Source organism: Salmo trutta, chromosome 9 (assembly GCF_901001165.1).
Source record: "Salmo trutta chromosome 9, fSalTru1.1, whole genome shotgun sequence".
Lineage (NCBI taxonomy): Eukaryota > Metazoa > Chordata > Actinopteri > Salmoniformes > Salmonidae > Salmo > Salmo trutta.
This window is the reverse complement of record NC_042965.1, coordinates 15,515,856-15,791,879: the sequence shown is the minus strand read 5'-3', so window position 1 is coordinate 15,791,879 and position 276,024 is coordinate 15,515,856. Positions and strand designations below refer to the sequence as shown.

The following is a 276,024-nucleotide window of genomic DNA, read 5'->3' as shown; positions in this document are numbered from 1 at the left end:
CAGGCCTACAGCCACTCAGATCATAGTTCAGAGGGCACGCCAGTGTCAGGATTCCATCTGGATCAGACCTTGTTTAGAAGAGCTAGCTATACAAACACCACTATAGTTAATGTGGCGACCACTGCGAACATTAAAAAGCCAGTTATTTTGAAATCTGATTTGTTAACGGGGGAGCACAAGGCAGAAAAGCCATCAATTTAATGCAATGAATGATGTTTAATAAGTTGGCCAATAAATTGTCTGAGTTACTTGGTATTTGAGAACCATTTGAAGGGCTTGCACAGGTCTTTTGAGTGGATGTTGGCAGGACTTCTGTTGAAAAATGGAGGGGAGATCCTCTGGCGGTGCATATGGTACTATGCTGGGCACTATAGAAGAGGGAGTTGACATGCACTTTGATTTAGAAATGATATGTTGTAATGTACGCTTACATCTATCAGTCGCAACTCAAAATAGCTTATACTGATGAGGTTTTGAAATTATAAATACTTTCACATAAGATGACTATAGATAAAGCTTTTGTCGGGTTATTTTGCAAATTGAAAATGTCATGTGTGGACTTACACATGCCATCTTCAGCAGTGGTCTGTACTAGTTCTGATTCAGAGCAGTGGGAATCCTTGTTCCTCTTCTTGAAGGGCGAAGTATTTAAAGAGAAAAATATCACAGCTGAACAACAAACCCATCTACCAACAGCACAAGATTTATAATGGATGGTTGTACAGTGCCTTTGGAAAGTATATACACCGCTTGACCTTTTCCACATTTTGGTGGGTTACAGCCTAAATCTAAAATTGATTAAATTGTTGTCCCCCCCCCCACCCCCACACAATAACGACAAAGCAAAAACAGGATTAGACATTTTTGCTCATTTATTACATAAAAGTATAAAAATAACATTTACATAAGTATTCAGACCCTTTACTCAGTACTTTGTTGAAGCACCTTTGGCATCGATTACAGCTGTGAGTCTTCTTGGGTATGACGCTCCCATTCTTCTCTGCAGATCCTCTCAAGCTCTGTCAGGTTGGATAGGGAGCGTTGCTGCACAGCTATTTTCAGGTCTCTCCAGAAATGTTAGATCGGTTTCAAGTTCGGGCTTTGGCTTGGCCACTCAAAGACATTCATAGACTTGTCCCGAAGCCACACCTGTGTTGTCTTGGCTGTGTACTTAGGGTCGTTCTCCTGCTGGAAGTTAAACCTTCACCCCAGTCTGAGGTCCAGAGAAGGTTTTCATCAAGTATCTCTATACTTTGCTCCGTTCATCTTTGCCTCGATCCTGACTGGTCTTCCAGTCCATGCCGCTGAAAAACACACCCACAGCATGATGCTGCCACCACCATACTTCACCGTAGGGATGGAGCCAGGTTTCCTCCGGAAGTGACACTTGGCATTCAAAGCAAAGAGTTCAATCTTGGTTTCATCAGACAAGAGAATCTTATTTCTCATGTTTGAGAGAGTTTTTAGGTGCCTTTTTGGACACCAAGCGTGCGGTCATGTGCCTTTTACTGAGGAGTGGCTTCCGTCTGGCCACTCTACCATAAAGGCCTGATTGATGGAGTGCTGCAGAGATGGTTGTCCTTCTGGAAGGTTCTCGCATCTCCACAGAGGAACTCTAGAGCTCTGTCAGAGTGACCATTGGGTTCTTGGTCACCTCCCTGAACAAGGCCCTTCTCCACCGATTGCTCAGTTTGGCCGGTCAGCCAGCTCTAGGAAGAGTCTTGGTGGTTCCAAACTTCTTCCATTTAAGAATGATGGAGGCCACTGTGTTCTTGGGGACCTTCAATGCTGCAGAAACGTTTTGGTACCCGTCTCCAGATCTTTGCCTTGACACAATCCTGACCTCTACGGACAATTCCTTCAACCTCATAGCTTGATTTTTGCTCTGACATGCACTGTCAACTGAGGGACCTTATATAGACAGCTGTGTGCCTTTCCAAATCATGTCCAATCAATTGAATTTACCACAGGTGGACTCCAATCAAGTTGTATAAACATCTCAAGGATGATCAATGGAAACAGGATGCACCTGAGCTCTATTTCGAGTCTCATAGCAAGGTATTTCAGTTTTTTATTTTTAATACATTTGCATACATTTTTAAAAACCTGTTTTTGCTTTTGTCATTATGGGGTATTGTGTGTAGATTGTTGAATATGATTATTTTTTTATCCATTTTAGAATAAGGATGTAACGTAACAAAATGTGGAACAAGTCAAGGGGTCTGAAAACTTTCCGAATGCACTGTATATTTTGTATTCTCCCACAACAGTTAATTTAAACAAGTCTGCAGTATCTTTTAAGTTAATTGTCACCCTGCTCAGCCTTTGTAGGAAAGGACACTTCCTGCGTCTATAGTTTATTGTCTTATGGGGCCTATAGACAGTAGCCTTCACATCCTCAGCCATAGGAAGAGCCTCAGGCCTGGTGGCTTTGAACGATGTTCTTGAGGCTGTGGAGAAACTGTGGAGAAACTCTTTACTCAAAGATAAGAATCCTATTAAATGTAGAGTTCTGAGTCGACACAGCCAGTTGAGGGATTTTCTCAGAGCCAAACTCCTCCAACAGATTTTTGTTGACGGCCCTGTAGAGTTTATGAATCCTCAGGTTCTTGGGATGTGCTTGGGTCTCAGAACAGCCTGACCATGCACATAAGACAGCCATGACTTTTGGGACTAGGTCTTGTGACATGCATGCAACATCAACTGGGTAGTCCTCTGTTGGGGTTTGGATTTTTGTTAGACGTCTCACCACTAACATGCTGATGAGGCCGGTGAAGTCATCATCACTGTCTGTTATCAGAAGATGGAGTTGGAAGTGGGAAATCTTTGACCATGTCTGGGCTGGTTGACACATCATCCTTGACAGTGTTCTGAGCTACACAAGAACAACTGGAGGTTTCCACTTCCTCTCCATCCATGTAGGCCTTAAAGGTTCGTGCTGCATTGGCGGTCTCACTTGTTGCCATAATGGAGCTAGAGAGAGACAGCCAAGGGGAGGACTTGCCACTCAATAAACTGCCTTCATCAGTTAAAGTGGTTAGAGATTCGGTTGGAGAGGACCCTCTACTTTGTGCATCAGAAACCACAGAGTTCATGACCTGGTTTACCATAACTTGGTAAAGACACTGATTGTGTCACTAAATACTGATGAAGAAGAAGAGTATGAAACTCTATCTTCAGAAACTCTGGCAGACACCCTGTGTTACGAATCCCTTTGGCCCTGCAGTCTAGGGGGGATGGATACAAGACCCGTAACATAAATCATGCAAATTATAATAGTGAAAAGGAACAGTGTGAACAAAAACCACAGACAACTTAAATCTACCGTCAAACACTACTGGTTTATTTTAAACACACGGTAAAGGGGTGTGAGAAAAGGGGCTGAGCTGGACCCAAGCAAAGAAACAATAATCCAAAACACCCCTAAACTAGACTAGCCTACTTCAAGAACAGCTAGCTAACTAACCAACAATACAGTGGGTGGTCCGCCCAGTTCTAACTAGGGTACTTAGACAAAGTATTCCTACGGGTAATGTATGCCCATGGGCGACTTGTCTTGGTACCCCCTTTTCCCACCAAACAAACAAACAGTCAAACAACAAAACAATACTCACAGGATTACCGGACAAATGTGACATGTAGTTGCAAAACACAAGAGAGAGAGAAGAGAGAGAGAGAGAGAGAGGAGAGAAGGAGAGAGAGAGAGAGAGAGAGAGAGAGAGAGAGAGAGAGAGAGAGAGAGAGAGAGAGAGAGAGAGAGAGAGAGAGAGAGAGAGAGAGAGAGAGAGAGAGAGAGAGAGAGAGAGAGAGAGAGAGAGAGAGAGAGAGAGAGAGAGAGAGAGAGAGAGAGAGAGAGAGAGAGAGAGAGAGAGAGAGAGAGAGAGAGAGAGAGAGAGAGAGAGAGAGAGAGAGAGAGAGAGAGAGAGAGAGAGAGAGAGAGAGAGAGAGAGAGAGGAGAGAGAGAGAGAGAGAGAGAGAGAGAGAGAGAGAGAGAGAGAGAGAGAGAGAGAGAGAGAGAGAGAGAGAGAGAGAGAGAGAGAGATAATGAGCACAAAGATTGATCTGGGGAGAAAACAATTGACTGGGTTTTTAAACCAAGGGAAAGGGGATGTGATTGGTTGAGGGAAAAGGAACAGGTGTCTTCTGTTTGGGGACTGATTGATGAGTGATTGGGGAGTGATGATTGTCACCTGTGAGGGGAGAAGGAGAGAGAAACGAAAACACACAGGATACATACAGGATACCTGTATCCGTAACACCCTGGCTCCCTGAGCCAAACTCATCGACACCTCTGCAAACAGCTAAACCAGCACATAAATTGTAAGCTTCCCCACTTTCTTGTCATTCCTCTTCAGCTTCGCAAGGACCGTATCAGATGCACTCGTTCCAGCCGGCACTGTCAGTACCAGAGGGGCCAAGTTGCTCTTAGAAATGATGCGGTTGACTTGGTGACTGAGATCACAGTAGAGAGCTCCAAACCTACACTGAGATATGAGTTCCTCCAGTATATCCAGCTATTTCAGCTGTCAGATCCGGGTGAGATGTAACCTGCCCTTATTCCTCTGGATATACCTTCTTTGTGATGGTATCCACTATCGCAGACATGCTTGTTCTGGCATCACACACCAATGTTTTAGGATTAGTACAGTATATTCTCTAATTTCAATGACTGAGCATCTTACAATGGGCTGAGCAGTACTGTCGGGTAACTCGGAAGGGATGGGAGAGAGTGCCAGGGAGTGAAAATTCCCACTCTGACTTTCATAATTTGGCAGATGAGGATGACGAGGAGGAAGACCACCGTGACTCTTGATAGACCAGTTTCTTACCACATTCACTGCTTATCTTCTTAACGTCCTCCAGCATAGTTCCAACCACTTTCTTTATTTGTGAAAGCTCTCCAGCAGTCACCATTTTTGACAGTTCTTTCTGAATGGAAACCAGAATATGGCTGAGGGTCTTCTTGGCTTGAGCCTTCGTGGCTTTGGCTTGTCTTTGCAATGACAAATAATCCCTCATCTTTGCCTTCACATTGTGGTAAATAGTCCTATGCAGTTGTCCAGATTTTCTTCTCAGATCTTTCCACACCAGAATGGGAATTTACAGCTGCAGCCTCAGTGGCCTCTGAGGTTTTCTCATCACTGTTTAAGCATTGAGCCTTCCTGCCTGCCATAACATTGTAGAAGCAGCTGAAACTGTATGCTTTGAGGAAATGGTGAATGTTAGTTGGCAACATCTGAGAATCTGTCTGGCTTGAATGGACTTTGCTGGGGACGCTATTGATGGATTTGATCAGTATTTTTCTGACTTAGTTGCTTGCCTTCATCTGGAACTTTTCACTTGAGAGCTTCTCAATGACTGAGGCTGGATTAACAATCCTATGAGGAACTGGACACGGGCATGTCTTCTAGGTAAGACATGATACCATCGAAAAAGTCACAGATTTCAAGGGAGTTGTAAGAGGAACTTTCTACAAAACAGGATGTGGATTCCAAGTATGACATTTCTGACCTATACACGGTCACAATCTGAGATAAGATCTCTTTGGTGCAGGGCTCCAGGTTTGGATCACAGAGAACCAGTAAAGGTTGGGAGTTCCCACTCTGGCATTTGCGGAAAGCACCAACTCCAATTGAATTGACTGACCTCTTGCAGTATAGCCTCACTCTTACTAAGCAGAGGAGAGTTCTGACTATGAGTATAATCTGCTCTGGTCTCAAGTGTTTTCTCTTTTACAGAACCAGATGAATGATGTCCTCTAGGAACAGCAGATGAACTGGGTTCTGCTATGGGTGACTCACTCCTACTTGCTGAAGATTAGTTCAGGGTTGAACCAGGCAGAACCCTGGAGTCAGTGTGCTCCAAAAGCAAAGCACTGGAGTCAGCTTTCTTTGGAAGCACAGTACTGGAGTCAGCTTTCTCCAGAAGCACAGTACTGGAGTCAGCTTTCTCCAGAAGCACAGTACTGGAGTCAGCTTTCTCCAGAAGCACAGTACTGGAGTCAGCTTCATCCAGAAGTTCTTCCCCTTGGACTTGAGCTCTACCCATTCTGTGAAATCATTTGTTTAGCTTTGACTGAAGCCTGTTGCAGAGTATACAAATATTGTGAAAGGGTTTCCACTTTGGCATACAGTGTCCCACTTGGGAATCCCACTGGGCGCCTGTTGGCTGATCTAATCTAACAATGTCTTTGACATCTTCAACAGCTATCAATTATTTGGGGAATGTTCATTTGAATAATGTTTTGTGAATTCATACATTTTCCCTGCCCCCCTAGATGTCTTTCTCATGCTTACCTTTTATGATGTCTGTAATTTCCTAGTTGTTTATAGATATAGAAAATACCCTTCTGGAAAAAAGCAATCTTATCATGATCAAGTAATGTATGTGAGAGTTCAGTGACCAGCCGGAGGAAGATGACACGATAGCACCCTCTTCAGGGGATAGGTACTCAGTGGAAAGCCAATTAGTATGCAGCTGGGGCCACTAATTGCTTTGTGTATTTGTCTATATAGGTGCACCAGGAGAGGAGCTAGGGCAGGCTTGGGAGTAGAGATGGGGACCTGTAAGGATGTTGATTTTTTTTCCTACCTCAGAGAAAGCTTCTGTGACTGGGCACCTTGTCTCTCTGTTAACTTAGGCAGGCTTTAGGTAGAGAGAAGTGTTCCTCCTGTAACTGTTATGTGTAGACGATAGTCTAAGACATGAGAAGCCGTTTGTTGTTTTGTTTTCCCTTTTTGGCCACGGCCTTTTGGTCAACGGCTTAGTTTATGTTTATTTGTTTTGTTACACTGGTGTTTCAGCATTGGACGTTCCCTGTACTGAATACATTTTTTATGGCGAAAGAAGTCCCATTTAGTAAACTATACAGAAGAAAAGGAACCACAACCACTGCCTCTGGTCTGTTCATGTTATGCCTCCCACCTGTGTTAGGGTGTTTCGGGCAAACTGATCCGTTCACAACTGGTGGAGAATGCGGGCAACACCACAAACTTTCCGGTGGCTGTGATTTATAATATATATATTTATACTGCTCAAAAAAATAAAGGGAACACTTAAACAACACATCCTAGATCTGAATGAAAGAAATAATCTTATTAAATACTTTTTTCTTTACATAGTTGAATGTGCTGACAACAAAATCACACAAAAATAATCAATGGAAATCCAATTTATCAACCCATGGAGGTCTGGATTTGGAGTCACACTCAAAATTAAAGTGGAAAACCACACTACAGGCTGATCCAACTTTGATGTAATGTCATTAAAACAAGTCAAAATGAGGCTCAGTAGTGTGTGTGGCCTCCACGTGCCTGTATGACCTCCCTACAACGCCTGGGCATGCTCCTGATGAGGTGGCGGATGGTCTCCTGAGGGATCTCCTCCCAGACCTGGACTAAAGCATCTGCCAACTCCTGGACAGTCTGTGGTGCAACGTGGCGTTGGTGGATGGAGCGAGACATGATGTCCCAGATGTGCTCAATTGGATTCAGGTCTGGGGGACGGGCGGGCCAGTCCATAGCATCAATGCCTTCCTCTTGCAGGAACTGCTGACACACTCCAGCCACATGAGGTCTAGCATTGTCTTGCATTAGGAGGAACCCAGGGCCAACCGCACCAGCATATGGTCTCACAAGGGGTCTGAGGATCTCATCTCGGTACCTAATGGCAGTCAGGCTACCTCTGGCGAGCACATGGAGGGCTGTGCGGCCCCCCAAAGAAATGCCACCCCACACCATGACTGACCCACCGCCAAACCGGTCATGCTGGAGGATGTTGCAGGCAGCAGAACGTTCTCCATGGCGTCTCCAGACTCTCACGTCTGTCATGTGCTCAGTGTGAACCTGCTTTCATCTGTGAAGAGCACAGGGCACCAGTGGCGAATTTGCCAATGTTGGTGTTCTCTGGCAAATGCTAAACGTCCTGCACGGTGTTGGGCTGTAAGCACAACTCCCACCTGTGGACGTCGGGCCCTCATACCACCCTCATGGAGTCTGTTCCAGACCGTTTGAGCAGACACATGCACATTTGTGGCCTGCTGGAGGTCATTTTGCAGGGCTCTGGCAGTGCTTCTCCTGCTCCTCCTTGCACAAAGACGGAGGTAGCGGTCCTGCTGCTGGGTTGTTGCCCTCCTACGGCCTCCTCCACGTCTCCTGATGTACTGGCCAGTCTCCTGGTAGCGCCTCCATGCTGTGGACACTACGCTGACAGACACAGCAAACATTCTTGCCACAGCTCGTATTGATGTGCCATCCTGGATGAGCTGCACTACCTGAGCCACTTGTGTGGGTTGTAGACTCCGTCTCATGCTACCACTAGAGTGAAAGCACCGCCAGCATTCAAAAGTGACCAAAACATCAGCCAGGAAGCATAGGAACTGAGAAGTGGTTTGTGGTCCCCACCTGCAGAACCACTCCTTTATTGGGGGTGTCTTGCTAATTGCCTATAATTTCCACCTGTTGTCTATTCTATTTGCACAACAGCATGTGAAATGTATTGTCAATCAGTGTTGCTTTCTAAGTGGACAGTTTGATTTCACAGAAGTGTGATTGACTTGGAGTTACATTGTGTTGTTTAAGTGTTCCCTTTATTTTTTTGAGCAGTGTATTTTTCCTTGAAGCCCACTTTGCCCGCTGATAGGCATGAGCGAAGAATTGCTATGTCAGCTAATGGCCTGCGTCATCGCCCAACAGGAGGCCTTAGACCTCCTCCGGTCCGTAATAGCAGACCGCCCATCTCCCAGGGACCGTAGGATGCCCATCGTCAACGCACTGATTCCACGTCTGACGGAGGATGACGATGTGGAGGCCTACCTTCTGACCTTCACAGAGAGAGAGAGATGGCCTCAGGACAAATGGGCAGGCCCCCTGGCTCCCCTGCTCCCTGGCAAACCCCAGGCGGCGTACTACGACATTTAGGAAGGGGCTGCAGCGGATTATGCACGTCTGAAGGTGGAGATTCAGTCCCGTTATCAGCTGACCCCCAGGGACCGGGCCCAGAGGTTTCATGACTGGAAGTACGCCGAAGAGGCGTCACCGAGGGGTCAGCTCTACTAATTTATCCGTCTGGTAAGTCGGTGGCTATGCCCCACAAACCATGGCCGACATGTTAGAAACCCTGGTCATAGACAAGTGTTTGAGGGCATTACCCGTCACCATGCAGAGGATAGTCGGTCAGGCAAATCCAGCTAGTTGACCACCTAGTCCAGTGCATTGAGTTATACTTGTCTACTAAAAGCCTTGCTGCTGTTAGCAGGAGTGAGAAGACCACTCCAGTGGTTCGCCCCATGGCTAGCATGAGGGTCGGCCAGGCCAGTACCTAGCCCCATAGTCAGCCACCTCCCGTGACCAGGTGGAATTTCCCGCGCCACAGGTATATTGGCATGTGGAGCTGGCTCCAGCTTGGAGTGTGCCAGTGAGTGTAAGAGGGATGGACTGGGAGGTCTTCCTGGATTCGGGAAGCATGGTATCTCTGGTACGGGAGGAGGTCCTGGCCAACGTGCCCCGTTTCGAGGCGGAAACCGCTGTAGCCTGCATTTAAGGGGACACCAAACGCCACCACACAGCCCGAGTCAGCTTCCATACCCCTGCCGGGAAGACCACCCTGATCGTCGGGGTTGATCCCCAATTTAAGGTACCGGTGCTACTGGGGAGGGACTGCCACCTGTTCGAGCTTCTGCGGAGGAAGGCGGGCAAGGGAATGGCCCTGATAGAGCACAGAGACCGGACAACTCTAATCACCAAGCGCTGGCGCACTCAGAGCCCACCCGGAGATGCCCTCAACGTGCACACCGCAGGAGAAGGAACGAGATGAAGCTAAGGAGGCGTGGCAGGGCAATTGGGATTCCTCGTCAGACCGGGGGGAAGGAGAATCCCCCGATGATCGTTTGAGGTACTTGTTCCAGAAGACCACGGAAGAAGACACCTGGAGGGGGTACGAGAGCAACTCGTGGGAGCCGGATCTAACCAGACCCCTGTCCTGTGTCAAGTTGACAAGCTCCAGAGGGAGCAGTTATGCCAGGTGTTTCAGGAGTCAGAGGGAGAGCACCAGGAAGGGGTTTGGCCCCAACCAGGAGCGCCCCCTCCCTTGCCCCAACACACACAACTTCACCCTGTTGGAAGAGCTAATGGGCCAATTTGGAACCTCCCAACGATGGGACCCTGACCTTCGCCAGGCAATGCGGAAGGTGAGAGGGTTGGTGGGAGGAGTATCGGCTCGGAAGGTGAGGTAACCACTCCTTATTACGCCATCAAGTGGGGTCTCTTGTACTGGCTGGCCAAACGTAGAGATGTGGAACAGGATCTGCTAATGGTGCCCCGTTCATATAGAGATGTAGTGTTACACATGTACTAGGGGGGCACCTCACCAGGGAGAAGACCACCAAATGGTTGTTGGGGCGTTTCTATTGGCCGAGGATTACCCAAGATGTCGCTAAGTATTGCAAATCTTGTGGCACTTGCCAACGCACTGCTCCCAAGCGAACATACCATAACCCTCTTATCCCTCTCCCAATTATAGAGACCCTGTTTGTGCACATAGCCATGGACCTGGTGGGACCCCTTCTGCGTTTGACGCGCGGACATGAGCATATCTTGGTGGTGGTGGTGGACTAGGCAACAAAGTTCCCAGAGGCTATTCCCTTGACGTAGGCCGTCATTGAAAATAAGAATTTGTTCTTAACTTCTCTGGGATCTGTGGGACGCTAGCGTCCCACCTACTGGACACACTCGCCAACAACCAGTGAAATAGCAGGGCGCCAAATTCAAAACAACAAAAATCTCATAATTCTAATTTCTCAAACATACAACAATTTTACACCATTTTAAAGATAACCTTCTCCTTAATCCAACCACATTGTCCAATTTCAAAAAGGCTTTGCGGCGAAAGCATAGCATTAGATTGTTAGGACAGCGCCTAAAGAAGGAAAAACCACACAGCCATTTTCCAAGCAAGGAGAATCGTCACAAAAACCATAAATACAGCTAAAATTAAGCACTAACCTTTGATGATCTTCATCAGAGGGCACTCATAGGACTTCATGTTACACAATACATGTATGTTTTGCTCGATAAAGTTCATATTTATATCCAAAAACACCATTTCACATTGTCGCATAATGTTCAGAAATGTTTTGCCTCCAAAAACCTCCGGTGAATGAGCACATCAATTTACAGAAATACTCATCATAAACATTGATAAAATAAAAAACTGTTATTCAAAGAATTAAAGAAACTTCTCCTCGCTGTGTCAGATTTCAAAAAAGTTTTACGGCAAAAGCACACTTTGCAATAATCTGAGTACAGAGCTCAGACAACAACAATCATCAATACAGATACCCGCCATTTTGGAGTCAACTAAAATCAGAAATAGGATTATAAATTTTCACTTACCTTTGATCTTCATCAGAATGCACTCCCAGGATTCCCAGATCCACAATAAATGTTTGTTTTGTTCGATAAAGTCCATCATTTATGCCCAAATACTTCCTTTTTGTTTGCGCATTCAAAATCAAATCAAATCAAATGTATTTATATAGCCCTTCGTATATCAGCTGAAATCTCAAAGTGCTGTACAGAAACCCAGCCTAAAACCCCAAACAGCAAGCAATGCATGTGAAAGAAGCACGGTGGCTAGGAAAAACTCCCTAGGAAAAACTCCCTAGAAAGGCCAAAAACCTAGCAAGAAACCTAGAGAGGAACCAGGCTATGAGGGGTGGCCAGTCCTCTTCTGGCTGTGCCGGGTGGATATTATAACAGAACATGGTCAAGATGTTAAAATGTTCATAAATGACCAGCATGGTCAAATAATAATAATCATAGTAGTTGTCGAGGTTGAAACAAGCACGTCCGGTGAACAGGTCAGGGTTCCATAGCCGCAGGCAGAACAGTTGAAACTGGAGCAGCAGCATGGCCAGGTGGACTGGGGACAGCAAGGAGTCATCATGCCAGGTAGTCCCGAGGCATGGTCCTAGGGCTCAGGTCCTCCGAGAGAAAGAGAGAATTAGAGAGAGCATATTTAAATTCACACAGGACACTGGATAAGACAAGAGAAATACTCCAGATGTAACAGACTGACCCTAGCCCCCCGACACATAAACTACTGCAGCATAAATACTGGAGGCTGAGACGGGAGGGATCAGAAGACACTGTGGCCCCATCCGATGATACCCCCGGACAGGGCCAAACAGGCAGGATATGACCCCACCCACTTTGCCAAAGCACAGCCCTCACACCACTAAAGGGATGTCTACAACCACCAACTTACCGTCCTAAGACAAGGCCGAGTATAGCCCACAAAGATCTCCGCCATGGCACAACCCAAGGGGGGGGGGTGCCAACCCAGACAGGAAGACCACGTCAGTGACTCAACCCACTCAAGTGACGCACCCCTCCCATGGACGGCATGGAAGAACACCAGTAAGCCAGTGACTCAGCCCCTGTAATAGGGTTAGAGGCAGAGAATCCCAGTGGAAAGAGGGGAACCGGCAAGGCAGAGACAGCAAGGGCGGTTCGTTGCTCCAGCCTTTCCGTTCACCTTCACACTCCTGGGCCAGACTATACTTAATCATAGGACCTACTGAAGAGATAAGTCTTCAGTAAAGACTTAAAGGTTGAGACTGAGTCTGCGTCTCTCACATGGGTAGGCAGACCATTCCATAAAAATGGAGCTCTATAGGAGAAAGCCCTACCTCCAGCCGTTTGCTTAGAAATTCTAGGGACAATTAGGAGGCCCGCGTCTTGTGACCGTAGCGTACGTGTAGGTATGTACGGCAGGACCAAATTGGAAAGAGAGGTAGGAGCAAGCCCATGTAATGCTTTGTAGGTTAGCAGTAAAACCTTGAAATCAGCCCTTGCCTTAACAGGAAGCCAGTGTAGGGAGGCTAGCACTGGAGTAATATGATCAAATTTTTTGGTTCAGTCCACTACTCCAAATGTAGGAAGCGCGCCGAAATGCACGACGAAAAGTCAAAAGAAAGTTAGATTTACGTTCGTAGAAACATGTCAAACGATGTATAGCATCAATCTTTAGGGTCTTTTTATCATAAATCTTCAATAAAATTCCAACCGGACAATAGCGTATTCATTACAGAGGAAAAAGAAGGAACAGCGTGCCCGCGGAACCGTGCAGTAACCAACTCATTGGCCACAGCCTAGTCCACTTACTGAAACAGCTCTTATTCTCTCCCCATTCACAGTAGAAGCATGAAACAACGTTCTAAAGACTGTTGACATCTAGTGGAAGCCTTAGGAAGTGCAACATGACCCCACAGACACTCCATATTTGAAAGGCAATCACTTGAAAAACTACAAAGCTCAGATTTCCACACTTCCTGGTTGGATTTTTGCCTGCCATATGAGTTCTGTTATACTCACAGACATCATTCAAACAGTTTTAGAAACTTCAGAGTGTTTTCTATCCAAATCTAATAATATAACTAATAATATGCATATCCTAGCTTCTGGACATGAGTAGCAGGCAGTTTACTCTGGGCACCTTATTCATCCAAGCTACTCAATAGTGCCCCCATGTCCCAAAGAAGTTAATAACTGACTTGCCTAGTTAAATAAAGGTACTTTTTTTAAATGTCGATGGCAACGAAAGCCATAGCAAAGGAACAGTATCTCATGTTCTCCCGAGTGGGCCTCCCGGCCACCATCCTGACCAAGCAGGGCACACCGTTCATGTCCAGACTGATGAAGGATCTGTCACTTATACCAGGTCAAACAAATAAGGACCAGTGTGTACCACCCCCAGACGAACAGGCTGTGTAAACAGCTGAAGAAAACCATCAAAAGCATACTACACTAGTTGGTGGACTGGGACGGGAAGAATTGGGATATGTTGTTGCCCCACCTCATGTTCGTGCTCCAGGAAGTCCCCCAGGCGTCCAAAGGCTTCTCATCTTTCGGGCTGCTGTATGGGCGGCCCTGTCGCGGCATCCTTGATTTGGTTAAGGATTGCCTGGGAGAACCAGCCCTGCCAGTACTGTTCCCTCATCGAACACGTCACCTTCATGAAGGACCGAATGGCAGCGATATGACCGGTGGTGAGGGAACACATAACCAAGCTCGTACAAAGGAACGGCCCAGCCGAGACAGTTCCACCCAGGAGATAAGGTACTCTTCCTCATTCCCACGCTGGAACACAGGCTCCAGGCTCAGTGGCAGGGCCCATATGTGGTGACAGAGCAAGTCTCCCCCGTCCACTACAGGGTGAGTCAGCCTGGATGACGGCGCCCTCAGCAGATATACCACATCAACCTGTTGAAAGCCTATGTGGAATGAGAGGCACAGGTGATGGGACTTAAGGCAGACAGAGAGGAACGTCTGCCAGAAAAGGTGCCTTTTGGCACCACTCTCACGGCTCAGCAGACGCGAGACCTTAAAGGTTGTCCACCAGAACCAACGGACCTTCTCCCCCATTCTGGGGCAGACCTCCTTGCTCTGCCATCGCATAGCCACTGAGCCAGGGAAGATGGTCCATCTCCAACCCGTACCAGAGGTACACTGGGAGATGGTATGAAAAGAGGGGAGGGAGATGTTGAAGATGGGGGTCATCAAATGATCCAGCCCTATCGAAACCTGATGGGTCTATTTGCTTCTGCAACGATTTCAGAGCCCTCAACTCCATCTCTAGGTTCACCGCTTACCCCATGGCAAGGATCGATGAGCTGATCGAGCGGCTTGGCAGATCCCACTATATATCGACCCTTGACCTCACAAAGGGGTACCGGCAGCTTCCTCTGGCCCCCGAAGACCGCCACAAAATGTTTGCCTCCCCTTCGGCTTGCACGGAGTGGCTGCCACCTTCCAGAGGCTTTTGTTACGTCCTCACCAGGCCTTGGACTGGGAGGACCACCTCCACCAGCTGCACTCTGTGCTGGCAAGCCTGGAGGTTGGTCGGCCTGACAGCCAACCCAAAGTGCCACCTGGGACTGAACAAGGCTGAATATCTCGGCTACACCATCGGCAGCTGTCTGATCAAATTTCTGGTGGAGAAGAACCAGGCCATCCAGGAGTGGCCGCGGCGCAGGGACAAGAAGGGGGTCGCTCGTTCTTTGGCCTAATGGGGTACTACAGGCGGTTCATCCCAAGCTATGCCACCATCGCCACCCCACTGACCAACATGACAAAGAGGAACCCGGTGAGGGTGGTATGGACATGGGAAGCCAAGGGGGCGTTCCTCCACCTCAAAGACACTTATCACACCGACGCCTCCAGCACCGGCTTGGGTGATGTTTTGTCCCAAGGGGACGTGGTGGAGGAAATTCCCGTCCTATACATAAGCCGCAAGCTGTCCAACAGGGAGCGGAAGTACGATAGAGATGGAGGGACTGGCAACTAGGTGGGCCCTGGAATTCCTATCTCCTGGGAAGATGATTCCGGCTGGTCATGGATCATGCGCTCCTCCAGTGGGTGGCGGGTAAGCGAGACACGAACAGCCGAATAACAAGATGGTTCCTGTCACTTCAACCTTTTAATTTCCAGGTGGTTCACCAATCGGGGAGAGTACACAGCAATGCAAACGCGCTATCCCGTCAAGACCCGGAGGTCTCGTCTGGCGCACGCCCCTCTGGGTTGATCTTGGGAGGGAAGGCATGTGAGTTCAGTGACCAGCCGGAGGAAGACGACACGATAGCACCCTCCTCAGGGGATAGGTACTCAGTGTAAAGCCAATTAGTACACAGCTCGGCCCACTGATTGCTTTGTCTTCCTCTATATAGGTGTGCCAGGAGAGGAGCTAGGGGAGGATTAGGAGTAGAGACGGGAACCTGTAAGGATGTCGGTTTTCTCAGAGGCTTTTATTGACAATTACATGAAGTTGATGCAAAGAGTCAATCTATGCAGTGTTGACCCTTCTTTTTCAAGACCTCTGCAATCTGCCCTGGTGCTGTCAATTAACGTCTGGGCCACATCCTGACTGATGGCAGCCCATTCTTGCATAATCAATGCTTGGAGTTTGTCAGAATTTGTGGATTTTTGTTTGTCCACCCGCCTCTTGAGGATTGACCACAAGTTCTCAATGTGATTAAGGTCTGGGGAGTTTCCTGGTCATGGACCCAAAATATCTATGTTTTGTTCCCCGAGCCACTTAGTTATCACTTTTGCCTCATGGCAAGGTGCTCCATCATGCTGGAAAGGGCATTGTTCGTCACCAAACTGTTCCTGGATGGTTGGGAGAAGTTGCTCTTGGAGGATGTGTTGGTACCATTCTTTATTCATGGCTGTGTTCTTAGGCAAAATTGTGAGTGAGCCCACTCCCTTGGCTGAGAAGAAACCCCACACATGAATGGTCTCAGCATGCTTTACTGTTGGCATGACACAGGACTGATGGTAGCGCTCACCTTGTCTTCTCCAGACAAGCTTTTTTCCGGATGCCCCAAACAATCTGAAAGGGGATTCGTCAGAGAAAATTACTTTACCCCAGTCCTCAGCAGTCCAATCCCTGTATCTTTTGCAGAATATCAGTCTGTCCCTGATGTTTTCCTGGAGAGAAGTGGCTTCTTTGCTGCCCTCCTTGACACCAGGCCATCCTCCAAAAGTCTTCGCCTCACTGTGCGTGCAGATGCACTCACACCTGCCTGCTGCCATTCCTGAGCAAGCGCTGTACTGGTGGTGCCCCGATACCGCAACTGAATCAACTTTAGGAGACGGTCCTGGCACTTGATGGACTTTCTTGGGCGCCCCGAAGCCTTCTTCACATCAATTGAACCGCTCTCCTTGAAGTTCTTGATGATCCGATAAATGGTTGATTCAGGTGCAATCTTACTGGCAGCAATATGCTTGCCTGTGAAGCACTTTTTGTGCAAAGCAATGATGACGGTACGTGTTTCCTTGCTGGTAACCGTAGTTGACAGAGGAAGAACAATGATTCCAAGCACCACCCTCCTTTTGAAGCTTCCAGTCTGTTATTCAAACTCAATTAGCATGACAGGGGGATCTCCAGCCTTGTCCTCGTCAACACTCACACCTGTGTTAACGAGAGAATCACTGACATGATGCCAGCTAGTCCTTTTGTGGCAGGGCTGAAATGCAGTGGAAAAGTTTTTTGGGGGATTCAGTTAATTTGCATGGCAAAGAGGGACTTTGCAATTAATTGCAATTCATCTGATCACACTTCATAACATTCTGGAGTATATGCAAATTGCCATCATACAAGCTGAGGCAGCAGACTTTGTGAAAATTAATATTTGTGTCCTTCTCAACTTTTGGCAATGACTGTAGATGACAGTCTAAGACAGGAGTAACCGTTTGTTGTTTCGCTTTTTGGCCACGGACTTTTGGTCAACGGCTTAGTTTCTGTTTATTTGTTTTGTAACGCTGGTGTTTCCGCATTGGACGTTCCCTGTACTGAATTTATTTTTTATGGCGAAAGAAGTCCCATTTAGTAAACAATGCGAAAGCAAAGGAACCACAATCACTGCTTCTAGTCTGTTCATTTTATGCCTCATGCCTGTGTTAGGGTGCTTCGGACAAACTGATCCATTCACATGTATAGTAATATGGCTGCATCTCAGTACTACAGGTGCGTTGCATTGACCAGCAGAAGGATAAAAGTGAGGATTTCAGTCCTCCTGCTAATTGTCATTGTGAAACATGTAATCACACATCAAAGCCCTGAGCCATTAGTGATTGCAGAGTTGTATCCATAGAAACACATTCACATAACCTTTTTCTATGTACCAATTTAACCTTGAAAGTAGAGTCCTTAAGTTAGCTCCACAGGCCTTTAGTCAAAAGAAGTGCACCACATGGGGAATAAGGTGCTATTTGGTATGCAATGTGCATCCTCCCTCTCTAGCCCATGCCTCCACCAATCCAATCTTTATATTTGTGGAAAGTAGAGAATGAGTGTACACTTCAGGAGAAAGGAGATATTATTGGGACGTATCCCTAGGCTATAGCCAAGGTCTAAGCCAAGTAGCCTTTAGTGCGAACCCAAAAGCTCAGACAGCCAAAGCTCTATCAGAGCTAATTTAGTAAAAACACTAACACTTCTAAACGTAAAATTAATCTAGGTCCTCCTGAGTGGCGCTTCGGTCTAAGGCACTGCATCGTGCATAATTGGCCGGGTTAGGGGAGGGTTTGGCTGGCCGGGATGTCCTTGTCCCATCGTGCTCTAGGGGGTTAAAACAATCTACCTTCCACAATATTTCACTTACATATTCTTCTTCCATAGTCAATGTATATCTCCAAAAGCATGTTCTTGACTGTGTTGGCTACTTTCAAGTCGATTATTTAGGGTGTGTACGTAAATTGCCTCCAGTGTGTCGGTGTGCTCTGGGTTGTTTTGTAAATTCAGAGCATTTTCAGATTGTCTGTTCAGACATTCAAAGCGCTTTGCTCTGGGAGCATTTAGAACGCACACTGGACGCTCTGGCTGTGGAGAAGGGTTGATTGGCAAAGGCAGTCAAGCTAACTGGCTAAAGTTGCCTAGCTCACTAGCTACTTCCAGACACAAATGAGAGAACACATCACTCTGACCATTTTACTCACCCTAGCATAGATGGTTAGGCTGTTTTCATGTTATCTGGAGTTAGTGACTCTAACAGTTATTTTACTCCCCAATTGGTAGTTAGTCTTGTTCCATCGCTGCAACTCCCGTACAGACTCGGGAGAGGCAAAGGTCGAGAGCCATGCGTCCTCCAAAACACGACCACGCCAAGCTGCACTGCTTCTTGACACACTGCTCGCTCTACCCGTAAGCACCGTACAGCTGGTGACTGAAGTCAGCGTGCATGCGCCCGGCCACCATAAGGAGTCACTAGAGCACCATGAGACAAGAACATCCCAGCAGGCCAAACCATCCCCTAACCCGGACGACACTGGGCCAAATGTGCGCTGCCTCATGGGTCTCCCGGTCGCGGCTGGCTGCGACACAGCCTGGTCTTGAACCCGGATCTGTAGTGACGCCTCTAGCACTGCGATGCAGTGCCTTAGACCGCTGTGCAACTCGGGAGGCCCTAGTGACTGTAACTGTTATGTTTTTTTGCCAATGTTTATTGACACTGGTCATATTCAACAGGTGTTGCACATTTGTAAATTCATCAGTAATTCTGCGCTCTGGCACTCAGACGAGAGTGCTCTGAAATCCGATTAGATGGCCAGAGTGAATTTACGAACGCACCCTTAGTCAGTCAGCTGGTTGCCTACTTAATGGAATCACTATATATTTTTTTTGAGAAGTGTGGGAAAGGCTACTTGGTTTTCAGAAATACCTAGTCATGCTATGTATGTTACCCTCTTGTGGATTTATTTTAGGTACAGTACAATGTGTAGCATCAAATTGATTGTTCCCTCCTCGTGACTGTCTTGTGTCCTGTTATTAGTCATCAGCTACTTCCCCACAGAGCAAAATGCATATGAATAGAAAAGGGGTAATACTCTTTTTTTTCTAAAGGTACAGTATATGGGTGAACCAGTGGAGGCTGCTGAGGGGAGGACGGCTCATAATGTCTCAAACTTATTTCACTCCAGCCATTACCACAAGCACATCCTCCCCAATTAAGGTGCCACCAACCTCCTGTGGTGTGAACAGATCAGTGGTGGGAGTGATGCAAGTGTTTGCTGCACCGCTAGGGGGCACTGTGGTGTCAGCCTTGGGTTTTATCAGGCACTTTTTCAGAAATGTATCAATGCTTTTCTAGCATCTTTCCCATGTCTGCACCTCCCTCCTCCATCACTCCTCCCATTTGACACTTTGTGGTCAGTCTTCTGCCACAACAAACCGTAACAGGGACAGGGTAGGTGACGTGGAACAGAGGACAGGGGGAATAGGGACATACAGTAGATGGGCTGAGCTGGTCTTTCTCTGGAACTCCTCTGCTATGATGTACCTATAGCCGCCGGAAGTAGTTTGGGTTTGGGGGTGCTGCGATTTGACTGAAGTGAGGGTGCAGAAGAAAAAAAAATGCCTGTGCTGAAGATGTCTATATTAGTCCAAATCAGTCCGCTAATACAGGACTGGTAAAGTCCCAGTGCACTAATTTTGTGAGATTTATTTTTTACTAAATGTATTTGAGTATTTACCAGCATTTCTAACTTGATTCTGATAATCTGTACAAAACAGTTAATCTGATGATAATTGTGGAATATAAAAATACTTGCTTGATATATATTTTAGGATTTAGGTTTTATGACTATCTTATAGATAGATCTCAGGCCGTCATGGTCGACGGGGTCAAGTCTGACCCCTTACAGTTACTTAAAGGGGTCCCTCAGGGTTCAATAATTGGCCCACTATTGTTCTCACTTTATATAAACAACATTGCTGATGATGTCAGATATTGTAAATTCCATTTATATGCAGATGACACAGTGATGTACTCTATTGCTCCAACAGCGGACCAAGCTTTAATGCAGTTGGAGTCTGATTTTAGGATACTACAGGGGTCTCTTTTACAGCTTAAACTTGTATTAAACGCTAAGAAAACAAATGTCATGTTTTTTTCTAGGTCTAAACTCTGTTAGAAACACTTTTGTAATCACTAGCTTGGATGGTACTCAAATCAAACAGGTCTCTGCATATAAATACTTAGGGGTATGGTTAGGTGATAGGCTTTCTTTTAAAAAACATGTTACTGAATTGGGAAAAAATCTCAAATTCAAGATAGGGTTCCTTTACAGAAACAGGGCTTGTCTGTCCTCCGTAAATAGAAAACAAATTGTGCAGGCTACTTTTATGTCCGTTTTAGATTATGGTGATATTATCTATATGCATGTTATCTGTATGCATGCATCGGCAAACACATTAAAACCACTGGATGCTATTTACCATTGTGCACTCAGGTTTATCACGGGTGATAGTTACAAAACTCATCACTGTATCCTATATCAACATGTGGGTTGGGCCTCTCTATCTGTGAGGCGAGAGAAACATGCTCTCTTGTTTATTTATAAAGCACTTCTTTTAAAACTACCTCCATATATATCATCATTAATTTCCACTAGATATACTAATTTTAAAACCAGATCACAGATGTGGATTACATTAGAGACTCCTGTGGTCTCCACAGAGTTGGGTAGGACTGCCTTTAGTTCCTTTGCACCTTATTTATGGAACAAACTGCAGATCCAAATTAAGTTAGACACTCTGGTGTCCCTTACCCATTTCAAAAATGTTATGGAGGATCAATATGATGTTGTCTGTGATTGTTTCTGTTGAATTGTGTCTTTGTTTTGTATGTTTGAAATGTTCTTGTCTGTATGCCTAAAACTGTACATGTCAACATGTTTACACAGGGCACAGCCGTAAAAGAGATCCAGGTCTCAGTCTGTTTTCCCTGTTAAAATAAAGATGAATTTATATATATTTTTTAAATATATGTTTTCCAGTACTCAATTACTGTATTGTGCATTGTTTTTCTTCATGGTGATGGAAAGTCTCCAGGTACGACCCTAGATGACCAGCCTATGTACAATAAACTCATGTAAATTTAAATTAAGTAGTTTGTAAGGATGGAAAAAAAATTGACACGGGGTGCAGGATTGTTTGGGGCCTAATTTAGATACACTACAGTTAAAGTCGGAAGTTTACATACACTTAGGTTGGAGTCATTAAAACTCGTTTTTCAACCACTCCACAAATGTCTTGTTAACAAACTATAGTTTTGGCAAGTCGGTTAGGACATCTACTTTGTGCATGACACAAGTCATTTTTCCAACATTTGTTTACAGACAGATTATTTCACTTATAATTCACTGTATCACAATTCCAGTGGGTCAGAAGTTTACATACACTAAGTTGACTGTGCCTTTAAACAACTTGGAAAATTCCAGAAAATTATGTCATGGCTTTAGAAGCTTCTGATAGGCTAATTGACATAATTTTAGTCAATTGGAAGTGGACATGTGGATGTATTTCAAGGTCTACCTTCAAACTCAGTGCCTCTTTGCTTGACATCATGGGGAAATCAGCCAAGACCTCAGAAAAAAAATTGTAGACCTCCAAAAGTCTGGTTCATCCTTGGGGGCAATTTCCAAACACCTGAAGGTACTACGTTCATCAGTACAAACAATAGTACGCAAGTATAAACACTATGGGCCCACGCAGCCGTCATACCGCTCAGGAAGAAGAAGCGTTCTGTCTCCTAGAGACGAATGTACTTTGGTGCGAAAAGTGCAAATCAATCCCAGAACAACAGCAAAGGACCTTGTGAAGATGCTGTAGGAAACAGGTACAAAATGATCTATATCCACAGTATAACGAGTCCTATATCGACATAACCTGAAAGGCCGCTCAGCAAGGAAGAAGCCACTGCTCCAAAACCGCCATAAAAAAGCCCGACTATGGATTGCAACTGCACATTGGGACAAAGATCATACTCTTTGGAGAAATGTCCTCTGGTCTGATGAAACAAAAATAGAACTGTTTGGCCATAATGACCATCGTTATGTTTGGAGGAAAAAGGCAGAGGCTTGCAAGCCGAAGAACACCATCCCAACCATGAAACACAGGTGGCAGCATCATGTTGTGGGGGTGGTTTACTACAGGTGGGACTGGTGCACTTCACAAAATAGATGACGTCATGAGGAAAGAAAATGATGTGGATATATTGAAGCAACATCTCAAGACATCAGTCAGGAAGTTAAAGCTTGGTCGCAAATGGGTCTTCCAAATGGACAATGAGCCCCTGTATACTTCCAAAGTTGTGGCAAAATGGCTTAAGGACAACAAAGTCAAGGTATTGGAGTGGCCATCACAAAGCCCTGACCTCAATCCTATAGAAAATATGTGGGTAGAACTGAAAAAGCGTGTCCGTGCAAGGAGGCCTACAAACCTGACTCAGTTACACCAGCTCTGTCAGGAGGAATGGGCCAAAATTTACCCAAATTATTTTGGGAAGCTTGTGGAAGGCTCCCCGAAATGTTTGACCCAAGTTAAACATTTTAAAGGCAATGCTACCAAATACTAATGGAGTGTATGTAAACTTATGACCCACTGGGTATGTGATGAAAGAAATAAAGCTGAAATAAATCATTCTCTACTATTATTCTGACATTTCACATTCTTAAAATAAAGTGGTGATCCTAAAACAGGGAATTTGTACTGGGATTACATGTCAGGAATTGTGAAAAACTGAGTTGAAATGTGTTTGGCTAAGGTGTATGTAAACTTCCGACTTCAACTGTATATATACAAAAGTATGTGGACACCCCGTTCTCTGGAGTGATGAATCACGCTTCACCATCTGGCAGTCCAACGGACAAATCTGGGTTTGGCGGATGCCAGGAGAATGCTACCTGCCAGAATGCATAGTGCCAACTGTAATGTTTGGTGGAGGAGGAATAATGGTCTGGGGCTGTTTTTCATGGTTCGGGCTAGACCCCTTAGTTCCAGTGAAGGCATATCTAAACTCGACAGCATACAATGACGTTCTAGACAATTCTGTGCTTCCAACTTTGTGGCAACAGTTTGGGGAAGGCCCTTTCCTGTTTCAGCATGACAATGCCCTCATGCACAAATTGAGGTCCAAACAGAAATGGTTTGTTGAGATGGGTGTGGAAGAACTTGACTGGCCTGCATAGAGTCCTGACCTAAACCCCATCGAACACCGTTTTTGATTGAATTGGAACGCCGACTGCAAGCCAGTCCTAATCACCCAACTTCAGTGTCCAACCTCACTAATGCTCTTGTGGCTCAATGAAAACAAGTCCCAGCAGTAATGTTCCAACATCTAGTGGAAAGCCTTCCCAGAAGTGTGGAGGCTGTTATACCAGCAAAGGAGGGACCAACTCCATTTTAATGCCCATGATTTCTGAATGAGATGTTCGACAAGTAGGTGTCCACATACTTTTGGTCATGTAGTGTATGTTTCGGCTTATAATTTCCAACATTTTAGTAGGCTATTTGTTAGTCATCTTGTCTATAATTAGATACATGTAGCTTCTATTTTGTCATTATATGTTACCCTAGAAGACTAATAATGTAATAGAGTTTTCACTTGAATCTTTCGCTGAGCAAAGAGGTTTAGGGACTGTTGAGAAAATACAATAATGAAAATAAGATTTTCTGTGCAAAATGTCCAAATGACATCAATTTTACCAGTTGTTAGGGAAAAGAAGGTTTTGAAAATGACCCAAGGTGTTTCTGATAAGATTTCCGTTTGGCTTCGATGCATATTTTATGTGATTGAAATACTGTCAACTTTTATGATGCTTTGATGATGAAGACAGCACCTCTACAGGTTTTATCTAACTGAGCATTGCATTCTCTCAAGATGCAGAAATAAACAAATCATATTTCTTCATTCCTGTTTGCTAGATCAGATTTTGCCTACATTTTGTGTATCATTTTACTGCAAGAAATGCTTCATTTTGCAGGAGTTATTAAGGCTATGTGAGAGGTTATAAACCTACAGTCAGTGTCCAGATTTCAGTTTCCAATTAACCCATCTAAACAGTAGGCTGCAGTTCCCTTGACATGCCATCGGCCTATATGAAGTCCCGTCTTGTGACTGTCGAAAGTTTATAGCGCCTTACAATCATCACTCAACAACTGCTATCATACTATTTTAACACTTCACCAAATATTTTCCAAACATTGCTTTTCTGGCCCTTCCTCTTGTTTTCAACTTTCCTTTTGCAGTCTTTGTCTTATTGATTTAAACTTCAACAATGTCCTTTTTGCCTCCGTTAAATCATTATTTGGCTTTCTGCCCGTTCCCAAAAGCTTTGGCGATTGGCTGTGTAGGCTATTTGGCATGCACACAGTTAAACCCTAAAGTTTAGCCAAAATGAAAGAAAAACCTCAATGTAGCCTATATAAATTGCACAGTAATTATACATTTATGGATTTTTTAAAGGTATTGTTTCTCTTTATTTAACCCGCCTCCGACCCACCTGCCCTACAGCCACACAATATTTAATGACCCTACGCCATCAGCCCGCAGATATAACCCCAGGGACTGCATAATCCTGCATCACTAGTTTAAGGAAAAGGGTTTGTTCTTTCTGGATTCCAATATAATGACAATTTCAGAGAAAGGGACAGGGCAACAACTCTTACAATTCCAACTACTGAATCCTGCAAGATACTGTTCTTAATTATATAACTTTTGCGAAAGTGGAGATGCTGACATTTTTGGTTGTTGCTTGAGCTACAGATGTATATATCGGTCCGCTAAAAATAAAAATGATGTCGGAGAAGAAGGCAGATGTTTTACGTGCCCCCAACCGATTGTGTTTTTTGGTTTGTTTATTTGCGTTGTTTGTAACTTTTTTTAAAAACGTATTTTGTACATAATCTTGCCGCTACCGTCTCTTATGACATAAAATAATTTCTGGATATCAGGACTGTGAATCCTTTTTTTCCTTCAACGAGTCTGACGAGCCCGACGGGACCGATATACTGCTTTCTCGAGAATAGGCCAAGATCCCCGTGATTTGCGTGAAGAGGAGGTGGAGAAAAAGGATCCGGAGGGTGGGCTGCCTTCTGAGAATTCATAGGCTATCGAATAAACCCCCACTTCCTTCCATTCTGCTAGCAAACGTGCAATCTTTGGACAATAAAATAGATGACCTATGCGGAAGATTAAACTACCAACGGGACATTCAAAACTGTAATAGCTTATGCTTCAAGGAGTCATGGCTGAACGACAACACTATCAACATACAGATGGCTGGTTATACGGCAGGATAGAACAGCGGTGTCTGGTAAGACAAGGGGCGACGGACTATGTATTTTTGTAAATAACAGCTGGTGCACGATATCTAAGGAAGTCTCGAGCTATTGTTCGCCTCAGGTAAAGTATCTCATGATAAGCTGTAGACCACACTATCTACCTAGAGTTTTCATCTGTATTTTTCGTAGCTGTTTACATACCACCACAGTCAGGGGCTGGCACTAAAACAGCATTGAATGAGCTGTATTCCACCATAAGCAAACAAGAAAACGCTCACCCAGAGGTGGCGCTCCTAGTAGCCGGGGACTTTAATGTTGGGAAACTTAAATCTGTTTTACCAAATTTCTATCAGCATGTTAAATGTGCAACCAGAGGGAAAAAAACACTGGACCACCTTTACTCCACACACAGAGACGCATACAAAGCTCTCCCACGCCCTCCATTTGGAAAATCTGACCATAATTCTGTCATCCTGATTCCTGCTTACTAGCAAAAATGTAAGCAGGAAGCACCTGTGGCTAGATCAATAAAAAGGTGGTCAGATGAAGCAGATGCTAATCTACAGGACTGTTTTGCTAGCACAGACAGGAAAATGTTCCGGGATTCCTCCGATAGCATTAAGGAGTACACCACATCAGTCATTGGCTTGATCAATAAGTGCATCGATGATGTAGTCCCCACAGTGACTGTACGTACATACCCCAACCAGCAGCCATGGATTACAGGCAACGTCCGCACTGAGCTAAAGGCTAGAGCTGCCACTTTCAAGGAGCGGGACTCTAACCTGGAAGCTTATAAGAAATCCTGCTATGCCCTCCGACGAACCATCAAACAGGCAAAGCGTCAATAAATGACTAAGATCGAATCGTACTACACTGGCACCGATGGATGTGCCAGGGCTTGCAAACCATTACAGACCGCACAGCCGAGAGCTGCCCAGTGACACGGGCCTACCAGACGAGATAATCTACTTCTATGCTCGCTTCGAGGCAAATAACACTGAAACATGCATGAGAGCACCAGTTGTTCCGGAAGACTGTGTGATCACGCTCTCCACAGCCGATGTGAGTAAGACCTTAAAATAGGTCAACATTCACAAGGCCTCTCCCTGTCCGAGTCTGTAATACCAACATGTTTTAAGCAGACCACCATAGTGCCTGTGCCCAATAACACTAAGGTAACCTGCCTAAATGACTACTGACCCGTGGCACTCACGTCTGTAGCCATGAAGTGCTTTGAAAGGCTGGTCATGGCTCACATCAACACCATTATCCCAGAAACCCTAGACCCACTCCAATTTGCATACCGCCCCAACAGATCCACAGATGATGCAATCTCTACTGCGTTCCACACTGCCCTTTCCCATCTGGACAAAAGGAACACCTATGTGAGAATGCTATTCATTGACTACAGCTCAGCATTCAACACCATAGTGCCCTCAAAGTTCTGCGACCCTGGGACTAAACACCTCCCTCCGCAACTGGATCCTGGCGGGCCGCACCCAGGTGGTAAGGGTAGGTAACAACAGATCCGTCACACTAATCCTCAACACAGGGGCCCCACAGGGGTGCTCGCTCGGGCCCCTCAGGGGTGCGTGCTCAGTCCCATCCTGTACTCCTTGTTCACTCATGACTGCACGGCCAGGCACGACTCCAACACCACCATTAAGTTTGCCGATGACACAACAGTGGTAGGTCACCGACAACAACGAGTCAGCCTATTGGGAGGAGGTCAGAGACCTGGCAGTGTGGTGCCAGGACAACAACCTCTCCCTCAACGTGATAAAGACAAAGGAGATGATTGTGGACTTCAGGAAAAAGAGGACCGAGCACCCCCCCCCATTCTCATCGACGGGGCTGCAGTGGAGCAGGTTGAGAGCTTCAAGTTCCTTGGTGTCCACATCACCAACAAACTAACATGGTCCATGCACAACAAGACAGTCGTGAAAAGGGCATGACAAAACCCATTCCCCCTCAGGAGACTGAAAAGATTTGGCACGGGTCCTCAGATCCTCAAACGGTTCTACAGCTGCACCATCGTGAGCATCCTGACTGGTTACATCACTGCCTGGTATGGCAACTGCTTGTCCTCCGACTGCAAGGCACTACAGAGGGTAATGAGAACTGCCCAGCACATCACCGGGGCCAAGCTTCCTGCCATCCAGGATCTCTATACCAGGCGGTGTCAGAGGAAGGCTCTAAAAATGGTCAAAGACTCCAGCCACCCTAGTCATAGACTGTTCTCTCTGCTACTGCACGGCAAGCGGTACCGGAGCACCAAGTCTAGGTCCAAGAGGCTTCTAAACAGCTTCTACCCCGAAGCCAAAAGACTCCTGAACACCTAATCAAATGGCTACCCAAACTATTTGCATTGCCCCCCCACTTCTCCCCCTCTTTTACAGCGCTGCTACTCTCTGTTGTTATCATCTATGCATAGTCACTTTAATAACTCTACCTTCATGTACATATTACCTCAACTAACCGGTGCACCCGCACATTGACTTTGTACCGGTACCCCTCTGTATATAGTCTCATTATTGTTATTTTACTGCTGCACTTTAATTACTTGGTACTTTTATTTCTTATTCTTATCCGTATTTTTTTTAACTGCATTGTTGGTTCGGGGCTCGTAAGTAAGCATTTCACTGTAAGGTCTACTCATGTGTGGCACATGTGACAAATACAATTTGATTTGATTTAATACTAACAAAGGCTCACTACTTTTCTGAATTTTTTATTTTTTTTACATTTTATAATATATATTTTTTGTTCTGTTTTTTTCAGGGGGTACTGTTGCTCTCTCAATGTCAAATGCATGGTTACATTTGATTGCACATTAGGCAGGTAACCAACACAGACATGAAGAGAGTAATATGGGTCATTGTGGTTAAGAGTGATGATAGAGGAGGATTTCACTGCAGGTCAATGCAGAGCCAATGATGGAGGATTTTTATGGCAAGACATAAAATCAGATACAGCACCACACAGGAAACCTCTGAGGGCCATAATGGCTGGTACCATTAAATCTGGAGGAGGAGGTGGTGTAGCAGACCTCAGAGGACAGGAGCTGTCATGGTGGGGTTAAGGACAGTAGATGGATCACAGCACTTTACCCGATTCATTCATATCATACCCCCGAGTGTATGTGTGTGTGCGTGCATGTGCTCTTGCCCCCCCCCCACCCACCGAGTGTGTGTGTGTGTGTGTGTGTGTGTGTGTGTGCATCTGCGTCTACCTGACAGCGATAGAGAGTGATGAAATGCAGAATTGTGTGTTTGTTGTACATCTCTATTATTGTAATAGCTCATTTTCATCCCTAGCTGTTTGAATCATATACAAAAGAATGAGGCAAGATGAAGTCTAACTTCTTAAATAAGAAACATGGCTGACTGTTGCCTTTCAGTTGATTTCTCATTCCCTTTTAAAACTGAGCAATGATGCAAGAGCTCTGACCTAGAAGCAAGTGAAAATGAGGTTTTACAACTGTAAGTTCCACTCAGGGACGCCACCATGGCAGCACTTTAGTGTAGTGTTGTGTTTTGATATCTCTATTTCCATTGAAAGTGTCTCCCGCGTGCAATTGGAGTAGATAAAGCAGTGCTGGGTAGAGCTGGTGGAGCTGTCAGAGTCAGTTTCATTTTTCAGCTCAGGCGTGGGGCGGACGTCCTATGAAGTGTTTACCTCAGGAGGGCCCTCTCAAAATGCTCTAAATGGTGTCAAATGTGAGAGACAGTGGGATCGGGTGCTTTTTTACCGTTGTGTGCTGTCTCTCTGTTTCACAGAGCAGTGAAAGCGAAGCCCTGAGCCGTGTAAGACATGGAGGAAAGCCTTGCCAATGATAGCCTTATTCCAGTCAGAGAGATACTATCATTATTAGTCTAATGCTTCAGTCAGGTTAGCAACATGAACACGGATGGGGCTTTTGTTGACGTCTGTCTGAGACCCAGATACTGCCTGAGCAGAATACATTTAGAGGTACATTGGGGGGGAAATCACTCAGGAATGAAGCAGCCCTCTGTCCCTGTGATGTTCCTGTAATTCTTGTAAGTTGACGATAAAGGAAAATACCTATCCTGACATTGACAATCTATTCTATTCTGTACTATTCTATTTTACCTTAATCCTAGTAATAGAAACACAATACCTATCTATTTACCTAGCTTGGCACACTCCACTATGCCCCGATTGGACGGTCAGTCAGTCTCTGATCACAGAGACCCAGGGGGCTTCCAGCTAATCATGAACCTCCAATGATGCAGATCATCGCTACTGAACAAAGCCTACTTTGGTGTGACGTTCAAAGACCTTCAGCCATACCGAAGGGTTGTCATGGAAACCAATTGCTACCCCTCTGTGTGCGTATCATGGGGTTGGTAAAACAGCACCTCATGTCGTACAGGCTACCAATACTAATAACTCTATATGTGGTGTGTGTCATATCAATATACGTATGCCATTTCTGAATAGGTTTTTTAAATTATAATAACATACCGTGCATTGATAATGATGAGACAGCTTACATTGCTAGTACGTCATTGCAATTCGTTCTTCTATTGATCGTGGAGTAAAACATTGCATATGATAGCTAGACATCTAAAGAATAAAACCCAAATGATATGGGTGGAATGTTCTACCTATTGTATTTATTGTCTGTCCCTGTAGTCAGACAGCTTTGTTCTCTGTCGTCTGTCTATCCTGTGGGTGCAGCAGGTGGCTCCTGTGGCCAGGACAAGACAGACCTATTACTTTAAAGGTACCACTGAGACATACTTTATCTGTGCCACTCTTCTGCTCCCTCTGTTTTCTCTCTCTCTCTCTCTCTCTCTCTCTCTCTCTCTCTCTCTCTCTCTCACTCTCGGTTTCTCACCCCCTCTGCTACTGGTATGACATTTGTCAGAGCAAAGGTTGTATGACTACAGAGCAGGGTTGGGGTCAATTTAATTTCAATTCCAGTCAATTCAGAAAGTAAACCAATTTCCAAAATGTTAAAATTTTCCTCATTAAGAAGCATTGAAGAGAATTGGAATTGGACTGTCAGTGTACTTCCTGAATGGACTGGAATTTAAATGGAATTGACCCCAACCCTGGTACAGAGAAGTTATTTCAGTCATCTTTCTTCTTAGTGATAACTTTCAGTGAGGTGTGGCCCAGTCAGATCAGCTTGCTTCACACCACCAGCATCAGTCCAGAGCCAGCTTCACTTCCCTCCGTCTCTCCTCTAATCTGCAGTCACTCACTAAACCTGCCTGTGATCTCGTTGGCGCTGCTGTCCTACGTGGTTTGGCTATTTTTAGACTTCATATCATTCATTCACTGAGGCCAGGGAAGACAGCCAAGTCACTTGACCTGAATTGCACTTCCTAACTAGGTACTATCTCTTATTGGGGCATGCCAAATCCATTCCCAACTTTAATCTAATATATCTAGTAACTGAGAGAGGAACATAAATTGTAATCCATCATACCACCATGCATCCCACTGCTGGCTTGCTTCTGAAGCTCAGCAGTGTTGGTCCTGGTCAGTTTCTGGATGGGAGACCAGATTCTGTTGGAAATGGTGTTGGAGGGCCAGTAGGAGGCACCCTTTCCTCTGGTCTAAAAAAATGTCCCAGGGCAGTGATTGGGGACATTGCCCTGTGTAGGGTGCCATATTTCGGATGGGACGTTAAACGGGTGTCCTGACTCTCTGTGGTCACTAAAAGATCCCATGGCACTTATTGTAAGAGTAGGGGTGTTAACCCCGGTGTCCTGACTAAATTCCCAATCTGCCCCTCATACCATCATGGCCACCTAATCATCTCCAGCTTACAATTGGCTCACTCCTCCTCTCCCCTGTAACTATTCCCCTGGTCATTGCTGTAAATGAGAATGTGTTCTCAGTCAACTTACCTCGTAAAATAAAATGCCTCAGTTAATATCTACAGATGTATGATCTTAATTTTAGCCAGTTTGCTACAGCAGAAGAATAGTACCGCAGCAACAGGAAATGTGAATTATTATGTGGATTATAATTAATGGACATTTTTGTAGGGGTTGATGCATTTTTCGTGATGGAAAATCAAGTCTGAAATTTCAAAGTGGAAATTACAATCTTCAGAAGCCTTTTTAAACCTCAAATACACTCTAAGTTTTAAGTGTTCTGCATTGCAGGAAAGTTCTTCTGCAACAAGTTGATCAAAATAAGATCCTACATCTGTAGGGATGTTTTGAAGGGAGCAGTGCCCAGAGCACAAGTGGTCACAACCTATTTTTACCATTGTAAAAAAACGCTACCACAAGTGTTGTTTGTATCTATTTGGAACTCCCTGTACAATACATTATATTATATCAAATTGTGTGAAATTGTATGATGATAAACCTGAGGGACACAAAGTGAAAAAGACACCTCTTTTCTGAGCAGCAAGTGATTTAGAATTTGGACAGTTCGAGAAAATTTGCACATTTGTGCCGAAGGGAGGCAAGTTGACAGGTTGACACAATGAGGTGTGTGTGTGTGTGTCAGTTTAGAGCACTGCAGTACCCTTTTCAATGAGTGAAATGAAGTACAATTGGCTCCTAGGCGCCAGCTGTCATGCTAGCAGAATGGATAAGACTCTCCCTGCATGGCAGCCAGACCTTGGAGAAGACCGCTCTTGATGTTGGCTCTGGGGAAGGAGAGCTGCAATGGCTAATGTTTAACTCCCCATACACACTCACTGGAACAGCAACAGTGGGCCATGGAGCCTGGGGATAGAACGATCGAATAGTGTTGAGGGGGGATGGGTATCATGCTAGTCCAGAGAAGGAGTAAAAAAACATGAGCCATCGCCTCTCTCCCCTCCCTCCCCAGTCCTCACCCACCCACCCTCCATCCCCCTGTCACCCACCCCCTAAACAAACTCACACACATGCTGAAAGATGAATGTTCAACAAATGGAGGAGAGAGAGTGAGTGAGGGCTCAGGTTCAGAGGTGTATTGTGCAGACAGCTCTTCCATCCCCCCTCTGAGGTAGTAATCAGGGGCCCTGTCTGCAGGCCTGGGGTCCCAGGAGATGGCTGTCTCACTAGGATGTTATTTATTGGCCTGGCTCAAATCTCCTGCTGCCTCCTGCACTCCACATCACTCCCATTGATCTTGTCCTGATCCGCCCCCGCTGATGGCTCGCTATCAAACCACCTCTTTGGTCTTCTCTTCTTCTGTCTTTTATCTTTTCTCCTTTCTACTGGGTAAATCCTGGATGAGGGTACGGCAGAGAGAGGCCTTGAGTTTCATCATCAGTTTACTGTAATTATCCTCCTTAAAGCTAAACAGTGAGTTCTGGTGGTGAGTCAGTGTTTGCATATCACGCATGGTAATTGCCTACAGCATGCAGTAATAGGCTGTATTTGTGAATGGATTGTACATACATTCTCTTCCTCACTCATGGACTGAAGTGGAATTAATCAAATGTATTTGTCACCTCACCGTGAAATACTTACTTACAAGCCCTGAATCAACAATGCAAAGTAATAAAATATTTGCTGAATAAACTAAAGTTAAAAAGGTAATAGATGGGAGATGTTGAGGTTTGAGTAAGGACAGGAGTAAAACAAACAAAATAGAACCATTGTAAAATAGACTGTGTCCATAAAATGTATATACAGTTGAAGTCGGAAGTTTACATACACCTTACCCAAATACATTTAAACTCAGTTTTTAGCAATTCCTGACATTTAATCCTAGTAAAAATTCCCTGTCTTAGGTCAGTTAGGATCACCACTTTATTTTAAGAATGTGAAATGTCAGAATAATAGTAGAGAGAATTATTTATTTCAGCTTTTATTTCGTTCATCACATTCCCAGTGGGTCAGAAGTTTACATACACTCAATTAGTATTTGGTAGCATTGCATTTAAATTGTTTAACTTGGGTCAAACATTTCGGGGAGCCTTCCACAAGCTTCCCAAAATAAGTTGGGTGAATTTTGGCCCATTCCTCCTGACAGAGCTGGTGTAACTAAGTCAGGTTTGTAGGCCTCCTCGCTTGCACACGCTTTTTCAGTTCTGCCCACAAATGTTCTATAGGCTTGAGGTCAGAGCTTTGTGATGGCCACTCCAATACCTTGACTTTGTTGTCCTTAAGCCATTTTGCCACAACTTTAGAAATATGTTTGGGGTCATTGTCCATTTGGAAGACCCATTTGCGACCAAGCTTTAACTTCCTGACTGATGTCTTGAGATGTTGCTTCAATATATCCACATAATTTTCCTTTCTCATGACGCCATCTATTTTGTGAAGTGCGCCAGTCCCTCCTGCAGCAAAGCACCCCCACAACATGATGCTGCCACCCCCGTGCTCCACGTTGGGATGGTGTTCTTCGGCTTGCAAGCCTCTGCCTTCTTACTCCAAACAAAACGATGGTCATTATGGCCAAACATTTCTATTTTTGTTTCATCAGACCAGAGGACATTTCTCCAAAAAGTAAGATCTTTGTCCCCATGTGCAGTTGCAAACCGTAGTCTGGCTTTTTTATGGCAGTTTTGGAGCAGTGGCTTCTTCCTTGCTGAGCGACCTTTCATGTTATGTCGATATAGGACTTGTTTTACTGTGGATATAGATACTTTTGTATATGTTTCCTCCAGCATCTTCACAAGGTCCTTTGCTGTTGTTCTGGGATTGATTTGCACTTTTCACACCAAAGTACGTTCATCTCTAGGAGACAGAACGCGTCTCCTTCCTGAGAGGTATGCCGGCTGCGTGGTCCCATGGTGTTTATACTTGTGTACTATTGTTTGTACAGATGAACGTGGTACCTTCAGGTGTTTGGAAATTGCTCCCAAGGATGAACCAAACTTGTGGAGGTCTACAATTTCTTTGGCTGATTTCTTTTGATTTTCCCATGATGTCAAGCAAAGAGGCATTGAGTTTGAAGGTAGACCTTGAAATACATCCACAGGTACACCTCCAATTGACTCAAATGATGTTAATTAGCCTATCAGAAGCTTCTAAAGCCCTGACATAATTTTCGGGAATTTTTTCCCCCAAAAAAATATATGGGTGAGTGAAAGTGATGCAGACAATTACATTAATGGAAGCTACAATCTATTTGCAATATTAAAGCTGATCTACCCCCTAACAGACAAACAAAAAGTATCAATAAAATAACAACAATGAGGCAATATACAGGGGTTACTGATACCAAGTCAATGTGCAGAGGTTCAGGTTAGTCGAGGTCATTGAGGTCATATGTACTTGTACGTAAAGTGACTATGCATAGATAATAAAAGCGTAAAAAAGGGGGTCAATTCAAATAATCCGGGTAGCCATTTGATGAACTGTTCAGCAGTCTTATGGCTTGGGGGTAGAAGCTGTGGGGATGATATAATACACAGACTGATGTTGGACAATCCTATAATGTTTTATACCAAGCACTAGGCTGTATAGTAGCATGCATGTGACTGCACACATGGTCAGTGTGTGGACAGTTTGGTGTCAGTGCATGATTGATGCCTAGCCACTGCATGGTCAGCACATGTTCAGTGCAGAATGCAGCTTCAGTATGTGGTGTACTTCTCGTTGACCGCATCCTTGTCATGTCTGTCCTGTATTCTGCATGCAAAATGATGAGCCGGATTCCGCTCTTGTGTTTATTTCTACGGCAACTGGATCGATTTGTGCACGCACTCTAGATGCTAGATCTTTTAGTGGAATTCTGGGCGATACCTGGAACGTCACGGCCATGATGGGGAAACAGGTGTGTTGGATTGGGAGATAATGGAGGTGGATCTCATGATCAGGGCTCTGCATGGAGAACCCAGGCAACCCTGCTGCAGTACTCTTCAGTACAGTACAGTGCAGGATTTGACAGGACAGTATGTACACTCAGTACGTTGTACTCAAATGGCTCTCCTCTGGCACACCATGTTAAATCTCATAGGTTAGGAACTGTCATAGCGTCCCCAGACGCACAAACACAAACAAACCCTAACATAGACACACACTCACACCCAGATATACAACCTTGCCACAAACAGCCATGAATTACTATGTACCTAGGAAGCTGAGCTGAACAGAGGTCATTAATCTGAGTATTGTTATTCTGGTCTAACCACATCCACAAATCTCCCTCTGATAGCAGTCACCACAGGCTGGAATTACACAGGAGAAGAGAGGGTCTCTAAAATAACTTTGAGCATGCAGTCTGCTACATGCTTCTACTTCCTCCATGGAGGTCTATGCTCTGTTAAAGGTGACCTCGTCAACTGATTGAGGAGGGGCACGAACAATCCTGTCCAATGTGCAGACAGAGGAACGTAAATCTCTTGTCTCTGTGTATCTTGGGTCTAGAAAAGCCTAGGCAATATCCAGGATGAGCCAGTCAAGAAGGAGGGAATTTAGTGTGAGGGGGCTGTTACTCTGCTGAAGCTGCTCCTATTTAAGGGAGCTCTGAGGTAGACGCAGTACACCGCCAGTGAGGAGTTTTCCATGAAAACTGTGACTCATTGTGGTGTAAGCTTGTCTTAAACACACAGGGGAGGTCATGAACATTCCTAATATACTTAGCATTCTTTAAGCATGCCTTAATTCAGATGATTGTAATTAATGGCTGTACACTTATGTCACCAAATGCCTGACCATATATTGTGGCTATGTTGGTGTTTTGGTGTTGCCTATTCTCTCTTAGAGCTATGTTGGTATTGCCATGTAGAAGGATAAGTTCAGTCTTGAATATAAACGTTTAGTTCTATTACATGTGATTATATTTCCTTTGGCTTGTATTGGTATTTTAGTGTAGGAAAATAGAACCTTAGTTAAATACATTCTTAGTTCCGTTACACATAGTAGTATTGCTGTTGTTGTGTGGCTGTTTGTGTTGGTCTTGTGGTGTGTTGTTGTGTGGCTGTTTGTGTTGGTCTTCTGGTGTGTTGTTGTGTGGCTGTTTGTGTTGGTCTTGTGGTGTGTTGTTGTGTGGCTGTTTGTGTTGGTCTTGTGGTGTGTTATTGTGTGTCTGTGTGTGTTGGTCTTGTGGTGTGTTGTTGTGTGGCTGTGTGTGTTGGTCTTGTGGTGTGTTGTTGTCTCTGTGTGTGTTGGTCTTGTGGTGTGTTGTTGCGTGGCTGTGTGTGTTGGTCTTGTGGTGTGTTGTTGCGTGGCTGTGTGTGTTGGTCTTGTGGTGTGCTGTTGCGTGGCTGTGTGTGTTGGTCTTGTGGTGTGTTGTTGTGTGGCTGTGTGTGTTGGTCTTGTGGTGTGTTGTTGTGTGGCTGTGTGTGTTGGTCTTGTGGTGCGTTGTTGTGTGGCTGTTTGTGTTGGTCTTGTGGTGTGTTGTTGTCTCTGTGTGTGTTGGTCTTGTGGTGTGTTGTTGTGTGGCTCTCTGTGTTGGTCTTGTGGTGTGTTGGTCTTGTGGTGTGTTGCTGTGTAGATAGGGGCTGTTGAGACTACTTCCAGCCTGTGAGCATGTCGATAACGAGCACCAGCCTCACTGACAGAATCATTTACTGCCTGGAGGGCTGTGAGACGGAAGGGGAGTGTGCATGCCTGCCTCTAACCTACTGAAGCCTCACACTGCACAAATGGAAGTGTTGATATGCAACATGAGCTGCCCAGGTGAATTCCAGGCTTGCTGGGATAAATGTGAAAGATTAATGCGAGGGGGAAGCACTCTCTTTGTACAGTGTGTGTGTGTGTGTGTGTGTGTGTGTGTGTGTGTGTGTGTGTGTGTGTGTGTGTGTGTGTGTGGGCGTGCACATTTTTGAAACTGTCCTGTACATAAATGACAGCATGTGAAAGTGATTGAAGCAAACATCTATATTTACACTCACCAGCCAATTAAAACAACAGTCTCAACGTCAAAGGTGAAGAGGCGACTCAGAGATGCTGGCCTTCAAGGCAGAGTTCCTCTGTCCAGTGTCTGTGTTCATTTGTCCATCTTAATCTTTTATTTTTATTGGCCAGTCTGAGATATGGCTCTTTCTTTGCAACTCTGCCTAGAAGGCCAGCATCTCAGAGTCACCTCTTCACTGTTGACATTGAGACTGGTGTTTTGCGGGTACTATTTAATGAAGCTGCCAGTTGAGGACTTGTGAGGCGTCTCTTTCTCAAACTATACACTCTAATGTACTTGTCCTTTTGCTCAGTTGTGCACCGACGCCTCCCACTCCTCTTTCTATTCTGGTTAGAGCCAGTTTGCGCTGTTCTGTGAAGGGAGTATTACACAGGGGTGTACGAGATCTTCAGTTTCTTGACAATTTCTCTGCATGGAATAGCCTTCATTTCTCAGAACAAGAATAGACTGACGAGTTTCAGAAGAAAGTTATTTTTTTCTGGCCATTTTGAGCCTGTAATCGAACCCACAAATGCTGATGCTCCAGATACTCAACTAGTCCAAAAAAGGCCAGTTTTATTGCTTCTTTAATCATCACAACAGTTTTCAGCTGTGCTAACATAATTGCAAAAGGGTTTTCTTTTTTTTCTTCTTTTTTTGTTGTTGTATTTTTCACCCCTTTTTTCTCCCCAATTTCGTGGTATCCAATTGGTAGTAGTTACAGTCTTGTCTCATCGCTGCAACTCCTGTACGGACTCGGGAGAGGCGAAGGTCGAGAGCCATGCGTCCTCCGAAACACAACCCATCCAAGCCGCACTGCTTCTTAACACAATGGCCATCCAACCCGGAAGCCAGCCGCACCAATGTGTTGGAGGAAACACCGTACACCTAGCGACCTGGTCAGCGTGCACTGCGCCCGGCCCGCCACAGGAGTCGCTAGTGCGCGATGAGACAAGGATATCCCTGCCGGCCAAACCCTCCCTAACCCGGACGACGCTGGGCCAATTGTGCGCCGCCCCATGGGCCTCCCGGTCGCGGCCGGCTGCGACAGAGCCTGGACTCAAACCCAGAATCTCTAGTGGCACAGGCAAAAGGGTTTTCTAATGATCAATTAGCCTTTTAAAATGATCAACTTGGATTAGCTAACACAATGTGCCATTGGAACACAGGAGTGATGGTTGGAGATAATGGGCCTTTGTACGCCTATGTAGATATTCCATTCAAAATCAACAATAGTCACTTACAACATTAACAATGTCTACACTGTATTTCTGATCGATTTTATGTTATTTTAATGGACAAAAATGTGTTTTCTTTCAAAAACAAGGACATCCTAAGTGACCCCAAACTTTTGAACGGTAGTGTGTGTTCTGGATAAATTAGGACTTTTCAGTGTTACAACTGAACTGACTGGAAAGGGGGACCTGCCGGTTGAGTTACATGAAATGACATACATATCTTTCATAAAAACAATACATACAATAGCCCTAATGTCCGTTATGTACTCACATTCTACACATTCTGAAAACTAGGAATGTTGGCTGGTTGGATGCACAGACTGAAGTCACCACCTCTTTCATATTTTCTGTCTAGGGAAACTCCCCAACTACCACACACGCGCACACACACACGCAGGTATGTACGTACACACAAACAAATGCACATACATACGCAAGCACACACACAGAAAGTAGCTTTGTCAGAGAGGTGAGAAGGAAGGGGTTGCGGTTTAGTTTCTGAGCTCCCACAGAGACAGGACACGACGCATAAATTACACACACACACACACACACACACACACACACACACACACACACACACACACACACACACACACACACACACACACACACACACACACACACACACACACACACACACACAAACACTCTTCCCTGTCGTGCAGCGTGGGGTCTAGTATCTGGACCAGAGGCACTCTGAGCCGTCCCAAACTGTTGATGGAGGGGGAGGGGAAGAAGGAAGGAAAGCAGAAGGAGAGATGGATTTATTCAATAATGGCACATCCAGACAGGCAGGGTTGTGATCATGGTTACTCATTCCACAGCCAGACACCACTGGTGGGGAAAGAAAGAGCAGGAGAGGAGGAGGATGTGCTCTGGAGTGCATAAATACAGTCAATGATCCCAAGGAATGACACCTCTGCCCTTTACTGTGGGGCCTGTTCCCTCACATCACCACATCATATTCCCTAACCCCAATGCACACATTACACATGATCAGCCATGACCAGGCCCTCCCTCAGCATGTTGCCTCCCATTTTTATGGCAACATTTAACTAGAGACAAAAGCAGAAATATTTTATGTTATATGTATTACTCCAACTGGGACTGTGGGAGTCCTTTGGGTGTATCATATATATAGCCTGCATACGTATGATATGAATGGGTATATGACATAAAGATAGAGAGAGGGATAGGGAGGGGGAAAGACAGAGAGAATTTGACGTGCAGCTTGCTAAAACATGCACACAGGTATGTTGGTATGTACCAGTGAGCTTCTAAATCATCTACTGTTCCTGTGTACTCTGAAGTAAAGTACACATTACATTGTTAAGAGCTCTACTTAGGACTACCATGACACCCAAACATAGCTTTTTTTTTTAAAACAATGTTGGATATTGAACCTGCATATCAGTTAATCATGCAGATCGTAAGGGTAAGTATGATCGTTTTTTAAGGACTTTACACTGTAATCATGCAGGCTTTACAGAAATCTTATCTGTACACATGCTTCATATTTCACTCAGACTCTTGTTTGTGTGAGTGTGAGTGTGCATGTGCATGTGTGTGTGGTGAGTGAGTGAGTGAGTGAGTGAGTGAGTGAGTGAGTGAGTGAGTGAGTGAGTGAGCAGGCCAGTGTGTGAGGGGTTAACCAGTCAACCATCGTGCCTGGCGGTGGTGTTGGCTGACTCATCTCAAAAGAGTGTCATCAATTAACATGCCATTATCAGAGCTGAATGCTGGCTGACTCAGATTAATGCTGCAAGGAACTGCTTCTGGGTTAAAGGTCATATCCTGTGTGTTAATCACCCAGCACCTCTGACCCCTATGAGGAAACGCCAGAGAATTGGCACATTATTGCCAGCAGTCTCGGCACCAATTATTAATATGATAAAAAAATAAATGTCTATTACAGCTGACGTTAGCACACACTCACACACACCACACAAACATTCACACACACCACACACACACTCACACACACCACACACCACACACACTCACACACACCACACACCACACATCACACCACACAAGCATTCATACACACCACACCACACAACCATTCACACACACCACACCACACAAGCATTCACACACACCACACACTCACACACACCACACACACCACACACAAGCATTCACACACACCACGCACACACCACACAAACATTCACACACACCACACACACACACCACACACACACCTCACAAACATCAACACACACACACCACACACACACCTCACAAACATTCACACACACCACACATACACCACACAAACATTCACACACAACACACACACACTACTGTCTTTCCCTCTCATTGCTTCCTCAGCCTCAAAGGCCTTGAGGATTTTCAAAGGAGGACAGATTTATTTCTTGGTATACAACAGAAACTCTGCCCACACACACCTCCCCCTCTCCCAAATCCAAAGACAATCTCTCCACTTGGATGTGACTCACTACCTCTGGCAGCAGAGGACTAAATTCCTATTTTGTTACACTGTTAAGATGACCACTCAGCTTTTTCCATTGCTCTGTTTCCTCTTACTGTAAATAGGCTTTTCAGGCTGTTCTTTGGTCGTGTCATACTGAGGGGAATCACTATTGTACAGGCAAACAAGTTGTTTTTGATTATGTGAGCTGGAATACTTGCACAGTTACTCCACCTCAAGAATTGCATTTGGCGAAAGGCTTGGCACACGCATACTCAAGCTGACTGGCTATCGTTCAGACAAATGAGAAATAAGTGCACTCAGGCTATCCGGAAGGCCAAAGTTAGTTACTTTAAGGAGCAGTTCTCTCTCTGTGGGTCTAATCCCAAGAAGTTCTGGAAAACGGTTAAAGACCTGGAGAACATACCCTTCTCCTCACAGCTGCCCATGTCCCTTAAAGGTGATGTGGTTGTTACTGACAAGAAGCACATGGCTGAGCTCTTTAATCACCACTTCATTAAGTCAGGATTCCTATTTGACTCAGCCATGCCTCCTTGCCCGTCCAACATTTCCTCATCTCCCACCCCTTCTAATGCAACTATCCCCGATGCTTCTCCCTCGTTTTCCCCTGCCCTGCTACAAAGTTTCTCCCTGCAGGCGGTCACTGAGTCCCAGGTGCTAAAGGACCTCCTTAAACTTGACCCCTCCCCCCAAAAAATATGGGTCAGATGGTTTTCCGCTTTCTTCTTTAAGGTTGCTGCCCCTATCATCACCAAGCCTATCTCCAACCATTTTAACCTGTCTCTCCTTTCTGGGGAAGTTCCCATTGCTTGGAAGGCAGCCACGGTTCGTCCTTTATTTAAAGGGGGAAATCAGGCTGATTCTAACTGTTATAGGCCTATTTCTATTTTGCCCTGTTTATCAAAAGTGTTGGAAAAACTTGTCAAAAATCAACTGACTGGCTTTCTTGATGTCTATTGTATTGTCTCGGGTATGCAATCTGGTTTCCGCTCAGGTTATGGATATGTCACTGCAACCTTAAAGGTCCTCAATGATATCACCATTGCCCTTGATTCTAAGCAATATTGTGCTGCAATTTTTTTTTACTTGGCCAAAGCTTTTGATACGGTAGACCATTCCATTCTTGTGGGCCGGCTAAGGAGTATTGGTGTCTCTGAGGGGTCTTTGGCCTGGTTTGCTAACTACCTCTCTCAAAGAGTTCAGTGTGTAAAGTCAGAAAATCTGCTGTCTCATCCACTGCCTGTCACCAAGGGAGTACCCCAAGGCTCAATCCTAGGCCCCACGCTCTTCTCAATTTACATCAACAACATAGCTCAGGCAGTAGGTAGCTCTCTCATCCATTTATGCATATGATACAATCTTATACTCAGCTGGCTCCTCCCCAGATTTTGTGCTAAATGCTCTACAACAAAGCTTTCTTAGTGTCCAACAAGCTTTCTCTACCCTTAACCTTGTTCTGAACACCTCCAAAACAAAGGTAATTTGGTTAGGTAAGAAGAATGCCCCTCTTCCCACAGGTGTTATTACTAACTCTGAGGGTTTAGAGCTTGAGGTAGTCACCTCATACAAATACTTGGGAGTATGGCTAGACGGTGCACTGTCCTTCTCTCAGCACATATCAAAGCTGCAGGCTAAAGTTAAATCTAGACTTGGTTTCCTCTATCGTAATCGCTCCTCTTTCACCCCAGCTGCCAAACTAACCCTGATTCAGATGACCATCCTACCCACGCTAGATTACGGAGACATACTTTTTAGATCGTCAGGTAAGGGTACTCTTGAGCGACTAGACATTCTTTACCATTCGGCCATCAGATTTGCCACCAATGCTCCTTATAGGACACATCACTGCACTCTATACTCCTCTGTAAACTGGTCATCACTGTATACCCGTCACAAGACCTGGTTGATGGTTATTTATAAAACCCTCTTAGGCCTCACTCCCCCCTATCTGAGATTTCTACTGAAGCCTTCATCCTCCACATACAACACCCGTTCTGCCAGTCACATTCTGTTAAAGGTCCCCAAAGCACACACATCCCTGGGTCGCTCCTCTTTTCAGTTCACTGCAGCTAGCGACTGGAACGAGCTGCAACAAACACTCAAACTGGACAGTTTTATCTCAATCTCTTCATTCAAAGACTCAATCATGGACTCTCTTACTGACAGTTGTGGCTGCTTTGTGTGATGTATTGTTGTCTCTACCTTCTTGACCTTTGTGCTGTTGACTGTACCCAATAATGTTTATCATGTTTTGTGCTGCAACCATGTTGGGTTGCTACCATGTTGTTGTTATGTTGTGTTGCTACCATGCTGTGTCGTCATGTGTTGCTGCCTTGCTATCCTGTTGTCTTAGGTCTCTCTTTATGCAGTGTTGTGTTGTCTCTCTTGTTGTGATGTGTGTTTTGTCTTATATTTATATTGTATTTATTTATTTATTTTAATCCCAGGCCCCAGTCCCCGCAGGAGGCCTTTTGCCTTTTGGTAGGCCGTCATTGTAAATAAGAATTTGTTCTTAACTGACTTGCCTAGTTAAATAAAGGTAAAATAAAATGTATACAAATAAAAATATAACAACATTAGATAGCCACAAGGCAGTTGTGTATTTTGTTCCCGTATCCAGTTCAGTTACATGAGGGATTGAGGAGTGTGATCATAACTGACATATAATATTCTATAATAATTATCTATTGTAATGATACATCACTTTATGTATTAAAGTTTATCAGTATGATCTATTTGTAGAAATCTCTACAAATAAGAAAATTCAGAAACAATGATGAAATCAATGCATGTTTTGTCTGTATTCTGTCTCATTGGCTCTACTCTCAGAGGATCATGCATTCCTGCATCAAAGTTTTTCCAAGAAGCTGACAGGTGCTTGGTTGAGTAGGTTGTTTTGTAGAATACTTTTCCTCCCTCTCTAGCAGGGCTGTGTGTGTGTGTTAGTTGTGACTTTGATGTCAGCAGAGACTGACAGCAGCTGCTGAATAGGATATTTCCCTCTTCCTCCCGGACATCCCATGGCAATAGGGATGTGTGTGTGTGTTGATGCCAGACATTTCATTTTGAATGAAAGTGAGAGTAAGACTTCTTTCCTCATGTATTGTCCTTTCATAGATATTAGTTTGGGGTAACTTATCCATAATCAAAACATAGAGAAATGTGTAACAAATATCAGTTTACATGTAATTCAGCCAGTGGCGGTCAGTGCCGTTTAAGATGAGGGAGGACCATTTTTTTTCATGAGCATGACCTTATTTCTATTACAGCATATTGGATGACTCTCATTCATATTAAATTCACTCAGTTCAATGTAACAGTGATAGGTTTAGGCTACTACATGATAGTCAAATTTACCCTATACCCATCATGAGGTTTCTACTATCTAACCTATGAATGAAAGTTTACAATGTAGGTGCACATAGGTCGAGAGAAAAATTTGAGGTGACAGACAGTGACACATGGACAGACAGTGACATTCTGTCACGACTTCCGCCAAAGTCGGTCCCTCTCCTTGTTCGGGCGGCGTTCGACATCACCGGTCTTCTAGCCATCGCCGATCCACCTTTCATTTTCCATTTGTTTTGTCTTGTCTTCCCACACACCTGGTTTCAATTCCATCATTACATGTTGTGTATTTAACCCTCTGTTCCCCCCCATGTCCTTGTCCGGAATTGTTTATTGTAGTGCTTGTGCACGTTATGCTGGTGTGTGACGGGTTTTGTACCCATTGATTTATTGTACTGTTAACGGTGGTTTTATTTATTAAACTGCGCCGTTGTAAATCAGTTTATGCTCTCCTGCACCTGACTTCTCTGCCGCCAGTACGCACCCCTTACACATACAACACCGTCTTGCACACTCTTGCCTGCATCTATCTGATATAAGGTGTAATCATTAGTCCAACAGTGGCAAACCAGAGTTTCTATTAGACAAATTCGGGTATGTTATCCATTTGCTTCCGTTTAAGAAACGTTTTTCAACAGAATCGGCGGAACGAATACACCCCTGATCACACATAAACACAGTTCACTTTCATGGCAGCCACATTGTATTCCTTTTCGCACCTATGCGCTCTCCTACTCTCAGCTCTTTACTTCGCTTCTGGACTTCAACGCACAACACATCAGCTGTATGTGACCAGGTGAAAAAACTTTTCCAAGCCAAACCACTACACATAGCTAATAGAACTAACGTGTTAGTAACCCCGCTACAATCATGCAGTAACGTTACAGTGTACAGACAGTAAGCAGTTACACAGGCGGGCCCCGGTGGCAATAAATTAGTAATACCAAAAGCTTACCTTGACTTTGAAGAGTTCCACTGTTGTGTTGGAAAGTCATAGCCGGCTAGCTAACATTGCATCCCTCTGTTTGAGCAGGGTGTTTCAGTAGGCTAATCTAGCTAGCTGCATTTGCTAGCTAAGTAAGTGAAACTGAAAGTAAAAATAAATGACAATCTCTCTCTCTCTCTCTCTCTTGATCCTCCTTCATTTTGGAAGAAATGAATTTGTTCAAAACTGTTAAACTATTATCTTTCTCTCTCTCTTTGATACAACTACTCACCACATTTTATACACTGCAGTGCTAGCTAGCTGTAGTTTATGCTTGCAGTACTAGATTAATTCTCTGATCCTTTGATTGGGTGGAAAACATGTCAGTTCATGCTGCAAGAGCTCTGATAGGCTGGAGGACGTCCTCTGGATGTTGGCATAATTACTGTGTCAGTCAATGGAAGGGGGTGAGAACCATGAGCCTCCTAAGTTTTGTATTGAAGTCAATGTACCCAGAGGTGGACGGAAGCTAGCTGTCCTCCGGCTACACCATGATGCTACCCTACAGAGTGCTGTTGAGGCGATTGTAATCAGTTATTTGGTGACATGTGATTATATTTAGTGTAGTTGTATCTAAAAAGGATACATTTTTAAATGTTTTATAATTTTAGACATAATGAAATTTACTGAGGATGATGGTCCTCCCCTTTTTCCTCTGAGGAGCCTCCACTGAATTCAGCACTATATCAACTATGATATTGCACTGCAGCACTATTTCCATTCATTTATTTGTTCTGAGGCCAGAGAACTTTTAGGGATCAACTGGACCATTGCAGAAGCCAAGTCGTGTCGACATTGTGTTTCAGTAGCCGGGAGACCTGTCTGCTCCAGATGTAACTCACACAAACACAAACTTCCACTCATACGGAAAGAGCGCATTAGCAACATATCCACTGAGACCCAGAAATATAAAGAAAAAGTAGTGAGGGCTATGGCTGGGAGAGGGCACATTAGATTGGTCTAGCAAATGTGGGGCTTAAAAATAGCCCAGGTCTCTCCATTGTCCTGTGGAGCTTGGAGTGTTTGGCTGGCTGCTGTGACTCACAGACAGCTCCTGAGGAGAGAAGAGCAGAGCTCTGGTCTGTTTAAGAGGAGGTGTAGGGAGAGTGAGGAGAGAGAAGTCAGACGCAGGAGAGCAAAAACTGTGTTTCCAACGGTGCAGTTTAATAATAAAAACCACCGGAAAACAGAACAATCAATAAATGGGTACAAAACCCGACGCACACCAGACATACCGTGCACAAGCACTTACAAAAAAACAATACCAGACAAGGACATAGGGGGGAACAGAGGGTTAATAACACAACATATAATTGATGGAATTGAAACCAGGTGTGTGGGAAGACAAGACAAAACAAATGGAAAATGAAAGGTGGATCGGCGATGACTAGAAGACCGGTGACGTCGACCGCCGAACATCGCCCGAACAAGGAGAGGGACCGACTTCGGAGGAAGTTGTGGCAGCAGGCTAGGCCCATTACTCTCTTTGACTTTGTAGCTGCATACTGTGCTATGATTGGTTAAGACCACCCAGATGGTTAGGTCATGGTCAGTGGATCATGGTTGGAGATAAGTGAACATGCCAGTTGTAGCTAGCTAATAAAGAGCTACGTTAAGAAATATCCTGTAGTACTGCATTTTATTATTTTGTACAAGGTGTGCAAAACAAGACATGATGTCAGAGTAAAAGGTCTTAAAAGATGGACTAAGAGTCTCCAAACTTACCCGATGCATGGCGTAAGTACAAACAGCATGTGGAGCTAATGTTCGCGGGTCCTCTGAAGGACAGAGAAGAGGAAAAGTACAGCTACCTGCTCCTCTGGATCGGTGAAAAAGGGAGAGATATTTACAACACATGGACACTTACCGAGGCTGAATCAAAGGTACTGAAAACATACTACGATCGTTTTGAAGAATATGTTGTGCCGAAGACCAATCCGATTTTCGCTAGATACAAATTCCATGAGAAAGTACAGGGAGCTAGCGTGTCTTTTGAACAGTTTGTGACTGAGCTGCGTCTGCTTGTGAAAGACTGTGATTATGCAAACAAGGATGAGATGGTCAGGGACCGTATTGTATTTGGAATACAGAGAGAAACTTTTGAATGTCGGGTCTGAGCTAACGCTGGACAAAGCTATTGACATAGCCAGATCTCACGAGCTAGCACAGGCTCAGATGAAAAGCATTTCGCGTGGCAGCACGAGCGCATCACATGAACAAGCAGTACACACAGTCAGGCAGACATCAAAGCACACCTCCGGTGCACAGAGAGCGCGTTTAAGAATGGAGAGAGACATAACTCCGAAACAGAGAGACACAGGCTCAAAACGCCCCAAAACATGTGGATATTGTGGATACAAAGTGCATGGTGAACAAGGAAATTGCTCAGCTAAAGGCAAACAGTGTACTAAATGTGGTAAATGGAATCACTTTGCAAAAGTGTGCAGAGCTTACTGTGGAAAAACAGTACACACGGTGAGTGAAGATGAAATGTCAATCAAAGAGTCAAACGCTGATGAACTGTTTATTGATTCAGTGACACAGAAAAGTCAAATATCAGAGACAGAGCAAGCCTTTGCTGACATTGAGATAGGAACACAAGGCACAAAGCTAAAGTTCAAACTAGACACTGGTGCACAGGTAAACATTATTCCTCTGAATAAGTACCGCAGCTTGACATCTGAGTGCGAGCTACAGCCCACCACGCAGCCCACCACGCGCAGACTGACTGGTTATGGTGGTGAACAGCTCCCAGTAAAAGGCACATGCACTTTCAAATGCAAATACAAGGAAAGTGACATGATGTTGGACTTTTACGTTGTTGACACTAGAGCACCTGCAGTGCTAGGTCTTAAAGCATGTTTAGACATGGACCTCATCAAGCTAGTTTTATCAGTGACAGCACCAGTAGAGACAGAAAATGTACTGGAGGAGTTTGCTGATGTTTTTACAGGAATAGGATTATTCCCAGGAGAATGTAGCGTTCACCTTGACCCAGACGCAACCCCTGTGGTCTACCCACTGAGAAAGATTCACCTTACTCTCCGTGCCCGTCTGAAGAAAGAGTTGGAGAGCATGGAGCAATCTGACATAGTCACCAAGGTTACAGAACCGACTGACTGGGTAAACGCCTTAGTGGGGGTGGAGAAACCACGCACAGGCAAGCTCCGAATATGTCTCGACCCAAGAGACTTGAACAAGGCTATCAAACGCCCCCATTACCCTTTATCAACGCTAGATGGCATCACACAAGCTAGCGGGAGCACACTACTTCAGTGTCATGCACGCTAGATCAGGCTACTGGGCTATCAAGCTCACAGAAGAGTCATCTAAGCTCACAACATTCAACACACCGTTTGGACACTACAGGTTCCGTCGCCTGCCTTTTGGGATTATCTCAGCCCAAGACGAGTTTCAGCGAAAGATCAACGAAGTGTACGAAGGCCTCGACGAAGTTGTGGCAATTGTGGACGACATCCTTGTCTATGGTCGAACCAAAGAGGAGCACGACCGAAACCTCCGTGCGATGCTGCAAAGGTCCCGCGAGAGAGGAGTCCGGCTCAACCCCGAGAAGAGCACAGTCGGTGCTACAGAGAGGTCAGCTATTTCGGACATCTTCTCACAGCGAATGGAATCAAGCCAGACCCACAGAAGATCTCAGCCATAAAAGAAATGGAGCCACCATAGAACCGTGCAGAGCTGGAAACAATGCTTGGCATGGTCAACTACTTAGCCAAGTTTGCACCCAGCCTCTCCAATGCTAATGCACCCCTGCGTCAACTGCTAAAGCAGTCCAGTGAGTTTCTCTGGCATAAGCAACACGACATTGCTTTCCAGAATGTGAAAGACTTGATCACGAGAAAACCAGGACCAATCCTTGCCTACTACGACCCCAACAAAGAGCTTAGTCTCCAAGTGGACGCGTCGAAGTATGGACTAGGTGCAGTGTTACTGCAAGAAGGAAAGCCCATCGGCAACGCTTCCAAATCTCTCACAGACTGTGAAATCAACTACGCTCAAATCAAAAAGGAGGTCTACGCCATTCTGTTCGGATGTAAACGTTTCCATCAGTACGTATATGGACGACAAGTCATTGTGGAATCCGACCACAAGCCCCTTGAGTCAATCATGAGGAAACCACTAGCCGCAGCCCCGCCAAGGCTACAGAGAATGATCCTTTAACTACGAAAATACGACTTCACAATCACTCACCGTCCAGGCAAAGACAGCCCTGTCGCAGACACACTCTCCAGGAAGTGTCTTACCTATAAGGACAACAGCCTCAGTGAAGGCATGGACATGCAAATCAGAAACTTTCTGTCCAAAAATTACGCAGAAAAATTATTCCATACTTTTGTTACTTCTAGGCTGGACTACTGCAATGCTCTACTTTCCGGCTACCCGGATAAAGCACTAAACAAACTTCAGTTAGTGCTAAATACGGCTGCTAGAATCCTGACTAGAACCAAAAAATTTGATCATATTACTCCAGTGCTAGCCTCCCTACACTGGCTTCCTGTTAAGGCAAGGGCTGATTTCAAGGTTTTACTGCTAACCTACAAAGCATTACATGGGCTTGCTCCTACCTATCTTTCCGATTTGGTCCTGCCGTACATACCTATACGTACGCTACGGTCACAAGACGCAGGCCTCCTAATTGTCCCTAGAATTTCTAAGCAAACGGCTGGAGGTAGGGCTTTCTCCTATAGAGCTCCATTTTTATGGAATAGTCTGCCTACCCATGTGAGAGACGCAGACTCAGTCTCAACCTTTAAGTCTTTACTGAAGACTTATCTCTTCAGTAGGTCCTATGATTAAGTGTAGTCTGGCCCAGGAGTGTGAAGGTGAACGGAAAGGCTGGAGCAACGAACCGCCCTTGCTGTCTCTGCCTTGCCGGTTCCCCTCTTTCCACTGGGATTCTCTGCCTCTAACCCTATTACAGGGGCTGAGTCACTGACTTATTGGTGGTCTTCCATGCCGTCCCTGGGAGGGGTGCGTCACTTGAGTGGGTTGAGTCACTGACGTGGTCTTCCTGTCTGGGTTGGCGCCCCCCCTTGGGTTGTGCCATGGCGGAGATTTTTGTGGGCTATACTCGGCCTTGTCTTCGGACGGTAAATTGGTGGTTGTAGACATCCCTCTAGTGGTGTGGGGGCTGTGCTTTGGCAAAGTGGGTGGGGTTATATCCTGCCTGTTTGGCCCTGTCCGGGGGTATCATCGGATGGGGCCACAGTGTCTTCTGATCCCTCCCGTCTCAGCCTCCAGTATTTATGCTGCAGTAGTTTGTGCCGGGGGGCTAGGGTCAGTCTGTTTCATCTGGAGTATTCTCTTGTCTTATCCGGTGTCCTGTGTGAATTTAAATATGCTCTCTCTAATTCTCTCTTTCTCTCTTTCTTTCTTTCTCTCGGAGGACCTGAGCCCTAGGACCATGCCTTGGGACTACCTGGCATGATGACTCCTTGCTGTCCCCAGTCCACCTGGCCATGCTGCTGCTCCAGTTTCAACTGTTCTGCCTGCGGCTACGGAACCCTGACCTGTTCACCGGACGTGCTTGTTGCACCCTCGACAACTACAATGATTATTATTATTTGACCATGCTGGTCATTTATGAACATTTTAACATCTTGACCATGTTCTGTTATAATATCCACCCGGCACAGCCAGAAGAGGACTGGCCACCCCTCATAGCCTGGTTCCTCTCTAGGTTTCTTCCTAGGTTTTTGGCCTTTCTAGGGAGTTTTTCCTAGGGAGTTTTTCCTAGCCACCGTGCCTCTTTCACATGCATTGCTTGCTGTTTGGGGTTTTAGGCTGGGTTTCTGTACAGCACTTTGAGATTTCAGCTGATATACGAAGGGCTATATAAATAAATTTGATTTTGATTTTGATTTGATGCAAGTGCACACTGTGTACAGCAACTTACCAGTTAGTGACACAAAGCTGAAGGAGATCCAAGCAGAAACAGAAAAGGACTCACAGCTGAGGAAAGTCATACAGGATGGATGGCCTGAGGAGAGGAGAAAATTCCCTCAGAGCGTCTCAGAATTCTGGAACCATCGTGATGAACTATCACAGATCAACGGAATCATTTTCAAATGACAGAAAATCATTATTCCTACCATTCTCAGAGAAGAGATTTTGACAAAGATCCATGCTGGACACATGGGCATGGAAAAGTGCAAACAGAGAGCACGGGACATTTTGTTTTGGCCCGGAATGTGCAAACAAATAGAGGACATCGTTGGTAAATGCGCCATCTGTCTTGAACGACGCCCCTCAAACACCAAAAAGCCAATGTTACCTCACTGTATCCCAGACTGACCCTGGCAGGTCGTGGCAACCGATCTGTTCACCTGGAACAACGAGGACTACATCGTAACAGTGGACTACCACAGCAGATACTTTGAACTCGACAAGCTTCACAGCACCACATCTGCAGCTGTGATACACAAGCTGAAAGCAGCCTTGGCCAGGCATGCCATTGTAGAGACTTTAATATCTGACAATGGGCCCTGTTACAAATCAAATGAGTTTGAATCCTTCACAAAAGCATGGGAGTTTACACGTCACCACAAGCCCACATTACCCTCAAAGTAATGGCCTTGCTGAAAAATCTGTGCAGATTGCTAAATCACTCATGGACAAAGCAAAAGCAGACAAGAGAGACCCCTACCTCAGTCTCCTCGAATACCTCAACACTCCAGTTGACAACTTCAATTCACCAGCCCAGCTTTTGATGAGCCGCAGACTTCGTTCAATCCTTCCCAGCACCAACCAGCAGCTGCAACCTGAGGTCGTCAGCTACAAGGAAATGCATAAAAAACGTGCACGGAGACAACAACAACAAAAGCGATAATACGACAGGTCAGCTAGACCACTGCCACCACTGATCGACGGAGAGTCAGTTAGAATCCAGGTGCATGGCCACTGGAAGCCATCAGTCGTCATCCAGCCAGCTGACACTGAACGTTCATATCACGTCCGCACCGCAGAAGGAGCGGTGTACCGCCGCAATCGTCGGCGCCTACTGAACACAAAAGAACAACACACTGATGAGATGAACTGTTCCCCTGAAAGAGAACGTGATGGACTAAACACACACACAGCACAACATACACCATACTTACCTGCAACACCACAAGAGCTGTTGACTGACACAGAAGCATGCTCAGCATCATATCGCACAAGGTCAGGAAGAGAGGTCAAGCCCAGAGCTGTCCTAGACCTGTGAAAGTTCACTTGAAATGCTTTGCTATTGTATTTATTTGACATGTTAAGATGTAATTTCTACAGTGAAAACTGAGTTGCTGAGAATCCCTTGTTCGATAAGAAACAGTATGTTGGATCATTGTTTCAGAGTCAATGTTGATTCAGTTGGTGTAGTATGCAATATAAATGGTTACTTACCTTGAATTCAAACTACAGAGCATGTATTCAAAAGAAACGCTTAGAATATGTAAACATTTTCTTTTGTTTTAAAAGAAGTGGGATGTAATATTCATATGTGTAAACATACTGAATTATAATTGGATGCATTTTACCGCCGTATCATACTGTGCTGTGATTGGTTAAGACCACTCAGATGGTTAGGTCATGGTCAGTTGATCATGGTTGGAGATAAGTGAACATGCTAGTTGTAGCTAGCTAATAAAGAGCTACGTTAAGAAATATCCTGTAGTACTCCATTTTATTATTTGTACAAAGCGTGCAAAACAACACAGTAGTTAAAAACAAAACCCACTTATGGACTTTTAAGATGCCTTCTCTTATCCTTGTGAATAGAGATCTCAATCCACTCCAGGCCTTGGATCTTTTAATATTAAATATAGAAAGGAGGAGACTGATAAAAATGTCACCAAGCTAACTCTATTTGTGGCTTTACCTAACCTGTGTGATTAGCTGGTTTTCTCTTCTATCTCCTGAAAGGCTCTTCCCTCAGGGAGTGTTACTCCATCCTGACGCACAGACTGACAGTACCTTGTGATCTCACCGCACAAAGCACATAAAGGACTAGCCTCAACCAGTACACACACACACACACACACACACACACACACACACACACACACACACACACACACACACACACACACACACACACACACACACACACACACACATATACACACACACACACACACACAAGTCAAGGCTTTGATGTGCTCAGTGTGGTTAGATCATAAGGAACTGTCATTCCTTTGAGCTTGTGTCTTTGTGTGAGTGTGTGAAAGGCATGGTGAGAGAAAGAGAGAGAGAGAGAGAGCGAATGAGAGTAAAATGTATGTCTATGATTCATATCCTGCTAAGAGAAACTTTCCTTATACTGTCTGTCGACCATGTGTATCAAATCAAATCAAATGTTATTTGTCACATACTCCGAATACAACAGGTGTAGACCTTATTGGGAAATGCTTACTTACAAGCCCTTAACCAACAATGCCCTTGACCAACAATGCAGTTCAAGAAAGAGTTAAGAAAATATTTACTAAATAAACTAAAGTAAAAATAGTAAAATGAAAAGTAAAAATACAGAATCAATGTGCGGGGTACAGGTTAGTCAAGTTATTTTGCACATGTAGGTAGGGGTGAAGTGACTATGCATAGATAATAAACATCGAGTAGCAGCAGCATAAAAACAAAGGGAGGGGGGTGTGTCAATGTAAATAGTCCTGGTGGCCATTTGATTCATTGTTCAGCAGTCTTATGGCTTGGGGTTAGAAGCTATTATTAAGAAGCCTTTTGGTCCTAGACTTGGCGCTCCGGTATCACTTGCCATGTGGTAGCAGAGAGAACAGTCTATGACTTGGGTGACTGGAGTCTTTGACAATTTTTTGGGCCTTCCTCTGACACCGCCTAGTATATATGTCCTGGGTGGTAGGAAGCTTGGCCCCAGTGATGTACTGGGCCGTACGCACTACCCTAAGTAGCGCCTTACGGTCAGATGCTGAGCAGTTACCATACCAGTCGGTGATGCAACCGGTCAGGATGTTCTCGATGGTGCAGCTGTAGAACATTCTGAGGATCTGGGGACCCATGACAAATCCCTGAGGGGGAAAAGGTGTTGTCGTGCCCTCTTCACGACTATCTTGGTGTGTTTGGACCATGATAGTTTGTTGGTAATGTGGACACTAACTCTCGGCTCGCTCCACTACAGCCCTTTCGATGTTAATAGGGGCCTGTTCGGGCCGTCTTTTCCTGTAGTCCACGATCAGCTCCTATGTCTTGCTCACATTGAGGGAGAGGTTGTTGTACTGGCACCACACTGCCATGCACCACACTGCCAGAACTCTGACCTCTTCCCTATAGGCTGTCTCATTGTTGTCGGTGATCAGGCCTACCACTGTTGTGTTGTCAGCAAACTTAATGATGGTCTTCGAGTCGTGTTTGGCCACGCAGTCATGGGTGAAAAGGGAGTACAGGAGGGGACTAAGTACACACCCCTGAGGGTCCCCAGTGTTGAGTATCAGCGAAGCAGATGTGTTGTTGCCTACCATTACCACCTGGGGGCGCACATCAGAAAGTCCAGGATCCAGTTGCAGAGGGAGATATTTAGTCCCATGCTCCTTTGCTTAGTGATGAGCTTTGTGGGCACTATGGTGTTGAATTCTGAGCTGTAGTCAATGAACAGCATTTTGAACACTGAACTGTAGTCAATTAACATTATTCTCACATAGGTGTTCCTTTTGTCCAGGTGGGAAAGGACAGTGTGGAGTGCGATTAAGATTGCGTCATCTGTGGATCTGTTGGAGGTACTTGAAGCAACTGCTATTACTTTGGGCACAGGGACTATGGTGGTCTGCTTGAAACATGTAGGTATTACAGACTCATTCAGGGAGAGGTTGAAAATATCAGTGAAGACACTTGCCAGTTGGTCCGCACATGCTCTGAGTACACATCCTGGTAATCCGTCTGGCCCAGCGGCCATCCGTCTGGCCCAGTCACTGCTTTAGTTTTTGCTTGTAAGCAGGAATCAGTAGGATAGAGTTATGGTCAGATTTGCCAAATGGAGGGCGAGAGAGAGCTTTGTACGCGTCTCTGTATGTGGAGTAAAGGTGTTTTTTCCCCTCTGATTGCACGTGACATGCTGGTAGAAATTTGGTAAAATGGATTTAAATTTGCCTGCGTTAAAGTCCCCGGCCACTAGGAGTGCCACTTCTGGATGAGCGTTTTCTTGTTTGCTTATGGCCTTATACAGCTCGTTGAGTGCAGTCTTAGTGCCAGCATCCATTTGTGATGTTAAATAGACGGCTATGAATAATATAGATGAGAACTCTTTTTGTAGATAGTGTGGTCTACAGCTTATCTTGAGGTATTCTACCTTAGGCGAGCAATACCTCGAGAGTTCTTTAATATTACAAATCGCGCACCAGCTGTTATTTACAAGTAGACACACACCCCCGCCCCTCGTCTTACCAGACGTAGCTTCTCTGTCCTGCCAATGCACGGAATAATCAGCCAGCTCTATAGTATATGTGTCGTCGTTCAGCCACAACTCGGTGAAACATAAGATATTACAGTTTTTAATGTCCTGTTGGTAGGATATTCTTATTCACAGATCATCCATTTTATTTTCCAGTGATTGCACGTTGGCCAATAGTACGGATGTTAGTGGATGTTTACTCACTCGCCAACGAATTCTCAGAAGGCAGCTCGACCTCCGCTCCCTTTTTCTTCATCTTTTCTTCACGCAAATGACTGGGGTTGGGCCTGGTCTCGAGAACGCAGTATATTCTTCACGTCGGACTCATTAAAAAAAATATTTGTCCAATTTGAGGTGAACAATCGTTGTTCTGATGTCCAGCAGCTCTTTTCGTTCATAGGAGACAGTAGCAGCAATATTATGTACAAAATAAGTACAAAAATAAGTTACAAACAATGCAAAAAAACGTGTAAATATTTTATCCTGCGCATATGACAAATTAACTTGATCCCAATTATCAGTTCTGAAGCTGTATGTGAGGTAACTTACAGTACGTATCCTCAGCTTTTTGTACCTGTACTCTGTATCCTTTCTGACTTTTTATTGCCTGTGATAAAAGGAGTCTGGTTAAAATTATCCCACACAAAAAGAAAGCTGGACAGAACTGTTGGCCCAAACCATTCTGCATGTCACGCCCTGGCCATAGAGAGGTTTTTGTTCTCTATTTTGGTTAGGCCAAGGGTGTGACTAGGGTGGGCATTCTATATCCTTTTTTCTATGTTTTGTATTTCTTTGTTTTGGCCGGGTATGGTTCTCAATCAGGGACAGCTGTATATCGTTGTCTCTGATTGGGAGCCATACTTAGGCAGCCTGTTTTCCTTTGGGTTTTGTGGGTGGTTAATTTCTGTTTAGTGTTGCTTACCTGACAGAACTGTTTGGCTGTCGGTTTTTGTTTCTTTGTCTATGTGTTCTCAGTACAATAAATCCATGATGAGCACTCAACACGCTGCGCCTTGGTCTACTCCCTGCAACAGCCGTTACACTGCATTTCTGATCTCTAGTGCACTGGCTGAAATAATTGTATTATTAATTCCATACGATATTGCCTTATACTAATTACAGATGAAAAATTTAAAAGATCTGCAGGGTTATGCTCTCTGATGTCTTGTTAGATGAAACACACTTTCCATGGCCTAATAACATACAGTATATTATATGTTTTATTCCAGTCCTCTGTTATCTTCAACCATCCTTCTAGGAATTCCCCACATATTCGCAAGCAACCTTTAGACTTAATCTGAGGACATATTGTTCATGATCCCTTATATAAGCAATGTGTAAATCAGCTCTGGTCACAAAAACAAATTCTGTGAAGACCATACAGCTTCCCATTTAAACCACAGAGAAGACATACAGTACAGTAAGTGAAACTTGTTAACCTTCAGCCTGTGACAGTCAAGTTCTGCTTAGTTCTATTTCCCTGTGTAATCGTGTGATCTTACAGATCCTTTAGTGTTACTCTTGTCTTTCACTGTCCTACCAGTGACTGAAAATAGTGGCAAATAATGTGTGGTGTGGTTGTCATGTGGTCTTTGTGTGTGTGTGTGTGTGTGTGTGTGTGTGTGTGTGTGTGTGTGTGTGTGTGTGTGTGTGTGTGTGTGTGTGTGTGTGTGTGTGTGTGTGTGTGTGTGTGTGTGTGTGTGTGTAGGCTCACTGAAGTGATGTGCTCTGTATATTGAGCTACACCCGCCCTTCTTCCTCCATGAGCTGAGATCCGTTACTCTCTCTCAGTGTGACTACATTACACTGGCCTTTCCCCCTCCCCCACTGAGCGTGCCTTATAGAGTTGGGTCCTGGGGTGGGCGACGGCATGGAAAGCAGGCCTTTTCTCCAGTTCCACTGCAGTTATTGATGAGGTGAGCTAATTAATCTCCCTGCTGTGCTCACAGAGACACTGAGGATAAATCAGAGTGTGGGTGAGAGCCAGCCACCCATTCCACCTCTCTCCAGACTCAACCGACATTTCATTATCTTTATTTATGGGGGTTCTGCTCTCTTCTGGAACCTCTCTCTCCCTCCCTCACCCTCTCAAATTGTTCCTATTCTCTCACTACCTCCCCCCTCTGTATTTATTTCTCACCATCCCCCTTTCTTTCTTTAGCCTCCTATTTTCTCAGAGTGCATGTACTCTCTCTCCCACCCACACACATTTTCCTGTGTACAAATTCTAGCCAAAGCCTTCTTTCATGAGAAGTCAGGATATGGAAGGCATGTGAACACACAGCAAACTATCAACAAGGTGACAAAGGGCTGGATAGATAGCATGTGTTTAGAACGGTATAGATTCAGAGGGAATAGTAGCAGTCTGTCAGACTTCTAATCCAGTATGGAGAGCTGCAGCTGATCTGATTGGCTCTGGAGAGTGAGAACCACCTCAGCACTTTAGCAGAACAGAGCCCTGTTTGAGTTGGTTGAGTAGCAGCAATTCACCTCTGGGCTTATGGCTTTGCCTTGGCCACTTAGTGTGGACCGGGAGCCAGCGACAGCTTTGTCCCCCAGTGTCCTTGTTGTGCTAGTTGGGGTGGCTAACAAGCTAATCAAACTCTTATCTTTACTACAGGGGAAAATGTCAATTTCCATGCCACTCATCCACCCAGAGATAGATGTTTGGGGTCTATAATTGACACTGTGGTTTAATAGCTGCTAAATGACTAAAATGTAAATGTAAATGTAAATAGCTGACAAACATCTTCCATCTTGACTGTGGTATCTGAGGCCACAAGATGAGCTAGTACCACCATCAGCCACAAACAAAACATGACTGCAGGGCTCAACAACAATTATCTTGATTGGAAAAAGAGATGGTGTGCTTAAAAAGCTTCACAGTAAGGCAACAATACTCCATGGCCTGATTTCCCCCAATATAATATACTGTATTTCAATTCTGTAAAATTTCTGAGAAGTGAATGTTTTGGTTTTGTCTGTTTGATAGGCCTTTAGGTTGTTTCATTGTTTGCATTGGCTTTCCTCTATATATTTAATTATTTTTCCAAGTGTTACTGCCAAGACTTCCAATCCATTTGAAAACAATAACACATATGTTATACTGTAGATCCTCCCTTGAACTTGGAGCTCATTTGTAGAAAGTAAAAACTGGCATTGGTCAAAAACTGTGAATTACAGTTTGCGAACATGCTTTTTTCATTTGAAAGAGGAATGGGATATTTCAGCAATTCATGGAGGACATTAATGTCACAACTGTGATATTGGAATCTCTCCTGACAGGGTCCACTCTGGTTTTCTGCAAGGATACATGCAAGCTAACAGATGGTCCACTGAGAAGAGCTCAGCAACGCTGCCAATTTCATTACAGGGGTTCAGTTGGACCTGTGACAAGTGTGAATATATCTGTCTCTGTCACGCCAACCACCACAGCCACACAGATATCAAGAGATTTAAGATGTATTGAGCACTATACAAAATACCAGAGAAACTCCTTCATAGTGGCTCAATGCATATTTTGGAATATTTGTGAATGTTTGTATTTATTACATCAATCAAAAAATACTCTTCATCATTCTGCAACATGTGTGGCTTTCTAAGGAAAATTATTAATTTGCTAAACTTCTGGTTTTGTCAGATTGGAATGAATCTGGTCATATAGTAAAAGGAACACATGATGTTGATAAAAAGAAGGAACAGAAAAAAATGGAGAAAAGAGTACATTGGCAGCAGTCCAGGTGGAGACAGACACGGGAAGCTGGGGCGGAATTTCAACAATGCAGGCAGTCATTGAGTTCTTCAGTGGAATAGTGCCATTTCTCTTTATAAGTTCTCCTTTGTTGTGGTATTCTCAGAAAGTAGCAAGAGCTATTAGGGTTTACGATGTGAACTTTTTTAAAGTACTTTTATATCTGCTTTGAGCACAAAAATAATTCTGATCTCCAAGTGAGTTGTCCTATAGCAGTGGTCCCCAACTACATTCAGACACAGGCTGATTCTTTCTTGAGTGGATGGTCAGGGTGCCGGAACATAATTATAAATAACAATAATAATACACTGATAATTGACAGAAAGAAGCACAAACAGATATAGTATTTGACAAAAACAGAATCATTTCAAACCTTGATTACATTGGGATGCGATCACATATGTCTTTCTATTTATGTGTGGGAATACTTGGGATCAGATTTCCTAAATGTAAATCACTGGAGCCGATTTCCTGGTGGTTTTACAATCTTTTATGTCCAACAACAAAAATTCAACAACCCAAAAAATGGGAGGCCATATAATATCACCCACGGGCCGCCAGTTGGGGAACCCTGGCCTATAGGAACGGATGTGCGGTAGGTGATGCTTCCTCCAAACATTTCTCGAAGAATTAAGACATTCTTGAAGACAGCATTTTAACAATTCATCCAGTCAACAATCACCTTTCTCATCTCGCTCCCTTTATTTCTCTCTCCCTTAATCACTCCCAGTCCCGCTCACTCATCCCCTTTCTGTTTCAGTATTTCTGAGAGGAAAGATAATTCTCCTAGAATGCTTGACCAGGCTCCGTTGTGACTATAATAAATGCCAGGACTGGCAGAATGAATTATGCCTGGGCCTGAAATGTACATCACAGTCCAAGCAAGAACCTGGCATGTAATTATACTGACACTATATATAGAAGCAGATGCCACAAAGAATCCATCACCACTATTTAAAAATCACATTTAAACTGAGCCACATTACTTCTTAGAATAAGGGACTTCATGATATGAGAATATATTAAACACTGCTTGAAATTGTTATTTGTATTGTAGTACTTTGGTTTGGCCTTGGTAAGAAGAGTACAAATAGCAACTGCTAGTTCTGCAGTATTTAAAAAAAATTGACTTCCCAGCCCATTGAAAGCATTCTAATACAATTGACAACATTCTCACACCTCATTTAGATCAGAATTTTCCTAAGAAGTGATAATGCAACATGGGGATGGATATGTAGACGGTGAAAATGAAAACTGAGCATCAGTCATCAAGGTCTCATTCACAATTGTTATGATACAGGAAATACTGCATTACAGATGCCATATCTTAATTTGACCCAGTTTCTCACAGCAGGAACATAATCCTGCAGCAACAGGAAATGTGGATTATAATTAATGTACATTTTTTGCAGGGGTTGCTACATATTTTATTTGGGAAAATCAAGTCTTAAATTTTAAAGTGGAAATTACAAACTTCGGAAGCCTTTTTAAACCTTGTATACATTAGAAATTAGCATTCCTGCAACAACAGAATAATCAAATTAAGATACTGAATCTGTATAGCACAATACAATGGAACATAGCAGAAGTTCTGAACTGGCCATCCATTATAATGGGTGACAGTTTGGCTGGAGGAGATTTGATATCAAAGCTGATCTTCCATTGAGGGGGGTTAAATTAACCGAGTAAACTCCAGCTGCCAGCTTCTCTCCTGAGAGCCCATTTTTTTTATCAGGGTTTACCTCTCTGCTCAAAGCTTTCATTCATCTGACATTTCATTCTCCCTTTCTTTTCCCAGGGATTTTCAGTTTTTCATCATTTATTTTATTTGCTTGATGACTGTCTTCGGTGCATCTATCCACGGAGAAGCTTTGAAATCCATATTTCCAGGGTGTGGAGCTGGTGGAGTCATATTGAGAGGATGTTAGTCTTCAGATGTAACCACTCCTCTACACTAGCTTTTACTTTTCTGATTCACTTGAAAATATAACAACAGAAATAAATTGTCTCCCTCCAAGGCAGGTTGTAAATGACTACTGTTGTCACTATTGTTTGTGTTTGTGTAATAAACTCTGGTCTGGTTTTCTGACTATTAACAATTATAAAAAATAATTTAAAACAAGTTTTAATCGTTGAGTGCCTTTCAATGCCCAACCAGTCACCTCTTTGCTATTTATTATGCAAAATGTAGTGAATATTATGCTCATCAGGAAAGGTACAATAATAATGAAAACCATTTAAACCCTTTTAGACTGTCTCAACACCAGGTTAGCACTGCGGGTGGCGGAGTCCTGCTTCTGATTAAGCACAGCTGTTGCCATCAAAACTGGCAACTGAAAACACTTTGTACTTTATCGTTCAGCTGATTAATTGAGCATTGCAAAGATGGAGTTAGATTAGTGAGACACATGTCAGGGTACAGAAAGCCCAGCTGAAGTAAACAGAGCTCTTCCCTGCTCTGTGACGGTTGGATGGAGAGATAGATGGTGTTTGTGGTGGTGGTTAGAGGGGGTCTCCCAAACCACAAAGCAGAAAGAAAAACACAGGGAAGAAAAACAATCTCATCTGACATCACGGAGCAGCAGGCTAAAGCTGAAAGCTGACATTTAGGTCAGATAAAACCTGCTGCTCCCAATGTGACAATAACAAGTGAAGAGTTATTTTAACAAAACACAATGTATCCATTTTCAAATTGTTCATAAATTAGCTTTTATTTTTTAAAGAAATTATCAAAGAGATTGGTGTGTTTTGTCACTGTCTAATCATGTCATGGGGTTGTTCAATGACAGACAAGTATTTGTTTAAAATCTATCACTTGATGATTTCATTTCAGAGAAACAAATAATCATGTTTTTTTCTCTCAAAATGCTATATATCTGCCCCACTCTCTGAGAAATAAGTAGTACTGCAAGGTTTTAAACAGTCAAATGTAACAAATAACTACATTTTTTATAAAGAAAAGAACAAATGATACATATTTTATTATTTAAAAAAAATATATATATTTAACCTTTATTTAACCAGGTAGGCCAGTTGAGAACAAGTTCTCATTTACAACTGCGACCTGGCCAAGATAAAGCAAAGCAGTGCGACACAAACAACACAGAGTTACACGTGGGATAAACAAAAGTACAGTCAATAACACAATAGAAAATATATATACAGTGTGTGCAAATGGAGTAAGGAGGTAAGGCAATAAATAGGCCATAGTAGTGAAGTAATTACAATTTAGCAAATTAACACTGGAGTGATAGATGTGCAGATGATGATGTGCAAGTAGAAATACTGTTGTGCAAAAGAGCAAAAAAGTAAATAAAAACAATATGGGGATGAGGTAGGTAGTTGGATGGGCTATTTACAGATGGGCTGTGTACAGCTGCAGCGATCGGTTAGCTGCTCAGATAGCTGATGCTTAAAGTTAGTGAGGGAAATATAGGTCTCCAGCTTCAGCCATTTTTGCAATTCGTTCCAGTCATTGGCAGCAGAGAACTGGAAGGAAAGGCGGCCAAAGGTGGTGTTGGCTTTGGGAATGACCAGTGAGATATACCTGCTGGAGCGCGTGCTACGGGTGGGTGTTGTTATGGTGACCAGTGAGCTGAGATAAGGAGGAGCTTTACCTAGCAAAGACTTATAGATGACCTGGAGCCAGTGGGTCTGGCGACGAATATGTAGCGAGGGCCAGCCGACGAGAGCATACAGGTCGCAGTGGTGGGTGGCATCAATATTTTAAAAAAATCATAATTTTCTTTATAATTAAGTACAATAATATGAGATCTGTATGTAAAACATTTATATTTGACATTTTAGTCATTTAGCAGATGCTATTATCCAGAGCAACTAACAGTAAGCGCATTAATCTTAAGACAGCAAGGTGAGAACACCACATATCACAGTCAAATATACAGTACAGGGTACAAACATTCCATTCCAGCTAAACAATGGATATATAGCATTTTGCACAACAACAAAAAACTAATTTTCATATACATCTATAATCTATTAATAAAAAATCTGAGAACAGTAATATTTTACACACACATGAAAGTACCCATAAGCAATCATTTCTGATGAAGAAACACAAATGTGAAAAACTGGTGGATATGCTGTAGCGTTTAGTTAGTTAGAGAAAATACTGTTTCCAAACCACCAGTGGCTGTTTAAACTGGATGACATAATTCACATCTGAGAATGGAAATAGAAAAATAGATTACATTAGGCTTTACCGAATCCAGGATTAAGAGGTGAATAATATTTTCAGGGATTTATTTTCAGAGGGCAAACTCACTCTCTCACTGAGAAATGATCTAAGTCTAAAGTCCCTCAATTGTAACTGACGTGTCTTTTAACTGTTAGATGTTAGATGGAGACTATGTAGTGGTGGGGGTTCATTCAGGGCCAGAGGTGAATGGTTTCAGATCATTAACAGGGCACTGGCCTTCACCTACATCATCTGCTAAGCCCACAGCATGGAATGCTGTGATCTCCCAAATACTATTTTTCAATGTTAGTCGCTGTATTCACAGCTTGTTCCCTCGCTGGGCATCAAACAGCACAGATGTAGAGGTCCTGAAGTGCCACAGCACGAGGAGGAATGACCCATTATGCAATCTCCACAGGTCATGGATATTTGAAAAAACGTATGTCTGCGAGAGAGAGAGAGAGAGTCTTTTGGAACATTTGTGAGTGTAATGTTTACTGTACATTTTTTATTGTTAATTTCACTTTTGTTTATTATCTATTTAACTTGCTTTGGCAATGTAAACATGTTTCCCATGCCAATAAAGCCCTTTAAATTGAATTGAAAGAGAAGGGGGGGGGGGGGGGTCTGTGTGTGGGGAAAGAGGGAGGTGTAATTTATTGTAACTCTAAATGCATAGCCTACATTTCTCAAATGGAAAAGCTCACCTCTGCCCATGGTTGTTTACCCTCTCTGAATTAATTTCTTATTTTCCTTATTTGACTTGCTAGGCTACAAGCAATAAAGGATAAGTGAAAGGTCATTATTTTACTACAAATTATTAGCTATGTGTCTGTCTAACTAATTTGAGGGTGAGACTCTTTCACACTGTTGGTCTTTTCAAAATAGCAGCATCAGATTAAGTTGAAAATCTGTGCTCTTATTTGTTTATTTTCTAGTTTCAAGTTTGTAGTTGTATAATGTCACGTGCACAAGTACAGCGAAATGCCTCTCTTTCAATCTCTAAACCCAACAATGCAGTAATCAATAACAATATAATACTAACAAGAACATAAGGTAGAACAAAAACACACGAGAAATCTAAATAAAAAATAAGATATTAGGCACTCGAGAAACACTAAATAGGGCAAAGGCTTACTTAGCTGATTGAACGAGAGAGTTTGAGAGGAAAGAGCAAGAGAACGCGAGAACATGCGACCTATCAAAAGACCTGAATCAAGAGAGGCGTTTCAGCACCATTCTCGGGGAGAGTATTTTTTATAGTCTATGGAGTAGACGCGACATTTGCCGCAAGTAGAAAGGAGTGGAGCGATTGAGAACGAAAACTCTTCTTTCATGTGGATTACTTCTGGAAAAAATAAACCCCTACCAAAAGCGGAAACTAGCTAATACATTAGGAACAACATACAAAGACTGGAATTATACGGTAAAATGGTCACCTTATTTGTTAGCTATTTTACCCGTACTGCTGCTAAGGTTGACACGCTCCAGCTAGCTAGCCAAACCAGTAGCTATCATTTGTTAGCTTCGAGTCAGTTAGCTAGCTAACACCGCGCTAAACAATGCTAGCCAGCTAACTAGCTAGCTAGTTGACCGTATCATATAAATAATGTTCGATCGCTAACAAGCATACATCATTTCATATACTTGATGGTATAGCGAACCTTTCTAGAAAACTAATGCAAACTCGGATTATGTAAATTGAGGACTAGCTAGACCTTGTCATAAAACAACAAACCATTAGCTAGGTAGCATAGTTAGCAGGGTACCTAAAGTAGTTAACTAGCTAGTAAGCGTTTGTCACCAACCAGGCATCTTCTGAAATGCCCGTGTTTTAGTAATGTATTTAATCCATTTGGCTAACTACCTAGATAGTGGGCACAATTAATCAGTTACGCCTATGGCCAGATTAATTGATTTGTGATACGTTTATCAACACTGCGCTGATTCACGTTGGTTGTTGTTAACGTTAGGGGTCCTGACTGCCGAATTAATTTAGAAGCGTACTGCGGCGACGATTTGGCGTGCTTTTACACAAACAGTTTTGTTGGCATATTATTCGAAATGTATAAGTAAGGTAGGTAACTAACTATAGAACATGTTTACCTGTCAAATTATTTGTTTGCCTACTTTTTTATGACCTGTCTGAAAGTTGGGCAGAAGTGAAAGTTGTACTGCACAGAGACATTCATAAAGAAATGAACAAAGGCTTATTTCATAATGATAGAGGTAGCGAGAATACTTAACCCAAACCCTGACTCACCTCAGTCAACCTCCAAATCCCTACTACTACAACGATCATGGTCAGAAAACAACACTTGTTTTGAAGGGGGACAAAAGGTCAGTCAGTGTTCTCTGTCGGATAATTTATTGATTTATTTATCTACTATAAGGGGTCTATGAGGGGCCTACATGAATATGAGTCTCTTTTAGAAATAGGCTACCATAGTTCGCTCTACAGGTAGGCTAACTGCCCCCCAAAAATGAAACACTTCAGTAAATGAGGGATACAAATTATGTTGAAAGCAGGTGCTTCCACACAGGTGTAGTTCCTGAGTTAAGTAATTAACATCCTATTATGCTTAGGGTCATGTATAAAAAAGTTAACTTGCCCATTATTTTGGCTACCATAGCTAGAAGAGATCTGTGACTTTGAAAGAGGGGTTTCAAAGGAACCTAGGGGTTTTTAAATGGTGTGTGATTGTGTCTCATCAAATCTCAACCCAATTGAAAACTTATGGGAGACTGGAGTGGCGCCTGAGACCGTTTTCCAACAACAAAACACTAAATTATGCATTTTCTCGTGGAACGATGGCGTCGCATCCCTCCGATAAGAGTTCCAGACATGTAGAATCTACGCCAAGGCACTTTGAAGCTGTTCTGGCGGCTCATGGCGGCCCAATGCCCTATTAAGACACTTTATGTTGGTGTTTCCTTTATTTTGGCAGTTACCTGTACATATCAAGAATATTGCTGAACATAAGTCTTATTGGACTGACTCAAATGTCAATAAGGCTAGATCATGCTTTGCCAAAGACCACATCTTGATTGATGAATATAAACAGAGTGCAATTGCACTGTCAACATAATTTGAGAGCGCATGAAATTGGGGTAAGATCTTTATTTCTGTATTGGCCCTTTTGAGGAACAGACCATAGTTAGTAAGGTCAATTGCATGAATTCTGTTGTAGTATTAAATGCCAGAGCCCACAATAATAAAAGGGACATTGGCTCCAAATGCCATTCAGCATATATTTGAATAATATAAAATGCTGCTGGTGGTTATTGAACAAGGCCAAGCTGCTCTGATTGGCATTTTGGGTAAAATGCATGGCATAGATTAAATTGTTTTAACATCCAATATCAAATGTTGTTCACTGCAAGAGTGGGTAGAGAACAGTTTGTCAAAGATGATATATTTTACTTTGTTAAAAAGCTATGCTTTAAGTTAGTTTTGGCTGCAATACGGATACAATCTGCCTTGATGGTTTCCTCTGATTTGATTATATCATGCATCATCGTACATCAAGCATATTACAAACACTTCCTGTAAATGATTCCTATAAAGCCACAACAGTGATCTATGTAGCAGCTGAAATAGCCTATTTATTTTGTGCTTATTGATGCATTATTGAATGCTTCCCTGCTCAAGACTGATAAGGAACTGAGGAGGTGGGATAACCTCTTTATTGTAACCCCTGATCAGTGATGTGTGTTGTTGGTCTTTAAATCTTGTAGAGGATTTCTGTGTCTGAATATGTTGTCTGCATGAAATCCCACCTTGAAGTGCAGTCCAGTCTGACTCCTCTATTAAACAGGATCATCTGCTCCAATCAGGGATTGAGATCACGAAGTCGGCTGATAATCCATGGTAGTGGCAGAAGAGGTGGTTTAGCCTCCTTTAAGTCCAGCCTCAGAGCAGTCACGGTACCCTGCCTGTCATCTGGACTCAGTTAGTCCAGTGGTTTGCATGGGGAAGGGATAACTGTTTGTGTGACAAAATACCCCCCCTTGTCTAACTGGGTAATGGGGGCAGAGATTATCCCGTGCTCAGTGTGGGGCCGGAGGGAGACCGTGGCAGACAGTTTTACTACTAGTCCCAGTATTGCTAGCATTATGAAACCCGTAATGGAACTAGATGAGAGGGAATAGCTAGTAGGCTATACAAGTCTGTTGTACACTTTGAGAGGGGAGGAAATCTTCAGGTCACTGTGCGAAACCTTTTCAGATGTAAATTCCCAATTCCTCAGTTTGCATAGGCCTATGTTGAATACCGGTATGTCAATTTCCTTAAGTCACACCACAAGAGCTAAACCAGAACACCACTGGAATGTACCTTAAGTCAAGAGCTGTTGCGTCGTGCTTTTGAAATATTCTTGAAATAGCAGCAGCCATTGTTTAGAGGAAAAGCGATGGAGAAGGGGGGGGTTAGTATACAGTAAGTTCTACATGATGTCACAGCAGGGCAGACAATACAGGTCCTTTTCCAAACCGCTGTGTGCTGCCTGGGAGGGGACTGACTGCCTCTGGTGTGGGCTGGGACTATCCACTCTGCTGTTACTGTGAATAAGGCTGCAATGAGGAGTTCCGGACGTGTATTCTGAATCCTCAACCTGTGGTGAAATCTAATATTAGCAATAGTGATATTGCTGTGCAACAAAGACGTTCTATTTTCTACAGAGATTGCAAAAATAATTATATGATGAAGTAGTGCACATCGGTTATGAATGTTTCAACCTCTGTGTTGAGAAATTGTGTTTTTAACTTCAGTTAATGTTTCAGAGAGCACCAAGCCATGATCCTTGTGGTCTGTATTGTCCAATCACAGAGCAGATACAAGTGTCCCTTGCCCATGCGAGGGGGAGTGACGATTGGAGAGGCAATGTCCTTGGTGGAAATCGTAAAATTGAGCTTAAAAACAACCACCCTGAAGCTATTAATGTACCTAGTAAGCCTATTTATCTGGCTAGCACTCCTGTCAGGTAGCTAGCTACAGTGACTCAAATCAAACTTTATTTGTCACATGCGCCGAATACAAGTGTTGACCTTACAGGGAAATGCTTACCTACAAGCCCTTAACCAACAGTGCAGTTCAAGAAGAGTTAAGAAATATTTACCAAATAAACTAAAGTACAAAATAATAAAAGTAACACAATAAAATGACACAAACAAGGCTATATACAGGGGGTACCAGTACCGAGTCAATGTGTGGTGGTCCAGTTTATTCGAGGTAATTTGTACATAGGTAGGGGTGAAGTAACTATGCATAGATAATAAACAGAGAGTAGCAGCAGGGTACGAAGAGTAAATAGTCCAGTGGCCATTTGATTAATTGTTCAGCAGTCTTATGGCTTGGGGGTAGAAGGTGTTAAGGAGCCTTTTGGTCCTAGACTTGGCACTCCGGTACCGCTTGCCGTGCGGTAGCAGATAAAACAGTCTATGACTTGGGTGGTTGGAGTCTGACAATTTTTTGTGCTTTCCTCTGACACTACCTATTATATAGGTCCTGGATGGCAGGAAGCTTGGCCCCAGTGATGTACTGGGCCGTACACACTACCCTCTGTAGCGCCTTAGGTCAGATGCCGAGCAGTTACCATACCAGTCGGTGATGCAACCGGTCAGGATGTTCTCGATGGTGCAGCTGTAGAACATTCTGAGGTTCTGGGGACGCATGCCAAATGCTGGCTAGCTAGTTTTATAGTTTAGTAATTTATTCCAATAAAATTCAGAATTCCAAAAAATATGTTTATGAATCTAGCTACGTTCTATAGGCTCCTCCCGGCGAGACTAAGCCAATTTGCCGACGCTAAAATCAATCTCGTCTATATATATTTTTTTAGCAAGCTAGCGCCACAGTTTTTTCTGACATGCTGAAAATGCAGCCTTGTTGATTAAATTTGACACTTCACTGCCACAAGAGTTTGACATGTCACTACAGTTTGCATTAAATTGTGGGTCATATCAACCCCGCAAGTGACCAAAGTTCTTCACTCGCTACCTCAAGCTAAATCGAGGGCTGAGGAGGCAACGTTGTGAGTTGGACCTCCACCTAAGATGGCAATCAAACTGCATCCGGTTTCGATTCCCCCAAGAGAAAGTGGCTAGCACAAGGGCTGAGGGGGGTAAAAATAACGTGTTTGGACTGCAGCCCTTATGTGCCATCGCGTGTTCGCTAACAGATCACGTGAGTTGTATCTGCTCTGTGATTGGACAATACAGCAGCTATCGAGTACCATCACGTGTTTGCTAACAGACCACGTGACTTGTATCTGCTCTGTGATTGGATGGTACAGGCCACAATGCTGTATGGGATGAGTAGTTTGTTTGTCAACTAACTCGGGTATGTGCAGTGTTGTACCCTTGACTTTTCTTTTGTATATCAGTTTTTTAAATGCAATTTCTTATTTTTTGAATTAGTGGTTCACACCGGGGATTTTTGTACCGATTCGATGTTTGGAACCACGCGACCAGCATGTTGAAATTTAGTGGGTGTGTCAGTTCCGGAACCATAACCGCGGAAAGAGGGGCATGGCCCCTAGGAGCCCAATGAGGAACACAGTACAGGGGGCCGGCTGTGATGAGTAGCCTTTAAGTCAGGTGATGTCCCTGACATGGTGGGTTACTGGGTTTATATACGATGTATAAACATGTGTGTTTTGCTTATAAGAGCAAGTCCATTCTGCATGATGAGTAGCTCGTTCAGAGCCTAGCAGCATTATCTGCCTAGTGTTGCTCATTCTGAGCCACACTGGAAGCACTGCTGAGAATAACAGACGGTCTAATTAGCAATTACTGAAGGTTATTAAGCTTGCTCTTCAGATCCATTCACAAACACTGCACCTGTGGAAAAAAAAATAAAAAAAAATGTATGTATGTGTGTATGTATGTATATATCTTTCCTATGGACTTTCCCCATAATGTCAAGCCAGATTGGCCGCATTGCAACATAAACATAATGTCATAGAAGTGGTGTGAGGGTGGTATGTCCTGGCACAACTTTGTAAACACTTGAGTTGACATGCAGAACACAGAGGGAAATATGAAGCAGTCACTGTGAAACTGCCTCCCAGGCCTATTCCCTCTTCCCATCCTTCTTTCTCACTGAATGAGTAACAACAGCTGTCTGGCATTTCTTGCTCACTGGTTTCCTGGTAGACTGCACCTGGTTGATTCCGTGCAAGGCGCATGTTATGATTGACTCAATCGGTCCGACAGAGTGGCACGATCCACTGCAGCTGGCTCAGAGAGAAGCCTCTTAATGAATCTCACAATCAAAGTGGCATTAAGTTGGACACAGCCGCTTTGCTCCTGGCCTGATGTTGTGTAGATACGTATTTTAGAGTTGACTGAGATTGCACAATGGAAAGACCTTGGTTCGTGTTACGATGGACATGTGAGAAGAGGGGCTGCCCGGTTCACTGCTAAGACAAAGCACACCACACACCGAAGGCTTCTACTTCAAATTGGGATGCTTATGCCCTGTCAATATTCTCCAGAAAATGCAGGATACTCTATCGGCTTTTGAAAATAGCTTTGCGGCCCTCCAATGTGGATAGGCTTAAGCCCGTTATAAACTCGGCGTTTCATTCTTTTAGGCAAGGCTGTATACGTTCTTGCACCAAGGTTAATCTCAGTCTTTGTGGATGCATGTTTATTGGTTAGTAGCAGTGTTTGTGGTTTGCTAGAAGCTCTTGAGGTTATTGATCCTGAAATCTAATTTTCTGGTTTGCTGTTATTAAAGTTTGTCTGTCACTGTGGCAACAAAATATATCTTCACCTAGCTTAATTGTATTTTTACTTTACTCTGCAGTAAAAAAAAAAATTGAATACTTTTTCTACATCAACTGAGCAGCAACCGATCCAGTAACCTGCAGCCACAAATGCTTCAATTCCAATGCCTATTACTTAGTGAAGGCTATGGTGATCAGTGTACACACACACACACAGTGCTGTCTCCAACATATTTTGGACACAGTTGTGGAACTCGTTACACAAAGAGTGGAGGGGTCTAGAGGGGGGTTGCTCCTGAGGCTGGCCCAGGGGTTAATGGGGTCTGGCGGCAAGACTGATCCTAGGCCTGTCACTGTGTGGAGCTCACCAGGGCCAGAGCAGGATTTATGGAGAGGAGTTTTCATTAGAGCAGACTGGGCAGAGGGCTCTCTTTGTTTGGTGGGAGAGGTCTTCAGCTGGTCCTCAATGGACAACTATTTAAATGGTGAAATGCTTGTAAAGATAGGCTACAGATATTAGGCAAATGTTGCAACTTGCTCTCATCCCACTTTGTAAACTTTAGAATCCAGATCGATGCTGTACTATTCCAATACATCAATAAGGCTAAACAAGTTTCCTTCAGTTGCATAAGGGAAGTGGATTCTCCTCTCGGTCACTTCATTCATTACAGTAGAGAAGTAGGCTACACTAACACTCAAAATTGGCACAACAAGTAAGGAGGGATTTTCTGACAACACAATTTATTTTGCCAACAATTTGGTCAAGTAATGCAGAAACGTACCAGGTTTGTTTTAACTTCCTAATCCATTAGTCTATCTTGCAATTGTTTGTTCACTCTCATTATTACTATAATAGCTGTTAGGGTTTTGCTGGGTAGTCTTACAAAACGAGTATCATATTGGAAATGTTGTGCATACGATTATGATTCAAGTATTTTTTGTAATGATTTTGTTTGTATATTTTTGGCTGCCAGCACGCATTTTTCTCATGTCAGTCAGTCAGTCATGTGCAAGGTTCTGCATTGTCTACATGACTCTGGTCAGTTTGCCTGTCTGTGAAGATGAAGGGCGGGCTGTACGTCGATCCTGCTGATTTGATTGGATGGAGTGTAGCTGTATTTCTCCGTCCACTCGCTTCATAATTTCACCCGTTCATTTTTCCTTGCATCTTCGGTCTGCTCATTTAGATTGCTGCTGCCTGCTACTATGATAAATAACATGACGAGGATGTTTGCTATCAATGTGCACAATATCTAACAGGTGGGACAAAGGTGGGGGAAGAGGAAACGCTGATGCTCATTCTAACAGAGTGACAGCAAACTGAGTGACACCCTCCTTCGCACGCTGCTACTAATGTGCAGCTTTGTCTGCAGTGAAAACGTGTAGGGAGGTATACTGCCAACATCTACATAGGCATATTAAAACAGCTCATCCGATCCGACTATCAACTGATTTACGGATACGGTTACCAATACGATTATAGCCATGTCGGCACACCCTTACTAGCTATGTTTTTATTTAGGCTATTTGCGAACAACTTTCTGTGATGGAACTCCGTTAGGCCTATAGATTGTCGATGGTTGATTATGAAAGAGTTGGCTATGCGTAGGCCAACAAGTCATGTTCAAATTGATTGGGGGAGAAAAAGGGGTTCATCCAGATTTTAAGACGATAAGCCTGACAATGGATTGTCCGTTGCAAAAGGCCCATGAGAGGGGGAACAACACGTTAGGCCCTCTGACATTTTGATCTGCTTTGGTGCTCTCCGCTCTTTCCACAATCTACATTGTTCTCTTGCATTATGTTGATAGTATAACTACGACATATGTATTGAAATGTATTCGACTATGGCAAATGGGGGAATAGGACATTTGGCATGTCGCCCTGCTGCGCTGCGTGGTTGTGCGCTGCCAGACTCCAGCGGCGCAGTCAAATTCAAATATGCTAAACCATCGTTTGTGACAACACGACGTCGTCTCTATCGACGATGGCTGTCACACATGGTTGATAGACGACGCAATCGTAAAACCGCCCAACCCTAGAATGTTGGCTGCCTTTTGAGTGGTTATACTGAAGACAGACACGACAAACCCCCTTCCCATTGTAGATGTCTGTTTGGTTGGTCTCTATCTCAGGCCATTTCCTCACATAGCATGGGGTTGTAGTATCACTCTTATCATTCTCCACACAGTTTCCTGTTGTAATGCCATGCTAACAAGTCAACGTCTGCCGCTCAAGCAGTTGGGACGAGCAGTGTGTGAAAGCTTTGTTCAACATGTGAATATGAAATGATGGGACACAGAGGTAGTCTAGCAGAGTGTGTAGCCTAGAGCCCCATAGAATTACTTAGGCCTATTCATAACTGACTGTCACCTGGGTAGGCCCATGTAATCTTTGTTGCATTCGTTCATGGACATCCACCACTGCGTGTGCCTTGTTATTCATGGTTTCCGTTACTGCATGTGCCATGTTATTGATATTGGAGCTGTCCTCAATCTGTATCATAACACCTTGTCATAAAGCAGAAATTTCCCCCACACAAACCTTTCAAAGCATTGTTTAAGACCGACAAGTTTTGTATTTGTTCCTGTGACATGTTACATATCATGCAAGTTAGGGCCAGTAGCTAGGTTTCCATCCAATTGGCGGCCAGATTTTTATGCGTATTTTCAAAAATCTGTATTAAAAAAGAATGCACTTATTTTCCTACCAGAGAATATTCCATCAAATTGATTTGTTGTGGATTAAAGGCTGTGCATGATGACATGGTGCACATAAATAACTTTTGCAGTTAAATTCCCATGTACTGAATAAAAAGTGAAATGGGTTTCCATCACATTTCTGACTCTACTGATGGCTTTTGTCACACAAAATGTTGTTTTATATAATGATTGTGCCCACTCAGGTCCTGGTACCTGCACTCTACACCATCTGGAAGATAGTGTGGGTAAAGCCTAAATCAGATTGTTATGGACAAAATAGTGAGATTATTTTTATTTGTCAAACTGCATCCATCATCATGTCACCAGAATAAGACCCTCGATATTTATTGGAAAAGAGCATCAAGCTCATCACCGTGCACTTTCACCACCCTGTGAAGTTCGTCATTTATTTAATCTGTAGCCGAATAAACCGCATGCTTTCCCAGGTAGTAGTTAGACAACAAACATATCGCCTGACTCCAAGTTTACTTCTATATGGTGATTATATCAAAAGTTGCGCGTAAGTGTTTCCACAGCCATTTCTTGCATAATTCATGTTACACAAAAAGATCCCAATGTGTCTAGCGGTTTTTGTTTTTGGAAACGTTACTGACAAATATGCTGTTTTCATCAAGCCTGTTTTTATCCGACATATATACTTTACTCGCATAAAAAGGTTGGATGGAAACCTGGTTAGTGTCAGAGATGTGTTTTGAAGACATAATCCTCTGTGAACTTAATCAAACCCTCAGTGTAGTGTTTAATAAACCTGTTTTCAGAACCGAGCCACAGACTTCATCACATTCTTCAAATGTAAGATGTATTCAGACCTCAATTTTATCAATCCAATGAAAGCATAATCTGAAATGATCAATTTGTTAACACAGACATGCCTCGCTGACTGTAAATCTACTGGTTTGTTGTGGCTCATTGTTTTTAATTTTGGTTTTTTAATTAGTATGACCACCTAGGCTAATTTATTGGGAAACATTTTATAGTTTTTTTTTTGTTGAAGACGGCCTACACACAGACAGCCATAATCAAATGTACAGAGAGGATGAACAGAGATGAGAAATGGCTGTGGTAAGTGATGCACCAGATGTCAGCATTGTAGGACAACTACTGTTTGTGTGTGGACTACGTTTGGTGGTGGGGAAGGGGCTCTAAATTAAAACATGTAATTGGTGCGCCCCACTTTAACAAGTTAAAATCGATTGAAATATAGCCTATATGAATTCTAGCTACTTCCCAAGCAGACGTTGTGCTCTAGACACTAATATGTAACCCTGTAAATACATATGTTTATTATAAAAATACAAATGTTTGCGTATAATATACTGGTAAAGTTACCAGGTTGTTAGCTAGCTAGCTAATAAGGTAACAAACATGACTGAACAAAGTGTTAAACAAATGGTTAAGGGCCCCACGAATAGTTTTCGAACGGCCCGCAACAATATTTCATTGCATATGCAACCAAATTGGTCACACTTCAGAGCCCTGGGGTAGGGAGAGGGTTAGGCATGTTTTTTAACTGTGTGATTAGCTTCAGTTTATATGCATGTGTATTTTTGAATGCTTATGTGTAGGATCTCTTGAGTATGAGAATATGCGTGAGAGGGGTTAGGCTGTCTGTATGTTTGTTTTCCAGTGTATATTCAGCTTGTGTATATTATGTGAGGTATGGGGAGGGTGTGTCTGTGGAGGGCTGGACGTGGTGAACTCTCAGGGAGATTCTCAATAGGCTTTGCCAACTCCTCCATCCTCTCCTTGCCTCCTTTTCGAAATACAGTGCCAGTCAAAAGTTTGCACACAAACTCATTCCAGGGTTGTTCTTTATTTTACTATTTTCTACATTGTAGAATAATAATGAAGACATCAAAACTATGAACAAACACATGGGATCATGTAGTAACCAAAAAAAGTGTTAAACAAATCAAAATATATTTTATATTTGAGATTCTTCAAAGTAGCCACACTTATCCTTGATGACAGCTTTGCACTCTCCACCCACCTGGAGCAATGGGCCATAAAAAACAGACTTACTCATTGTGTAATGGTGTGGGAGAAGTGGCCATCAGATCCTAACACGTGTGTCTGATCAATGATACTCCCTGGCCTGTGATGGATCAGAGAGGAAGTCTGGGCTACTTTAGCTCTGCCTTCTCTCACCATCAAATCATCACATCTGTTTTTTAAAGCTAAACTTGTTTTTTGCCGTGTACCTCTGGTGGCAGAGCATCCGAAACACAAGACATCTTTCTTTATAACAGACATGCCTCTTCCCATCGCCGCAACAACTTTGTCAATATGACAATATGAGTTTGGAAACGCTGCCCTAGGGAGAGTTGACTTATTATATTGAGAGGTAGATATATGTGGGGAGATCTTCAGAAAGTTTGAGGAGAATGTATTTTGGTCTGAGAGTTATGCATCAGTGTGGCTCTGTTCTAGGTTAAATAAAGGTTACAAATCAAATCAAATTTATTTATATAGCCCTTCTTACATCAACTGATCTCTCAAAGTGCTGTACAGAAACCCAGCCTAAAACCCCAAACAGCAAGCAATGGTGGCTAGGAAAAACTCCCTAGAAAGGCCAAAACCTAGGAAGAAACCTAGAGAGGAACCAGGCTATGAGGGGTGGCCAGTCCTCTTCTGGCTGTGCCGGGTGGAGATTATAACAGCACATGGCCTAGATGTTCAAATGTTCATAAATGACCAGCATGGTCAAATAATAATAATCATAGTAGTTGTCGAGGGTGCAACAGTCAGTAACACAAGAGTAAGTGTCAGTTGGCTTTTTCATAGCCGATCTTTGAGAGTATCTCTACCGCTCCTGCTGTCTCTAGAGGGTAGAAAACAGCAGGTCTGGGACAGGTAGCACGTCCGGTGAATAGGTCAGGGTTCCAGCAGGTCTGGGACAGGTAGCACGACCGGTGAACAGGTCAGGGTTCCATAGCTGCAGGCAGAACAGTTGGAACTGGAGCAGCAGCACGGCCAGGTGAACTGGGGACAGCAAGGAGTCATCAAGCCAGGTAGTCCTGAGGCATGGTCCTAGGGCTCAGGTCCTCCGCGAGAGAGAGAATTAGAGAGAGCATATTTAAATTCACAAAAGACACCGGAAAAGACAAGAGAAATACTCCAGATGTGACAGACTGACCCTAGCCCCCCGACACATAAACTACTGCAGCATAAATACACCACACTGACCAAAGTTATTTTGTTGGCATTTATGTCTGTCCCCATTACCAGTAAAACATAATCAAAACCTATTTCTTGTTTTGTTGTTCAGTCATTTCATTCTCAACCAGGATTTCATCATACATATCAAGCAATGAAGTTCCAGCTCTGTCTGTCCGTGGCCTCTCTTCCTCGGTGCGCACGGTCCCTGTGTCCATTTCCATCTTGTCCAACTGTGTATTTCACATGAATCCTGTTTCTTGTCTGCATCGAAGTAGCGGCCCTTGTACCTAGCATCGAGCATGGTGGCGACTAGAGGTCGACCGATTAATCGGAATGGCTGATTTAATTAGGGCCGATTTTCAAGTTTTCATAACAATCGGTATTTTTGTCCACCGATTTGCCAATTTTTGTAAAAAAATTATATTTTTTACACCTTTATTTAACTAGGCAAGTCAGATTAAGAACACATTCTTATTTTCAATGACGGCCTAGGAACGGGTGTTAACTGCCTTGTTCAGTGGGGATTCGTTTTTTGCAACCTTCCGGTTACTAGTCCAACGCTCTAACCACCTGCCTTACATTGCACTCCACGAGGAGCCTGCATGGCAGGCTGACTACCTGTTACGCGAGGGCAGCAAGAAGCCAAGGTAAGTTCCTAGCTAGCATTAAACTTATCTTATAAAAACCAATCAATCTTAACTGTCATTGCACCAATGTACCTAACCATAAACATCAATGCCTTTCTTTAAAACCAATACACAAGTATATATTTTTAAAATCTGCATATTTAGTTAATATTGCCTGTTAACATGAAATTGTGTCACTTCTCTTGCGTTCATTGCACGCAGTCAGGGTATATGCAACAGTTTGGGCCGCCTGGCTCGTTGCGAACTAATTTGCCAGAATTTTACGTAATTATGACATAACATTGAAGGTTGTGCAATGTAACAGGAATATTTAGACTTAAGGATGCCACCCGTTAGATAAAATGAGAGAACTTTTGTTTTTGAGATGATAGTTTACGCATTCGACCATATTAATGACCTAAGGCTCGTATTTCTGTGTGTTATTATGTTATAATTAAGTCTATGATTTGATAGAGCAGTCTGACTGAGCGGTGGTAGGCACCAGTAGGCTTGTAAGCATTCATTCAAACAGCACTTTCGTGCGTTTTGCCAGCAGCTCTTCGCTGTGCTTCAAGCTGTTCATAACTTCAAGCCGGGTGGGTATAATTTGTGGAACGTTCCAACAGGAATCTATTCCAAAAACTTCGTAAATAACAAGGTTGCCAAAAAACAACGCATACAAATTTGTATAGCGCCAGAATAAGATACCGGGTAGGGAGTGGTCTATTTCATTGCGTTTTTCACTCATCATGTTTATTCCGAAAAATGTCTGTCCTCACTCTGGTTGCCTATGGACAAACATTAAGAATAAGCTATGTGGCGAGTTGATGCCTATTCGGCAGCTAGTTAGCTAGGTTTGTATGCATTGCTACTTTGTATGCGTTGTTGGTTGGCAACCTTTTACTTTACGTTTTTTGGAACAGATTCCTGTTGGAACGTTCCACAAATTATACCCACCCCTCCAAGCCTATCAACTCCCAAGATTAGGCTGGTGTAACCGATGTGAAATGGCTAGCTATTTAGCCGGGTGCGCGCTAATAGCCTTTCAAACGTCACTCGCTCTGAGACTTGGAGTAGTTTTTCCCCTTGCTCTGCATGGGTAACGCTGCTTCGAGGGTGGCTGTTGTCGATGTGTTCCTGGTTCGAGCCAGGTAGGAGCGAGGAGAGGGACGGAAGCTATACTGTTACACTGGCAATACTAAAGTGCCTGTAAGAACATCCAATAGTCAAAGGTATATGAAATACAAATCGTATAGAGAGAGAGAGAGAGTCCTATAATAACTACACGCTAAAACTTCTTACCTGGGAATATTGAAGACTCGTGTTAAAAGGAACCACCAGCTTTCATATGTTCTCATGTTCTGAGCAAGGAACTTAAATGTTAGCTTTTTTACATGGCACATATTGCACTTTTACTTTCTTTTCCAACACTGTTTTTGCATTATTTAAACCAAATTGAACATGTTTTATTATTTATTTGAGGCTAAATTGATTTTATTGATGTATTATATTAAGTTAAAATAAGTGTTCATTCAGTATTGTTGTAATTGTCATTATTACAAATAAATACATGGGGGGGAAAAAATTGGCCGATTTAATCGGTATCGGCTTTTTTTTGGGGCCCTCCAATAATCGGCATCAGCGTTGAAAAATCATAATCGGTCGACCTCTAGTGGCGACACAGTAAAGAGGCTCAGAGAATGCCACAATCTCTTGTTCACAGCCTCGAGTACTTTTGTAAGTTTTAACAGCAGTGACACCCATAGCAAGTAGCTCATGGCTGTGTTTGAACAACACTGTGTAACTCCGGTAGGGCAACATCTGAAAAATAGCGGCTACTTGGTAGTGTGTACTGGTGCTCGACCAGTCGGCGAAAGCCAACATCATCCATGACAGAGAACGGTTGATTGTCAAGGGCAATGAATTCCATTATCTTGGCGTTAATGGATTTCGCCTTTTGAGTTCTCTCATGACATTTTCTTACTCTTTCAAATGACTGCTCGACTTGAACTTGTTTAGTTGTTGTGGGTGTGTGCGCTTAGTATTTTTCTGCTTTTGTTATATGTAGCGCTGTATTTTTCGTGGCGTCATTACGTCATCTACCTACGCTATATAGGTATGCACGTCAGCTTTGACATCGGTTTTGCACATCGGCGTTAAACTAGACATCGGGCCGACACCGATGTTGGCATTTTTAGCCAATATCGGCCGATTCCGATATGCTCACCGATATATCGTGCATCCCTAATAAAAATGGACGTTACACACAGCATATCATATTTAACAAACCAAACATTCATTGATGGGTCTCGGCACCTCCACTGTGGAATGCCTGGACCGCCATGGTTACTGGGATTCATAGTTGGCTGAGGCAGAGTGTGAAGGCCCAGCTCTGGTCATGGGAGCTTGGAGGGCCTTATGTAATCCACACTGTGTGTCTGAGATGGACGGCAGGCGCGGGAACAGGCAGTAAAGTAACTCTGCTCTGCATTCAGGATACAGCTGGGCAAGCACATCTGGAGGTGCAGGCTAGCCAATCACTGGCCTAAGAACATCGCTCGTCTCCAATTCTTTGTCTTTCAGATATGTTCCACATTGTCAACAGTTTTGTGGGATGTAATAAGTCCTGTTTGTAGTATTAGAATGGTTGTAGTCCTTTTCCATAGTCATAGGTACTTTAATATTCTCATGTCTTTGGGTAACAGGATCAAACAAAGCAACAGGATCCTTGATGTGTGCCATTGGCTGTACTTTCTCCTGGCAGTCTGTGCTGTCAGAATGTTGAATGTTGAGCGTCCTTGTCGCTCCATGGAGCCGAATAAGATAATGCATTTAGAACAGTCACGGATTGCTTCATTGACTTAGCATATTGTTCAACACGCCAGTAAAATGAGAAAATGACCATGCAGTAGGCTATGTTTGCTGAGTTCTGAAATGTGAAAGCGGATTACTGAGAGCGAGCTTAGCTGCTGTGACCGCTGAGATCCTTGTGTGAATATGTATCTTCTGTCAGATGCAGAATGAGAGGTGTGATAGCCTGGCTTAGGGAGGTGTTTCTACCACTCTCTCTGACGCATTATGGCCGTTGTTATGGGTGGGTGTGTGGTAGGTGTTGACACTTAGATGGCAGCCTCCTGTTGCCGGTTATATGCTGTGGGGTGACAGCAGATTCATATCCTGTCAGAGGTGAGCAGGGGCTAACGTTGCAGGTGATGGAACTGCCAGTATGAGTGCGGTCTAAGTACCAGCATTGGTTTGTGGTGGTAAACAGACAGCTATAGGGGTGGGGGCCACAAAAAATCTGAACTCATCATGAGGGGCTGCTGTGTACCCACATCCATACAGAGCTGGCCCTAGCCTTTTGGGGGCCTGTCATGCCAAATAATGTCCCCCGGCCAAAAAGTGTCCCCCTCTGCTTCACAATGGAATTTGATAAACTATTAGCTTCCTTTGCTATATCAACGGTGCTATATCAACAGTGTGATGACCTAATGATTCGAATTTTGGAGATCATTACAGCCTAAATTACGATCTTTTCATCATCGCTATGCAAACAAGGTTGATTTCCGTGACAATTTTACTGTTTAAACAAGTTTTGTTTAGCTAATAAAATGAAAACATTACTTCAAACTACTTTTGGGTACCTTGTTAACATTTCAACATGAAATCCATGTCTTAAACGTTGCTACGTTTTGGAAATGGCAAAGAAAACGTGTAATCTGCTTGACACATCAGTTACTTACCTTACAGATCACGAAGTCAGCTAATTTCTACTCCATTCATATGCAAATCTGTTTGATTCATACAGTTTTTATTTTAACCTGCCCTTCCCATATCTACACTGAAATAATATAATTTCAGTAGTCCTCTATTATGATTTCTCATTAGTGCACCCTTGTGGTTGAATATATCGATCGATCGATCGATCGAAAGGCCCTAAGATACAACAATCAATAATGTGGAACAAATAAATACCATCAAAGGATACCTTACAAATTACAATAATGAACACCTTGTGAAACCGCTGTGAAAACCAACCTGGCAATATTTAAGATTGTAATACATAAACTTTTATATTTTTTGGTACAATAGTTTCATTAATTTATTTTCACAGATTTGTTGTACCGTCACATGGCAATGGTAGACTAAACTACTGAATTCTGGTGTGGAATATGGAGGAGGTGGTTGGCAGCCAGTCAGTCTCGGAAGGGGGACTTGAAGAGGGAGACTGCAAAGTCCAGGCACTGCTGCTCTCTTTGTTCTGAGTGTTTGCAGTGCTAGTGTTTTTAGTTAACTTCTCTAGGGTATGTGGGACGGTAGCGTCCCACCTCGCCAACAGCCAGTGAAATAGCAGGGCGCCAAATTCAAAACAACAAAAATCTCATAATTCAGATTTCTCACACATACAAGTATTATACACCATTTTAAAGATAATCTTCTCGTTAATCCAACCACACTGTCCGATTTCAAAAAGGCTTTACGGCGAAAGCATAGCATTAGATTATGTTAGGACAGCACCTAGACAAGAAAAACCACATAGCCATTTTCCAAGTAAGGAGAGGCGTCACAAAAACCAGAAATACAGCTAAAATGAATCACTAACCTTTGATCTTCATCAGATGGCACTCATAGGACTTCATGTTACACAATATATGTATGTTTTGCTCGATAAAGTTCATATTTATATCCAAAAACCCCATTTTACATTGGCGTGTAATGTCAAGAAATGTTTTGCCTCCAAAACTGCCGGTGAATGAGCACATCAATTTACAGAAATACTTATCATAAACTTTGATAAAAGATACAAGTGAATTACAAGATGAATTATAAGATGATTATACAAGTGAATTAAGATAAACTTCTCCTTAATGCAACCGCTGTGTCAGATTCCAAAAAAGCTTTACGGCGAAAGCAAACTTTTCAATAATCTGAGTACAGCGCTCAGACATGAAAACAGATGCCTCCCATTTTGGAGTCAACAGAAGTCACAAATAACATAAATATTCACTTACCTTTGATGATCTTCATTGGAATGCACTCCCAGGAATATCAGTTCCAGAATAAATGTTCATTTTGTTCGAAAAAGTTCATCTTTATGTCCAAATACCTCCATTTTGTTCGCGCGTTCAGTCGAGTAATCCAAATGTTCGGTGTTTGAAATGTTTCAGACGAAAAGTCAGAAAATGTATATTACAGTTCGTAGAAACATGTCAAACAATGTATAGAATCAATCTTTAGGATGTTTTTATCATAAATCTTCCATAATATTCCAACCGGACGATTCCTTTGTTTTCAGAAATGAAAAGGAACACACCTAACTCTCACGGGAGTGCGCGCGATTGAGCTCATGTCATTTTCTCAGTCATCTGATTCCAAGCGCTTTTATTCTCTCCCCATTCACAGTAGAAGCATGAAACAACGTTCTAAAGACTGTTGACATCTAGTGGAAGCCTTAGGAAGTGCAAAATGACCCCACAGACACTGTATATTGGATAGGGAATCACTTGAAAAACTACAAACCTCAGATTTTCACACTTCCTTGTTGGATTTTTTCTCAGGTTTTTGCCTGCCATATGAGTTTTGTTATACTCTCAGACATCATTCAAACAGTTTTCGAAACTTCAGTGTTTTCTATCCAAATCTACTAATAATATGCATATCCTACTTTCTGGGCCTGTGAGTAGCAGGCAGTTTACTACGGGCACGCTTTTCATCCGGACGTCAAAATACTGCCCCCTACCCCGATTTAAGTTAATCTGTGTATCTCACATATTATGTGCCCAGTATGGTAGAGCAAGAACACTTTCTTAGCAGATAATGACAACATGACAATAACAGTAGCTGTAGATGATAGGATGGTTAATAATGGAGGACATCGGGTGGATGGATCTCCTGTGGGGGCTCGGACAGTCGATGTTCCTAAAGTAATTTGGAGAGGTAACTTGAGGTTTTTATCAGCTCAGCGTTTTTTTATAAACTCGGCATATTATACATTTTTATAAGCTCAGCATAACAACCATTTCTTGCTTTCTCAAATGTCAACAAAAGCTTAACATACTTTGTCTGTTGGGCTTCACCGACGTGTAGGGCGTCAGTGCTTTCAGTGGTCGACCATCCAATGCTCCAACTAGAGATGGTTGGCTTCCACCGAGGTAACCCTAGGAAGACAAAGAGAAAAATATCAGTGTTAGGGAAACTAAAACTAGGTTATTTTGTGTGCAAATGCAAATAGTTATTGTCTGAGATTTTTTATATTCACCTTAACAGATGTTGACCCCAGCTAGGAGCGAAAGAGCAGCGAGGTTTCCCAGGTCTCACCTTCCTTTTGTCCTTCCAAACCAAGTCAATTGTCTGGATGTCGTAGCACTTGGTCCCGTTCTTGATTCTGCTCCGGTAGGTCTCCTGTTTCTCCTGTGCCTTGTTCAGTCTCACCTTGATTGATAACAGGAATAAATGCAATTTATATTTCATATTACAAATACGTTTCTTACATATCTCTTGGAGGGCCAGAAAATAAATTAACAGCGGACAATCATTTTTTCCTGTTCAAAAACCTTCTCAGTCCGTGCCTGAAGGTGGTCCTCGAAGGCGTTCTGATCTGGTTCGACAACTTCCACCACATCAGGTGGGGTTTCAGTGATCTGAAAGTACCTTATACAAAAATAGCAATAGACAAACGACACCAAGTCAATGAAAATTTGAAAGACTACAATAGATGCTATAATTGCATTGTTTACCTTAGTCAACAGCTGCGGCTCCCGTCCGTACTCGGTGGAGGCCTGGATGCTGCTGTTGTGTGCAAGGAGAATTACCTCCCACCCTTCCTATGACATTCATTGAAATCATAATCCTTTCTGATATATAATAGAATGTGATTGATAAACAAAAGGTATTTCAATTGCCCAGCTTTCCTCCACCTTGACAATTCCCCGTCAGAAGTGTAGGTTGATTTTGGTAATCATGTGCTTCACTCCCAAATGGCCAGCATGCATCTCGGTCAGCATGGCCTCCTTCTCCTCCTTAGTAAAAATCCCCCTCCTGTGTGGCTGGCCATCCTTCCCCCGTAGGTACATATGATTGCCTAACATGCTGACCACACAGCTTGCGTCGCGCGCGCTGCAAAATAAATGTACACACCCGTTATTCAATCATTGCACCCACACTGCTCGCACGCGTCAACGAGCATCTGCGTAGCCAGGCGCTAAAATATAACTTTTTGTGACCCTTGACGTGCTGCAAGTCCCGCCTCTCCCATCTCCTCATTGGTTTTTAGGAGCATATACCCACGTGCCTTCTCCTCATTGGTTTTTAGGAGCATATACCCACCTGGGTGATTTGAAAAGATGAACTGAGGTCCACATTCCAGTCGGCAACCAACTTTAACCTCTCTAGGGTAGGTGGCACCAAATCGTCCCACCTATGTAACAGCCAGTGGAATCCTGTGGCGCGTTATTCAAATACCTTAGAAATGCTATTACTTCAATTTCTCAAACATATGACTATTTTGCAGCATTTTAAAGACAAGACTCTCGTTAATCTAACCACACTGTCCGATTTCAAAAAGGCTTTACAACGAAAGCAAAACATTAGATTATGTCAGCAGAGTACCCAGCCAGAAATAATCAGACACCCATTTTTCAAGCTAGCATATAATGTCACATAAACCCAGAAGACAGCTAAATGCAGCACTAACCTTTGATGATCTTCATCAGATGACAACCCTAGGACATTATGTTATACAATACATGCATGTTTTGTTCAATCAAGTTCATATTTATATCAAAAACCAGCTTTTTACATTAGCATGTGACGTTCAGAACTAGCATACCCCCCGCAAACTTCCGGCGAATTTACTAACAATTTACTAAATTACTCACGATAAACGTTCACAAAAAGCATAACAATTATTTTAAGAATTATAGATACAGAACTCCTCTATGCACTCTATGTCCGATTTTAAAATAGAATATTGCAAAATGTGCTTTCACCAAAAAGCTAAGTAGATAGCCCGGCATCACAGGGCTAGCTATTTAGACACCCAGCAAGTTTAGCCTTCACCAAACTCCGATTTACTATTAGAAAAGTTTGATTACCTTTGGTGTTCTTCGTCAGAATGCACTCCCAGGACTTCTACTTCAATAACAAATGTTGGTTTGGTCCCAAATAATCCATAGTTATGTTCAAACAGCGGCGTTTTGTTCGTACGTTCAAGACACTATCCGAATGGTAAATAAGGGTTACGAGCACGGCGGATTTCGTGACAAAAAAATTCTAAATATTCCATTACCGTACTTCGAAGCATGTCAACCGCTGTTTAAAATCAATTTTTATGCCATTTTTCTCGTAAAAAAGCGATAATATTCCGACCGGGAATCTGCAATTAGGTAAACAGACGAAAGAAAATAAAGTATGGGGTCGACTCAGGCACGCGCCTAAGCCCATTGTCCTCTGATCGGCCACTTGTCAAAAGCGATAATGTGTTTCAGCCTGGGGCTGCCTCGATATCGTTCAGCTTTTTCCCGGGCTCTGAGAGCCTATGGGAGCTGTAAGAAGTGTCACGTTACAGCAAAGATCCTCAGTCTTCAATAAACTGAGGCAAGAAGAAGAACAACAACTTGTCAGACAGGCCACTTCCTGCATGGAATCTTCTCAGGTTTTTGCCTGCCATATGAGTTCTGTTATACTCACAGACACCATTCAAACAGTTTTAGAAACTTTAGGGTGTTTTCTATCCAAAGCCAATAATTATATGCATATTCTAGTTACTGGGCAGGAGTAGTAACCAGATTAAATCGGGTACGTTTTTTATCCGGCCGTGTAAATACTGCCCCCTAGCCCTAACAGGTTAACCTCTTACATCTACACGTTCCGCTAGCGGAACGATTGCTCCAATATCCAATGATGGGCGGGGCGCGAAATTCAAACTCCTCTAAAATCGAAAACTTCCATTTTTCAAACATATGACTATTTTACAGCTATTTAAAGACAAGACTCTCCTTTATCTAACCAAACTGTCCGATTTCAAAAAGGCTTTACAGCGAAAGCAAAACATTAGAATATGTCAGCAGAGTACCCAGCCAGAAATATTCAGACACCCATTTTTCAAGCTAGCATATCATGTCACATAAACCCAAACCATAGCTAAATGCAGCACTAACCTTTTATGATCTTCATCAGATGACACACCTAGGACATTATGTTATACAATACATGCATGTCTGTTCAATCAAGTTCATATTTATATCAAAAACCAGCTTTTTACATTAGCATGTGACGTTCAGAACTAGCATTCCCACCGAACACTTCCGGTGATTTTACTAAATTACTCACGATAAACGTTCACAAAAAGCATAACAATTATTTTAAGAATTATAGATACAGAACTCCTCTATGCACTCGATATGTCCGATTTTAAAATAGCTTTTCGGATGAAGCACATTTTGCAATAATCTAAGTACATAGCCCGGCATCACAGGGCTAGCTATTTAGATACCCACCCAGGTCAGCCTCCACCAAAATCACATTTCCTATAAGAAAAATGTTCTTACCTTGCTTGTTCTTCGTCAGAATACACTGCCAGGACTTCTACTTCAATAACAAATGTAGGTTTGGTCCCAAATAATCCATCGTTATGTTCCATCAAGACGTTTTGTTCGTGCGTTCTAGACACTATCCCAACGCTAAATCTCGGCCACGAGCATGACGCAAAATATGACAAAAAATTTCTAAATATTCCATTACCGTACTTCGAAGCATGTCAACCGCTGTTTAAAACCAATTTTTATGCAATTTATCTCGTAGAGAAGCGATAATATTCCGACCGGGAATCTGCCTGTCTGTAAACTGAGGAAAAAACCGAAAGCCGGGGGCGGGGCGGGTCACGCGCCTAAGGCTTAGTCCATTGAGTGACCACTCAGCTTTTGCTCTCGTGTGCTTCAGCCAGGGCTTTGAATTACGTCATTCCTGTTTTTCCCGGGCTCTGAGACTCCATTGTTGACGTGCGAAGTGTCACGTAAGAGCAGAGATCCTTTGTAAAAGATAGAGATAATAAAGAAGGGCAAGAAATGTTCAGACAGGGTACTTCCTGAACAGAACAAAACTCAGGTTTTTGCCTGCCATAGGAGTTCTGTTATACTCACAGACACCATTCAAACAGTTTCAGAAACTGTGGAGTGTTTTCTCTCCAAAGCTAATAATTATATGCATATTCTAGTTTCTGGACAGGACTAATAATCAGATTAAATCGGGTACGTTTTTTATCCAGCCGTGAAAATACTGCCCCCTAGCCATAAGAGGCTAAGGTGCATTACCACTACCATATAAAGTCTAAAGAAGAAGAACCCTGAAGGAGGAGAGATTCCTAGAAACAAACTCGGTTTACCCTTTTATCTGTGGATTAATTGTCGGATTCGTGAACCTTGTGCATTTCAGGTAAAACAACAACCCAATGTTTATATCCTAGGACAAATTAGCTAGCAAGAGCAAGCTAGCTCGCTAAACTGCCATAAATGTTTAATGCTTTTAGACCTGTCCCCAAATTAATATAGTTGGTTCAGAGTTTGTTTTGATATTTCAGCCTGCATGTCCTGATTTGCGTCTGGTGTGGGTGGACAAAATCAACATGCCTGCAATGACTGACACGCGTGTGCAGTCTGGTCAGCATGTTATCTGGAAGAGTTGTTGAAATACTCAAGTCTAAGTACGTTTGCACTGCTGTCTTTCTCTGTTTCTCTCTGTCTTCCTCTCTCACTTTTTTCCTTTCTCACCCCCCACCCCCCCAACCCTCTCGGTGTCTGTCTAGCGAATACATCTAGTTAACCTCTCTAGGGTACGTGGAACGGTAGCGTCTCACCTGGCCAACGTCCGGTGAAATTGCAGAGCGTGAAATTCAAAAATACTAAATTCAAATATTTAACATTCGTGAAAATATGTGTTATACATCAAAATAAAGCTTAACTTCTTGTTAATTCAGCCAAGGTGTCAGATTTCAAAAAGGCTTTACGGCGAAAGCAAACCATGCGATTATCTGAGGACCGCGCCCCGCATACAAATGCATGACAAATCATTTTCAACTAGGCAGTTGCGACACGAAAGTCAGAAATAGCGATATAATGTATGCCTTACCTTTGAAGATCTTCTTCTGTTGGCACTCCAAAAGCTCTGTTACATTACAAATAGTCTTTTTGTTCGATAAAGTCCTTCTTTATATCCATAAAAACTCAGTTTAGCTGGCGCGCTTCGGTCAATAATCCACTCAGTTTCCCTCCAAAATACATACAAAATGAATCCCAAACGTTACTAATAAACTTTTCCAAAGAAGTCAAAACACGTTGATAATCAAACCTTAGGTATCCTAATACGCAAATAAACGATAGTATTCTCCGTCTTAAATTTTATGTTCATTACCGGAGATAAATAAGAAAGAACGCGCTTTCCTCCACGCGCTTGGAAACACTGAAGCCAAAATGGGAGCCACCTAGAAAAACAAACCTTTCTGGGTCATTTTTCCAAAAAACAGCCTGAAACTCTTTCTAAAGACTGACATCTAGTGGAAGCCCTAGAAGTGGAAGCCCTCCCAGAACTGCAATCTGGGAGGACTTGGCCTTATTATTAAAATACTAGCTGAATTTTCTTTGGGGGGGATGGTTTGTCCTCGGGGTTTCGCCTGCCATATCAGTTCTGTTATACTCACAGACATCCAAATCTACCAATTATATGCATATCCTAGCTTCTGGGCCGGAGTAACAGGCAGTTTACTTTGGGCATGCTTTTCATCCGGTGAAAATAGTGCCCCCTACCCTATTGAAGTTAAGGGTATTTGAAATTACCATAATTGCTTACACCTATCCATTTGATTGATCAGTTTAAACTTATAGCTAGATACCTCAATATGACATCAGTTGTATCCAACACCACATGTTCGATACCATTCCATTTACTCCATTCCAGCCATTAAGAGCCATCCTCCCATCAGAAGCCTCCACTGAACTATATGTATAGCTAGCAACATGTAGATGACCAACTAGCTAGATGCAAAAAGGTTGGTGAAAAATGGTTGTACGTAGCTAAGTCTGTCCAGTTAACTGCTTAACGTTACCCTGAATTTCTCTGAATGTTGCTCTTCTTGTCGAGATCAGTGGTGCCTTTCATAGTACTTCGCCTGGCTGGAAAGATAAAAGAAAATCTCCCCGAGTAATGCCATTTCAAGTGCAAGCTACATGCAAACAGAAAGCTACAATAACAGTTAAAGTAGCTAGCTAATGTTAGCAACAGTAGCGAGAGAGTTTTATTTAGCTTTCTAGCAGGTTGATGTAAATAAGTACAGTAGCTAGCAACGTCAATCTAAAAACAGCTTAAATTATTTCTTCCCATTTATCAATATTTTCTTATATAAAGACATATATGGTAAAGGAAGAGTGTTCTCTTTCCAGTGTTTTCGGTCCTCTGAAGCAGCAGGTTGTCAGCAAGTTTGGCATGACATTTACATTTTAGTCATTTAGCAGACGCTCTTATCCAGAGCGACTTACAGTAGTGAATGCATACATTTCATAATTTTATTTAATAAAAAAAAAAAAGAGATTTTCCCCGTACTGGTCCCCCTTGGGAATCGAACACACAACCCTGGCGTTACAAACACCATGCTCTACCAACTGAGCCACACGGGACCGTGTGACAGGGTGAAATGTTGTTGGTATGAACTGCAAGGGTACAGCTATGTGCCTAATAACTAATGGTACAATAGATGTAACCAAATGTTTGCCTGTTCCAATCCCCAAGCTGACTGGTTGAAAATTCTGTCGATCTGCCCTTGAGCAAGACACTTTACCCTAATTGCTCCAGGGTCACCGTCAATAATGACTGACTCCTGGCCATGAACCCACTTTCCGAGGGTGTCTCGGGAGTGGGACATGCAAAAAAACTGATTTCCATTTTACACCAGACACTTTAACAGGTTACACACAAATTAACCCCCCCCCCCCCCCCCCATTTGACCTTGAAAGTACAATTCGGTACCTTTTTTCTGAGCGTGTAGGGGGCTTATTGGAACTGTCATTTGTGACTGAGAATTATAAAAGTGTGCTTCAAACGATGTACATTTGTGATAGATTGGCATACCAATAGGATTAATTGATACTTTTAACGAGGTCAAACTAACAGCTCAAATGACCAATCATGACTCTCGAGTCAGTAAAAAGTTGTTCAAAAATAATGAATCGTTCAAGCTGCGCATCACTAGGCTCCTACCTGTGCACATCCAGTAAATAAAAGTATCCATACTTTTACTAAGTTCTGTCTGGCGTTGCCTTCAATGGCTTAAATGCATGGCTTTGTTTTCATGTCAAAGGCGAGAGAGTATGAGCGTGTCAGGTTTAGCACCCAAAACAAGCCTTCAATGCTAGCTGGCCCAGCAGTAAGAAGTTATTTATTGGATTTCAACAAGCCATGTTACACTGCCAGTAACAGTGAAGAAAATGTGTTGGTTTCTTAGGAAGGAGATTAAGGCAATGATATGCTGTGACGTGATCACTCAGCCCTTTCGTGTGTTCACATTTCCTCTAAGTGTGTGAAAATAGATGACTGGAGAGTTGCTTCATACCATGATTTAAATCTGCAACTACAATATGAGCAGATTACCACAAGGACATGTCATTGTTCTCTGCGGTAACTGTGTATCAATCAAGTGTGTGTGTCTGTGTGTGAGTGAGACACCATCGCGTTGGCCAGGGCCCTTTGGTAATGAGGGTACGGAGAGAGAGAGATCCTTATGAGACCTGACAGGGTGCCACATTCCTGGCCTGAGTCCTTGCAGCCCACCTCCCCTCCGCCCTCCATAGCTAACTTAACACACTCCTGTAGCTGTTACCAAACCGACGGGCTGATGCCCATTACTATTTCACTCATCTGCCTTCTCACAGTGGTAAGAATTGAAGGGCTTGGCTTTGAGGTGGAGTTTATTGTGCAATTATGGGTGTGAGATAAAGATAATGTCTAAGAACAGTGCTTGATTGTTAGTCATTTGTAATCCAGGCTTTCCCAATAGGAACAGGAAATAGGCCTATGTGTAAGAGAACATCAACAGACCAGATCATAAATACATGAAGTCAAGGAGGTTTTGTGAGATAGATGACTAATAACAGAAAGCAGTTACATTAAACTGGTATAGACCAGATGAGCTGGATTAATAAACAGGAGTAGGTTTATAGCATGATGCAGGGGTCTACTCTGACCTTTTTCTACAAGAAGTACGTGTGCGCTTAACTTGAAAAATGTAGGCGCAGGCTCACACAAATTTAGGAGCACAATGAAAAATATTTCAATTCCAGGTCGCACAGCAAAATATTTAGGGGCATATGCGAGTAAAATGGTTGCACTGTAGAGCCTTGATGCTTTCAAGTAGCCTAAGTAAAGTTCTTGATGATGTAAGGACAGATTAAATAGGCCTAAATGAAAAGGCCTCATGTTCTAACAAAACTCCATGTAGCCTTAAAAGTCAACACACTGGTATGGAATAGAACATCTATTTAATCTCTCATATTGCTATGAATTGGCAGTACCAAGCTCTAGCTGGTTCCTGAAAATATGCCCCCAAGTCATACGTTGGCTACTATTAGAGAAAATATCAATATAAAGTTCACAAATTCCAGGCACACTCTTCGAAGGCTTGACAGGTCTTGTCTGTCTTCTCCACAGATATGACGGGCGCGTACATTTCCAGAATAATAAAGTCATTGTTTGAAGTCATGCTCCAACTCTCCTTCTTGGCAGAACTAGCCTATATAGGTCCAGTCTCTGTGTGTGTGCTTGTATTCACAAAGCCATTCCTAAAATGGGGAGGATAGAAAAATGCAGAGATTAAATGTAGCCTAGTGCAGAAGTAGGTTCACTCCAGCTCTGTACTAGTGGAGCTGGAGAGCGCGAGGGAGTGAGAACTGGGAGTTATAGAGCAGGAGAGTGGGGTGACAGAGTTCATCCAAGCAGTGTTGGCAGTGAGCCAGTTGCTTGGCAGTGAGCCAGTTGCTTGCCTGTGGGTGTCTGTAGCTGTGCCAGTGCATGTGTTTAGCCTCCCATCTGGAAGGCCTTGCTCTGTGTTTATGTCAAAGCTTTTTATTTGTATCGGCTCACTCAGTTTGATTCAATGTTTTTTCCCTGAAGGTCTTGTGACTGACTTCAAACCCCTTTACGTTCATCTAAGAGGCCGCTGAGGAGGAAAGCTTTTCCCAGCCCTCTTTGTCTTGTTTGCCTTTTTTGCCTTGGTTGAGTTCTTTTCTCATTACAGGGTTTATGGGAGATGGTGTTTTTTCCCCACAGCTCTTTCACCAGGAGTTCATCCCAGGACTGTTTAACAATATATATTTTTTTATGAAGTTCCCAGATCTGACCATTTGTATGAATACAGCCAATCTCAAAGAGACTGTTCACATTAATTCAAAAATGTAACACAAATGTCACCAACGTGTTTGTGAAATGTTTGTTACCAGTATTGATATGAATATTAGGAGGGCAAGGATTTGTTGTAGTGATCTAGGCTAACGTTGATAGCTAAAATCCAATACAAGTCCAAGAGAGTAGTCAAGCTCGGCAGTGATCTTAAGAAAATTATAAATACTTGGGGCTTTGAGAACATGACTTTGCAGATTTCGCTTGTAATGGTCCAAGACCATGTCTGATTACTGATTGATTATGACAGTGAGTGAAGCTGCCAGGAGACTGCTGTGCGCTCCCCTCTCCGTGGCCCATTGGTGTGAGACTGTAGCGTGCCGTTCTCGTGGCATCTGTGTGCATAAAGCCCCTCTGTTCCTCACCAGCAGACCAACGCTGCCATCGTGTAACTGTGAAATCAAGTAAAACTGTGTGGCAGATAGTGAGACAGGAAGGAAGAGCAGGTAGTGCTCCTCATTGTGTCATCAATGGCGAGAAAACACCGTGGGCAGAATGAGAAGGAGGCTAGTACATTGGTTGTTTTAACCCTCCTCATAGACACTGTGCTTTATGGTAGAGGACTGCATTCCCACGTACCTGCATACCAGCGGGTCCCGACAGAGATCATTGCAGCGCAGTCTGCCTTTTTCATGCTGCGGGTGGTCAGACAGACAATTTTGGGATGAAAATATTTTTGTTGTCCTGCAGATTATTTGCAAATGGTTGTCTTTCTGTTTTGTATGCGTTAGCCTACCTATTCTATTAAAAGCACATCTTTGTCGCATAACAGGCTGACCACACCGCTCATGAACATGTTATTCAATTATTGCACCCCCAGTGCTCGCGCGCGCCAACGAGCGTCTGCGTTGCCAAGCACTAAAATAGAAGTCAGTTCTATTTGTGAAGCTGAAAGCGGTGTAAGTCCTGCCTCTCCCATCTCCTCATTGGTTTATAGAAGCAGATACCCACTGCCATCTCCTCATTGATCATACCCACATGGGTGATTGAAAGATGAACTGAGTTTGGTCGATCGTCGTGGTAACTATGACAATCGCCATATGAAGTCCAAAGAAGAAAAAGCCTGGAAGGAGGAGAGATGACTAGAAACTATTCGGTTGACCGTTTTATGGGTGGATTAATTGTCAGAGTAGAGGACCTTGTGCATTTCAGGCAAAATAACAACTTAACAATTTATCCCAGGACAAATTATCTAACAACAGCAAGCTAGCTAAATAGGACAAATTAGCTAGCAACTGCAAGCTAGCTAAATTGCCACAAATGTTTAATGCTTTTCGACCTGTCCCCAAATGAATATAATTGGTTCAGAGTTTGTTTTGATATTTAAATCTGCTGTCATGATCGTGTTTGGTGTGGGGGGGACAAAATCAATTTGCGCACGATGGCACTCGCGCGCGGCCTGTTTGGGTACTGTGTTATTCACACACTGAATTTGCTGCTTCAGGTTAAGTAGCCTACCTCTCCTAGTTGGGCGTGAAAGATCAAGTGTGCCTATAGTAGGTCTTTGTGTGGTCTCAATGAAATAGACTAGGCTGCCTATGCATGGGCGGAGAATCACGTGGCAGTTATCTTTCCAATGAAATTGATTTAAATGTGATTAAGACTATAGTTTACTACAGTGTCTGTAAATAAATATTGATAATGGAAAGTAGGGGTGCTCAACCAACGTGAGTCGAAGCACAATCAAAATGGGATAAAGGAGAAGGTGCAACGTGAGCGTAGGCTACCATGGTGAGCGAGCGTTGCGCCTTTTCATTTTCAATAAATATTGATTGCCCGTTTGTCTCTGCCTGCAAATCGTTCTCCTCAAAGGTAGACTATATCCTATATGCACAATGTAGCTTTAGAGAAAGTGCAAGTGTCTGCTTTCATCGTTCTTGCTGCTACAAGTTCAGTAGCCATATCTGTGAGATCAGGTGTGCGTGTGATCTCAATTAAATTCTAGTAGGCAAATCATGGACGGAGACGCACAGGGCAGTTATCTTTCCAAGGAAATGTACATCCTAAATATGATTAGTTTATAGTTTACTACGTTGCCTAGAAACTAATATTGATCATCATACTTGTCTACATCTGAAAATCGTCCCACTCCTAAAAACTATGTTATAAAACGTAGCTCAAGAGAAAGTGCAAGTCTCTCCAACTCTGCTCTCTTCAAACTACGTCTAACCTATTGGCTGATATAGCCCGGTAATATAATAGCCTAATATAATGGGCTACGTGAGAATCTCTGGTAATTTAACCTATTTCTTAGGTTATTTTGTGCATTTGTGCATTTTGATATTGATGGGACCATGGTTGGCAAGTTAGCAGTGGTGGAACTAGAGTTTATACATGGGGTGGCCAAGGCACTTCAGGGGGTCTATAGACCATGACAGAAAATTGGCATCTAAGGAGCATGAATGAATCCTATGATTGCTGATTAGAGGCAGAAGTGATAATTCACTTAACCCGGCGTTCTTCAATGTGGCAGATTAGTGAGGTCCAAAAGGGTTACTTCACTAGAATTCTTGAACATACTATGAATAGTCAGTGTGTCTACCTCGGAACTGCAGCTCAATTTCTTTCTCTCCCTCCCTCTCTCACACTCTCTCACTGTACTCACATACTGGAGAGACTTGGGTCACTGTTTTCATGAATATATATATATATATATAATATGGGTCTATAAGTGTTGAACATCCCAAATATTTTCTGAAAATAAAGCTCAAGCACCATTGAGATGAAATAGCATTTGTGTGTTACATAAATTGCATAGTTTATTTATTTAAAAAAATGATTTACAAAAAAACACTGCAATTTGACATACCAGGTATCAAGCAGAAATGGACTTGAAAAATAATTTTGGTGCCCATCAATATAACAAACTCATATTTATGCTCATATACACTACCGTTCAAAAGTTTGGGGTCACTTAGAAATGTCCTAGTTTTTGAAAGAAAAGCACATTTTTGCCAGCATCCTAGGAGGCCAGCATCCTGAAGTCACCTCTTCACTGTTGACATTGAGACTGGTGTTTTGCGGGTAGTATTTAATGAAGCTGCCAGTTGAGGACTTGTGAGGTGTCTGTTTCCCAAACTAGACACTCTAATGTACTTGTCCTCTTGCTCAGTTGTGCACCGGGGCCTCCCACTCCTCTTTCTATTCTGGTTGGAGCAGTTTGCGCTGTTTTGTGAAGGGAGTAGTACACAGGGTTGTACCAGGTCTTCAGTTTCTTGCCAATTTCTCACATGGAATAGCCTTCATTTCTCAGAACAAGAATAGATTGACGAGTTTCAGAAGAAAGTTCTTTGTTTCTAGCCATTTTGAGCCTGTAATAGAACCCCACAAATGCTGATGCTCCAGATACTCAACTAGTCCAAAGAAGGCCAGTTTTATTGCTTCTTTAATCATTACAACAGTTTTCAGCTGTGCTAACATAATTGCAAAATGATTTTCTAATGATCAATTAGCTAACACAACGTGCCATTGGAACACAGGAGTGATGGTTGCTGATAATGGGCCTATGTAGATATTCCATAAAGAATCTGCCGTTTCCTGCTACAATAGTCATTTACCACATTAACATTGTCTACACTGTATTTCTGATCAATTTGATGTTATTTTAATGGACAAAAAATGTGCTTTTATTGAAAAACAAGGACATTTCTAAGTGACCCCAAACTTTTGAGCAGTAGTGTGTATATATATTTTTATTTAACAAGGCAAGTCAGTTAAGAACAAATTCTTATTTACAATGACTGCCTACCCTGGCCAAACCCGGTCGACGCTGGGCCAATTGTACGCTGCCCTATGGGACTCCCAATCACGGCTGGGTGTGATACACCCTGGAATCGAACCAGTAATAAAGTATGATGGAATTTAATTTAATAGCTGATATTGCAGGTTAGAGGGTTTCATGATGACTTGACTTTCAACATTACTGGGAAGTAATATTGTACAGTTTTCAGTTCTACAGCTGCAAATATTTATGCCTTGTATCTATGGTATGTGAGAGAGGGCGCTCTGGTTTGGGTGGTTGCTGAAAGCCAAGGCACTGAAACATCACATGTTGTTAGGCCATATGTCTGGCAGCCAATACGCACTGCCCTCCATGTGTAGACTGCACCCCACACAGATTAGTGGTGAAACCTGAGCTACCAGGAACACCATTCCTCAGCGGCCCAGGGAAATGGCAAGTGTCCTAATGCCTCTTTTGGCAAGATTCACAGGTCAGATGTTAGGAGTACACCCTATTACTATAAAAATACAAGGGTGTGTGAGAGAGAGAATGCGTCTGAATCTAAACGTGATCTTCCTCTTTCAGTTTTGTTAGTGTGCTCTGCAATAACAAACCATCCTTGATTGCAGGGCATTTGGTACTGTACACACACTCACTGCTTCACAAAATCTCTGCTGTATAGACTATTTGCTGCTGTGTTCTATAGCTAAAGTAGTTTCCTCAGTCTATTTTCTCTCATTGATGTGTATTGTAAGAGGCATGGAATCTGTAAGAGGATTATGCCTCTCTTCCCACTCTTTTATTTACATTTCTTCATCACCATGAAGGATAGGAGATCTTGTCCCTGAGCTAATGCTGAACGGTTAGTGCTTTTTGAGGTCAGTTCGGGTTTGGTTAGATTAAAAACGAATAATCATGGTTTTCAATTTTTGATTATATATTTTTTGTTTTTGAAATAATGACATTTAAAAAGCAAAAAAATATATTTTAATGGAAATTCAAAAGCCAAAAATGGGTTAGGGTTAAAACATTGAATGTTAGTGTTAAAACATTGAAAATATTCCATTGTCTCAGTCAGGTCCACATTGTGTGTAGACATGAATAGAAAAATATGAAATTACTATGAAATAATAAAAATTTTCAGTTGGGTAGGTTCCTTTTAGTTTTTATTTGATGACTTAAAGAAATGAATAAAGTCATCATCTCATCTTTGCTCAGGCAATAGCAGCCAGATAATGTTCTATCCTGCCTAAGCATGCTGCAGAGCTGTCTGACCACCATTTTACTAGTTCTTCATAAGTAAATAAGGCATACTTTCACAAACAGTCTTTGTCCCTCTCGTCATTGTGTACATTCCTCATTCATGTGGTCTATCCATCTAACCCAATGTAGCAGGCATAAAAGTGTAGCCATCTCAGTCCGAGCCGGAAAGAACAAGCGCAATGGATTATGGTCATTGTAGTTAATTACCGGATTTCTGCGCTGAACTAGGTTGAATATTTGCTTAATGAAAACTACAACTCCCTTCAGCCCAGCGTCCCACATAGTTTTTGACTAGGTTTCTCTCATGAATTATTTGATTTCTCTCTAGAGAACTGACTTCCGCTCAATCAAATCAAATTTTATTTGTCACATGCCCCCGATTACAACAGGTGTAGACCTTAGAGTGAAATGCTTACTTACAAGCCCTTGACCAAATACCAACCAAAAAAGTAAGCGATAAGAAAAACAAATAATTAAGGAGCAGCAGTAAATAACAATAGCGGGGCTATGTACAGGGGGTACCGGGTCAATGTGCGGGGGCACCGGTTGAGGTAATTATGTACATGCAGGTAGGGTTATTAAAGTGGCTATGCATGGATAATAACGGAGTAGCAGCAGCGTAGGGGCGGGGGTGCAAATAGTCTGGGTAGCCATTTGATTAGCTGTTCAGGAGTCTTATGGCTTGGGGGTAGAAGCTGTTTTGAAGCCTCTTGGGCCTAGACTTGGCGCTCCGGTACCGCTTGCTGTGAGGTAGCAAAGAGAACAGTCTATGACTAGGGTGGCTGGAGTCTTTGACAATTTTTAGGGCCTTCCTCTGCCACTGCCTGGTATGGAGGTCCTGGATGGCAGGAAGGTTGGCCCCGGTGATGTACTGGGCCTTCAGCACTACCCTCTGTAGTGCCTTGCGGTTGGAGGCTGAGCAGATGCCATACCAGGCAGTGATGCAACCCGTCAGGAGGCTCTCGATGGAGCAGCTGTAAAACCTTTTGAGGATCTGAGGACCCTTGAGGATCTGAGGACCCATGCCAAATCTTTTCAGTCTCCTGAGGGGGAATAGGTTTTTTCATGCCCTCCTCACGACTGTCTTGGTGTGCTTGGACCATGTTCGTTTGTTGGTGATGTGGACGCCAAAGAACTTGAAGCTCTCAACCTGCTCCACTACAGCCTTGTCGATGAGAATGGAGGCGTGCTCGGTCGTCCTTTTCCTGTAGTCCACAATCATCTCCTTTGTCTTGATCACGTTGAGGGAGAGGTTGTTGTCCTGGCACCACACGGCCAGGAGTCTGACATCCTCCCTATAGGTTGTCGGTGATCAGGCCTACCACTGTTGTGTCATTGGCAAACTTAATGATGGTGTTGGAGTCGTGCCTGGCGGTGCAGTCATGAGTGAACAGGGAGTACAGGAGGGGACTGAGCATGAACCTCTGAGGGCCCCCTGTGTTGAGGATCAGCATGGCGGGTGTGTTGTTACCTACCCTTACCACCTGGGGGTGGCCCGTCAGGAAGTCTAGGATCCAGTTGCAGAGGGAGTTATTTACAATAACAAGCAATTAACAATGTTACAAACGCAGCAAGATATTTTTTTCTGTGTTTTATCGTACATTTTCTGCGTGTAACACACAATCCTGTGTTAATGTGACCCCTGGATACACATGGGCTCCGATGTGATACAGCAGTGGTCACCAAACCAATCTACCGCTCAGATTTCATGGTGAACGATGTTTCTGACTTCTCCACCAATTTGCTACAACATGGAGGGGATTTTAGTCTGCTAAAAAACACAAGCCTATCCAACATTAACCTATTAAAAGCTGTTCTGTAGCAATAAGGTTTGTGCTATAGGCCCAATACATTATCACTGCATACGGGCTATGCTTGAATTGTGTGATATTACAGGAATCAGGGTTTTTTATTAGACGTTTTTATGAACTTTTAGGTCTGCTTGTTCTCATGTCTTGTTGGTCTCCTCTCCTTGTTGGTCTTCTCCTGTTAATTGAAATGCATTCCAGGTGACTACCTCATAAAGCTGGTTGAGAGGATGCCAAGAGTGTGCAAAGCTGTCATCAAGGCAAAGGGTGGCTATTTGAAGAATCTCTTAAATATATAAAATATATTTTGTTTTGATTAACACTTTCTTGGTTACTACATGATTCCATATGTGTTATTTCATAGTTTTGATGTCTTCACTATTATTCTACAATGTAGAAAATAGTCAAAATAAAGAAAACCCTTGAATGAATAGGTGTTCTAAAACTTTTGACCGGTAGTGTACACTGATTGTTTAAAGCAAAACTACTGAAATTGTTACTGATGGTGAAACTTAACAATCTGAATTATTTTTTTGAACGTAATCTAGCCCCGATCAGCAGGTATGCCAGATGAGTCGCGTCTCAGGTGGTTTCTTAGGCTACTTTATTCTGGTTGAACACCATTTTCAACAGCGTATTTGATAATAACCTAGCAAATTACAAAGCCTAATATTGCGTGCGGAGCAGCACACAGTGCTCAGTTTGATTAAGCAACTGATATTGCCTGGTTTGTTCGGCAAGAAAAATGACTTGTTGATCAATGACTGTCAACAACACAATTACATGCTTAGTTCGACACTGAAGGAAAGAACTCCTGAGTGGCGCAGAGGTCTAAGGCACTGCATCTCAGTGCTTGAGGCATCACTACAGACACCCTGGTTTGAATCCAGGCTGTATCACAACCGACAGTGATTGGGAGTCCCATAGGGCGGCACACAATTGGCCCAGCGTCTTCCGGGTTTGGCTGGTGTAGGCCATCATTGTAAATAAGAATTTGTTCTTAACTGACTTGCCAAGTTAAATAAAGGTTACATATAAAAAAAAATACGCATTAGTTGTCACAAAATATTAGTTATTTTCGGAAGGTAGAAAGAAAGTAATATGAGCAAAACATTTTAGTGAACCGGCGATTCGTAATGTTTGAATCGATTTTCTGAACCAAGCATTCTACATTTTGGATCGGTTTGGGTCCCGCACACCAATGCACTCGCGTCTTAAACATTTGAACCTGGGACAGATGCGTATTGGTGGAGTTACATCCCTGGAAATGTTGGTTAATAACTCAGCACTACCCTGAGGTTTTTACAAGGTGGTTGTGGGGGAGTAACCAAACACAGCACTGAGCACTTGTATCACAATCCATTTGAATCCATCTCTGTCACACTAGAAGTGCATTAGCTGCCGTTTGGTGAAATGTCCTTGGCGTTAAAACTTAATTAGTGTTGGAACATCCATGTCTTAACATAGTGTACATACAGTGCATGGAAATCCCTGTTAAACCCTGGGCATTAGGTTATCAACTAGCTGCTTGACTTAGCTGTTCATAGACAGCTCCTCCAGTGCAAGGGACAGAAGGCCATTCAGTGTGCAGGGCCAGGGAGCCATGTATCCGGCCAAGCAGGTGCAAGATCTCCCAGTCCCCTCCCTCAGGAGCGGTGAAAGTGCTAGCAGCTGCCGAGGAGATGTATTGACACTTAAACCGGGATGCACTGAAAAATTCAACTGTAACTGTTCCAAAAGAGCTGGTGGCCAAACAGTGTTTCACCCTTCTCAATCTACTAGAAGGATTAGGCTATTATTGTTCTGCAGAAGGCTGATATCCGTGCCAAAGACTCCTAAAGCCCTGATTAGAATGTCTGACTTCAAAGTGGCTTGATTTGGGGTGGTCAACTGTCCTGACTTGTAAGTGACAAGTGTCTCACCTTGCTGTTCTCTTCTCCGTACAGGTCCCAACCCATGATGTACAGCGCCTGCTCTACAGCCCCATCCACTTCCTGTCTGTAGAGGAAGCGGCTCCACCAGTATGTCCTCCCACCCCCAGTCTGTGCCTCAGGGCCGGAGGGCTGTGGACACCCGCCACCTGCCAAACCCTGCCAGTCTACCACTGCAGCTGGCACGGGCACACACGGTAAGCACCCTGGGAAACTCTGGGCTGGTTTTCGCTGAAGCCAGGAACACTGGTACTTAGCACCTTCACATGAAAAGCTGAGCGTATAATTGTAGATGTTACCCTGGCTCCCAATCGTTAGCAGTGATTTTGTCAACAGAGAATTATGCTGCACCGATGGAGGGAGCACGACCCTAGGGGCCCAAGGTTGTGTTTTTCTAACAGTAACGTTCTGAGGCCTCACTGTTGTGCGCGCACAGGGCGTGACGCCCTAGAACCTGCTCCCTTATTAGATGTAGAGTTGAAAGTTCACGTTGTCATGGTTGGTGCCTCTAGGGCAAATCGGGCGTATGTTATAGGGCCTTTCTTACTGAAGAATGTGTGTTTTCATCTGATTGTTTTGTTTGCTTTTCATGTGTTGTGTGTTCGTATATAGATATGTATAGTGTCATTCTTGTTCATTGATGTGTTCATGCAGGGCTCATATAAAGGTGAAATAAATAAATGGTGGAATCATGTTAAGGGTTTCTCAATGATGGCCTCACATCTTCCCTCATTTCATAATGGTTATGATGGTTGGTTTACAGGATCAGAGGTAGACTTCCCGCAAGAGGCCCCTAGCTAGTACGTTCGCTCATCTTGTGGCGTGATGTCCCATGTTGGCTTGAGCCTCTCTCTCTATTATAAGGAGGGAATCCAAGGGTTACCCCCCCCAGGATCCCCACAGCTGCGCCTGCTTGTTAATCCCCCCCCCCCACTCCAACTCGTCATCACGTTGAGGAGGAGATAAGGGCAGACAGACGGTCCCCACAGTCAATCCCTCAGCTCAGTGAGAGAGGTGCTCGTGTAGAGAAGGCCACTCTCATATGTGTGAGGGAAATGGAGAGAGAGGATTATACAGTAATTACCAGGGAGGTAGAGGGAGAAAACGAGGGAATAAGTGAAAAAACATTGGTGAGAGTTGAAACACGCCATCATAGAGTTGTCTTGCTGTCTCAGATCTGATTTCTTATTTTTCTTTTGTGTACAGTTATGTTCCAGTTGTCCTCTCCTCATGTGTTGCTGTGTTGTATGTTTCAGGATGTGGGACTGGTGGACTATCACCCTCACTCTCGGGACTACAGCTCCCACCTGGCTCAGCCCCACCGCCGCAGACCCTCTCTGCTGTCCGAGTTCCAGCCAGGGAATGAGAGGTACGTAGCTAGCTACTACTTTGTACTACTATTTGACATGATTACACACACCCTGCTCTTCCTCAGGGCCAAGGACCCCCCCCCCCCCCCCTCAAGTATTTTAGCACATGGGTTTCTTTGATCTCTGACATTCCTAGAAGCCCCTGTCACCTTTGGTCATCACCTTAAATCATTTTTTTTAAGAACACAATTTGTTCTAGTGTGATGGGTGTTCAGATGTTGGCATGCTTATTTCATCTTCATGGAATCCTTTGACAGACACAGCAGCAGAAAAAATCAGGTCATCTTGAGGCAAAATACTTTCCTTCAGTGTTTTTCTGTCACAGTTCTCAGTGTTAACCCTCAGAGCCAATATGTTTTGTTCTCCCTCTTTACTAAGTTTAGGCAAACCTAATGTAATTGGCACACCCAAGTCTTTACATTGTAATGTGTGGTGCTGAGCTGCTCTGGACTGGAGCGTAATGTAGCCTGGTTGTTGGTAGCCTTCTACAGTAGAGCCATGTCAGACACAGCATTACAATGTATGTAGCGTATCTCAGAAGACTCAGGTCTTATATCTACCCAAGTGGTTTATTCATTATATAGTCATGCTTTTTCTGAGGAGTCGTCTTGATGAGTGGTTATGAATTATTTATATGCGTAATTGTTTGCATATCACACAGATGAAAGGCCTCGAGTGCAAAGTGTTTTTTTTTTCTTCAGTTGATTGAATTAGCCAATATTCCTGCATATGTTAGCTAGGAAAAAAGTACAAGATGCAACTGAAGTGAAGTGTTTTTCTCATGAGGTCAACTGGATACTAGTCAAATGGCTGTCAAAGCAGCGCTGTGTAGCAGTGGCCCTCCGGGAGGTCTTCATATTAATTTGTATTAGTTCACTGTCCTCTCCTCTCTAGAAATCCACCTGCACATCTTTCTTTGTGGTTGTAATGCAGGCCCTGTCTCAAGAGGATGTCAAGTGAGTTAGGCAACATTACCCTCAGGAATGCTACGGAGACACATTGGCCGACACCAGATGGTAGTTGTGTCAGTGTGTGTGCCCGCGTGTGTGTAATGTGTAGCAGTGTGCGGCCAACCGTTTGTGTGTGGCTGGCTGTGCCTTGTCTTTCAGTATCAGTCAGACAGGCTTACTGGCTCTCTGGGACTTTGTTATTGAAGAACCTGCCCATGCAGCATTTCCCAGGGAGCATTGTGTCCTTCCTTGACCACTTCTTCTCTGCCCGGTCTTCTTTCTGGGTACAGTAGAGGACTCCACTAGTTCTGTCAGCACAAATGAACACCACACAGTTCTCGTCATTATCCCAAGAGGACATTGATTTGGCATGGGTCCCCAGATCCTGAAAAGTTCTACAGCTGCACCATCGAGAGCATTCTGACAGGTTTTGCGGAGAGGCATCAGCTTGTGAGTCCCTAGTCGAGCATTAGGCCTAAACGCTCAGCATTACTTCAAGTGGGCTGAGATTCCACCCTGAGAATTTGCCGTGTCACACACCTATTCTGAATAGTGTGAATCTGTCCTTGGCAAAGCATCAGTCTCTTGCCCTCTGGGATGCCAGGTACTCACTTCAGCAGCATAGTTCTAGGCACTCTGCTATATTTGGCGTCTGAGCATCCTCCTCATTGAGACAAGTCATTCATTTTAGAAGGATGAATAAGGAATGAAATTCAAAGTGAAAAGTTAGACAGAAGCTAGGTTTCCATTGAGTCGGCGACAGATTTTCATGCGACTATTCTAAAATCTGAACATTTTCCCAGCGGTGGTGCATTTCCATCAAACAGACTTGTTGCAGATAGAAATCAGTGCGTGATGACAGTGCAGACACAATGTACTTTTTCTTTTAAATGTTAGGGGTGGGGGTGTACTGAATTAAAATAGAATGTTCAATGTGTTTCCATTGCATTTTCAACTCTACTGATCGGTTTGTCACAGAAACTGTTGCGTTAAATGTGTCTGCTCTGGTCTTGGCAGGTGCACTTTAGCCAACACCTCGTAGATACTGTGCGGGTAGGCTAGTCTTCCTGATGAGATTATTATGGATAAGAGCGACCATATTTTTATTTTTCAAACGGCGGTCAAGCATCGATCATCATGTCACCAGCCTAGAATCACCAGCTTGGATTTCAGTCTGGAATCGAACCAGGGACTGTAGTGTCGCCTCTTGCACTGAGATGCAGTGCCACTCGGGAGCCCTCGGGAGCATCAAGATCACCTTGCACTTTCACCACCCTGTGAAGTTCATCACAACATGTTTAATCTGTAGCCTAATAAACCGCATGCTTTCCCAATAAGTTGTAGTGGGATGACCACACACGTCATTGCGTGATGGTAGTTATTATATCAACAAAAGCGTTTCCACTGACATTTCTCTCAGAATTCATTTTACTGACACAAAAAGATCCAACCTTGTCTAGCATACCGTTTTGTCATAAGTTTACATACACATTTTCTGTTTCCATCAGGCCTGTTGTGAAATGTTTTATTCGAGGTGTACTTTACTCGCATAGAAAGGTTGGATGGAAACCGGTTTATAGCCTAGTATTGGCTCTGGCCCCTACACGTCCAATCATAACTCCCTTCCTCTATCATTCCCCACTAGCATTAAAAACCTAAACTATAGCTGATGTAGGATATATCACTGTCAAATTGCAGGTCACTACACACGTGTAGCTTCTATAGAAATCTCATAGGCTATATCTACTGCATGATGACAATTTGATTCCCTAAGCAAAACAGTATCCTCTCTGTGTGCTTTTCATACACTTTCAGTCTTTCACACATACTATGTCTCTTCTTCCTATTGGCCTCTTAAATCCCATCAGGGATAATGGCTTTTACTGTAGAGCAGCAGAAACCACTTTAAAATAAAATGTTTAGGTGCCTAATCTAGGCCCATGGGCTATGTGTACCAGGAGCCTCAGAGGTTGTACGAGGTCACCTGAAATGAATGGAGCAGGGCTGTCAGTGAACTTTCTTTTCTTCTCAGCATTAGTCTTTTAGTTAAGTGCTTTTGAAAGCAAAAGGAGACCTTGGTGTGTCTAAAGAATAGATGAGCAAGCATGAGTGATGTGCTAGGTTCAGGGCATCTGTTGATTTGTTCAATGAGGAAAGATAATGATGATAACCTTAGTCTTGAACTATGCTTATTTGAACAAATTCTCTGAGGGACACTTTAGTGGAATATTTTCCCTTTCCTTACTGTGTTGTTTTGCTCAAGGCACAGCACTCAGTCTAGGCAATTGCGTCACGTAGAAGTTATCCTGCGTTTTTAATTTTTTTTTTATCAACTATCAAACACAGTTGTCTCTGATGTTTAGTTTGCGGAGTCGACTGGTAATCCCGGTTTTTCTGTTTGATGTTCTCTCCTTTTTGTCTCTCTCTTCCTGTACTCATTTCAGTTCCCCGTCCCTGCCATGGAGCTTCTACCCCTGGCCCACTCTCTCTCCCAGCCTCCCCTGCTCTCTGCACAGCTGCAGCTTTTCCTCGGGTAGTGGAGAGATTGGCAAAGGCACAAACGCGTAGTGCTTCCACGATAACGCGGCGCTATCGGCACGCATGATCTGTGCTCTGCTCATAAGGGGACCCGAGCCAATGAGAGACTAATGGAGACGTTGTTGTATTGTATCGCAGCGCTGCGCACCGCCTCCTCCCTGATGTCCCTCACCCCTCTACCCCTTTTTACTCCTGTCAAATCCTCCCCAGGGATCAGATTATGTGGCACGCTCATGCATAAGCTTGGAGAGAGGGAGAGAGAGAGAGAGAGAGAGGGAAAAGGGAGGAATATAAAATAGCTACAGAGCTTGATGATGTGATTATGTAAGTGCCAAGCCTCTATGGCAATCAGAGGGGTGTGTGTCTAAAAGGGGAGTGAGGGGGAAGGGCTTTTACACACCATCTGGATTTTCATTCTTTGCCACCTATTTTTTTGCATCACTGTTTAAAGGGATGGTTCACCCAAAGTACATGTTGGTTTCCCTGTAAGCAGTCTATGGACAAGGTATGGTAATTGTGGGGCATTTCCCAAATCTCATTCAAGTCATGCTATTAGCATTTTTCACGCATCATGACCAAATCATCCGAATGTAACAAAACATTGACTGTATAGCTCAACAAAGTCACTTAACGATGATTTGAACAAAAATAATAATAGTAGCGGTCCCATGACTTGAATGGGGAAGCAGTGCCAGGGAAACCAATCCAAAGCATGGATTCCTGTCATACCTTGTCCATAGACTGCTTACAGTATAAGGCAACCAATATGTCATTTTGTAATTTGGGTGAACTATCCCTTTAAGCGAGTATACACCAGAACTTCTGTCATTTCTCAGTCCAGGCCACCCCATGACACCTTTCACATGCAGATTCAGGATTGTGTAATATGTAACTGCAACATTCCTGTGGTCTAGTCATTGGGGAGAATATAGCAGATCCTGGCTAAATTATTATAGTACCAGTGGCACCCTGGAAGACAGAAACGCTTTCTGCTCACTGGCACTAAAATAAATCACACAGTAGTCCTTTGTGGCTCTGCACTGGCAATTGTGGTTGTGTTTCCCAGTTGGTCTTTCCCACCCTAAGAAGCCACTTCCATTTTGACATTGGCAGTCTTGTCACTGACATTCCAGCATCTACCTAAGAATGCCTCAAGGGCAGGTTTTTAGAAAATCATGGCCTAATATGGAACAGAGCACCATTACCAAGTCATTAACCTTAACTGATGTATGTAGTGAACTAACCTCGTTCCCAGGCTATTGCGTATATAAGCATGTTACATCAACGATTCAAAGTTGGCCTTAGTGGGAGTGACCATAGAATTCTATGGGAGTGTTTGTCATTTAATTTTAGCGACTCACACAACTGCAAGGCGGAGCTCTGTGCTTGTGGTGTGCTAGTTTACAGGGGGGGTAAGGGGGAAGGTGTTGTGGGAGATGAATGGTTGGTAGATTAAGGCAAATAAGCCAATGCCTATGCGCCAGGAGTTTCTCCCGGTCTTTCTCTATTGGCTAACGAAGGCCAAGTTTGACTTGATGGTCCACCAGACTCTTCACACATTCAGGCGGATGTGTCTGGGAACGAGATTAGTAGGGAACTGAATATTCAAAGCCTTTCATTTCACTGAACATTGAAGGACACAGCCTGCTTTTCCAGACCCTTATTTATAAAGTTTTTGCTTGTTTTAATTCCCTGAGTTTGAATGTACTGTGAGTCTAAAACCACACGTACAGCAGATCATGACCTATCGTATTGCAGCTCTGCTCCCCTCTTCTCCCTTCCACCCATGATTTTAGCCATCTAATTGTTAGCATTCCAGGCCACCCAGCTCTGTTCTGGTTCGGAGCTACAGTACAGGGATGTTGCAGGGAAAGGGCCGCAGGAGAGGTCAGTCATTGTTTTGGGTGTGTTTGTGTGTGTGGCCCTAGTGAGTAGTGACCACTTTACAATTCAAAAAGATAGAAGAGCAACTAGGCTTTATGCTGTGTTTTAGTGTAGTGTATTAGTAGTGCAGTCGGAAGGTGGGTTACAGAACTGTCATTTGACACTTTTGGTGTCTGTTTGATCTGCCTCAGTATTCCAGTCCAATAACTAACTATGCTGCTCCTTCTGTTTAAGTCATGGGTTTTCACATTTGCATTTTTACATTTTAGTAATTTAGCAGACACTCTTATCAGGAGCGACTTAGTGAGTGCATACAGTACATTTTCATATTTGTTCGTACTGGTCCCCCGTGGGAATCGAACCGGCAATCCTGGCGTTGCAAGTGCCATGCTCTACCAACTGAGCCTTTAGCTTATCTGGTCATACTGTACAGACACAAGTAATATTTTGGGTCATTATGACCACAAACGTTTAGCTAATCGCCCTGGGGTTGTGTGCAGACATGGAATGCATCAGTTGTGTAAACCTAGGCATATGTACAGAAGGGACCAGAAATATGCAAGGCCTGTATGCTGCCATAAGTGGGTCACGCAGTGAGTGGGATAGGCCTAGTTGTTCTTGTGTCGTTTCCTTTGTTTAGACCACTCACCGTGTTGGCCTTACAAATGGATAAGTTAATCATTATGGTCATGTTGTCAAATTCCACATCTCCCCGAGGACCATTATCTGCTTTGAGTGTTTCATGGATTGCCACTTTTTCATGTAGCAGAGTGGTGTTCTCAAGTGATAAAGCACTTCTAGCATTGTACGGAGGGGGTGGAGGAGCTCTTAGGAATGGATATTGGCAATCACTCAAGACGGTGACGTCTAGAATCGCTCTTCCTAAAAAAAGAAATCAATTCGGCACAATGACCATGAATAACTCCATATTACTGTAATACGTCATATAATTCACAATGACCATGAATAACTCCATATTACTGTAATACGTCATATAATTCACAATGACCATGAATAACTCCATATTACTGTAATACGTCATATAATTCAGAATGACCATGAATAACTCCATATTACTGTAATACGTCATATAATTCACAATGACCATGAATAACTCCATATTACTGTAATACGTCATTTAATACACAATGGAACATTATTTTGTTAATAGAGGAAAGGGCTGGGCGGTATACCGTATTTTACTATGTACCGGTATTGATGCATGGACCAGTTTGCGTTTTTATTTTACTTTCTATAATGGTATTTGAATGTTTAGTTTGTTAAATGTGATACGCCGTGTGTAACGTCCATTTTTATAATTTACTCTGCTACTTGAGTCATCGCTCTCTCTCTTTCCATGCCGCTTTCCACATAGACCTTGTCCCACGCCCTGTCACTCAAGGAGAACATTTGTTGTTGCTTGACCACGAGACACTTTCGTTCAGTCTGCATGGTCAATGCAGCACACATGCAACAATGTTATTTCCACTTTGATCTTAATATAAATCCACAAGCGTTCAATAATTACAATATCTGTTTGTGTTTCTTACATCTGCAAACAGCTAGTTTGTATTTTCTTAGCAAGTTAAACTAAATCGTGTTAGCCACTAATGCTAATGGATAGTTTGCTGGCTAACTAACTAGCTTATAAAAGTACTGAGTCAGAGCAAACGTAGCTAGTTCATACAGTCTGATACCAGTGCTGGTGGAGGCCTAAATCAGCATGTTGTTTGTGCAATAGTATCTTCTAAATCAAAGAGGAATAGGCAAAGCATGAATATGTTGGCTACATGAATAAAGATTTAATGTAGCCAAAGACTATAGGGTCCACTAGGGAACACTGAACATCACTTTGGTTTCTACCCTGTCACAATAACTCGTCCACAGCCTTTTCATTCGTTGTCATGTCAAACAACACTGTATTCAAAGTGCCCACTATTATTTATATTCTAACTAGAATTATAATAAACATTCTATTTCCATGATTCCAAAAGGTCACAAGTGTTTTGATCTAAATCGCAATTGCAACATTTGGTTTAAAATAAGGCCTAGTATTTTTGCCCATATCGTGGCAGTGTGGAAATGATCTCAGATGAGTGCAGGAAATGCAGAAATTGATGGTAATGCAGGAAATTATTTTAGGTTGAGGTTGAATTGAACAGTGTAAAATAATCAATGGTGAAAAATCCATTGAAATAATTTAGAATATATGTGTTGCCACCCTACTCGCACTACTCATAATGCAAATGTAGAACTTTTATTCATCAAAGCATAAAATATCGTCAAATTTGAAAAATACCATGATATGATATTTTGGCCTTATCGCCCAGCCCTAAATAGAGGGCTTTTATTTCATGCCCCGCAACATTGAACTTGATCTGTGTGAATTGATTTAACAAATGTACAGTTCTGAATATCCAGTGGTCATTTTATTACATCGGCTCAGAACTATTATGGTGCCAGTTTGCTGGCTTGACTTCCTCCTAGTCTGATATACCATACTTCCAGATGTTAGTTGTTTACCTGTCTTTCTGTCTTTGTCCCTACAGAGGTCAGGAGCAACACATCCGCTATGAGCACATATACCTGCCCGATCCCAACAACCTATCAGAGGTGGAATATGCTGAGATGAAGCGTCCTCGGCTGGACATGGGGCCGGAGTCTCTCATGAGGCACTCAGCCCACCGCCCACAACTTCCTCTGGGAGGGGCAGAGGACATGTCAAAGGTCAGTGTTGATTACTTAGGAAATGTACTCCTACTTTGATTGGTTTGGTTCAAAGTGCTGATTTGGATTGGACAGCTTTCTCTTAACTGTGCTGACATTTCGCCTGGCTGGCTGAGGTTAAGTGGTTATTTAGCATGGTGTGGGGAGTCATTTGACACTGTATGTGGTTATTTATAGCTACTAAATGCCCAGAGTAAACAAGCAGGGATGTGGGAAGTAGCTGTGCTGTTGTGTTTTCTCTCCCAGGAATGGTTGTGTACGGGCTTGAATATATTTTTCTATGTGCCTGCTGGGTCACAGAAACCCTCCAAAAGCATAGGTTTAACAGTGTAAATGCATAACATAGCAGCTCATGGTAATGAATATTTCCTCTTCAGCAAGGGATCAGTTCCTTGATGGAGGTGAGCCAGTCATAAGTAATGCAGATTGCCTTTCACTTTTAGAGGTCCTGACCTACTCCACAACAACTGTGCTCTGCTTTAGCTGCACTGGTGCTGGCTGTGTCTTAAATGAATAGCGCAGGCATTTATTTGCTTCAGTCACGGAACACAACCGGCGCTTTTTAGAGACCGCCTTCTGTTTGATCCAGGCGTCTATTTCCTTAATGCAGGAAGCTTTTGCTCGATAAACTGTTGAAAAGACTACCACACTGTTTGTGACCAGTATAAACATTAGAATAACAAATCCATCGCAAATGAGACTTGCGAAGACTGCCTATCACACATCCCCGATTTTGCTTAAAGTCTTTCTGGTACTCAATGAAATTCACTCATAAAAATGTATTTAGATCCCGCATTTTGTTTGAAACCGGCAATTATTTGCTGAAATGCGTGCAGATTACTGGCTATTAAAAGGGACAAGCTGCTATTTGAGACTGCATTTAATTAAAGTTTTACGGTAAGTGGCAGCATACACAGATGTGTGGAATGTTAGCTAGCTCTGAGAATGTGTTCCATGAAAAGGGCTGGTACAGTCAGTGTGTGTTGCTTTCTACAGGTTCTGTTTTCTAGGCCAGAGGCTCAGGGGAAGGTTGTGCTGCTCACTGCTCTGTTCTCCCTTCACTTGTCATCTACACAGTGGATGACACTCTGCTAGTACTGTTTCTCTGCTCATCAACAAGTCATGGCACCTGGAAGGTGATTCTGAAAAAGCACTGAAGAAATGATTGTTCCCACTCATACTCTACCATCTGGCGTCGGTGGGAGTTGTTAGTAATAAAGATTGTTCCCGGAGCGCTATGTTGTTACACCCACACTTACTGTTGCTGTTTAGCTAGCTATGTCCTGTTGGTGTCTTCTACACGTCAAATGTTAGCAGAATAGTAATTTTGGCCATTTTGCTAATCTATTCCAGAAGATGTATAATTTCTAGTCAATTTAGTCCATTTCTGAATAAGGGGCAAGAGGAGCTTTGCCTCAGTGGGAACTGGCCTGCTCTACCTAGGGCTGTGGTGGTGATTGTCAAGAAAATAACTGGCGGTCTCATGGTAACTGACCGTTAATGAACATAAACAGGTTTTAGCATCTCCTGGCTTCCTCGCATAGCCTACTGATGCAGACCTTTAAAACATCACCATTTTAAAAGTAATAAATCCATGTAATATAGCCTACACCATCACAATAAATCCATGATTTACTTTAGACAGGTCTAAAGGAACATGATATGAATTAAAATGTAGTCTATTTCAGAAGAATAGTTGTCCTTATGTTAGGCCCTGATCTGGCTATGCCATATGGCTGGGGCTACACCAGCTCATTTAGCAGACAAGATTTGCTTAGAATTGCGTGGCACAATTTTTATTTATTTTTTATATAGTATGAAGAATACAATTGAACATTGCTGAATAAAATAGAAAGGACATTTTCTCCAAATGATTGCCAGGGAAGTGCGCACATGCGGCTATTCTGTGTTGAGCGCTCAGCAAAGAAACAGGTCCTCCTATATGCTATTTATACGTTATTTATGCAACTTTAGTTGAGATACAAATGTTGGGCTGTATGTTTTGATGTTTAATACATTCTAAGGCTGCATGATGCGACTCTAATAATTTTTATTTTTTTTAAGTTGCATGAAAGGCTCTGAGTTGTTTCTTGTGCAGGCTGCACACACTTCATCAGTCTCTCATTCACAATTTGATAAGCACTTGATAATATTTTCACCAGGCCTCGAATTTCCCAATGACAACCCCCTTGTGTGGCTGTAATGCCCCCTAAAAAAATCTATGCATTTTGCGACCAAAGTGGCCGTTGTGCCCTTGGGAAGAATATAATAATTATAATTCCCTTCCCCCGGCTGCCATACGAAGCACCTCTCGCTCACTTGGCTCTCTCAGATATCTCAATTCGTATTAGCTAATGCCCGTCACATGATCAGGGCCTTCTCACAGCTAAGAAGTAGGCTAGAAGTGAAGACTGACACATCGGGGACTTATCAAATCCCGAGTTCATGTTGAAGATGTTAGAAGAACTGTCTACATTTTAACCTACTTTTTGTCAGCCAACAAGATGAGTAGGCCTAACAAACAGCACTAGCCTATGTTATTCTACTATCCCCCATAGTACAAAAGTTGATCTATTCTTTTGGTCAACTTGTCCTTCTGTGCAATAAACAAGTATTCCAAACATATGCTGGGACAGTTGTTGGATGCGATAGATCCAAAATTAATACAACCACAAACATTTAAAAGCAATGAGGCTGATGCAACAGATCAGAAGGTTTTAGCTTCAAATGTTGATAAACAATTAGGCTATTTCTTCACATAAGTGCAGCAATGCACACACAGCAGCAGACTATATGTGCGAATGTTCCAAAATTCAATCAATTAGCGGAAAATGCTGTTCTCAAATGTGATCGCAAATGCAGTTATGCATGTAATACTTTATTATAAAAGTGAATTTTTATGGTGGAAATTATCTTCCCCAAACTTGAAACTCACGCGCCACCTATGTACACTACCGGTCAAAAGTTTTAGAACACTGACTCATTCAAGGGTTTTCCTTATTTATTTTTTTACTATTTTCTATAGTGTAGAATAAAATATCAAAACTATGAAATAACACATGGAATCAATAAGTGTTTAACAAATCAAAATATATTTTGTATTTGAGATTCTTCAAATAGCCACCCTTTGCCATGATGGAAGCTTTGCACACTCTTGGCATTCTCTCAACCAGCTTCACCTGAAATGCTTTTCCAACAGTTCTTGAAGGAGTTCCCACATATGCTGAGCACTTGTTAGCTGCTTTTCCTTCATTCTGCGGTCAGGCTCATCCCAAGACATCTAAATTTGGTTGAGGTCCGGGCATTGTGGTGGCCAGGTCATCTGATGCAGCACTTCATCACTCTCCTTCTTGGTAAAATATCCCTTACACAGCCTGAAGGTGTGTTGGGTTATTGTCCTGTTGAAAAACAAATGATATCCCCACTAAGCCCAAACCAGATGGGATGGCGTATCGCTACAGAATGTATGGCTCTGGTAGCCATGCTGGTTAAGTGTGCCTTGAATTCTAAATAAATCAGTGTCACCAGCAAAGCACCCCCACACCATCACACCTCCTCCTCCATGCTTTACGGTCGGAAATACACATGCAGAGGTCATCCGTTCACACACACCGCATCTCACAAAGACACGGCGGTTGGAAGCAAAGGACAAATTGCCAGCGGTGTAATGTCCATTGCTCCTGTTTCTTGGCCCAAGCAAGTCTTCTTCTTATTGGTGTCCTTTAGTTGTGGTTTCTTTGCAGAAATTTGACCATGAAGGCCTGATTCACGCAGTCTCCTCTGAACAGTTGATGTTGAGATGTGTCTGTTACTTGAACTCTGAAGCATTTATTTGGGCTGCAATTTCTGAGGCTGGTAACTCTAGTGAACTTATCCTCTGCAGCAGAGGTAACTCTGGGTCTGACATTCCTGTGGCGGTCCTCATGAGAACTAGTTTCATCATAGCGCATGATGGTTTTTGTGACTGCACTTGGAAGAAACTTTCAAAGTTCTTAACATTTTCTGTATTGACTGACCTTCATGTCTTAAAGTAATGGACTGTCATTTCTCTTTGCTTATTTGAGCTGTTCTTTATGTATTTTTACGTTTTTTTTTTTTTTTTTTTTTTTTTGCTTTTCTTGCCATTATGGACCGGGTCATTAACTAAATAGAGCATCATCTGTATTACCCCCTTTACCTTTTTACAACACAACTGATTGTCTCAAACGCATTAAGAAGGAAAGAAATTCCACAAATTAACTTTTTAACAAGGCACACCTGTTAATTGAAATGCATTCCAGGTGACTACCTCATGAAACTGGTTGAGAGAATGCCAAGTGTCTGCAAAGCTGTCACTAAGTCTAAGGGTGGCTATATGGCACTAAGTCACTACATGATTCCATATGTGGTATTTCATAGTTTTGATGTCTTCACTATTATTCTACAATAAATAGTAAAAATAAAGTAAAACCCTTGAATGAGTAGGTGTTCTAAAACTTTTGACCGGTGGTGTATGCCAATTAGGCTCCACACCGGTTGTAAAGCAGATTAATGTGCTTAATTATTTTGGCCACGTTATTTGCCCACTTTTAGTTGTGAACCTTATCAAAACGTATAGACCTATGGGCTAGGCTACATGAGGTGTGCGACTATGATTTGAAAAAGTCGCAAAAAAGCATGTTTCGTTCCTTACTGCAGACACTGGGCATCATTCACAAGGGATAAGCTAATATTGTCACCCATCAGACTATTCTTGATTTAGTCTTGTCTTTACATAAACTTAATAATATATGTGTGAAATTTGTTTTGATTTAGAATGCACCTGTCTCAGAACGGGCAACAGGGGCAGCGGGAAGAAATACTTATCTATGCACCTAAATAGCAAATGGAAGACACTTTTCTCGTGGTTCATTTTCATTCCAGCCAGGTAGGCTATACTCCTGTTGTAAAGACAAGCAATGTGCTTATTATTAGGGAAGTTAATAAATCTAGTAGGCCTAGCCTATAGAAAGCTAATGGGATCCTATTTTTAATGGAAGCCATCAAAACTCTGTTTTCTCACACAATAGCATAGCCTATTGAAATGTTGCTCAACATGAGCTCATGCGCTTTCATGAAGTGTTTGATTTGATTATCGAAAACATTTGAATTGATGTCAGAGTGATTAGAGGGACAATAGTGCTGAGTTCCAGGCAGTTAGCAAGTTTGGTAGGCTACTAATGACCATCAGCAGCATCAGAGCTTGGAGAAGCATAATTACCGTGACTAAATGGTCACGTGGAATTTGACTGCGATGATGACTTGTGATCACCGGTGTGGCAGTAATACGGTCACCGTAACAGCCCTAGCTCTACCCAGTGTTAGTCATCCCTGGCCTGACCTGCCTGTTGGGACAGCAGCAAGGACAAGGACATCGATCACACCCTCTACTGTGCTGCGTGAGAACCTGCTGAGTGGCAGCATCTTCCCCTGGAGGCAGCCAGGGTATTATTAGACACCACAATGTGAGCTGGGACTGGGAGGGGGATTCTGAGTGGGGAATATGAGCTAGCTGTGAAACAAACAATTAATAAATAATGGAGCTGCTGACCTAGATTTGATGGGCCTCTCAGGATGAAGCACCATAGCAGAGGAAGATGAAAACAGCAGCATCACAGTGAAGAACAGAGATACTGCTAGTCTAGTGAGATGTTCCTGACATGGTACAGAGCACTTCGAATTGCTACGGGAGGCAGCCAGCCAAGGAATGGTAAATAGATATGCCAATAACGGAAGACTGCAAAACACACACAGATTCTCTAAGCTAGCTGGGAAATATTCAGGAACGCTAGTAATTCCTCAGTGCTGAGGGCTGTGAAGCCATTATATAAGTGTTGTCAGATACAACCACTGTATGGAAAGAATGAGCAAAACGAGAGGAGTGCGGGGGATGGGGAACAAAGAGGCAAAGGGCAAATACAGAGAGAGGCACAGATGAAGGGGAAACGGGAAAGGGAGGAGTAAGAGACAGAGCGACAGGAAAAGGGAGAGCAGACTAGACTGTATAATAGCAGCAGCCTGTCTAGCGGGGATATACAGTGCCTTCGGAAAGTATTCACACCCCTTGACTTTTTCCACATTTTGTTTTGTTACAAAGTGGGATTAAAATTGATTTGTCATTTTTTGCCAATGATATACACACAATACTCTGTCATTTCAAAGTGGAAGACCAATTCTAACGTTTGTAAACAAAAAAAAAAGTATGTGGGGAAAAAACTATCTTGATTAGATAAGCATTCAACCCCCTTAGTCAATACATGTTAGAATCACCTTTGGCAGCAATTACAGCTGTGAGTCTTTCTGGGTAAGTCTCTAAGAGCTTTCCACACCTGGATTGTACAATATTTGCCCATTTTATTATTTTCAAAATTCGTCAGGCTCTGTCAAATTGGTTGTTGATCATTGCTAGACAACCATTTTCAGGTCTTGCCATAGATTTAGAAGCGGATTTAAGTCCAAACGGTGACTAGGCCACTCAGGAACATTCACTGTCGTCTTTGTTAGCAACTCCAGTGTAGATTTGGCCTTATATTTTAAGTTATTGTCCTGCTGAAAGGTGTATCTGGTGGAAAGCAGACTGAACTAGGTTTTCCTTTCGGATTTTGCCGTATCTCCATTCAGTTAAATTTTTCTTATCCTGAAAAACTCCCCAGTCCTTAACGATTACAAGCATACCCATAACATGATGCAGTCATCACTATGCTTGAAATATGAATAGTGGTCATCAGTAATGTATTGGATTTGCCCCAAACATAACACACTGTATTCAGGACAAAGTGAATTGCTTTGCCACATTTTTTTGCAGTATTACCTTAATGCCTTGTTGCAAACAGGATGCATGTTTTGGAATATTTGTATTCTGTGCAAGCTTCCTTCTTTTCACTGTCAATTAGGTTAGCCTTGTTATTGATCCATCCTCAGGTTTCTCCTATCACAGCCATTAAACTCTGTAACTGTTTTAAAGTCACCATTGGCCTCGTGGTGAAATCCCTGAGCGGTTTCCTTCCTCTCCGGCAACTGTTAGGAAGGACACCTGTATCTCTGTAGTGACTGGGTGTATTGATACACCATCCAAAGTGTAATTAATAACTTCACCATGCTCAAAGGGATATTCAATGTATTATTTTTTTACTTTTTTTACCTGTCTACCAATAGGTGCTATTCTTTGCGAGGTGTTGGAAAACCTCCCTGGTCTTTGTGGTTGAATCTGTGTTTGAAATTCACTGCTCGACTGAGAGACCTGACAGGATGGATGACAAGTTGTCCTTCATAATGCATATCAAAATCTGACTAAGAAGCTAAGTTCCAAGATAGTTTTTTTTATATCGAAATGCCTTAGTGCCTTAGTATTAAAAATAGGAGAAAGGTTGTTCAAGCAACGCTTCTCCCTGTATTCGATTTTGGTGATATTGTTTACATGCGTGCGGCAACCTCTGTTTTAAAACCCTTGGACGCAATACGTTTTATCACGGGCCAATTTTAGGACCCATCATTGTCGTCTGTATAAAAATGTGGGATGGACCTCTGTCTGTAAGAAGAGAGCTGCATTATCTTTGATTAATTTACAAAGCAATCTTACAGAAACTCCCTCCATATGTAACTTAATTAATTAAGATAAGAATCAGAAGTTACCAAACCCGTTCACAGGAATGGATAACACTAGAGAAGGGAGTGTTATCCATTCCTTATCTCCACAGATTTAGGAAAATCTGTGTTTTATTTTTTGCACCTAATTTGTAGAGTTCAGTGCAGTTAGATGTACTGGTGTCACTCAGGCAGTTTAAATGATTGATTGAGGACCTCTATGTAGTTGAATGCGATTGCTTTTAGTACATTTTTATTTTTGTTAATTGTGTGCTGAATTATAATGTTTTATACACGTATGTTTTAATATCTGTTTTTATTGTAATGTGTACAGGGCTCTCTTGTAAAATAGATTTTTAATCTCATTGTGACTCCCTGTTTAAATAAAGGTTAAATAAATAAAAATGAATTGTGTGTGTGTGGGGTACAGAGAGGAAGTAGTCATTAAGAAATCATGTTAAACACTATTATTGCACACAGAGTGAGTCCATGCAACTTATTATGTGACTTGTTAAGCAAATGTTTACTCCTGAACTTATTTAGGCTTGCCATAACAAAGGGATTGAATATTTATTGACTCAAGACATTTCAGCTTTTCATTTTTTATTTATATGTAATATTTTCAAACAGCATTCCACTTTGACATTATGGGGTATTGTGTGTGTGTGTGACGCACAATTGAATCTGTTTTTAAATTCAGGCTGAGTCAATCACAGATTCCCACCACTGCTGTGTCTTGATATGTAATGGAGTCCAGGCAGATCCACAGGCGTAGTTCCACGACAGCGTGACAGACTTCCACCCAGCACAATGAGAGTCTTGTTTTCTCTCCTCAATGAGAGATGGATTAGATGGAGGGAAGGCCGTCTGCTGTCTAAGCCTCTGCTTGGTGATCAGCCACAGCCCTTGGAGAACAGAATAGGGATGAGGTATTTCAATTTGTCACGTGCACAAGTACAGTGAAATGCCTTTCTCGACAGCTCCAAACCCAAGGTAGCACAAAAACACACAAGAAGGGTCAGTTCCAGTACCATATTTACAATGTGCAGGGAAACTGGACTGATGGAGGTAGATGTGTATAGGGGTAAGGTGACTAGGAATCAGGATATATGATAAACAGAGTAGCAGCAGCGTACATGATGATTGTGTGTGTGCGCGGTGTTGCCCTAAGGATTTCTTTTCTTTTCAGCGGTGGCTAAGTTAGCGGGGGTGGGAGCGAGACGCTTAGCAGCCAACAAGGCACTGGTAGGATTGCGTGTGTCTGATGTGATGCACATGTATGACTAGCAGCCTGGGGACTCGTCATTTCATCCCATCTCATCACGATGGCTTTGGAGGTCCTCCTCTTGGCTGCAGTTTTAAAGTCAGTTTTCTGCGATTTTACACATTTTGTCATGGGCCTGAGAGGGAAATGGCAGTTTCAAAGCTAATGCCTTGTTTTTATGCTATCTGAGTGACTCACATAAAATCAATTGGGGCCCCATGCCATAACATATTTTAAATTTTAGAATCTCCCTGACTGTCTAGTTTTTATTTTGGTGGCTGTTAGTTCTCAAAGATGGTCTTGTTAAAACATATGTAGGTCTGTTGTCTTTGTGTTTGGAGGGGGAGGGCTACTGTCTGGGGGCTGGAAGGGCATTCTTCACACTAGAGGTCTTCACGGATCCACCTGTACCCGAAAACCCGAGCGGGTTCGAATCCAGAATTCTAAATGGTTTCGAGAGAGATCTGTATCTAATCCCGATTTGGAATTAAAATAATGGAATGAAAAGTTGAAGGATAGACTACAACGAACAAGAGCCAACAGGTAGGATGCTACTTAATATTCTGAATGGAGTTGTGTAGGACAAGAAAGCGCATGCAGCCTAAAATAGGCTAGCTAGCTTAACTAGCTTTTCCCTTTTTGTTGCAGTCAAGACAGGTTCTACTACGTAATCATATTGGATGATAAATAACCTAGCTATGGGCGCTATTAGTCTACCCATAGTGCGAGTCGGTTTGGTTAGTTGCTGTCTCGTCTCTACCTCCCTGCTTGCTCCCCGTGTCACTCGCTCATTCAAGGTAGCCTACACACACAGCCCGCATGGCCCCTGCTAGAGCAGCACCTGTCTTCGATTTAATTAAGTAGCTTAAAAATAGCCTTTTCTGCTGCTTCCCCCACTCTGATTGTACTGGGTCTGGAGCCGACCAGGTCTATATGGAACGAGTGTAGTTGTCCTCGGGTCCGTTCGGAATGGGTGTCTGTCATTTTTTTTTATTTATGCATATCGGGTCCGGGTGTAAAAGCCCCAGGTCAATTTCGGAACAGTTCCAACTTTTTGGACCCATGAAGGCTTCTACTTCACACCTCCAATCTGTAACTTCACCAAATCTCCATGCGTGCCACACTCTACCCACACCGCACTAACATGTGGGCTGACCTGTCAGTCTGACAGAGATATTTATGCTGTTGTGGAAACCAAATACCTTTGATGTCTATGCCAGACTGCCAGCTTGGATGTCATAGTCACATGCCTGTGTGTGTGCGTGCGTGCTGCCCCCTTCCCTGGACACCTTTCCCCCACATTCTCCTGTTTGCTGATCGGTTGTGTATTGTCAGTCATTACTGGCAGCTCTGAATCTGTACTGATTAGCTTTTGGCACAGGCTGTTTTTATGGTCAGGGAAGGTCAGGCTTCACACGGTCGTCTGAGTGATTTAGGCTAACCCCCACTTAGTGGCACTTGCTGTGAGTAAATTTAAGGGTCTCTTGTTTCTGTGGGTTCGAGCATTGCCATTGACACAAAATGAATCCTACTTCAGAATGTAACCGAGGCTAAGAGGAGTTGTGCACCTCGCTCTGTTTTTTTACAAGACTAAATTATCTCATGAACACCTGCTAACATGAAAACAACAGGATGTTTTCTCTGCTCCTTTCAATTGTTGCACATACACTGACTGGTATGGCCACTCACACAAAACATTAGGAACACCTTCCTAATATTGAGTTGCACCCCCTTTTGCCCTCAATATGTCGAGGCATGGACTACAAGGTCTCAAACATTCCACAGGGATGTTGGCCCATGTTGACTCCAATGCTTCCCACAGTTGTCAAGTTGCCTAGATGTCCTTTGGATGGCGGGTCATTCATGATACACACAGGAAACTGTTGAGCCTGAAAAATGCAGCAGCGTTGCAGTTCTTGACACACAAACCAGTGCGCCTGGCACCTACTACCATAACCCGTTCAAGGGCACTTAAATCTTTTGTCTTGCCCATTCACCCTTTGAATGGCACAAATACACAATCCATGTCTCAACTGTCTCAAGGCTTAAATGTCCTTCTTTAACCTGTCTCCTCCCCTTCATCTACACTGATTTTGAAGTGAATTTAACAGGTGACCTCAATAAGGTCATTGAAAGAGCAGGTGTTCCTAATGTTTTGTACACTCAGTGTATGTTCGCTGACACACTGCACATACAGCACACACGCTCTATCAAAGCCTGTGCTCACTCAGCAGGCATGCATTCATTGCACATGTACTGTGTGTGTACAGTCGTGGCCAAAAGTTGAGAATTCATTTTCACAAAGTTTGCTGCTTCAGTGTCTTTAGATATTTTTTTGTCAGATGTTACTATGAAATACTGAAGTATAATTACAAGCATTTCATCAGTGTCAAAGGCTTTTATTGACAATTACATGAAGTTGATGCTAAGAGTCAATATTTGCAGTGTTGACCCTTCTTTTTCAAGACCTCTGCAATACGTCCTGGCATGCTGTCAGTTAACTTCTGGGCCACATCCTGACTGATGGCAGCCCATTCTTGCATAATTTATGCTTGGAGTTTGTCAGAATTTGTGGGTTTTTGTTTGTCCACCCGCCTCTTGAGGATTGACCACAATTTCCAATGGGATTAAGGTCGGGGGAGTTTCCTGGCCATGGACCCAAAATATCGATGTTTTGTTCCCCGAGCCACTTAGTTATCACTTTTGCCTTATGGCAAGGTGCTCCATCATGCTGGAAAAGGCATTGTTCGTCACCAAACTGTTCCTGGATGGTTGGGAGAAGTTGCTCTCGGAGGATGTGTTGGTACCATTCTTTATTCATGGCTGTGTTCTTAGGCAAAATTGTGAGTGAGCCCACTCCCTTGGCTGAGAAGAAACCCCACACATGAATGGTCTCAAGATACTTTACTGTTGGCATGACACAGGACTGATGGTAGCGCTCACCTTGTCTTCTCCGGACAAGCTTTTTTCCGGATGCCCCAAACAATCGGAAAGGGGATTCATCAGAGAAAATGACTTTAGCAGTCCAATCCCTGTACCTTTTGCAGAATATCAGTCTGTCCCTGATGTTTTCCCTGGAGAGAAGTGGCTTCTTTTCTCCCCTTCATGACACCAGGCCATCCTCCAAAAGTCTTCCCCTCACTGTGCGTGCAGATGCACTCACACCTGCCTGCTGCCATTCCTGAGCAAGCTCTGTACTGGTGGTGCCCCGATGCCGCAGCTGAATCAACTTTAGGAGATGGTCCTGGCGCATGCTGGACTTTCTTGGGCGCCCTGAAGCCTTCTTCACAACAATTGAACATCTCTACTTGAAGTTCTTGATGAGCCGATAAATGGTTGATTTAGGTGCAATCTTACTGGCAGCAATGTCCTTGCCTGTGAAGCCCTTTTTGAGCAAAGCAATGATGACGGCACGTGTTTCCTTGCAGGTAACCATGATTGACAGGGGAAGAACAATGATTCCAAGCAACACCCTCCTTTTGAAGCTTCCAGTCTGTTATCCGAACTCAATCAGCATGACAGAGTGATCTCCAGCCTTGTCCTCGTCAACACTCACACCTGTGTTAACGAGAGAATCACTGACATGATGTCAGCTGGTCCTTTTGTGGCAGGGCTGAAATGCAGTGGAAATGTTTTTTGGGGGATTCAGTTCATTTGCATGGCAAAGAGGGACTTTGATTCATTGCAATTCATCTGGTCATTCTGGAGTATATGCAAATTGCCATCATACAAACTGAGGCAGCAGACTTTGTGAAAATTAATATTTGTGTCATTCTCAACTTTTGGCCACGACTGTACACGTACACACAGTCGAGTTAAAGTTGGTTGAGTTTGAGTGGTATTAGCCAGGGTATATGACCTGCAGTGGGGACAGGCTTTAACATCGGGGTCACTTATTTTCACACTTTGTCTGCTAGCAGTGTGTGGAGACGTGTTGCTCTTCACAAGAACAGAGGACAGTCATGATGTAGGTCCTAGACATGGTGTGGGTCTTGACACTTGAAAGCCCAGGAGAACTAACCCTCTTTTTGATAGATAGCCCTCTGAAACCCCTCCTGACCAAACTCTGGTATAGTATAGGAGATTGCAGAGCTGAGACTGGTAGCTTTTCAGACCGTTGTTCTCAAGGTCTTACCTTGTACCTACCATTTTATATCATATTTCAGTTTTCATTGAATTTGGACTACAATTTCATCCTCCTACATTGCCTTTTCTATAGACATTATATCAAGGATTTTCCTTCAAAGTATAAACACACAATCACATATTTTCCTAACCCACGCTAGGCTATATCTTCTTTCATCTCAGCCAGTCTCTGCTTTTACATAATTTCTCAGAGTGATGGAACTGAGACCGCCTCCAGTACAAGCTAGTGACCACTTCCTTATTGTTTGAACTGCAGCTTGCCCCTTTAAGCTATAACAAGGGGTTGTAGCAGCATGCCACATCTATGATTAGAAAGGGAGACGCTTAGCAGCCAAAAAAAGGCACTGGTAGGATTGCGTGTGTCTGATGTGATGGACGTGTATGACTAGCAGCCTGGAGCCTCGCCTTTTCAGACCCAGCCCGTCCGTTCAACCCCTTTCCTCCCGGTGACATTTCAGCTAGAGTAGGTCTAGAGAGCAGCTAGATTTAGCCTGCCTGCTTCCTCCAGATTAGTGTTATAATGCTCATTTTAGCAGTTTAAAAATAACACCGAACTAAACCCGAAGCTGGATCAAACACACTCTTTACACACATACCTTACGCAGGAGGAAACATGGTTCCCACTCACTGACACTTCTATTTTCTCGCTGTCTCCCCCACACACACACTCACGGTGTGTTGGCGGGGGTTTACAATTGGGGGATCAGTGGCTTATTGGGAGTTGGTTTAAGATGCTATAGTTCTTTTCAGCTAAGCTTTATTTGTTTGCTCACACTTCCCATACGTGTAACATGAATAACCTTTGGAGTGTTGCTTCTCTCATCCTTGGCTGAGATTAGGATGTACAGTTCTATAACCGTGAAATACCTAGTCCATGCTTGTAAAATGACAAGCTACACTGAACAATTATGGACTATAGTCCTCTTTGCCTGTCCCTACTGTATACAGTACAGTATGTGTAAGTTAGTTGAAATGGAGACAGAGCGCACCTCGCCTGCTGACCAAGCACAAAGCAAAACCCTCCTCCTGCAGACATGCATCAGCAATACCACTGAGACCACTAGGGTTCCCCAATTGTTGGCCCGTGTGATGAATTTGAGCAGCCGCACACAAGCCTAAGATCACCATGCGCAATGCCAAGCGTTGGCTGGAGTGGCGTAAAGCTCGCCGCCATTGGACTCTGGAGCAGTGAAAATGCCTATTCTAGGGTGATGAATCACAGTTCACCATCTGGCAGTCCAACGGACGAATCTGTGTTTGGCAGATGCCAGGAGAACGCTACCTGCCCCAATGCATAGTGCCAACTGTAAAGTTTGGTGGAGGAATAATGGTCTGTGGCTGTTTTTCAGAGTTTGGGCAAGACCCCTTAGTTCCAGTGAAGGGAAATCTTAAAGCTACAGAATAGTGACTTTCTAGACGGCTCTCTGATTCCAACTTCCTGCCAACAGTTTGGGGGAAGGCCCTTTCCTGTTTCAGCATGACAATGCCCCCGTGAACAAAGTGAGGTCCTTACAGAAATGGTTTGTCGACATCAGTGTGGAAGAACTTGACTTGCCTGCACATAGCCCTGACCTCAACGACTCTCTGATTCCAACTTTCTGCCAACAGTTTGGGGGGAAGGCCCTTTCCTGTTTCAGCATGACAATGCCCCCGTGAACAAAGTGAGGTCCTTACAGAAATGGTTTGTCGACATCAGTGTGGAAGAACTTGACTTGCCTGCACATAGCCCTGACCTCAACCCCATCGAACACCTTTTGGGATGAATTGGAACGCTGACTGTAAGTCAGGCCTAATCGCCCACCATCATTGCCTGACCTCACTAATGCTCTTGTGGCTGAATGGATGTCCCCGCAACAATGTTCCAACATCCAGTGGAAAGTCTTCCCAGAAGAGTGGAGGCTGTTACAGCAGCAAAGGGGGACCAACTCCATTTAATGCCCATGATTTTGGAATGAGATCAAATCTTATTTGTCACATGCGCCGAGTACAGTGGCTTTACCGTGAAATGCTTACTTACAAGCCCTTAACCAACAATGCAGTTCAAGAAATAGTTTAGAAAATATTTACTAAATAAACTAATGTAAAAGATTATAAAAATTAACACAAAATAACAATGAGGCTATATACAGGGGGTACGGGTACAGAGTCAATGTGCGGGGTTACAGGTTAGTCAAGGTAATTTGTACAAGTAGGTAGGGGTGAAGCGAACGTTTCGACAACATCTGGTGAAATGGCAGAGTGCGAAATTAAAACGAATATATAAAAAATATTTAACTTTCATACAGTCACAAGTCCAACACACCAAATTAAAGCTTTGCTTCTTGTTAATCTAGCCACCGTGTCAGATTTCAAAAAGGCTTTACAGCGAAAGCACACCATACGATTATGTTAGGTCAGCGCCTAGTCACAAAAAAACATACAGCCATTTTCCAGCCAAAGAGAGGAGTCACAAAAAGCAGAAATGGAGATAAAATGAATCACTAACCTTTTATGATCTTCATCAGATGGCACTCATAGGACTTCATGTTACACAATACATGTATGTTTTGTTCGATAAAGGTCATATTTATATCCAAAAATCTGTTTACATTGGCGCGTTATGTTCAGTAATGTTGTGCCTCGAAAACATCCGGTGAATTTGCAGAGAGACATCAATTTACAGAAATACTTATCATAAACTTTGATAAAAGATACAAGTGTTATGCATAGTACACTGCTCAAAAAATAAAGGGAACACTAAAATAACACATCCTAGATCTGAATGAATGAAATAATCTTATTAAATACTTTTTTCTTTACATAGTTGAATGTGCTGACAACAAAATCACACAAAAATAATCAATGGAAATCCAATTTATCAACCCATGGAGGTTTGGATTTGGAGTCACACTCAAAATTAAAGTGGAAAACCACACTACCGGCTGATCCAACTTTGATGTAATGTCCTTAAAACAAATCAAAATGAGGCTCAGTAGTGTGTGTGGCCTCCACGTGCCTGTATGACCTCCCTACAACGCCTGGGCATGCTCCTGATGAGGTGGCAGATGGTCTCCTGAGCGATCTCCTCCCAGACCTGGACTAAAGCATCCGCCAACTCCTGGACAGTCTGTGGTGCAATGTGGCGTTGGTGGATGGAGTGAGACATGATGTCCCAGATGTGCTCAATTGGATTCAGGTCTGGGGAACGTGCGGGCCAGTCCGTAGCATCAATGCCTTCCTCTTGCAGGAACTGCTGACACACTCCAGCCACATGAGGTCTAGCATTGTCTTGCATTAGGAGGAACCCAGGGCCAACCGCACCAGCATATGGTCTCACAAGGGGTCTGAGGATCTCATCTCGGTACCTAATGGCAGTCAGGCTACCTCTGGCGAGCACATGGAGGGCTGTGCGCCCCCCCAAAGAAATGCCACCCCACACCATGACTGACCCACCGCCAAACCGGTCATGCTGGAGGATGTTGCAGGCAGCAGAACGTTCTCCACGGCGTCTCCAGACTCTGTCACGTCTGCCACATGTGCTCAGTGTGAACCTTCTTTCATCTGTGAAGAGCACAAGGTGCCAGTGGCGAATTTGCCAATCTTGGTGTTCTCTAGCAAATGCCAAACACCCTGCACGGTGTTGGGCTGTAAGCACAACCCCCACCTGTGGACGTCGGGCCCTCATACCACCCTCATGAAGTCTGTTTCTGACCGTTTGAGCAGACACATGCACATTTGTGGCCTGCTGGAGGTCATTTTGCAGGGCTCTGGCAGTGCTCCTCCTGCTCCTCCTTGCACAAAGGCGGAGGTAGCGGTCCTGCTGCTGGGTTGTTGCCCTCCTACGGCCTCCTCCATGTCTCCTGATGTACTGGCCTGTCTCCTGGTAGCGCATCCATGCTCTGGACACTACGCTGACAGACACAGCAAACCTTCTTGCCACAGCTCGCATTGATGTGCCATCCTGGATGAGCTGCACTACCTGAGCCACTTGTGTGGGTTGTAGACTCCGTCTCATGCTACCACTAGAGTGAAAGCACCGCCAGCATTCAAAAGTGACCAAAACATCAGCCAGGAAGCATAGGAACTGAGAAGTGGTCTGTGGTCACCACCTGCTGAACCACTCCTTTATTGGGGGTGTCTTGCTAATTGCCTATAATTTCCACCTGTTGTCTATTCCATTTGCACAACAGCATGTGCAATTTATTGTCAATCAGTGTTGCTTCCTAAGTGGACAGTTTGATTTCACAGAAGTGTGATTGACTTGGAGTTACATTGTGTTGTTTAAGTATTCCCTTTATGTTTTTGAGCAGTATATTAAAGATAAACTTTTCCTTAATGCAACTGCTGTGTCAGATTTCAAAAAAGCTTTACGGCAAAAGCACACCATGCAATAATCTGAGTACAGCGCTCAGCCACCAAAACAAGCCATACAGATACCCGCCATGTTGTGGAGTCAGAAATAGCGTTGTAAATATTCACTTACCTTTGATCTTCATCGGAATGCACTCCCAGGAATCCCAGTTCCACAATAAATGTTCGATAAAGTTCATCTTTATGTCCAAATACCTCCTTTTTGTTCGCGTTTAGCTCACTATTCCAAATGCACAAGGTGCCGGCACTAAGTCCAGACGAAAAGTCAAAAAAGTTCCATTACAGTTTGTAGAAACATGTCAAACGATGTATAGAATCAATATTTAGGATGCTTTTATCATAAATCTTCAATAATATTCCAACCGGACAATTCCTTTGTCTTTAGAAATGAAAGGGAACGGAGCTCATGCCCACGGCTGCGCGCGTGACTAAACTAAAGGCTTTCAACCAGACCACTGGTTCAAACAGCTCTTATTCGCTCCCCCTTCACAGTAGAAGCCTGAAACAACGTTCTAAAACTGTTGACATCTAGTGGAAGCTTTAGGAAGTGCAATATGACCCCACAGACACTGTATATTGGATAGGCAATCACTTGAAAAACTACAAACCTCAGATTTCCCACTTCCTGGTTGGATTTTTCTCAGGTTTTCGCCTCCCATATGAGTTCTGTTATACTCACAGACATCATTCAAACAGTTTTAGAAACTTCAGAGTGTTTTCTATCCAAATCTACTTATTATATGCATATTCTAGCTTCTGGGCCTGAGTAACAGGCAGTTTACTCGGGGCATGCTTTTCATCCAAACTTCCAAATGCTGCCCCCTATCCCTAAAGAGTTAAGAAAATATTTACTAAATAAACTAAAGTAAAAAATAATAAAGACTAACACAATAAAATAACAATAACGAGGCTATATACAGGGGGTACAGAGTCAATGTGCGGGGTTACAGGTTAGTCAAGGTAATTTGTACATGTAGGTAGGGGTGAAGTGACTTTGCATAGATAATAAACAGCGAGTAGCAGCAGTGTAAAATCAAAGATGTTTGACGTACAGATGTCCGCATACTTTTGGTCATTTAGTGTATGTGAACGTATACAAATGTAAACAAGGTTGGAAATGACTTTTTTTTAGGTAATATTATATCTGTTTGGGCTTCTTGCGGTCAATTTGCAGTCTCCAAATTATTTGTAATTATGTTTCAGCCCCCTGACCATACGCTCTAGATAAAATCGGCCAGTGGCTGAATCTAGTTGATGATCCCTGCACTAGACTATGCAGCTAAGTGGGTATCTCTGGATCCAAGGTACAACTCAGCCCATCCATTCAGTTCTATGTACAGAAGGGATCCCCCCGGGAAAGTCCTTGGAACTGTGTATTTCATCTGTCAAATCAAACCAAAAATCCTCACAGAGCCAGGTTCCGTGTTCTTAGAATATACCTGGTTGTAGTCTGATTTAATATTCGTTAGTGTGGTCTAGTAACTGAGACACTGACACAGGTTTTTATTACCCAGAGGACTTCATTATCATAGCATGCCACTGCCTTCCCAAAGGAGATGTAACCAGGGTGTTTAGATCACGTGTCTATCGGAGTAAACCATGTCACAGACTACACACAGAGGGGAGAGGGAGAGAGAAAGACCGAGACAGAGATGCAGCATGTCATTGTTGCCTCTAAACCAGTTACTGAATTTGGCTGGGCCAGTTTTTAGTGTTGCTGTCTAATCGATGGCTGCAATCTAAACATAGGAATGGATCCATCTATTTGCATCCATCTGTGTTCAGGCCTTTCTAGAAGTTCACGTTTTAACTGTATACTTTGTATTCTGTTTGCCAAGCAACCTGATAATATGCATAATGGACTAAGTAAACAGTGTTGGTATTGTGAAACACATATAAACTGATGAGTTAACATCCTCTGTCAGGGGTTCCCATACCTTTTCCCCTCAGGGCCCCCTTTCCAGTATTGCGGAACATCACACATGTAATTCTGTGGGCACAAGCACTGTTCATGACAAACTGTTCAGACCCCTCTTATTGGTGAAGAAAATTCAGCAGGTTTAAGGCTTATTTCCTGCAATTCTACACATTTTGTCATCGGTGCAAAGAACATGTAGTTTCAAAGCAAATTTTCTTGCAATTCTATACATTTTGCCATGTCTGTGTATTCATGTGATATTTGAGTGACAAAACAATTACACCAATATCTATTGGCAAACAAAAAACTAAATAAAAACGTTAGCTGACATGGGCTAGTTGATCTGGACATTTCTGACAAGTTATACATGGCTCTCTAAGTTATGCAATGACTAACATGACAAGAGGAACTGATGATGCACTGCCCAATTTTGAAATTGCACCTTTTGTATTCTACTATTACAACTTTCAGGAGTAAGTTTAAAGCCGGACTGAGTTCCTTTTTCTGCGGGGGAGGGACACACAGTCCGGCTTTAAACTTACTCTTGAACCCCTCGCGCCCCGCCCCCAAGTTTGGGAACCACTACTCAATGTCACCTCTTTCTCCCTCCAGGACCGGGGCAGCTCCATGGGGAAGCTGGAGCCCATCTCCCCCGTAAGCCCGGCCCAGATGGACCCTGATCTGGACCTGGTGCCCGCCCGCTTCTCCAAGGAGGAGCTCATCCAGAACATGGATCGTGTGGACCGGGAGATTACGATGGTGGAGCAACAGATCTGCAAGCTACGCAAGAAACAGGTACAGGTACCGTACAACCATGGGTTATAGGTCCTCTTCACTACGGTTTGTTTGGTGCTTGTCTGTTTGTAATTATGAGACTGTGTTTAGATAATGGTTTTTGATTTGGTACCAAGTGCAGTCAGGTATCTCAATCAATCAATCAGTCAATCAAATGTATTTATAAAGACCTTTTTACACCAGCCTAAGCAATGCAGATGTAGTAACACGGTGGCTAGGAAAAACTCCCTAGAAAGGCCAGAACCTAGGAAGAAACCTAGAGAGGAACCAGGCTCTGAGGGGTGCTGGGTGGAGATTATAACAGAACATGGCCAAGATGTTCAAACGTTCATAGATGACCAGCAGGGTCAGATAATAATAATCACAGTGGTTGTAGAGGGTGCAACAAGTCAGCACCTCAGGAGTAAATGTCAGTTGGCTTTTCATAGCCGATCATTCAGAGTTAGAGACAGCAGGTGCGGTAGAGAGAGAGAGTCAAAAACAGCACGTCCGGGACACGGTAGCACGTCCGGTAAACAGGTCAGGGTTCCACAGCCGCAGGCAGAACAGTTGAAACTGGAGTAGCAGCATAACCAGGTGGACTGGGGACAGCAAGGATTCATCAGGCCAGGTAGTCCTGAGGCATGGTCCTAGGGCCCAGGTCCCCCAGATAAGAGAGGAGAAAGAGAGAGAGAATTAGAGGGAGCATACTTAAATTCACACAGGACACCGGATAAGACAGGAGAAATACTCCAGATATAACAGACTGACCCTAGCCCCCCGACACACAAACTATTGCAGCATAAATACTGGAGGCTGAGACAGGATCTATATACTTTATCTTCTAAGGATGACCTAAGTGTCTATCCGTGTCATTATTTCTCATTGAGCCTGAATGTTTCTTTGACAGTGCGTGGCCTACACTGTGTGTTTACTGTCAGCTTGTTCTCTGACAGTTCCAGCAGTCTTCCTGAAAATGCTCCCATCTGTGGTTAAATCCATTATCCCTCTCATTGCCTGTCTTCAGTGGGTTTTCACACAGTAAAGCCTTGAGCCCAGACATGGCTTATATTGCTGTAATTATTGTACTGAGCTACTACTGTAGTTAGGGCTCACTCAGCCTGCCATAGTGCTCTGCTTCATGGCAGTTACTTTCTCTTCTCCTTTAACTTTCTCCTCTCTTCCTTTTTTAGGAGAAATGTAGGTAAAAAAAAATCCACAAGCCATAAATAACAGCTCCCCCCGGGGGAGAGGAGGATTATGGCGGAGGTTTTGTGACTGTTTAACCACTCGTATTCCTTCCTCGCCGTCTCCCTCTTGGCTGCCTGCCACATCATGTTTTATAGAATTAGTCACAGGCCTCGCTCCACCACCCAACCCCCACCACCCTAGACCATCCACTCTACGCAAGCGTGCCGATATCTCCAGCCTTCCCTACCCATCTCACGTCTCTTCTCTGGCTGGCACTCAACATGCTTCTTCTTAAATCTAGGCCACCTGCCACCCATGACATGACCCGCTGTGGGAGGGGAAAGGGTAGGGCTAGGTGATATATCCAATTCATTTGATTAATTCTATTTCGTTTTTGCCCAATATTCCAAATGCCTCTATCTCAAGAATGTATTTTTTTTTTAATGAGAGTTTGTCTGCTTGTTCTAATGTTGTCTTTTAGGTCTCGTCTCCTTTGCGCCTTCTGTGCTGTGTGCACCTTCCCATTTACACCAGAGATCTGTATATAATGACGACATGCACATGTCTCCTCCCTAATAATGTGATTCATTGTCCCAAAGGCGGGAAGGCAGGTGACAAGCTTAGGTCCAAAATAAGGACATAAAAACGCGTTGGGCTTATTTTGGATGGATTTTAGTGAGAGTGAAACCTCTCGCTTTGCCTCTTCCTCTATGGTTTACACACACCAAGCCCCTGTCGCTCACAATAACAAAGAGGAGAGATCACTTCTTCCTCTCTGACAAGTGGTTTCAACTCGCTATTTGCATTTGAGGTTTGGTCCAACAGAATGGGTCCTATGGACACCGAAACACATTGAGACATTATTTTACTGTAGTAGAGGAGAAGTTAACCTTTATCTAACAATACCCTTTATGGTTCAACTACTCAAATTACGCACAAAGCAGAAACTACTAAAACGACCGTATCAATGAACATGGATTCGGGAAAATGAATGCTCAGTTTGTCGCACACATTCAAGTACCGCTAATATCATTTTAGCCAAAGACTGTTATACTAGCTGTCCAGTCTGTTTTATAATTGTGCAATAAGCATAAAACGGTTATAAAAGGAATTGGCAACTCATTCTCGTTCTGAGAAATGAGGTATGCCACTTGATTTCAACATTTGAACAAAGTGGATAGCTAGCATGCTGTTCAAACAGTTGAAGGACAGAAGGGTGTGTTCATAACAACTCAACTGTTATATTTTGTTAGCTAGCAAATAGATCCAAGTTGGTTAAACTGGAAATCTAAAGCTGGCTACTCACTAACATGTGGACTTGTGCTTGAGAGCTTGTTCATGAGACCTGTGTTAATTCTCTCTAGCCTAATGCCTGCTACAAGTTAGTCATTATTAGTGAATGTGCATTAGGCATGGTTCTGGTCATTTCTATTTATAAAAAAGGTCATTTTCATAGACCGACTTAAAAGCCAGATCAGTGATTATTGCAGGAAGCAGGTTAATGGTTGTGGAAGGCTTATATTTAGCCTAGGTATATCTTCATAACCCCTAAATTCATTAGATTATTGCTGACTGTTTGCAGTGTATTTGACCTTTTTAATTGTACAACAAAGCGTATTTATTTCTCTCTCTCTATATATATTTAATTTAATTTATTTATTGTGAATAGCCCATAAGTTTGAAAAAATCGAGCCAGCGGAGGAGGGATGGGCTGCGGTGGGCGGCAGCAGAGAAGAGAGCGAGCGTGGTGAGGCCCAGTGAATGATTGAGAGAGTAAGCTCTGCTACCTAGAAAAATAAATCAAACCCCCCCTCCCCTTCCCTCAACACACGCTCTGTTTTTTTTTAATGGATGTTTTCTTTTTTTAACTATTCACCCCCCCCTCCCCCTGCCATAGTGCTTTCCTCCACACAGCTTTCCAAGCATTAAAACATCTGGAGCAATTAAGTAGTGTGGTAAAACTTTATTTAAAGAGTTCTGGCAGAGTGTGGGGCTGGGGATCAGGTTACAGCCAGCCTGTGTTGTGTCAGCCAGGCTCAGGACGGCTAGTTTATTTTATTTTACTCCATGGTGGGTTTAGGAAGAGAAGGGGGTTCTGCGAATGTTTGTTTTCCTCCCCAGATGCTTATCCAGCCCGATTGGGGCACAGGATGATCCATCACGCGCCATTCTGCTGTGGATCCTCTGGGGGCCCAGGGCCAGCTTTCTCTCCCCCTGCTGAGCCCCTGGCCTCTTTCAGGGGAAGGGAGGGAAGAAGGGGACTGGCTCTAGTGTAGATCACCTCCCAGCACAGCAGGCAGCACACTGACAGGGAGTCCCAGCTCCCAGTGAAGCTGCTTCACTAACACCCCTGGCTGGGCCACTAACAGACCTGCAGCCACATACAACCAACACTGCCCCTAGTCTGTTTATGCCAAATGTCTTATTATTCCTACTTACCTATTCTGTTTATTGGAGCATCATACATTTATTCCACTTCAGAAATGTTACTTGAAGATGTAATCAACCGTTATGTCAGTTATTGGTGATCTACGATTGTGCCTTTGCACCGAGGAGTCCATAATGTCACCACTTAATACACGTTGTGAACGTAATGGATCAGTTCAATGGACGCTGCCATGACCACTGTGCCATTGCTTTGACTATGTTTTGGCAATTGTTACATAGGAGCTTAACTGGGAGGAAAGATGTTTAACATGCTTTTTACATTTGTATCACAAGCAATTTTTGTGCAATTCATGATGACATTTGCAATAGTAGGCCCTTTTTAGACCTATACATGCTTCCAGTAAGACACTGATCTGTGAACCGTACATGATACAGACAACATATAGGTGTTAATATACTCCGTAGTGTTCTCTCAAAAAGGAAGTAGGTCTGGATTCTGAAATACACATTTTCACATTCCTAAAAAATATTAATATCTCAACTACCCTTTTTGGTTTTTGCTTATTTAAAAATATATATATTTTACTCTACAAACATGTCATATTTCCAGAATGGACTCTGTGGTACTTTTAATGATATGACCCATTTTATACATAAAAATGGACACTTTAGGCCATTAACCAATCATAGCCCTCCTTTAGAATTGCAAGTTCAGCAAGTAACCAGCAGAGGGAGTTCTCTTTGAATCCATTTTCCCATTCACTGTGTTGGTGGTGCTGATAAAATTGATCATACCTTCAGAATTAGCAGAGAGCCCATTCGGGAAATTTGTATATTGTATATTGTAACAAGTATATTGTTCCAAACAATATGTCTTAAAATGAACCAAATAAATAAAGGGTCATTTTGAGATTCATATTTTTTATGTTTAATAAATGAATGTGATTACCCCACCCCTTCAGAATCAAAGCATACTCTATATTTCTGACCCAGAGCACACTATAAGGAGTATAATTACACCAAGATGTTCTGTATCATGTACAGTTTACAGATCATAGGCTTATACTGGAAGCGTATAGGTCTAAAAAGGGCCTAAAATGGCCTCTTTCATCACGATTTTCTCAAATGGTTTGTGATTCAAATGTGAAAAGGAATTTAAAAACGCCTTGTTTCCAATGAAGTTTCTATGTGGGAATTGCCAGAACATTCTGAGATACCAAAAATATGTTCCGCTCCCACTGGTGTGGAATCGCCCCCAAATGCTTTGTCTTCTCAGTCCTACCTTTACTCGCTCTCTTCTCTGGCATGGGGCCGGCCCTGGCTTTGTTTACTCCATGTTGTGGTAAACAGAATTAGAATACTGTAATTTAATAGGATCTCTGTGGTGGTAAGTTAACTCCCCTGGGTCCAGTTAATCAGAGGGTTAACACTAGAACCGATGGGCCTTTCAGCCTATAAGTACCCGCTTGAGAATGTTGTCGGGCATCCCCTTGAGCATACACATCAGATTCATAGCAACCCACAAGGCACCAACGCTTAATAAATTGTGCATAAACAATTGTAAAGGATGATTTGCATGACGAAATCGGCTATTCGTGGATATATGTTCATGAAAAGATATATTAAAACGAGTCATTTGTTTGGATAGAGCCAGGGATCTGTTTTGTATTATTCTACAAAGGCTTACTGCAACATGTATAGCCTATTTTGTTTCCCTTCCAATAAAAACATTAGTGTTATACATCTGATCAATTGTATTTTTAGATTTGACTAGTAAAAGAGTTTATAGTAAGTAATACAGTCCAGTTACAGCTTCTCACAGGCTCAGGCATGGGAGGCTCAAAGTCAACGTCAGAATCAGATGAAGACCCCACATTTGATCATTCAAATTCAATCACCTTCCTCACGCTCAACATTCAGTCCATTTAAATTCAACTGGGAAGTCACGTCTCAATGGTCAGTTTCGGGTTTCTGTCGCCCCCATTCATCCGTTGACGTCATTCATTCAGTGAGGAAAGCAGCAGATTTTGTCTTGGCCCCTTAAGGTAGTAATCGCTGTAAAAACAACAACAGGGAAACAGCCTCTAAATACATTTCTGTTTGTGATTGCTCAGTTGTCACAATTTTATAATGTACCAATATTTAGGAAAAGTTAGGGGTGGAGGATGTAGCTTTTTTTCTTCAGATTTGTTTTATTTACAAAATGAAACATCAGTGACCGTTGTCCTATTTGGTATTGATAAGGATCCCCATTAGCCGCTGCAAAAGCTTCAGCTACTCTTCCTGTGGTCCACATGAAACAGGACATGATACATAGTACAGAACATTCTTAGTCATGGACCGAAATGCATAGATTTAAAACGTCACACAGCCTACATATCAGTACATACACACTATTTAGGTTTAATATATAGTACAGTGCAAATTACAACACAAGATATATAAAATGGCTGCATCGCTTCACAGTCCACTTTGTGCAGTAAGGTGTTCTTTTATCTGTTTTTTTATTTTTTTTAAACAGGATGTTCAAGTGTTAAGCTATTTACAGTTAATAGGACAGTTAGGCTCATCACTGCTGGAGATGAGGAGCAAGAGGGGGAGGAGCTACACACTACTTGAGTAACCTTTCTCCACGGAAACAGAGAAGCACAAAGGTGCTGCAGGATCGGGCCTTTTGCCTTTGTTCAGGGCTTGTAATGATAACCTTTTATCTGTCATCTTTCTCTTGCATGTTCTTCTCTCCCAATCTGATTTAAAGGGACATCTTGTCTGCACACTGTTCACCAGTAACCCTGAGTGTGTGTGTGTTTGTGACCTGTAGCAACAGCTGGAGGAGGAGGCAGCAAAGCCCCAGGAGCCGGAGCGGTCCATGATCTCCCCTCCGCCCAGCGAGGCCAAGCACCGTAGCCTGGTGCAGATCATCTACGATGAAAACAGGGTCAGTACCATCGTACACACACACACTTACTGCTTTCTCTCTGTGTAATTATCTGCATCTCAATCAGTGCTTGGGGCTGGAATTGCTGTAATCAGTGCTAATAACCTCACTGTTGGCTAATGTTAGAATACACATAGCAAGCTCTCCCCTGTGTCTCATTGAGTACATTTACATGCACCCCAATAATTCGAAAATCAACTGATTATGGCAATAGTCGTGCTTATCTTAATCAGCCTAAGGTCAAAATCGACGTAGGCATAAACCGATTAAAACAGCTGGTTTTCTGAGAAATCTTTAGAATTATTAGTACATGTAAACAGCTTAATCGGCGTTCCGGCGGTGTTTTTGATCTGCGCTTGTGAAGTGAATTCTGACAGTATGCTTCTTAGAAATAGTTTTCACATATAAAGTTTGTATGTCCCAACTCTGAATCAAGTAGGCTTCACAAAAATAACACGGTTATTTTACATTACGTTTATAGAATGTTTATTTTGATTGGGGATTTCCTGCACAAGTCCCGTCAGGTAGCCTGATTTCAGATGTGTCCGTGTGAACAGGATTATTAGGGAATGTGATCTTCTTGCAAAGCATCTAAACATTTTAAACTATTAAATGAATCTGACTATCCACAATCTAATTGTGTGCATGTAACCAACCATCATCATTATGGCCTTTAGTTGTTGGCGTGATGGTGATCTAAGATAATGAGCAAAACCATTACTAAAACGCACTCATTTTGAAGGAATGTTGCTGTCTGAAATTGTATTATTTGATTGGATTTTAGGTGGTCTTTTTGGTGTCACAGTAATGGGTTGAGATTGAGACGGAAGCTGTGGAGGAAGTAGAGTGGGAGCATCTGGATGAAGTGCAGAGAAAGTCTCTGACAGCTCTTTGATGATGAAACACTAGTATGGTATACTGTCACTCGGCTTCTCCCTCGAAAAATAGGAATCCTGCTGTTTGAGAACTTAATTAACAGTTTGAAGGGCACATGGAACGTGTTTTTGTTGCTATGACCATGATTGATATTCTGTGAAGAGATAAAACTCTGAGCTCTGTCATTGCTATTACTTGGCTCGACAGCACCGTCAAATTCTACTGTCAGTAGAGAGGTGGAAAGGCTGCATTAGAAGGTATTCATCCATTAGCCTCCCAGTAATATTGAAATACCAGGCAAAGTCCTCCTGTCTGATTGTGTAGTCTGCCAAACGTCAGCATCATTTAGCAGGTGAAGCATTTTCTTTTTTTTGTCTTTAATTTTTTTTTAAATAATGTAATGTAAAAATGTCATACAGGTTTACGTCTACCAATGTAGTTTGTTTTGATGAGTAGGATATTATGTAGTAGTAGTTAAAACATTCATTTCCAATACTCTTAGTCCACCTAGTGGTGAGCACTGCTCCATGCATACACAAAACTGTATAAAAATGATTGTGTAGATTGTAATGGTATATCGTTGTAGGGGGTCTTCTCCCACTCATCATACAGACTCCAGATGGTCCCCTGTATGTCCAGCAGCATACCACCCTGCATCCCACTGCTGGCTTTCTTCTGAAGCGAAGCAAGGTTGGTCCTGGTCAGTCTCTGGATGAGAGACCAGATGCTGTTGGAAGTGGTGTTGGAGGGCCAGTAAGAGGCACCCTATCCCAATGCGATACTGATACTGATACTCCCTGTATATAGTTCCACATTGATCTGGTACTCCCTGTATATAGCTCCACATTGATCTGGTACTGGTACTCCCTGTATATAGCTCCACATTGATCTGGTACTGGTACTCCCTGTATATAGCTCCACATTGATCTGGTACTGGTACTCCCTGTATATAGCTCCACATAGATCTGGTACTCCCTGTATATAGATCCACATTGATCTGGTACTGGTACTCCCTGTATATAGATCCACATTGATCTGGTACTGGTACTCCCTGTATATAGCTCCACATTGATCTGGTACTGGTACTCCCTGTATATAGCTCCACATTGATCTGGTACTGGTACTCCCTGTATATAGCTCCACATTGCTCTGGTACTGGTACTCCCTGTATATAGCTTCACATTGATATGGTACTGGTACTCCCTGTATATAGCTCCACATTGATCTGGTACTGGTACTCCCTATATATAGCTCCACATTGATCTGGTACTGGTACTCCCTGTATATAGCTCCACATTGATCTGGTACGGGTACTCCCTGTATATAGCTCCACATTGATATGGTACTGATACTCCCTGTATATACAGTGGGGAGAACAAGTATTTGATACACTGCCGATTTTGCAGGTTTTGCTACTTACAAAGCATGTAGAAGTCACATTTTTATCATAGGTACACTTCAACTGTGAGAGACAGAATCGAAAATAAAAATCCAGGAAATCACATTGTATGATTTTTAAGTAATTAATTTGCATTTTATTGCAGAAATTACTGCCCAATTTCGTATATATTATGATGTAACCAATATTTCAATTTTCTTTAGACGGAAAATGCTTCTTTGACTTCTGTTGGGAAAGAGCAGCGCAGTTAGTTTTCTGTTCAAGTGCCAGTCCTCCTGTCTAAGCGTTAGGGGGCATGTTGGAAATGGACTGGCCTCACTCACAATCACTGGTCATCTCATGTCAGATGTCATTGGTTGAGATGGATTTGAGGAGGAACTGTAGCATGTCAAAGCTCCATGTTGATCAACACGGTGTTGTCATTACCCCTCTTCATTTAGTTTACACCTTTATCCCCTTTGTTGCTAATGCCCTTGAGTATAGTCTTTGATGTCCTTAATCTGACAAATACAATTTATGGCAGATGTATAGGCTGCATTGCAGGTCTTTATCAGTACAATATGGTGGACATAATGGGAACAGTCCTAATCAGCAAATGGCAACATGTAGAGACGTTTCCAGTTCTCCCTCTTCTCTCACTCAGGATTAAAGCCTTGTTAATTGCTGTTCATTAAACAGTCCTTTAAAAAAAAGTTATATTAGTCATCTGCAGAATGTTACGCCTTCTCTATGATGAGGAAGCATCGGAAAGAAAGGAAGGAAGAAAGAAAAAAAGTACGACCATGGGGGGGAGGGAGAGAGAGGGCGACAGAGCCAGAGGGCGACAGAGCCAGAGGGCGACAGAGCCAGAGGGCGACAGAGCCAGAGGGCGACAGAGCCAGAGGGCGACAGAGCCAGAGGGCGACAGAGCCAGAGGGCGACAGAGCCAGAGGGAGGGCGACAGAGCCAGAGGGAGGGCGACAGAGCCAGAGGGAGGGCGACAGAGCCAGAGGGAGGGCGACAGAGCCAGAGGGAGGGCGACAGAGCCAGAGGGAGGGCGACAGAGCCAGAGGGAGGGCGACAGAGCCAGAGGGAGGGCGACAGAGCCAGAGGGAGGGCGACAGAGCCAGAGAGAGGGCGACAGAGCCAGAGAGAGGGCGACAGAGCCAGAGAGAGGGCGACAGAGCCAGAGAGAGGGCGACAGAGCCAGAGAGAGAGGTCAGCAGGTTGACGTTTGTCATGCATCTTGCCCTAGAGGAAGAACTGAGCAATTTCTGCTAGATGGGCTAGATGAAAACAACATTTCTGATTTTAATTTAAGGTTAGGGTTAGGCATTAGAGTTGGCAGTGTGCTTAGGGTTGGGAAAAAAAGCAGATTTTGTGGCTGTGCCAGCTAGTGACCACTCTGCAGAGCTGCCTCCAGAACAACATTCAGGGACACTGCACACAGCACGTGACATGGCTAAATATAAATGTATAGAGCTCAGCTGAGTAGAGGTCATCTGTGATAGAGGTACAGAGATGGGGTTGTGCTTCTCTTCTTCACAATCACTGCCGACCAGTTCTGTTTTATCTCTTAAGCTTGTGTAGTGAAACCTCAACCGGAGTGCACTGCAAAGGAGAGATCTTTGTCTCTGTTTTGTCAGATGTTCCTTATGGAGAAGCACTGCAGCCATACAGTCTTGTGCGCACTCTGTCCCAGTGTCTCACTCTTTCTCTTGCTCTTCTTCCCCCACTCTCCCTCACCTGCTTGCTCTCGCTCTACCTCTCTGTCCCTCAGTGTGTGCCCGGGAGGTGAGTAATCTTTTCTCCGGTAGGAGAAGAGAGAGGGAGCGGATCCAGTTTTTGCCTTGTGTTAAAAGCTCTAAAAATAGTTGCTGAACACAGTGCCCATCCAAACGTCATTCATTGAGTGAGCAAGCTGCTGCGTTGCCTTGGTGATGGGAGACGTGAGGCTTTGTAGTTGATATGTGCTGAGTATGTTTGTGTGTTCTCTCCTCAGAAAAAGGCAGAGGAAGCTCACTGGATTCTGGAAGGACTGGGACCTCGAGTAGAACTGGTGAGCCTCTGCTGTTTTCTCACCTCTTAATGGTCATCTGAATAAAATATCTAACAACTTCTATTATTTGACCACAGGGAGGAGGGACAAGTAGCAGGGGAGGAGGGTTAGAGGGAGGAGAAAGAAAGGGGGAGGAGTTTGTCGGAATTGAAAGATGGCCATGTGTAGCAGGGAGTGTAGCAGGCCCTGGAGACAGGGCCGAGGTGGGTTTCGTTCTTCTGTTCAGGGATGAGAGTGAGAGATGGACGGGCAGAATGATGCCGCTGTCTGTCTCTGATGGCTAGGAGCCAGACACGGCCAGTGTTTCATCAATGAGCTGCTGCTGTCTGGAAGAGAGGATCTTACTGACAGTACTGTATATTATCAGTGGAAGTCAGACATCTTACTTGCTCTTTATAAGCTGATTTGGGTTTGACAATAATACCTAATGTTTGCTTTAGAAGAGTTTTGTCGTGAGCAGCTGAAAATCTAGTGGAGAACAACAAGTTCAGATTGAAATGTTTGACTCATTGGAAGGTGTTTGTCATTCATGGGTTTAATCAACTTTTAAGCTCCCTTGTGTCGGGAAATAAAAATATGTTTTGTTCTCACTCTGTACAGTCTGTTGAGAAGGGCTGAATTAGGGTGTCATGTCCTCGTTGTGCCCACTGCTTGTCGTTGTCAGCTTGGCACAGCATTAACAGTTATATACTGTCATGGAGCAAAGAGCTTTGTTTCACTCTGTCTCATAGACATTGATTTATATGGGCTATTGATTGAATGAATAATATATTCAGTAATAAGTGAATATAATGGTTGAGTTATTTAATGGTGGTACACCAGGGTTTTCCCAGGAATTTTTGTGGTACTGCTGAGTACGCCGGGGGGGGAGGTCCGGATGGGGGTAAACTCAACATATTTTCCCCTTTTTTAACATCTGTAACTGCCATTTCCAGCAATCTAGAGCAAAACATTGCCTTAAATGATAACAAATAACTTACATTCTTCGGGGAGAACCGTGTACACAATGTGAGCCAAAACCTTTTGACAGACCTTTCTCGGTTTTGTTGATAAAACGTGTATAAAACAGTATGAATTCACAACATTTGTCTTATGTCAGACTCTGTTCAACATCTTGTAGGTAGAATGTAATGGGTAAATTGCGTTGCTGCATTTAGCGTAGTAACTTTGCAGTGTGCAGGGAAGTAGTGTAGAAGTTGTAAACGGTATGTTTAACCCTCTAGAGTTGATGTTCCTTGCTGCTGTGAAACAGGATTCTCACTTCTGGCAGCATCCCCTAACCTTTTCATCTGTTTCTTCTCTCTCCCAGCCTCTGTACAACCAGCCCTCCGATACCAAGCAGTACCATGAGAACATCAAAATGTAAGTTAGCCCGCCCTCTGGGGAAAGGGACTGGGTTTATGTTAGTGTGTGTGCGTGTTTATGTCTATGTCATCTGTCGCTGTAGGCTCAGTGTGATTGCTATGGTCCTAAATGCCATTACTGCGCCCCTCATGTGCCCCAGAGATTCCCATCCCAACAATCGGCCACAGAAAGGGAATCACGTGGCGTCGACCACGTGTATGGAGTCTTTATAGCCGTGATAATGTGCTGAAACAATTCTTTAACCGTGCTTTCTGTGACAACCCGTTGAGATCATGTTTCTGCGTAAATGACTTTATACAGTCATAAAATGAAAATCATTCACTTAAGTTTAACTTAGAAATGTAATGCAGAAAGTGCAAATGTGTTAAGTAAAATGGCCGCTTGAGGTTTAGCTCTTAGTTGTCAGTGGAGAATGAGTTAGATGGTATGCCACCAGACTTCCTGACCTCTTACCCTCACTGCCACTCTGTCTCCGCTCCGTTTGATCCTTGCACTGTTTGATCAGTATTATTGCCTCAAAGCAATTAGTAGAGTGTGTGTGTGTGTGTGTGTGTGTGTGTGTGTGTTAAATACCGCAGAATAGCTTTGATCTACCACAATTGACTTCTTTGTGCCCCTAACCGGTTTGATAACCTTGGCACCTGTCCCTGGTAAGAAAGATGAGTATCTTGGATTCATGGACACCACCTCTACATTTCTCAGGAATACAGTACACGCTTAGTATTGGACAAAAGAAACTTTAGAAACGGACCAGAGCAGCTAATCTCTCCCTCCACCATCTGGTGTCCGGAGCACAATGCCATCTCTGTCCTTATACGACTTAATCTTTCAGCCCTGGTCTGGCCTGCCAGCCAGAGACGGCGTAAGTAGGGGCACGAGGTTGCAGGGCATGGCCGCACCCCCTGGTTTGCGCACCTTTTTGAAGTTCAGATGGGAACAGGAATAGTAACTGAAGTCTGGACACTGACTGTAGGCCTCACATGTAGCCTATTATAATATTAATTCCAAGACGAACTGAAATACAGTACTATCAGAAACATGTTGGATCGTTTTCACAGTCCTTAAAACCAGTCAAACCAGAAATTTTGCACAAAAAATGTCCCCGGTCACTCACTAAACATCCACGCTCCGCAAGAGAAGCAGAAATTAAAGAGAGAACTTTACCAATGTCAAATAGATTGTTGATGATGCATTCATTTGATCAGTTTATTATATTATTCTGGTGCGCAAGGCTATTTAATTTTCTACAGCATGACAGAAGAGGCTACCTATCTAATTAAGATTTTTCTGATTCCAAGACCACATTTTTTTAATCTGAAAAATATGTAAATGAGGCATAAAAAAGATGAACACAGTTAATGACAAGATAATTCCAGACTGTGCAGTTGTGCTTATTTATGATATAATAGTCACGTTCTCATTAAATAATCTTAGTATGGCAAGAAAATGAGGCTTAGTTAATTCATTTAGACGTATTTTTCAAGATATTGATATAGCCTAGCTGATAAAACAGCACGGTTTTGATTTGTCAAGTTCAAATAGAGTATAGTCTTGCACTTCGATGCATCATCAATGTTAAATATCTTAATATTCGATTTAATCATACACTGACTATACAAAACATTAAGATCACCTGCTCTTTCCATGACATAGTGAAAGCTATGATCCCTTATTGATGTCATCTGTTAAATCCACTTCAATCAGTGTAGATGAAGGGGAGGAGACAGGTTAAAGAAGGATTTTTAAGCCTTGACAATTGAGACATGGATTGTGTATGTGTGCCACTCAGAGGGTGAATGGGCAAGACAAAAGATTTAAGTGCCTTTGAATGGGTTATGGTGGTAGGGGCCAGGCACACCGGTTTGTGTTATCAACTGTGGGAAGCATTGGTGTCAACATGGGCCAGCATCCCTGTGGAACGCTTTCGAAACCTTGTAGAGTCCATGCCCCGATGAACTGAGGCTGTTCTGAGGATAAAAGGAAGGTGTTCTTAATGTTTTGTACACTCGGAGTATATCGTCCAATAACACATATGGAATCATGTAGTAACCAAAATAGTGTTAAACAAATCAAATCAATTTTAAATTTGACATTCTTCAAAGTAGCCACCCTTTACCTTGATGACAGCTTTGAAGGAGTAACCACATATGCTGAGCACTTGTTGGCTGCTTTTCCTTCACTCTGCAGTCCAACTCATCCCAAACCATAATGCCTGGAGGTGTGTTTTGGGTCATTGTCTTGTTGAAAAACAAATTATAGTCCCACTAAGCGCAAACCAGATGGAATGGCGTATCACTGCAGAATGCTGTGGTAGCCATGCTGGTTTAGTGTGCCTTGAATTCTAAATAAATCACAGACAGTGTCACCAGCAACGCACCATTACTCCTCCTCCTCCATGCTTCTTGGTGGGAACCATATATGCAAAGATCATCCGTTCACCTACTCTGCGTCTCACAAAGACACGGTGGTTGGAACCAAAAGTCTCACATTTGGAATCATCAGACCAAAGGACAGATTTTCACCGGTCTAATGACCATTGCTCGTGGTTCTTGGCAAAGCAAGTTTCTTCTTCATATTGGTGTCCTTTAGTAGTGCTTTCTTTACAGAAATTTGACCGTGAAGGCCTGATTCACACAGTGTCCTCTGAACAGTTGATGTTGAGATGTCTGTTACTTGAACTCTGTGAAGCATTTATTTGGGCTGCAATTTCTGAGCCTGGTGGTCCTCATGAGAGCCAGTTTCATCATAATGCTTGATGGTTTTTGCGACTGCACTTGAAGAAACTTTCAAAGTTCTTGACATGTTCCATATTGACTGACCTTCATGTCTTAAAGTAATGATGGACTGTCATTTCTCTTTGCTTGTTTGAGCTGTTCTAGCCATGATATGGACTTGGTCTTTTACCAAATAGGGCTATCTTCTGTAGAGCAGCCCAACCATGTCACAACACAGCTGATTGGCTCAAAACGCATTAAGAAGGAAAGAAATTCCACAAATTAACTTTTAAGAAGGCACACCTGTTAATTGAAATGCATTCCAGGTGACTACCTCATGAAGCTGGTTGAGAGAATGCCACGGGTGTGCAACGTTTATTTTGATTTAAAACTTTTTACTACATGATTCCATATGTGTTATTTCATAGTTTTGATATCTTCACTATTATTCTACAATGTAGAAAATAGTAAAAATAAAGAAAACCCTTGTAATTGAGTATGTGTGTCTAAACTTTTGACTGGTACTGTACGTGTCTGAGTGTGTGGGAGAGTGAATCTGTTTGTTTATATAGGAACATGTTTCGATGAAGAGGTCACCATGTCATCTTACAATATCTTTAGACTGCTTCTGCTACACACACACACACACACACACACACACACACACACACACACACACAGGCATGTGTGGTGACTATAGCATCCAAGCTGGCCGTCAAGTATGGACAACCACCCCAGTTCCCAACTCATTACATTCATTTTACATTTTAGTCATTTAGCAGACGCTCTTATCCAGAGCGACTTACAGTAGTGACTTACAGTAGTGAATACATACATTTCATTTCATGTACTGGTGTTGTGAACACCATGCTCTACCAACTGAGCCACAGGAATGACCCAGTCTTACATTAAAGGTATTTTGGTTTCCACAACAGCATAAATATCTCTGACTCACAGGTCAGCCCACATGTTAGAGCGGTGTGGGCAGAGTGTGGCACGCATGGAAATTTGGTGAAGTCACAGCTCGGAGGTGTGAAGAATGACCTTCCTGCCCCCAGACAGTAGCCATCCCCCTCCAAACCACACACACACACACACACACTGCCTGCTTCTCCCCTGTCCACCTCTATCATCTTATTACTCAGTATAGAACTCTGTCTGTGTTTTGTTTTAGTCCGTCTTGTATTCGATCTAGTATCTCCGCCTGTATTGTGTCTATGAACACTGAGTGATTTTTGTGTGTGTGAATCAATGTTCATATTGGTCTCAGTATGTGTTTATTTTAATATGAGTTTAGATGTTTGTTTATATAGAAACGTGATGATGGCAGTGTCTTTATGTTGTGATGAGGTCACCGTGTCCACTTACAGAATCTTTAGACTGCCTCTGTGCTGTTTTCTGCTTGACGTGTGTGCGTGCGTGCATGCGCACACACTAGTACAGCCTTCCTTACTTCCTGCTGTCTGTCTGTCCTTGCCTGTGACCTGGGGGCCTGGATCCTAGCTGATGTGACTCACGGTGAATTAGATGGCACGTGACCTTACAACTGACAGGAATAAAACGTCATCTTTCACCGATGGCCGAGAGAACGGATGGAGCAGCTGCCTAAGCAGATTACTGCCCTGGCCTTTATTTGAAGCACTCTGGCTGGTTCGCCATTCCCGGGCCGGGCCAGACCAACTTTAAAAGTCTGGCTCCTCTTTCTGTCCACCCCACCCCCCCTTTGAAACGATTTAGTGTTTATCGATTTAGGGACCGGAATTGTGTGCCTGTGTGTGTGGAGGTTGTAATAAAGTTCATACCTGGACAGCAGAACGTGTAAGCTACACTTTGCGGGTTAGACATACACATTTTTCCCAAACTGCCATAAAATTGTATTCAAATCTTTGTTGATTTTCCTCTGTTTCCTTCTATCAATCTTCTCTGTCTTACTGTCCCTTTCATTTATCTTTCCTATGTATCCCTCTTTCTCCTTTCTTCACCCTTCACAGAAACCAGGCGATGAGGAAGAAGCTCATTCTTTACTTCAAGAGGAGAAATCATGCTCGTAAGCAGTGGGTGAGTACAGAACAGTGTGCTTCTCTGCTGGGACTGCTCTATGACCGATGACTAGACGTTAACTGGGCCAAGGAGCTCCTTGAAGTGTGTCCATGATCCACAGACTAAAGGGAAAGGAGCTCTGGGCCCTTGTGCCTGTTCTTTAGTAACACTGTAGCAGTAGCTACTTCGGCTTTTGAAAAATGAAAGGTAAAAAAACGGAATAAAGGAGATGTCTCGCTGTGATTCAGCTCTCCCAGGACTTTCTTCTTCTCGGTCACATCAAGTCTGCTTCCTGTCTGGTGGTGGTAGATGGTACAGAGATGGTAGATGCTACAGGACACTGCTTGCTCGCTCGCTCTGTCTGTGTGTCAGTGATTGAGCAGGACCAAGGCAGCGGGCGGCGCTAAAAATAACCCTGCCATCGATCGTCCAGGCTCTGATGTCAGAGTTAGGCAGACATCCTCAATCACCCGCCCTGACAGAAAATCTTTACCACAAATCAAGCCCTTACTTTTCCTGTGGAATATATTTCCACAGGGATACATTATGTGTAATAACCATGTTTCACATCACAAAAATGACATCCTCAACAAAGCAGGAGAATTGGGAATAATTTAATAGTTTCACAGTTACACTAACCCTAAATGCAGAAACCATATCTAAACTGTAATTTATAGAGAGGCACACCTACCGCCCCATGGTGCTATTTGCCGGCCCATGTGCTGCAGGGTCATATATCCACCAGTCATGGTGTGTAGTGTAAGTAGAGGTTCCAGCCAGCTCCAGGCTGGAGAGGGGAGCGCAGGCTGGAAAAGACATGGGCAGCTGTTTTAAGAGGCCTCAGAGAGCTGTGTCTCCTCCAGGGTTAATGGTCTGCTTTACAGCCTGCCCCGCCGAGCAGCTGGGAAAACATGGAGCTCCGTTCTGGTCATGACTCAAGGTTAGACTCAGTCCCTGCAGAAGCACAGCACATCATGGCGCAAAAAGGGACACAGTTTGTATTTTGGAGGAGTTGGTTGTATGAAGTCTGTCCGTCCGTCCGTCCCCCCCCCCCCCTTCAGGAACAGAAGTTCTGCCAGCGCTATGACCAGTTGATGGAGGCCTGGGAGAAGAAGGTGGATCGCATTGAGAACAACCCCCGGCGCCGGGCCAAGGAGAGCAAGGTGCGCGAGTACTACGAGAAACAGTTCCCTGAGATCCGCAAGCAGAGGGAGCTGCAGGAGCGCATGCAGAGGTGAGTCAAGGCCTGGGGCTTCCTGCGCCTTCATATACTAGATTGGGAGTCTAGTTTACTGCATTTGTCAAAACATTAGATGGAGTGATTCCAATCACTTAAAGAGTCTGATTACGTTGAGTTGTTACTTGGTTACAGTATGGAGGGAAGTGTGTGTGTATGATGTCAGAGAAGGAGGATATCCACTCCTGTACATGCAGTGTGTTGACATGTCCTCTGTGTTCCCCCGGTGGGGAGTAGCCGGGTGGGGCAGCGTGGAGGGGGATTGGCCTCGTCTTCAGCCCGCAGTGAACATGAGGTCTCTGAGATCATCGACGGCATATCAGAGCAAGAGGTGAGCTCTTCCAAATCAAGCATTATTTCTGCAGCACATTTCAGACATGGAATGCAACACAATGTGCTTCACAGGAGAAAAACAAATAAAAACAATGAAATGGTTTACTGCACAACAAACATAAGAGGATAAAAAACAAAAGAATAACAATAAAAAACAAATAAAAAGCACCCGATGGAAAAGCAAAGCAACATTTATTTTTTATTTTTTTAAAGATCTCTTTTAAATATGTCCACAGTTTCGCACCCACAGCTTTGGGGTGCACAATCATGGATTGATTTAAAAACAGTTGAAGAATCTTAAAAGGAATTCTAAAACTCACAGGCAGCCAGTGCAGAGACCTTTAAACCGGTGTAATGTGTGCTTTCTGTCGGGTCAGTACCCGTGCTGCAGCATTCTGTATGTTTTGCAGTTGACGAATGGCTTTCTTGGGTAGACCAGACAGGAGAGTATTACAGTAGTCAACCCTGCTTGTAATAAAAGCATGTATGAGTCTTTCTGTATCAGCCTGAGAGGGAAACGGATGCACCTTGGCAATGTTCCTCAGGTGGTAATAAGCTGTTTTGGTCACATTCCTAGTGTGGGATTTGAAATTGACTTCAGAATCTAAAATATACCTAGGTTTTTTTTACCTGGTGTTATTGTTATTCCCAGTGAATTAAAACATGATTCTCTTTCTGTGCTTCGCCTGTGAACAAAGTGATGAACAATACCTTGCAAATCTTCAGATATGCAATAAAAACTGTTTTGAAGGTGGTGGGGATAGGCAGGTAGAAGTCTTAAGTTGTGATATCACTTTCCTGAGCACATCTGTGTCAACCAGGGAATATAAATCCATAGTGCCTTTGCATGGTAGGCCGGGACACATATCAAACTTCTCATCAGGTCTTGCTTGACTGATACCCAGCCTAACGCTTATCTTATATCTGAAATATGCCGCAAAGGAAAGTTCACAGGTTTGCGAGGGTAGGATTTATCAGGCCATCAATGGTCGAGAAGAGCACTCGAATTATTCTGATTATTAGTGATCAAGTTAGAAAAATTTGCCCGTCTGGCATTTCCAATTGCCTTGTTATATATGCCAAGTTTCTCTCTCAGAATATCATAATGGACCTGCAACTTTGACTTCCTCCACTTCCGCTATGCCTTTCTGCAATTTATCTTCAATTGATTAGTTTCCTCACTCATCCAAGGGCCTCTACATTTGGATGTGGCCTTTTTCAACTTTACTGGAGCTATGGCGTCAATGGTTGCCCTGAATTTGCTATTAAAGTTATCAACTAAATCGTCACGAGGAAGTCAGGATAGGTGACGGAGTAACTTCAGAGGTAAGATGGTGTTTCTTAATAATGTGTTCAGCATTACCCTGTGCTATGGGCAACAAGGTAGTAAAAAATCCACAGTGGTGATCAGATAAAGCAATATCAAGTATAGAGGATATGTCAATAGAAAGCCTCTTGGTAAGAACCAGGTCCAGAGTATGGCCGTGATTATGTGTGGGCCCAGTAACATGTTGGATAAAGTCCATAGAGCTCAAAATATTCATTAATTCAATGGTCTTGGAGTCAGTCTTTGTCAACATGAATATTAACATCACCCAACACCAATGATTTTGTCATAGTTCTCAAGGACAATAGACAAAAGCTCTTACACTACTTCACCTCCCTCTTTTGTCCTGTCCCTCCATCGTCTTTCTCTTCTGGACCCGTCATTCCCTATATCTCTCCCTCTTTAGTGCCCTTTCTCTCACTCGTGAATATACAGTGTTCTTGTCATGCCTGTTGCTTGACCCTCTCAATCACCAATTTCTTTGTCACGTGAGGCTGAATGACACAGTTACTGTAGCTGCGTAACACTTATAACCAGTTCAGGAAGCATGTGATGTGGCCTTTTTAGTATCATGGCCCGGAGAAGATGGCTGACGTTTTACATGCTCCTGACCGAATGTGGTTTGTTTTTTTTTTCTCGTTTTTTTGTTGCGTCGTTTGTAAATGATTTATTTAATTTTTTTAACTTATTCTGTGCATAATGTTGCTGCCTCCGTCTCTTATGACCGAAAATAACTTCTGGACATCAGAACAGCGATTACTCGCCACGAACTGGCAGAAGCTTTTTTTTTTCTTTAACGAGCCCGATGTAAAGGATATTACTGCTTTCCCGGGAACAGGCCCAAATCCCTGTCATTTGCGTGAAGAGAAGACAGAGATAAAGAGGACGGAGGCCAGGCTGCCTTCTGAGAATTCGTTGGCGATCGAATAAACCCCCACTGCCTTCCGTTCTACTAGCTAACATGCAATCATTGGAAAATGAAATCGACGACCTACGAGGAAGATAAAACTACCAAAGGAACAGTAACAACTGTAATAGTTTTCATGTGTATTTTTCGTAGCTGTCAACATACCACCAACGACCGATGCTGGCACTAAGACTGCACTCAATGAGCTGTATACCGCCATAAGCAAACAGGAAAACGTTCATCCAGAGGCCGCGCTCCTAGTGGCCGGGGACTTTAATGCAGGGAAACCTATATCCGTTTTACCAAATTTATATCAACATGTTAAATGTGCAACCAGAGGGGAAAAAAACTATAGACCACCTTTACTTCACACACGGACACGCGTATAAAGCTTGCCCTCACCCTCCATTTGGCAAATCTGACCATAATTCTATCCTCCTGATTCCTGCTTACAAGCAAAAATTAAAGCAGGAAGCATCAGTGACTCGGTCAATAAAAAAAAGTGGTCAGATGAAGCAGATGCTAAGCTACAGGGCTGTTTTGCTAGCACAGACTGGAATATGTTCCGGAATTCTTCCGATGGCATTGAGGAGTACACCACATCAGTCATTGGCTTCATCAATAAGTGCATCAATGACGTCGTCCCCACAGTGACTGTATGTACATACCCCAACCAGAAGTCATGGATTACAGGCAACATTCGCACTGAGCTAAAGGCTAGAGCTGCCACTTTCAAGGAGCGGGACTCTAACCCGGAAGCTTATAAGAAATCCTGCTATGCCTTCCGACGAACCATCAAACAGGCAAAGCATCAATACAGGACTAAGATCGAATCGTACTACACCGGCTCCGATGCTCGTCAGATGTGGCAGGACTTGCAAACCATTACAGACTACAGAGGGAAGCATAGCCGAGAGCTGCCCAGAGACATATTGCTACCAGACGAGCTAAACTACTTCTATGCTCGCTTCGAGGCAAATCACACTGAAACATGCATGCATGAAACATGCATGAGAGCACCAGCTGTTCCGGACGACTGTTATCACGCTCTCTGCAGCCAATGTGAGTAAGACCTTTAAACAGGTCAACATTCACAAGGCTGCAGGGCCAGAACGTGTCAGCGCATGCTCGCAGTACCAACTGGCAAGTGTCTTCACTGACATTTTCAACCTGTCCGAGTCTGTAATACCATTTTTTTTAAGCAGACCACCATAGTCCCTGTGACCAAGAACACTAAGGTAACGTGCCTAAATGACTACGGACCTGTAGCATTCACGTCTGTAGCCATGAAGTGCTTTGTAAGGAAGGCTGGTCATGGCTCACATCAACACCATTATCCCAGAAACCCTAGACCCACTCCAATTTGCATACCGCCCTAACAGATCCACAGATGATGCAGTCTCTGTTGCACTCCACACTGCCCTTTCCCACCTGAACAAAAGGAACAACTATGTGAGAATTCTCTTCATTGACTACAGCTCAGTGTTCAACACCATAGTGCCCTCAAAGCTTATTACTAAGCTAAGGACCCTGGGACTAAGCACCTCCCTCTGCAACTGCATCCTGGTCTTCCTGACGGGCCGCCCCAGGTGGTAAGGGTAGGTAACAACACATCTGCCACGCTGATCCTCAACACAGGGACTCCTCAGGGGTGTGTGCTCAGTCCCCTCCTGTACTCCCTGTTCACTCATGACTGCACGGTCAGGCACGACTCCAACACCATCATTTAAGTTTGCCGATGACACAACAGTGGTAGGCCTGATCACCGACAACGGCGAGACAGCCTATAGGGAGGAGGTCAGACACCTGACCGTGTGGTGCCAGGACAACAACCTCTCCCTCAACGTGATCAAGACAAAGGAGATGATTGTGGACTACAGGAAAAGTAGGACCGAGCACGCCCCCATTCTCATTGACGGAGCTGTAGTGGAGCAGGTTGAGACCTTCAAGTTTCTTGGTGTCCACATCACCAACAAACTAACATGTCCAAGACAGTCATGAAGATGGCACGACACAACCTATTCCCCCTCAGGAGACGTTGGTCCTGCGTTGGTCCTGAGATTCTCAAAATATTCTACAGCTGCACCATCAAGAGCATCCTGACTGGGTGCATCACTACCTGGTATGGCAACTGCTCGGCCTCTGACCGCAAGGCACTACAGAGGGTAGTGCGTATGGCCCAGTACATCACTGGCCATCCAGGACCTCTATACCAGGCAGTGTCAGAGGAAGGCCCTAAAAATTGTCAGACTCCAGCCACCCTAGTCATAGACTGTTCTCTCTGCTATCGCACGGCAAGCGGTACCGGAGCGCCAAGTCTAGGTCCAAGAGGCTTGTAAACAGCTTCTACCCCCAAACCATAAGTCTCCTGAACATCTATTCAAATGCCTACCCAGACTATTTCAATTGCCCCCCCCCCCCACCCTTTCTATGCTGCTGCTACTCTCTGTTATCATCTATGCATAGTCACTTTAATAACTCTACCTACATGTACATATTATCTCAATTACCTCAACTAATCGGTGACCCCGCACATTGACTCTGTACCGGTACCCCCTGTATATAGTCTCGCTATTGTTATTTTACTGCTGCTCTTTAATTACTGTTCCTTTTATTTATTTTTCGTATTCATTTTTTTAAAAACTGCATTGTTGGTTAAGGGCTCGTAAGTAAGCATTTCACTGTAAGGTCTACACCCCTTGTATTCTGCGCATGTGACTAATACAACTTGATTTGATTTTGATGTGTGATCCAGACAGATACAGTGCCTTCAGAAAGTATTCACACCCCTTGACTTTTTCCACATTTTGTTACAGCCCAAGTTTAAAGTTGATTAAATTTAGATTTTGTGACACTGGCCTAGACACAATAGCCCATAATGTCAGTGGAATAATGTTTTTATTTAAAAAAACATTTTTTACAAATTGCTAAAATGTCTTATCCCTTAGAGCATGGTGAAGTTATTCATTTTGCTTTGGATGGTGTATCAATACATCCAGTCACTACAAAGTTACAGGCGTCCTTCCGAACTCAGTTGCCGGGGAGGATGGAAACCGCTAAAGGATTTTACTTTGAGGCCAATTGGGACTTTAAACATATTTCAAAAGATGCATCCTGTTTGCAATAAGACACTAAAGTAAAGCTGCAAAAAATGTGGCAAAGAAATGAACTTTGTCCTGAATCCAAATCGTTATGTTTGGGACAAATCCAACACATCACTGAGTACAACTCTTCATATTTTCAAGCATGGTGGTGGCTGCATCATGTTATGTGTATGCTTGCCATCAGCAAGACTAGGGAGTTTTTTTTAGGATACAAATAAATGGAATAAAGCTAAGCACAGGCAAAATCTTAGAAGAAAACCTGTTCAATCTGGTTTCCAACAATCACTGGGAGACATTCACCTTTCAGCAGGACAATAACCTAAAACACAAGGCCAAATATACAATCCAGATGGGCAAAGCTCTTAGAGACTTACCCAGAAAGACTCAGTTGTAATCCCTGCCTAAGGTGATTCTAACAAGTATTGACTCAGGGGTGTGAATACTCATGGGATATATTTCTGTATTTCATTTTCAAAAAACATGTTTTCACTTTATCATTATAGGGTAATGTGTGTAGATGAGTTAGAAGAATTCTGAATTCGGGCTGTAACACAACAAAATGTGCATTAAGTCAAGGGGTATGAATACCTTCTGAAGTCAGTGTAGATACACACACACACACACACACACACACACACACACACACACACACACACACACACACACACAGAGTAAAGAGACTCTAGCTCTGCCACTTGCACAACCGTTGAGTTTGAACTCTGCACAGTGGTTAGAGATGTCACTTCCTCTCTACCCCAGTCACCCTCATTCCTCTCTCCCTCCCCTCTGAAAGGCATGCTGAGGATGAAAGGGGGAGAGATGTCAGCCACAGGGTCCCTGCTGTGAGTGTTCCACAGGACAAGCAGAGCTGGCTTGTGAATAACAGGGCTAGTCATCACACTGAGTACAGTACAGGGGCAGTGTTTATCTGTAAGGTCAGCCCAGGCCTGGATAAGCACTGACTGCTCACCCTAGGCGTGCAGCATCGCTCTCTTCCCCTCCTCCTCCCTGACCTCAAACTTCCTCTAAATCTCATGACCTCTTACACACTTAACACAACACGATTGTTGCGCTTGTGTCACCACCGTTGCCTCTGTGCACTGTGTTTATCACAGCCTCCTGTATTTGGAAAGCTCTGCTTGGGTGTACACTAACAGCCTACTCACTCCAAGACATTTTGTCTGTTTGTCTGATTGTGTGTGTGTGTGTGTGTGTGTGTTTACACGTGTGTGCGGGTGCGTGTTTGTGTCAGAACACCGAGAAGCAAATGCGTCAGCTGGCGGTCATCCCTCCCATGCTATTTGACGCCGAGCAGCAACGCATCAAGTTCATCAACATGAACGGCCTGATGGACGACCCCATGAAGGTGTACAAGGACCGGCAGGTCATGAACATGTGGAGCGAGCAGGAGAAGGACACCTTCCGTGAGAAGTAAGTCACTCACTCAGACGTAGAAATACACTACATAGAATGGCAGAGCTATGTGCTGTGCAGTAGTAGACAAAGCATCGTTTTGTGTTTCTGAGAGCAGTGAGAAGTGGCATGCATGGTGGTTTGGTCAGGCTGAGATTTGGAATAGAAATGTCTGTGACCTATCCAAAGGTCCGGGAGTTGTTGAGGAAGTGAATCTTCCCTCTCTGAGAAATGAGAGGATATATCAACCAGCCAAACGTAAACCACAGATGGAGATCAGAGACTGTGAATGCTGCCCCGGTGCAGAGAGAGAGAGAGATGTGGATGTGATGCCTGCTGCTGCGGACTGCACAGTGAAGTGTCTTACCCTCTCAGCCTCAACCCTCAGTAAGAGAGAGTTGGGAGAGATGGAAGCAATGCTCAGTACTGGCTATGTTTTCCTATTGGGATATAAAGTAATGTCAGGTAGGATGCACTGATAGAAGTCTGGTGAAGGAGCTGTAGGTTAGTGTGGATGAGAGCATGCTTTAGATGAATAATAGAGAGTGAAATATCTCTGGAGAGATGGATGTGTGACTGAAGTCATCGCTGATGGGAGCCTCTTCTCCCATCAGGCAAACTACACATACGTCATTCTCCACAATTTACCTGCATATCAAAAGGCAGAGTGCCTTTAGATAATTCATTTGATATAAAGTGTTAAATATGCATCTATGTCTGCTTTGTGCTCACAGGTTCATCCAGCACCCAAAAAACTTTGGGCTGATTGCTTCTTTCCTGGAGAGAAAGGTAGATTTGGGAAGATCCTTCCCCCCTCACTCCATGCACAGTGGTAGACCCCAAGTTCTGACACCTGAGTAGTCTTGTATTGTCATCCTGCTTGTGAGATGAGGTCCTAGTAATGTTATTTTGTTTCAGACGGTGGCAGAGAGTGTCCTCTTCTACTACCTGACCAAAAAGAACGAGAACTACAAGAACATTGTGCGCAGGAACTATCGGCGCCGTGGCAGGAGCCAGGTACTGTACCTAGAACCTTACGGAAACTAACCAAACCACTTCAGGCATTCTCAAGGTGAAAGACGGTTGTCAGTTGAGCGGCGCTGCGGTCTAAGGTGGCGCTGCGGTCTAAGGTGGCGCTGCGGTCTAAGGTGGCGCTGCGGTCTAAGGTGGCGCTGCGGTCTAAGGTGGCGCTGCGGTCTAAGGTGGCGCTGCGGTCTAAGGTGGCGCTGCGGTCTAAGGTGGCGCTGCGGTCTAAGGTGGCGCTGCGGTCTAAGGTGGCGCTGCGGTCTAAGGTGGCGCTGCGGTCCGGTCTAAGGTGGCGCTGCGGTCTAAGGTGGCGCTGCGGTCTAAGGTGGCGCTGCGGTCTAAGGTGGCGCTGCGGTCTAAGGTGGCGCTGCGGTCTAAGGTGGCGCTGCGGTCTAAGGTGGCGCTGCGGTCTAAGGTGGCGCTGCGGTCTAAGGTGGCGCTGCGGTCTAAGGTGGCGCTGCGGTCTAAGGTGGCGACGCCTCACTCCATTGTGCATGGAGTGAGACATCACTACAGACCCGGGTTCTATCCCAGTCTGTGTCCCAACCGGTCGTGACTGGGAGTCCCATAGGGCGGCGCACAATTGGCCGAATGTCGTCCGGGTTATGGGAGGGTTTGGCCGGGGGGGCTTTACCTGGCTCATTGAGCTCTAGCGACTCCTTGTGGTGGGCCAAGCGCCTGCAGGCTCACGGTCGTCAGTTGAACAGTGTTTCCTCCGACACATTGATTCGGCTGGCTTCCGGGTTAAGCGGGCGGGCGTTAAAGAGCGTGGTTTGGCGGGTCGTGTTTCGGAGGACGTATGACTCTACCTTCGCCTCTCCCGAACCCGTTGGGGAGTTGCAGCGATGAGACAAGATCATAATTGGATCGCAATTGGATATTCCAAAATTGGTGACAAAAAGAGAAAATCTAAGAATAGTGGGTTGAGTACCACTTGCATGGAGAGGTAAAACAGCCATGGGGCTCTGTGAGTAGTGGGATCAGTAGAGGATAGGTCGCCATGCAAGCAGCACACCAATTACTCATGCTACACCCACACACACACACATTCATGCTACACACACATCACAACTGCTGCTACCAGACTCTCATTATACTAATCAGTTCATACACTTGCCCCCTATCCCCATATTCCCCAATACAAGTGTAAATGTTGGACTATAAATGGTGCCTTCCTGTATTATACTTATGCTAAAATGTTTATTCTATTCTACTGAGCCATTTACTTTATGTTCATATGCTTTTCTTTTATTATTTCTTATTGTTGTTGCATTGTCGAAGGAACCTGCAAGTAAGCATTTAGTTGGATGATGTATACCATGTGGATTCCGTACATACGACTAATAAAACTTGAAATTGAATGTGACACCTGCCGTTTTGCCCCCCCCCCCCCTCGTGTCAGCACTAATGTGTCTATCGACGTTAGTTTTTTTTAACAGGTTGTTTCCATTGCTAATGATCGCCCAGCTATCACTTAGGCCCAGATCAGGTGTTAGGCAGTTAAACTCCAGCGGCGCTGCAGTGTGTGGGTGCAGTGTGGTGGGCACTAATGAAACGGTCCATTAATTAGCCAGTGACCTTTCCTGTGGGCATCAGCCGGTTGGCAGTGTCTCTACCTAATCTCTCCCAGAGACACCTCAGATTATTACCTAGCTAGCCGACGCTCAGCTCAGTGCACAAACACCACGGGCTCGGGGCTAACGCTAATAACACAGGGAGAGAAAGAGGAGTGTGTGAGAGGGGAGAGAGGGAGTCAGCGAGTGAGAGATTTGTAGAAGGGGTGGGGGAAGGGAGAGCAGAGAAATGTCTCCACAGGGTCACAACAGATAACGTTAGTGAGTACAAGAGGGAAGGGAGCACACAACAATATGTACTAGTAACAACACAAAAGCTAATGAACGCCCCGCCTTATTGAGTCTGTTCTCTTCTGTTGTAAAGCAGACCATAGATAGCAGGCTGCCTGGGTCTGACTCATGTAAGACTCCTGTAAATGGCTGTGTTTTTGTTTTTCGATCTGTTTTTGGTGCATGACACTGGGCTAAGAGAGAACAAATGGAGATCGTGATAGTGTATGGAGATGATTAGACTGCTGTTTATAGTCTCCAGGTCCCAAGTGGAGGAGGGAGACAAAACTCTAACCATGTTTATCCACTAGTGGGTCACTCAGTGCTGTTATTGAGTTATGGCTTTTTATTTGTTGTTTTTTTGCGTTGAGTTCATCTTTGAGAGAGAGGAAACATTAAATCTGGTGACATGGTTTAAATAGAGTTATGCTATCTCTGTGAGAATGGTCCATTTTGATGTAGCCTGCTCTCCGTCTTTTTGTGTTTCCTTGTCCAGAGCTGGATGTAATGCCTCTGTTATTAGAGTAGACATGAGAGGGATTGAATAGGCTTTAGCTAGACATCCATTTACTTACAGTGCTTTCATTAAACCATTAACACACAGCACACCTCCCATATACTTAGGGAACTGTGCTTTCCAATGCATCAATAAGTGTAGTTACCACCAGTTATACCAGTGTTAGTAGCCAGACTTTGGCAGTCTGCAGCATTTCTTTCATGATATGAACCCTCACCCTGAGCCCAGACAGGAAGTGGAAGAGGAAGTGGTTGTGGGCGCCAGATGAAGGCATATGCGCTGTTTTTGTGGTGTCTGTACTGGCATGCATGGCAGAATGACCTCAACACTACTACATGGCTCATGTATGTGTTTGTGTGTTTCTATATAGGTTCTTATACATGTTTTACATGTGCTTATATATCTGTAAGTCACCAGGGATCATGTTTGTGACAAGTGTGTTGTCTTGTATTCCACCCCAACAGCATAGCCAGCAGCAGCAGCAACAACTGCAGGTGAACCGCAGCAGCCAGGAGGACAAGGAGGAGAAGGAGAAGGAGAAAGAGAAAGAGAAGGAAGGAGAGAGGGATGAGGAGAAGACTGAGGGAGAAGACAAGGAGGATGTAATGAAGTGAGTCTGCTTGCATTCTGTCTCGCTCTAAATTTAGGGGTGTCAAACGTATTTTTCCCTGGGGGCGCATTCGGTCTTCAACGAGGTCCGAAGGGCTGCACAGAAAATGTGTTATATTTACTTGCTGTCGAAATTAGCAGAAAATAGTTCTCCGTCCATCGTTTTTAACATTTTCGGTGCTCCCTGATTGTGAAGCTTTCATTCCGGTGACTATTAGCGAGCTGCACACAGTCAAGAAACTGTATAAATGTAGGGCCATTATAATTTCTACACAGTTTAGATGTGGTTTTAGTCCTTTTAAAGTATGTTCAGTTCACCCCCCCCGACCCTGCACTAAATCACGTCTGAATTGGTCCAGGTCTGTTCATTGGAAATCGAGTGGGAGTTAGATTTGGCTGCCCTGACTAGATCTGGAAAGGTAATCATCAGATGGAGCTTTTTTCAACCCTGACTAGTTACTCCTCCACCTTCAGCCAGAATTTCCATCCAGTGAAAAATCTGTATTTTCCCCCTTTTAAAAAACTGCTGTTTTCCTGTTTTTCTTCTCTCACTCCCAAGAGGCTACTAAAAGTCACATTTGTAAGATTCCTTACTTATTTTCTTTTAAAAGTGGCATGGTTGAAACACCATTACCGTACTGTCTGTTGCTACAATAATCCAGCTAGTCTCCTGAGCTTGGAGTGTGCTGTGCGTGACACTGCCCTGGCATCTCCGTGGGCGCGGTGCCAGTGTGAAGGAGAGGATGGGGGAATCAGTGGATGCTTCTGAACACTGCAATCTGTGTGAGCAGAGCAGCGGAACATGGAGAGCTCACTCACCGCAGTGTGTTGTTGTCCTCATGTTGACTCACATGTTTCACAAGGAAGAACAGTGAAGGATGGAATTCTATAATCATGTCCAATCTTCTAGCGTAGCTAAGCCCCCAGCTCTCTGAATGGAGAGGTGGTTGGATAGGTTGTTGTTCAGTGCTACTGACTGACAGAACATTGAACAGGTGTTTCCCTGCCTGACTGAGTGTTGTTGATCATGATTAAGCATCTGCAGTGCTTCCAGTACCTGGGCTGAGGAGTCCCTGACTCCCACAACACCCTGGTTGGCACAGCTGGCACTTCTATATTTAGTGGGCCAGGCAGCAGAGCAGGTTGCCTCTAGAAGATAAATGATGCCGGACCAGGGGAAGATGAATTGAAAAACACTGGCTACAAAATCACTGGCCTGTCATGACGCTGACAGGATATATTGCCTTGCTTGCGAAACTTAAAACGACGCTCTCCTGAGCCTCGAGGTGTGTGTGTGTGTGTGTGTGTGTGTGTGTGTGTGTGTGTGTGTGTGTGTGTGTGTGTGTGTGTGTGTGTGTGTGTGTGTGTGTGTGTGTGTGTGTTTTACCCAGACAAACCTCTGCACTTTTTATCAGGTTTTAAGTTAACAAACTCAACAGTACACATGTGCAGTGCAGGCCAGGCAGTGAGGAAGAGGAGGGTGATGAAGGTGGTTTGACTGACTGACACTCTTCCCCCCTGCAGGGACGACACCTCCGGCGAGGACGGGGAGGACAAAGAGCCCACGGTGGCTTTCAAGGGTCGACGCACGGCCAACAGCCAGGGTCGCCGCAAGGGCCGCGTCACCCGCTCCATGACCAGCGAGGTGGAGGAGACCGCCACGCCACCGCTCAGCAGCGAACTAGGTACGTCTCACTCTACTACTATAGTCTACACTGCTGCCTGATGTCTTTAACACACACTGCTGTTTTCACCTGACAAGAGTTTCATCACTATGCTGATATTAGCTACACACATAAACCGAAAGAGCCAGGATCTCTCTGAGAAACATTTCATGGCTGTGTTTGTGGCCTGATTTGGAGGTGTTTTAATGAAATATATGGCCAGGATACTGCTGAAGCACGTCTGTTTAGTAGGTCCACCTGATTTAATTGAAACTGAGCATATAATCACACAGAGTGTGGATGGTTTGATACCTGCTGGCGCTAGAACAGCCCTCCCATCATCCTACATTCTGTCAGTCAGTTCAGTCTGCTCTCATTGCTGTGTGCTTATGTCCCTTGTCATATCCCACACCACAAGGGTGCACTGTGGCTCTTTCTCCAAACTCTTTTAAACACACAGACCTTGGCCAGGAATAGAATATAATACAACTTTATTGTCCATCCAGGATGGACATTTTTTCTTTGGCATCACATATGAATACATTCTCACATCACACACATTTAAATCAGTCACTCCATCATACTGCATTCACTAAAAACATAGGACATTGATGTTAAACATTCACTCACAACTGACTGCTGCCCCAACTTCACTGGATAGAAAAATACATATACCAATACAATTTACATTGCATTTAGTAGTCCACAAGGAGTTAATGAATGTTTGAAATGCCTTGGCCAGGGGCATTCTGAAGCGCCGGCCAGAGGGAAGCCTCTCAAGCTGAGGGTGTAGGTGCTGGTAGGGGTCGTCAACAACAGTCAGTGCCTTCCTTTTGGTTGCCTTGTGGAACAGACCAATTACTTTGCTGGCTGTGTTTACTATTCTGGTTAGTTTGTTAGAAGCTGCCATTTTAAGATTATTTCTTGCTTAAACAGGAGATATAATGCCAGTAAATGGATCCGTGTGTAAAGAAATTACATGTACTTATTCTGCCTGTGTTGCTCTCTGGTTCATTACATAATGATTTGGATCCAGACATTCCTAAGGCTGATAATGGGTGGTAAAATAATACTTCATGACAAAATACCCAGTAAGTCAGCAATACTCCTGCCTCAGTTTTTATTCCCTCTACAGTTAGCACACACACACACACACACACACACACACACACACACACACACACACACACACACACACACACACTGTAGCTGCAGGCGATCCGAGTGTTGATGTTTCAGCACTTTAGTTGGCTGTTGCTTCTGCTGTGGGTTAGTCCCAGGGAATCCCCAGGTGGTCTGAGCCAGCCAGAGGGGCTCTGTTCTGATCAGCAGCTCGGGTCACTCTCATTTCCTCACTGTTACTGGGCTTGTTCCCCTTCCCCACCTCGCCTGCTGTTACTGTGCCCTTCACAGCCTCACTGAGAGGACACAACAGCACTGGAACTGCAGCTCTTCTCTGTTCTTCGCTCGTTCTCATCTTTCCAGTCTCTTCGACTCTGCCAGGGTACGGCTGGCCTCTACTGTAGACAGAGAGAACAGCCTCTTATGTCTATAATCATTAACTGACGTTCTCCTGGGCTTCCTGCTTCCTACCTCTTAAACAAACAACCTCTGTTGACCGGCTGAACCGTGCTGCACCAGCAAGGAGCAAAGGCAACCCTGCCCCCCTAGCTTTTCTCTCTTCGCTTTCTTTTCCCTCTCGCTCTCTGCCTTGCTTTCTGTCACTCTCTCTCTCTCTCTCTCTCTGTCTGTTGGATCCTCCCCTCCCCTCCCCCCCTGCCCACTCCGCGCTCTAACCTGGGGCTTCTGCTTTTTCCCTTTCAGCCAATCTGGAGATGAATGAGAGCTCTCGCTGGACTGAAGAGGAGATGGAAACCGCCAAAAAAGGTACAAATCAACCAAGAAACATATTACCTCTGTGTGAAATAGAACCCGGCAGCGCCATTCATTCAAAAGATCTTCCTCATCAAAGACAAAACCACCCGTAGGCTTGGCGGTGTTTTTTTTGTGTGTTTTTTTTAAAGTGGTGACAAATGCATGTGCCTGGGACTTCCTGTGAGATAGGCTAGGCTGCAGCCACGTGCTGCTGGGTCCTGTCTGTCTGCAGCGCTGTGTAGGGCTCCACTCTGCTGCTCTGCTGTCTGACTCAGGGCCGTGTATGACGCTTGCTGTAAAAGTGCCACCCTCGGGTCCCTAGCTAGAACAGCTTCAGCTGCAGGAGCCGGCTAACTCTTTTTATAACGGCCTGATTGTCTGACTGAAGATACAACCTGGCCTCGCCTGGGTGGGAGGGGGTTTCCCCACTGTAGGCCCTGCAGACCAAAGACGGCCGTGGGTTTTGCCTGTTTGTTTGCTGTAGCGCAGTTGGTGTTATGTTGCATGCGCTGCTCACAGCTCAGTCTACAGCTCAGTCAATGATTTGACTGACCTTTCCCTTTCTTCCAGTGACCCCGTTCTGGAGAGGGATTTCCTTCTGGTGTATTACACAGGATTTGTTGATCTTTCCAATTTTTCAAATGTTTGGGATTTTCTCAGAGTATTTTAAGCCTATTAGTGACTTTGTATATGTCTGGTGAATATTTTCACTGTGCTTGTGTTATGCGTTTTTGAGATCGTTGCTTGAAATGCTATGATCAGCCACTGTACTTGTTACTATATTGGAGCCATAATAAGATATAAATGAGTGCTCTTGTCTATTTCATGTTTGGGTGTGAAAATGATTGCTTGTAACCTCCGGTACCGTTTGCATATCTGACGACATGTGGTTTCTCCATGAGCCTTAGTTCTTGTTTTGTGGCCGTGTTTAGATGAAGTGGCAAAGATTCTCTATGATTTTCAGTTCTGTTAATGACTCGAACCTGTCTTCTAATCTTGCAGAACAGTAGCCTATCTGTTGTGTAATACGGATTTTAATCAAGAAGTTCCTCTGATACCATGAATGTACAACTGAAGGCAGAAGTCTGTTACAGCAGATACTGTCTGTCTGTCTGTCTGTCTGTCTGTCTGTCTGTCTGTCTGTCTGTCTGTCTGTCTGTCTGTCTGTCTGTCTGTCTGTCTGTCTGTCTGTCTGTCTGTCTGTCTGTCTGTCTGTCTGTCTGTCTGTCTGTCTGTCTGTCTGTCTGTCTGTCTGTCTGTCTGTGTCGTACTGGGTGTTATTTCTCCTGCTGCAGACTCGGTCTCGGGGGGCTGTTGTGATGACTGGCGCTGGCCCTTGGAACATGGCCCTGCGTAGTAATCCTGGTTAATGTCTTCAACTCCATTCTCTCGCAGTGGGATTAGTGGACCTCTCCATCCCAGGGGATTAGTCCTGCAGCCCGGTGGGAGCTGGGCTTCTATGAAGAGATTATATAACCACAACCACAGGGCCCCCATCTGAGGGGGGCGGGGATATTTTACCTCCCCGCCATTTCTCATCTGCCAGTAACCATGAGTGATACCCATGCCTGCCAAAAGGGCTTCCCCCTCCATGGCTCCTCATATGTAGGCTAGCCCAGTAGCCCACCCACCCCCAGCCCTGCTCCCCTAACCCTGGCCTGAGTAGTCTGCCAGCCCGGCTGTCAAGATACACACACCACTTCCATGAGCTTGACCTGTATATGTATTAAAGAGGCTTACACCTCCTCATGCTAATGTGTTTATCCCATCTTGCTAAAAAGATAAAGGCATTTATAGCGCCTGTCAGGCGATCAACATTTCGCCATGGCCGCACTCTGATGGATTACCACGGTCTTCTCTGGTCATAAAGCCTGGCATCTTTAACAAGGGATGGCAGAGCTTTTGAAAGCCTCTGTCTCGTGTCTTTCTTCTCTGTATCCCTGTGTGCTTGTGTGGGGTGTGTGTGTGTGTGTGTAGTTAAGGTAGGCTTATGGGGAACAGGAGTGCTGAGCGATAAGACCTGTGTGTGTGTGTGTGTGCTCCTTGGCTAGCGTTTATGTAAGTGCTCTAATCTGGCGGGCTTTGCTTGGGCACAGTGAGGCAGCCAGGCAGCTGGGTAATCGTCTCTCCCTCCCTCCCTCCCACCGCCTGCTGTAGTGTACAGTACTGTACAGGTCCATTTAAAGGAGCAGCAGGTAGAGCTGGCTCTCTGCTCTGTTCTGCTCTCTCTGATGTGTTCTGCTGTGCTCTGGGCTGGATCAGTCTACAGGATTCTCATCCCTCTCTCCATCTCATTCTTTCACTCTTTCACTCTCTCGTTTTTCCATCTTTCTTTCTCTCTTCTCTCTCTCTTCTCTTTCTTTTTCACTCTCCTTCCTTCTTTTTCTCTTTCTCTCTCTCTCTCCCTCTTTCTCCTCTCCTCTGGGCTCCCAGTCAGTGTATGCTGAGATGGGAGGAGATGGCAAAGGCCCTAATTGGCAGTAGCTGTGGAAGAAGCGTCTTTTTTTAAATTTATTTCTGCTCTCTCGGTGTTGTTCTAGACTGGAGAGGGGTCACATTCAAGATGAAAAGCAGGTCAGTCAGTAAAAATGTGAAACCCTTTATGCTTTCTCATGGTATCAACATCAACTCTCTCTCTCTCTCTCTCCTCCATTGTCCTAGCTCAACTCCCCTGCTCTCTCTCGCACACTGCCTTTCTCTCTTCTCTGTTTACCCTCGGACTAGCTGTGTGTATGTGTTAGTGAGGGAGAGAGAGGCTGAGTGAATGTGTACCAGTGCATGCATTTGTGTGTTTATGTGGATGTCTGTGTGTGCAGCTCTGCCTGCTAGCCGAGTGAGTGGGAGGGGGGAGGGTGAGAGGGGTAAACGGGGAGAGATAGAGGAGAGATCAGATGAGGAGAGAGAGAGGCTGAGCACGTAGCACCACCCCACAGTCCCACTTTCCTCGGAAAGTCCTCCCAGACGGCAGCCATTGGGGAAAGACACGGCTGAGAGCAATGGACTAGCCCTGACAGAGAAAGAGCGTGTGGGGGGGACAAAGGGCGATCCACGAAAAAGCGAGGGAGAGGCGACGAGCGGAGTATGTCAACCTGACACCGGCTCCAGTTTCAGGCCAGCAGGAGGAGGGGTGTGGAGGCGGAGCTGGAACCTAGCTGTTTTCTTTCTCTGCCCCTCCGGAGTGGAATCACCAGGAAGCTCCAGCCTGCCTCCCACCCTGTCTGTCTGCCTGCCTGCCTGCCTGCCTTCGCGGAGATCAGACGGCCGATAGCGTGATACAGACCAGGGACACAAGGGACGGCTGGAGTGACAGGCACGTGAGAATGGGGACACTCACTCCCCGGCCCAGCTAGGTGTTGATTGGGCCGTAGGCGGGAGGAGCTTATGGAAATGGATGGTCATGATTGGTTGAGGGAGTTTGCCACCTGATGTATTTGAGCAGCAGCTTCATTATTGGGATACTGCTTCCTCTTATGTGTTGTCCACCAGCCGGGGACCTGAGGCTAATGGATCTAGAGCTGCTTGGATTGTTCCTGTGCTCTGGTTAAACTGAATGGACCGGATCTGTGAGATGGAGTCGTAACAAAGTGACCCTTGACTTTCAGTGAATGAATTGCAGTGTCATTGCTTCAGGTTCACTAGGTAGAGCAAAGTGTCTGTGTGTGTGTGGTGTGACACGTAGCAGGGTGTCTGGCTGGACTTGTATGCTCTGGGCTGTAAAAGGAGAAGGCTGTAAAAGCTTAATAGATGTTAATCACGTGTTCCCCTCTCTCGGAACAAGCCCGGCCGAGCGGCTCTGTCCCTTTCTCTCTCTCGCATCTCTCCTGCTTTGCCTTCCATGCCTGTAATGAATATTTCAAATGAAATACCCAGTTTATTTTTTAACACTTGCCGGATTGTCCATGCACAAAGGCCCTGAGAGGGAATATGACAGGCAAGACTTGGACTGAGGCCGTGCTTGCGTGTATATGGGTAATCTCATGGAAGCAGTAACTTTGTGGTAACATGCTCTCACCTCTTTCTACTTTCTATTCCATGAAGTGTTATTGTTCCTCATATTCCTGGAGGGTATTGTAATCTGTATTTGATACACTTGTGGTTTAGATGCTATATCTAATCTGTAGTAAACTTTAGTTAAATATGGATATGAGCTGCAGGCTGGTGTTTTCTAAAGGCTCGTCTTATCGTGTGGTTGTTGTCAGATTGTTGTCCCACTGCATCCGTTTAGAGGCAATATCTTGGAACCTATAAACCCATGTCCATTGTCGTCCCAGGAGGTTGTTGGGTCCATGTTCACTGATAACGGAGCGCAACCTGGCCCGTGAGTCTGTCCTCATGCCAGAAGCTGTCAGGCTGGCACAGGAAAGGAGTGGGCGGTGTAAGCTCCTTACAGTGTCTGCTGTTAATGAGCTGACCTTAGCTTACTGGAGACTCTGGAGAAACACTGAAACACACACATTGGGCTTGTTCAACATTGGAGCTTCCATTGCAGGAGACTGCCGACTGACTAATCTACAAATCACCTTGCATCATAAATAACTACTTTATTAATATTTATCAGTCAGTCACAATCGACCCACAATGCATCACAGATGCAGTCAACTCGAACACACTCTTTCTCTCTCTCTTTTTCTTGCTCAGTCTCTCTCTCTGTCTCTCTCTGTCTGTGTATCACACGCGCACACACACACACCAGCAGCAGGAGTGGTGTGTCCCATGACAGGTTGATCTATCCCAGGCAGCTCTGGGCCCAGCAGGGCTTCCAGACTCTTGTGTAAGATGCTATCATGTGGTTGACTGGGTAAAGGACCAGTCTTTCCTAGAACTGGGTGACTTCAAAGTTTCACATAATGTGACAGAGCATGACCCCAGCCGTGGTGACAATTAGTGATGTCATTAGTTAGATTTGACAGGACAGGTTCAGCTAAGAACAGCACATTGCACTGAGCCACACTGCTGAGTAGTAGAAGTGGTGTCTGTCTGTTCATGTTGGATTGAACGGACAGATGTTTATTGACAGATGGGCATTCTTCATGTAGTTATTAATTGGATGTAAATGATTATTCTATGTAACGAAAGTCTTGGGTGTTCTGCCTGTGCTGTGGTCTAATCCCCGTCCATGTTAATTCCAGGTCTTCTCCAGTATGGTAGGAATTGGTCGGCCATCGCCAAGATGGTGGGCTCCAAAACTGTGTCACAGTGCAAGAACTTCTACTTCAACTACAAGAAAAGGCAGAAACTGGATGAGATTCTGCAGCAGCATAAAATGAAATCGGTAATGTCTTGTCTTTCATGCTAAAACACGTAAATCAGGGAATGGCAACATTTTGAAGGCCCTCGGGTTAATTCCCTCCAAAAAATACAATTACATTTTTATTTTATTTTTGGGGAACTCAGTCGGGGTGATTCTGTGAGTTAGAATAGTAAAATACACCAAGTACAATTTAGAAATGTGGTTGTGCATCAGCGGTTTTTATCTTATGTCAGTCACTGATAGTCAGTCAATTAGCCCATGTCAGCTAAATTATTTTAGATTGCTAAGTTAGTTTAGCGGCCAGCTATCTAGACTTGTTATCATGGTCAAATTATTGGGAAAGGACTCGTAGTTAAGCATTCAGAATTGCACAAAATGAACTCTAAATCATATATATTTTTAGATCTCCACTGTCAAGAGGGGGGCCACTAAAATGTTTTGCTCATAGTGTGTGTTTGGGGGGGTGCAGACCCGCGAGCAACTGCAGCCCCCGTTCTGATTTTTGTTTGTGGCCCCCCCACCCCCATCAGAGTTGCTCATCCCTAAGTTAAATGATCAACTTGAAAGAGAACCTATAGTCTGAGCTAAGTAATGCACCAACCAAGCCGGCCATTTCTCTAAGTGCCAGACAGCAGTAGGCACATTTACCTCGTGGTTATCAGTGTGTTGTTCCCAGCCTGCGATATTTAGTGTGTGTTGGTTTTCACCCAGGAGAGAGAGCGTAAGGCGCGGCGTAAAGGCAAAGCTCTACAAAGTGAAGAGGCCAGCGCCCCGTCTGCTGCTGAGGAAGAGGAGATGGAGGGTTCCGGGGCCAGCGGCAACGAGGAGGAAGCTCCCGAGGATGGAGAAGGTAGGAACAACACACACACACACACACACTACAATAATCAATGTCAGAGAGCACAGGGACCCCATTGTCAATATACCAACAGTTTATAAGCACTGTCACAATACTCAAACTCGCAATCACTCATTCACATGGACTGATCAGAAAGCAGCCATGTACACTTTAAGACTAGTTTATGAAACCATTTTCAATCAATTTGAAGGTAATATCTTTGTGGTGATGGCAGTGTTTCTTGATTTAGAAATCTCTGGAGTGCTGAAGGGAGAATCAATGAAGTTGCAATATGGACTTTTAACAGCATCACAAGAATGTCTGTGTTGAACATGGAGTTGGATGTGAGAATAGAAAGACAGAGTGACCACGTGGGCGTATGGGAATGAGAAACATATAGCTAAGACATTAGATCAATTATTGAAGTAGTTGTTTACTCTGTAGCAAACATTTACAGAAGCGGTCATCTACCTAGCAAAATCTGAGTTTTTTTTGTAAATTCTAGGATTTTCTTTTGGACCCTGGCTGATTGCTCATATTTCTGGTCAACTCATTTAAATACCCTGTTGATAATGGACCGTCAACTCATTTTAGACCAAATTCACAAGACTGTTTACTGTTATGTCTCGTCATTCTAGTAACCATGGAGAACGTTATCAGACCCTGGGAATAATGTACAGTAGTAGTTTGTTGGTACACAATCACCAATAGTCTGTTACCATAATAGAGCTGGGAAGCCCCAGGGGATTTCCTTCATCACAATTGGGTTTTGAGTTCTCCCTCATTGTACAGTGAAACCTGATTAGGTGTAAAAGTGGCACTTTATAAATCTGGTTTCAGAGAAAGAAGGGGCACAAGAGAGGTGGAGATAGAGGGAAAGAGGATATAACATGATTTACTGTAGCCAGGCAGCCCAAATAATATATCTGGTATACCCTTTGTCTCTCACGTGCTCACTCTCCTCTCTCTCCTGTACCAGGTGGGGCTAACAACAGCTCGGACACAGAGAGCCTGCCCTCTCCGCGTTCCTCTGAGGACAGCAAGGCTAAAGAGGAGGCTGGCGGTAGGGCCAAGGCTGGCTCCAAACCTGGGGACAAGGAGGCCTCAGGCTCCCACATGGTCCAGGGAGGAGATGAAAAGCCCCCAGGAGATGGGGACAAGGCCATCAAGCAGGAGGTGAAGACTGAAGCAGGGGAGGGTAGCAAGGAGCTGCCCAGTGAATCCACAGACAGCGACAGAAAGCCCCCCACTGCAGAGGCAGAGGAGAGCAAGAGCTCCTCCAAGAGCTCCAAGAGGGACCACGAGCCCAAGACGGGCTCCCATGCAGACAGTGACTCTAGCGCCACCTGCAGCGCTGACGAGGTGGAGGAGTCGGAGAACACCGAGAAGAACAGGTAGGGGCTTAGGGCTGGGTTGAAGGGTTGCAAGTGGGTCTTTAGGGCTGGGTGGAGGGGTTGCAAGTGGGTCTTTAGGGCTGGGTGGAGGGGTTGCAAGTGGGTCTTTAGGGCTGGGTGGAAGGGTTGCAAGTGGGTCTTTAGGGCTGGGTGGAGGGGTTGCAAGTGGGTCTTTAGGGCTGGGTGGAAGGGTTGCAAGTGGGTCTTTAGGGCTGGGTGGAGGGGTTGCAGGTGGGGGCTTAAAGCTGGGTGGAGGGGTTGCAAGTGGGTCTTTAGGGCTGGGTGGAGGGGTTGCAGGTGGGAGCTTAGGGCTGGGTGGAGGGGTTATAGGTGGGGACTCGGGGCTGGGTGGAGGGGGTTCCAGGTGGGGGCGCAGGGCTGGGTGGGGGGGTTCCAGGTGGGGGCGCGGAGCTGGGTGGACGGGTTGCAGGTGGGGCTCGGGGCTGGGTGGAGGGGTTGCAGGTGGGGGCTTGGGGCTGGTTGTAGGGGTTGCAGGTGGGGGCTTGGGGCTGGTTGTAGGGGTTGCAGGTGGAGGGCTCAGGGCTGGGTGGAGGGGGTTGAAGGTGGGGGCTCAGGGTTGGGTGGAGGGGGTTGAAGGTGGGGGCTCAGGGTTGGGTGGAGGGGGTTGAAGGTGGGGGCTCAGGGATGGGTGGAGGGGTTGCAGGTGGGGGATCGGGGCTGGGTGGAGGGGTTGCAGGTGAGGGGCTGGGTGGAGGGGTTGCAGGTGAGGGGCCCGGGGCTGGGTGGAGGGGTTGCAGGTGAGGGGCTGGGTGGAGGGGGTTGAAGGTGGGGGCTCAGGGATGGGTGGAGGGGTTGCAGGTGGGGGATCGGGGCTGGGTGGAGGGGTTGCAGGTGGGGGATCGGGGCTGGGTGGAGGGGTTGCAGGTGAGAGGCCCCGGGGCTGGGTGGAGGGGTTGCAGGTGAGGGGCTGGGTGGAGGGGTTGCAGGTGAGGGTTTCGGGGCTGGGTGGAGGGGTTGCAGGTGAGGGGCTGGGTGGAGGGGTTGCAGGTGAGGGGTTCGGGGCTGGGTGGAGGGGTTGCAGGTGAGGGGCCCGGGGCTGGGTGGAGGGGTTGCAGGTGAAGGGCTCGGGGCTGGGTGGAGGGGGTTGCAGGTGGGGTCTTAGGGCTGGGTGAAGGAGTTGCAGGCAATTTGTGGCAATACTCTACAACTATCATCAACCATAAACTCCTAAGGCCTTTGTGGGTGTGTGCATATGTACTAGAGCTAGGTGATATGGACAGAATTCCCTGTCCTGCTAAATAAACTGATCTATAACGATAAATAGAACGCAAAGTTTTTAACGAAGTGCGCCACAGTTACTTTTTTATGTACTGAACAAAAATATAAACGCACCATGCAACAATTTCAAAGATTTCACTGAGTTGCAGTTCATTTAAGGAAATCAGTCAATAGAAATAAATTCATTAAATCAAATAATTTTATTTGTCACATAGACGTGTTTAGCAGAAGTTATTGCGGGTGTAGCAAAATGCTTGTGTTTCTAGCTCCAACAATGCAGTAATATCTAACAATACACACATTCTAAAGTAAAGGAATGGAATTAACAATATATACATATTTTGGACGAGCAATGTCAGAGCGGCATAGAATACAGTATATACATATGAGATGAGTAATGCAAAATATGTTAACACTATTAAAGTGGCCAGTGATTTCAAGTCTATGTATATAAGGCAGCAGCCTCGAATGTGCTAGTAATGGTTATTTAACAGTATGATGTCCTTGAGATCAAAGCTGTTTTTCAGTCTCTCGGTCCCAGCTTTGATGCACCTGTACTGACCTCGCCTTCTGGATGATAGCAGGGTGAACAGGCAGTTGCTCGGGTGGTTGTTGTCCTTGATGATCTTTTTGGCCTTCCTGTGACATCGGGTGCTGTAGGTGTCCTGGAGGGCAGGTACCTTGCCCGCGGTGATGCGTTGGGCAGACCGCACCACCCTCAGGAGAGCCCTACGGTTGCGGGCCGTGCAGTTGCCGTACCAGGCGGTGACACAGCCCCACAGGATGCTCTCGATGGTGCATCATGTAAAAGTTTTAGGTGCCAAGCCAAATTTCTTCAGCCTCCTGAGGTTGATGAGGCGCTGTTGCACCTTTTTCACCACACTGTATGTGTGGGTGGACCATTTCAGTTTGTCAGTGATGTGTACACCGAGGACCTTTAAGGGGGGGTGCTCCCTCTGCTGTTTCCTGACGTGCACAATCATCCCCTTTTGTTGACGTTGAGTGAGAGGTTATTTTCCTGGCACCACACTCCCAGGTCCCTCACCTCCTCCTGGTAGGCTGTCTTCTCATTGTTGGTAATCAGGCCTACAACTGTTGTCATCTGCAAGCTTGATGATTGAGTTGGAGTTGTGCGTGGCCACGTAGTCATGGGTGAACAGGGAGTACAGGAAGGGGCTGAGCACGCATCCTTGTGGGGCGAAGTAGAGGTGTTGTTTCCTACCTTCACCACCTGGGGGGCGGCCCGTCAGTAAGTCCAGGACCCAGTTGCACAGGGCGGGGCTCAGACCCAGGGCCTCGATCTTAATGATGAGCTTGGAGGGTACTATGGTGTTGAATGCTGAGCTATAGTCAATTAACAGCATTCTTACATAGGTATTCATCTTGTCCAGATGGGTTAGGGCAGTGCGATTGCGATTGCGTCGTCTGTGGGTCTATTGGGGCGGTAAGCAAATTGAAGTGGGTCTAGGGTGTCAGGTAAGGTAGAGGTGATATGAGCCTTGACTAGTCTCTCAAAGCAGTTCATGATGACAGAAGTGAGTGCTACGGGGTGATAGTAATTTTGTTTATTAGACCCTGATCGATGGATTTTCACAAGACTGGGAATACAGATATGCATCTGCTGGTCACAGATACCTTAAAAACAAGGTAAGGGTTTGGATCAGAAAACCAGTCAATGTCTGGTGTGACCACCATTTGCCTCACACATCTCCTTCACGTATTCATCAGGCTGTTGATTGTGGCCTGTGAAATGTTGTCCCACTCCTCTTCAATGGCTGTGGAAAGTTGCTGGATTTTGGCGGGAACTGGAATATGCTGTCGTACACGTCGATCCAGAGCATCACAAACATGCTTAATGGGTGACATGTCTGGTGAGTTTGCAGGCCATGGAAGAACTGGAACATTTTCAGCTTTGTTTCACAACATTAAATTCTCTGGAAACAGCTCTGGTTGACATTACTGCAGTCAACATGCCAATTGCACACTCTCTCAAAACTTGAAACATCTGTGGCGTTGTGTGACAAAACTGCACATTTTAGAGTGCCATTTTGTCCCCAGCACAAGGTTCACCTGTGTAATGATCATGCAATTTAATCAGCTTCTTGATATGCCACATCTGTCGGGTAGATGGATTATCTTGGCAAAGGACAAATGCTCACTAACAGGGATGTGAACAAATTTGTGCACAACATTTGAGAGAAGTAAGCTTTTTGTGCATGTGTAGCATTTCTGTCATCTTTTATTTCAGCTCATGAAAAATGGGAACAACACTTTGCATGTTGCGTTTATATTTTTGTTCAGTGTATTACCCTTAAAACTACTACTACTGCTTTGAATGCTGTAGCTCAATTGTCCTGTTAGCAATCACCTATATTAACAGATTTTTTTAGGCAACTTATTATCATTATCAGTAAAATGTCCTCTAAATGGCCGGTTGGGTTGGTGTTGATAATTTTCGGTTTATGGTCCAAGTTCTAAAATGTTGGTGTGTGCGTGCCTTCAGACACAGTGCGTGTGTGTGTGTGTGTGTCAAAGATGTGGGCTGACAGAAGTGGGGATTCGTCCTGCAGTGTTTGCAGAGTATTTGTTCAGTTTTTTCCATGACAGCAGACTGCATGTATTGGCAGAGCCTAGGGGAACGTTGCCCTCTGTGCCAAAGCAAACAATGGGAGGGAGTGTGTGTGTGTGCGCCCCAGTTTCTCTCATTGTGTGTGTGAGTGGGTGTTCATGTGTGTGTTCCGGAGTATCTGTGTGTGTATCTGCGAGTAGGGGATGGGTGGTTGGGCTTGTGGGATGGAAAAGCAGTCAGACCCTCTGCTCTCTTTGTGTTTTCATAGTGCGAGGTTCTGCTCAGGGTCAATCCGTGTTTATGGGAAAAGTAAATAAGAGAAGCCCGGCTATGGCCATATTAAGGAATGTGTGGTCCATCCATTGGCAGGCTACTGAATGAGAAATTGTGTTCTAGTTACCTCCCTCATTCTTTTTCTCTCGATCTCTCTCGCGCGGGCTCTGGCTCTCGATCTCGCTCGCGCGGGCTCTGGCGCTCGATCTCTCTCGCGCGGGCTCTGGCTCGCGCTCTCATTCTCTCGCTCTCATTCTCTCTCTCTCATTCTCTCTCTCTCATTCTCTCTCTCTCATTCTCGCTCTCTCATTCTCTCTCTCTCTCATTCTCTCTCTCGCATTCTCTCTCTCTCATTCTCTCGCTCTCTCATTCTCTCTCTCTCTCATTCTCTCGCTCTCATTCTCTCGCTCTCATTCTCTCGCTCTCATTCTCTCGCTCTCATTCTCTCTCTCTCATTCTCTCTCTCTCTCATTCTCTCTCTCTCTCATTCTCTCTCTCGCATTCTCTCTCTCGCATTCTCTCTCTCGCATTCTCTCTCTCGCGCTCTGCTGTCTTTCTCCCTCTCTTTCCTCCCTCCTCCCCTTTGCTCCCCCTCTCGTTCCTTCCTCTTCATTCCCTCCCTTTTTATTTTTCTCTCCAGGATGACGTCCCCAAACCGTCCCAGCCTTCTAAACTATGCTCATGATGGGGTCATCTCCTCCCCCCTGCAGAAGCCCATGGACCTGAAGCAGCTCAAACAGAGGGCTGCGGCCATCCCCCCTATTGTGAGTCTTACCACTTGACCCCTCGTCTCTTTACACACTGTCGCCAGGCTCTGCAACCTGTATCTTAGTCTTCTCCATCCTTGGAGAGCATATGAGAGCCAGCCTGGTATACAGTCACTTATCTAAGGATTTATAAGTCCAGTCTGGTATACAGTCACATATACAGTTGAAGTCGGAAGTTTACATACACCTTAGCCAAATACATTTAAACTCAGTTTTTAGCAATTCCTGACATTTAATTCCTGTAAAAATTCCCTGTCTTAGGTCAGTTAGGATCACCACTTTTTTTTAAGAATGTGAAATGTCAGAATAATAGTAGAGAGAATGATTTATGTCAGCTTTTATTTCTTTCATCACATTCCCAGTGGGTCAGAAGTTTACATACACTCAATTAGTATTTGGTAGCATTGCCTTTAAATTGTTTCACTTGGGTCAAATGTTTCGGGTAGCCTTCCACAAGCTTCCCAAAATAAGTTGGGGGAATTTTGGCCCATTCCTCCTGACAGAGCTGGTGTAACTGAGTCAGGTTTGTAGGCCTCCTCGCTTGCACATGCTTTTTATGTTTTGCCCACAAATTGTCTATAGGATTGAGGTCAGGGCTTTGTGATGGCCGCTCCAATACCTTGACTTTGTTGTCCTTAAGCCATTTTGTCACAGCTTTGGAAGTATGCTTGGGGTCATTGTCCATTTGGAAGACCCATTTGCGACCAAGCTTTAACTTCCTGACTGATGTCTTGATGTTGCTTCAATATATCCACATCATTTTTCTCCCTCATGATGCCATCTATTTTGTGAAGTGCACCAGTCCCTCCTGCAACAAAGCACCCCCATAACATGATGCAGCCGTGCTTGACGGTTGGGATGGTGTTCTTCGGCTTGCAAGCCTCCCCCTTTTTCCTCCAAACATAACGATGGTCATTATGGTCAAACGGTTCTATTTTTGTTTCATCAGACCAGAGGACATTTCTCCAAAAAGTATGACCTTTGTCCCCATGTGCAGTTGCAAACCGTAGTCTGGCTTTTTTTATGGCAGTTTTGGAGCAGTGGCTTCTTCCTTGCTGAGCGGCCTTTCAGGTTATGTCGATATAGGACTCGTTTTACTGTGGATATAGATACTTTTGTACCTGTTTCCTCCAGCGTCTTCATGAGGTCCTTTGCTGTTGTTCTGGGATTGATTTGCACTTTTCGCACCAAAGTACGTTCATCTCTAGGAGACAGAACGCGTCTCCTTCCTGAGCGGTATGACGGCTGCGTGGTTTCCAAGCTGTTTAAAGGCACAGTCAACTTAGTGTATGTAAACTTCTGACCCACTGGAATTGTGATACAGTGAATTATAAGTGAAATAATCTGTCTGTAAACAATTGTTGGAAAAATGACTTGTCATGCACAAAGTAGATGTCCTAACTGACTTGCCAAAACTATAGTTTGTGAACAAGAAATTTGAAGAGTGGTTGAAAAACGAGTTTTAATGACTCCAGCCTGGTATACAGTCACATATAAATGCTTAGATAAGTCCTGCCTGGTATACAGTCACATATAAATGCTTAGATAAGTCCTGCCTGGTCATTCTACCCGTCAGTAGTATTAAGGCCAGCCCTCCTGTAATGACAATACTGCTGCTTCCACAGATAACAACATGGCGGGTAAAATGATAAAGACATATTTGTATTAGATAAGCAGGCCATCTGGAGCAGATGGGATAGATTGACCCAGAGGAGGAACAAGATGCCAGACATTAAGGAAAACAATAAGAGGAACAGGGTCATTGGATGTGTGTAAGGTTAGTGTTTGTATGTGTATCAGCTAATCACCATGCCTCTCTCTACTGTTTATGTAGATGCCCCAGATCCCGGAGGGTGGCCCGCGGGGTGGGGTTGGTAAGGCCGTGCTGCCCCCCCATGCCCTGGCTCTCTACCAGCAGCAGATCACCATGGCCCACGGAGAGTCCTCCCAGGAGGCCAAACTGCAGCAGCATGCAGGTCAGCCCAGCAAACAGCACCCTTACCCAGCGCAGGGAGACAGAGACCCCCACAACATCAGCAGCCCCCGCGTCCGCCCACGCAGCCCCTCCACCAGCGACAAGGACGGTACGAACACCAGCTCTCCTATCTCTCCTCTCTCTCTCCTCTCTCTCTCTTCTCTCTCTTTTCTCTCTCTCTTCTCTCTCTCTCTTCTATCTCTCTTCTCTCTCCTCTCCTCTCTCTCTCTTCTCTCTCTTCTATCTCTCTTCTCTCTCCTCTCTCTCTCTTCTCTCTTTTCTCTCTCTCTCTCTTTTCTCTCTCCTCTCTTTTCTCTCTCTCTCTCTCTCTCTCTTCTCTCTTCTCTCCTCTCTCTCCTCTCTCTCCTCTCTCTTCTCTCTCTTCTCTCTCTTCTCTCTCTTCTCTCTCTTCTCTCTCTTCTCTCTCTTTTCTCTCTCTCTTCTCTCTCTCTTCTCTCTCTCTTCTCTCTCTCTCTCTTCTCTCTCTCTTCTCTTCTCTCTCTCTTCTCTCTTTCTCTCTCTCTTTTCATCTCCTCTCATCCTTCTGCTCAGTCTAAACCCAACTCCCTTGGCTCTAGATCATTAGGCTACGTGCTGATTTGAGGGGAATTATGTCAGTTCTACACTGTTTGGTGTAGTGCTGGTATTGATCTTTGGTATCCCCGCGCAGCGGGATCTGTGTCGGGTTGTTGAGTTCAGTCTTGGATATCCTTTGAGAGCTGTGCTCCATGTTATTTGCTAGACCTAGTCTTATTTAGAAGATGTTGACACAAGATGAACTGAAGAGTTTCCATCTGGGGCCCTTAAAGAAGCCGAGGTAACCCGGGACCAGGGCCTATGTAACTACCGGAGGATCTCCTGTTGTTATGAACCCTGGAGAAAAAACAGCCCAGTGGTTCTGTGTGAGTCGCAATACAGTAAACTGAGGAGGTAGCCTATGTGTGTGTAAGGATTCGAGTCACATGGACATGTGTGAGTGTATGTATGAGTGTGATGATGTGAGTACCGGGTATGTGATCAGCTGCAGTATGTCTGTGTCCCTGCAGAGCTGGAAGGAAACGAGAGGTGGCTGCAGACTCTACTTCACGGATTACGTAGGTTCACACCCCGCCCTGCTCTATCCCTAACTCATACCCCTTCGGCCAACACACGCCTAGCTAAATTCACTTCCTTAGCGGGGTTTGACTGTGTGTGTGTACACTAAACACTAGCAATGGGTTTGGCAGTGTGTTTGTACTCTAAACACAAGGGATGGCTGTGTGGAGCAGCGTTGCTGTGTGGCTGGCTGCGCTCCTTGCTATGATGATGATAAGGTGGAGCATAACAAGCTAGTGCTGGCCAAGGGATGGCTCTCGGCTTCCAGAAAGTGTTGGTAAGGGCCAGGATTGGCTAGTTGCTGAGTGTGTGTTTGTGTGTCCCGTCTTACAGATAAGTCCCGGGCCTTCTCTCCTCACGGAGACCCTAAGAAGCAGGCGGTGGGGCCAGAGGACCTGAGGGCCACTACCCTGGGCCGGCCTGTCATGTCCCCCTACCCAATGTCCCCTCGAGACATGGCCAAGCTCAACCACGATCAACACCTGCTCCACTATAACTCCTGTGAGTCCCACTACAAGCCCTCTCTAACCACAAGGGCTCCCATACCGTACTTTGTTGGGAAATGTTTGTTGAATTTGTTGTCCTCAGGGCAGCATCATCAGGCCCTCATCCCCTGTAGTTCAGGTGCCAGCTCCCATTTCACTGTTATGCCCCCTTGCTTTGCGCTATCCTTTGCCAATCCCCTTTAACTGTTATTTCCTATCCAATCCTGTATCCATATAAAAGTATCTGTCTGTGATCTCAGCTTTCCAGCAGGTTGGCCTCTCTGGACCCCCTGGTCTGCAGCAGGATGGCATCAGGATGGCAGCGGTGCGCCCCCTCCACATGCCAGAGCCACCCCCTCTCATCTCCTCCAACAAGCCAGGGGGGTCTATCACACAGGTACAGTACACTAACGTTTCTCCAGAGAACCGTAGCACCCATTTAGAAGTTATGGGGAAAGTGACTGGAGTGTTGCCATGCACTATGCTCACTGTTGTTGCTGTGTGGTTCGCAGGGAACCCCAGTGCAGCTGCATAGCCCGGCTCACGGGATGGACCATGGGAAGATGCCCCCTGCACAGATGGGTTTGTCCTGGATGGATCAGAGGAAAGTGGGTGAGTCCAAGTGTCTGGAGTGGGTGCAGCATTCCCAGCCTTGGTTTGCTGGTGAGTTGCCCTCTTCTTGTCCTAACCTTCAATTCTCCGTTTGGGTGTCCTGGGCTTTCTGCACTGACACACTCTCCTCTCTGCTCTTATCTCACACTGTCCCCCTCTGACTCGCACACACCAGGTCCCTACCCTGTGGTGAAGCAGGAGCAGCTGTCCCCGCGGTGCTCGTCCTCCCAGGCAGAGAACCTGTCCACGCAGGGGGCGCCCCACGACGGCAACGCTGGACGTGGTGAGTTCACAGCTAGATACACTACACACCCCTCTGTTGGTTCTGTTCTCTGCTCATACGGATTCTCTGCTCTGTTATTGGTGCATAAACAGACCTCCATGCCAGTGTAAAGCCCTGACTTTGTTCTCCTGGATGTGTTGAATTTACAGGGTCCATGCCAGCGGTGCAGGGGGGCAGCATCACAAAGGGCATCCCAGGGACCAGAGTTCACCAGGACTCCCCCATCTCCTACCGAGGAGGCTCCATCACCCAGGTAAGAGCAACACACCGACCTCAACGCTGTGCTTCTGCTAACCGGGCCGTACTTATTATCATGACTAACAGCTTTGGCCTAAAATTCTCACCGGACTGTTTATTGTACGTCTCCAAATGAAACGAGGACAACGACACAGGCGTGTTGAGTGGTCATGAGCCCAGGCTGGAAGTTAGGCTGGGTAAAGGCTGTGGCAACAGGCAGGCAGGATCTCCCTGCTGATCCTGACTGGTGTGACATAACCGTGGATCTGACTGCTCCCTGTCGCCCTAGCAACAGGTACACACTGTACCACGTCTGTTCCCTACTTGATTTATCTGTTTACTCTCTCCACTCGCTAAGCCCCGTCACTGATACGCACGGTCTTCAGCCTGATGTAATAACTCCCTCAGCCAACTGGCCTGGAAATGGGATGAGATTATATGTGCCCAGATAGATAACTGAGGGATAGGTGAGAGGTCGTATATAATCAGAGTGGGTGGGGAAGTCACACGGCGGCTTCTTTGTTTGTCTAGCTGACTGCTAGGCAGAGTGAAAGCCTATCTGTCAATGAGGTGTATGTGTGTGTGTGTGTGTGTGTGTGTGTGTCTGTGTGTGTGTGTGTGCAGATAAGGTTTGCGGCATTGGGTGCGTAGGTCCCTCGCATCTCCCTTGATGACATTGGATGCTGAGGGTAGATACGGGAGATAGGAAGGAAGGGTGCTTGTGTCTGTCAAGGCCACTCGATCCTGTGAGACGAGCCCAACCCCCCCCCCCCCCCCACCCTACACTTGTGGTCTGGCCCCTGACGTCACTATCCCCCTACCCCCCCTCGAATATAATTTGACATGTACATTTTAGTCATTTAGCAGAGCGACGTACAGTTAGTGCATTTATTTTAAGGCAGCTAGGAGGGACACCCACATATCACAGTTATAGTATGTCCCTCAATAAAGGAGCCATCAGCAAAGTCAGAGCTAGTACGGGTGGGAGAGAAAAAGTGTTAGTTCACGAAATACGTTTTTTTGGGGGGGGCAGCCCCGTGCGCTCTCTCTCTCTCTCTCTCAGCCTCCCAGCAGGCTTACGTAAACCCTCACTAGCCATGACGTAAATCTGACTCGCACTGAAAGTGTGCCAGAGACATGACTCAATAGCCCGGACCAAACCCGCTGCTGCCATTCTGTCACCTGGTTGTTAGCACTGCAGAGTGTGTGTGGGGATTATTGTCTGAGACACATTGTGTTCTTATGTGACTACGCTGCCGCTGGTATAGTAGTGAGCAATTCAATTTGTTTAGCGTGTGGGCTCTGTTGCAGCAGCGGTCGGGACATAAAGCTCTGCCGTTGTTGAATCGTAACGTGACATCCACGCGCTTAACAATTGCCACACAATTGTCAGATTGGCATCAGTGCACGATAAACGCTCCGTATGATCTTAATCATCAGAGCTGTCACAATAACAAAAAAGAACATTCAGAACAAATATGCATCTTACAACAACGAGCAATGAAAGGGTTAAACTGACATCTGCTGTATCTTGTGGGGTGATTGGCTGTTGTGTTCCTCTGCGTTTGTCCCTCCCTCCACAGGGCACCCCGGCTGACGTTCTGTACAAGGGGACCATAACCCGTCTGATCACGGAAGACAATCCCAGCAGGGCAGAGAGGGAGCGGGACGAGGCCCTGTCCAAAGGACACGTGGTCTATGAGGGCATCAGTGGACACATCCTCACCTATGACCGTCAGTTCTCTAACCTTCTAGAAACACCATGCTACTACACTTACACTACCGTTCAACAGTTTGTGGTCACTTAATGTCCTTGTTTTTGAAAGAAAAGCACATCTTTTGTCCATTAAAATAACATCAAATTGATCAGAAATACAGTGTAGACATTGTTAATGTTGTAAATAACTATTGTAGCTGGAAACGGCTGATTTGTAATGGAATATCTACATAGGCATACAGAGGCCAATTATCAGCAACCATCACTCCTGCGTTCCAATGGCACGTTGTGTTAGCTAATCCATGTTGATCAGGCTAATTGATCATTAGAAAACCCTTTTGCAATTATGTTAGCACAGCTGAAAACGGTTGTTCTGATTAAAGAAGCAATAAGTTTGGTGTTTTGCAGATACTATTTTATGAAGCTGCCAGTTCAGGACTTGTGAGGTGTCTGTTTCTCAAACTAGACACACTGATGTACTTGTTCTCTTGCTCAGTTTTGCACTGGGGCCTCCCACTCCTCTTTCTATTCTGGTCAGAGACAGTTTGCGCTGTCTGTGAAGGGAGTAGTACACAGCATTGTACGAGATCTTAAGTTTCTTGCCAATTTCTCGCATGGAATAGTCTTCCTTTCTCAGAACAAGAATAGACTGACGAGTTTCAGAAGAAAGATCTTTGTTTCTGGCCATTTTGAGCCTGTGATCGAACCCACAAATGCTGATGCTCCAAATACTCAACTAGTCTAAAGAAGGCCAGTTTTATTGCTTCTTTAATTAGCACAACAGTTTTCAGCTGCGCTAACATAATTGCAAAAGGGTTTTCTAATGATCAATTAGCCTTTTAAAATGATAAACTTGGATTAGCTAACACAACGTGTCATTGGAACACAGGAGTGATGGTTGCTGATAATGGGCCTCTGTATGCCTATGTAGATATTCCATAAAAAATCTGCCGTTTCCAGCTACAATAGTCAATTACAACATTAACAATGTCTACACTGTATTTCTGATCAATTTGATGTTATTTTAATGGACCAAAAATGTGCTTTTTTAAAAACAAGGACATTTCTAAGTGGCCCCAAACTTTTGAAGGGTAGTGTATATACTGTAACAACAGGAACAGAGGCATCGCCTTTAGTCTTGAAGAGTTAAAGCCACCTCTCAATGCCCTGTGTTGACGGTTGTTTGTGGTGTGTTCTCCTCAGGCCTACCCTCTCAGAACCCTAAAGAAGACGGCCGGGGCCAGCCTGGGGAGATCTTGGGGCTGAAGCGCCCCTATGATGTCATGGAGGGAGGGATCTCCAGGGGTCTGCCCATGAGGGACTCTCTGTCTGCAGCCAACTGTGAGGGTAAGTTGAGGAGTCCGCTACCCTCTAAGAGCTCTAGCATGTACTTTACATAGACTAGAGTCCTACAAGGATGTAAAAAATGCTACTCTTTCTTCACTCCCGCACATACTTCAGGTCTGATGGGTAGAGCCATGCCCCATGAGAGAGACAGCCCACACCCGACCCACCACATCCGTGGTTCCATTTCACAGGGTAAGCAAATAGACTCACTATTTATTTGTATTCCATACACTGCATCAGGGTACGGTCACCTCGCGTAGTTGTACAATCGCTCAAGAGAAGTTAATTGTCAATAAAGTTCCAGTCTCACTTCAAATTTGAACTCCTGTGTGTTTGTGTTCCACCCCTCCTCCTCTTCCCCCCAGGTATCCCCCGTCACCTGGAACCCCAGGATGGCTACATGAGGCGAGAGCCCAAGCAGATGAAGAGAGAGGGCTCCCCGCCCCGAGGGCCTGGCCAGATGGCTGACCCAATGAAGGGCCGAGACAGCATGGTTCCCACCGTGAAGGAGGGGGGCCGATCCATCCACCTCATCCCCAGAGAGGAGCTCCGACAGATGCCCGAAGGCATGATGATGGCCAAGGCTGGCAAAGATGGCATCATAGCACAGGTGAGTGGAACGCCACACTGTAGATGCACTGTGCGTCAGGGAAATAAAAGCAAGACAAGTCCCTATTGGTAGAGATATTCAATGTTTCCTTTTTTCAGGGCGCTCCTATGAAGCAGGAGCAGGGTGGCTTAAGGAAGGGGCATGACGTTCGTTCCATCATCGCCAGCTCCCCACGCTCCCACTACGGCATGCCCCCTCACCTGGAGATGCGGGGGCCTGAGCAGCGGGGCCGCTATGAGGAAGGTCCTAAAGGCCGGCCCAGCGCTGTGGTCAGCACGGCCAGCTCCATGGCCCGCTCCTCGCCCCTGGCCATGGGGGGCGACCAAGGTGGCAAGGCCCACCAAAGCCCTGTTGGCTACGAGGAACACAAGGGTGGCATGAGGGCTCCCTACACTGGGCCTTCTCACAGAGGATCCCCCCTGTCCAGAGAATCAGGCCAGCGGCAGCATGAAGGTATGTCACACACCGACACCGGACTGTGCAATGTCGTAGAACCTGTCTGATGGTGATGCATTGATTGTTTTTCGCCCTGGGTTGAAATGAAAAGAGCTCATGTGAAGCCCACCGTGTTTGTGTTGTGAAGCATCTTTCTCTCTCCCGTCTCTCCTCTCTGTGTGGTCCAGGCTCCAATAAGAACCAGCCTCAGGAGCGCAAGTCCACACCCACTCCTAGGGAGATGAGCTCCGGCAAGTCACCGCTGCCAGGCGTTGCCGAGCAGCAGGCCCAACAACAGGCCCAACAACAGGCGTCCCTGGCGTCGTACGAGCGTCTGCTGCAGGGTCTGGGGGCTGACGTGTACCGAGGTCAGATCCCCCTGGCCTTTGACCCTGCTGCCCTGCGTCAGGGCATCCCCATCGACCCAGGTACATAGTACACGACTGGACCGTTCTCGTGTCCACTGAACAGTTCTACGTAGGAGCTCCTTCAATACCTGCTCTTTCTGTCTGTTGGAGGGGTGTGGTTGGGGGGAGGGTGTACGTGACTATATGATGGCTTTATATGGTCTCTTTGTCTTCCTCATTTAGCAGCCTACTACCTGCCTCGCCACCTGGCCCCTAACCCTGGCTACCCTCACCCCTACCCCTACCTGATCCGGGGCTTCCCCGACACGGCGGCCCTGGAGAACCGCCAGACGCTGCTCAACGACTACATCACCTCCCAGCAGATGCACCAGTGGCCTGCAGCCGCCGCTATGGCTGCCCAGCGCTCAGACCTGCTGAGGGGGCTCTCGCCACGGGACCAGCCCCTCCAACTGCCCTACTCTGCTGCCCCGCGCGGTGAGCCTCACTCTGGTCATGGTGCAAACGCGCGCACACACACACACACACACACACACACACACACACACACACACACACACACAAAAAGTAGCCTAGCTGGACCAGTGTAGTGTAGCGCAGTCTATAGTTTTGACTAGTGATGTTTTTCCTTCTTGTTCCCAGGGATCATCGATCTGTCTCAGGTGCCACACTTACCTGTCCTGGTCCCTCCCTCTGCAGGGTCTTCCGGCTCCCCCATGGACCGCATCACCTACATTCCTGGAGCCTTCCCTAGCCAGCCATACACCTCCTCTCCCATCTCACCAGGTACTGGACTGGACTCTACACCAGCCAGCGTTCTGTGTTTTAAATGTGATGCTGTGTGACGGACTCATCTGTGTTTTGTTTGTGTCTCTCCTGTGCTGTGTAGTTGGACCCCAACACATGAGCAAGCAGCACGGCACACCGTCCTCTGCTGACCGCGAGCGGGAGAGAGACCGGGAGAGAGACCGCGAGAGGGACAGGGAACAGGAGAGAGAGAGAGAGAGGGATCGCGAGAGACGAGACAGAGACAGAGAGCGGGAGAGGGAGCGGGACAGGGACAGAGAGAAGGGGATCTCTCACGGCAACGTGGAGCACGCCCCCATCTGGAGACCAGGTGTGTAAAGATATAGACCCACTCACTGCCTGTCTGTCTATTCAATTATTACACTATTATGTTATTACCATGATAGTAGTACATTTACTGCACATGGTCTGTGTTGGATGTCTATGCTGTTGTTCTATGAGATGATATGAGCTCTGTGCTGTGTGTAATGTATCTGTACCCTCCCTCCCTCAGGCACAGAGCACAGCTCAGGTGGTAGTGTCAGGCCCTCCTCCCACTCTGGCTATGGCCACCAGCACTCCCCGGTGTCCCCTCGCACCCAGGACAGTGTCCAGCAGAGGCCCAGTGTCCTGCACAACACTGGGGGCAAGAGTCTGCCTGTCAGCGACCACAACAACCCGTCTGTGCTAAGGTAACCTGCTTGTTGACATGCATGACATACATGGTTGGATAAATGGCTAAGTATCTCCTACTGCACGTGCCGCCTTCTATGGTTCTTCTAAATAGGATGTGCAGACTGTGGTGGGGGCTCATCTGTGGTTTGCATGTTTACTGACTCTTTTAGTGATTTTGTTTTTGTCTCACAGGTCCATGCCAGGCTCAAATCGCTACCCAGGCTACGGCTACCAACAAAGCATGGACTCTAAGGAAATGGTCCGGGATGGGGGCAAGAGTAGGGGAGGCCTTCCCAAACACACCCAAGACCAACATGGGCCCTCTATATCCTCCAGCAAATCTGACCCCAAGCTGGCCAGCCCTAACCAAGGGGGTTACCCCAGCCCCTACCCCCAGGGCTCTGCAGCCTCTCACCACTCAGGGCGGCCCCCCCCTCACCTGCTGCCCCCCCAGTCGGATAACGCTGCTGGCCGCGGAGAAAGTGGCACACCTAGTAGGGAAAAGACTCAAAACAAACCGATGTCCGTTCAGGAACAAGAGCTCCGAGCACTCGGTAAGACCACCATGACTGCGGCCAACTTCATAAACGCGATTATCATGCGTCAAATTTCTTGTGAAACGGGAATGCCAGAGACGGGCTCGCTCGTGGCCAACAGCGCCAGTGATGGTAAGACGCTCTGGATCCCAGGGTCCCCTCATCACCCAGACCCTCCCCTCGTCTGTCTGTGGCCTATTGCACGCTGTGGTGGTTGGGCATTATCAAATCAGTCCAAATTATTTTTGACATATTTATTTTTTTGTGTTCTTTTCTACGCTATGCTATTTTTTTGTGTAACGTAGAGAACTATAAAAAAATATATATCCAAACGTGACCATCTAATTATTATTTAACACATCTTGACATTGAGAAGAAGAGAAGTCTAAACTATAGCTTACTTGGACAGAATATTAAGGAGATGAAAGCAGCTTACACGCTGGATAAATCAAATTAACCAGCTCATTTTGAATATTATATGACTATATATTTGTATTAAATGACTGTGTTGACCATTTATTATGGTACAAATACAGAACCCAATTGCTATTTCCTTGGAGAGAGATCATAGATGGTTCAGTGGTTGGAAGATTTCAGCGTAACATTCATTGCTGCTTATTTTAATTTCCTTTTTATTGAGGATGTGGCTGTCTTTACCATGTGGCACCCCTCCCCCCCTCATATTGCACACTTAGTTCACCTGTAGTATTCAGGAGTTCCATATTAGAATCTAAATAAAGTAGCCTTGTTATCGATCTATCAATGTAATGTTAGCAGAAGGTTTATGATATAGTAATTCTGTAAGTATTTGATTCATAGTTAGTAATGACACCTCCCTTACAGATACTCGCCTCACAAAATGTTCCAGAAATAAGGCGAAGATATTGCTAGCTAGATTACCTAAATGACAAAAGAGAAAGCTTAGGTCGTGTGTGTCAGTCGGTCTCAATATAAACCAGTGTGAAGTGTAGTAGGAAACGGTCAGGCGAGCCTGCCAGGGTGCATCACGAGAATAAAGCCCCACCAGCCACCAGACAGACAAACAACCTCCCCGGGGCTGCAGACATCGTTGATCTTCCTCTGGAGGGGGTGGTGGAGGTGGGGGGCACGGAGAGGGTGTAACGGGTGGTGGAGAGACCCATAAAAAGATCCTGGGGGAGGGGGGTGCTGCAGCTTCTGACCCCCAAATCTCTGCATGTCCTTATTACGCCTCACTGTAATTTATTCTGATTTTTCCACATGCAAACCGCTTAATGCGGCTTTTCCATCATTAGAAATGCGATATTGTTTTCTTGTTTTTCCATTTGTAAACCTATGTGCCACATCAATATTTATGACATGCCTATAGGGAAAGTGTGTGCATGTCGAGGTCAGATGAGTGTTGTGGTATAACATGCTGTGAGAGGTGTGTTTATGTGTGTGTGTGTGTGTGTGTGTATGTATATATATATATATCACACACACAGAGTGTACAAAACATTAAGAACACCTTACTAGTATTGAGTTGCCATTTTATGTCACCGCTAAGCTTGTCAGTGATTTATGCTTCTCTCCTTTGAGGAGAGTTCAGTATATAAATAAGTCCGTAGTGTTCTGAAGTAACTTGACACATCCAACGCCACTGGCTGACAACACTTTGTAGAGACAGAGGATTTCTGCAGCAGGAAAACTACCATTGAGCTCTTATGCACAGCAAATGTGTCACTCATGCAATGTTTATCGAGCACACCGTATGCTGTGCACATAATGGACTTAATAAATAGATATATTTGTTTGTTTATTCTATAATTTTACAACAAGCACTCGTCAGTTTTTCACCTTTACAAACAGGGAATACTAATACGCTGTAGTTATAGACTTTCTGTAAGCTGCCTCTTCAAACTGACCCAGGAAACTGATTTTTCACCTTCTTTGTCCCCTCTGTGTGTACATGGTGGTGCTGCTTAATGTGTGTGTGTGTGTGTGTGTGCGCGCTTGTGGGCACCGCCGTGTGTGTGTGTGTGTGTGTGTGTGTGTGTGTGTGTGTGTGTGTGTGTGTGTGTGTGTGTGTTTTGTCCTGTCCCCTCAGTTCAGCAGAAGATGATGCCCATGGAGCAGCATGGTCTGTACCGGCCTCCCTCTGAGGAGAGGCTGTCCCCGGGCCAGCAGCCCCAGTCCCCCCTGGTCAAAGGCAGCCAGAGGGTGGTCACCCTGGCCCAGCACATCAGTGTAAGCCCCCACACAACTACAGAAATATATTTTACTATATTATATCACTGTTTCATTTACCATCTTAAAGATGATTTCCCGTACAGTTCTTAAAGTCTGTAGGAATGAGAAGCAGACAGGACGGAAGGAGAGATGCTGTGTCTGACCTGTATCTGTGATGTGTGTGGGGAACAGGAGGTGATCACCAAGGACTACACCCAGCAGGCCCAGCAGCAGGTCCATATGCAGCAGTCCTACCATAACAACTCTGTCCTGGACCTGACCCGCACCACCAGCGCCCCCCAGGCCCCACCTGCCTCCCAGGGGCCTCGCTACACTCCAGAGGGAGCCGGAGGGGATCGTGCCCGAGACAGGTACTGCCCAGATTTTATGCTGTATATGGCACCGCTCTGTATCTTCCTATGGGTGTCGCATGTTATGTACTACGTTTAATCCTATGTGGAAATGCAGATACCGAAATATTACTGACATGAATTGATATTGAATATTGTTTAGATGACTGTGTATACTCAGCCAGACCACAGTGGCTCATTAGAGTGTGTGTGTTCCCAGGTCCCCTCCTCAGCCCAAGGTGTCACCTGTCAATATGTCTACAGATGGCATTGAGCCCGTGTCCCCTGCCGGAGCCATGTCTGAACCAGAGACGCAAGGGGCCTCCTACCCCAACGAGCAGGGGTAAGGTCTCACCCTACCTCCCTTCCTCACACAGAAATAAATCATTGTTACCACATTCTCTGGACTACTCTTGGTAAAAAAAAAAAGGGGGTGGGTAATAGCCGTAGTGTAGGAAGCAGTAGTACAGTATTTCTCCGGACGCTAACTAGATGTGGTCATCTCCCCACAGCATGGGCTCTCGCTCCCCTCCCAGCACCTCCCAGCCCCCAGCCTTCTTCAGCAAGCTCACTGAGAGCACCTCGGCCATCGTCAAGTCCAAGAAACAGGAGATGATCAAGAAGATGACTGTGGTCGGCAGTGACGCCGAGTTCAGTGAGTCCCACCACCACAGTGACCGCATACAGCATTGGTACTGTAGATACTGTAGTCATAGACAAAGAGACTATGCTCTAAAAATACTGTTTCCACATCCAGATCCTGGTCAGCCAGGAACAGAGATATTCAACATGCCTGCCTCTACCACTGCAGGTAAGATACAGGATTTCTTGAAATGATCGTGGGATATTAGTGGTGAGAGGTGGATTATTGTTACTCTCAACCACAATGTTGTGGTATAACGTGCTTAGAGTAGTAGTTTTTCTGTGATTTATGCACAGTAGATGTGAGCCAGATTTTCTGTTATGTGACTCTGTTGTGGTGTAGATCAGCATGGTACAGTAGAGAGGTTCTCCTCCAGTTGGTATACATACGGCCACGTTCCCCTGATGGGCCCTAGCTGACACAGCTAGGCTTTTGGCTGCGGCTCCGGAGCATGTGCATCAGCTAGGCTACTCACAGGAGACTGGAGAGAACAGTAGCTACATGCTGGATGTTATTTAAAGTCCATCACCTCTCTCTCCTGTGGCTATCCTCTGGAGGCTCATAACCTACATAATGCCCACTGACAGACTGAAAGCTGCGTCAGCACAAACCAACATGTCTCTCTCCATCTCTCTGAGGATGTGCTGACTGGTTTATTCTTCCCCTCTCTGCTGTTCCACTCTCTTTCTCTCACGCCCTTTTCTTGCTTTCTCTTGTCCCCGTCTTCCTTTTCTCTCCCTCACTCCTCCATTCTCATGTTGGCCCTTTTCCATTTGTCTTCTATTTTACCATCTCCTCTATCTATGTTTCTCTTTCGCTCTCTCTCTCACCCGCTACTCAATGCCCTCTCTAACTTCCCCCTGCCACTTCCTGCCTCTCAGGACCTGTGAGTATACGCAGCCACCCGGCTCCCGAGGTGTCCGGTAACACCATAGGGCTGGAGGCCATTATCAGAAAGGCCCTGATGGGAAACTATGATGACCAGGCCGAGGAGCGCCCTCCCTCCTCCAATGCTATTAACCCCATGGTTGCCAGTGTGCCTGCCGCTATGCTCCCCGCTGATGGACGGACGGAGGACTCTTACTCACTGCAAGGTGTGATATTACCTCGTAAATCTCCCTCTGTCATAAGCTGCTGTTGGGTGGATTGTATGTACTGGTGTTCCGAGGGCTCAGTATTTCCATGATGAAACAGCAATGTATGTGTAACAAATCAAGTGAATTATTCATTCAGCTTTACTAGACTAGTTTCTCACAGTTGTAACTTCAGATGTATGGTAGATAAATGTGAATAGAACTGGCCACTAAACCACAGGGCTGCGCTGTGTTCCCTCTCTCTCTTTGTGTAGGTGGGGGGAAACCAAAGGGCAGCGGGCGTTCTAACGGGCGGAAGGCCAAATCTCCCGGGCCGGGCCTGTCAGGGGGGGAAAGACCCTCTGTGTCCTCTGTCCACTCTGAGGGGGATGCCAACCGCCGCACGCCCGTCACCAACCGTGTCTGGGAGGACCGGCCCTCCTCCACAGGTACTGCTGCCCCCCCACTGCCCCTGTCACCTCCATCAACATCTCACCTCTATCGACATCTCATCTCTCACTGCCCCTGTCACCTCTATCAGTCACCTCTATCAACATCTCACCTCTATCAACATCTCACCTCTATCAACATCTCACCTCTATCAACATCTCACCTCTATCAACATCTCACCTCTATCAACATCTCATCTCTCACTGCCCCTTTCACCTCTATCAACATCTCATCTCTCACTGCCCCTGTCACCTCCATCAACATCTCACCTTTATCAACATCTCACCTCTCACTGCCCGTCACCTCTATCAACATCTCACCTCTATCAACATCTCACCTCTCACTGCCCGTCACCTCTATCAACATCTCACCTCTCACTGCCCCTCTCACCTCTATCAACATCTCACCTCTCACTGCCCCTCTCACCTCTATCAACATCTCACCTCTATCAACATCTCACCTCTATCAACATCTCACCTCTATCAACATCTCACCTCTATCAACATCTCACCTGTATCAACATCTCACCTCTATCAACATCTCACCTCTATCAACATCTCATCTCTCACTGCCCCTTTCACCTCTATCAACATCTCACCTCTATCAACATCTCACCTCTATCAACATCTCACCTCTATCAACATCTCACCTCTATCAACATCTCACCTCTATCAACATCTCATCTCTCACCTCTATCAACATCTCATCTCTCACCTCTATCAACATCTCATCTCTCACTGCCCCTCTCACCCATATCAACATCTCATCTCTCACCTCTATCAACATCTCATCTCTCACCTCTATCAACATCTCATCTCTCACTGCCCCTTTCACCTCCTATCAACATCTCACCTCTATCAACATCTCATCTCTCACTGCCCCTGTCACCTCTATCAACATCTCACCTCTATCAACATCTCACCTCTATCAACATCTCATCTCTCACTGCCCCTCTCACCTCTATCAACATCTCACCTCTATCAACATCTCACCTCTATCAACATCTCATCTCTCACTGTCCCGCTCACCTCTATCAACATCTCACCTCTATCAACATCTCACCTCTATCAACATCTCATCTCTCACCTCTATCAACATCTCACCTCTATCAACATCTCACCTCTATCAACATCTCATCTCTCACTGCCCCTGTCACCTCTATCAACATCTCATCTCTCACTGCCCCGCTCACCTCTATCAACATCTCATCTCTCACTGCACCTCTCACCTCTATCAACATCTCATCTCTCACTGCTCATATTCAACTGTATCAAAGACAGGAAACCCATCACTGTTAAACCCTGTGAATGGCATTCTGCTGCCTATGGCATCATGGTCAGTACTCAAGGATTTATTGTTGCTGTTCTTCCTCTTGCAGGCTCCACACCCTTCCCGTGTAACCCCCTGACCATGCGTTTCCCAAGTGGCATGCCGGTGTCAAACCCCTCCCCCACCCCCTCTGGCCAGTTAGGGGCTCAGGGCCGGTCCTGGGAGGAGGAGCCTAAGCCCCTGCTGTGTTCTCAGTATGAGACCCTGTCTGACAGTGAGTGAGAGACCCTGTCTGACAGTGAGTGAGAGACCCTGCCATGGAACAGAACAGCACCCGCCAACTAACCACCTCCACTGCTGCTGCAGGCACACACCTGACACACACACACACACACACTATTCCACTCTACAGCTCCATCTCCACCCAGCAAGGGAGTTCGACAGGACCTGACCTCTGGGCCTCCCATCTCACACAGCTGACTGACGTTCACAAGCACCAATGGGGGTGTGCTGAAACACTGCTGCTCCATGTGTTAGTGTTTCAGTGTATGCAGTCACTCCAGGACTACTCTAAAGGACAAATCACTTGCTTTTTTACTTCATTTTTCCCCTCTTACTGGCCTTATTGATACGGACACATCAACTCATGCGCTTGTTTGTATACTGTTCTAGTGTCTTCTACGGTTTGTGGAAGGGACTTGGTACGGCCCCATAATCTGATGCTCGTGTGTTTTAATTTGGCCTGCGGAGGGATTCACTTGCCCTGGTCAAGGATGGATGTGTCCTCTGTTTATACAGGAAGCCTGCTCTGTTCGGCCATGTCAGGGCTCTGAACAGGGATTCAACCTGGATCTTCAACTTGGAGAAGCCTGCTGCTCCCCTCTGACCAGCAAACCCAACCAGAGTGGACATGCATCAGCACAGAAGTGTCTCTCTCTCTCTGTCTGTCTCTCTCGCTCTGCGCCAGTGACCCCATGGACAGGGTGTGAACCACACAGAGTTCTGTTTGGAGAGGTCTGCTAGGGAAGCGGTCTTCCTACACTGGGTCATTTCACTGTGCAGAGGGCAGGCGGACAGGCATGTAGCCAGGCATGCCATCTATTGTACAGTACTGTGGACATTGAGTTCAGACGGCCTGTGCATTTCTACTACTGTTAGAATGCATCAGATGATGGACAGGAGGAGAAAACCAACACAGGAAAACAATGTCTTTATTTTCTTTTCTCCTTTTTAAATCCAGTCAGTCCAGTCCTGTGTTTGAAAGTGAGCTGAGACCTTTAGTACTTTTGATCGTGAATGTTTTGATGGTGTCAGTTTATCTCTTATTTTCAATGATCTATCTTTGGGGGTTTACAGGGTATACATGCTGTCCATTGCTGATGTCATCATACATTTGAAATGTTATTGGAGGACGGTGGTGGCATATGGTTTCCAGACATCCAATAGAGAGAGCGGTCTGTGGGTGTGATGGATGGCACTAAGGAGACATGTGACACTTTCTCACTGTTTTTATATTAACCATGTCTGTGTTTGTTGAGAATGTTTTTGGATGTTAAGCACTTAGTTGTCAATTTGTTCACAACGGCATTTTTAGGAATCTGTTTCGGGCAGGCGAGAATGGACTCGAGAAGAGTGTAGAATCCTACTGTGGTGTCCTCCTTTAACATCTGTTTCATTTGGTCTTGCCACCAACATTCTTTAGTGCTCCCAAACTCAAGCGACAATCACCGTTCTAGTGAAACATTACCTAGTCCGCTTTGAGTGGGTGGAGACCAACCTTAAAGCTGCTTTAGGGCAAATTTCCCAGCATCCGAGTTGGAATTTGCTTGCATTAAAGAGGTGACAAATAAAAGCCATCTATGTTTCTATGCCCCTTGGTCCATGGCGGTGCCGGCTGTGGCTGTAGTGTGAACCCCAGCTGGCCTGCTGGAAGCCCGTCTCTTGGAATGAACTCCTAATGTCTCTAGGGGCTGCCTGTTGTGACAGTCTGACCTCTGATCTTTTACTGTCTAGAGGAAGAGGAGCTCTGCCTTATGCCAGGCCAGATGCACCTTCTTATCTAGACCTGATTTTGTACAGTTATAAGATATTTCTAGTGTTAAGTGCCATTTATTTTACATAACACAGTACTGAAGTTACCAAGTGACGCACAATTTTTCTTTTCTTTTTTTTCCTGTCATTTTTCTTCATGCCAGGGTTATACGTGTCCATGCAGGGAAATGTTGAAACCAAGAGCAGATGAAACGTCCCTCTTGATTTTTTTTTCTTCTAAATCTGTCACAGCCTTAGCTCTTAACTGTCACACATTCTGTCAGGATTCTGATTCAGAGGAGGTTAAAGTCCAACAGTTGGTGTTCATTTACCATGTGTGATTTTACATTTTCCCCCATTTTAAAGGCCATCTCTTTGTTGTTGATGTGGTATATGACAGTGTTCATGGCTTGTGCTGAGTGTTGAAGCACAGCTCTTCTCAGTGTGACTGTTGTTGAGGGCGACCGAGGTGTGTTCTCCTGGCCGGTCCACTAGTTGAGAGCGGGTTGAGTTAGTCATGATGGAGACTTGTTAGTAATGAACATGTGTAACAGGTGTTGGACTGCCTGTGCTCTCTTCCCCCTTCATCTTCACTGGATTACTAAAGTTTCTTACCCTGGCTAACTAAACTGGTCATGTTTTAGATCTAGTCAGTCAAGGTGGAGCTCAAATTACACGTTTTTAACTGGGCCCAATAAAACAGAAGGTTAGAGTTTCAGCCTCTCTACTTTATCAATTTACTATTCATGAAGTCTTTGGGAGAGCAAAGTGACAGTACATTTTGACATGATAGGAAGACAGAACCATATCTACATGCTAGCTAAATAAATAGAGGAAACTAGAATCAGTTTGAAATGTACTGATGTGTATTTTAATGATTTATGTTTTTCCCCTCTGGTTTCTGTTTGTTCTTACACTGCTTGCTTTGATTACTGTCATGTCACTCTCCGTGCTAGAAGTTAGCGTTTCATTTGTAATGAAAAGGATGATTCAAGACGAACGAAAAACGATTTTGTCGAATGGCCGATGCGATCCCTGTATTGTACAAGGGTGGGCGGGAGGGGTGGCATTGATAAATGTTCAACCATATTGTGCATAATGATTTTCTTATTGTATTATTATAACCCACTGTATAATAGCAAGGATTGTATATAGAACTGAAAAGATGTAAATATTTATGTGGCTTGCTGCAAGGTTGGTATTTACATAAAAACTATTCACACTGTTTAATTCTACATGCCCACCAGCAAGCTTTGTGGAAAGCAGTGTAACAATGAAAATAAAAAAAACACTGCCTTAATGTTTAAATAAAAAGCTTATTGCCATTGAAACGTATGCTGTCTTTTTGTATACTTTGTAATTTATTACAGTGTTAAATGTAATTGTGTTAAATGTATATTATCCACGATTGAATAGCCTATTTAATAGAGGCAGACTCGGCGATATGACGTAGATGCAGAAAGTAAACTGCGTAGTTAGTTGTTGCAGAAATTGACCAAGAGTGTTGAAGCGCGACACTCAACTTCTCCGCTGTTTTAGTGCCCTGTCTACCACGTGAAGTGAACCCGTGCACATGCGTAGGGTGTGTGACTGTGTGAGAGCAAAGTCTTGCATCTCGCTCATCTCAATGATCTGCGGTGCTGCTCATGGCAAGGTCATTTTGCTGAGTCTACCTTTTAAAACGAAAGTAAAAGAATTAGACTATATATGACGCAGACCGCTATCTTAGGGAAACAGGAACTATGATCACAGTACCCTCGTTCCCAGGCTCAATTGCTACTGCATGACAGCCGGCCAGTTTACCGATCACTGTACCTGTACACAGCCAATCTGTAAATAGCACACCCAACTATCTCATCCCCATATTGTTTTTTATCTTTTTGCTCTTTTGCACACCAGTATTTCTACTTACACATCATCATCTGCCCATCTATCACTCCAGTGTTAATGCTAAATTGTAATTATTTCACCACTATGGCCTATTTATTGCCTTACCTCACTAATCTTCTAAATTTGCACACACTGTATATAGATTTTTCTATCGCAGTTGTAAATCAGAACTTGTTCTCAACTGGCCTACCTGGTTAAATAAATGTGAAATAAAAAAAATATTATGATCACAGTAAATACACTGAGTATACCAAGCATATACCAAATACCAAACATTAGGAACACCTTGTTCTACTCCGTGCAGTGGAAACCAGCGACCACAAGTGGGTGCTAAACTCTTATTGGATGTGGGTGTTGTGACGAGCTGCCTGCATAGTTTTGCAACACCACTTCTCTGACACACAGTACCATTAAACACAGGAAAAGGAATGTCACATTGCCAATCAAATGATTGGTTAATGAGGGGGTTAAATGCAGTGATCTGAGGACATAAGGTCATTTATCCTTCACTAACTGTCCAGACCTTATGATTTTTATTTGTTATATATTTTCCTTTATTTTCCCCAAACCCTACCACCCCTCCCCTAATTGGAGTACACTAATGGACAAAAATACTTCCAGTTTATACATACTACATACATTTCACTGACAGTATATTTTACATTAGTTATCTTTTGTTTGTTTTTAGTCCCAGCCTTCAGCTACCCTCAACCCCTCCCATATATCTCTGAACACCATCCAGTTTAGATTTCTAGCTGCCATATATGTTTCTACTGTCCTGTGATGTTTCCCAAAAGTTCTGAACCTTTCTGTTCTCATTAGGGCTGTCCCCGACTAAAAAACATGTTGGTCGACTGGTCTTCTGACCAATCGATTGCTCGACATTTTTTATGTGTATTTTTCCATATATAGACACCCTATTTTAATAAAATCAACTACATGCATTGAGCGTGTCTGCTACTTTAATCTTACTCTTTGATGCCTCGAGGGCGCCAAAGATCTAGATCAACTGAATAAATAAAAAAACGTAACTTGACCCAACTATTCTCCTCCCGCTCCTGCTGGCTTTCGCAGATTCTGCCGTTACTCTTCTGAAGTTGCGATAATAGGCTACAGGATGAGTCGGCAACCTTTCTCATGTGGAATGCCAATTATGGTTTTCATATGCACATTTTTGTTGAACAGTTTCATTTCATTTATAATAAAGTCTTCATATGTGCAAATCCTTGTCATCTGGTTAATCAACATTCTATCCAGATCTAAATGAAAATCATACACACCTAAAAAGTCCCTTCTATTTCCATTGCCAACTATGTAAAAATAGCCTACATAAAGCCAACAAATAAAAACATTGCCGCCTGAAGGTAGAAAATATCCTGATTCAAAATAAATATCCTAAAAATCACATTTGCTATCCATGGCCTCTCTGCAACGAACTATAAACTATTAACTTGGGTCTGGCCAGAAGTTTGCGCGCCAGCAACATTATATAAAATATTCTGGGCCCTCAGAGTTTCCCGTGCCAGTGAGCTCGGGACAAACACAGCTGTAGGTTATTTGCCCCAGGGATATGAAGCAGTGCTTGACTTGGGCACCTGAACTGAGTACCGGCACCTCCAATTGTATAATGCTTGAGCTCCTGTTCCTCTTATAGAATATTAACTCCAAACTATTGTGGAGCTCCTGCACCTAGATATAAACAGTACCAGCACCCAACATGAGTTCCGAACCCATTTCAGTCCAAGTCAAGCATTGATAAGAGGCCTATTTTATGACGTTTCCACTGTATCAGAGCAAGATATTTTTCCCTTTCACAATGAGGGGATATCAAAAGGGAGAGGGCTAGAACGTTTTTTCAACTACAATGAAGTATTGGAATTCTCAGTGGATGTAAAAACAGTCTTCATTTGCTTGTTGTTTGAGGTGAAGAAAACATGACTTTGAGAAGCTCCACAGGGCATTAGTGGTGTGGCATTAACCCGATCAGAAATACTATCAGATCACCTAATGTCAGCGGTGGAAAAAGTACCCAGTTGTCGTACTTGAGCAAGATTAAAGATACTTTCAATAGAGTCATTTTCTATTAAGGTAAAAGTCACCCAGTCTAAAAGTATTTGGTTTTAAATATACTTAAATATCAAAGTAAATGTGATATACTTAAGTATATTTTACTAAAAGTAAAAGTAAAAGTATAAATAATTCCTTATGTAAAGATAACCAGACAGCATCATTTTGTTGTTTTTTTTATTTGCGAAAAAGACAGGGACACGGTCCAACACTTACAAGCGCAGATCAGGAGCAGTAGGGATGACCAGGGATGTTCTCTTGATAAGTGTGTGAATAAGGACATTATCCTGTCGAGCTAAGCATTCAAAATGTAACGAGTACTTTTGGGTGTCAGAGAAAATGTATAGAGTAAAACGTACATTATTTTCTTTAGGAATGTAGTGAAGTAAAAGTTGGCAATAATATAAATAGTAAAGTAAACTACAGATACCCCAAAAAACTACTTAAATCGTAGTTTAGGGTATTTTTACATAAGTACTTTACACCACTGCCAAATTGGCACATTTACATGCCTACATTTGCGCGCAGAACAGGTAGCCTACAGGCCTACTTCTATGCCTGCGCTTCCTTACTCAACAGTGACAGGAGCGCTCCAAACAAAAGACAATTACTACATTGACAGTACTCGAAAGTGGAATTAAATCACAATGTGTCCACTCAGACAATGAGAACAGGAAGACTGGAATAATAATATTGAATGCATTAAAATAAATGACTATTAACCAAAGTAACAAACATTGTATATTAGAAATTGTAGGAATTAACGGTAAAGGTACTACTGGTGATATATGTCATGGGGAATTGATATACACTAACAATCAAATGCAAACAATTCACACATTGAAGTTATAAAATAATGAATGTGCACAAATTGGTGGGAGAGCGCATTCTGCAGAGAGAAGTGCATTGGGCATCTTGGCACATGGTCTATCTGACATCTGCATTGGCCATGCAGCATTTACAGTGATATGGCCTCCGCAGAAGTCAGGGCATTCATACTTCTTGCTCTTCCAGCTGTTGTCCTTGACTGCTGGATTTGGCCTCTTGATGCCTCTGGAGGCTCCGCTATTGCAATACACCCTCCATATGGAGCCTCTGACCACATTTTCGAATCAAGCATAAATTGGCTTTTAGTCTAGGCCTCCGCAATGGATTCTGGCTGGGCCACTCAAGGACATTCAGAGACTTGTCCTGAAGCCACACCTGTGTTGTCTTGGCTATGTGCTTAGGGTTGTTGTCATGTTGGAAAGTGAACTTTCGCCCCAGTCTGAGGTCCTGAGCACTCTGGAGCAGGATATCTCTATACTTTGCTCCGTTCATCTTTCCCTCGATCCTGACTTGTCTCCCAGTCCCTGCCGCTGAAAAACATCCCCACAGTAGGATGCTGACACCCCCATGCTTCACCGCAGGGATGGTGCCAAGTTTCCTCCAGACGTGACGCTTGGCATTCAGGCCAAAGAGTTCAATGTTGGTTTCATCAGACAAGAGAATCTCCATACGGGCTGTCATGTGCCTTTTACTGAGGAGTGGCTTCCGTCTGGCAATTCTACCATAAAGGCTTGATTGGTGGAGTGCTGTAGAGATGGTTGTCCTTCTGGGAGGTTCTCCCATCACCACAGAGGAACTCTGGAGCTCTGTCAGAGTGACCATTGGGTTCTTGGTCACCACCCTGACCAAAGCCCTTCTCCCCTGATTGCTCAGTTTGGCCGGTCAGCCAGCACTATTAAGAGTGTTGGTGGTACCAAACCTCTTCCATTTAAGAATGATGGAGGCCACTGTGTTCTTGGGGACCTTCAATGCTGCAGACATTTTTTGGTACCCTTCCCCAGATCTGTGCCTCGATACAATCCTGTCTCAGAGCTCTACGGACAATTCCTTCAACCTCATAGCTTGGTTTTTGCTCTGACATGCATTGTCAACTGTGAGACCTTATATAGACAGGTGTGTGCCTTTCCAGATCATGTCCAATCAATTTAATTTACCACAGGTGGACTCCACTCAAGTTGTAGAAACATCTCAAGGATGATCAATGGAAACAGGATGCACCTGAGCTCAATTTCAAGTCTCATAGCAAAGGGTCTGAATACTTATGTAAATAAGGTATTTCTGTTTTTATTTGTATACATTTGCAATAATTTCTACAAACCTATTTTAACTTTGTCATTATGGGGTATTGCGTATAGATTGATGAGTGGGGAAAAAATATTTTATTGATTTTAGAATAAGGCTGTAATGTAACAAAATTTGGAAAAAGGGAAGGGGTCTGAATACTTTCCAAATGCACTGTATGGTTAAAGTACTTAGCTTCTTCTTTCAAAATATTGTTTGGTGAATCATGGATGACTCCGAGTTAATAAATCCCCAAGGGGTAAGAGTGAACTCTAGTAACCTCCTGAAGGTGACTAACGTGAATTTGTTCCTCCTTTTAGGTACAAAAGGTCGACCATCATGGACTTCAACCCATGTAATTACTGGAATAATAGTATAGTCAATTCTTATATGGAGCACTTTTGGATCATACCAGAGCCATATATTTATTTCTAAATAGATGATACCAACTACTCTAATGTTGCCATGTTTATCCCTCTCTCCTTCTCTGCTGGGACTACCTACAATTTCACCACTGACTAGCTAGAGGAACAATTGGGAGTCGAGCCTTTAGTTGTAAAGTCTTGGTTGGACCCGAGCCCGTCACAGCTCCTGTGTGACATCTTCATTCTGTCTGGTGCTATTAGCTTCAGAGTGAGGGAGGAGGTGCTGATGGATCATTCTGTCTGGTGCTATTAGCTTCAGAGTGAGGGAGGAGGTGCTGATGGATCATTCTGTCTGGTGCTATTAGCTTCAGAGTGAGGGAGGAGGTGCTGATGGATCATTCTGTCTGGTGCTATTAGCTTCAGAGTGAGGGAGGAGGTGCTGATGGATCATTCTGTCTGGTGCTATTAGCTTCAGAGTGAGGGAGGAGGTGCTGATGGATCATTCTGTCTGGTGCTATTAGCTTCAGAGTGAGGGAGGAGGTGCTGATGGATCATTCTGTCTGGTGCTATTAGCTTCAGAGTGAGGGAGGAGGTGCTGATGGATTTGTGTTACTGAGGAGACCATGGGGCTCTGAGGTACACACCCACCCCTTCTACGTGCCCTATGCCAAAGGAGAGAGGAGATGTGCTGTTATTTTAGTATCACTTGGATATTTAGGGTATTAATAGGATGGATTAATTGGACGGAATAATGCTTGAGTTACTTGTATACGGTAAAAAAAATACGTCAAAATCACCAGGAATTCAGCTAAAAATGTGTTTAGTTTAGGAAATCTGTTCAAGTATTCCCATGAATAAAAAATGAGACGTGATCGTGTCTCAATATAATCAAGGTATGAAATGATTATTATCATATACAATCTCTTTGTTAATTATGTTCCAGCCCCCCGCCATCCACCCACAAAAATGAGCCCACGGTTGAATGTAGTTGCCTAACCCTGCCTTAAAGCATGAGGCAGGGCAGAACCTGAAAACAGTTAAGAAGTTGCGCCACATTTAATGTGTGACCTTTTCCCTGGCGCATTACGTCTGTGGAACTTTCTTTTTCCTGTACTGCTGCTGGAGAAATGATATTCCTTTCCTTTGTGGTGAAGATCTTAATAATAGAGCTGTATGCATTGTTTGTTCCTGGCCCTCTCTTTAACTTCGGACATGCCGTGGGAATTCTGTTGTGAATTGAAGTTAGGTTGTCAACTCTGCAGCTTTGTTCCAGGCTTTTAGGCTCTTTCAATATACTGAAAAGAAAATGCTGAAAATACACGTGACCATAGTGCAGTTTGGGTTTTGGTATTTTATCTTTTATTCAATGAAAAGATTTTTATTCAATTAAATAATTTTTTCTTTTCCCCAAACAAAAAAAGATGATTGACACAGGAAATATACAAAAATATAAAGAGAATTATGAAGTGCCTCGATGCCACATATACAACAGGAAAGTATTTTACAAGAACAAAATCAACCGTTAGGAAACACGAACATCAATAATTCGAAAGTATCTTAAACAAAACAACCAAACGCTTTGAAACCCTTAGACTTTCATCACCTCAATCGTATAACTCATGACTTCTCACATACCACTTGCACATCACAGAAATCCACAGCAATCTTTCCACTGAACGGCCTCTTTCTGTACCAGCGACTGTAATACCTATGGTTCAAACCATCAGTATTATAAAGTTGCTGTTGCACTTGTAACAGTTACAGTAGACCTCAATATTCAGAACATCTTGACCCTTAAGAAAGCCTCCGAAAACAGAGCCTCTTCACTTTCTCTCACTTTCTTCAGTCCATATTCTCTAGTGTATAAAACACGCCTTCCTTTGTCAATTTTCAACACCTACATTTTTTTCATTACAAAAGTAGCTCAAGATGTAAATTAAAAGTAGAAAATGTAAATTTTCTATGAAATAAAGTAGAGATTAAAAAAAATGGAGGTAAGAGATCTGAATTCATAATACACGGTTCAATATTTACCAGGTTCCATAATCCATATATATAAAACAGACAAAAAAAAACGTTGTGAGCGAGATCAGGCAATTCTTAATACAAATAAGAATTTATATTATTTTCCTACAACACCTGACAGCTGTGAATAAATCTAAGCCACCCATTTCACTATCCTGTATTTAACAGCAGTGTGCTGGAGAGAGTAACATGTTTGGATTTTTATGGTCGTGTTTACCAGTCTGCCAAACAACCTGGATATCAGAGGCTAGAGCTAGCCATGTCTTAAAATAGAAATGTTCCTCAGGTTAGCTCTGCTCTCCCTCCTCCTCTCTGGATCCAACGTTGGCATTTCCAACAGGCAGGTTGACTTGTAGTTATGGCAGTGACAACAAGCATCTCCTTCACCAGAGGCAATCTAGAACAGAAACCTTGACTCTCTGCCTGCTGTTGAAGGTGCCTCAGACGCCAATTCTGATTTGTTGTAGAACATGGCACGGATAATGTGATGTTTTCATTTAAAGCTAGAATCCTTAATTACTACATCCATTTTTAGACTTTTAAATTAGTGATATATACACCTATTGATTCTTGAAGAATATAACTTAGAAATGCCTCATGAACTTAGTTCAACTGTCATACCAGAACTCTAAATACAAGCTTGTTTTACTCCAATGTTTGTAAACAATGTAAACGTAAACACTGTAAAGCCTCAAAACATGGTTAAAACTAGTCAGTGTTTGCATCCATAGCTCTGTCTATGAATTTGTGGTTACATTTCTCCAGGCCCATCCCTCAGCTTTTTACCAAAACACAGTGACCACTTTGTTATTGTTTCAATGAAGGATTCTAGCTTTAAAAATGCCTCAGTGTCTATCAGACTAAAAAGGCACATTCTAGAGTTTGAGGTCCCTAATGTCTATTGTCATGAAGATGTGGTTTGGTGTCTGTCAAAGCAAGACAGCAAAGCCGCAGAGATGAGTTTGACGTCACTGGGCATCTTTTGAGAGACGACACTGATGTGCTCGTGACACCCTCAAGACACTTGTTGGGATGAGAACGATGCAGTGTTGTAGACCTAATGCAGGAGTCGTGTTTGAGAGTCTGATGAGGATGTGACAAGGATATTACTTACTACTAGGGTGAAATCTACTTTGTAACAAAATCTTTGGTCCAATCTTTTGGTTTCCCCCTCTTTTCAGAATACCAACAATTTACACAATGTTAAAATAAGTGCAACCAAGCTATTAGACTGCTTTGCATGCATCTGTGTGGATTCACATGTTAGCTTTTGAGCATGAATATGTCCATTTCTATAATTAATCTTTACAGTCAAATAAAGTGTGTAACATGGTACCATCAACTATCAGAGGTGTTCCTGGAGAGAAGAGGCTACAGACTGGCAGCGCTCTGCCCCACAAGACAAATTAACACGAAGGACAACTCATTAAAGGCCTTTGTGATTCGATGTACTCCCCCTACAATATTCCTTATACAGTATGCAATATTACCACCCTCTGTGTGTCAGTCTATCAGTCTTCCTGTTTGTCCACTTGTCTTTCAGCCTCTGTGTGTATCCAGTCCACAACAGTAGGAATTGCCAGGCAGGTCAGGTCTGAGATCAGGTTTAGAGGTCCTCAGCGTAGATGATGCAGGGGGTGCTGTCCTCACTGGACTTCAGCTGGACGGTGGAGACAAACCACCGTTGGGAACCCGTAGCGTTGTAGTTGAGCGTGGTGCGGTAAGTGTTCTTGGCATGTTTGGGGTACACAATGGTGGTGCTTTGGTAGTGCAGGGGCCTCTGACGTGGCTCTAGGTACACCTGGGACTTGTAGCGCCGCCAGGTGCAGTTCTGCACGGCCACCACCATCTCGCTGTAGGAAGTCACCGTGGGAACGGGAGCGCAGTACACCTGGTCCCGGTAGTGCCTGTCTGAGTCGTACTTCACTTCAGAGTTACACCTGGAGAGTATAACCAAAAACATGGGATTAAGTGTTAAAGTACTTTGAAGAGTAATACATTAAGAAATAGATTAGGCAGGAAATAGTATAGAAGCTGATCACTAGATGGCGCTGTTAAGAGGTGAATACTGCGTAGGGTAGAGAAAAGCTGCCTTCAAGTTGTGTGGTATTTGTGTGGTTTGGTGAAGGGTCACTCACTTGATCTCTGTTTCAGGTTTGGGGTTGACCTTGATGCTCTCACCAAAGAACACAGGGTACATGCGTGTCCTCGGGTCCGTCCCCGTTGAGTTCAGGAGAAGGTACGGCAGCTAGGGGAAGATTTAGGTATGAGGTTAGGTAGGCCATTTTTATAACTCCATCACAATACCCCCTGTTAATGTGTAAAGATTAACCTACTGGTGGTGAGGAGAAATGTCTGACATGTTGAAGAGGGAAGTAAGTTGGCAGAATCCATTCTTCAGGCAAGAGTGGGTGTCAACATAGACTGTCCTGGGAGATCCCACTACTGATACACTACTAGTGCTCTCTACCTAATATAGACAACAGTTTATTTAGCTGGCAAAGATGCAGGCTCTCAATACACCTAGAACAGGACCTCCCACATGAGGAGTTCTGTGCCATCTCCCCCAGCATTCACACAACAGCTACAATAGATGAGCAAAGCCTGGCTAGAAAGAGTAGGTGGTGTCTACACAACAAGTAGCAAAAATAATAGTACACCACTTCCTGTTTTCATTCAGATAATTACATAGAGGGACAAGGCGTTATGAAGTGTTACAGTCGCTGTAAATCTTTTTTTTCACTGCGCTCCCACAGCAGCCTAGTGGTATGCTTCAGTAAGGACTAACAAAGCCAGTCAGCCAGGCAGCCAGCCAGTCAGCCAGCCGGCCTGTATGCGTGTTGTGTAACTGAGTGGGTTAGCTGAGAGCGTCCCACCGCCTCTGTGTCTCCTGGACCTGGGCACGGTCACTGCTCAAGCCATCAGAACCGCTCTGCTCCCCTTCACTAAAATCACACCAGAGAGCCTCCAGTCCAGCCAACATGGTGGTCCAAGACAGGAGAGGCTACTGTCTGTCTGCTCTATACAACAACCCCTGTCCCAGAGGTCACATACATACATGGATTTGAAGTTCATTTGATTTCAATTGACTCTAAATGGATGGAGTCTTGTAGTCAGTGTTGTCAACCTTAGGACACTGTATGCATCTCAGAGTTTGTCTCACATACAGTACAGCAGAACACAGTATAGGATATGACAACCTGGTTAGACTATGTAATCTGAGGGTCAAATACCTCTGCTCCAGGCTTGGATCACTTGTTACACCTATTATACTGACTCAGAGAGACCTTACGAGAAGGCCTCTGCATAGGGACTCTGCTGTCCTGTCCCACCATCTGCCTAGAGACCAATAAAGTCAGAAGCACAAAGCCATACACTGTAGCTACCGCTTCTGGAATCAGTTAGCAAATTCTAAATCATTTGCCAACTATGTACAGTGCTGCTGTCTGAGCCCAGAGGCAAGCATGACATCCAGTCAACATGCCATTCAGACAATACACGTTTTGTTGAGAGTTTAAGATGTCAAACTGATGCTTTTAAGTGTAATTATGGTACCTCTCCAAACACAAACTTCCTGAATTCTCTCTCTCGTTTCAAAAGTTTAGATAGAGCAAAGTTGTTACGTTAAAGTTCGGATGCGTCTCTCCAACCTCACCTCTCCCTAACAGCTCGGAACAAGCCGAAGGCACAGCAGAGGTGTCGCCCAAATCTGTGCAGCACACAGCTCACGTCTTACCCAAACCCCCAAATCAGCACCCGACAAAACCTCACTCAGGGCTGTACTGTACCCCCACTTAACCTCTGCTGTAACCAATAACCATGCTACCCTCATTGATGTTAATCCCTGTAAATTGATTCATTTCCACTGTGTGCTGCTGGCACAGTGTGGCATCACCAAATTAAAAGAGTGTGATTGGCTTGTCTTTTGTTCTCTGGCAGGAGCAGCATCCTGGCTGTTTATCCAGGGGAATGCATTTTGTTGGCCGCCTTTGAAAGTATAAACATACTTGTGAATGTAGGTGGGCTCCAGGCTAGGGGCCCCTCCATCTACTGTACCCAGGCAGCACCAGCACACATACGGAACTCATTCCCCGGATGCACAACTCTACCCATCCAGTCAACGTGGTGTGCAGCCAAGCACAGGCTACATACAGTACAATAGACACTCAAAGTGCAACTCTCACACAATCGAGGTAGATCACAAGAACCTGGAGTCAGGAAAAACTCTGCCCATCATCACACAGTAAACTGCTGACTGAGTAGAGAGAGTAGAGATGGTCAAGCTCCAGCATCACTATCAATATCAACTCTAAAGCTGGAATTAGAACCTAATGACACACGACACGGGTCCCCTTTCTGTCCTACACTCTAATCCAGCGATAGTTATAGCCCCGACTTAGCTCCTTGACTGGGCTGGAACTAATCTACCCCCCAAAACAACAACAACAACGTTAGCTCAGGAACCAAAGTGGTTATACAGAGACAGTGAGATGGAAAGTCATCATATTGAGCTATAACCGTCTGATAACCAGAATATAATGTTGAGGTTTTACTGTGACAGAGTAATGTCTACACAAGGGTATCCAAATGTCAGCACTAAGAGCTACAGTAGTCATTCCCTCTGTTGAAAACTTGCTACTTGTCAAGTTCAGCGTCTAGTAGTAACCACAAAATAACTACATTTCAATGCTGTTTATGCATCCATAGTATATGCTTAGCAACAAACACAGTGTGTGTGTGTGTGTTAGGGTTGTCACAATACCAGTATTGTGATACTCAGAGGTATTGTGACAAGGAAACAAAACATGAAGTGGACTACATTTGGAAACAAGCAGCCTTACATTGTCACACAGAATCACATGTTTATTGTCCAAGCTATAGCACACAATATTTTAGATACAGCAGGTACAAAGAGTTTAGTCTGCCTTGTGTTTTCCTTTTTGCCACGGAAAATCACATCGCAATACTGGTATCATGACAACCCTAGTGTGTGTGTGTGTGTGTATTCATCTGTGTTTCAATTAAAATACAGAGGTCATGAAACGCTTATGTAACAGCCTGCAACTGCTCTTGCAAGCATGTGTGCCTCAAAATACAACTTTGGGATTGTTCTTAGGTCGCGTACAAAACCACCACAAGATTAGAACTGCGGAAAAACTCTTCATGCAAGTGCATGAATGTCTGCCACTACCAAGTATGCACATACTGTATATAAACGCAAACAGCTCAAACTCACATAAAAATGCTTTGAAAGCCTTTACTAATGGATTGGGGTGGATTTTTTTCCCATACATACATACATACATACACACACACACACACACAATCCCATGAAAGGTATTGGAACCAAAAGCAGATTCAGCCCCTATCAAAGCTGCTTTTATGAGGAGAAACCACAAAGCAGGGGAGCTCCACCAATCCCCACATCCAGGGGATAAGAACCATATCTCCTTTCAGGCCTCAACAAACCAGTGTCACGCAACTCCAGTCTACTGTATTGTACTGCATGTAGAGTAGGCTGCTGGCTAAAAGCACATCAAAATGCCATCTAGACCTGTATGAACATGTTCCTTTGACAGTTAAATTAGGAGTTAATAGAATCGACCTTTGTTCCTCAATGGGAATACTACATTTCACTCAAATCATAGTAAAAGATTGATAAAACGAAAGTTATTCTTCTTATCCAACATTACACAAATTGCATTTCTTGATCAAATACCCTGAACAAAAATATAAAAAACGCAACATGTAAAGTGTTGGTCCCATGTTTCATGAGCTGAAATAAAATATCCCAGAAATGTTCCATTCGCACAAAAAGCTTCTCAAATTTTTTGCACAAATTGGTTTACATCCCTGTTTGTGAGTATTTCTCCTTTACCAAGATAATCCATCCACCTGACAGGTGTGGCATATCAAGAAGCTGATTAAACAGCATGATCATTACACAGGTGCACCTCGCACTGGGAACAATAAAAGGCCTCTCTAAAATGTGCAGTTTTGTCACAGATGTCTGAAGTATTGAGGGAGCGTGCAATTGGCATGCTGAGTGCAGGAATGTCCACCAGAACTGTTGTCAGAGAATTGAATGTTAATTTCTCTACCATAAGCCGCCTCCAACGTCGTTTTAGATAGTTTAACAGTACGTCCAACTGGCCTCACAACCGCAGACCACGTGCAACCATGCCAACAAAGGACAAACACATCCTACTTCTTCACCTGTGGGATCGTCTGAGACCAGACACCCAGACAGCTGAGGAAACTGTGGGTTTGCACAACCAAAGAATTTCTGCACAAATTGTCAGAAACTGTCTCAGGGAAGCTCATCTGCATGCTCGTTGTCCTCACCAGGGTCTTGACCTGACTGCAGTTCAGCGATGCAACCGACTTCAGTGGGCAAATACTCACCTTCAATGGCCACTGGCACTCTGGAGAGGTGTGCTCTTCATGGATGAATCCTGGTTTCAACTGTACTGGGCAGATAGTGTGTATGGCATTGTGTGGGCAAGCGGTTTGCTCATGTCATCGTCGTGAACAGAGTGCCCCATGGTGGCGGTGGGGTTACAGACAATGAACACAATTGCATTTTATCAATGGCAATTTGAATGCAGAGAGAGATACCGTGATGAGATCCTGAGGCCGACTTTCTTGCCATTCATCCGCCGCCATCCCCTCATGTTTCGGCATGATAATGCACGGCCCCATGTTGTAAGGATCTGTACACAATTCCTGGAAGCTGAAAATGTCCCAGTTCTTCCATGGCCTGCATACTCACCAGACTTGTCACCCATTGAGCATGTTTGGGATGCTCTGGATCAACGTGTGCAACAGCCTGTTCCAGTTCCCACCAATATCCAGCAACTTAGCACAGCCATGGAAGAGGAGTGGGACAACATTCCACAGGCCACAATCAACAGCCTGATAAAGTCTATATGAAGGAGATGTGTCACGCTGCATGAGAAAAACTGTGGTCACGCCAGATACTGACTGTTTTTTTTTAAAGGCATCTGTGACCAACAGATTCATATCTGTATTCCCAGTCATGTGAAATACATAGATTAGGGCCTAATGAATTTATTTAAATTGACTGATTTCCTTCTATTAACTTTAACTCAGTCAATCTTTGAAATTGTTGCATTTACATTCATGTTCAGTATAATAACAAATAACTCGTGTGCCCTTTCCCAAGTGTGAGGCACTAGACACACTGGGGGTATTTATTGGGGATTTCATGCTAAAGCATATGCCTATATGGGCTGTCTAGTTTCCAAGCTGGCATTGGCTGCTGTGAGAAAGTACAGCCAGGTTATAAGGTATTTATACTGTTTGAGTAGAAGCAGTGTGGTCGACTAGAGGCGACTGACCTGAGAATTGTCACTAACGGCAACCACAACAGACACGGAGCTAATCACAATCACACGGTTTTGTCCCCTCTCCCATTGCTACCACCACACATACTCACACTTTACACACTGACCTAGAGTTGTTTTTATGTTCTTTACATTTACATTCTTATCTTTTATTATTTCTTACTGTTGTTGCATTGTCGAGAAGGAACCTGCAAGTAAGCATTTTGTTGGACGGTGTATACCATGTGTATCCCGTACATACGACTAATACAGCTTGAAACTTCTGTTTGTTTCTATGGGTTACATCAACCGTGGGCTGTTTGACATGCAAAGTATTCCATCATGAATGGGACAGACAGAGGGATGTTTGACATCCTCTGTGACTCTTGTAACATTCCTCCTTGACTCTATATTGTTAAATATTCACTCAAGAGACAAGAGAATATCAATACAATTGATATTTAGATTTTTCTTGGAAAGTACACAGGTTGATGCTTATGCTTTTTATGAAACATTAACAGGATGTTTTGAACACTGCTTCTCTTTTCTTCAGTGGAAAGTTAATCATTACAGATTACAAAATCCCTGCAAACAATGGAATCCATTTTTTACAGATGAAACACATTACTACAGAGAAACCTAGTTCATTTCTGCTTATTTTTCACCCAGTCCTTAAAAAAAAGTAAAACACATTTGTTTCCTACATGTGTGATCTGAGGGAAGGCCTATCAATATCCATTATCTCTAACTACTTGTTTATAATTGTTTTAGATTCAGGAATCAAAGGAATATTCCAGTGAAGACATGTCATAATCATTTAAAACTATTTGATTTCTGAAGATAATGCTGCACCAGAAAATGTCTAGGCCTATGTGTTTCACCAGTGAAAATCCTGCAGTAAAAGGAGTACAATATGTTTATGAGTAGGTAGGCAATATGCTAGTTCATGTTTCTTCCCAAAACAAAACATGAATAGACATACGTACACGACGGTTACAGCAACTGACACATGGTTTAACAATAGTCAGAGGCTAAATAGGTGTATTTCTCTCTTGTCTTGATCATACAAATTCAGGGGTTTTATCTGCTTTTTATGGGGAATTATGCACAATGCGCAGAGCCAGCAGCACGTGTAAGCTATCAAAACAACGTATCAACTGTTGCTTACCAGTTTGCCTTTGCTCTCCTTTTTATAGTATCCATGGTTCTCGACTGGCGTTGAACATCTCCCGGAGCGCGACTCGAGCAGACCTGGAGACAGCGAATAGAAGGGCGGACTTGGACTCGGAGGGAGTCCCGAATCCGGACTGTCAAGCAGTCCCTCCCGATTCTTTCCTTTCAGACTATCATCCATAGCTTGTAAATGTAGGTGTCCCACCATTTCTGGGAGAGCTCAAAACAAAAACCAGGCGAAGGCACTCAAGGCGATGATGAGTCAACCAATTTTCTAGAAAGACTGCAACCGAAAATGCGCACAAATCCCTTCATTCGGAGACGGGGAATCCCTGGTACAATTATTCGTTTAAAGCAGATTTCTGAAAAAGAACAAAATGCAAAATAATTTCTGAATATTGCTATACCATTATAAAACCATAACTTTAATCTGCCACGTACTTATCTTGTCATTTTGTGCCAGTATTAGGCCTATCATTCACAAACCTTTGATTTGTTATCCTCAGGTAACGGATTTCTCCACCAGGCCGTCGGTAAACAGTATTTTCGTCAAAACAAATACTCTCAAATCATTTTCACAAACGATAAACTAAAAGGTAAACTCCAAAAACTCCGTCACAACTAACCAGCAATTCTATAGTGTCGCTCTATAGTCCGTAATCGACCCAAAGAGAAATGGAATTCATAAACAAAATCGCTCACTAACGCGGCAGTCTATCTGGTAGTAATCTGTCCGTTTAGAGCTCTGCTCTGCGCTGAACTGAATAGCCGGATCTCGGAGAGGTCCCTCTTAATGAGGCTGACAGCATTTTTGCACCTGGAGCAAATCCAGCCCTGATGATCTGGATCAGTTCCAGACACCGCCGACAGGGCGAGCACGTACCTCCTCACTGCTCCTCCTAGGCTGGTTGTGGCTGTCTGACTGATGCTGACTACACTATTATAGCATACTGTATTATAATACTGTCATAACTCAGTAACTCAGGGAAAGTGGTAATATTGTGAGGGTAGCTATACAATAAAGAGAGCATGTTGTGAATAGCATATGAGCTACAATAAGCAGTGCAATTTACTACAAAAATAATTGATCAATTGTGTTAATTTCATGCCTTTAAAATGTATAACATTTACATTTACATTTAAGTCATTTAGCAGACGCTCTTATCCAGAGCGACTTACAAATTGGATAATGCACTATCACTCTAAACTCTTGTGACCATATCATGTATGGATACATTGAGTTGTTTGTTTGTCTGTTGTTGTTATATTATACCTTTCTGTGCATTGTTTCTGTTCTCTATTACCGTGGAACAAATATCCAGAATGCCATTCAACTCTGGCAACTCCCCTAGAGTCAGATTAAATGAGGTGAATGTGTATCATTCACTGGAAATACCTGTCCACTCTTCTCACAGGATAGAAGCAGCATGACGAGATTGGACTCTGTAACCCTATAGACTGGTGAAGGAGGAGATGAAGACACAAGACGAAGGTATTTAGTGGAGTAATTACTCTATTTGTATGATGACATGACCAAAATCAATGTCCCAACAGTAATGCTCCTTTGGAAACAAGCATTTGCATTTGGCATCTTATGCCAGCACCTGATAGTTTGCATGACCTATTTTCTCTTCAAATTGTGTGTGTGCATGCGTGTGTGTGTGCATTTGTGTGTGTATACTGTATAAATGTCTTGCCCAGTATATTTCAGGACTGGGTGGGGACAGGGTGGGAACGCTGTATGTCTCCCAGTAACTATATGAGTATGGAGCTACCGAGGAGCTGAGAGCTCTAACCATCAGGATAGTCTTCACAGTCCAATTGGATAAAGAATGGAACCCTTGTTGAAGGTTCCCCCTAGCATAAATGTCTGTGCCCCCATAGGCATACAGTTACTCTTACCAACATCAACCCTGCCAACATGGAAATCAGACCATAAATACACAATTCAGAGCATCAGAAGAGGGAGTGTGTGTCTAGGGAAGTTGATTGTGTCTTTGATGGTTCAGGAGCTCTCCATGGTGATTACAGCAGATTGCCAGGAAATCATGCATGATGTGTTTTGGGGTCCTTATAAAACTATGATAAATCTGTGTTTTGCTTTGTTGTTTAAGATCTATGATTTTAGATGAATGTTAAGCTTGCACACGTCAACTTGTTTGCTTATGGGTGTTTTCATTCTCCTAGTATTATTGTGAAGGAGTGGAGCTGTGGCAGGAAGTGTAGCCTTTGCTGTGGGAGTAGTCAGGAGTTCACTGTGTCAGGTGTGTCTTTGTGGCAGCGTCATGTCATCATACAGGTATTCCATGTTCAAAAGAGCGCATCCCAGTGATCCCCATGCTTTTAAAAGATTACAAGAGATTTGACACAGATTAGCCATAATGCACCAAGACACAGCAGGCTTATAACTAGAAATAGATGGCAATTTCGGGCATTTGAAAAGGCCCCCTTAAAAAATTAAAAACAGTTGCACAAGACTGGGCACAAACTCATGATACTCGGAGCCGGAGCACGCTGCTTAGACTACTGCGCTAACACAGTTCACCCATGCTCTAGCAAGCTGTGAGAATACTTGATGATAGTTGATGGAAACAGCGTGTTGTTTTTAAGCCTTTCCCAAACCATAGGCCTAACCTTAACCTCTTCAGGATCTGACCCTTTTTTTTCAATTTGCGCCTAAAATGACATACCCAAATCTAACTGCCTGTATCTCAGGACCTGAAGCGAGGATATGCATATTCTTGATATCATTTCAAAGGAAACACTTTGAAGTTTGTGGAAATGTGAAATTAATGTAGGCAAATATAACACATTAGATCTTGTAAAATATATTTTTTTGTACCAACATCTTTGAAATGCAAGAGAAAGGCCATACTGTATTATTCCAGCCTAGGCGCAATTTAGTTTTTTGGGCCACTAGATGGCAGTAGTGTATGTGCAACGTTTTAGACTGATCCAGTGAACCATTGCATATATGTTCAAAATGTTGTATCAAGACTGCCCAAATATGCCTAATTGGTTTATAAATACATTTTGAAGTTCATTATTGTGCACTCTTCTCAAACAATAGTATGGTATTATTTCACTGTAATAACTACTGTAAATTGGACAGGGTAGTTAGATTAACAAGAATTTAAGCTTTCTGCCCATATCAGATACAGTACGTCTATGTCCTGGGATTTTTTTGTTGTTGTTGTTACTTACAACCTCATGCTAATCACATCAGCCTACATTAGCTCAACTGTCCCGTGGGGGTTAATCACTCAGAATTATTAGCTAAACTTAAAACCCTTTGAGCTGTTTCTGTTTTAACCCTGTAACCATGTAGAATTAATGAGTAAAAAAATAAACGTTCATCCATAATACGTTGAATTTTGAAGGGAAACTATGAGATCTTGTTGCACACAGAGTATGAGCATGTTTTGTGGGCATCATACTTAGGTATGTATGCTGTATGCAGACTGTTATGTTTGGACAGAAGTACAGTATGTAATGTCTTCTGTACTGTATACCCCTCCGCAGCCTGTGGTAGCAACACAGCAGTGGGAAAGCTTTAAAACTGAAAAAGTATAACTAAACGTATTTGGAGTAGCTTATTCCTTGGCCGCAGATGGGGGTAGTGTCTCTGACCAGATTGTGCAGGCTATGATGGGGGCGGTTTTGGTCTAGAATCAGAAGTGGAGTTTTTGATACAGGATAGGACCTTTGCTCTTGGGTTCCAAACCAGGGAACCGGGGGGTGAGATGGGGGGGTAACCCTGGGGGGGCTTGACATTTGTCTCCGACAGGAGGAGGGAGGGTGGGGGGGCGAGTGAAACCATGAAGCTATGAAGCCAGGCAGCCATGAAGCCAGGCGGCCTGCTAGTGATTCATCCCTGTGTGCTCCATCATCCCTCCTCCTGCGCTCTCAGGGCAATCACTCACATCCTGCTCCCCACCTCACAGCCCCTGGCACACACACACACACACACACACACACACACACACACACACACACACACACACACACACACACACACACACACACACACACACACACACACACACACACACACACACACACACACACACACACACACACACACACACACACACACACACACACACACGCATGCGCGCTCTGCATCACTCTCACTGGGCTAGCCCACTGTCTGTGCTCACAGCCAAGTGCCAAGCCAAGTGTGTGGAGGTGGAACTGGAACACAGTACAGGCATGTGTGTGTGTGTGTTTGTGTGTGTGTGTGTGTGTGTGTGTGTGTGTGTGTGTGTGTGTGTGTGTGTGTGTGTGTGTGTGCATCTAAAGTATCTTCAGAAAGTATTCGTGCCCCTTGACTTATTACAACAACATTTTTGTTGTATTACATCCTGAATTCAAAATGGATTAAATAGATTTTATTCTCTCACCCATCTACACACACTACCCTATAATGACAAAGTGAAAACATGTTTTTAGAAATGTGTGTGTGTGAGTTTGTGTGAGTGTGTGTGTGCACGTGTGTTTGTGTGTGAGAGAGACAAAATACCAGAGAAATAATAAATGATAATTGTAAGAAAAGTGAAGGCTTGAATTTGAGTGTGTGCGTGTGTGAGTGCGCACGTGCATGCACATGCATGTGCTGTCTGGAATAGCTGTCAATGTAAACAAACCACTGCGAGGCCATCCTGGCTCAACCAGTGGCGACGTCACTGTGGTTTCTACACACACAGCGTGCCTCTCTCTTCAGACTGTCCAGTCGTGTATCCTGGGCATGTAGCATACAGGTGTTCATTTTAGACTTTGCTTTTCGCACAATGTACACATAACACTAGTCGATTGTTCAGTGTGAACCTCTGTTCTATTGGAGCCTGTGTGGTGTGGCTGCACACTACCACACTGTTTGACCCACTTGTTGAAGTCTGAAACGGAGAGCTTGTTGTGAACACAGTAGATTGATGTATAAGGAGCAGTAGTCAGAGTGTAATCTAAAACTGACTCCATGATGGATGACACTGGCACTTTCTAAATATACCATCCGATTCACAATGCACCTCCCTGCTCTGAATAGTGCATCTGGTTTTAATGTTTGGAGACCCCTGGGCAGAGCTGGAAGTTTTGGGCTTGGAATACTCTGTACTCTGCAGGGTGACTTTTATTGGGATGAGTCTTATCCTTGAGGCAGAACTGAGCAATTTCCGCTAGATGGGCCAGCTGCAAAGTCATAACGGACTATATTGTAAAAATGGATGAAAAAAAAAGGTCCTAATTTAAGGTTAGGTTTAGGCATTAGATTTAGTAGTGTGGTTAAGGTTCGGGTTAGGTTTAAAATCAGATGTTATGACTTTGTGGCTGTGCCAGCTAGTGATCACTCTGCAGAGCTGCCTCCAGAACAAGATTCATGACAAAAAACGCTAACCTGACTTTCCTCTACTCCCCCTTCATCAACAAAACACCCCCCACCCCTTCTCTCTATAGAGAAGATCCAGCCCTGACCATATGCCTACCGCACAGAGCTGGCTTGTTGTTTGCAAGTATGCACTATCCTGTATCTGACTGTGTGGGCGTGTTTAAATGTTTAAGTGTTTACCTGTGTATGAACAGTAGAGTATCTGACAGTTATATTCATTCACTGAGAGTAGACAACCATGTGTTTTAACTGACTTGTAAACATATCTATTCTAAATGATGTCTGCGGAACAAAGCAAATTGATGGCAGCATATTGTTTTGCGTGCTGTGTCCCATGCCCTGTTGCTTTTCCCCTTTATAGCATCAGAGCTGAGCTGAGCAGTGCCCTCAGGCCTCACAGCTTTTCGCGTCGCATGCAACGAGCTCGTCCACACTTATCTGTAGTCAGTGATTCACCTGTTGACCGACCGCTTCCTGTGATTGTGTTTGAACAGAGAATAGGTCAATAAGGAAATGGCCTTTATTTACTGTGTTACAGTTTTTATTTTTATTTATTTTATTTAACCTTTATTTAACTAGGCAAGTCAGTGAAGAACAAATTCTTATTTACAATGACGGCCTACCAAAAGGTAAAAGGCCTCCTGCGGGGACGGGGGCTGGGATAAAATAAAAATAAAATAATATAGGACAAGACACCACAACACTACATAAAGAGAGACCTAAGACAACAACATAGCATGGCGTCAACACATGACAACACAGCATGGTAGCACCACAACATGGCAACAGCACAACATGGTAGCAGCACAAACAGGGTATAAACATTATTGGGCACAGACAACAGCACAAAGGGCAAGAAGGTAGAGACAGCAATACATCACACGAAGCAGCCACAACTGTCAGTAAGAGTGTCCATGATTGAGTCTTTGAATGAAGAGATGAATATAAAAAACAGTTGGGTTTGTCTGTTTTACACAGCTAACTTTCACAGTGTGATTTGGTATAAGAATGTATGTTCTGAATTTGCAAGTTGGTTATTGGACTTTTTTAGGTACCAAATGTCAACAACTAATTACCATTTATGTGCAATTAGTTACCAATGGTGTACTTCGTTAGGTCCTCACAGTCAGTCCACAAACGTCAATGTACTGTGGCTGTGGTGACCAAACAATGCCCTCAATGCAGGAGTGTCAACTCAATAGACGTCTAGATCTAAAAAATGGAAATGGAATGATGGGCTTTGTGGTTGGTTGACAAAGCGAGGTGTGTGGATTAGCAGAAGAGTAAATACAACTGTTCCATGTGACTGAGATTAATGTAGTGGAGGTGACGTGGGCCATGTTGGGGCCGAAAGGACAGAAAGATAATAGGTGCTTGTATAAGAACACAAATTCAGTTCCTCTCCCATTCATTCATTACCATTAAAACATGTTCATTTCCATATCTCCACAGAATGGTATGTACCTTTCACCCGGCTCCCTATGCACAGAAACAAACTCCCACTGTTCCTCCTCCTGACAATGGCACGGCCTGTTTTCTCAATATGTTTGCACAGGTTCTCTGTTTGGAGATGTGTGGGTGTCGACTCAGGTAGCCAAGGGTGGGAAACAAATCACTCTTTCTGTTTGTAAATGGAGAACTCACAGCCCAACAAGTATAACATTAATGATACTCAGGCGCGCAACTTTCACTGGGGACGGGGGTGACATGTCCCCCCCCACATTCTGAAATTGCCTTTTTGCCCCCCCCCCCCCAATTTTATCATTGAAATGTAATACAAAACGATGTAACGGTGTGTTTTATGACCATGCGGACGCCTCCGAGCTGTCGGGTAGGCTGTTTGGAGTGTTTATCCGACTGGATAAATAAATACAAAATAAATAAATATATATGCCCCCCCACTTCTAAAACCAAATTTGCGCCCCTGATGATACTGTTGTTACTCTGGTCCCTGGAGTGTAAGGCAATATTCACCTGACTGTGATACTCAAAAAGGATTCCGCCCTTAGTTTAAACATAACAAATAATGTGATTTTAATTCCTATTCTGATTTATGGCATGGATCTGTGAAGTTCAACCCTATATTAAACATTTTAAAAACATTATAGACATGTTGTCTTGAAGATGATTTTGTACCTCTGTGAAATAATTTGTTTTCATTGAGGGTTAATGTTCTGTCTTGTGTCAGATTGACAGCACACATATATTGTTGCATAAGGCTGGTTGTGCTTCCCAGGGTGCTTTGTGTTTGCACTCCAGCCTGCAGGGATATAATGACAAGCACATACCACCTATATCTGCCATGGGCTCCATGCGATTGGAGGAATTCCCCTAGTTTCAGTCTGTGTGTGCGTGCCTGTGTCTGTGTGTGCGTGCATGTATTGGGTATCAGTTAGATTAAGGTCAGGTGAACCACATTCCCTTAAGAGGGAGAGAAACAGAAAGAATAAACAACATCTAATTTGACAAGGCTGCTACAGTATTATGATCCAAATTACATGCTTAACACCCCGGCCATCCTACAATCTAAGCTTGATGCCCTCAATCTCACACAAATTATCTATGAACCTACCAGGTACAACCCCAAATCCGTAAACACGGGCATCCTCACAGATGTCATCCTAACTAACTCGCCCTCCAAATACACCTCTGCTGTTTTGAACCAAGATCTTAGCGAACACTGCCTCATTGCCTGCATCCGTAATGGGTCTGCGGTCAAACGACCACCCCTCATCACTGTCAAACGCTCCCTAAAACACTTCAGCGAACAGGCCTTTCTAATCTACCTGGCCGGGGTATCCTGGAATGACATTGACCTCATCCCGTCAGTAGATGATGCCTGGTTATTCTTTAAAAGTGCCTTCCTCACCACCTTAAATAAGCATGCTCCATTCAAAAAATGTAGAACCAGGAATAGATATAGTCCTTGGTTCACTGTCTGCCCTTGACCAGCACAAAAACATCCTGTGGCGTTCTGCATTAGCATCGAATAGCCACCGTGATATGCAACTTTTCAGGGAAGTTAGGAACCAATATACACAGGCAGTTAGGAAAACTAAGGCTAGCTTTTTCAAACAGAAATTTGCATCCTGTAGTACAAATTAAAAAAGTTCTAGGACACTGTAAAGTCCATGGAGATTAAGAGCACCTCCTTCCAGCTGCCCACTGCACTGAGGCTAGGAAACACTGTTACCACCGATAAATCCACTATAATTGAGAATTTCAATAAGCATTTTTCTACAGCTGGCAATGCTTTCCACCTGGCTACTCCTACCCCAGTCAACAGCCCTGCGCTCCCCAAAACAACACGCCCAAACCTCCCCCACTTCTCCTTCACCCAAATCCAGATAGCTGATGTTCTGAAAGAGCTGCAAAATCTGAACTCCTACAAATCAGCCGGGCTAGACAATCTGGACCCTCTCTTTCTAAAATTAGCTGCTGAAATTGTTGAAACCCCTATTACTAGCCTGTTCAACCTCTCTTTTGTAACGTCTGAGATTCCCATAGATTGGAAAGCTGCCGCGGTCATCCCCCTCTTCAAACGGGGAGACACTCTAGACCCAAACTGCTACAGACCTATATCTATTCTACCCTGCCTTTCTAAGGTCTTTGAAAGCCAAGTTAACAAACAGATTACCAACCATTTCAAATCTCACCGTACCTTCTCCACTATGCAATCTGGTTTCAGAGCTGGTCATGGGTGCACCTCAGCCACGCTCAAGGTCCTAAACGATATCATAACCGCCATCGATAAGAGACATTACTGTGCAGCCGTATTCATCGACCTGGCTACTTCTCCGATAGAGTTCAGTATGTCAAATCGGAGGGCCTGTTGTCCGGACCTCTGTCAGTCTATGGGGGTGCCACAGGGTTCAATTCTCGGGCCGACTCTTCTCTGTATATATCAATGATGTCACTCTCGCTGCTGGTGATTCTTTGATCCACCTCTACGCAGACGACACCATTCTGTATACTTCTGGCCCCTCTTTGGACACTGTGTTAACTAACCTCCAGATGAGCTTCAATGCCATACAACTCTCCTTCTGTGGCCTCCAACTGCTCTTAAATGCAAGTAAAACTAAATGCATGCTCTTCAACCGATCGCTGCCCGCACCTGCCCGCCCATCCAGCATCACTACTCTGGACGGTTCTGACTTAGAATATGTGGACAACTACAAATACCTAGGTGTCTGGTTAGACTGTAAACTCTCCTTCCAGACTCACATTAAACTTCCTACCTCATTTGCACATGCTGTATATAGATTTTCCTACTGTATTATTGATTGTATGTTTGTTTATTCCATGTGTAACTCTGTGTTGTTGTATGTGTCGAACTGCTTTGCTTTATCTTGGCCAGGTCGCAGTTGCAAATGAGAACTTGTTCTCAACTAGCCTACCTTGTTAAATAAAGGTGAAATAAATAAAATAAAAATGTATATTTGCAATATACACTACATGACCAGAAGTATGTGGACACCTGCTCGTCGAACATCTCATTCCAAAATCATGTGCATTAATATGGAGTTGGTCCCCCCTTTGCTGCTATAATCGCCTCAACTCTTCTGATAAGGTCTTCCATTAGATGTTGGAACATTGCTATGCGGACTTGCTTCCATTCAGCCACCACAGCATTAGTGAGTTCACGCACTGATGTTGGGCGATTGGACCTGGCTCGCAGTCGGCGTTCCAATTAATCCCTAAGGTGTTCGATGGAGTTGAGGTCAGGGCTCTGTGCAGGCAAGTCAAGTTTTTCCACACCGATCTCGACAAACCATTTCTGTATGGACCTCGCTTTGTGCACGGGGCCATTGTCAAATTGAAACAGGAATGCGCCTACCCCAAACTGTTGCCACCAATTTGGAAGCACAGAATCGTCTAGAATGTCATTTTATGCTGTAGCGTTAAGATTTCCCTTCACTGGAACTAAGGGGCTTGGCCCGAACCATGAAAAACACCCCCATGCCATTATTCCTCCTCCACCAAACTTTACAGTTGGCACTATGCACTGGGGCAGGTAGCGTTCTCCTGGGATCCTCCAAACCCAGATTTGTCTGTCGGACTGCCAGATGGTGAAGTGTGTTTCATCACTCTAGAGAATGCGTTCCACTGCTCCAGAGGCCAATGGCGGTGAGCTTTACACCACTCCAGCAGACGCTTGGCATTGCCCATGGTGATCTTAGGCTTGTGTGCGGCTGCTCGGCTATGGAAACCCATTTCATGAAGCTCCCGACTAACAGTTCTTGTGCTGACCTTGCTTCCAGAGGAAATTTGGATGTTGCAACTGAGGACAGCACTCTGTCACATTCTGTGAGCTTGTGTGGCCTACCACTTTGCGGCTGAGCCGTTGCGCCAAGACATTTCCACCTCACAATAACAGCACTTACAGTTGACCGGAGCAGCTCCAGCAGGGCTGAAATTTGATGAAAAGGTGGCATTCTATTACAGTGTCAAATAGAAAGCTGAGCTCTTCAGTAAGTTCTACAGTTCTACTGCCAATATGTGTCTATGGAGATTGCATGGCTGTGTGCTCAATTTTATACACCTGTCAGCAACGGGTGTGGCCGAAATAGCCGAGTCCAGAAATGTTGTATATATCGTGTATATTTGTAACATGATGCAACAATGCAATATTTCTATATAGTCTAAGAAACAAAGTTACTGTAGACTGCAGCACCGTAAGCCACAGTGAAGTCTTCTGAAAGTCTTTCGAGCTGTAAGCTGTGGGTGGTGGCACAGAGTGTTTTTTGAAGGAGCCACTGATGAGTTGGAGTAGAATAACTGAATCAGCATGGGCTGTGAGCTGATTGAGCCCTCTGTTAGATCCCTTAGAGCTAGTGGTGGCTCTCTAATCACTCTCAGTCCCCCTGTCAAAACCTCTCTCTCTCTCTCTCCTTCAGTGTGACCTCTGAACTCAGGGATGTACTGTTTGCTTGTCCTCTGGTTCTGATGCTCCCTTCCTTCCTGTCCTTGTCATGTCTCTTGTCATGTGAAGAGGGATATTGTATTAGCATAAATACATGTATTTTTTTTCTCTGTCTTTCTGTCCATATGTGGGTTCCATGTGTCAGGCTTCGTACCTCAGTGTTTGTTATCTGCCAGTTAAGCTGCAGACTGTGGTAGAAAAGAGAGATCATCTGAAGCCTTTCCTTTCAGTGGCATATTTGACTGGAAGTGTCTGGGGAAAAGCTCTGCCAAGTAAAAACATGAAAGGAAAGCAAATTCCTCAAGTCTTTACCATCACATTTTGGAAGCAGTGGGCCAATAGCACAAACCTCCAAACATCACAAGGCATGGGCCTACTAAAACCCCTCATAGATCTCAACCTGCCTGGAGCCAGCATCATTACAGTCATACAGATGTTGAGATTTCTTGAATATCAAAGTAAAATGGTGATGCATCATGACGAACATACTGTGTATACAATCATGACTGGTCTGATCTGATACTGCTAGGAGTGCCAGAGGTGTAGTTTGGTTTGGTATGATCTTGTCAGGCTTTTCTCTACTGATACACCCAGTTGTTCTCCAGTCACTCCCCCAGCCAGGCAGGCCCTTAGGGCAGGATCCAATGTGTAAGAGGCCCATGTGCACTCAGACATCCCTCAGCTATTGCTCAACACAGCTGTGGGTAAACAGCCTGTGTTTAGATGTTGCCCCGGTCCCAACCTGTACACACAGATACACTGCCACACCACACACACTCATGCACACGATGTGGGCTTATTTACGGCACCATTCCAAACACACACACACATTTATGCACACACTGACACATATACACAACCACATCTACACTACCGGACAATAGTTTTAGAACACCTACTCATTCAAGGGTTTTACATTATTTTTACTATATTGTAGAATAATAGTGAAGACATCAAAACTCTGAAATAACACATATGGAATCATATAGTAACCAAAAAAGTGTTGAACAAATCAAAATATATTTTATATTTGAGATTCTTCAAATAACCACCGATGCCTTGATGACAGCTTTGTACACTCTTGGCATTCTCTCAACCAAGTTCACCTGGAATGCTTTTCCAACAGTCAAAATCAAATCACATTTTATTGGTCACATACACATGGTTAGCAGATGTTAAGTGTAGTGAAATGCTTGTGCTTCTAGTTCCAACAGTGCAGTAATATCTAACAAGTAATCTAACAATTCCCAACAACTACCAAATAAACACAAATCTAACAAGTAATCTAACAATTCCCCAACAACTACCTAATACACACAACTCTAAAGGGGTGAATGAGAATATGTACATATAAGTATATGGATGAGCGATGGCCGAGTGGCATAGGCAAGATGCAGTAGATGGTATAAAATACAGTATATACATGTGATATGAGTAATGTAGATATGTTAATTATTAATGTGGCATTATTTAGAGTGGAATTGTTTAAAGTGACTAGTGATCAATTTATTAAAGTGTCCAGTGATTGTGTCTCAATGTAGGCAGCAGCCTCTCTGAGTTAGTGATTGCTGTTATGCAGTCTGATGGCCTTGAGATAGAAGCTGTTTCTCAAGCTCCCGGTCCCAGCTTTGATGCACCTGTACTGATCTCGCCTTCTGGATGATAGTGGTTTGAACAGGCAGTGGCTCGGGTGGTTGTTGTCCTTGATTATCTTTTTGGCCTTCCTGTGACATCGGGTGCTGTAGGTGTCCTGGATGGCAGGTAGTTTGCCCCCGGTGATGCATTGTGCAGACCGCACCACCCTCTGGAGTGCCTTGCAGTTGAGGGCGATGCAGTTGCCGTACCAGGCTGTGATACAGCCCGACAGGATGCTCTCGATTGTGCATCTGTAAAAGTTTGTCAGGGTTTTGGGTGACAAGCCAAATTTCTTCAGCCTCCTGAGAAAGAACAATGATTCCAAGCACCGCCCTCCTTTTGAAGCTTCCAGTCTGTTATTCGAACTCAATCAGCATGACAGAGTGATCTCCAGCCTTGTCCTCATCAACACACACCTGTGTTAACGAGAGAATCACTGACATGTCAGCTGGTCCTTTTGTGGCAGGGCTGAAATACAGTGAAAATGTTTTTTGGGGGATTCAGTTCTTTTGCATGGCAAATGGGGACTTTGCAATTAATTGCAATTCATCTGATCACTCTTCATAACATTCTGGAGTATATGCAAATTGCCATCATACAAACTGAGGCAGCAGACTTTGTGAATATTAATATTTGTGTCATTCTCAAAACTTTTGGCCACGACTGTACAGTATTCACACCCGTTGACTTTTTCGCTATGTTGTTGTGTTACAACCTGAATTTAAAATTGATTAAATAGTTTTTTGTCAATGGTCTACACACAATACCCCATAATATCAGTAGAATTAGGTTTTTCTAAATTTGTACAAATTAAATAAAAATGAAAAGCTGTTGACTTCAAAATTATAAGGGCACAAGGCGAGACCCAGATGCAGACACAGATGCATACGTTCCGGAGTATCTGAGTCACCCGTCCCTGATGATTCTTTAGGGAGCTTGGGTGGCTTCGGATGCTCTCGGAAAAATAGCCTTCGGGGAGGGTTTGTTGTGTGGGGGGGTTTGTTGTGTGGGGGGGTTTGTTGTTGGGGTGGGTTTTGATGTTGTTGTTTTTTTTTAGGTGCGGTCGGAGTCCGCACCTTTGGGGGGGGGGGGGTATTGTCACGTCCTGACCATAGTAAGTTGTTATTTTCTATGGTAGAGATGGTCAGGGCGTGACAGGGGGTGTTTGTCTGTTATTTGTATTTCTATGTTCAGTTTCTAGTTTTGTATTTCTATGTTGGTTTTGTTTGGTATGATCTCCAATTAGAGGCAGCTGGTTGTCGTTGTCTCTAATTGGAGGTCATATTTATGCTGATGTTTGTCCCACCTGTTTTTGTGGGTGATTATATTTTGAGTAGTGTGTTTTCTCTCTGCGTCATGGTTTGTTGTTTTTGTTAGTTCAAGTATTTAGTGTATTGTATTACGTTTCACGAATAAATAAAGATGTGGAACTACAAACATGCTGCATTTTGGTCCAATCCTTTTGACAGCCGTGACACAGAGTGATAGAAGGAAGTCTGTACAGAATAAAAAGTAATAAAAAACATGCATCTTGTTTGCAACAGGGCACTAAAGTAATACTGCAAAAAAGGTGGCAAAGTAATTAACTTTTTGTCCTGAATACTAAGTCTTATGTTTCGGGCAAATCCAATATAACACATTACTGAGTACCGCTCTCCATATTTTCAAGCATAGTGGTGGCTGCATGATGTTATGGGTATGCTTGTAATCGTTAAGGACTGGGGAGTTTTTCAGTTGAAAAAATAAATGGAATGGAGCTAAGCACAGACACAATCCTAGAGGAAAACCTGGTTCAGTCTGCTTTCCACCAGACACTGGGAGATGAATTCACCTTTCAGCAGTACAATTACCTAAAACACAAGGCCAAATATACACTGGAGTTGCTTACCAAGAAGACAGTGAATGCTCCTGAGTTACAGTTTTGACTTAAATCTACTTGAAAATCTATGGCAACACTTGAAAATGGTTGCATACTTTGATTTTGACAGTACGTCGATTAATTAAGATAAACAGAGTACGGTGTTTACATGACTATTGCATAATCTGCCTACTGCCATAATCTGTTTAATATCGAATTATTAGTGTGCATGTAATGTACTCAAGGTTGTATGTCACGTAGAGTAGGCCAGAAGGCTAAACTGAAAAACCTAACCTCTATCAAATAGATGGCGGAGCCGCAAAAGATGGCGGAGCCGCAAAAGTACTTCTGTTCAAGGGTCTTTATTTACATAGTGAATCCAGAAGAAAAACAACAGTACTGCCATCCAAAGTATACATTATGGGGACACCTTAAAAACAATGCTGCCCCCATCAACAGCTCAATCCAAAACAGTCCCCCCTTGAACTGAACGAGAGGCTCCTTTTGTAGGGGAAGCCCCTCCCATCAGAACATACTCAGCACTAATTAATTAAGCAATTACCTTCATCAAAGCCTATATTTTCTACTCAGCTAAACATAATGAATCATATACATTGCAACATGTTTCTCATGATACAATATACCAATACAACACATTTACAAAATCCCACCCTTACTGACATTTTACATTTACATTTTAGTCATTTAGCAGACGCTCTTATCCAGAGCGACTTACAGTAGTGAATGCATACATTTCATACATTTTTTTTTTTCCCGTACTGGTCCCCCAGTGGGAATCCACAACTGGTCCCCCGTGGGAAACCCACAACCCTGGTGTTGCAAACACCATGCTCTACCAACTGAGCCACACGGACCTAGTACATGGAGTCTTCCAATATGCCCATTCACATTAACGTGCCATTTGGGACAGGCACCACAAAGCCAGCCTGATTATCGTAGCTCTGGTCCTTATCCCAGCATACCCGGAAGCTACAGAGCTGGAGAGAGAGGAACAGAACCAAACAAACAAAGTACAATATACGTTGCTTAAATTAAACATGAACGCTTGTCTGTATATTCTTTATACCATAAACTGCTACTGACGGGAGGTAAGAATAAAGTGAGGAATGTATGTACTAAGATAGGGAAGTTAACTTGTGTGTCGACCCACATTGTTAGCTGCTTTCGGATCATTGGGACACTAGCGTCCCACCTCGACAACATACGGTGAAATTGCAGACGCTGAAATTCCAAAAACAAATGTAGTAATATTAAACATTCAATAAAATACAAGTGTTATACACCATTCTTTAGCTTAGAATCTTGGTAATCAAACCGTTTTGTCCGATTTACATTAGGCTTTACGGCGAGAGCATAGCATGTGATCGTCTGAGGACAGCGCCTCACCCACTTCCTGCATTAACATTAATTCATAACCTGCACAGGTGTCACAAAACAAAACAATAGCGATAAAATAAATCACTTACCTTTGAAGATCTTCATCTTTTTGCAATCCAAAGGGTCCCAGTTACACAATGAATGGATGTTTTGTTCGATAAAGTCCTTCTTTATATCCCCAAAAAGTCAGTTTAGTTGGCACGCTTCATTCAATAATCCACCGGTTTCCCCAAACGTTACCTATATACCTTGTCCAAACAAGTCAAACAACGTTCCTAGTCAATCCTCAGGTACCCTAATATGTAAATAAACAATAAAATTTAAGACGGAAATAGTATGTCATTCCCGGAGATAAATAACCAGGCGTGCCCTCACCGGAGCGCGCCACAAACATTTTCCAACCAAGCAGAGGCATAACGAAAGTCAGAAATAGCGATAAATAAATCACTTACCATTTGAAGATCTTCATCTTTTGCAAACCCAAGGGTCCCAGTAGTACGCAATGAATGGTCGTTTTTGTTCGATAATGTCCTTCTTTATATCCCAAAAATGTCAGTTTATTGGCGCGTTTGATTCAGAAATACACCTGTTCCAACTCGCCCAACATGGCCTACAAAGGAATCAAAAAGTTACCTGTTAACTTCGTCCAAACAATTCAAACAACATTTCATAATCCAACCTCAGGTACCCTAATATGTAAATAATCGATTCAAATTTAAGACGGAATAACCTGTGTCAGTACCGGAGAAAAAAAATTAGGAGCGCACACCCATTCACAGTGCGCAAAAGATTAGAGCCCTTCTGAGGGGATACTTCGAAAGAATACAATACTTCTTCATTTTTCAAAAAACAAGCATGAAAACAATTTCTAAAGACTGTTGACATCTTGTGGAAGCCATAGGAACTGCAATCTGGGTCCTAATTATTAGACTTCCCATAGAAAAGCATTGAAAAGTCCAATGACCTCAAATGGATGGATGGATTGTCCTCGGGGTTTTGCCTGCCAAATCAGTTCTGTTATACTCACATATATTATTTTAACAGTTTTAGAAACTTTAGAGTGTTTTCTATCCAATACTACCATGCATATGCATATCCTAGCTTCTGGGCCTGAGTAACAGGCAGTTTACTTTGGGCACCTCAGTCATCCAAACTTCCGAATACTGCCCCCTAGCCTTAAAAGTTAACGTAGTTGATAACGAAGCAGAGATGCGTGATGAATGTGTGTGTGTTAGTGTACCAAACGCTGCCCGCGGCAGTGACGGACTTCTCTGTCACATTACCTTCCTCCTCTCCTGAAGCGACCAGGTTCGGGAGCCGGGATAGTTAGTCCGCCATGACGTTTTCTTTTCCTGCCTTGTGACGGACACAGAACCTGAAGGCCTGGAGCTCCAGATACCACCTGGTCACACAAAAACTCCGGTCCTTCATGGTCTGGATCCAGGTCAGGGCTCTGTGGTCGATGTGCAGATCAAATTCTCTCCCAAGAATGTAGTACCGGAGGCTATTTAGTGCCCACTTTGTAGCCAGGCACTCCTTCTCGATTGTCGAATACCTAGTTTCCCTGGGCAACAGCTTCCGACTCAGGTGTAGTATGGGGAGCTCTTCTCCTGGCTCCCCTTGGGCCAGTACAACACCAATTTCCACAGCTGAAGCGTCCACCTGTACTAGAAACCTCTTCTAAAAATCAGGGCTCTGAAGAACAGGGAATGAGCACAGGCGTTTTTTCAGCATCATGAAAGCTTTCTCACACTCCTCAGTCCACTTCACAGGGTTGCTGACCACCTTTGAAGTGAGATTGGTCAGAGGGACAGCAATGGTTGAAAACTGTAGAATGAACCTCCGGTACCACCCTGCCAGACCTAGGAAGGACTTCACCTGTGTCTTGGTGCTGGGTTGATGGTTGTTGGTAACCCAGGTACTTTGTCTCCTGTTTCGCCCACTCACACTTCAGGAGTATCATGGATCTTCCCCAGGACTCTGTTAAGATGTTGTTTGTGCTCCTCCCAGGAGTGGCTGTAGATCACCACATCGTCCAAGTAAGCAGCACAGCAATTGTCACAGTCCTGGAGGACCTTGTCCATCAGCCTCTGGAAAGTCGCAGGGGCCCCATGAATGCCAAATGGCATAACCTTGAACTGGAACAGGCCCATTGGCGTCCGGAAGGCAGTGTATGCCTTGGATTGTTCATCCACGGGCACCTGCCAGTACCCTTTGCAGAGATCCAATGTGGTGATGTAATGAGCTCTACCTTTTCTCTCCAGTAAGTCGTCAATGCGGGCCATGGGGTAGCCATCAAACTGGGACACGATATTCACCTTACGGAAGTCCATGCAGACGCGCAAAGAGCCATCCTTCTTTGGGACAATGACAATGGGCTGCTCTATTCACTTGAAGATGGCTCGACAACATCCATCTGTATCATGGTGTGGACCTCTTCCTTGAGGGTTACAACCAGCCTCTCAGGCACACGGTAAGGATGCTGGCGGACAGGGTTCTGGTCAGGCTTCAAACGGATGACATGTTCCAGGAATTTGGTTTTTCCTGGTCTCTGACTGAAGAGGGCCAGATACTTGCCAAACAGCTGCTTCAGCTCATCTTGCTTGTCTTCTTCCAGGTGAGCCAGTGGGACCTCTGCTCGTCCTTTCCATGCCTCTGTGACCCCCTCCGACTCGTCCTCTTCTTCTACTCTGTGGACCAGAAAGGACTTCCCCTTGGACAGTTCCTCTTTCTCCTCCCAGGCCTTGAGGGGGTTCACATGGTAGGTTTGCTTCTCCTTACCCTTGTCCAGGTGCAGCACCTCGTAGGTCACCAGGCCCATCATCCTCCCGATTAGGTACAGCCCTTGCCACTGCGCAAGGAGCTTGCTGGTAGACGAGGGAAGGAGGAGCAGGACTTTCTGTCCTGGATCAAACTCTCTGTGGCGAGCGTGCTGGTCATACTCTCTCTTCTGGGCCTTCTTGGCTTGCTGAAGGTTTTTCCTAGCTTCCTCTCGGTACCGCTCCAGCCTGTCTCGCATCTGGAGGACGTACTGTACAATCCCCTTTCCTGAGGTAGCTACTGGGGAACCTTCCCAGCACTTCTTCAGCAGGTCCAGTGGTCCCTGCACTGGCAACCCATAGAGGAGTTCAAATGGCGAGAAACCTGTCGACTCTTCTACTCTTCTACTCTTCTCCAATGGTCCAGCAATGTCCATTGCAATTCTCTTGAATGGGGTAGAGATCACTGGCAGTGAACATAGAGGAGCCCGGTCAGACCTACGGACAGCACTGGTCTTCTGGCATGTGGGGCATGTTTTGCAGTATATTTGTACATCAGTATAAATGGAGGGCCAAAAGAAATGGGAGCCTAGCCTAAGATAGATCTTATGTTGTCCTAGATGGCCTGCCCATGGAACAGTATGTGCAAGGTTGAGAACAATTGGTCTACATGTAGATGGCACCACTAATTTCCTGCTATCTGCTTCTGACCCAAGGTAGAGTATGTGGTTGTCTACTGTGTAAATCCCCCCACATGAAGATTGGCTGTCCCCAGCTAAGGCCTTGTCAAACAAACCTTTCAAGGTTGTTTGGTATCCCAGGAGGTCTACCCCGGGGGATGGTAATAGAGGGGAGGTACGTGAGGTGACGTCGGCTCCCTCTGCTGGGAATATGGGAACTGGGCACTCCGACACGGACAGCTCCAAGTGGAGGTAATTAGGGGAAAGTGCCAACCGGCCATGGAGGCCAAATAAAAGGAGCACTGTGGCACACCGCGAGAGAGAACGGGGAGAGACTGACACTGAGCAAAAGTAGAGAAGAAGGACCGAGCCAAACTTAAGTGATTTTCTTTGTTATGTTTATTTTCGGACATAGTAAAGTTTTTTTTGCGGACTTAAACCTCCCTGTCTCTGTGTTAAACTCACGCTCAACCCAACACCCCATGGTTTACCACAGTTGCGTCAGACTCCGCAGGTGTAGCAAAATTTTGTGGAACATCCCATTGCACCTCTAATCCAGACACATCAGCAACAGGTACAGGGGTCCCCACATACTTCTCAAGACGCCGCTGGCGGCATGACTTTCTGGGCTCTTTGGTTCCCCCCTCGCACAGACTATCACACAGAGTTTGTAAACCAGCTTTGGCCTGGGCACGAGTGACAACTGAGCATGACACATGAACATCAGACTGGCAAACTGACTGCTCATATAGCTGACCCCCCACACTTCCCAACGGATTAGAGAGTACAGCCACATCCCTCCCCAAAATCATCTCAAAAGGTAGCTTCTCCATTACCCCAACTTTGGGGAGGTATTTCTGACCCTGAATCTCAACTGTGAGCTCAGCTATGGGCTGCAGCGACTGGTCACCGTGGACACATTGGATCAGTGTCTGGTGACCGTAATCAATGTCATTAACAGGTACATTACATTTTCTGATAAACGACAGGGAGCTGCCGGTGTCAATCATTGCAGTAAGACTTTTACCATTTACTTTTACAGGTACCAAGACCGACCCTTTCCCACTCTGTCTATTCTGAAAACCATACCCCTCTCTGGGCACATAACAGTTAACCTGAGAGCTTTGCTTTACATAGTGGACAGATTGAAGCTTTGTGCCCCTGCTGTCGGCAGGGGCACAAGCCATTTGGGACAGGCATTACAAAGCCAGCCCAATTATCGTAGCTCTGGTCCTTATCCCAACATACCCGGAAGCTACAGAGCTGGAGAGAGGAACAGAACCAAACAAACAAAGCGCTCATCCATAACATTGATAAGTACAATAAACGTTGCTTAAATTAAACATGAACGCTTGTCTGTATATTCTTTATACCATAAACTGCTACTGACGGGAGGTAAGAATAAAGTGAGAAATGTATGTACTAAGATAGGGAAGTTAACTTGTGTCTTGACCCACATTGTTAACATAGCTGATAACGGAGCAGGGAGGCGCGATGAATGTGTGTGTGTTACACGGAACCCAAACCGGCTGCGCGCGTGCGCCATCATGCGCCATCGTGCTTAAATTTATTTTGTCCCCCCACACCAAATGCGATCACGACACGCAGGTTAAAATATCAAAACAAACTCTGAACCAATTACATTAATTTGGGGACAGGTTGAAAAGCATTAAACATGTATGGCAATTTAGCTAGCTTGCACTTGCTAGCTAATTTGTCCTATTTAGCTAGATTGCTGTTGCTAGCTAATTTGTCCTGGGATATAAACATTGAGTTGTTATTTTACCTGAAATGCACAAGGTCCTCTACTCCGACAATTAATCCACACATAAAACGGTCAACCGAATCGTTTCTAGTCATCTCTCCTTCTTCCAGGCTTTTTCATCTTTGAACTTATATGGTGATTGGCATCTAAACTTTCATAGTATTACCACGACAACCGGCAACACAGTTCGTCTTTCAATCACCCACGTGGGTATAACCAATGAGGAGATGGCACGTAGGTACCTGCTTCTATAAACCAATGAGGAGATGGGAGAAACAGGACTTGCAGCGTGATCTACGTCAGAAATAGAAAGGACTTCTATTCTAGCCCTTGGCAACGCAGACGCTCGTGTCCAGCGTGAGTAGTGTGGGTGCAATAATTGAATAACATAGATTTCAAAATGTATTTTGCAACGCGAGCACACGTGACGTAAGCGTTGTAGTCAGGGTATTAGTGTACCAAACGCTGCCCGCGGCCAGTGACGGACTTCTCTTCTTTCATACCGAGGCTTGGTGGTTATCGAGGGGGAGTGTTAGAAAGATTATTCGCGTTGAGAGAGGAAATGTTGTCATTCACAATGGATGTAAGAAAAACAGACTCGGTTGACTTTCTGTGTAATAAAAATAAAATGTGCCTCCTTGCCTATGTAACAAACATACAGTTGAAGTCAGACGTTTACATACACCTTAGCCAAATGCATTTATACTCAGCTTTTCACAATTCCTGACATTTAATCCTAGTAAAAATTCCCTGTCTTAGGTCAGTTTGGATCACCACTTTATTTTAAGAATGACAAATGTCAGAATAATAGAGAATTTTTTTTTTCAGCTTTTATTTCTTTCATCACATTCTCAGTGGGTCACAAGTTTACATACACTCAATTAATATTTGGTAGCGTTGCCTTTAAATATTTTAACTTGTGTCAAACATTTCGGGTAGCCTTCCACAAGCTTCCCACAATAAGTTGGATAAATTTTTGCCCATTCCTCCTGACAGAGCTGGTGTAACTGAGTCAGGTTTGTAGGCCTCCTTGCTCACACATGCTTTTTATGTTCTGCCCACACATTGTCTATAGGATTGAGGTCAGGGCTTTGTGATGGCCACTCCAATACCTTGACTTTGTTGTACTTACATTTTGCCACAACTTTGGAAGCATGCTTGGGGTCATTGTCCATTTGGAAGACCCATTTGTGACCAAGCTTTAACTTCCTGACTGATGTCTTGAGATGTTGCTTCAATATATCCACATAATTTTCCTCCCTCATGATGCCATCTATTTTGTGAAGTGCACCAGTCCGTCCTGCAGCAAAACACCCCCAGAGCATGATGCTGCCACCCCCGTGCTTCACGGTTTGGAGGGTGTTCATCGGCTTGCAAGCCTCCCCCTTTTTCCTCCAAACATAACGATGGTCATTATGGCCAAATAGTTCTATATTTGTTTCATCAGACCAGAGGAAATTTCTACAGAAAGTACAATCTTTGTCCCCATGTGCAGTTGCAAACCGTAGTCTGGCTTTTTTATGGCAGTTTTGGAGCAGTGGCTTCTTCCTTGTTGAGCGGCCTTTCAGGTTATGTCGACATAGTACTCGTTTTACAGTGGATATAGATACTTTTGTACCTGATTCCTCCAGCATCTTCACAAGGTCCTTTGCTGTTGTTCTGGGATTGATTTGCACTTCTCGCACCAAAGTACGTTCATCTCTAGGAGACAGAACGCGTCTCCTTCCTGAGCAGTATGACGGCTGCATGGTCCCATGGTGTTTATACTTGCGTACTATTGTTTGTACAGATGAACGTGGTACCTTCAGGTGTTTGGAAATTGCTCCAAAGGATGAACCAGACTTGTGGAGGTCTACAATTTGTTTTCTGTGGTCTTGGCTGATTTCTTTTGATTTTACCATGAAGTCAAGCCAAGTTTGAAGGTAGGCATTGAAATACATCCACAGGTACACCTCCAATTGACTCAAATGATGTCAATTAGCCTATCAGAAGCTTCTAAAGCCATGACATAATTTTCTGGAATTTTCCATGCTGTTTAAAGGCACAGTTGTATAGTGTATGTAAACTTCTGACCCACTGGAATTGTGATACAGTGAATTATAAGTGAAATAATCTGTCTGAAAACAATTGTTGGAAAAATGACTTGTGTCATGCACAAAGTAGATGTCCGAACCGACTTGCCAAATCTATAGTTTGTTAACAAGAAGTTTGTGGAGTGGTTGAATAGCGATTTTTAACTACTCCTACCTAAGTGTATGTAAACTTCCGACTTCAACTGTATTTGGGAAACTGAATTTACTGAACGCAAGTAAAAAAATAAATACAAAAATATTCTACAGATGAATGACTGAATTAGTGGATTCAGATTAAATTATTATTATTGGAAATGGAGTCTTTCTAAAGCGAACTGTGCATGTTTCAAACAGAAAACAGCATCAGTAAGTGTCACACACGAGTGATGACTGCTCACCTCCAAGGCTTGGAAGAGTACTTTGGGACCTACTTCCCAACCCGTTTGACTGTGATCCTGGCTCTGCTGTCATGCCGGTAAGTGAAATCGAACAGCTGATTGAGCTGTCATGTGACCGAATGCATTCACTGGTCACTACGGATGAGTTTTGGTTCCTGGCTCAAAGGGTTTATCCTGCTGTCTCCCTCTGAGCATTGTTCCAGCGTTCAAAACAGCTGGGAACTCGTAAATCCCTGACTTTCAACTTCAGTGCGTTCAAGACAACTGGGAACTTGAAGAAAAAAAGAGCTCCGATTGGGAAAAATAGTTTTGAATGATCATCCAACTCTGGAACTCAGGCCTCTTTCTAGAACTGACTTTCCGACCTGAAGATCACTGACATCATGATTTGACCATTTTTCAGAGTTCCCAGTTGTTTTGAAAGCACCATAAAACTCATGGTACCCTTTGCCAGCTCATATCTGTGTGAAGCTGGATTCAGTGCTCTCATCTGCATTAAAACCAAATATCAATCCAGGTTGGATCAGACAGCTGTCGACCATGCCACTTGACTTTGACAATCTCCGATGCGACATGCATCAAGCACACCCCCAAAAAATGTAAAAAAAATCACATTTGTGGTGGTGAGATAAGATTTGCCATTGACGGTCATAGCCCCACGTTAAAATTATGTGCTGGTGCGTTGAGAAGACAATCTGAAATACTGTTAGAATGTCTTTCAATTGATTGCCATAGCCCCAAATAAAAAAGTGAACATTGGCTGTTAATTAGGCTACATCATTTTTTTCACATAGTTGGGGTTGCAAGAATTTTCAGATATCAAAATGGGGTCGTGGGACAAAAAGTTTGGGAATCCCTGCTGTAGGCTGTCTCATCATCATCGGTGGTCAGGCCTACCACCGTCATGTAGTCGGCAAACTTAATGATGGTGTTGGAGTCATGCGCGGCCACGCAGTCATGGGTGAACAGGGAGTAAAGGAGGGGACTAAGCATGCACCCCTAAAGGGCCCCTGTGTTGAGGGTCAGTGTGGCAGATGTGTTATTGCCTACCCTCCCCACCTGGGGGGCGGCCCGTCAGGAAATCCAGGATCCAGTTGCAGAGGGAGGTGTTCAATCCCAGGGTCCTTAGCTTAGTGATGAGCTTGGAGGGCACTATGTTGCTGAACGCTGAGTTGTAGTCAAAGAACAGCATTCTCACACAGGTGTTCCTTTTGTCCAGATGGGATAGGGCAGTGTGCAGTGCTATGGCGATTGCATCGTCTGTGGATCTATTGGGGCGGTAAGCAAATTGAAGTGGGTCTAGGGTGTCAGGTGAGGTGGAGGTGATATGATCCTTAACTAGCCTCTCAAAGCACTTCATGATGACAGAAGTGAGTGCTACGGGGCGATTGTCATTTAGTTCAGTTACCTTTGCTTTCCTGGGTACAGGAACAATGGTGGACATCTACCTCACCTAAAACGGAATGGATTCAGCCGAGCTTCAGCGGCGCCTAACCCAGTAAGAGGAGCGTATGGAGGAAATCTGCCATCTTCTCCGCCAGCCTATCCCTACTCCTCCGATGCCAGGTATTGTAACCCATAGCCCCCCTTCATTCATATCCATGCTTGGAAAATATTACGGTTCACCAGGGAAATGTCAGGGATTTCTGATGCAAGTTTTGACTCTACTAAGCCTTTTCCTAGCTCATTTGTGAGAACCAGTTATAGCTTCAGTCCTAGTTTTGATTCATCTGCCTGTTAGCCTACCTGTGTATGACCATTGCCTGCCTGTGACCATGATTCCTGCCTTCTGCTAAGGTGAAATAAACACCTGCCGCGCTCTCCGCGTGAATCTACACCTTTTTCTCCCCGAGTATTCATTACAATCTGTACATCAATCAAAAATAATTACAAACTTTTAAGTATGCCAACAATGATATTACTGATGTATTAACTTTGCAGTCAGTGTAACACTTTGTTCTGTAATACTTTAAATCAGAGTTAATAGGCTACATGGGAAATATTTCATTTCAAAACAATAGTTCTTTAAAATGAACACATGGGCCTCCCAAGTGGGGCAGCGGTCTAAGGCACTGCATCGCAGTGCTAGAGGTGGCACTACAGATCCGGGTTTGATCCCAGGCTGTGTCGCATTCGGCCACGACCGGGAGACCCATGAGGCGGCGCACAATTGGCCCAGCGCCGTCCGGGTTAGGGGAAGGTTTGGCCAACTGGGATGTCCTTGTCCCATCGCGCTCTAGCGACTCCGTGTGGCGGCCGGGTGCATGCACTCTGACTTTGGTCGCCAGCTGTACGGTTTCCTCCGACACATTGGTGCAGCTAGCTTCCGGGTTAAGCGAGCAGTGTGTCAAGAAGCAAGGCGGCTTGGCGGACATGTTTCAGAGGATGCATGGCTCTCGACCTTCACCTCTCCCGAGTCCTTACGGGAGTTGCAGCGAGACTGTAACTACCAATTTGGAATCACGAAAATGGGCAAAAAAAATATATGAACACATGAATTGATTTGATCATCATTACTGAGATATGAAGATTTGTGTTGACATATTTCAAGGAGTATTATCACCATGGTGAAGTGAAATCTGTCTGGCCTCTGCAGTAGGAGGAGGACTGGAGACCTGGTGAAATGTATACAGCAGTCAGCTAAAGCTGGTCAAGCCGTCTGGATGGTAACAACTCAGAGCCTAATTTGGACACAGAGCGGCCCTGTCTACTGGCTTCAAAACCACACACAAGCCTGAGCAATCTAGTTAATTAAGATTTAATATGAATAATTGAGAGACTATGTGCCACAGCTACAGTATATGGCTTTTGCCTACAGTATGCCCTCTGTTTGAACAGGATATGAGGATTCAAAATCGAGCTCCAGCTCAGTAGCTGGTTTTGGCAGTGAGTGTGGTCTGGTGTGTGGGGCTGGAGTCTAGACCGAGGTTAGACTGTAACCACCGTCCTACCACTCCACACTAACCCTAACTGACCCCAGGACAGTGCTAAAAGGCAGCCAACAGCAGCAGAGCCAGCAGCTGCTCTCTCCATCGCCTTTCCTTTCTCTCTGAGTACTGAGGTGAGAAAGGAACATGTGAGCGGCCAGTACAGGAAGTTAGGAATCGGGATTGGGAAAGTTCTTTCCTACTTTCACTCTCTCTGGTCATTTCTCTGTACCGTGATAATATTTTCACAACACGTTGCAGGTTAGCCTCTTGGTGGCCATGAAGGAAATTCATAATAGGATTGGTGCATAAGCTAGCAGTAAAAAACTCAGAATATGGCGGCAACGTGCACTCTGCCTGTCTTTGAACTCCGGCCCTATTTGATTTGGAGAGGAGGAGAGTATTTTCTTATTATTTGCTTTGTATTCTGTGCCAGTCAATCCATTTCCCTGATCCATTTTAATAGGCCTTTATTATCCCTCACAAAGCCAAAATACCACAAAGAAAATGGGACGGGAGGAGTTCAAACAACCACTGAAGTTTTATGCTGCTCTCTGTGTGCTATTCTACTGTAAGAGCGTGGTTAATGAATTTAATATGCAGGTTTTGGCAAGGAACGTTCATTTTTTTCTTTTGACTGATTAAAAAGTATAATATGTTTATGGCTTGTGCTGCCTGCCATGCCTTTACAGTGGGAGTTGATGTTATTTGTCAATGAGCCTCTCGTGATGAATTTGCCTTTCCATATCTGTGCTAGCAACACTGTATTTAACAGTATTTACTACCTTGTTGTTGTGCAGTAATAGGACCTGTAGTGAATTATGACGCTTTAGTTGTGACTTGAAGACTTGAAGCCCGTTCGTCACTCAGAGGTCTTTGACGTGTGTGTTGATTGAGAGATATTATCTATCTCAGTAGGAGTGAAGATGAAAGATATACCTCTGTCAGCAGAGTCTGTCCCTGATTGATTGATTTATTGATTGATTGATTCTTTTTTTAGGGGGTGGATCAGCTTTAATATTGTGGATAGACTGTAGCTTCCATCAATGTAATTGTCTGCATAATTTTTAATCCCGCATACATTTTGGGGTAAATATACATACACATATATATATATATATATATATATATATATATATATATACAGTTGAAGTCAAAAGTTTACATACACTTAGGTTGGAGTCATTAAAACTTGTTTTTCAACCACTCCACACATCTCTTGTTAACAAACTATAGTTTTGGCATGTCGGTTAGGACATCTACTTTGTGCATGACACAAGTAATTTTTCCAACAATTGTTTACATACAGATTATTTCACTTATAACTCACTGTATCACAATTCCAGTGGGTCAGAAGTTTACATACACTAAGTTGACTGTGCCTTTAAACAGCTTGGAAAATTCCAGAAAATGATGTCATGGCTTTAGAAGCTTCTGATAGGCCAATTGACATCATCTGAGTCAATTGGAGGTGTACCTGTGGATGTATTTCAACGCCTACCTTCAAACTCAGTGCCTCTTTGCTTGACATCATTGCAAATCAAAATAAATCAGCCAAGACCTCAGAAGAAAAATTGTAGACCTCCACAAGTCTGGTTCATCTTTGGGAGCAATTTCCAAACGCCTGAAGGTACCACGTTCATCTGTACAAACAATAGTACGCAAGTATAAACACCATGAGACCACGCATTCGTCATATCGCTCAGGAAGGAGACGCGTTCTGTCTCCTAGAGATGAACGTACTTTGGTGCGAGAAGTGCAAATCAATCCCAGAACAACAGCAAAGGACCTTGTGAAGATGCTGGAGGAAACCGGTACAAAAATATCTATATCCACAGTAAAACGAGTCCTATGTCGACATAACCTGAAAGGCCGCTCAGCAAGGAAGAACCCACTGCTCCAAAACCGCCATAAAAAAGCCAGACTACGGTTTGTAACTGCACATGGGGACAAAGATTGTACTTTTTGGAGAAATGTCCTCTGGTCTGATGAAACAAAAACAGAACTGTTTGGCCATAATGACCATCGTTATGTTTGGAGGAAAAGGGGGCGGCTTTCAAGCCAAAGGACACCATCCCAACTGTGAAGCACGGGGTGGCAGCATCATGTTGTGGGGGTGCTTTGCTGCAGGAGGGACTGGTTCACTTCACAAAACAGATGGCATCATGAGGTAGGAAAATTACGTGGATATATTGAAGCAACATCTCAAGACATTAGTCAGGAAGTTAAAGCTTGGTCCCAAATGGGTCTTCCAAATGGACAATGACCCCAAGCATGCTTCCAAAATTGTGGCAAAATGGCTTAAGGACAACAAAGTCAAGGTATACATTTTACAGACCTCGTATGTTTTACATTTGTTATCTTGTTGTTATTAGTCCCACCCTTCAGCTCCATTCTACCCCTCCCATCTATCTATTAACACCATCCATATTGGATTTCTATTTGCCATATATTGTTCAACTGTGCTGTGATGCTTTACAAAAATTCTGAACCTTTTTATTCTCATAGTTTCTACAGATTGTAAATGAAAGATAAACATTTTTGCTAAAATAATTATTATATTATTGATCAATTGACTATGACTTTTCCAATCACCTAGTATTGCTTTGTGCAGCGTTAGCTCGAGGCAAATGTTGCAATTCTTCGGCCATTCCTTGACCTGTGGCCAAAAAGAAGCTACATATGGACAGTACCAATATAAAGGATCTAATGACTCTGCCTCGTCACAGCAAAATCTGCAGAGCTGGGGAGGTTGTATCCCACATATATATATATATATATATATATATACCAACCTTCTATTGGTTGAGATCATTTTTGAATCTGGTGTCATTTTGCCTGTCAATTCATAAACCATGTGCCATGGAATTGGTACATCCAAAGTCTCTTTCCAACAATTTTGCAATTTATATGGCACAGCTGTCAATATTTTGGTCCTTAAATTAAACTGGTATATATTTTTATTTATCACTATTTTCTTTATCCAATTTTGGTCTTAATGCAGAGCCGACAGACAAGTTCCTTACCTTAATTTTTTGTTGTTATGGCAAGTCAGCAATTCACTAAAGGGACATTTTTTAGCCTGAAACTGTAAGACTGGCCAATTCAGCCAATCAGCCAATCAACCTTTGCTCAATCTCTCAATTTTGAGTGAATGGCAACATTTCACATTTTTTATGTTAGAGCAAAACATGATTGCTTCTTTGAAAATGTGTGATGTTTCCACTCTGAGCCCCTGGGGTGCTCCCCGTCCCTCTGCCTCGCTCCACTGTGTAATTTACATTTCATATGAAAATGTTTGTCGACGGTGGTATAGGATGTGGCGTTGATTATCTCTCTTATTATTATGTTGGTCCCCCCTAGCCTCGCAAAGCCGCCTGATCCTGCGAGCCAACATTAAACGCTGCACGGATATCAGATTTTAATGTACAGTCGTGGCCAAAAGTTTTGAGAATGACACAAATATTAATTTTCACAAAGTCTGCTGCCTCAGTGTCTTTAGATATTTTTGTCAGATTTTACTATGGAATACTGAAGTATAATTACAAGCATTTCATACGTGTCAAAGACTTTTATTGACAATTACATGAAGTTGATGCAAAGAGTCAATATTTGCAGTGTTGACCCTTCTTTTTCAAGACCTCTGCAATCCGCCCTGGCATGCTGTCAATTAACTTCTGGGCCACATCCTGACTGATGGCAGCCCATTCTTGCATAATCAATGCTTGGAGTTTGTCAGAATTTGTGGGTTTTTGTTTGTCCACCCGCCTCTTGAGGATTGACCACAAGTTCTCAATGGGATTAAGGTCTGGGGAGTTTCCTGGCCATGGACCCAAAATATCGATGTTTTGTTCCCCGAGCCACTTAGTTATCACTTTTGCCTTATGGCAAGGTGCTCCATCATGCTGGAAAATGCGTTGTTCGTCACCAAACTGTTCCTGGATGGTTGGGAGAAGTTCCTCACGGAGGATGTGTTGGTACCATTCTTTATTCATGGCTGTGTTCTTAGGCAAAATTGTGAGTGAGCCCACTCCCTTGGCTGAGAAGCAACCCCACACATGAATGGTCTCAGGATGCTTTACTGTTGGCATGACACAGGACTGATGGTAGCGCTCACCTTGTCTTCTCCGGGCAAGCTTTTTTTCCGGATGCCCCAAACAATCTGAAAGGGGATTCATCAGAGAAAATGACTTTACCCCAGTCCTCATCAGTCCAATCCCTGTACCTTTTGCAGAATATCAGTCTGTCCCTGATGTTTTTCCTGGAGAGAAGTGGCTTCTCTGCTGCCCTTCTTGACACCAGGCCATCCTCCAAAAGTCTTCGCCTCACTGTGCGTGCAGATGCACTCACACCTGCCTGCTGCCATTCCTGAGCAAGCGCTGTACTGGTGGTGTCCCGATCCCACAGCTGAATCAACTTTAGGAGACGGTCCTGGCACTGGATGGACTTTCTTGAGCACCCCGAAGCCTTCTTCACAACAATTGAACCGCTCTCCTTGAAGTTCTTGATGATCCGATAAATGGTTGATTCAGGTGCAATCTTACTGGCAGCAATATCCTTGCCTGTGAAGCAAAGCAATGATGACGGTATGTGTTTCCTTGCTGGTAACAATGGTTGACAGAGGAAGAACAATGATTCTAAGCACCACCCTCCTTTTGAAGCTTCCAGTCTGTTATTCGAACTCAATCAGCATGACAGAGTGATCTCCAGCCTTGTCCTCGTCAACACTCACACCTGTGTTAACCTCCCTGGGCGAGGTGGGACAGCCAGTGGAATCGCGTGGCGCGAAATACAAATACCTAAAAAATGCTATAACTTAAATTTCTCAAACATATGACTATTTTACACCATTTTAAAGACAAGACTCTCGTTAATCTAACCACATTGTCCGATTTCAAAAAGGCTTTACAGCGAAAGCAAAACATTAGATTATGTCAGGAGAGTACCCTGCAAAAATAATCACACAGCCATTTTCAAAGCAAGCATATATGTCACAAAAACCAAAACCACAGCTAAATGCAGCACTAACCTTTGATGATCTTCATCAGATGACACTCCTAGGACATTATGTTATACAATACATGCATGTTTTGTTCAATCAAGTTCATATTTATTTCAAAACCCAGCTTTTTACATTAGCATGTGATGTTCAGAACTAGCATACCCACCGAAAACTTCCGGTGAATTTACTAAATTACTCATGATAAACGTTCACAAAATACATAACAATTATTTTAAGAATTATAGATACAGAACTCCTTTATGCAATCGCGGTGTCAGATTTTAAAATAGCTTTCAGCGAAGCACATTTTGCAATATTCTGAGTACATAGCTCGGCCATCACGACAAGCTATTTTGACACCCACCAAGTTTGGGACTCACTAAACTCAGAATTACTATAAGAAAAATTGGCTTACCTTTGCTGTTCTTCGTCAGAATGCACTCCCAGGACTTCTACTTCAACAACAAATGTTGTTTTGGTTCCAAATAATCCATAGTTATATCCAAATAGCTCCGTTTTGTTCGTGCGTTCAGGTCACTATCCGAAGGGTGACGCGCGAGCGCATTTCGTGACAAAAAATGTCAAAATATTCCATTACCGTACTTCGAAGCATGTCAAACGCTGTTTAAAATAAATTTGTATGCTATTTTTCTCGTAAAATAGTGATAATATTCCAACCGGGCAACGTGGTATTCATTCAAAGGCTGAAAGAAAAAAATAGTAGTCTCGTGGACGCGCATCTCCAGTGTCACTGTCCCCAGGCTTACCACTCACAAACTCTCCTGCTGTTCTTTGCAGCAGACACCCCATTTCACTTTCTGGCGGCTTTAGAGAGCCAATGGGAGTCTTAGAAAGTGTCACGTTACAGTACAGATGCTGTATTTTTGATAGAGATGCAACAGAAGGACAACAAATTGTCAGACAGGGCTCTTCCTGTATGGAATCTTCTCAGGTTTTGGCCTGCCATATGAGTTCTGTTATACTCACAGACACCATTCAAACAGTTTTAGAAACTTTAGAGGTTTTTCTATCCAAATCTACTAATTATATGCATATTCTCGTTTCTGGGCAAGAGTAGTAACCAGTTTAAATCGGGTACGTTTTTTATCCGGCCGTGCAAATACTGCCCCCTAGCCCCAACAGGTTACCGAGAGAATCACTGACATGATGCCAGCTAGTCCTTTTGTGGCAGCTCTGAAATGCAGTGGAAATGTTTTTGGGGGATTCAGTTCATTTGCATGGCAAAGAGGGACTTTGCAATTAATTGCAATTCATCTGATCACTCTTCATAACATTCTGGAGTATATGCAAATTGCCATCAAACAAACTGAGCAGACTTTGTGAAAATTAATATTTGTGTACTTCTCAAAACTTTTGGCCATGACTGTAAGCTCGCGGGATCAGGCAGCTTTCCGAGGCTAGGTCCCCCCTCAACTGCAGAGATTTCATGTTTTAACTTTCTTTCTGAGAATCATGAATCTGTGTTATATAAATTCTGTACCTTCTGTACATTCTGTACATTCTGTACATTGCAACTTGAGGACATGCAGTGTCATGTTGAATGAACAGCCTTTTATTTCTATTGTGAATATCTGGCATCAACTTCTACTGTGTACATTTCTGACTATGCAATATGTCTTAACTTGCTAAAACATGATCTGTTAACATATGTACTCTGTACTGTTAGGCCTTCTAAATATATTTATTCGCTCTGTGTGATGGAAGTGTTGGCTGCTATTGAAGGTGCAGTTAGAATGTGTTAACTAACCAGTGTCTGTGTGCTGTTCCCCAGTGTGTTGCTCTGAGTGAAAGGGTTATGGTTCCTAAGAGATTAAATTGCTTCCTTACAGCCCCAAAAATGGTGGAGCATGCTGAGTTTAATTGCTCTAAATTGTAAATTGGTGGGAAATCAAAATACAAGTAAGTGTTTTCCAGCTATTGTACACCAAATATGTACCGTATGTGGGTGGTGTTTCAGCCATCTACAGTTCAAAGAAGGACCACAGATGTTTACTTTCGCATTTGCTTGTATTTGTGCTCAATTGTTGAAATCGAGGCCTTTGTGGCTGATGCAGCGTTGCAGCTTACAGTACACCACTAAAAGAGAGACAGCAGAGAACTGCCGAGTCGAGGGATTTTTGAAGGACACATTCTTCCCCCTCAGATCTCTCAGCACTCAGAGCCCATAAACATGATGAAGATTTACTACTGATGCAGCTGATAGATATATTTAAAGCCATTACTCTTCCAAAACCAACTCATTGAAATCTCCTCCTTAGGGGACAGTTGGTTAGGTTGATCGCTGTAAGATGTGTCCTTTGATTTATATGTGCCTCACTGACTGTGATAATGGATAAGAGTCCGAGCTAGAGAGAGCTATCTATTCCTCCTCTATTCCTCTGCATTTCAATCATTTGTCCAGGATATCCTGTTATGTATTATTATTTACACAAAGGGAAATAATGGGATATTTTGGCGGTGGGAGAGTATGGGAGTTCCTAAACAAATAGTAGTAGCGCGTGGCCTTGAAGGAGGGCTGGTACTGTTTACCATCTACAGGCAGGGAAAGTGAATGTTCAGCTCAACATGCAAGACAAACAAATTTCTGCATTACATTGGTGACAGTGACAAACGTCTTAGCAAATCCCTTCTCTTTTATTGAAACTGTCAGGGGTTCACCTAGGGGTTATGATAGGGGCTGTACCAAATGTTTGATGTATTATAATAATTGATTATGCTTATGTTGTATTAATAGAAGGGGAGGGGTTATAAGACCCCTCCCTCCTTACATTTATAGGGTCCTAGACTACAGATTAACAATATATATTCATTATAGAGGTTTAATATTGTTCCACAGTTGTTTTCTAGTCTCTCTGCCTCTTATAAAGAAACGGTCTGAGAAATGTGTGACTGAGACAGAACTCTGCAGGGGAGTGTAAGAGATACGAGACTAGTCAGACATTCCATAATAAGTCAACTTGGGGAGTGGACATTTACTGCTTAGCCCTTAGAAAACACTGGAACTATTGTATCTCTCTTGCAAGTTTGTATAGCTGTGTATGCATGGGCTTGGTCTGATGAGTAGAAGGTAATGACGTATGTAGTGACATCACTAAGGCTGGACTCTGGGTTTAATAAAATAACTTGGGACCTTTTCTATTTTGCAGAACTTACTCAGAAACATGCAGGCTATGTTCCTGTTGTCAACTTCTGTCTGCAATTGCATTAATACATGTTTTTGATTTAATGAATTAAAGATATTGTCTGAATGCTAATTTCACCAATGAGCCAATGATTGACGAGGAACAAGGAACGAACCCCAACAAAACACAAAGTAGAACCCGTAGTTAGCCGTATGCTTATAATTGAGCAAAACTATACCTCTATTGCTATTCATTTGAGCATTTGAGTCACAGCCCATCTATTCAGTTGACAGGTACTTTGTGTTTAATGTAATACCAGGCAAATCAGCTCCATAATGTGGGGTTGTTGTTGCTCTCTATTTACTGTACACACAGTGGTGTGTCAGAACATGCCAGCACAGGCATCTAGGGCAGGTCATGCTAATGGTTTTTTATGGGTGCCAAGCACACATCCATGGGCTGGTGGTGTGCAGATCGGAACCAGACTGTGACTCATACACACCCAACGTTGTGACACCTGTGCCTTCCTGGCTGTCATAGGCCCTGTCAGTCTGTCACCACACCCCAGTTTGTGCAAAGCTCCCATTGTGACGCAGGTAGAACATATTTTTAGCCATGTCTGTCTGTCCACATGTCCCTTTAGTCAAAGACAGACAGGCCTTCACCCTGGTTTTAACTAGACAAGTACTGCATGTTCTTCATGAATCCACCAGAGCTGTCTGGATTTTCATTGATTTACAGTATTTATTGATTTCCTGAGTCTCCAGAAACCAAAAATGTTCTCCACATGTGTCAAAGTCCATTGACAGCATGTGGCACCATTTAATCTAAAACATAAAACAACAAGCAGGAAGCATTAAAACCCTCAGAGGTTGGGTTTGTTGCTCTGCAAGGGACCCACTTCTCAATTCACTCTGTGTGCTCTCCACCCAGTGCTCGGGGGAGGGGGGGGGCAATAAGCCAACCCCTGTTCAGTGTAGAACACACGGACACATACAGATGCACTGGGACACAGATATACGAGGACACAGATATACGAGGACACAGATGCACGGGGACACAGACGCACGGGGACACAGATGCACACACACACACATACCTGTGCAGCGGAATAGGTGTGCCAACTCCCCATATTCATTTGCCATAATAAACACAAAAATAGACATGTGCACAAACACACACACACACCCATAGGTTGTCTCAAAGCTCTGTGCGTCTCATTAGGGGAAACAGAAGTGGTATGTATGTGTGTATGTTTGTGTGTGTGTGTGTGTGAGCGCGCTGATCCCTGAGGGCAGTGAACAGCCTTTACTTACTGACTGACACCCAATAGGTTGGTGGCCCTTAGTGTGATTCCCACCATGGTAAACAGTCATAAAGAAACCAGGCTTCAGTTACACAAACACAAATAGCTGACTATTCATAGCACTAATGAGAGCTGCCAGGGAGCCCAGGGACAGCAGTGGGGCCTGAAATACACTGTTGCAACTCTCAGAGTTATGACACGGTCCAGCCTGCCCGTCCCGGGACATTAAACCACCGTCGGCCTGGGGAGTGGGAGCCTCCATATAGCTCCCCTCCCCTCTCCGCACCTTGTTCTTCTCTCCTCCACCTCTTTCCTCTTCACTCCTTTCCCTCCCCTCTTACCTCTCCTCTACTCACCCTTCATCTTCACTATTTATGATAATGATGGTGGTGATTTACAGTAGAAAGCTACACGCTATCCAAATTCAAATGTGACTTTACAGTTTCACCAGCACATTGTGCAAGAAAATGGGGGTGAGACAAACAAGTCTTTGCACATTATATTCACCTTCTGTAACCTTTGGAGGTAAGGGATGAAGATGATTGGATTAGGGATGCGTCAACCACGTCCCTCTTCGCCATTACCCCCACAAACAACAATTAAGGGAAGTGTAATTTAGATGTATGCATTCTGATTGATTGGTCTGTTTATTTTGTCGTTTTGGCTTGGTTGGAATTTAAAACTTAAAATTTCAAATTCCTTGCAGATGGCCAGGCCTTTGAAGGCTCACTGTAATTAACCTCTGGAAGAGAATAACAAACCCATGTTCAGGGACACGCCGGGTTGGCCGCCAGTCTTTGATGTGGTCTCTGTGTTTGCTCTGTCCTGTCTTGGCTTGGGGCTGAACACCTTGTGACACTTCCTGAGCTGCCGCGGGCCACGCCACACCCTCTGGGGCTGCTCAGACCTGTCCTACCTAGCTCACCTCTGTCTGTCAAGGCCAAGACCAGGGCCAAGACCGCCCACCTCTCCACACACAGAGGGATCACGGGGGATCAGCGTCAGTCAGTCAGGTGTTCTCTGGGCTCTCTCTGTGTGCCTGAGTGAGTGACAACTTTGAATTGTCTGTATAGAACCGTCTAATGCTTCCTTTGATTGATTGGACTTTAGAAGTTCCTTTTCAAGTATGTTTTTGTAAAGAGATGCTTGAGTGTGGTTATCAACTGGAATTTCAGGCCAGAAGATTAAAGGCCTCAGTCCTGCACAGGGACAAAAACCTTCTCTGTAGTTGTCAGTTGATATGTGGTGGTTCTTTTTGGATATCAGCTGATGTGCAGGTATTTCAGGTTCCCAGGTGGAGTAATTATTCAGGGTTCAGTGCAAGTGAGCTCTGCTAATTAGCGACAGAGAGCAGCCATGTTTGATCCTAACAGGAAGTGTGGGCCTGAGGCTCTCTTGGCTCCATTCTGAAACACTGTGGTGGCTTTTAAATAGCTGGAGCTTGGTGGGAGCTCCATAATTTCTATGTTAAACAGAGGGCTGTTTCTCCCCCCATTAGAGCTGCACTACACATAGAGTGCCTTTGGGAAGTATTCATAGCCCTTGACTTTTTCCACATTTTGTTAGGTTACAGCCTTATTCTAAAATGGATGAAATCGTTTTTTCCCCTCATCAATCTACACACAATAGCCCATAATGACAAAGCAAAAACAGGTTTTTAGATTTTTTTACTAATTTATAAAACATTTAAAACTGAAATATCACATTTGCATAAGTATTCTGAACCTTTACTCAGTATTTTGTTGAAGCACCTTTGGCAGCGATTAAAGCCTGAAGTCTTCTTGGGTATGACGCTACAAACTTGGCACACCTGTATTTGGGGAGTTTCTCACATTATTTTTTGAAGATCCTCTCAAGCTCTGTCTGGTTGGATGGGGACAGCTATTTTCAGGTCTCTCAAGAGATGTTCAATCGGGTTCAAGTCCGGGCTCTCGCTGGGCCACTAAAGGACATTCAGAGATTTGTCCTGAAACCTCTCCTGTGTTGTCTTGGCTGTGTGCTTAGGGACGTTGTCCTGTTGGAAGGTAAACCTTCACCCCAGTCTGAGGTCCTGGGCACTCTGGAGCTGGTTTTTATCAAGGATCTCTCTGTACTTTGCTCCATTCATCTTTGCCTCAATACTGACTAGTCTTCCAGTCGCTGCCGCTGAAAAACATCCCCACAGCATGATGCTTCCACCACCATGCTTCACCATAGGGATGGTGCCAGGTTTCCTCCAGATGTGCCACTTGGCATTCAGACAAAAGAGTTCAATCTTGGTTTCATCAGACCAGAGAATCTTGTTTCTCATGGTCTGAGAGTCTTTAGGTGCATTTTGGCAAACTCCAAGCGGGCTATCATGTACCTTTTACTGAGGAGTGGTTTCCGTCTGGCCACTCTACCATAAAGGCCTAATTGGTGGAGCGCTGCAGAGATGGTTGTCCTTCTGGAAGGTTCTCCCAGTTCCACAGAGGAACTCTAGAGCTCTGTCAGAGTGACCATCGGGTTCTTGGTCACCTCTCTGACCAAGGCCCTTCTCCTTCAATTGCTCAGTTTGGCCGGGCGGTCAGCTCTAGGAAGAGTCTTGTTGGTTCCTAACTTCTTGTATTTAAGATTGATGGAGGCCACTGTGTTCTTGGGGACCTTCAATGCTGCAGACATTTTTTGTACCCTTCCCCAGATCTGTGCCTTGACACAATTCTGTCTCGAACCTCTACAGACAATTCCTTTGACCTCATGCCTTGGTTTTTCCTCTGACATGCACTGTCAACTGTGGGACCTTATATAGACAGGTGTGTGCCTTTCCAGATCATGTCCAATCAATTGAATTCACCACAGGTGGACTCCAATCAAGTTGTAGAAACATCTCAAGGGTGATCAATGGAAACAGGATGCACCTGAGCTCCATTTTGAGTCTCATAGCAAAGGGTCTGAATACTTATGTAAATAAGGTATTTCATTTTTTTTTTTAATACATTTGCAAACATTTAAAAAAACCTTTTTTGCTTTGTCATTATGGGGTATTGTGTGTAGATTGATGAGAGTTTTATTTTATTTCCATTTTAGAATAAGGCTGTAACGTAACAAAATGTGGAAAAGTGAGGTGGTCTGAATTCTTTCTGAGTGCACTGTACACAGCTACACTCTGCTCTTCTGTGTGCTGTAGTGTAGTCTGGATGGGCCTGGGCTCCTACCACAAAGCAGGCTGTGCTGTACGATTCGTATCACTCAGATTACTGTGAACTAGGCTGCAGATTTGACTGATACTGGTGTGGTAGGGGACTGGGTTATTCTCTGTTTTCTTTAGGATTCCCAAAAATGCAATTCATGAGAAGAGTTAATGGCAATCAGACCATTAATATCTTGCATCCCGGCTTTGTGGCTTGTTGCACAATGCTGTGTGTTGGTTAACATGCATATTAGGCTACCCTGAGCTGCTCTGTTCATGCTGTGACAGAAATCAAGCCTTTAGAGTACCCTTTAAGTTGTCTCCCAGAACATAAAATTTATCATTTTGATTTCTGTTTCTAAGGTTAATGCTCAGCTTGTGGAGCTATTGAAAAATGTCAGAGCTGCTTAATTACAGTACATGTTAGTATTTAATGAGGATATGAAATAGACTTTAACAGTACGTGTCGAAGACGTTTTAGCAACTTGGAGACGTTATACTACATACTGTACAGTGCCACTGCTATCTGTACCTTTATGCAAGTCTCAAAGAGGTTGGTGTTTTGTGAGGGGATCTCTGTGCACCCACCACCACTGTAGTTATTGTTACAGTACTCTCCCCTCCCTGCCAGACAGCTCGAATCCTCCTCACCCACAGTCCTAGTGGGTTTCCTTCAATAATGTCTCCATAGGCATTTTTACAGAGCCGGAGAACAATGTTGGCTGTGTTTGGTTTTTTTTTCATTAGCTTTTGTGGCATTTCAGAGAGGCAGATTCCTGTAACTTTTTAACAATGGCCATCAATATGTTGCTGTGGTATGACAAATGCACTTGGGTCTCGTTCATGTCCAAGGAAAATATAAAAAATATAAACTATTGTTATGCAAATGTCCACCTCCAATACATTCAAAAATGTGGTTGAAACCAAGATTAAAGTATGTCCACGTCTTTAAACTTGAAAAGACTGCATGTTGTGTCAGTGCAATGGTAAATGTTTTACTCTGACGTGAGAGAAATACTGCCTGTTGTTGAACTGCTACACTACATGACCAAAAGTATATGGACACCTGCTCGTTGAACATCTCCTTCCAAAATCATGTTGAGCAGTTAGGCCTAGTTCCAATTCATCCCAAAGGTGTTTGATGGGGTTGAGTTCAGGGCTCTGTGCAGGCCAGTCAAAATCTTCCACACCGATCTCGAAAAAACATTTCTGTATGGACCTCGCTTTGTGCACGGGGTCATTGTCATGCCTACCCCAAACCATTGCCACCAAGTTGGAAGCACAGAATCGTCTAAAATGTCATTGTATGCTGTAGCATTAAGATTTCCCTTCACTGGAACTAAGGGGCCTAGCCTGAACTATGAAATACAGCCCCAGACCACTATTCCTGCTCCACCAAACTTTACAGTTGGCACTATGCATTGGGGTATGTAGCGTTCTCTTGGCTTCCGCCAAACTCAGATTCGTCCGTCAGACGGGCAGATGGTGAAGCGTGATTCATCACTCCAGAGAACGCGTTTCCACTGCTCTAGAGTCCAATGGCGGTGAGCTTTACACCACTACAGCGGACGCTTGGCATTGCGCATGGTGATCTTAGGCTTGTGTGCGGCTGGTCAGCCATGGAAACCAATTTCCATGGCTGAGCAATAACTGTTCCGCGTAACAGTTATTGTGCTGACGTTGCTTCCAGAGGCAATTTGGAACTCAGTAGTGAATGTTGCAACTGAGGACAGACAATTTATACACGCTACGCGCTTCAGCACTTGGCGGTCCCGTTCTGTGAGCTTGCGTGGCCTACCTCTTCGCGGCTGAGCCGTTGTTGCTCCTAAACGTTTCCACTTCACAATAACAGCACTTACAGTTGGCCTGGGGCAGCTCTAGCAGGGCAGAAATTTGACGAACTGACTTGTTGGAAAGGTGGCATCTTATTATGGTGCCACATTGAAAGTCACTGAGCTCTTCAGTAAGGCCATTCTACTGCCAATGTTTGTCTATGGAGAGTGAATGGGTGTGCTCGATTTTACACACCTGTCAGCAACGGGTGTGGCTGAAATAGCCGAATCCACTAATTTGAAGGGTGTCCACATACTTTTGTATTTATAGTGTATCTGCTAATGTTTTGCTGCTCTAATGAGCCTGAAAGTGTTTCCACTGAGCCTGAAATAGCTGTGTTAGCAGGAGAGCTGGTAAGGAGTTGTGCTGTAAGCTGTGGACAGATCTCTGTTCAGTCCTATCTACTCTGTATAGCTGACATTCTGGCACAATGGGCCATTTCAACACCTCCACACAACCCACATGGGCAGCAGACAGAGCGATCCTCCTCCCCTCCCTCTCTCCTTCTCCCCTTACCTCTCTCTTGCTCTCTGGCTTTCTCTTTCTTCCCCTCACCAGTAGACCTAGTCACACAAACCTTGGTTTTCTTTTCTTTTACTGCCTCACAGACAGTAATACTTTGTGTTTTTCCCCCCCAATATGGTCATGCACATTGCCAAGGGATACCAGTCTCCAATATGGTGCATGTTGAAATTACCGGGATGTCTCTGAACAATGGTTAGGACACAAAGGGGGTTATTCAGTATTTTTATTCAGTAGTTTGTTTCATGTACATGTTATTGTACAGAATGCAAAAATATTATAGTCTAAGTGAGAGACAGCCCATAGACAGTTAGTTGTCTCGAACACAATCTCTACAGATCCATGTGTCCTCCACAGACCGAGAGGATGAGGGAAAGAGAGGGAGGGTATGCCCTTTCACTTGCACTGCTCTTTTTATAGCCCTCCCAGCCTTCACCATGGCAGGCAACTGCATCACACCGCTCAGGGCATTCTGTTACTCGGAGGAATTTAATGTTTGTAAGCTTACATCAGGGGCCACTCACTGGCTGTGAATATACAACTGCGGAATGGGGTTACCAGCTTAGGGGTCATACAGGGCAAAAGGACAAAACTTAGAGCTCACATATTCATGTACTGGCATGCAGATTATATTTTAAATATTGAGTGACATTTTTGTAATCTTTCAGGTTGATAGTCAGCTGTTTTTGTCTCAAGGGAATGTATGTTTGTGTGCTGTGCTGTACAGTACATTATGTGGTTGGGTGGGATTAAGTTACAGTATGACAACTTTTTGAACGTACAGTTATATTGCTCCTGTTGCCACAGTATTGCATAACCATAGAAAATAAACAAACATGTTTAAATAATGAATTGTAAATGCATAACTCAGTTTGCGTGTACACGCGTTGAACTATGCACATTTGGAACGTGGTTCTGTGGCCTTCTATGGCAGTTAGTGTAGTGTTTGGAGCGGGGAGTCATTCTGACGCAGGTGGGAGGCAGTACGGGTGGTCTGAGCTGGGCTCAGGTTCTGGGCCACTGTCTGCACAGTCAGCAAAAAGCCCCCACCTCACCCACCCACCGGATATGGGTGCCTGACCACCAGGGAAAGAGAGGACCTCCGCCAGGGAAAGAGAGGACCTCTCCCTCCGCTTTCCCTCTCTCTCTCCACCTCCCTTTCCTTCCCTTTCTCTCTGTTCCCATTACTCTCTCACTCCCTCATTCCCCCTCTCCCTCTCTCTTTCACTCTCTTCTTCCTTCATTCCCTCCTTTCCTCTCGCTCTTGTCTCTCATTTGCCCTCATGATCATGAAGGGAATCCACTGCATAGCTTTTTTGAAATGGAATCCTTAGAATGGGGCAACAGAGGGAGGTGCAGGAGGGGTCAACCAAATTTAAGGGAGGTCACGGAAGTGCCTATCCAATGAACCCACCCGACCGAAGTCAGGTGAAAATGAGAGAGGAAATGTTCTTTGATCATGTGCCATGAGATTGTCCTGCAGGAACCAGGAATGGTATCTGATTGCCCCCAACCTGCTTTCAGGATATGTAAGCTGCAATTGGTGTCTGCATGTGTGTCTGCTGCCCAGTAGTGAAAAAAGTACCCAAATGTCATAGTTAATTAAAAGTAAAGATACATTAATACAAAATGACTCAAGTAAAATTGATAGTCATCCAGTAAAATACTACTTGAGTAAAAGTCTAGAAGTATTTGGTTTTAAAATACTTATGAATCAAAAGTAAATGTAATTGCTATAATATACTTAAGTATCAATAATTTCACATTCTCTATATTAAGAAAACCAGACGGCACAATTTTCTGTTTTTTTTTTATTTACGGATAGCCAGTGGCACACTCCAAAATTCAGACATAATTTACAAACAAAGCATTTGTTTTTCGTGAGTCTGCCAGATCAGAGGCAGTAGGGATGACTAGGGATGTTCTCTTGATGAGTGTGTATTGGACCAATTCCTGTCCTGCTAAGCATTCTAAATGTAACGAGTACTTTCGGGTGTCAGGGAAAATATATGGAGTAAAAAGTACAGTACCAGACATGGAATCATGTAGTAACCAAAAAAGTGTTAAACAAATCAAAATATATTTTATATTTGAGTGTCACGACTCCCGCCGAAGTCGGTCCCTCTCCTTGTTCGGGCGGTGTACGGCGGTCGACGTCACTGGTCTTCTAGCCATCGCCGCTCCACCTTTCATTTTCCGTTTGTTTTGTCTTGTTTTCCCGCACACCTGGTTCACATTCCCTCATCAGATTGAATGTATATTACCCTCTGTTTCCCCCATGTCTGTGTGTGGAATTGTTTGTTGTTACGTGTATGTGCAAGTCATACTGGTTTGCGCCGGGTTATGTCAACCTGTATTTATTTAGTGTTATTAGTGCCGTGTGTTTTGTTCGCCGTAATAAAGGGCTCCGTTTGCTACCCAATTCTGCTCTCCTGCACCTGACTTCCCTGCAGCCAGTTACGCATACGTTACAGAATTCCACACCCGAGTATGGAGTCAGCAGGAGCAAGTACCTCTGGTAGCGGAGTCGAGGAGCGTGTCTGGGAGCACACGCCGTTGATTCACCATCTCAGCACTGCCATGGACCGCGTCGTCCTGACGATGGACCGCTGGGAGAGACAGCGAGTCCCTCCAGCGCCCCCACCAGCACAACAGGGGTCTCCACTACTCACCCCTTCACACCCGGTTCCAGTGGGATTCGTCTCGCACTTCCCAGGGAGTATGATGGGACGGCAGCACGCTGCCAGGGTTTGCTGCTGCAGCTGGATTATATCTGGCTACCACCCACCCGGCTCCCTCAGGCTGTGAGAGGGTGTCCGCCCTCATCTCGTGCCTCTCGGGGAAAGCCCTGGAGTGGGCCAACGCTGTATGGGGAGAAGGAAATGCGGCGCTGGACCACTTCGAGGATTTCACCCGCCGCTTCCGGGCAGTCTTCGACCATCCGCCCGAGGGTAGAGCGGCAGGTGAACGTCTCTTCCACCTGAGGCAGGGGACGAGGAGCGCGCAGAAGTTCGCGATGGACTTTCGGACCCTGGCTGCCGGCGTGGGATGGAACGACAGGGCCCTGATCGTCCACTATTGCTGCAGTTTGCGCGAGGACGTCCATCGGGAGTTGGCCTGCAGGGACACCAACCTCACCTTTGACCAGCTGGTGGACCTGTCCATTCGGCTGGATAACCTGCTGGCTACCCACGGACATCCAGAGCAGGATCTGTCGGTTCCATTCCCCAGCACCACCGTTCCGATACCCATGGAGCTGGGAGGTGCAGCACTCAGGGAAACCGGAGGAGGTTCCTTCACGTGCACCATCTGTGGCCGCAGAGGTCACACTGCCGGTCGGTGTCGGGTTGGTTCCTCTGGGGGTTGAGGCAGCAGGCAGGGCACTCTGGCGTCACCCCAGGTGAGCCGGCACCATTCTCTCCCAGAGCCCTCTGTTGCACACTTGTTTTTATATGTTACTTTTCATGAGTTTTCCCCGCATTCCCAGCATAAGACGCTCGTCGATTCAGGCGCGGCTGGGAATTTCATAGACAGAACATTCGCCCATAGTTTAAGGATCCCTATTGTTCCAGTGGCTATGCCCTTCCCAGTTCACGCCTTAGACAGTCGACCATTGGGGTCAGGGTTGATTAGGGAGGCCACCGCTCCTCTGGGTATGGTAACGCAGGGGGGTCACAAGGAGAGAATCAGTCTCTTCCTCATTGACTCTCCTGTGTTTCCTGTGGTGCTAGGCCTACCCTGGTTAGCCTGTCATGACCCCACTGTTTCATGGCAACGGAGGGCTCTCACGGGGTGGTCGCGAGAGTGCTCGGGGAGGTGTTTAGGGGTTTCCGTTGGTGCTACTACAGTGGAAAGTCCAGACCAGCACTCCACCGTGCGCATTCCCCCCGAATATTCCGATTTGGCTCTCGCCTTCTCCAAAAACAAGGCGACTCAATTACCACCCCATCGTCGGGGGAATTGTGCGATATCTCTCCTGGTAGATGCTGCACTTCCCAGGAGTCACGTGTATCCCCTGTCACAGGCGGAGATGGCGGCTATGGAAACATATGTCTCCGAATCCTTGCGTCAGGGATTCATTCGGTCCTCTACTTCACCCGCCTCCTCGAGTTTCTTTTTTTTGAAGAAGGAGGGAGGTCTTCACCCTCTTCACCCTTTCTCTCTTTCTTTCTTTCTCTCGGAGGACCTGAGCCCTAGGACCATGCCTCAGGACTACCTGGCATGATGACTCCTTGCTGTCCCCAGTCCACCTGGCCATGCTGCTGCTCCAGTTTCAACTGTTCTGCCTGCGGCTACGGAACCCTGACCTGTTCACCGGACGTGCTTGTTGCACCCTCGACAATTACTATGATTATTATTATTTGACCATGCTGGTCATTTACGAACATTTTAACATCTTGACCATGTTCTGTTATAATATCCACCCGGCACAGCCAGAAGAGGACTGGCCACCCCTCATAGCCTGGTTCCTCTCTAGGTTTCTTCCTAGGTTTTTGGCCTTTCTCAGGAGTTTTTCCTAGGGAGTTTTTCCCAGCCACCGTGCTTCTTTCACATGCATTGCTTGCTGTTTGGGGTTTTAGGCTGGGTTTCTGTACAGCACTTTGAGATTTCAGCTGATGTACGAAGGGCTATATAAATAAATTTGATTTGATTTGATTTGATTCACCCGTGTATTGACTATCGAGGCCTAAACCAGATCACTGTGAAGTACAGTTACCCGCTACCTCTCATAGCCACAGCGATTGAGTCAATGCACGGGGCGCGCTTCTTCACCAAACTAGATCTCAGGAGCGCTTATCCGGGAGGGAGACGAGCGGAAGACGGCGTTCAGTACTACCTCAGGACATTATGAGTACCTCGTCATGCCGTACTGGTTGATGAATGTTCCATCAGTCTTCCAAGCCTTTGTAGACAAGATTTTCAGGGACCTGCACAAGCAGGGTCTAGTGGTATATATTGATGACATTCTGATATACTCCACTACACGTGCTGAGCATGTGTCCCTGGTGCTTGGTCGACTGTTGGAGCATGACCTGTACGTCAAGGCTGAGAAATGCCTGTTCTTCCAGCAGTCCGTCTCCTTCCTAGGGTACCGCATTTCCACCTCAGGGGTGGAGATGGAGAGTGACCGCATTTCAGCGGTGCGTAATTGGCCGACTCCCACCACGGTAAAGGAAGTGCAGCGGTTCCTAGGGTTTGCCAATTACTACCGGAGGTTTATCCGGGGTTTTGGTCAGGTAGCGGCTCCCATTACCTCACTGTTGAAGGGGGGTGGTACGTTTGCAGTGGTCGGCTGAGGCGGACAGGGCTTTTGGTCACCTGAGGGCTCTGTTTACCTCGACTCCTGTGCTGGCCCATCCGGATCCCTCTTTGGCGTTCACAGTGGAGGTGGACGCGTCCGAGGTTGGGATAGGAGCCGTGCTCTCTCAGTGCTTGGGTACGCCACCGAAGCTCCGCTCCGTGCCTTCTTCTCAAGGAAGCTCAGCCTGGCGGAGCGAAACTATGATGTGGGGGACCGGGAGCTGTTGGCTGTCGTCAAGGCTTTGAAGGCGTGGAGACATTGGCTTGAGGGGGCTAAACACCCTTTTCTCATCTGGACTGACCACCGCAATCTGGAGTACATCCGGGCAGCGAGGACACTGAACCCTCGCCAGGCAAGGTGGGCCATGTTTTTCACCCGTTTTGTTTTCACCCTTTCTTACAGACCAGGTTCCCAGAACCTGAAGGCAGACGCAATGTCCCGGCTGTATGACACAGAGGAGTGGCCCATGGATCCCACCCCCATACTCCCGGCCTCCTGCCTGGTGGCGCCGGTAGTGTGGGAGCTGGACACGGACATTGAGCAGGCGTTACATGCAGAGCCCGCTCCCCTCCAGTGTCCCGCTGGGCGTCTGTACGTTCCGTCTGCTGTCCGTGACCAGCTGATCTATTGGGCCCACACGTCACCCTCCTCTGGTCATCCAGGCATCGGTTGGACGGTGCGCTGTCTGAGTGGAAAGTACTGGTGGCCCACTTTGGCTAAGGACGTGAGGGTTTATGTTTCCTCCTGTATGGTGTGCGTCCAGTGTAAGGCTCCTAGGCACCTGCCCAGAGGTAAGCTACACCCCTTACCCGTTCCACAACGGCCTTGGTCACACCTGTCGGTCGATTTCCTTACCGATCTTCCTCCCTCACAGGGTAACACCACGATCCTGGTCGTTGTGGACCGTTTTTCCAAGGCCTGCCATCTCCTCCCTCTGCCTGGTCTCCCTACGTCCCTACGGACTGTGGAGGCCTTGTTTACACACGTCTTCCGGCACTATGCGAGAGAATATAGTGTCTGATCGGGGTCCCCAGTTCACTTTGAGGGTCTGGAGGGCGTTCATGGAACATCTGGGGGTCTCGATCAGCCTTACCTCGGGTTTTCACCCGAGAGTAACGGGCAGGTGGAGAGAGTTAACCAGGATGTGGGTAGGTTTCTGAGGTCTTATTGCCAGGACCGGCCAGGGGAGTGGGCGACGTTCGTTCCATACTGGATTTGAGGCATTGGGCGAGGGGCCTTCAGTACCTCATGGAGTGGGAGGGGTACGGGCCGGAGGAGAGATCCTGGGTTCCGGTGCAAGATGTGTTGGACCCTTCACTGCTGCGGGAGTTCCACCGTCGCCGTCCGGATCGCCCTGCACCTCTGGGTCGTCCCGAGGCCGGTGTCGGCACGCTGCTGGAGCCGCCCGTCAAGGGGGGGTACTGTCACATCTCCGGCCTAAGTCGAACCCTCTCCTTGTTCGGGCAGTGTTCAGCGGTCGACGACACCGTTCTTCTAGCCATCACCGCTCCACCTTTCATTTTCCATTTGTTTTGTCTTGTTTTCCCGCACACCTGGTTCACATTCCCTCATCAGACTGAATGTATATAACCCTCTGTGTTCCCCCATGTCTATGTTTGTTGTTACGTGTATGTGCACGTCATACTGATTTGCGCCGGGTTATGTCAACCCGTATTTGTTTAGTGTTCTTAGTGCCGTGTGTTTTGTTCACCATAATAAAGGACTCCTTTTGCTGCCCAATTCTGCTCTCCTGCGCCTGACTTCCCTGCAGCCAGTTACGCAGATGTTACATTGAGATTCTTCCAAGTAGCCACCCTTTGACTTGATGACGGCTTTGCACTCTTGTCATTCTCTCAACCAGCTTCATGCAGACACCAAGTCACCTGGAATGCATTTCAATTAACAGGTTTGCCTTGTTAAAGGTTTATTTGTGGAATTTATTTCCGTCTTAATGCGTTTGAGCCAATCAGTTGTGTTGTGGCATGGTAGGGGTGGTATACAGAAGATTGCCCTATTTTGTAAAATACCAAGTCTATATCATGGCAAGAACAGCTCAAATAAGTAAAGAGAAATGATAGTCCATCACTACTTTAAAACCTCTTTGGGCAAGGCGTGTCGCTAGTGACCCACCCCAACAACATCCGGTGAAATTGCAGAGTGCCAAATTCAAATTACATAAATAGTAATAATAAACATTCATGAAAATACAAGTGTTATACATCAGTTAAAAGATTAATGAAAATACAAGTGAAAATACAAGTGTTATACATCTGTTAAAAGATGAACTTCTTGTTAATCCAGCCGCTTTGTCAGATTTCAAAAAGGCTTTACGGCGAAAGCATACCATGCTTTCGCAGGACAGCGAAAGCATGGTATACCATGCATCTGAGGACAGCGCCCCGCTTACAGTGCCCCGCATACAAACATTTTCCAAGCAAGCAGAGGAGTCACGAAAGTCAGAAATAGCAATAAAATAAATCCCATACCTTTGAAGATCTTCATCTCGTTGCAATCAGAAGGGTCCCAACTACATAACAAATGGTCCTTTTGTTCGATAAAGTCCTTCTTTATATAAAAAAACTCAGTTTTGTTGGCGCGTTTTGTTCAGTAATCCACTGGCTCAAAGGCGGTCAAAACAAGCAGACGAATACATCCTAATAGTACCGGTAAAGTTCGTCGAAACATGTCAAACGATGTTTATAACTAATCCTCAGTGTCAATTATCTAAATAATCGATAATATTTAAACCGGACAATAGCGTATTCAATAGAAAGGAAAAAGAACGAAGAGCGCGCAAACCAGTACTGCATGATTCCATAGACCCCTGACCAAAATTTATTTTTCTTTGGCGTTTTTCAGAAAACAAGCCTGAAACTATGTCTAAAGTCAATAGGTTTTCAATGGAAAACCACTCACATCTCAAAAAAATCCCATTTCCTGGATGGATTTTCCTTGGGTTTTTGCTGCCATATCAGTTCTGTTATACTCACATACATTATTTGAACAGTTTTAGAAACTTCAGAGTGTTTCCTATCGCAATCTACTAATTATATGCATATCCTAGCTTCTGGGCCTGAGTAACAGGCAGTTTACTTTGGGCACGCTTGTCATCCAGACTTCAAAATACTGCCCCCTAGCCCAAAAAGGTTTTAAGACAGTCAATACGGAACATTTCAAGAACTTTGAAAGTCGCAAAAACCATCAAGCGCTATCATGAAACTGGCTCTCATGAGGACCACCACAGGAAAGGAAGATCCAGAGTTACCTCTGCTGCAGAGGATAAGTTCATTAAAGTTACCAGCCTCAGAAATTGCAGCCCAAATAAATGCTTCACAGAGTTCAAGTAACAGACACATCTCAACATTAACTGTTCAGAGGAGACTGCGTGAATCAGGCCTTCATGGTCAAATTTCTGCAAAGGACATCAATAAGAAGAAGAGACTTGCTTCGGCCAAGAAACACGAGCAATGGACATTAGACCGGTGGAAATCTGTCCTTTGGTCTGATGATTACAAATGTCAGATTTTTGGTTCCAACCGCCGTGTCTTTGTGAGATGCAGAGTAGATGAACGGATGATCTCCGCATGTGCGGTTCCCACCGTGAAGCATTGGGGAGGAGGTGTGTTGGTGTGGGGGTGCTTTGCTGGTGACAATGTCTGTGATTTATTTAGAATTCAAGGCACACTTAACCAGCATGGCTACCACAGCATTCTGCAGCGATATGCCTTCCATTCTGGTTTGCGCTTAGTGGGACTATACATTTTTTTCAACAGGATAATGACCCAACACACCTCCAGGCTGTGTAAGGGCTATTTGACCAAGACGGAGAGTGATGGAGTGCTGCGTCAGATGACCTAGCTTCCACAATCACCCGACCTCAACCCAATTGAGATGGTTTGGGATGAGTTGGACCTCAGAGTGAAGTAAAAGCAGCCAACAAGTGCTCAGCATATGTGGGATCTCCTTCAATAGCATTCCAGGTGAAGCTGGTTGAGAGAATTCCAAGAGTGTGCAAAGCTGTCATCAAGACAGCTACTTGAAGAATCTAAAATCTAAAATATATTTTGATTTGTTTTAAACTTTTTTGGTTACTACCTGATTCTATATGTGTTATTTCGTAGTTTTGATGTCTTCACTATTATTCTACAATGTAGAAAATAGTAAAAATAAAGAAAAACCCTTGAATTAGTAGGTGTGTCCACATTTTTTTCTGGTACTGTATGTTTTTTCTTCAGGAATGTAGTGGAGTAAAAGTAAAAGTTGTCAAAAATATAAATAGTTAAGTAAAGTACAGATACCCCAAAAAACTACTTAAGTAGTCCTTTGAAGTATTTTTACTTAAGTACTTTACACCACTGCTGCAGCCCTTTCTTCTGTCCTGACCTCTCTCTTCCCCAGCCTGGGTCTTATGACTGCAGGTCATAGGGATGGTGGTGGGGGTAAACCGGGTGCCATGCCTGGAAGGTGACTCCTGTTGCCAGTATAGGGTTTCAAACCCGACCTACAGAGTGAGAAGAAGAGGCCATATAGCGCTGCTGCTGTCATTGCAGACTACAGAGAGAGAGAGAGGCCAAGTCTATACCCCCCCCCCACCCCCTCCACTCTAGGCCTATCCTGGCCTCTGCCTGCTGCTGCCGGGGAAACTATGGATCTGTGTCACGAGGGAGCCTAAGGCCTCACCACTACTGACAGCCCACAAACACAGGGAACAATTTTTGGACTCTGCAGGGTTTCTGGCTCTAAATCTTGAGCTTTCTCTGGAGCTTATAATTACATATTGAATCCAAACTCAGACTCTTGTCACACAAAAGCCAGGTGACTAACGGATTTTAAATCAAATCAAAGCAGGCATTAAGGATTTTGTAACGGCTGTCTACGTGCAGAGAGGACCAAGGCGCAGCGGGTTGCGTGCTCAACATTATAATTTATTAAATGTGAACACCAAAAAACAAGAAAGCAGAGAAACACAACAGTAAACAGTTTTTGCATGCTACACCAAAGCAATGCAAAAACAACTACCGACAATTAACAAACAAAACACATCCCTATATAGGACTCTCAATCAAAGGCAACTACAAACACCTGCCTTCAATTGAGAGTCCAACACCCAATACCTAACATAGAAATTACTAAACTAGAAAGAACATAGAAATACAAAAACATAGAACATAACCCAAAACCCGGAAATAATAAATCAAACACCCTTCTAAACAAACTACCACCCCGAACCACATAAAACAAATACCCTCTGCCACGTCCTGACCAAACTACAATCACAAATAACCACTATACTGGTCAGGACGTGACAGATTTACTCTGTTGTGAAATTAACAGTTTTATCCAGACTGATTGGGCTTTATCTTGGGTTCATTCGCTCACTTGAGATGCAGGGCTTATGTGAAATACTGGGAGTGGTTGACACACACACAGACATACACACACAAGCACACACACAGAAACCAGGAAGGAATGATAAGAATTAGTACCTCACCTCTTTAATCCATTATCATACCAAGGAGGGTTTAAGGAGCTTCCCTGGGAGAGGAGTGTGTTTTCTGACTATCCTCTCAGTGTCTGCTTTCCTTTTCCCAGAGATCTCCCTGTCCATGTGAGGCCGGACTGTGTCTCTGTGTGTCTAGACAGGACCAGAGCTGGATTGTGACATGTATGCCAGTTGTATACGTGAGCGAGAGATGATAGCGTGACACTGCACTGGTGTGCTGTTGATGACAGATTGTATGACAAAGCTATGTGTCTGTCTCACACACAGGGGCATTCTCTAACCCCTTTATTCTATCCATCACTGTCTCTCTTTCTACCACGCTCCCTCTCTGTCTCTGTCTCTTCCCAGTAGTTGCCAGCTCATGTTGGCCAAAGTTAACTCCCATGTGGGACATTTATTACCAGGCCTTTCCTTGTCACTGCCACCGCCTGCTTTTCAAACACATCAACTGGATTGGACCAGCCAACCAAAAGACTCAGTCAACACAGCACGGCAGACAGCCTGCAGTTTAAACATGCCAGCCTAAAAAAGACAGGCAGGCACGCAGGAAGGCAGGCTGGCAGGGGATATAGTAATATTAGCAATGAGCTTTGAGTCAAATATGCTAGTACTTAAACAAAATCTTTTTTTTAAAAGACATCAATGGGCTCATTATAAATAATATACAAATATCTGTAACTGAAAAAGCCTGGGATCACTGGCACCATCTAAAAATATGTTATTGTTATGGAAAGATACCACTAGAGGCTTGGATACAATTCATTTTTTCAGTACACACAGAAAATAGATCATCAAGGAGCTCAATTGGAAGAGAGAATATTTTGAGTCCTATAACTACCTCTGACAAATATAGTGTGTGTGAGAATGTGTGGGGGTGGCAGTGTTTACATATCCCACAGCACCTATCAGCAGTCTGGGCCGAGAGGGAAACCTAATCGCACTTTGACCTTGAGTATGCGTGGTACAACCCCTTTAAAACATAACTCCCCTGCCAGGCTGGTGCAGGCCATATAAACAGTCCCTATCACACAATCCCTCCCTCCTTCCTTCCCTCCTCAAGATGAATTGCCCCAAATATTGTTATCAGAAAACACTAAATCCAAGCCTATCTACTATTGTCATTCCTTTGACCCGAATACTTTTCTAGATGGTGCCATTGATTCCTGGCTTCTGACTGTAAATCATTTTATGTTCTCAGGGGGACAGGTGTCTCCTGATATGCTGGTGTTTTTATAATGCTATGGTATTCTCTTTATGGCGCCACACTGTCTATTTTGATATACTACCCACGCCTGATAAGAATCACAGAAAGGAGCTAAATGCACAAGTCGTGCTCTGTACAAGTGGGGCCTTTCTCACCTCCTTATCTGGTACAAGTGTTTTACAGGTCAGCTGCATTGAAAAGACAACCTGACTGGATTCAAGCCAGACAGGTTAGGTCAGATAGATTGTGGGAGTTTGCTGCAGTCTAGAACCCAGTAGACTCCAGGGAATGTGCTCTCAAACAGCAGCTAGGGCAGAAAATATGTCCACAGTTCTACTGAACCACCAACACTAGCTTCAGTGTTTCCAAGCTATGTCAAAAGGGTATCAGGCGGCTCAGATACAGATCCAAGCTACTTGATGAACTACTTGTACACATTGTTAAAGGAAAATCAAGCTTTAATATGTTGTGTTGAGCAGCAGAGGAAAGGGAAGGAGGGTTTGGAGGCACACTGAGAGATGGTGTTGAAACCTCTGCTATCTGTAATTGATGTGGTTGGGCTGGAAGTGCATTCATTTTCCAACGCTATCCCTTCACTAATGGGATGCCATTAACTTCTCATTTTTCTTGTTCTTGTTCCTGTGCACGGCAACTCAGATAGACAAGCAGAAATGGCAGACAGGCAGGTACTGAGAGATAGGCAGACAGACAGGCAGGTAGATAGACAAACAGAAAGGGCAGGCAGGCAGACACTGAGAGATAGGCAGACAGATAGGCAGGTACTGAGAGATAGGCAGACAGACAGGCAGGTAGATAGACAAACAGAAAGGGCAGGCAGGCAGACACTGAGAGATAGGCAGGTACTGAGAGATAGGCAGACAGACAGGCAGGTAGATAGACAAACAGAAAGGGCAGGCAGGCAGACACTGAGAGATAGGCAGACAGATAGGCAGGTACTGAGAGATAGGCAGACAGATAGGCAGGTACTGAGAGATAGGCAGACAGATAGGCAGGTACTGAGAGATAGGCAGACAGATAGGCAGGTACTGAGAGATAGGCAGACAGACAGGCAGGTACTGAGAGATAGGCAGACAGATAGGCAGGTACTGAGAGATAGGCAGACAGATAGGCAGGTACTGAGAGATAGGCAGACAGACAGGCAGGTACTGAGAGATAGGCAGACAGACAGGCAGGTACTGAGAGATAGGCAGACAGACAGGCAGGTACTGAGAGATAGGCAGACAGACAGGCAGATACTGAGAGATAGGCAGACAGACAGGTAGGTACTGAGAGATAGGCAGACAGATAGGCAGGTACTGAGAGATAGGCAGACAGACAGGCAGGTACTGAGAGATAGGCAGACAGATAGGCAGACACTGAGAGATAGGCAGACAGATAGGCAGGTACTGAGAGATAGGCAGACAGACAGGCAGGTACTGAGAGATAGGCAGACAGACAGGCAGGCAGTTCCCACACTGATAATCTGTTCTGACTTACTGGCCTCTGAGTGAAATGTGTCTTGATAAGTGATTATTATTTGTCTCTCATCACTGAGGTCCAGAGGACTATCCTGTGTCTTTCTCTCACGGCATATTCCACAGCTGTCTGTCACCTCCAAAACATGAAAAGAACAGCTAAAAAATCAGTCAACAACTAAACTGCATGATACAACTCTGACCTGTATTTGAAGAGTTTGTTTCCAAAATAAGTACTGATAGGTGTTACACAGTCAAATGTAACAAATAACTAAATGTTTTATAAAGAACTGTACAAATTATACATTTCTGACAGCAATAAAAAACAATCATACACTGAGTATACAAACATTAGGAACACCTGCTCTTTCCATGACATAGACTGACCAGGTGAATCCAGGTGAAAGCTATGATCCCTTATTGATGTCACTTGTTAAATCCACTTCAATCAGTGTAGATGAAGGGGAGGAGACGGGTTAAAGAAGGATTTTGAAGCCTTGAGACATGTATTGTGTATGTGTGACATTCAGAGGGTGAATGGGCAAGACAAAACATGTAAGTGCTTTTGAACGGGGTATGGTAGTAGGTGCCAGGCGCACCGGTTTGTGTCAAGAACTGCAACGCTGCTGGGTTTTTCACGCTCAACAGTTTCCTGTGTGTATCAAGAATGGTCCACCACCCAAAGGACATCCAGCAAACTTGACACAACTGTGAGAGTTCATGCCCTGAGGAGTTGAGGCCGTTCTGAGGTCAAAATATTAGGAAGGTGTTCCTAATGTTTGGTATACTCAGTGTATATAAACAAATAATTCAATACAGTAATATGAGATTTGTATGTAAAACATTTTTGTCTTATCTAGAGCAACTTACAGTTAGTGTATTCATCTTAAGATAGCTAGGTGAGACAACCACATATCACAGTCAAACATACAGGATACAAACATTCCAATCCAGCTAAACAATAGATATGCACTCAGTGGCCAGTTTATTAGGTACACTAATACCGGTCGTACCCCCTTTGTCTCCAGAACAGCCATAATTCAGCCATAACAGCCATAAAAACATTCCTTACACCATTACACCACCGCCAAGAGCCTGTACTGTTGACACCAGGCAGAATGGGGCCATGGACTGTTGTTGCTTACGCCAAATCCTGGCTCTGCCATCAGCATGACGCAACAGAAACCAGGATTCGTCGGACCAGGCGATGTTTCTCCACTCCTCAATTATCCAGTGTTGGTGATTGCGTGCCAACTGGAGCCACTTCTTCTTGTCATCAACGAGCTGTTTTTGCTCACAGGACTGCCATTGACTAGATGTTTTTTGTTTGTCGCCCCATTCTCGGTAAACCCTAGACACTGTCGTGCGTGAAAAGCCCAGAAAGCTGTCCGTTTCTGAGATACTGGAACCGGCGCGACTGGCACCAACGATCATACCACGATCAAAGTCGATTAGGTCACTCGTTTTGCCCATTCTAACGTTAAATCTAACAGTAACTGAATACCTCAATGCCTGTCTGTCTGCTTTAAATAGCAAGCCACGACCACGTGAACAGGGTGGTGAACCTAATAAACTGGCCACAGAGTGTATATCGTTGCGCAGAAAAACACATTTTAATACACATTTAAAACAGTGGTGGCTGCTGATTGGCTGAATACCCGGGGCGGCAGTGATGGCAGAGCAGTATGCAACTCAACAGCTTGTTTGAACACTTTATTTTTGGAAGACTAAAATGTACACAAATGAACCACACTTTTATGGACATTTTAAACATAATCCTTGAGTCATATATATATATATATATATTTTTTTTTTATATAATTTTTTTTTTAAACAAATTTGAAAAAACGGCTGCCACTGATGACAAATGTATTAATCCAAAAATCTGAGAATACTAATATTTAACACGCACATGCAGGTACCCACAAGCAATACTTTCCGATGAAAAAACACAAATGTGAAAAATTTGTGGATATATCGATTTGGAAATAAAGTCTTCATTTGAAGACATTTTTGATTGAGTTGTGGAGAAGAAATCAATACCTAATTACATTTGAGATCTAGACAACATATACCCTGAATGTACAAAACATTAACAACACCTTCCTAATATTTAGTTGCAAACCCCCCTTCCCAATATGTCAGGGCAGGAACTCTACAAACTGTCAAAAGTGTTCCACAGGAATGCTGGCCCATTTTGACTCCAATGCTTGTGTCAAGTTGGCTGGATGTCCTTTGTGTGGTGGACCGTTTTTGATACACACGGGAAACTGTTGAGCTTGAAAAATGCAGCAGCCGAGCAAGAAGACTGATCTAGAATACGCCGAATGACTAAGAAACACGGCAGCTGTGCAAACACGGGTTCTAGTGGGTCTCTAGCAGCTGTGGTGTGAGAGTTTCTGAGGAGGTCTGCGAAGCTTGGGTGGGTGGGTGGGTGGGAGAGATGTGGACCTGAGAGAGTTTTAGCTATAGCTACCTCAGGCCAAGTCTGCTGGTGTGTTCCTCTTGGCTCATCATTTCCAAAGGGCCAGTAAGCATTTCACCGTAAGTCAGCATTTCACTGTTAGTCAACACCTGTTGTTTACGAAGCATGTGACAAAATACATTTTGATTTGATTTGATTGATTTGGAGAAACTGATCTAATCTGATGCTCTGTGGGGATGATGGGAAGGCAAGACACTACTTCCTCACTGGCTGATTCCTCACATTGATGGCAGAACACTGCCTGATTTCTGTCTGTGAAGTCAAGGTCTTATAGGGTATAGACATTAGAGCCAACTCTCTCCCTCTCTCAAAATGAATTATTAACTCCACATACAGTAGGATCTAGGTTGGGCTGTGGCAGTCATGACATTTTGTCAGCTGGGCTATTGTCAAGCAAATAACTGACGGTCTCAAAGTAATTGACTGTTGATTAACATAAACACATTTAGCATCTCCTGGCTTTTATACATAGCCTACAAGTCACTGATGCAGACCTTTGGAACAATTCCACTTGAAAAAGTCTAATAAATCCATGTAATATAGCCTAAACCATCACAATAAATCCTTTATTTATTTTAAACAGGTCTAATGAAACATGATATGATTTTTTTTGGTCTATTTCAGAAGAACAGAATAGCATACTCTGAGTTGGACATATTTTAGGCCTTGATCTGACTATGCCAAATGACTGTGTGCCACACTAGTTCATTTAGCAGACAAGATTTGCTTATTATTTTATAATATTTTATAGTAGAACATAGCTGAATGAAATAGAAAGGATATTTTCTCCAAAAGATTTGAGGGAGCACGGCTATTCTCAAACTTAAAACCCACCCGATACATACAGTTAGGCTCTACACCGTTATAAAGCGGATTAATGTGCTTTATTTTAAGAAGTTATTTGGCCACTTTAGTTGTGATGCAAACCCAGGGTTGGGTAGGTTACTTTATAAATGTAATTCATTACAGTTACTAGTTACCTGTCCAAAATTGTAATCAATAACGTAACTTTTGGATTAGAAGAAGCATTAGAGGCATTAGAAGAAGACATACATGTATGTTACCAATTGAACGACATCTATTGCAGGATAAATCAATGTTAAAGTTTACATAGCTGGCCATATATGGATGTTACATTTTACTTTATGGGTTGGTTATGTAGGCTTCTTCTAACCCATCGGTTTCTACTACATATAATAATACGATTAAATGATATCTTTACATTAAAAACCAAAGTTTATCAGAATTCCAGTCGATCCAATACATATCATACCCCTTGACCTTCAAGAAGAAATATGGAAGTATAGATTAGCCAAATTGTTTTACCTGAGTATAACCCCAAAACTAAGGACTTATTAGCCAGCCCTATTCTGTTGTTTATGATTGTGTTGTCATGGAGGACTGATTAGGCTCATTGATTGTAGTTGAAACATAAATGATGCGCTCATGGAATGGCATGCTTTGAGCACTACTGAAAAGTGCTATTTACGTGTGAAAAATGAATGCCATATGCTGCATTTGATATAGGTCTACTGTTTACCTTTTTGTTGGTGCCACTTTGATATCTTGATAATATTCAGCTGTTTTAAGGGCAAATCCACAGATGAAACAATAACAAAATGGCACCCTGCCTGTTTTGGTAAAAAGCTGAGGGATGGGCCTGGATAAATGTAACCACTCTCAGATTAATAGACAGAGCTATGGATGCAAGGACTGGGCATCCATGATCTAACAATGATTGTTTTATTCATGTTATGAGGCTATACAGTGTTTGTTTACATTTGCAATGTTTACAAACATTGGAGAAAAACAAGTTTATATTTTGGTTTTCATGGAGTGTGACAGTTTAACTAAGCTCATGAGGCATTTCTAAGTTATATTCTTCAAGCATCAATGGATATATATGTATATATACAGTATGTATATATATGTATGTATATAAGTGAAATAATTGATGTAGCAACTACAGACTGTCCCTTTTAAGTCTATCAAAAGTGTATGAGTTTGAGCATGTGTCCATTAGGCCTATGGATTTGTTTTATCAGCATGAATTAGATTGAGCAATAAAAGCCCCACTTTTTTCCATAGGCTGGGACCCGCACTATGCAGCTGTTGCAAGAGCACATTTTTCACTGGCTGTCCACTGGTTTCAAAAACAATGATTGATAGGCAGCTTAAATTTCTGGAATTCAACCATTATTGGGTTCAAATACACATTTAGATTTGTGAACAGCCATCCACAACAACCACAATCCGTAAGGCGCAAATTGCTAAATGAGAGAGCAGCAGTGTGATTCACATCAATGCGCTATGTAGATATCATTAAAAAGTGATATCCGTATCGCTGTAGACTACACCACTGCTGTTATCCTTACCACCAAGCGTTTACTCAAGTTGGATCTTTGGATGCCGACAGCAGTCACACCATTGGAAGACATACCTTGGACTGTAGCCTACAAAAGCCTATTCCTTCTCTTTTCCCGCGATCCATCAAACCCATTTGGTGTGTCATCATAGTGGTCTCTGACTTGTGGTCAGACTCGCTCAAGTGGAACAAACTTAAACTTGCACCATTTTTCAATGCTGATTTGAATGTCATTGAGAAAACATAGAAGTGTCAAAACATTTTTTTCGCAATTTAAAAGTAATCATTGAAGTAATCATCTAGTTTCTGTAATCTGATTACAATATTTTTGCTGTTTTTTGTAATCCCTTACATGTAACGGATTACATGAAATCCGCTACTCCCCAACCCTGTGCAAACCTTATAAAAACATATAGGCCTATGGGTTAGGCTTCATGAGGTGTGAGACTGATTTGAAAAAGTCGCAAAAAAAGCATGTTGTGTTTCTTGCCTTAAGATGGGCATCATTCACAAATGATAATATATAATTCACAATAGCCTAATATTGTCACCCATCACACTATTCTTGTTAATCTTGTCTTACCCTATACAAAATAATATATGTGTGAAATTAGTTTTGATTTAGAATGGACCATTATCATGCACCTGTCTCAAAACAGGGGCAGCAGAATTTGTCTAATCATTTCCATGCATTTCATAGGACTGGAGCAAGTAGTAGTGGCACATACATATGGGGCTAACTACTCAGCTAATGTAAACAGAAAAGTAAATTCTTTATTCTGTTTATCCTGCCTTTCAAATCACCAAACAAATACAGCAATTTATACTAAATACAAACATTATGGCTCTCGCTCTCTCTCTCTCAATTCAATTCCATGCAATTCAAAGGGCTTTATTGGCATGGGAAGCATATGTTTACATTGCCAAAGCAAGTGAAACAGAACATCTCCCTCTCTCTCTCTCTCTCTCTCCTTGCCTAACCCCCCTGTTTCTCTCAAAGTCTTTTCTCCTCCACAGTCATAGCTAGCCGTTAATTAGCACTCTCTTATAGCAAACAGATGCCTATTAATAAATTAGGGGCATGTTTTAAATTCCTTGATTGTTGCCATTCCAGTACATAGGCAGCAAAATGAAAGCATTCCTCTGCCTGTTCAACCCACTGGCCACAATTCACAGAGATTTGTGGGTGGCAGGACAGCTGGAGTAAGAACTTTAGTCCTCGCCGTCTTCATACACACACACACACACACACACACACACACACACACACACACACACACACACACACACACACACACACACACACACACACACACACACACACACACACACACACACACACAAATCCTGTGCACACATTTTTTGTTGTTGTTGTAAGCAGTCAGGCTGATCAGCACTGGGCGGATGCTTGTCTGCAAGGCTGCAAGGATGCAGTGTGCATTGGCGACCCGTCATTGAGGGCAGGTGAGTCCCACCTGTTTTGAACCCCACTTGTTTAGTTAGAAAAACAAAACATTTTTAAATTTTTTATTTTATTTGCCTGTTTCGCATGTTATTTTGGCATTAATACGTGTCACATATCAGTTTGCAAACAATGTAAATAAAATTAAAATAATTGAGTTAATAAAGCGACATATAAACATGGTCTCTTTTTTGCTTTCTTGAGGAAGGCAGCTCCAACATGCCTAGCTCAGTGCTTTCTGTGATGGTGGGGCAACCAGCAGAAAATATGGAGGGTAGAGGTTGGTAATGTTCTCTAGTTGCGCCGTGATTGGCTCAGTGTTCTGTCACTCCTGGGGACATTATGTCACCCCAAAATCTACGGATAGAGCTCGAAAATTCAAGCCCCTTTAGTGCTGCCATAGAGTTACATTAGAAGTGCCCATCCAAGAAGGCTCAAGGTCATTGCCCACAGACAAAATGACATCAAATCACGTTATATCTACCATAGCTTTGATTGCACTGATCATATCAACACCATACTTTCAAAATCTTAGCTAGCAGTTATCATGATGAATCAAGTTGACAATCTACTGGCAAATCCTTTTCAATCCTTGTCATATGAAGAGAAATTATAGCTAAAACGCATCGGTGCTCATCGGCCATTGGACATAAACACTACACAACAAGTTGGAAATCGCAAATTCAACAATGAGTGGTTTGGAAGGAATCAGTGGCTAACTGCAAGTGGCGTGGGTGTGTGGTCCAAGTCTGGGTTTAAGGGTATCTTTTCCAAGCTTAAAAGGATAAACTTTCAACACCATGGGCCATAAAAGGTTGAATACATTGGTCATGCTGTCAATCCAGCATGACTTCTGCCGCGTTCTAAACAACTGGAAACTTGGAACTGGGAAATCTTAGACTTTAGTGAGTTCAAGACAACTGGGAACTTGGAAAAAAACAAGCTCCGACTGAGAAAATACGTTTTGAATGGTCACCCAAATCGGAATTCCAAGTCAGGAAGTCGGAACCTCTTTCTAAAGCTCTGACCTGAAGATCACTGACGTCATGATTCAACCTTGTTTTTTTCTGAGTTCCCAGCACCATAAATCCAGAGAATACCAGACTTTGATGACAAAGTTTGGTGACAAAATTTGCCCACGAAGGATTGGGAATGGCCACCTTCCTGTTCAAGCGAGCACAGCACAACAAGGTGAGTCCAAAAATGTATTGTATGCTGCTGCGTAAATAATGTAATATGCCAGGGAGATATGTATACTGTATTTAAGAAAGTAATACTAAGTGTATGTTATGTAGTAAGCTGTGCCTCACCCTAATAATTTGGTCCCTGTCCCCCTCATAATTTGGCCTACTGTTCTGACATGGTGGTGCACATGTAGCCAGTTTTAGAGAAATGTAATCATTGCATATTGGGAAAGCTTTCATTGTCTGCTTATATGCCCCCTTTATTTATCCTACAGTTCTGACTTGGTGTACAGGGAGAAAAC

At 44.1% G+C, this 276,024-nt stretch overlaps 2 protein-coding genes and 4 long non-coding RNA genes across 22 annotated transcripts; 3 read left to right on the top strand and 3 right to left on the bottom strand.

The window, feature by feature from the left end:
• The first annotated feature begins 65,015 nt into the window (after window positions 1-65,015).
• Window positions 65,016-216,998, top strand: LOC115200028 (nuclear receptor corepressor 2). Of its 16 annotated transcripts, none has more exons than XR_003879465.1 (48): window positions 65,016-65,219; window positions 102,208-102,389; window positions 103,449-103,561; window positions 111,484-111,661; window positions 131,554-131,742; window positions 138,116-138,232; window positions 142,489-142,545; window positions 143,855-143,907; window positions 148,616-148,682; window positions 149,726-149,898; window positions 150,136-150,232; window positions 156,825-157,003; window positions 157,720-157,774; window positions 157,904-158,002; window positions 160,837-160,982; window positions 162,506-162,666; window positions 164,470-164,532; window positions 169,650-169,792; window positions 170,483-170,621; window positions 171,589-172,003; window positions 176,725-176,848; window positions 178,686-178,935; window positions 179,873-179,920; window positions 180,255-180,422; window positions 180,667-180,803; window positions 180,919-181,069; window positions 181,194-181,301; window positions 181,451-181,554; window positions 183,122-183,272; window positions 184,459-184,602; window positions 184,717-184,794; window positions 184,968-185,212; window positions 185,311-185,665; window positions 185,836-186,075; window positions 186,238-186,489; window positions 186,655-186,798; window positions 186,902-187,129; window positions 187,313-187,490; window positions 187,666-188,141; window positions 190,078-190,217; window positions 190,392-190,570; window positions 190,770-190,892; window positions 191,062-191,204; window positions 191,307-191,360; window positions 192,074-192,286; window positions 192,541-192,714; window positions 194,094-194,380; window positions 216,942-216,998. XR_003879465.1 is itself a non-coding variant. In XM_029762695.1 (47 exons), exons 2-47 carry the CDS (start codon window positions 102,285-102,287, stop codon window positions 194,264-194,266), a joined length of 7,209 nt encoding a protein of 2,402 aa, XP_029618555.1. In that variant the 5' UTR covers window positions 65,016-65,219; window positions 102,208-102,284; the 3' UTR covers window positions 194,267-197,348. The 16 variants fall into 16 exon arrangements, 14 of the variants coding, with proteins under 14 accessions (XP_029618555.1, XP_029618549.1, XP_029618542.1 ...); XR_003879464.1 differs by lacking the exon at window positions 216,942-216,998 and adding an exon at window positions 209,778-209,798 and having other exon boundaries at window positions 194,094-194,381; XM_029762695.1 differs by lacking the exon at window positions 216,942-216,998 and having other exon boundaries at window positions 131,554-131,736; window positions 150,139-150,232; window positions 180,919-181,018; ... (1 more) ...; window positions 186,712-186,798; window positions 194,094-197,348.
• LOC115200034 (uncharacterized) lies at window positions 163,120-164,685 on the bottom strand. Its single transcript, XR_003879470.1, has 2 exons — window positions 164,560-164,685; window positions 163,120-164,165 (listed from the first exon to the last, which is right to left on the bottom strand). It is a non-coding gene; the product is annotated as an uncharacterized LOC115200034 (long non-coding RNA).
• On the bottom strand, window positions 192,820-193,864 carry LOC115200032 (uncharacterized). 2 transcript variants are annotated; one of them, XR_003879468.1, is made up of 4 exons: window positions 193,802-193,864; window positions 193,514-193,549; window positions 193,244-193,313; window positions 192,820-192,931 (listed from the first exon to the last, which is right to left on the bottom strand). It is a non-coding gene; the product is annotated as an uncharacterized LOC115200032 (long non-coding RNA). The 2 variants fall into 2 exon arrangements; XR_003879467.1 differs by lacking the exons at window positions 192,820-192,931; window positions 193,244-193,313 and adding an exon at window positions 193,363-193,381.
• On the bottom strand, window positions 205,646-213,832 carry LOC115200029 (refilin-A-like). The gene is made up of 4 exons (XM_029762696.1): window positions 213,477-213,832; window positions 212,986-213,352; window positions 206,610-206,719; window positions 205,646-206,411 (listed from the first exon to the last, which is right to left on the bottom strand). Exons 2-4 carry the CDS (start codon window positions 213,196-213,198, stop codon window positions 206,078-206,080), a joined length of 657 nt encoding a protein of 218 aa, XP_029618556.1. The 5' UTR covers window positions 213,199-213,352; window positions 213,477-213,832; the 3' UTR covers window positions 205,646-206,077.
• Window positions 216,999-266,998: 50,000 nt separating the features above from the next.
• On the top strand, window positions 266,999-267,944 carry LOC115200033 (uncharacterized). The gene is made up of 2 exons (XR_003879469.1): window positions 266,999-267,611; window positions 267,693-267,944. It is a non-coding gene; the product is annotated as an uncharacterized LOC115200033 (long non-coding RNA).
• A 141-nt stretch (window positions 267,945-268,085) lies between these two features.
• LOC115200035 (uncharacterized) lies at window positions 268,086-268,379 on the top strand. The gene is made up of 2 exons (XR_003879471.1): window positions 268,086-268,184; window positions 268,215-268,379. It is a non-coding gene; the product is annotated as an uncharacterized LOC115200035 (long non-coding RNA).
• The last annotated feature ends 7,645 nt before the right edge of the window (window positions 268,380-276,024 follow it).

Coding starts and splice junctions, on each gene's coding strand:
- LOC115200028 (XM_029762681.1), top strand. CDS start 102,285: ATGTCCTCCCACCCCCAGTCTGTGCCTCAGGGCCGGAGGGCTGTGGAC. Junction 148,683..149,725: donor ATCATGCTCGTAAGCAGTGG/GTGAGTACAGAA, acceptor CCCCCCCTTCAG/GAACAGAAGTTCTGCCAGCG. Junction 169,793..170,482: donor AGCAGCATAAAATGAAATCG/GTAATGTCTTGT, acceptor GTTTTCACCCAG/GAGAGAGAGCGTAAGGCGCG.
- LOC115200029 (XM_029762696.1), bottom strand. CDS start 213,198: ATGGTGGGACACCTACATTTACAAGCTATGGATGATAGTCTGAAAGGA. Junction 206,720..212,985: donor AGGAGAGCAAAGGCAAACTG/GTAAGCAACAGT, acceptor ATCTTCCCCTAG/CTGCCGTACCTTCTCCTGAA. Junction 206,412..206,609: donor AAACCTGAAACAGAGATCAA/GTGAGTGACCCT, acceptor TATACTCTCCAG/GTGTAACTCTGAAGTGAAGT.